Raw genomic sequence first — 276351 nt, forward strand, 5'->3', positions numbered from 1 at the left:
ACATGTTTACCTGGGCCCACCTTTCAGCCTAAGCCCAGTCCTTAGAGAAGAAACTTCCTGACTTCAGGATTTCTTTTAGACACATAGGACAAAAAGAATCAAATAGGATGGTATCATTGGCCTTCAGAATAATTCATTACTGTCAGTACTCACTTGGGATAATTTCTACGAGCCCTTGCAGTTCTAAAATTTAATGATACAATTCAACATGGAAAAGTACTAATGAAAGGGTTGTGAGATTTACAGAGGACGGTCACGCACATCCCTGCCCTCCATTGAGAAAATAAAACATACAATGTATCACTATAAATTTCCTCGAAGACACCAAGAGATAGGAAGCATCATATTTCTTCATCCTCCTCAAACAGCCAAGATTAGAGGGAACTTCTCCAGAATTATCCCTAAGACTTGGAGAAAGGCCTCTGATCCTCACGCTGTCCACTAAGATGCTTATGGACCAAATCCCCACAGTCCAGCCCTATTTAAACACCGGAGCCGGAGTCACATTCCATCCAGTTAGAAATCTTGCTACCATGGGTCAGTTGGAGCTCAATTCTCACAGAATCAGCCTCGGGTCCATCCCCTCGGTCTCAGGAGCTAGTTACTACCTTTGCTGAGGTGGGTAGGGTTGCTCATTGCTCTGTCTTTCAACATTTTGAGCCATTTCGTTGCCCTTGAGACTTGAAACGCAAAGCACTTGTCTCTCCACTGGGACAAACGAAGCCCTAGACCTCAGTAGAGAGGGCGCTATCGCCCTCTTAAAATGGCAGCAGGAAAACTACCGGTCCAGAAAATTAGCCCTACTATGGGCCAGGCACTGTGTTAGGTACTTTTTTTTTTTAAGCTTACTTATTTATCCTGAGAGAGACAGAGGGAGAGAGCGCGAAGTGGGGGAGGGGCACAGAGGGAGGGAGGCAGAGAATCCCAAGCAGACTCCAAGCTCTCAGCTCAGAGCCTGCCCCGGGGTCTGGAGCCCACCAACTGTGAGATTATGACCTGAGCCAAAATCAAGAGTCGGGCGTCCAACCGACGGAGCCACCCAGGCAACCCCGTTAGGTACTTTTTAAAACTATTTTATTTATGTACGTTAACTGGAATTTAAATAAAAACTTGAAATTACAAAAAAAAAAAAAAAAAAAAAACAAAGTGACAATATTTGGTTTAAAAAACTAGGGGTGCCTGAGTGGCTCAGTTGGGCACCCAACTCTTGATTTTGGCTCAGGTCAGGATCTCTCAGTCTGTGGGTTCGAGCCCCACGTCAGGCTCTCGCTGACAGCGCGGAGCCTGCTTGGGATTGTCTCTCCCTCTGTCTCTGCCCCTTCCCCTGCTTGTGTTCTCCGTGTCTCTCTCTCTCTCAAAATAAATAATCAAATAACATTTTTAAAAATAAAAAAATTTTAAAGTGATAATAAAACTATTTTATTCACAAGAATCCTCTCCCAGTTTACAGATGAGCTATAGGGAACTAATAACAACCCCACTACATAGGGGAGATTAGTAGTAACAGCTAAAACACACCCTGCAGTTTAAAAAAATGTTTTTTAAAGTCTATTCACTTTTGAGAGAGAGAGAGAGACAGAGTGCAAGTGGGGGAGGGGGCAGAGAGAAAGAGAGACACAGAATCGGAAGCAGGCTCTAGGCTCTGAGCTGTCAGCACAGGGCCCAACGTGGGGCTCGAACTCATGAGCCATGAGATCATGATCCGAGCTGAAGTCAGACACTCAACTGACCGAGCCACCCAGATGCCCCAACACCTGCAATTTTATGTGCCAGGCCCTACTGCACCTGTTCTACCTGCATTGACTCATAGAATCCCCCAACCCTGCAAACTGCCTACTGTTCTTTGCCAGTTTACAGGTAAAGAAACAGAAGTCCAGGAGAGGGTGGGTAACCTGCCGGAGGTCTACAGTTCTCTCAGGATCTGAGCCTAGGCTCTGAGGGCCCACGACGGTGGTCACTGCTTCTTCACTGCGCTGTGGCAAGTCACAAACTAAAGAGATCATGAAGATGCCCAGAAGGACTATTTCGGGGCACGTATGTCAGGAAAAAGAGAGTGGGTGAATACTATGTGATCAGATAATGAAAGGTCCTCAAAGACAAGCAGAGGAATACAAATTTGTGATCAGAGCTAAAAAAAAAAAAAAAAAAACTATTGTGTCTTTTTGTTCTAGCATTTGCTCTCATGCACAGGCTCAGAGCGCCTGGGTAGATCAGTCGGTTAAGCATCAGACTTTGGCCCAGGTCACGATCTCAGGGCTTGAGAGTTTGAGCCCCTTGTAGGGCTCTGTGCCGACAGCTCAGAGCCTAGAGCCTGCTTCGGATTCTGTGTCTCCCTCTCTCTGCTCCTCCCCCACTCATGCTCTGTCTTTCTCTGTCTCTCAAAAACAAATAAACGTTTAAAGAATTTTTTTTAATTCATAATTTTCAGGGCGCCTGGGTGGCTCAGTTGGTTAAGCATCCGACTTGATTTCAGCTCAGGTTATGATCTCACGGTCATGGGATCAAGTCCTGTGTTGGGCTCTGCACTGGGCATGGAGCTTGCTTAAGGTTCTCTCTTTCTCTGCCCCTCCTGCACACAAGCACTCCCTCTCTCTCTCTCTCTCAAAAAAAAAAAAAAATCACAATCTGCAAGCCAGCCCCTTTCTGAAATCCGAAGTCAAATCACATTACTTATGTAATCCTAAAATCCTTAAACAAAGAATTTAAAGTGGTGTGGGGGGGGTAGTACCAGCACATTATTGACGGAAATAAATGCATATTGTCAATGTCAACACAGGCTTCAAATAATTCCTACAAACTTCTAGGGAAATGCAAGCTGCTCACAGTGAAAAATAACCAAACACACAAGGTAACAAGGCACCACGAGGGAGAACACATAGAACTGAGAGGCGGTAGAAACAGAACTTCAAAGATATTGGGATCATCAGACACACAACATAAAATAACCTTGATATATTCAAAAACTAAAAGAGAAACTTGCTATTATGTGGGAACTAGTAAACCTGAAAAAGAACCAAATACAATTTCTGAAAATGAAAAATATGCTAATTGAAACCGAGAACTCAGCAAATTATTAGGTTAGAATGGCCAACGTAACAATTGAAAAAATATTCAAAGGCATAGAACCTATAATTTCCAAATGAACAGAGGCAGGCAGTTGGGGGTCGATCCCAAAGATGTTTAAAAAAAAAAAAAAGAGGGGGGAGTACAAAAATACAATGCCCATTAGAAGATGAGAAAAGTAAATAAAGATACATTAATCTCAATGAATGAGTTTAGAGATAAAGGATGTCAGACCAAATAAAAGAGCAAAATCCAATGATGTTCTGTTTACAAAAGGCAGATCTAAGCCATCTTAGAAACTGATAGATCAAGGAAACAAATACCCAGTAAGAACATAGGAGATTTTAACCATTTAATTAATAAGTTCTGTAAGTTCCAGTCATCTATTTGTCTATCCCTGCTGTCAATACTCCATGGTCCCCATTACTGCAGAATTAAGTAAATTACAAGCCAGCTTGTATACCATCCTTGGCACATAGCAAATGCTTAACAGATATCAATTATAGTAGCACCAGAAACTCACTATGTGACTTTACAAAGTGTAGCCACTTCACCTCTGTGAACCTCAGTTACCTCTTCCAAAAAGTGGCCATATACAGGAGCCCCTGGGTGGCTCAGTCGCTTAAGCATCCAGCTCTTGATTTCAGCTCAGCTTAGGTCATGATCTCACGTGCAGTTGAGCCCTGCCTTGGTTCTGGGCTGACAGCATAGACCCAGCTTGGGATTCTCTCTCTCCTTCTGTCTCTGTCCCTCCCCCGCTCTCTCAAACTAAATAAACATTTTTTAAGTGACCATATAATAAGTTATGTTTCCAAGTCGCCTTGCAAACCAAATGAGATAATGTATGTGAAGATATTTCATAAACTACAGGAAAAAAAAAAACAGAAATGAAGGAATTACTGCTCTTACCGGTTAACTGGCATTACAAAACACCAAGCGTCCAGGTAAACAACTATCAGAGTGGTCACCAGGGGGAACAGCAGCGCTAAGGAGGTCCAGGATGTGCAGTGAAATGCCTGGCAGCCGTGTGGACCCTGGGGCGATTGGAGGTTGGAAAAGAGAGTCCCAAGGTGAAGGCGAATCAGAAAGGCTCCTTGAAGGGTGAAGCCTGCCCTCTGGTGGACGAGCCTGGGATACTTTGCTCAAAGGCAAGGTGCCCTGTGCGTGTCCCTGGGAAACCTCTCCCCAGTCTGAGCCTCTACATCTCGTTGACTCAACCGACCTGCTTGCTTCCTGTAAACATTGGAGGGTAGAGTGGGATAATTTGGAAACAAAATTATCACTGTGGCCTGTGTCTCACGGTGCCAAACTCACCTAATCTCAGAGTATTGTTGGGGGCAGTCTCTAAGAAGTGACCAACCACAGGGGCACCTGGGTGGCTCAGTCAGTCAGGCGTCTGACTTTGGCTCAGGTCATGATCTCACAGTCTGTGAGTTCAAGCCCCATGTCAGGCTCTGTGCGGACAGCTCAGAGCCTGGAGTCTGCTTCAGATTCTGTGTCTCCCTCTCTCTCTGCCCCTCTCCTGCTCACACTCTTTCTGTCTCTCAGGAAATAAATACACATTAAAAAACAATTTTTTTTTTAAGTGACAAACCACAGATGTCATGGAAGGGACTTGGCCTAGGCTCCTGACAAGCCATGTCTTTCAGATCACTAGGGCGGGCAAGGATGGCCACTCTAGCTGTGGCTGAAACCTCAGGAGGCCGAGGGGGAACCGACCACTCAGGGTCTAGGCCCTTTATGGAGAAAATATTTACTCCCAGTCTCCCTGGAAGGCACTTAAAAAATTATCAAGGCTCTGAAACTAGTGGGTGCTTAATTATTTCAAACAGAGCAGAGCTTAAATTTCAAATAGAGTAGAAAGACGTGTTGGGGGAGCTGCTCAGAAGCCCCCTTCAGGGGGTCTCTGGAGGGGGCTGGAGACAGCAAATTGTTCCTGGAGGCTGGGTGTGTTCCAAGAATAATACATTGCTGAGTTCTCTGAAAGCAGACCTCGAGACAGAGCTCAGGCAGAAGATGTTTATTCGGCAACAACCCCTATGAAAGAAGGGGCAGGAACCAGGCTCAGGCAGGGGAAGAAGTCGAACTGCGATGCAGGCTGGCGAAACCTCGCTCTGAGGTCCTGGCACAGAGCTCTGGCGTGAGCATCGCCAGTCGGTGTCCTGCATCGGGCTGGAATGGCCAGACCTTCACACCCCATCTCTTCCGGTCACCACGCACAGGTTGGGTATGACCTTGTGTGAGGGGGCTCTCAGCAGGCGAAGCCCACCCTAAAGGAGGCGACAGCTTCAGGCCGACTGCACTTGCCACAGATGGGCAGCAAGCCCTTTCTTGAAAGTTACTGTCGGGGCGCCTGCATGGTCCAGTGGGTTAAGCTTTGACTCTTGGTTTCGGCTCAGGTCGGCATCTCACGGTTTCATGAGTTCGAGCCCTGCATCGGGCTCCGTGCTGACGGTGCAGAGCCTGCTTCCGATTCTCTCTCTCACCCTGTCTCTCTGCCCTCCCCCGCTCACGCTGTCTCTGTCTCTCTCAAAAGAAACTTAAAATACAAAAAGAAAGAAAGTTGGGGTCTGCCACAGACCGTGGTGGAGCTGCTTGAATCCACTTCCCCATAAACATTCGAAAGGCAGCTCCTTCAGGAGTCCACTGGCCAGGGAGTCCCAGGAGGAGAAACTCGGAAGAGGAATTTTAGTGGGGCGAACTAGATCCCCCACTGCTGCAGATGGTCTCAGGGCCACAACGGAGACTCCTGATGTCCCTCCTCTTCTATCCATTCTAGATCGGCTCACACTGCCCCCCCCCCCCCCAGCTGCCACTTCTGCTGGCCTCAGTGGCTCACCTGGTGGCATGATCCAGACCCTCATCCTCAAGGAGCCTGAGCCCCTGGTCGCCAGGGCCTTCTCAGGCCAGGGTTGCATTACGTGGTCATTTACAGTCACAACTGGGCCAGGGACCACCAAGAAGCACCCAGGTAGGTCACCTGGAATCGACTGTCCCAATTATGGAACAGCAGCTTTATTCCTATTCATAAACAGAGTCAAACACCTCTGCCACGACAGTGACCCCTTTTCTTAACCATTGGTTCCTAGATACAAGAAGCTCAGAACACCCAGGAGGCAGACGGAGCTTATAATTCAATGCAAATCCTTTTGAGAGCGAGGACCTCTCACCCAGCAGAGCCCAGAGTGGCAGGGCTGGGACGTAAAAGGTCTTCACTGGGTTATTAGAATAATAGCAAATGGGATCGCTCCTGCTTTCACCCCTTGGTTCCTGTTTTCTTCCTATGGGGACACAGTGTCACGTAAAAGTCTTTGAGTTGGTCGATGCTTTGGAATAAAATTGCCCATCAGTGTCATTGATGTGCCACTTGGGGCCAAAAGGCCAGATCTTTATACCCTCACCTTCCTCAATCACAAGTTGGGGGGCCACCCTAGGAAGGGCTTGTCCTTGAGTAAAGGGGCTCTCAGCAGCAGAGGCAGACCCTGAAGGAGGTGACAAGCACCGACAGTTGGCTGACCGCACCGCCCACAGGTGGGGACAGTAAGCCACTCCTTGAGGGCACATTATGAGGAAAGGACCCAGATTATCCACACACACCCACTGTTTGCTTTTTCCTTAGACTTGCTCTCCTCAGGGTCCCAGACAACCAAAATAGTTATAAGAATCACATCTAGACAGCTCACCTAGAGGAGGATAGAGACCATTTCTCCCTGGGTCTCCTTGAGAGTGGGAAAAGTTCCCTAGGCTCCTGCAGCAGACTTTCCCTTGAGTCTCACTGGCCAGAAAGGGAAATTGTATGGTTTTAGAAGGCCTTCTGGGACCTGAATTTTGCATCACTCGGTCCCAAGACCTACCCTCTCAAGGGACCCTCTCGAGCCCCCTCCACAGTCTCTCCAGGGTTTCTTCAAAACCCATCCATGAAACAAGTATCTTGAGCACCCACTGAGTGCAAGGCCTGATTTGAGGCACTCAGGATATATCAGTGAATAAAACAAAGGTCCCTTCCTTCACTGAACTTACACTCTAGGTGGGGGAGATATTTATGAACGTAAATAAGTAAATTATTTAGTATGTTAGAATGTGCTAAGTTAAAAAAAAATAAGTAGATGCAAAGAAAAAGTAGAACAGAATAAAATGTGTTGCAAATACTGAAGAAAGATGCTGGAGAATTATTAAATAAAATGGTCAGGGGAGATCTCACTGGGGTGAGAGCTGAACAAAAGCTTAAAACAAGCTGAAGGAGTCAGCAAAGCAGAGATCTAAAGAGAACGCATTCCAGGTAGTGGCTCAAAGCCCTAAGGTAGACAAGGTCGTGTGGTCAAAGCATCTGGGGCAGAGTAGCTGAGAGGGAGGACAGCCAGAGATAAGGTGGGCTTACGTAAACCCTTGTGAGCCTTTGAGGACGTTGGCTTTCACTCGGGGAGGAGTCCTTTTCAGGAACTTGAGCAGAGAAGCTCTAAGGTGATTAACTTCCACTCGCAAAGGACTCATCTAGCTGCTGAGTGGGATGAGGTTAGACGGGAGCCTTACAGGCCACTGCAGCGATCCAGGCAAGAGAGGACAACTGTTTGGACCGGGGCGGTAGGAGTGCAGTGGGACAGAGGTGACATAAATCCAGATGTGTTCTGAAGATAGAGCCAACAGAGGTTGCTGATGGATTAAATGTGGAATGTGATGGAAAGGCATGTGTCCAAGAGGGCTCCAAGGTTTTGGCCTGAGCAATTGGAAGGATGCTGAAATGGATCTGGGGTGATAAGAGATAGATCAGGAGTTTAGTTTTAGACATGTTCAATCCTGGGTTCCCAGATGTTAGCATCAATTCGAAGTCAATGTCTAGTAATTCCTGAAAGGTCTGAGTTTTCCCTTCCCCCTTCCTTGGAGAAAGACACACACTATACACTATGGCAGTGCTACCGGGTCCTCCCTTAAGGGACCTGGCCTCCTGTTCAATCAGGACATCAGCTCTGTGAACTGGCTTGGATCTGGACATAGGACACAAGGCTGAGATGCTCCACGGTGACAATTCGCCTTTGGCTTCTGGCCATAAGACTTGGAGGTGTTTCTGTTATATAAGTCAGTGGTATCCATTGAATAAGTTGCTCGTCTATTTCATTGCTAGGACACTCTGATCAAAGATCCCGGCAAGTCAAAACATGCTGGTGATCATTTTATCCTGCAGTGAAAGCATCCACCTTGAGTCTGGCAATTCAGCCCTGCCACTTGGCCTCTCCTCCTCCAGGACCCCATCACCCCTAATGAAATCAGGGGAACCCATCTCAGTGATTCCTCTCCCAATATACCCCAACTGCAGAGCACATTCACCATAAAATTTTCCAAGGATCCTGGTGTTCTCACTTAGGCTTATCTCAACACGGAGGTGAAGAACTACCCTCTGAGCCCTCTTGTCGGGGGGGGGGGGGGGGTAGGGGGATGTACTCAGTGGGATTAGGGAACATATACAATTTCACATGATAAATCTTCGGCAACATTCCTATCTTCTTAGACATGAGACACATTCACCAGAGATATGCCGACATCTCAACCTCCCTAAATACACCTCATGTTTCAGTCAACTGAACAAGCAATATTAGAGCTACTTTCAGTTGCAAGAGATAACACGTTACATCTAGAATCTCTAGGAAGCTACTTCATATCGATAAAATCAGTCTGAGCCACTGTTATAGTCTTTCCTTCTTTTTTTTAATGTTTATTTTTGAAAGACAGCGTGAGCAGGGGAGGGGCAGAGAGAGAGTGGACAGAGGATCCAAAGCAGGCTCCATGCTGACAGCAAAGAGCCCGAATGCGGGGCTTGAACCCACGAACTGTGAGATCATGACCGGAGCCAAAGTCGGACGCTTAACTGACTGAGCCACCCAGGTGCCCCTAGTCTTTCCGTCTTGACTCCCCACCAGATCTATTAAATTAGGTTCTCCAAGGACAGAGGTCTGGCATCTGTCTTGTTAGCAAGCTCCCCAGGTAAATTTTATGTAGCCGACTGGAATCCACCAAGGAATAGCACTGGGGAGCCACTGATATAATCCACTTTCCTCCTTTTAATAGATCTGAATCTGACGCTCAAGAGAGAGCGACTTGCTCCAGACCAAGAGTGAGTTCATGTCAAAGTCAGGACCAGAACTTTGGTCTCCTGACTCCTTAATGAGAACTTCTGTTCTCTTGAGTCTGCTTCACAACAAACCTGGAAGCATTTGTTCAACATTCCTGAGAAATTAGTGCGGAGATGGGTTAGAATGGTAAGCTAACGAAGGCTTCTCATGTTCAATGCTGCAGGCACTCTGATGATGACCCTGGTTTTGGAGAGAATGATGTTTCCTTCCAGTTTATTTTGGACGTAGGTGACTGAAAAATCAACCCAGCAGGGTTAAGCCAAAGGGAAAGGTATTGGCTTCCCCAACTGTGAAGACCACGTAGAGGTTTGCTTCAGACATGATTAGATACAAAGGCCCCACTCATCAAGGTCCATTTTCACTGTCTCTGACTCTCAATACTGCTTCCTCTCTGCTGACGCAGTCTTCGGGCAGGCTGGACCCTCTGGGCTCTGTCTTCCCAGGTTCTTACACAGCAAAGAGGAGAGAGATTTGTCTCAACGGTCTCAGCAAAATTCCCCTTGGCTGTAATTGAGTTACATGCCCATCTTTAAATGAAGAACTGGGGCCAGAGAAATGTGATAGGCTTTTTGACCCAAGCCTAGGTCAAGCACCCCACCCTGAGTCAAGTTTCTCCATTCTGAGAGCACAGGTGGCCAAGGTCAGGGTAGGGTGAGGGTAATTGCTGAGTGGCCAAAACCACAGAGGTTCATGGTGCTGGAAATGATGGAGAAGCTGGCAATGACTGTGAAGAAGGTGACGATTATAAACCCGTGACGATATTAAGGTGTTAGTTACGGTGCTGTGATGATATTAGGGATGATGGTTGTAATACTCACTTTTTTGGGTATCTGCCCAGCTCTCAACCTCCACCTTTTCCGGGAATTACCCTCCTCACATACAGAAGGGTAGGTCCCCACCATTGGGTGTGTTCAATGTGACACACACCCACAGCTCTGTGCCACCCTTAGAACTGACTAGAGGGATCCCTGCTCTTCAAAGGGGTCCCGATATCAAAATCACCTTGGGGCACCTGGGTGGCTCAGTGGGTTAAGCATCTGACTTCAGCTCAGGTCATGATCTCATGGTTCGTGGGTTGGAGTCCCCCATCAGGCTCTGTGCTGACAGTGCAGAGCCTGCTAGGGATTCTCTCTCTCCCTCTCTCTCTGCCCCTCCCCTGCTCGCTCACTCTCGAAAATAAATAAACATTCTTAAAAATAAATGCAATAGTTCATCTCTAAATTTAAGTATTGCTTTAAGATTTTTATGTTGGGGGCACCTGGGTTCAAGCCCCACGTTGATGTAGAGATTGCTTAAAATAAAGTTGAGGAGCGCCTGGGTGGCACAGTCGGTTAAGCGTCCGACTTCAGCCAGGTCACGATCTCGCGGTCCGTGAGTTCGAGCCCCGCTTCGGGCTCTGGGCTGACCTCTCAGAGCCTGGAGCCTGTTTCCGATTCTGTGTCTCCCTCTCTCTCTGCCCCTCCCCCGTTCATGCTCTGTCTCTCTCTGTCCCAAAAATAAATAAACGTTGAAAAAAATTTTAAAAAAATAAATAAAATAAAATAAAATAAATAAAGTTGAGGGGCGCCTGGGCGGCTCAGTCGGTTAAGCGTCCGACTTCGGCTCAGGTCATGATCTCGCGGTCGGTGAGTTTGAGCCCCGCGTTGGGCTCTGTGCTGACCTCTCAGAGCCTGGAGCCTGTTTCAGATTCTGTGTCTCCCTCTCTCTCTGACCCTCCCCCGTTCATGCTCTGTCTCTCTCTGTCTCAAAAATAAATAAACGTTACAAAGAAAAATTAAAAAAAATAAATAAATAAAGTTGAAAAAATAAAAAAAATAAAAATAAATGCTTGAGGGGTGCCTGGGTGGCTCAGTGGGTTAAGTGCCTGACTTTGGCTCAGGTCATGATTTCACAGTTCCTGAGTTCAAGCCCTGCGTTGTGCTCTGTGCTGACAGCTCAGAGCCTAGAGCCTGCTTTGGATTCTGTGTCTCCCTCTCTCTGTGTCTGTCCCTCCCCCGCTCATGCTCTGTCTCTCTCTCTCTCTCTCTCTCTCTCATGCGCAGTCTCGCTCTGTCTCTCTCTCTCTCTCTCTCTCTGCTCCTCACCCCCCCACCCTCTGTCTCTCTCAAAAAGAAATAAACATTAAAAATGTTTTTAAATAAATAAACATTAAAAACACTAAAATTTTTATGTTCAATTCTATTTCCTACTATATCAATAGATCAAACTTTCACCAAATAGTAATGTTAAAAAAAACTAACAAGAAAACAACTGCAGAGAGGCTAGCAGGGCATTACTGCCAGTAGAACGCGAGTGATATGAAACTTTTTTTTTTTTTTAACCAATCTCTACACCCAACCTGGGTCTAGAACTCATGACCCTGAGATTGAGACTCACATGCTCTAATGACAGAACCAGCCAGGCACCCCTGAAGCTTTTCACTATAGTAACATATTTAGTAACTTTGCTTAAATCAAGACAAGAAAAATAGATTTTACGGAATAAGGCTAGAAAAATTTGTGAATTACTCACATGTTTATTTTCTTACTCATCCAGTATTGTTGGCCCTTGACCAAAATACCCATACGTGTGCAATAATAATTAAATTCAGTCATGTTTGATATTTTCATGGCTTTCTCTGTGTTAAAAAGAAACACCAAGACATATTTTTCAACTTGTCATTATGAATGCTTATTTGTCAACGTTTGCAGGAGGATACATTTCTTGCCGCCGCGTTCCACGCGAACCCTGCCCCCGACTGCTCTCCCATGTGTGTGTTCCCTACTCGGCTAAGCGGAGACTGGATGGTTTGGGTTCCTTGCACTAGATCAAGAGGCGCCCTCGCTGAGGCCAGCGGAGGAAAGTGAGGGTGACCAGAGAAAGGCGTGGGGGCGGAGGAGGTGCCAGCAGGTGGGGAAGCGCTGCCACCCGGGGCTGCCCGCCCGTGCGTGCGTCCGGAAGACTCCGGGCTCCACCTCGAGGGAGAGCAGATCTGCCCAAGAGCCCGGGCCGCGGGTGCTGCCCTGTGGGTGCGAGTCCGCTCTGCAGGCCCGGCTCTGCCGCCTCCAAGTCGTGTGACCCTGGCCGAGTCACTTCTCCGCCTCTGCCCGCTCCCTCCCCGCACCCCCTAGGGTTTGGGAAGAAGCAGGTGTCGCGAGGAGCGCAGCGCCTCGCGCACCGCGGACAGTAAATGGAGTTGGTTTCCTTATTCTAACCCTGGGCTGGAAGCGCTGTGCGAGCGGACAGCCTCTCTCCTACTCACTGTGTTCACTGGCAACGCGGAGGGGCTCCACCAACAGCGTGTCATGACACCTTCCTCTCCGCGACCCCGCTGCCCTTCCCTCCCCCGGTGGGTGCTGGGCAACGGCTCTGCCCAGAGGCCGCACCCCTCGGAGGCAGAGCGGGAGCCAGGCTATTGTTGTGGCTGAGATTCTTTCCTAAACGGAAGGTCCCGAATTACAGGATAGCTGCTCTGATCTCCGTGGGGGCGCACATGGCGCAGGGGGCCCCTCCTGTGGTGCTGGGGCCTCACCGGCGCCGTGGGCCCCTCCTGCTGGCAGCTCCTGACCCCTCCCAGAGCCCTCTCCTCTGAGCCGCCTTTTCTCAGGACCCCCCACCACCTCACGCATCTCCTCCCTTCTCGGCACCCCATCTTGTCTCTCAGCCCTCCTGAGCCTCTCCCTCCCTCTGTCCCTCTCTCCCTCTCCTCCCTCTCTCTCCCCCTCCTCCCCTCCCCTCTCCACACCCCCTGCAGTCCCCTCCCTGACACCCTGGCTCCTGCTGTTTTAGGGTCTGTAGCTTTCACCATCCCTCCCCCAACATCCCCCTCCTCCAGACCCCACCAGACATCCCACCCCTGCCAGAAATCCCTTCCAGGCCCAGATACCCCCTCTTTGAAAAACGTACCCCCCCTCTTCTCTGGCAGAACACACGTCCTCCCCTCTCCCCTGCTTTGTTCATCTCGGTCACAGAAAGAAGCGCTGCTCTGGCTGAAGTTGTGATCAGTCTGTCATGCCCCTGCCCCCCAATCCACCCCTAAACAGGCTGAGCTCCCTGAGGGCAGAAACCGGTCTGACCCTGCTGCTGACCCCACAGCGCAGAGCAGAGTTCAGAATGATTTGTTGACAGCAGCTGAGACTGTGGGGTTAGAAACCATTTAGGCCGGAGGTGTCATTGCAGGGCAGGGGCTAAGAGGCAGATCCATCTAACATTTATGCGCACCTTGAGGCACCAGGGGCTTTCTCAGCTGCCACTTCTTTGTGCCACTCAAGACCTGGGTCTTCTCATTCCGATTTTACACAGAAGGAAACTCAGAGAGGTTGAGTTCTTGCTCCAGGCCACACAGCCAGTGAGCGGTTACACCAGGGTGAGAATCAAAGGCAGGGCTGAGGTGTGTGTGTGGCTGTGGTGAGGGGCCTGTAGCTGGCTGCTAAGGGAGGTGACAGTGTGGGCCGGGGGCCTGAGGCTGGATCTGAAGGCCTCCCAGAGCCTTCTCATTATTCCCAACACTGACCAGAGCTGCTCCCCCAGCCTCCCCCCCACCCTCTTCTCCGGAAGGAGCCAGTTCTGACTCAGCCCATTTCCAACTGATCATCAAGGTGATCCGGGAATGAGCTTGGAAGTAGGAAGGAAATATCTCTCAGATTTGGCCTCCCACAGGCCCAGGGTCCTGCCTCTAGCACCGGAAGGAGCCACTTTAAGGATGTCCCTAGGGATCCATTACCAGAAAGACAGATGATCCGTTCATGGCAAGTGTGACCCAGAGACGGGGCGGGGGCAGGCAGCTGGAGCTCCACCTCATGATCTCCCCACTCCTCACTCTCTCGCTGACTTGCAGGGCTCTTACCCAGAAGGCCAATCCAGTTTGACCTCTCCTCCACGAGCCTGCTCCGCCAGCACAGTAGAGGGTCTGTTTCCATTGGCATCCTGGGACAGGGTACTGTCACCCCTCAGACTGTGCGCTGGTGAGAGCAAGGCTACTTGACCATCCCCCACCTCGGACTCCAGAGCTGTGTCTCCCCCCTCTGACTGGGCGCTCCGAGGGCTGGGGCTGCCTCCCCCATCTGATGGAGTGCTCCTACAAACAGAGTCCCTTCTAGTCACCCTCATCAGACCAGGGGCTGCCCCGGGGCAGCCCCTGCGTTCCACTCTGAAGCCCTCATTCTGCAGTCCAGCATCAGTCCTAGAAAAGAGCTGAGAAGCCCACTCCCCACCCCACCCCACCTGCCCTTCCCAACCCGGATGCTCCTTTAAGACCAAAGGGATGGGGGTTGTCAGACACAACAGCCCCATCCTCCCCCTCCTTCACGGGCCAGGTTTCCTGCCATTGACAGCATCCCAGCTGGGCCCTGCCCAGCCTCCACGCTTAACCCCTTCACCACCAGATCTCAGCGCTATGGGCCAAGACTCCAACCTGCATCTATAAAATTAGGAGAAAGAAAGTACTCATTTCACTGGGTTGTTTAGAGAATTAAACGTATTAGTCATGGCATGAAGCACACACAGAACAGTGTCCAGCATATTTTAATCTCCCAGTAAAAGTTCTTTGCCTTGTGTGAGCTTGGATCAGTCCTTTCACATCTCTGAGTCTCGGTATTCTCAACTGTCAAATGGGGAACTAAAACCTACTACTCCCCAAAGATTGTCCGAGGGATGAACTGTGATCATGTAGATGAAAGCACTTCTCAAAGAGCCGTAATAATACAATATGGAACTATCGTGGACCAAAAAAAAAAACCCCAAAAAACAACTTCCTTTAACTAGGCGATAAAAATCTCTTACCAGCAAATGGGCCTCTGATTTTTTCAGTCTCATTACCTTACTTTACAGACAGAGGGTACAGTGGAGAGTGGTTTTGGAGTTGGGTTTTGGCAAGATCCTGTTTCTTCATCCATCAAGTGGGATGGTCACCTCTGCTGGGGGGGGGGCACCCCCTAGGGTTTTTAGGATAGACAAAGGAGATCCAAGAGCACAGGTGTGAATGTGCTTTGCAGACATTGAAAGTTCTACAAGAGAGGGAAAGGGATTTGTGGAAAGTGGTCAGTTGAAGGAGGGCAGGGGCCCCTTGGCAGGGACATTGACTTTTTTGCTCTGGGTGCTGCAGTTTACTGGGGAGAAGGAAAGAGGTCTCCCGGCACCAAGCACTGCGGGGACAGGGCTCCCCCTTGAGACATGAGATGTCAGCTCTAGAAGTCCCTGGTGGGACAAGGGAGAAAGGAGACCAAAGGACCCAGGCTTGGCCCCAGAATCCTTCCTTCACCACCTCTTCCCAGCCAATCTCATTGGCCATAAGAGGACCATGGGCAGAGGCACCTCCAATGGGCTCCAAGGTGGCTGTCTTCCCAAGACTTGCTGGGACAGGCTCACCCCGCACATCTGCGGCACCCATGCCCCCACCCTTAGGCTGCAGATTCCTGGCCTCACCCCTAGGGAGAGCAGGCTTGACACCATCCACACACCCCAATCAGGACAGGCCTAAACCTGTTACAGAGGAAACAGCACAGTCAGTTAGGACCCTGCTCTGCCTTCGCATTTAACCAAGAGGCTCTGCAAACGCCTAGCAGAGGGGACTGGCCCCACATGAATAGAATGTCCCTACCCCAGGCCTCTGGAGGAAGCTAGGGAATCAGGAGACCTTATCTAGGGTCCTGGCAGTGTCCCAAGCTCACTGTGCCTCCATACAAATCACTTAACCTGTCAGGGCCTGTGTGGCCAGCTGTAAAATAAAGAAGCTGGACCTGGTCCAAGGGTCCTCTCCAGCACTGAGACTGTGACCAGGAAGGAGTTAACTAGAGACCAGGCTCCTGGTCAGGAAGGCAAGGGTTAATCTGGAGGTGGGGGGGGTGGAGGCTCTCTCGCCTTTTCCTGTGGAGAGTGAGGTTTGGCTGCTACCAAAGTTACTTCCAGTCCTTGCTGTCCCTCCTGGCCTCCTGTGGTCCTTCCCAGGGACCCCTGCATTCAGCCTCCATACTCAGAGGTGAGTGCATCCTGAGCCCAGGCTGGGGTGGGCAGGCACTCAGGGACCCTAGAGCTGGGAGGCTGACACGAAGCCAGCGAACAAATCCCCCAGCCCATGTCCAGAGCTGAAGCCACGAGCAAAGTTCAGACCACTAACCACAGGACTGGGAGAAGGTGGGCAAACGGACGGAGGGCACCCTAATGTCTGCCAGGCTTCTAGGGTGGAACATCTGTGGTCGAGCATCAGGGCCAACCCAGGAGGCAGGGAAGAGACAGCGGATGGCAGATTATTTTGGTCCCTGTGTTTAAGGACTTTTTATAGCCTTGCTCCTCTGGGCTGGGAAGAGGAGAAGGGGATGGGAGGATAACCATGAGGTCAGACAAGCACAGTGCCCTCCTGGGACCTTGGAATCTGACCCATTGCCTGGTGTTATTTCTTGAGAGCTGGGAGGGAGGACACTTCCAGGCTCTCCTTGCTGCCTGAGTTCCCAGCCACCAACTACCTATGGACTGACTTACTAAACACTAGATAGGTGTGTGTGTGTGTGTGTGTGTGTGTGTGTGTGTGTGTGTGTGTGACAGAGAGAGACAGAGAGACAGAGAGACAGAGACAGAGGCAGAGAGACACAGAGAGAGACAGAGACAGAGCCAGTAAAGCTGAACTGGCTATGCTGGGCTGGGGGGTTTGGCAGGGTCTCTGTTCCAAGGCCTCTGGGGGCGGGGACCCTCCCTCTATCCCTGGCAAGTTCTGTTCTTTTGTTGCCTCTAGACTGGAGGTCAGGTCCCCTCAGCCCCCAGAACTTATGTCTCCCTTTCAACTGAATGGAGGATTCAGGGAGCAGGGGTGGCATGGGGTTTGCTGAGCCATGTGGGTGGCCCCCTCTGTTACTGCCAGCGGAACTGTCAGCTCTTGATTTACAACCGCTCCAGGTCCTCTTCCCCAGTGGCCGAGGGGAGGTGGCGGACAAGGGTCACAGGGTCTCAGGATGAGAAGAGGGCCGGGACCCCGAGGGCAGATTTCCGGGAATGCTGGCCGGTTATGGGGAAGAATTTGTGGAGGGAACTTTTGAGTGAGGCAAAGGGCCCACATCTCATGGAAACTGCTTGGTTTTATAGCAGCAGGAATAGAAGCAAAACACAAGAGGGAAGTTCTGATAGGCAAGGAGAGGCGCCAGCTGGACTAGTTCTGCAGTGCGAGGTTAGAGACCCGTCTCCTAACTCTCAGTAAGACCTGATTAAGCCCCTTGCTCTCTATCAGTTTCCTTCTCCGTGAAATGGAAACGCAGAGGTGATGTTTACAGTTGGGCACTGGGGAATTTCCTTGGCAGAGGTACAGAGGTGGCAGGTAGCTGGCTGATCTGACCTCGTGACCAGCTCTCTCTCCTTCCCCATGGCCCTGCTGGGACTGGGCAGGGCAGTTGGCTGCAATTACTGGAGGTTCCTACCCTGTAGTTATATCCCTGACCCCCAGTGCTTCAGGGAGGGAAGGGTGGGCCCTGCCAGAGCCAGCCTGTGGCTGGGGAGCCTTCTTGTCTAGGATTCAAAGTTGCTGGGTTGGGAAGAGGTATTTTTTCCGGTTGAGGCCACTTGCGGGAATTGAGCTGGGACCAGCCCCACTTCCTTTTCCAAGTGTCCTGCTTGCTGATGCTTGTTTGGCATGGCTCCGTGGCCAGATTAGGGCACCCTCAAAGGGGCATTAAAAAATTTTTTTTAATGTTTTTATTTATTATTTTTGAGACAGACAGACAGAGCATGAGCAGGGGAGGGGCAGAGAGAGAGGGAGACACAGAATCCAAAGCAGGCTCCAGGCTCTGAGCTGTTAGCACAGAGCCTGACGCGGGGCTCGAACTCACGGACTGTGAGATCACGACCTGAGCCGAAGTCGGGGCTTAACCGACTGAGCCACCCAGGTGCCCCAAAGGGGCATTTTTTTCTGGGCGGCCAGGGAGCCCCTGCTCAACCTCTTTGAGGGATAGGAGAGCAGGGGAAGAGGTGGCCTGAGCTTCTGCCCCCTGGACACGGCACTGGTTGATTTGGATGGGGGAGGGGTGGCTGGCTGATCTTATTCCCAGGAATGCCTACAGGAGAGGTGCAGGGCCATCTACTCTTTCCCACCGACCATTCCTCCTTCCCTGTAGGTACCAGGGAGTCCCGACCAATTGCTCTTGGCTCCTCAACTGGCTTCCTCCCTCCAGTGGCTTATGGGGTACTATCCTGCCCAGCTCCGCTAAGATGATCCTGGCCTCTCCCTCCACCCCGTCCAGGGGACGGACCCCCAGCGCCGTGGAGAGGTTGGAGGCCGACAAAGCCAAGTATGTCAAGACACACCAAGTGATAGCACGACGTCAGGAGCCAGCCCTGCGTGGGGGTCCCGGACCGCTCTCCCCGCACCCCTACAATGAGTTGGGACCCCCTGGATCGCCCAGGACGCCCAGGCCCGCCCGCCGGAGCAGCGGCAGGCGGCTGCCAAGGCCTGACTCCCTCATCTTCTACCGCCAGAAGCGGGACTGCAAGGCTTCGGTGAACAAAGAGAACGCCAAGGGCCAGGGGCTGGTGCGGCGCCTCTTCCTGGGGGCCCCCCGCGACGCCACCTCGAGCAGTCCCGGCCCAACCGAGCGACCAGCGGCTCCTGGGGCTTGGGCCGCTCCCCAAGATGCCCCGGAAGCGTCAGGAAAGCGGGCGCTGTGCCCCACATGCTCACTGCCCTTGTCGGAGAAGGAGCGCTTCTTCAACTACTGCGGCCTGGAGCGCGCGCTGGTGGAGGTGCTGGGCGCTGAGCGCTTCTCTCCGCAGAGCTGGGGCGCCGACGCCAGCCCCCAGCCCGGGGCGCCGCCGCCGCCCGGCTCCGGGGACACCAGCGACTGGACGTCCAGCGACACGGATCGTCCGGACGGTGCTGGCGGCGGCGGGGGCGGCGGCGGCGGCGGCTCGGAGGCCGCGGGCTCGGCGCGGGACGGGCGCCCCCCGGTGTCCGTGGTGGAGCGCAACGCGCGCGTCATCCAGTGGCTGTACGGCTGCCAGCGCGCCCGCGACCCGCCGCGCGAGTCCGAGGTGTGATTGCGGCCGCTCGGGAGCGGGCTTCCGGGAAGTCCGGGGTCCGGGCAGGGTTAAGGGGTGGGCGCGGGGCTGGACCCGGGCACCGGAAGGGACGCCCTGCCTCTGACGCGCCGGGTGCCGTGGGGCGAGACCTTCCCTCTGGATCTGGGCTTCCCCTTGTGAACCTTGGGAGGCTGGGACAAAATGATTCCCAAAGGCCCTTCCCAGCGCAGACGGCGGAGGGGGAGGGGGCAGCTATGTGGCCCCTGTGGAGGCCGGGTCTGGGGAGAGAGGTCTGGGGTGGGAGATCAGAGAATCTGCTGAATAAAGCCACAATGTTATTTAAAGGAGTCGTGATGTTGGATTAGAGAGTCCATATTGAGGAAAGAGGCGGGGCGGACTTGCGTGGTTAGGTGCGTGGGTTTGGAGTGTGGGTTCCAGGCTCACTGTGTGACCCTAGGCAGACTCTTAACCTCTCCGAATCACAGTTGCACCCCTCGGTGATCAAAGTATTTTTGAAAGGGTCCTCAAGCTCATGGCCAAGTGACTGGCGTATAGGAAATGTTCAATAAACGACAGCCGCTAAGACCGCTACTGAATTGGTAGTAACTCTATTATAATCATCTTCCCCACTGATCCTGACCTGAGTGAGGTCGGTCCAAACTAAAGCTGGGAGCCTGGAATAGCGCGTTTGGGGAGTTCTGGCGAGGGGTCTGCCCCAAAAACCTGGGATCCCCCCCCCCCCCCCCCCCCCCCCCCCCCCCCCCCCGGCCTGGAAAGGCCGCCGGCATTCCTGGAGATTTGCTGCCCCCTTTTGGTTACTAGCTATGAATGGGCTGAGATGTGAAGAATCCAGAATTGAGGACAGTAAAGGAAGGGACTCTTCAAATGAGGATTTTGCCAACCAGGAGCCTCACATCCTGCCACTGTCTTCCTTTCCGTCAGAGACACACAGGGCCCCCTGTTTGCCTCACACACGTCCACACGTCCAAGTCTTTGTTTACGGTCATCCTCCCTTTGCCTGAGTTACCTTCCCCTTTTTTTCCACTCATCCTTCTAAGATTACATATATTCATTCTCCCTCAGAAATTCCTGAATTTCCCAATCGGCCTCATCTCCTCCGAGCTCCCAAGTACAGCCTTATTTCTATGCCTCAACTTGTCACTTCGTGTGGGACCCGCTGGTAGTTTGAGTTCTTTCCTTTGTCTCTGACCTTCCTTCCCCGAGTACAGGGACTGTGCACATAAAAGGGCCACAGGCAACGTTTGTCGAATGAAAAGAGGCTGAACAGGGCGACGGGCCCTGTCCTCTGGGGCTCCTCAGCTTCCTGGAAAGTTGTAGTCTAAATGGGACACAACCTTTCCTGACACCAGGACTGTCTGGTCATTTTCTCCCTGTACGTTTTTGGGGGGAGAGGGGGAGGACGCTTTGAGCTGGACCCCGCCTTGAGGTTGCCCACCCAGAAGCAGTCATCCTTGAGGTCCGGACAAAAGCACGCGGTCACACAGGGTGTCGGGTCAGGGTCAGGGCTTTTATGGGCGGGGGGGGGGGGGGGGGGGGGGGGGGGGGGGGCGAGGGGAAGAGCGGGCGCCTTGTTGGACCGGCCGGCTAGTCACCCTTGGGCGCAGCCTTCACCCTCATCTCGGCCAGTTTGTGGGTGAGGAAGCCCCACTTGAAGCCGGCCACGGTGTCGGCCTCCCCAGGCTCCGGGCGCTCGGCGGCCTCCTCCGCGGGCTCGTCCCCGGCTTCGGGGTCCGGCTCCCGGGTGGGTTCGGCGCCGCGCAGTATTGACGCCGCGGCCGCCTGCTGCTGCTGCCACCTGCTGGCGAACGTGTCCCAGAATCCGGACCCTCGCGGCTCCGCCTCCGCCGCGGCCACCGCCTGCGAGGGGGACTTCGCCGCCAGCGGGCTGCGGGAGAGGGACGGGTCAGGGGCCGGCCGAGAGGCGGGAGGAGAGGACGAAGGGGGGAGACGGGGTGCAGACGCTAAGAGTGGGGCCGGGGAAGCCAGGGTGAGGTCAGATGACGGGGGGGGGGGGGGGGGGGCGTGCCGGGAGACTGGACGCAGGTCAGGACCTGGAGGCCAGGGGAGGGTTCAGAGGCACTGGGAAAGGAGGCCGGAGTGGGACAGGGTCAGGGGATTAGGGGAGGGGTCTGAGAAGAGGGGGCCGAGACCAAGATCCCTGGGGAGAGAGTAGGTGTCGGGGGTTTAGGGAAGGAACTCGGGGAGAGGGGCAAGGCCAGAGAAGGGAAGCCTGAGGCGCCGGGTCCGGGAAGCTGTGGGAGGGGACCGGAGAGAGTGGCGGGGCCCAGCGGTGCTAGCGGGAGGAGTGAGACCCCCGCGCAGGTCCCCATCCGGGGAAGAGGCGAGGTCAGACTCTTCGAGAAAGGGTCTTTGAAGCCGGGGTTGCAGCGCTGGGGAAAGAGGCAGGGCGGGGGCGGGGGCAGGGGCAATGTTCTGGGGTGGAGGGAAAGGGGGACTAGGAAAATGAGGGAACCCTGGAGAGAAGGACAGGTGAGGAGACCCAGAGGAATGAGAAACGCCTAGATCAGAGGCTTAGCCGGGAGGAGGACTGGGGAGGTGGCATGGAGGGGAAGGGCAGTCAAGGAACGGTGATGAGGCTTGAGGTGGGAGCCTCAGGGCTAAGGAAGGGTCCTTGGAGCTCTGGGAGGGACAAGAGACGAGCGCCAGGGCACAGAAAGGAAACCCCGGAGCTGGAGAGATGGGTGGGTCAGGGGGACTGGAAGGGAGAAAGGAATAAGAGAATGTCAGAGGAAGGAGGCAGGACTGGGCTGAAGGGAAGGGCAGGGAGGCAGTGTGTGCCAAAATAGAGCTAGGAGAAAGGAGCTGGCCCGGGTACCATCCCCTAATCCCCAGCAAGACAGCGGTCCCTAGACTAGCCTGCCTCAGGTCTTCAGGAGCCTGGCTGCAAATATAGACCCCAGGCCTCATCCTGCATCTGCTGAATCAAGAATCTTTGAAGGAGGTCTGGCAGAAATTCCCTAGGAGGATGAGGGTATTGGGAACCACTGATCTGGACCACCCTCAGTTCCAAGCGCCTAAAGTTTCTGTCTTCTGTTCCCTGATTGTAGGGGGATGACCCCTCCCATGTGGATGGGGAAAAAGAGCCCAAAATACCTCCTAGCACCTTAATCCCAACAGCCCTTAAAGTCCTCCTGAGATCTAACCTAATCTCCAGATATGATGATTTGGCCTCTTTCCTGCTGAGAGAAACTGAAACAGCCTGTGGCTGCCTCTCCCCCTCCCTCCTTGGTCAGAAAGACAAATAGACCAGAAGGAAAGGACGTGGGAGAAGGGAGACCCCAGGCCCATCCCAGCCCCCACCAACACACACGTACTGGTCGGCACAGGGCTCCGGTGGCAGCAGCTTGTCCTCATCTTCTTTGTTAAACAGAGACGACATTGTCAGCCAACCTTTCACCCCGACCCCCTGAACCTAGGAGGAAGGGGCTGGGAGTCAGGGAAGGGTCATAGCACCACCTCCCAGGATTCCACAGCAGCCTCCTCCAGACTCCCCAGGGCTGGGGTAAAGAAGGAAGAACTCACCCGGCGGGCCAACTGGGACATGGGATGGAAAGCCTCTTCGGTAGGTTCTGCCGGCTCAGAGTCCACTAACGCTGGGTTCCCTCTCTGGGACACAAGACCCCTCCCAGCATGAGAGAGGTCCCAGAGGAATGGGACTTCCCTCCCCCGCTGCTAGCCTGGTACGCACACCCCGGCACCCCAACCCCCCACAACTAAACACCCATCTGGTCCCCTCACGCCTTCCATAAATACATACAAGTGTACCTCTACACAAAGTCACCAGTCACATACCTTACCTGTATAGGAAACCACTGCAGACACCCTCGAGCCCACATACCTGCCCACCCATGGACGTATCCACACACACCCAAAAATGTGTGGACAACGGCATGCATGCTGATGTAGACATACACCTGTACATGAGCATGCCTCCACAGGGCTATGCCTCTTCGCCTGTACATAGCTGTACGTGCTGTGAGGCACCTATACAAGGACACGTACACTGTTATACCATTCACACCTGTGAACTTACAGAAATGCAGGCAGCGGCACAGAGGCCCATCTACAGCACACTAAACCTCTCCACCCATCCACAGACACAAAGATGGAGATGCACACACACACACACACACACACACACACACACACACCCTATAGAACTAGTTCCTGCCCCTGCCACATCTGTTTGCACGAACTGCTACTTATTACAGCCTCTAGATGTAAGACCGTTCCCGGTGTCAGAGCCTTTTTGATTTTTTTTAAATGTCAGAATAAACATGCTCCAAGTCTGGCTCTGATCTGATGCTGCAACAGTGACCCTCTAAGGGCAAGCACGACTTCTAGGACCATAGGCCTCACTTCCTCTCCAGGCAAGCCATCCCAATTCTGCTTAGCTCTGCCCACTAGGAAGTTGTGTCAAGCTGCATGTGCCCCATGTGGCTACTGCCTCCTGGTCTCTTCCATGTGGCAGCCCTTGGCTGCCATCTTTGGAGATGGAGTCCGTCGTGGGAGACAATGACCATTTTTCCCGTGGCCCCCCAATCTTCTTCCTCAGTTTCCTGAAATATCCTGGCTTTCGGCACCAGGCCATTTGTCATCCTTGAAGGTGCCAATTGTTTCTGCACAAATGTGCCTCCCCTCACAGAGCCTGTCCCTTGCTCTTCATTGTATCTCACTCCTGCTCTCTCTGCCCGTGACCCACCCAGCAAACATGGATGGTACCCACCTCCTCTGCCAGGTCTTCCTCAGATTCCCCACTGAGGGTCTGTAACACTTTGGACTTGTAGGTTTTCCAGAAGGCCTGGTTCATGGCTGCGGGGAAAACAGGCCTGGCACCCAAGCTCAGGAAGGCAGTGACTCAGTGGGCACCCAGCGGGTCTGGCTCCAGGAACTTGGTGAGGCCAAGAGCCTGTCCCAGGGATCAGGTGACTTCATTAAAGATGCACCAGCCTCCCCAGCTGGCACACTGTCAGGCAGGTGAGCTGATCCAGAGGAGTCTGGGGTGGAGACAGGACAGAGCTGGCTTCTGTGGCCTCAGCCCCTCGTCTTGACCCATATTGGCCAAGAATAATGGAGACATCTCTCTCCACGGAGGCCCGCTTCCTGGCCCTACGGGTACTTGAATTTGATCTCTTGGAATGGCTCCCAAAAAAAATCTGCTTGCATTCACAAAGTCCATTTATAAAGTCCTTGGGCCCAAGACCCACACCGGTGCCCCTGTGACTGTAGCCATACCAGTTGTGCCTTCAGCAGGGCCTGCCCTATGTCCCCACTCAACTGTGAACTGGAGTGGGGAGGTCTCAAAGCCCCTGGCTGGCACCCTGGGCTTACATTTCTCTGCTTTGTCTGGGCTGGAAACCGATTCCTCTCCCCAGGGATGCACGTGCATGTCTCCCTGTTTCCTGGCAACAGGTTCCAAAGAGCTGGAGCCCCTGAATTATTGCTGAGCTCCTCTGGTCAGCCAGGAAGGCACCAGGCTCCAATGAACGGAGAAAGGCTCTCCGGCCTTCTCCCCACTCTGAGCACAAAATACCTAGGCTGTTATCTCTGCCTTTGCTGCCAGCCCACACCAGGGAGTCCAGGGCTCAGAGAAAGGGGGCAAAGATGAGAGGTGCTTCTGCCAGCCCTTCCACTTCTTGTGAGAGTTGCTGACCCCGTGCAGTCTGAGGAGATGCCTGAGCAGAACACTCCTTGCTCACGGATTTGACAGGGGGTGCACGAAGGACGGAGACCCAAGGGAATAACTGGGGAACGGTGAGAAGTGGTGAGCGCTTGGTCAGGAACTGGAGGGATCTCAGGAGTCCCTGTGGGGGCCAGATCCCAAACTTACTCACTCGCACTCATTAATTCATTTATTCACATCACAGACATTTTTCAGTGCCTCCCAGAGGTGCTCAAGGCATATTCCCTCCCCCCGCTGACCGTGGAGTCTAAGATCTGGGAACAAGCATGGGGTGATAGTGCCAAGGGATGGAGTAGAGACAGGTCGGGCCAGAAGGGACCGGAGGTCAGGGGGCGGAATCCCCCGGGGGCCCGCACCACCCAGCCGCTCCCCGGCCAAAGCCACGCCCTGGGCGGAAGCCGCAGCTTTGGGCCCCGCCCGGCGCTCCGTCTCTGTCGTCGACCGCCGCCTGGGGGCGCTCAAGGAGCGGCCTGCGCGAGTGACGTCATCTGAGGCAGTCTGGACGAACCTGCTCCGCCCCCGGGCGTCCTTGACGTCATCCAGCGATCCGGAAGCGCCCGCACGTGTGCCCCTGACCCGGCTCTGGGCCCCCTGGCCCCGCCGTCACTGGCCATGGGTCGCTCCCGTCGGACGGGTGCTCACCGAGCCCACTCCCTGGCCCGCCAGATGAAGGCGAAGCGGCGGCAGCCGGACCTGGACGAAATTCACCGCGAGCTGCGGCCCCAGGTTCCCGCACGGTCTCGTCCAGACCTGGGCTCCGAGCCCGACCCCGACCTGCCAGGGGGCGGCCTGCATCGCTGTCTGGCCTGCGCGTGAGTCCCGGCCGGGCCTGGCCTGGGGAGGAGAAGGGTACGCGGGACGGGACGGGGGCGTGAGGTCCGGGTCCCAGGACGCGCGGGTTCTGCTGACCTCCCATCACTTCAGGCTCAGAGCCCCGCGTCAGGGAGATAGGCATACCTGAGATGCATCACCTCACTCTCCTCCTTACCCACCTCCCATCCCTACAGGAGGTACTTCGTCGATTCCACCACCCTGAAGACCCACTTCCGATCCAAAGACCACAAGAAGAGGTATGAAGGAGTAAGGAGAGGACTGGTGGACGGGTGCTGGGCAGACAGGGCTTGCATCTGGTCAGCTCCCAACTCTCTCTCTTCTTTCAACCAGGCTAAAGCAGCTGAGCGTGGAGCCCTACAGTCAGGAGGAGGCCGAAAGGGCAGCGGGTATGGGCTCTTATGTGCCCCCCCAGCGGCTGGCCGTGCCCACAGAAGTATCCACTGAGGCCCCCGAGATGGACACATCTCCCTGACATGGCCTGAGGATGTAGGGCAGGGGAACTGCCCATGGACAGTGGTGCAAGGGCTAGGCTGGCAAAGACTGTGCCAACCTATTTTGGCCCTGGGTTTGGGGAGTGGATGGCCTCTTCTGGGTGCCCTCACCCCCAATAAAGGAACTGGATGAAGAGGACTTGTCTCTGACTCTCTAACCTCCAGGCCACTCCTCCAAACTCCTGCCCTGTAGGGGTTTCTCTGTTACTCTTGTTTACAGGGCCGAGGGTGTCCATTCCCCACTTGGTCCGGCTTTGGAACCTACAGCCTTGCTTTCCCTCAGGGGTCCTGGCATCTGAGCTGGAGCCCCAAGATGGAGCCCAGGTCAGTGAAGGGGAGAGGGAAGATCAGGGACTGACCCTCAGAAAAGAAGTGGGCTCCCGAGATTGCAGCCCCCCACTGAGTCACCTCCCCCAGGACCCGGGCGTGAGGCTGCCTACTTTATCATCAGGCCTGTGGCGGCCGCCGCCGCTGCCCCACCATCTTCCAGACAGCATAGCAGGAGCCACCCAGTCCAAGGACAGCCAGCAGTGTAGCCACTACCCCGGCCAGTGGACTCCGGGGCTCTGCTTTGAGCTCCCCAGCTATCTGCATCTGGAGGTACACAGAGGGTCCATCTGAGGGGTCAGTTGAGACTTCTGGGAAGGTGGGGGGGTGGGAAGGAGCTGAGAGGGTACAGCTGGGTGAAGGAGATATGGATGCCATTGCTGCCCCAGGGAGATTCCACCCCAATCCCTCTCGCTTCACTGCCCATCTGGGCCCTGGCCGCTCAGGCGGCAGGAAACGTGACAGCCTGGATGCTGGGGGTGTTAGCCCAGCTATGGTAGGGGAAAGAGGGGGTCCGTGGCTGAAGCCGTAGGTTAGAGGTACTTACCTGTAGCACCCGGAAGTAGCCAGGGGTCAGGCGTCGAAATCTCATGGTGGGTGCCACTAGTCTTCCTTGGCGGCCTGTGGGGTGGAAGCAGGAATGAGGATTAGTGGTGTTCATAATACCAAGGAGTGGAAATCAGGGCACAGAGGTGTCTGACCTCTCATATCCATGGGAGCCATACCTCAGAGGATGCTCACCAGCGTCTGCCCTCCCAGGTCTGGCAGGGGGCGGGGCAGCTGAACCTTTAAATCTGGTCCCTTCCCCCGCCTGCCCATCCTGCCAGCTTCAGGAGCAGCTGTCAAGAGAGATCAGCATCAGGCCTGAGCAGCACCTCCCCCACTCACCAGGGAGGCCAGGCTGGGTAGGGCAGGAAAGGCCTTGCCTGGCAGCGCTCAGGAGTCTTAGACCTGGACCAGGTACTGGGAGGGTCTCCCCAGCCCGGGTCCTGGCTCTATCCCTACTCCTCAGATGGTCGGATATCACCAGTCAGCCCTAAGCAAAGGAGGGGCAGGGTGCCTTATTAGCCCTCCCGGTCGCCCTGAACATTGGTGAGCCTTTTCACTTGGTTTCTGTTACATCAACGCCCCTTACCTTGGGGGGGGGGGGGGGGGGAGGGCACATATCACTTCTTTCTGCAAGATGAAGTTCCCGCAGGGACTTTCCTATTCTTGGCTTGGGGACAATAATAAAAGGAGATTAGCATATACTGATTAAGAGAGCTGTCCATGGCACGTTAAAAAACAGCTGACTGTGCCAGGCAGTATTATAAGCACTTAACATTTATTAATTCATTTGGTATTGGCTATCTTAGAATATGAACAACAACAACAACATGTTTTCAGAATAGTATACAGAATACCTGCAAATGCAGAGAATGGAAACTTTACAGTGGTCCCCACTTGGGCCTAGAATAGAGATATAATGACCTACTGCTAACCTTTGAATATTTTACAACAAAGATGCAGAAGGAACTTTTATAAACTCAGAAAACTACCTCTAAAATAGAAGCTACCATTTACTCTGCCCTTAACTGCCTAGCCCTGCCAGGTGCTAGGGGCAGAAAATAAAGGCAAGGTTATGTGGGGCGCCTGGCTGCCTCGGTCGGAAGAGCATGCGACTCTTGATCTTGGGGTTGTGAGCTCAAGTCCCACGTCGGGTGTAGAGATGACCTCTTAAATAAATAAATATTTTTTAAAAATAAAGGCAATGTTGTGGACGTCAGGCCCCCGATCCTTTTAGGGGTGCATGTGAGTGGTGAGTTCCTGTCTGTTTCTGCCCTACAGGACTGTGTGTTCAGGCTGGCCCAGGGTAGGTGTTTGATGAAATCAGGGTGGTGGAGACAGGTGTGTGTTTACTGGGCTTCCCCAGAGCGCCGCAGGGAGGCTGTTGAAGGAAGAGGGCAAAACGGAGGAGTGATGAAAGGACACGTGCAGCTCAGGGTATGAGGATGCATGAACGGGGCCAAGGACAAAGCCAGAGAGGGGAGGGCTGTGTTGCACAGTGGAGCCTGCTGGTTCACCAGCGAGGGAGTCAAGCCTGCAGGTACCTTCGAGGACCCTGAAAGATGCAGATAACAATCTGCATTCTTGTTTGATGCCGCATGTAATGGTAGGAGGGAGCCAGGGGAGCGGGCCAAGTTCCAGAGAACTCAATTTGTATGTGAAATTATTAAATGATGGCAACTAACACACACCCATTATATGGGCCATCCAGAGGCCAAGTGCAGAATTTGGATTTGGGGGCAAGATCATGTCAGGCTTTGAAGGCTGGGTACTGGGGCACCGGTAGGGATTCCAAAGTGACACAGTCAGAGGGGCAGGCCCTGGGAAGCCTTCCCAGGCCCCTCTCCATAGAACTAAAGCAATAATCATAGCTCAGATCCATCCCATTTGACAGATTTCAAAACACTTCAAGGAAATCTTCACAGCACTAAGGTCTAAGTGTCTCTGTTTTAGACAGGAAGGAACAGTTCAGAGAGGTGTTGAAATTGGGCGCAGTCACACAGCAAATGGAAGTGATTCTGTCTGATTCCAAAGTCCTGGGAGTCTCCTGGCCTGGGATGGTGGTGGTGGTGGTGATAGCTACAAATCGTATGTCACAGATTGTTGTTCTAAGAGAAAAGCTCTTAACTGGGATTCAGAATACAGAGGGCCGATAAACTTGGATGGGAAAAAAGTGATATATTTTCACTAAACTGTAACCAAAATTTACCACTTCCTTCTATATGGATTGAAGTATTAGCAGTATCTGTGGCTTTGTCACCAATTGAAATCACAGATTTAAAAAACATTTTTTTAATATTTATTTTTTTAAATGTTTATTTTTGAGAGAGGGAGGGGCAGAGAGAGAGGGAGACACAGAATCCAAAGCAGGCTCCAGGCCCTGAGCTGTCAGCACAGAGCCCGATGTGGGGCTTGAACTCATGAGGTCATGTCCTGAGCCAAAGTCAGACGCTCAACTGACTGAGCCACCCTGGCGCCTCTAAATCGCAGATTTTTTCATTCAAATTGTAGTTATTGCAAGTGTCTCAACATTATATATGCTCATAACTGTTTCAGAATCGTGATAGTTACTAGGCCACCATTAAATCACACTCCTTCAGACACTCCTGCGACATAGCTGCCATTGATTGGGCACCTCTGAGCCCAGTAGAAGGTCAGTGACCAAATGGTAAATCCACTTGTTCTCACACCAGTAACCCAGGCTTCTCCATTATTCTTCTGATTCCCTATATTTAGTGGTTAACTGATAAATACATGTGAAAAGGTGAGTCAAAGACCACCCCACAGTTTAGCTGATATCATTAGAAAAGGAAAATTTAGGGGCACCTGGGTGACTCAATCAGTTGAGTGTCCAACTTCGACTCAGGACATGAATTCATGGTTCGTGAGTTAGAGCCCCACAGCAGGCTTGCTGCTGTCAGCAGAGAGCTTGTTTTGGATCCTTTGTCCCCCCTCTCTCTCTGCCCCTCCCTCCCTCTCTCTCTCAAAAATAAAAATAAGCATGAAAGAAAAGGAAAATTTAACTTTAACTTCCAGTCTTGTTATTTCATGCTAATAAACCCATTACTATATCATAAATGTTGGGGGGGGGGGCGGTTAAGATTTTATTTTTTCAAGTAATTTCTACACCCAACAGGGGACTCAGACTCACAACCTGGAGATCAAGAGTTGCATGTTTTACCGACTGAGCCAGCAGGGCGCCCCAATCATAAATTTGTGTCTTTAAGTATATTTTGGTTATAATTCTCTTCCTTGTAATCTCCAGCATTTTTTAATGCTTCCAAAAGCACTATTCTGAGAAAGGGTCCATAGCCCAAAGCGTCTGTGTGCAGAAACGGGGGGTGCTAAAAATCCCTGTTCGAGAAATTTGAGAGCTATTAACGCAGGTACTCTGCACCGCAACCCATTTAACAGAGAAACTGACATGGTAGATAGGGGCACATAGCTAACTAGCCGCACAGCTGGCATTTGCAGCCAGAGCTCTGGCTCTCGAAGTTCTGCACTTTGCTGCTGAGCTCCTGCTCACCTTTATGCAGTTTTGTGTTTGTTTTGTTTTGTTTTGTTTTGTTTTGTTTTGTTTTGTTTTGTTCCTGCGGAACCTAAAGGACAATCCAGCTTGGGGCGGGATTCCAGGCGCGCTCTAAAGTCTCCTGAGTCACCAGTGACACCGCCTCCGGGTCCGGCGGCCCCGCTGCCTAAGGACGCCTGAAGGGCGGGGCAGGAGGCGGACAGGCCGGGGGGGCCAATGGCTGTCGCCGCGCCTCACCTGGCCGTCCACGTGGGCCCAGGTAAGCTGGTGGCTCCGCCCAGAGCCCCGCCCCGGCCGGCCCCCGCCTCTCCCCAGGCCAGACTCCGGGAGCGGAAATTCCTGCGCGGGCGGGACCGGGCGGGAGCGGATCCCAGCGGGCCGGTCTCGGCCATGGAGCCAGTGGCGACCTGGACCCCCGCGAAGGTGGCAGCTTGGCTGAGAGGTGGGTGGGGCCTGGGCAGAGTTGGGCTTGAGGGGCCCGGGGACGAGGAGAGGAAAGGGGAAAAGGACATTCCAGGTCTGTCGGTTAGTCAACAATTTAGAGTGTCTGCCTTTTACCCACCCGGGACTGTGCTAGGCAGGATAGGCGAGATGACCCCGGGGGTTCCGAGAACTCAGAAGGGGGTCGCTCATCGCCCCAGCATCGCAAGGGGCTGCCAAGGTGGCCGTGGGGAGGCGGTGGTTGTGTAATGAAAACAGGGGGGTGGCCCACGCCCACTCAATCTCCTTCATCTCCCCTCCGCCCCAGGGCTCAGTGGGCTGTTATTAAACCCATTTTCCAGAAGCGGAAACTGACGCACTGAGCCAGGAAGTGGCTTGCTCGGGCTTTGGAATATGGCCGGCCCTCCTGTCCTTTCCCTTCTCACCTTGAGGCTCCCAGTGAGAGAAGCAGAAGCCCCAGTCACACCGAAGGGCTTGGCACAACCCCAGCCTGGGAGCCTCAGGGGAGGAGAAGCTGGCCAGGGGCAGTGAGCCCCGATGGGTGGGAAACGGGCCAGGAGTGCAGCTGGGAGAGGGGAGGGGAGTCCCCCTCCTGATGGGAGCAGAGTGCGCTGTTGGCAGGCTGCTGGCAGGCTCGGGGCCACCAGCCCCTGAAAAGCGGGATTCGGGGCCGGAGTCAGACTCCCAGGCTGGGTTCCAGGCCCCGCCCCTCCACTCACCAGCTCTGTGACCAGAGGTCTCAGTTTCTCTATCCACATGATGAGAAGGTCAACAATGATCTCATGAAGTAGACAAAACGAGACGTTCATGGCAGGTGCCTCGTATGTGTGGCTCAATGTAGGAGCCTTTTGGGAGGAAGGCAGCACAACAGGGTCACTGTACGTGGCAAAGAGCTGCTCATGGAGTAACAGGTCCATGAACCCTTAGTCCAGTGTTCTTAATGTCACACAAGGGGATGAAGGAGAGCTGTCAGTGACACTCACATTCCCCAATGATGGAGCCTGACTTGGAATGGAAGGAATTCCTTCAAAGAGTGAGCAAGCTACTTAATCTCTATTTTTATCAATTTTCCCACCTATAAAATGGGGATAACAATAATCTTTAACTCCTATGTTCAGTGAGAACCGATTGTGTTAATATGTGTAAAGCCCTTAACATTTCGCTCAACACATAATAAGCCTTCAATAGACATTTTCCCTATTTTAGGCCCGCGTTGTGCCAGACATGGGCTGGAGTTAGAGATGAACAGTTAGTTATGGCCCAGAGCCTGAGGGGGTGACCAAGTGGGAGAGGTCGATGCTCAAGTGCAGGTGTTAGTGGAGGCACAGGGGCAGAGGGAGCAGGAGAGCCCTCCGACTTACCCTGGGAAGTCATGGAAGGCTTCCTGGAGGCAGTTGAATTAAAAAGGGGAGTGAGGGAGCTAGAACAGTCTGGGCAGAAGAAATAAGACATGCGAGGACCCTGAGGCAGAAGAGCATCTCAGGAGTTACTTACACTACAGGGACTTAGTGCCCGGATCATACAGGACCTTGCAGACCAGGCTAAAGAGTCTGGTGATAATACTGTGGTGGCTGTTACTGTCTACCATGAACCAGGGAATAGGCCAAGTGTTTGACATATCTCAGTCATGTCACTTAATATGCACAGGATTAGAAGGTAGGTGCTTTTATTATTGCCATTTCACAGGTGAGGAAACTGAGGCATAGAGCAGTTAAGTTACTTGCTCACGTACTAGCCCTCCCTGACTCCAAGGTCTTGTGCTCTTATCACCATCCCCATGGTTCTCAGACTTGAGTAAAGCACCTGGAGATTTGGTTAAAATGGAAAATGCTGGGCCTACTCGGAGTTCTGATTCAGGGGGTGGGGCTGAGAATTTGTGGGGGTTTTTTTAAGTTCATTTATTTATTTTTGAGAGAAACAGGGACACTGCAGGTGGAGGAGGGGCAGAGAGAGAGGGGAAAGGGGATCCCAAGCAGGCTCCGCGCTGCCAGCGCCGAGCCCCATGCGGGGCCTGAATTCACAAACCGCATGATCCTGACCTGAGCCAAAACCAAAAGTCGGACACTTAACCCACCGAGCCACCCAGGCGCCCCGAGAATTTGTGTATTTCTAACAAGTTCTCCGGTGAGGCTGTCACTGCAGGTGCTCTGGAGACCCTTTGAGAGCCATTATCCTCTACTCTTCTACTCAACTCAGTAGCTGAGGGCAACTCAGAGTTTCCCTCTGTGAAATGGGTCCCCAGATTGATGCTAGGAACAGATGGGAGGGAAAGGGGCTTTGTGGGGGTGAAAAAGTGGCCTGAAAGGCCCTGGCACTCCCGGCTCCCTCCATGCTGGCCCCTGTTCTCCCTCCAGGCCTCGATGACTCCCTGCAGGACTATTGCTTTGAGGACTGGGAGCTGCCTGGCAAGTACCTGCTCCAGCTCTGTCCCCAAAGCCTTGAGGCTCTGACCGTATGGCCTCTGGGCCACCAGGAGCTCATCCTGGAGGGGGTGGAACAGCTTCGGGCCTTGGTGAGTGAACGGTGGCCACACTGGCTGCAGCTTCCATCCGCCTGGGGGGGTTGCTGATGGGGGGCTGGCCACTGTCAGGAGATAACCTGCCTTTACTCTGGTGCAGAGCTCTGGGCGACAGACAGAGAATCTGCAGGGCCTGACGGAGGGATTGCTAGAGGTGACCCAGGCCTTCCAGAGCTTAGTCGGAGGCCACCTGGAAGGCTGTGCTGAGCCCCCTGCTGATGTCCTTAGCGCGGCTGTGGAACTGGTGCATGAGGCCCGTGCCCTCCTCTTCTGGCTCAACAGGTACCTCGGGCTCCTCCCAAGACCCTGGTTGGGCTGACTGGTGAAGGGACCCTTCTCATCCCTGGCCTCCTCCGGGGCGTGGGAGAGAAGAACAGAGCTTGGTTCTTGTTCAGATATTGTGGAGCAGGGCGAAGAGGTTATTTGGTCAGTGCAGGGGCACCGGGATGCCTGGGTTCCCACTCATTCATAGCACTGCATAGAGAGCTTCTCCACTCTTCAGTGCTGCTGCTTGTCCCACAGGTCCCAGTTCAAATGTCACCTCCTCTGGGAAGCCTTCCCTGTTGGGTGTTCTTAGAGCTCCAGACACCTCACAGCAGCTGAAGTTATATCATTATTGCTGTAATCACGTTCCTAGAACAGGGCTTGGGACATATCAGGCACTTGACAAATAAGTCTGGTGCTAAGCTCTTTAGATTTACCCATCATCTTCTTTGCCCCCATCAAAACCGTCAGAGTAAGCGTTATCTATCCCCAAATGAGTCGTTGGCTCTGAGCGTTTCCATGACTTGACCGGTCAGCACAGCCTCCTAACCACTGCTCCATACTTCCCCCGTCAGGTACCTCTTCTCTCGCTTAAACGACTTCTCGGCCTGTCAGAAGATTGGGGAGTTGTGCGCGGAGCTGGGCCAGGCCTTGCAGGAGGTAGAAGAACCAGGGGCCAGGCTTGGCCCAGTTTGTAGGGACCAAGTCAGGCTAGAGCTTTTTATAACCTGTGAATCAGCACAGGATCGGCTGTGGGGGTTGGGAAGAGGCAGAGGCAGGAAGAAGAGAGGCCTGGCCGCTGGGTAGGGGGCAATGGGGGCCTGGGGTCTCCTAGCTGGCAGGGGCAGCTCAGAAAGTTTGACTCTCAGGAGAGGGTGGGGTGGGGGAGGGCATGTATGGTGACTTCTGGGACCTGGCATCAGGGGACAAGACCTTGGAGTCAAAGCTCTGAGGCCCTGTAGTTCTGGGAGGAGACCAGCATGCAGGACGCAGGGAGGGACTTTGGGGAAGCCCACCCTGTCCTCTGAGAAGGCAGTGCCCCCGACTCAGAGAAAACTGTCCTCTCTGCTTCCAGGACAGTCCAGCAGCTGAGAAGGAGAGCAAAGTCCTGAGCATTGTGAGTGTGGGGTTGAGTGGGGAGTAGGGGTGGCGGTGGGATGGGGGCTCAAGCTAGACATCCTGCTCCCCCACCCCCAGTGCAGCCATGTGGTAGAGATCTGCCATGCCATCCTGAGCTGCAGCCCCCAGGAGCTTCTAGAGCAGACGGCTGTGCTGGAGCGTGTGCAGCTGGACGATCCTTTGGTGAGCGCTGACCCCTTGGCGGCCTTGTCTGGGTCCTCGGATTTGGCTATAGCATCCCACGGAACCCTGTACTGTTATGGCTGGAAGGCCTTTTCTGTACAGCTGTTAAAAAAGGCCCAGAGAACTTTCCTGGGGACACACTGTCATTCAGCACTCTCTCCAGTCCTGAGGGGCTTTAGCTGGTATGGTCTCAGGTGACACATTCCAGTCCTGGACACAGACCTGGCAGGTTAGGGGACTGGGGAAAGGACATGGACTTTTCTGCCTTAATCTTTGACTAGTTAGGAAAACAGGAGCCTCCAGCCCTGCCCTGTCCCTGCCCCATCCCTGCTTGTCCCTTCAGGAAGGCTGCTGAGAATCTCCTACTTCGTTAGTCGGGGAACCAGCTTCCCTCTGGCCCTCACTGGAGGAGGAGGCAGGGGCCCAGAGAGGAGTGGCAGGCCCTAGGTCACACAGCGAGGTGGGCAGTGCCAACCGGGGCCAGCTCTCTCCCCCATTCCCCCGACCCAAGAATCCCAGTTCCCCCAACGTTCTCAGTGACTGCAGCCTCTGCTCTGGCAGGGTCTGGAAATCCACACCACCAGTAACTGCCTGCACTTCGTGTCCCGCGTGGGCACTCAGGTGAGAATCCCACGGTCTTCTCAGCTGCCGTCTTACCCTCCGGCTGAGCCGGCTTCAGGCCCACGGAAAGCACACCCTATGAGCCCCACCCCCCATACCAGGTCCCTGCGGACTCCCGGCTGCAGATCCTGCCTGGAGACGAGATTGTCCAGGTCAACGAGCAGGTGGTGGTGAGTGAGGAAGAGAGGGACACGGCGGGAGGTGAAGGGGCTACTGAGTAGAGCCCAGGGCTGGTGGGTGGGGAGGGTCCCTTGGGGAGACCAGGGCTGTGGGAGCTGCCTCCCGTGAAGTGAGCCAGCTCCCACAGGTCAGAGTGGCCTTGGCAGAGGCAAGGTATAGGGGCTGATGGAGGCCTCCTGGAAGGAGGAGTGGCAGGAGGCCAAGGGCGAGGGCTGTTGGCTTACTCCAGAGCTTCCTGGCCAGCTCCATCATCCCAGAGTCCCTGTCCTTCCCCCTGCCCTGTCCCCCAGGTGGGCTGGCCCCATAAGAACGTGGTGAGGGAGCTGCTTCGAGAGCCAGCCGGGGTCAGCTTAGTGCTGAAGAAGGTCCCAGTACCAAAGACCCCCCCACAGGTAACTGTCCCTCAGCCCTGCCCACAGACTGCTTTCAGACCCCCATCGTCATCAGCTCCGTCACCATTTCTTGTTGTTCCCCAGACCCCTCCTCGGGCCCTGGGCTCCCCACAGCTGACGATCTCCTCGCTGGCTCTCACCCCACAGTCTCCCAGGTAATGGCTCTGCTGCGGGTGCAAGGGGAGGAGGGGGAGCCACGGGCTCCCTCCTTTCATCTCCCCTTGCCCTCCCCAGGGCCCCACCCGAAGACGTCTTTGCCTTCGACCTGACTTCAAACCCAAGTCCTGGGCCCAGCGCTGCCTGGACAGGTAGTTTCAAACTCCCACCAGGTGGCAGATGCCCCAGGCAAGGCATGTGGGATGCCTGGCTCTGATCCCCAGACTCCAACACCCTCACCCTACTGCCCAGCCTGGGGCTAGGCTCACGGGCCCTCCTCTCTCTCCTTCCTCCCTGACAGACTCTACCTCCCTTGACCCTGAATCCCTACCCGTTTTCCCTGCACCCCCAGCCACACTCCCAGCAGGGGTAGCAACGACTCGGGAACCCCAGGAGCACCCTGACAAGGTAAGGTGAGGGCTCAGCGAGGAGGGGTGTGTGGCTCCGGCCCCAGATCCTTCTCTAACCCCTTATGGTCTTTTCAGAGTCCTGTCCCTCGTCAGAAGAAGTCAAAAGGTAAAAGATGTACCTGACTGGGTGGAGGTCCCCTGATATGAGCTCTTGGAAGTGTTTACAGTGCTTGGCAGGACCACCCCTCACATTTCACACACAGCTTCTCTTGAACAGCTGTTTCTGGGGTCAGACAGACCTGTGCTCCCAGCCTGGCCCTCTCACCTGCTCCGTGACTTTGGGCCAATGGCTTGTCCTCTGATTTTTCATCTCCTCGTCTGTAAAATGGGAAGGGTCGGGGGCGCCTGGGTGGCTCAGTCGGTTGAGTGGCCGACTTCGGCTCAGGTCATGATCTCGTGGTTTGTGAGTTCGAGCCCCGCATCGGGCTCACTGCTGTCAGCGCACAGCCCGCCTCAGATCCTCTGTCCCTTCCCTCTCTGCCCCTCCCCCACTTGCACTCTCTCAAAAATAAATAAATACATAAATAAATAAAACGGGAAGAGCCAGCCCTACCTCAGGGAGACGCCTGTACCATTTCAGGCGTAGAGTCTGGGTTCAGAAATATCACCGGGGAACGCTGGTGGGGGAGCGGGGAGCACGTTTGGGGGTCCAGGATGTCTTGCCGGTCCCTGATCACCCAGGCCGTGCTGTGCTGCAGGTGTGGCAACGCGGCTGAGTCGCCGGCGGGTGTCATGCCGGGAGCTGGGCCAGCCAGACTGTGACGGCTGGCTCCTGCTGCGCAAGGCGGCTGGCGGCTTCATGGGTCCGCGCTGGCGCCGCTGCTGGTTCGTGCTCAAGAGACACACGCTCTACTGGTACCGCCAGCCCCAGGTGAGCGCCACCCCCCACCCCAACACAGGTCAGCAAGTGAGTCAGAGCCGTGGTTCTTGTCCTTATTCCACCATCCACTCCATCTGTGGTCACAGGCAGGCCGCAGACCCCCCTGCCCCCCGAGCCCTTGTGTGGAAAAGCAGTCTGGGAAAGGTATCGCGGGCAGTGCAGAAAGAGTCACGTTTATTCTGCCCACCTCTCCTTCCTCTTCTGTTACTCTGTCTGTCCTAGTGATGGGCCATTTGTTCAGCTGTTTATTCATTCAACAAACATTCAGGTGCCTACCGTGTACCCAGCTCTTAGCCGGCTACTAGGGACGCAGGGAAGACTTGGGCAGTTCCTGCTCCTCTAGGCTGGTGGGGGGAGGATGTACACACACTCAAGGACAGTTCAGGGGACACAGGCCGTGATGAAGGAAAAGCCCAGGGATGGGGAGCAGCCCAGCAGAGGTAGACAGTCCAGCCTGAAGAGTGGAGAAGGCCCCCTGAGAAATCAACGCCTGGGGGTTAGTTGGATGGAAAGGAGAAAAAACCACGAACGGAGAGCAGCGTTTGCAAAGCTCAGGGGTATGAAGCAGCTTTGTGTGTGTCTAACGACAGAACAAATGTATAAGCAGTCTTGTCTCTCTGGCTGTTTGCCTGGGTATCTTTGGTTCCCCTTTGCTGTCTCAAAGGTGCCCCTTGGTCATAACCCTGCCCCCACCCCAGATTCCTGCCCTGAGCTCTAGGCAAGGGGAGATTTGTGGTTGGAGAGCCCAGAACACACCCTCTCCCCGCCCCCGCTCCAAGAACCTGACTGGGCCTCGAGGGTGTTGGGCCTTCAAGCTGACCCTCACGCTATGATTCCCCCCCAGGATGAGAAGGCTGAGGGCCTCATCAATGTTTCCAACTACAGTCTGGAAAGTGGACAGGATCAGAAGAAAAAGTAGTTAAGTCCTGGACTGTGATAAGCCGGGGGGGGGGGGGGGTCGGGCAAGAAAGGGAGAGCGGGGAAGCGGGGGCAGCAGGTAGCTGGGATTCCCAGTCCGGTTCTGGATGGGCACAGCCAGGCTGACCCAGGCCCTATGCTCCCTGGCAGTGTGTTCCAGCTCACCCATGACGTGTACAAACCCTTCATTTTTGCTGCTGATACCCTGGAGGATCTGAGCATGTGAGTGCCACCCCCCTGACCTCCCAGCTTCCACATGAGTGCTTGGGTGCTTGGAAACCTGGATTCAAATCCCAGCTCTCAGATAGGAGCTAGTCAAGGCATTCACTTCTCTGAGCCTCAGTTTCATCATCTATAAAATGGGTTAATAAAAGTTCCTGCGTGGCTGGACTGGGTGACTGCGTGGCTCAGTTGGCTAAGTGTCTGCCTTTTGATCTCAGCTCAGGTCTTGATCTCAGGATCGTGAGTTCAAGCCCCGTGTTGGGCTCCACACTGGGCATGGAGCCTGCTTAAAATAAAATAAAATAAAATAAAATAAAATAAAATAAAATAAAACAAAGGGTTCCTACCTCTCAGAAGTGCTCTGGAGATTAAATCAGAAGACGATATAGGTGAAAAGCCCAGACATATAGTAAATGGCAGCTCCCTGAGACCCGTTTGCCCCTCCACAGGTGGGTGCGCCATCTCATCACCTGCATTTCCAAGTACCAGTCTCCAGGCCGGGCCTCCCTGCCCCGCGAGGAAGGTGGGTGTCTCACCAGGTCTCAGCTGAGCCTCTGTCTTTCCTGGAATGGGGGCTGGGAACTCTAATGCTCTAGCCCACTCCCTGGCCTCCCGAAACCCTGCGATGCTGAGTGGGCTCCCCAACTGCTCCTGTCCCCCCCACCCCCACCCCAGACTGCTACAGTGAGACAGAAGCAGAAGATCCTGACGATGAGGCTGGGTCCCGCTCGGGCTCGGTGAGTAGGAGACTGGTAGGGGGCAAATGGCAGACCATGGGGGTCGGAATGCCACCCTTCTCTCCTTCTACCCTGCCCACAGCCCAGCCAAGCCCGAGCTTGGAGTCCACTCCATGGAGACACATTACCTGCAGCCACCCCCATGCAGGGTGGCCCACGGACTTCCTTTGGCCCACCAACAGGTGCTGTGCTGGGGCTGGGAGCTGGGATGGATGGTGGGGTGGGGGTGGGGGGGGCTGGGATGGGCACATCCTCATCTGCTCCCCCCTCCCACAGACAACAGTGAAGGGGCGCTGGAAGGAATGGTGTGGGGGCTGAGGCAGGGTGGCGTGTCCCTCCTGGGCCAGCCCCAGCCTCTCACTCATGAACAATGGCGGAGCTCTTTTATGCGGCGCAACCGAGACCCCCAGCTCAATGAACGAGTGCACCGTGTGCGCGCGCTACAGAGCACACTCAAGGTCAGCTGGAGGGCACTGGGCGTGGTGAAGGACTGGGTTCTGGGCTTTCGGCTCTGGTTCCTGGCCTTGAGCTCTGGGCTCAGCTGTGGGCTGGACCAAGTTCTAGGTTCCCAGAGCCAGACTCTCAATTTAAGGATCAGTGCTAGACTGGGCCAGGTGCTGGGTTCTAAGCACCGGACTCCAGAGTTAGCTCCGGGCTGGGGCTCTGCCCTTCTCCCTGGGTGATCATGACCCCTTAGCCCCCACCCTCTTCACAGGCAAAGCTGCAGGAGCTGCAGGCCTTGGAGGAAGTGCTAGGCGACCCTGAGCTGACTGGAGAGAAGTTCCGGCGGTGGAAGGAACGGAACCAGGAGCTCTACTCAGAGAGCCTGGGAGCCTGGGGCTTGGTGCAGGCTGAAGGCCACTCCCAAGTCCTGATCTCTGACTCCCGAGAACAGTCGTCCCACCCCCTGCCCTCTGAACCCGAGGAGCAGTCCCATCTCTGCCCCCTGACCCCAGAGAGCAACCGCGGACCTCCTGACCTCTGACCCTGGCTAGTACCCTGGCTCCTGACCTGTGGCCTTGAGGACCACCTCAGCCTGCAGCCTCTGACATGCCCAGGACAGAGCATCCCCGGGTTCTATTCAAAGTTGAAGGTAGCGCTAGTCCATGTATCACCCCAAGGTGCCCCCCTTTGCCTCAGCGTCCACCATTTCTGTTCCTCTGTCCCTCAGAGTGGGCTAAGGTGAAGTGAGCTCTGTGCCATCCTCTCTTGCCAATTAAGGAGTGAGAAGCGGGGCTAAGGAATTCTCTCTCCCCCTCTGACCTACAGCGGCGTAAGACTGTGCACTTCTCCCTCCCCCAAGCCAGCCTGTGTAGGTGTTCGTTTCACACAAGAGACACTTTCAACAGAATAAAATCAATGTATCTAAAATGAATCCACATGTGCCTTTGACTTCCATATTAGAACCAGGAATCTGTCCCCAGAGGGGACAGGGCTGGAAAGATGTCAGAAGGGCACGAATGCTCTTGGTAACTAGTCTGCTATGCGTTCACACTGGCCTGGGAGTTCCACACTGGCCCGGAGCTCCATGCCTGCCAGGGTGATGGGCTGCTGATCTGTGCTAGTGAGGGCTTCCACTCATGCCCATCTCTCCCCAGCCCTTTGGAGACCAGAGGGTGCTCTCCTGCCCCATCCCCGGGGGCTCAAAGAGAAACAGAAACCAGCCTTTTACTCTAGATAGAGAAACCCATCTTGCGTGGAAGGGCAGGGTGGGCAGGCCTGGAGACTGGGGCGGTGGATGGTTTAGCCCACGGGGAGGACCACAGGTTGAGGTTTGCTGGGAGGAGGGCCTCTGGGCCAAACACTGCTCTTCCCTCCTCCAAGTCTTACCTCCAGCTCCTGGACCCAGAGCAGGGACATGCCCCTGTATCTCTCCATCCAGGCCGCACAAGAGACCTGACCTGTTCCCATCAGCCTCTGACCGCTGACCGCAGCCCAGCCCCTTAGTGTCCCTGGCTTCCTCCCTGGGGACCAAGGGGAGTCAGTGGGAGGAGCTTCTCTTACAGTCAGAATTCCTTGGTGGAATGCAGACATCTGGAGGTCACAGAGTCCTCTATGATCTCACCACGAGGGGGAGCAAGGCCACTTGGAATGAAGTTTCTTTGATAAGTGGGAGGAGACGGAGCAGCTATGATGGATAACCGAAGGACTTGGTGGCAGCAGTGGACCGACATCAATATCAAACCTTTGAACGTCATGGTAGGTGGCCCCTGCCTCGGCCCACCCAAGCTGGGCATACCAGCGTAGGGTGGGGCACAGGACACCGCACTGGGTCCCCAGGGGCAGTGGCCGCACTGATGGGCCCTCTCCTCACCCTCACAGAGGGCCACTCACGAGCCCTACGCCCGGCCGGAGGAGCAAGTACTGATCAACCGCAGAGACATCACTAGCACAAGGGTAAGGAGGAGGCGTGGGCTGCAGCCGGCAGCGACCCCCACCCCACAGTCACCCTTCTGCAGCTGTGCCCAGGGGGCAACAGGCCATCAGAATAACGCTGCCCCTTCTATTTTCTAAACAGCCCCCCTGAGGACCCTCCCCAGCAGTGATCCCTGTGTTGGCCCCCTCATGGCATGTTAGTAACCTCCAGGCAGTGCTCCCTACGGGAACCCTTATATAATGACAGTCACCAGCAGAGACCCCAGAAGTCTCCCTTCCAATGATCCCCACAAAGATCCCCCAACAGTCACCCGCTTTTAGTGGCCATATAGGTAGTGACCCCTACACTGATGCCCCCATTTCATGACCCCTCTCAGGCAACTTCTCCCCTTAGAGTGCCCCCCCCCCGGACCCCATTCACTGAGAACAAACGTCCAGGCAGAGGCCTCCCACCGTGACACCTGCCTGAAGGAAGGTCCCCTGCCCTCTCCCAGGATACCTGGGACATGCAGGAGTTCATCACTCGCATGTACATCAAGCAGCTGCTCCGTCACCCAGCCTTCCAGCTGCTGCTGGCCTTGCTGCTGGTGGTCAACGCCATCACCATTGCTCTGCGCACCAACTCCTTCCTTGGCCAGGTGGGACTCCAGCCTGACCTCTGCCCCCACTGATCTAATGGGGCAAGGGCTGGGTGAGGCACTTTTCTCTCAGGTCCCCAGACTCCTCATCTGTTCATGGTGATTGGATTGAATGTTCTTCAAGGGCCTGTCAATTCTGATGTTCCAGGGAACTAGAGATCAAGGAAGACCTCGTGGTGGAGGGGGCCCAGATTTGAGGAAGGCATTGGATTTGTAGAGAGGAAGGGCAGGAGAAAAATGGTGTGAGCAGAGGCAGACAAATGGGTGCCTGGTTGGGAAGGGTATCCCATTATATGTGTGTGTGTGTGTGTGTGTGTGTGTGTGTGTGTGTGTGTATACACACACACGCACACATATATATGTACATACACACACACATTTTTAAGTTTATTTATTTTTGAGAGAGAGAGAAAACACAAGTGAGGGAGAGGCATAGAGGGCAAGGGAGAGAGAGAGAATCCCAAGCAGGCTCTGCACTAACAGCCCAACGTGGGACTCGAATCCATGAACCATGAGATCATGACCTGAGCCCAAGTTGGAGGCTTAACCGACTGAGCCACCCAGGCACACCAAGGGTATCCCATTTTAACAAATAGTCACAAAGTGAGGATCACTCTGTGCTGGGGTTCCGGGCATGATCACAGCAGACCCAATCCTGTCTCAGACTCGTGCACGTCATTACAAATGCCTGAGTGTCCAGAGTACATGGGAGCTCAGAGTAAGCATCCCGGTAGGGTCAGGGAAGCCTTCCCGGAGAAAAGGATGCTTCCGCTGAGAACGAAGAGTGAGTAGGAGTTGGCCAGGCAAAGGGCGGTGGGAAAGTTTTTAGGGTGGGCAAAACAGCTTGTGAGCGAGTTCTGTGTGTCGGTCTGGAAGTCCAGTATGACTTTGGTCTTATCCATGTTTTAATTTCTTTACAAGGCGTATACTACATACGTGAATTATGCTATTTGAAGTCAGTGTTTTAAAAATGTCCAATGTGGTGGCTGATGATTTCAGAGAGATGGTCAGCAGCTAGATGGTGCGGGGTTTTTAAGTTATCTTAAGGAGGATGGCCTCTATCCTATGTCGTTGGAAAGTCAGGGAAGGGTTTAAAGCGCGAAAGTGACATAACCAGACGTGTGTTTCAGAAAACTTACACTGGCTGCTACAGTGTGGACCACGGAAAGGAGGGTGCCAAGAATGGGAAAAGATGGTCTGGCAAGTTTAGTGAAAGATGGTGGGTCTTGGACCAGGGCCATGGCTGTTGGTAAAAGAGGTCACATGCATTTGAAACTCTCTAGGAGTTGAATCCATGGGCCTCCCGACTGCTTTTCTTTATAGCAAACACTTCATAAGCACTTCCTATGTGCCACCTTTTTTAACATACATCATCATCTCACACGTGTAGGGAAGGGGAGAGCAAGAAGTTACACTTCTGGCCTGAGCAACTGTGTGGGGACGGTGCTGTTTGTTGGGACGGGGGGACATAGGACAATGAGTGGGTTTGGGGAGAATGCCGAGGTCACTTTGAATTGAGTAGCATTTGAGGCGCCCATGCAATATCCACATAGAGATGTCTAGTGAGAGGTTAGAGCTCAACTCTGAGATCCTGCTGAGAGCTCGGGGTGGGGGTGGGGGTTGGAGATTCCAACGTGGGGGCTGCCAGCGTCTGGGTGGATGGTTGCCAGAAGCTAAAGGAGTAGACAAGGTCACCTGGGAAGAGCATATCCAGTGAGAAGGGAAGAAAGCCAGGACAGAGCTCTGAGGAGAGTCTCCAACTGAAAGACAGAATGGAGGAGGTGCATAAAAGACTGAGGAAGAGTGACCAGTAGAGTGGGGAGGACCCAGGAGAGTGTGCTGTCTGGTCTGGGGCCAGAAATGGCAAGAGAGGAGGCCAGAGAAGGATCATGGAGCATCCCTTGGATTTAGTTCCTGTGGCCTTGACAGGAGCTGCCTCCCATGTGGTGGAGGCAGACAGCCAACAGCCAAGATTGCAGCACGAGTAGAACTACAAGGCAGCTTCAACCCCTCAACGGATCGTGAAATCAGTTCAGACTGCAGATACCAGCATTCTGATACAGAATGAAGTAGAATGAAAAAGAATGAAATGGAAATTGTACGTGTGTGCACACGCGAGAGAGTGGGGGAGGGGGAAAGAGGGAGGATGTGAAATACAAAATTCACCTCTTACTATAGGTCCCAGTCAAAAAATGCTAGCTAAAAGCTCTGGTGTAGGATATGTGTCCGTGAAGGTCATGGCCTGTGAATACCAGACTGGTTTTGAACCTTGTCCCTATGCCATTGGGAGCCATAGCAGGCTTGTGGGTGGAGGAAGCAACTCTGATTTAGCCATGGATGCTCATGACTTGGAGAAGGCGGATGGAGTATTTAGGAAGTTCTTGCAGCAAATAGTGCAGAGTTTATTGCCCCCGGGAGTCAGCAGGGTGGAGCTGAGGGGACAGAAAGCTCTTCCTTGTTATAGACCGACATCCCTGGCCCATGACACCCTTAGGGAATTTGGAACAGGCAGGGAGCCCAAAACCTTAATCTCCCATCTGGGTTTAAGAAACTCTGCCCAGCCTCTCATTGGCCAGTGGATATGGGTGAGGGCAAGGTTGTGGGGACCAGGAGGCCTCTGCGTGTGGTAGTGAACCTTGAGGCACTGAGTCTGTTGGCCATGGAAGTGGAGAAAGAGAGGAGTCCAAGGGACTTTGGTAACTGCCAGGGTAGAGTTGGAGGCTGGGAGCTGTTAACAGGGTCACAAACTATAGTAGGGTTACAGCTTCATGGGAGATTGGGGGAAAGTGAGTTGGATTTTTTTTTTTAATGTTTATTTATTTATGTTGAGAGAGACTGAGAGAGAGCTGGAGTGGGGCAGGGAGAGTGGGAGAGAGAGATTCCCAAGCAGGCTCCATGCTGTCAGTGCCAAGCCCAATGTGGGGTTCAGTCCCACGAACTGGGAGGTCATGACCCGAGCCGAAATCAAGAGTTGGATGCTTAACCGACTGAGCCACCCAGGCGCCCCAGTGAGTTGGATTTTAAACAGAATTCAAGGTCATGGTCATCCATCCATGAGTCCATCCACCCAGGGAACTGGACCCGTGAGTAGGCCGGCGGAGGGGGGTGGGGGGCATATGCAGGAAGTCGGTCAGGCCTTGTCTGGGAGATTTGGGAGACAAAGCAGCAGGAGTGGCTGGGACAACCAGAGAAGGAAGGATGAGGCTTGGTGCCCTCTGTCTCAGCGGCCAGGGCCTTTCCTTCCAATCCTGGAGCCTGTTCTGCCTCTCAGCCACCTCCCTTTCTCAAGTATCCCTGCTCCAGAGGTTAGGAGCAAAAGTTTATAGTCAGACAACAGTCTTTTTTTTTTTCTTAATTCTTTTTTTAATGTTTACTTATGTTTGAGAGAGAGTGAGACAGAGTGTGAGTGGGGGAGGGCCAGAGAGAGGGAGACACAGAATCGGAAGCAGGCTCCAGGCTCTGAGCTGTCCGCACAGAGCCCGACGCGGGGCTCGAACTCACGGACCACGAGATCATGACCTGAGCTGAAGTCGGACGCCCAGCCGACTGAGCCACCCCGGCGCCCCTATAGTCAGACAACAGTCTTTATTGCTCACTCTGTGGCCTCAGGCACCTCTCTGATTCCTCATCTGTGAGACGGGAATAAAGCCCACTTTGGAGGACGATGGTGATGCTGACATGAATGACACATGTGGGGCCTTAGCACGGTGCCTGGCATGTACATGGACAATGTGGACTAAAGGCAGCTGCCAAGTTGCTGAGGATGAAGAACAGCAGGATTACGGGCCTGCCCTTCCCCCCACAGATGCCCCCCTGCCCAGCCTTGCCCAGGCTCTGTTCCACTGACCTCTCTGCCCCTCTCTTTTTCTCTGTCTTTCATATAGAAACACTATGAGTTGTTCTCTACCATAGATGACATTGTGCTGACCATCCTTATCTGTGAGGTCCTCCTCGGCTGGTTAAATGGCTTCTGGATTTTCTGGAAGGTGAGTGAGATCCTGGGTCCTTTCGGCCATCACCCCAACTCCTTAGGGACTGCACCCCACCCCTGGGCTTCTGGTCCTATGACCCGAGAGTCTGTGTGTGTGTGTGTGTGTGTGTGTGTGTGTGTGCGTGTGTGTGTGTGTGTTGTGTGGAGAGAGAGACCAACTACTTCTGAGATGTCTGTGATGCAGTAGAAAGTAATTTGTACTGGGGCACCTGGGTGGCTCAGTCAGTTAAGTGTCTGACTCTTGATTTTGGCTCAGGTCATGATCTCATAGTTCGTGAGTTTGAGCCCCAGGTCGAACCCCTCATTGGGCTTTAAGCTGACCACATGGAGCCTGCTTGGGCAGGCTCCAGCGATCAGCACAGAGCCCAACATGGGGCTCGAGTCATGAACCACGAGATCATGACCTGAGCCAAAGTCAGCTGCTTAACCAACTGAGCCACCCAGGCACCCCTAAAATAAAATATTAAAAAAAACAACAAGACTATCAAGTGTTTATACCTTTCAAAAAAAGGAAGTATCATTTAAATACAGTTACCAGGGGGCACCTGGGTGACTGTCATTTGAGCGCCGACTTCGGCTCAGGTCATGATCTCACGGTTTGTGGGTTTGAGCCCCGTTTCGGGCTCTGTGCTGCCAGCTCAGAGCCTGGATGGAGCCTGCTTCGGATTCTGTGTCTCCCTCTCTCTCTGCACCTCCCCCGCTCACAGTCTGTCTCTCTCTTTTTCTCTCTCTCTCAAAATAAACATTAAAACAAAATTTTTTTAATACCATTACCAGGATAACCAGTTAGAATTCTAAGCTTTCCAGGGGTCAGAGGTTCACAGAACACGGTGTAGTTGAACCCAGAACAACATTGCTGAAGTCTGGGCGTCTTAAAGACTGCTTTGTGCAAATAACATTTGCAAGGATGTTCATTACCAGAACATCCAAGGGATGGTGCACACCCTTAGTGTTTCCTCACTCGAGGGGAGGGGAGTAGGTACCGTGCTTTGTGTGAACATTTCAATGGTCCACTTTATCAGAATTAGCCCTGGAGGCAGGCAGACATCTGTTCCATAAGAGAAAACATTTCCTCCTTTGTATCTTCTTGAGATTTTTTTTTTTTCAGCAGCAGTAGGGGGTCTGCACTTTCTTAGCAATGCTTCTTTAATTTTTTTAATTTTTATTTAAGTAAGCTCCACGCCCAGTGTGGGGCTTGAACTCAACAAAGGACCCTGAGATGGCAAGTCACACCCTCTGTGGGCTGAGCAACCAGGCACCCCAGGGGGCCTGCACTTTCAAGGTTAACCCCCAGGCTTTCATTAGGACAAGGGAATTGAAGCAAGCCTGAGAATCTTGTGCTCCTCCCAGACACTCTGCTTGTCCCTTAAACCCAGGGTTCTCAACCTCAGCACTATAGACCTTTTGGCCTGGATGATCCTTTATTGTGGGGGCTGCCCTGTGCACTGGAGGGTGTTCTGAAGCATTCCTGGCCTCTCCCCACTAGATGCCGCTTAGCACCTTCCTCGTTGTGACAACCAAGAATGTCCCCAGACATTGCCAAATGTCCCTTGGAGGGCAAAGTCATCCCTGGCTGAGAACTCATGTCCTACACCCTAACCTTCATCAGGAGCCAGGGTGAAAACCAGGGTTTGTTAGAGATTGTTTCTGCCTCCTTCTCCCTCACCCCCCTGGCTGTTGTGGAGGAGGGAGGCTGGGGGAGGGAAAGAGGACTTGCAGGAAAGTGGAAAGCCTGTAAATATCTCAAAATATGACCCCACGATGTAGGAATCCCCAGAGTTTTGTCCCCAACTCTTCCTTTTCTTCTACTCTTGTGGATTCCTTTTTCCTCCTTACCCCCACAGCCTATTAATCAGTTTCACCGCCTAACGATTTCTCAAATGTCTTGCCGCCACTGCATCTTTGCTACCCCTCTCTAGCTCTTGCCTGGTCTTCTCCCACTAGGATGTTGCTTTAGCCTCCAGGATACCCCTCCCCCCCCCCCCCCATCAAAGTAATCTCCCCAAGGCACAGGCCAAAGTATCCTTAAAATCCTGCCCTGGCTCCCTGTTGTTTATAGGATCAGGTCGAAAGGCTTTATAGTGCTTAAGGCCTTCCACGATGTGGCCCTTGCTTATTTCTGCAGCCTCATCTTTCCCTGCCTTGCCCTTAAGTTCCGGCTACCAGACTGCTTGCAGCTGCACTCCCCAGCGCATACCCGCACGCACCCGCACACGCACGCACCCTCACGCATCCGCGCACACCGCTGCTTCTCGCCTCCATGCCTTTGTCCAAGCTGACCTCTCGTCTATGAAAGCTCCCTGCCACTTTATTCATTTGCTCTACTCCTGCTTACAGCTTCAGACTCGTTCAGAGATCTTCTCTTCCAGGAAGTCCTCCCGCCTCTTCCAGGAAGTCCTCCCGCCTCTCCCAGGCCAGGTTAGGTGTTACTGTGTCTCCCTGACAATCTCTCTCACATGGAGTTTCAATTTACTGTCAATCTGTCTTCCTGGAAATTGTGTGCCCTGCAGGGAAGAAATCCTCTTGTATCCTCAGGATCCGGTGCAGGATCTGGCATACAGTAGGAGGTTAATACTGGCTGGTTAGAGCGCCGGATCTGTGGCCAGGCTGACTTGCGTCTCCTGATGTATGTGTAGGCACAGGCACGCCGAATGTGGGATTCCAGGAGGGTTTGTGTTTACTGTTCTACCTGATACGTTTAAGAACTTTTTTTTTCCATTAGAAAAAGTTTTCTTGGGGCGCCTGGGTGGCTCAGTCGGTTGGGCGGCCGACTTCAGCTCAGGTCATGATCTCGCGGTCCGTGAGTTCGAGCCCCGCGTCGGGCTCTGTGCTGACAGCTCAGAGCCTGGAACCTGTTTCAGATTCTGTATCTCCCTCTCTCTGACCCTCCCCTGTTCATGATCCATCTCTCCCTGTCTCAAAAATAAATAAAACGTTAAAAAAAAAAGTTTTCTTTTTGAATATTTAATACAGATCTAGATTGGTCGAAAACTATATTGAAAGGTACACAGAGAATTCTTCCTTCCACTCCCTCCCTTCATCTCTTCCCCTCCAGCCCAGGTAATCTTTTTAGATTTATAGTCTATCAGTGTGTATTTTGCGATCATAAGCTAATGTGTGTATACTTTGGTTTTCTTTTGCCTTTGCCTCCCTCCTCCCTCCCCTCGCACTTTGCTTTTGTCACTTAATGGATCCTGGCAACCTTTCTGTATCAGTACATGGAGATATTTCCCATTTGTCTTTTTTGCTACACAGCGCTCCATTGAATAAATGCTCCGTGGTTTATTCAATCGGGGTGTCTCATTGCGGGACACTTTAGTTGTTTTCAACCTTACACAGGTGTCATTTTGTACTTGAACCAGAGTTTCCGTGGGTCAGATTTTAGTAGTGGGATCACTGGCTAAAACATACATGTATCCACTGTTTGTTAGATAAATTCCCCCTTTCGTGGCTGTGCTTGAACTTTTCATACATGAGGTTCCTTCCTCAGTCCCCACCCCTATGTAACGTTGTGCCTTACTGGACAGAGGGCTTGTAAAAATTTCCTGTCTCTCTCTCTCTCCCTCTCTCTCTCTCTCTCTCTCTCTCTCTCTCTCTCTCTCGTACAGTGAGGGCTAGTGTACTTCTGAACTGGCTACTGAAGTAGTGTTCTGTAATGTTTTTATTAGTATTTACTTTTATTGTATTATTAATTATAGTGTGAGCCACACAAAGCCTGGAGCATCCGAACGCTCTCCTATCACCTAACTGTAGGGCCAGGCCATTTTCAGCAGTGCGCTAGCCCAGGTGGCTGCTCAGCTTAGGAACTAGCTGTGTGTACGTGAGAGGCTCCACTGTGTGTCTCTGAGACTGCACTTGGCTGTGGACACACGGACGAGACAGGGAGGGCATGTGTGTTTTGTGGCACGTTTGGGGAATGCAGATAAGTAACAGCAATGGATGGCAGATGACTGGCCCTGCTCTGAGAGGAACACTGAGCCTCCCAACCTTGAGGCAGTGGGAGGGCAGACCCAGGATGTCCCCACAGGCTGGGCCTGATAGACCCCACTGGGGCTGGCCCCCCCAACCCCCCCAGGACGGCTGGAACATCCTCAACTTCCTTATCATCTTTATCTTGCTCCTGGGGTTCTTCATTAATGAACTCAGTGCTATCTCTATCACCTATACTCTCAGGTGAGCTGGGAACTCGGGAGAAGAAGGGGAACTGTCTGGACCCCGGGAAGGAGATGAGGTGGGGATCGGCTCTGCCTGGCCGGGCAGGTCAGGGGGCGGGGGGAGGAGGGGCCTGGGAGGGGCCAGGGGGCACCCCTGAGAGGCTGTGCCACAGGGCGCTTCGTCTGGTGCACGTGTGCATGGCGGTGGAGCCTCTGGCCCGGATCATCCGTGTCATCCTGCAGTCGGTGCCTGACATGGCCAATATCATGACCCTCATCCTCTTCTTCATGCTGGTCAGTGCCCTCCCTTGCCCTCCATCCTCCCCTTCCCTGAGCAGGGCCCCTGGGTCACTGGGGATACAGGGGTGTCTGGAAGAAGAGGAGAGGCCTATGGGCCTGAATCCCTGTCATTCCCTTGGCGGTGTTCATTTGCGTGGCATGTGCATGTCCTGTCCCCAGGGTCCCTGGGTGAAGCCCAGGCATCTTCTCTGGTTTCTCTGGCAGGTGTTCTCCGTGTTCGGGGTCACTCTCTTTGGTGCGTTTGTGCCCATGCATTTCCAGAACATGCAGGTTGCCCTGTACACCCTTTTCATCTGCATCACCCAAGATGGCTGGGTGGACATCTACAGGGACTTTCAGTGAGTGTCTGTGGGGCTTCCGGGCCCCCAACCCAGTGGGGCGAGGCAGTGGGAGTGGGTGGTCCAGAGCTTGGGATGAGGGTGTGCCCAGCAGGAGGGGGGTGCCTGGAACTTCAAACTGGGGAAAGGGAGACCCCTGAGACTGGGGCCTCTGGGTTTGTGGCCTGCTTGAAGCCTTGTTCCCCTTGAAATTCCACCTGTTCAAAGTCCTACTGCAGGCCTGTTCATCATTTCTCCTGTCATGCTAAACAACTGGGTAGGTCTTTTTAAAAAAAATTTTTTTTTTCAACGTTTATTTATTTTGGGGACAGAGAGAGACAGAGCATGAACGGGGGAGGGGCAGAGAGAGAGGGAGACACAGAATCGGAAACAGGCTCCAGGCTCTGAGCCATCAGCCCAGAGCCCAATGCGGGGCTCGAACTCACGGACCGCGAGATCGTGACCTGGCTGAAGTTGGACGCTTAACCGACTGCACCACCCAGGCACCCCTGGGCAGGTCTTGAGCAAGAGAGCAGCTCTGTGGTTTCAGGACAGCCTCCCAGCCCACATCTGAGCCCACCAAGCTGCCTGGATTCCTGGGAACTCAGAGCCTCATTTCATTCTTACACCTGCTGCCCAAGGCCATTTGGGGCCATAGATGGCCACCAGGTTCTGTTCTTTTCCATTACCCTATTTGTTTCCAGTGCACTCTAGGAAGTGGGTCCTCCTGACTGGTTTCTTTTTATCTCTTGTGAGACTAGAAGCACAGCTGGCAAAGGGTTTCTGTGGGCACCACCCATTATGATGTAGGTAGTGGGAAAATCATAGAGTGTACAATAAAGGTACACTGGAGGCTGGGCTTTTGAGTCTTTGCTCCATCACACTAGCCATGCAACCTTGGACAAATTCCTTCATCTCTCTTCTGAGCCTCAGCTTCCTCACCTGCTGATTGGGGATTATTGTAATTAACTGTGTCTGAATTGCTGTAAGGATCAACAGAGAAAATCTATTTAAATCTCTTAGCATAGGGGCGCCTGGGTGGCGCAGTCGGTTAAGCGTCCGACTTCAGCCAGGTCACGATCTCGTGGTCTGTGAGTTCGAGCCCCGCGTCGGGCTCTGGGCTGATGGCTCAGAGCCTGGAGCCTGTTTCCGATTCTGTGTCTCCCTCTCTCTCTGCCCCTCCCCCGTTCATGCTCTGTCTCTCTTTGTCCCAAAAATAAATAAATGTTGAAAAAAAAAATTAAAAAAAAAAAATAAATAAATAAATCTCTTAGCATAGAGCCTGGCACAGAGTATCTCTATATGCGCGCGCGTGCATGTGTGCGTGTGTGTGTGTGTGTGTGTGTGTATGGAAAGAGAGAAAGAAAGACCTATTCTTTAGGAAAATATTTTATAGGAGATTCATAACAAGGTATTAATAGTAGATGGGGTTTTTTTCCTATATATCTTCCTTCTAATTCTCCTATTATGAGCTTGAGTTATTTTTTAAAATAAGAAAATCGTGAATGAAGAGTGTAGCCAATAGATTAAACTTGATAATGCCAATGGACACATCCCCACCTTAGAGGGCTGGCTTGAGGCCCTGTGTGCTCAACAAAGAGCAGCTTCTATGACAGTCAGGAACAGGCATTCGATCAGCACAACAGCAGTGAGGTAGCAGAAGACCCAGTGGGCTTTGAGGTAGTGTCCCCGTTTCCTAGATGGGGAAATCGAGGCTCAAAGGGCCAGGGAGGTGATGGGGCCCCTGTCTGCCATCTCCAGGATGGAGACAAGAGAGTACGCAATGGAGATTGGGGGTGCTGTCTACTTCGCCATCTTCATCACCATCGGTGCCTTCATTGGCATCAACCTGTTGGTCGTTGTGGTGACCACCAATCTGGAGCAGATGATGAAGGCAGGCGAGCACGGACAACTGCATCAGACAACCTTCCGTGAGGTGAGTGGGATGGAAGGGCAAAAGGGAGGAGGGGGCAGAATGTACTGACTTGACTGTGTATATGTGCACATATGTGTGTGTATGTGTGTATGTGAGTGCACATGCACATGCTTCCACACTCGAGGGCCTGGGTAAAGTCAAGCCTGAGACCTGGGGGCAGCATCCCCTACCTTGAGTAACATCTGAGGGGTATGGATTTCCTAGATTTTTAAAGTTTTTTTTTTATTTTGAGAGAGAGAGAGCATGCACGTGCACAAGGGGGGAGGGGCAGAGAGAGAGAGAGAGCTAGAGAGAGAGGATCCCAAGCAGGCTCCACACTGCCAGCACAGAGCTCAATGTGGGACCTGAACCCATGAACCATGAGATCATGACCAGAGCTGACACTTAACTGACTGAGCCACACAGGCGCCCCCTAGATGCCTTATTTCTATGGCAACTCAAAACTGAGTGGCTGGGTGACCTTTGGGCAGATAACCAATTTAAGCCTCAATTTCTTCTGCAAAATGGGAATAATAATATTTTCTCATAGGACTATTATGAGAATTTTGGAGATAAATGAACAGTAGTTGGCACACACATACAACTCATTAAATGTTAGCTGCAGTGCTACTCATTCAGGGGTAGAACTTCCAAAAGGTCGGTGGGGGTGGAGGGTGGAGTACTTCCAAAATGTTGACGGCTGTGGGCTATGACTTCAGAGTAGACAGGGCTTTAGAAGTTGGCTGGGTAGGATTTATCAGGAGGGAAACTGGGTGCTAAATTTTGAAAAGGGGCTAAGAATTTTCAAAGAGGTAGGGAAAGGGCTTATGCATCTGAAGCCTCCCACCAACAGCATAGGGAGGCTAAGATCTGTTGGAGCTCAATGAGGGGCATTAGAACCCTGGTATCCTAGGAGACTCATCCTCCCTGAAGCCAAGCAGGAAGGCACTGGGGGAGGGGTGCCGGCTGAGCTCTGTCCCTTCCCCGTTTCCCTCTTCCCAGACAGGCAAGGAGGAGGAGGATGGAAGTAACTACCTGCCACTGGTACACTGTGCGGTCGCCCGTTTGGAGATGTCTGGCCTCCCCCAGGAGCCACTTACGGGGGGCAACCTGTCTAACCTCTCGGAAAACACCTGTGACAACTTTTGCCTGGTGCTCGAGGCAATACAGGAGAACTTGATGCAGTACAAGGAGATCCGAGATGAGCTTAACATGTAGGCCGGGCATTGGGGGTACCCCGAGTCCCATAAGTCTGGGCTGAGCGCAGACCTCGGGGCCATCACCATTCTATAACACGGACCCTGGGGCCCTACTTGACCGGGGTCTGTGGGTGCAGGAGCTAGAATCCCCAGACCTCCCTGTTCTTCCATCCCAAGTGAGCACACAGCTTTGGCTGGATCTCCATAGGAGTGAGGGGGGAGGGCAAAGCGGGGTGGATGCCAGGGAAGAGATGTGGGGTCTGCCCCCCTTTTTCTCCTTCCCCTCCAAACTCCCTCAGCCCTCGGAAAGTACTCACCCCTCCGCCCCCAGGATAGTAGAGGAGGTGCGCTCCATCCGCTTCAACCAGGAGCAGGAGGAGGAGCTGATGCACAAGCACGTGTCCCTGAGCCTGTCGGTGGCGAGTGGGTCCTCCCTGGACATCCACGACATGACTTGCCAGCAAGACTTGATCACTGCGCTCATCAACAGGGATAAGGTGCATGCAGCTTCCCTCTCCTACCCAATAAGTGCTCGTCCAGCCACCCCACCCAGCTCAGCCTCTGCCCCATTAGTCAAACTTTCTGTCGATTTCAAGACTGGTCTATCTTCTAGACTTCTGTGCACGGACTGCGCTCCCTCAGCCACAGCTGATCGGTTAGGTTCCACCCTTTCCTCCTCAGAGAGCCTCTGCCGGCTCCCTTCAGGCTCCTCCCATGGAGCCACTTATGTTTCTAATGCCTTCAAACCTACCCCTTCCTAGGGTGGCTTGAGCCAGCTCAGTTTCTGCTTAGTGGCAGATACCTAGGCCCACTGGGGGCAGAGGGCCCCTGGGTTCTCTCCAGGGTGCATCAGAATGGCCTCCTCTTGGGGCACCTGGGTGGCTCAGTCAATTGAGGGTCTGACTCTTGATTTGGGCTCAGGTCATGATCCCAGGGCTATGGGACTGAGCCCTGTGTTGTGCTCTGGGATAAGCATGGAGCCTGCTTAAGATTCTCTCTCTCCCTCTGCCCCACTACCCCTGCTTGTGCTCCCTTTCTCTCTCTCTTAAAAAAAAAAAAAAAAAAAAAAAAAAATATATATATATATATATATATATATATATATATATATATATATTTACACACACACACACACAGCCTCCTCCTGAGGGAGGAAGCTTTTAGGGAGAAAAAGGCACACACCCACATAACTTAATTTCCTTTCTCCACTTTCCAAACCACCTGACTGGGCTAGAATGGCCTGGAGCCTTGTGAATGTCCACAGCCTGGGCTCCCAGGCTCAGAGTGGATACTAAGGCAGCTAGAGTCAGACATATGAAGGACTTCCCTGGGAGGCCTGGCAGGGTAGCTGCCAGGAGGGGAGGGGAGCAAGGCAGTGTTTGCCATGTGAAGGTGAGGGATCGACAAGAAAACCCCTTGGTTTGCAGGTTCAGGAATCCAACACAAACCTGCTCCTTAACAAACACAAGGCCAGCCGCTGAGAGGCAGGACGGGAGCCAAGGGACCTGCGCACACACACCCAGCTGCTGCATCTTCCTGCACCTCTAGTGTGACTTGGCACAGCCTGGTCTGAGCCCATCCTCTCCCTTACACCTCGGCAGATGCCTGGGGCTGAGAAGGGGGTGGCATGTCCAGGGCTTGTACCTGTGAGCCCCAGGTTCAGAGGAATTCAGATGGACAAGGATGCTGGATGAGAGAGGGAGCCCCACAGCAAGGATGAGCACCTAGCGGGGGTGCTGGCTAAGGCAGCCAGGGTTTGTCCTAAGGATGGGCATCCCTGGTCCTCTGCATTAGGCCAGAGCTAGATGGGGCCTAAGTGGGCTTAAGCACCAAGAGGAGAAAGGTGAGGCCAGTGGGGCCAGGCATCTGTGTATTGACAATAAAATTTTGCGTTGGGATCAATATGTCTGAATGGTGGCTCTACAAACCCCTTGGGGCAATTCTTGCCAAAAGCCTGTTTGTCTGGTGGGAGAGTTACTGACAGCCCTCTAGAGCTTCTAATCTAATGGGAGAGAGAATCTGTACCCTGAAAATTTGTGACTTAATGGTAGGGATATAATCTCTGCCCTTAGTGTTCTAATTTTTTTTTCTTTTTGGTTGGGGGGGTCTCAGTGGGTGGGAATTTGGTCCTCATGGTTAGGAGCCTGGTCTGATGAGACAGCCCTACCCTCCCTCTCTGAAGGTAGAGAAGACTGGTCCTTATTCTGGGGAGCCCTAGTCTGTTGAGGTCACCATTGATCAAGTCATGCAAATACAAGCAGTTTTATGCTGGGGCAATGGAGAGTGACTGGCAAAGCATGGGTCCTGGTAGGCTTTTCAGAGGAGAGGGGCACTGGAACTTGCTGGAAGATAGCAGGAGGAGTCTGTGGGTCCAGTGAATGAGGTCTAGTGGGGAACCTAGGACCTGTGAGGTCTTGGGACCTTCACACTAAAGACCATTGAGAGCCACAGCAAATTCCTGAGCTGGGTAATGCAGAGAGTCTGAGAGAGCTGCGGAAGTCACGGGCAATAGGAAGAACTGCCTTGGAGGACTGGATTCTCATCCTTGGGTAAGTCACTGGGCCTTATTTTTCCCACCTGTGCAGTGGGGCGAGGGTGAGATTGCCCTCCAGCTCTAAAATCCAATGGCCAACTTTTAGCTCAAGAGTTGGGAGACCAGTAAGATCATCCACGTCCCTGAGACTCAGATTCCCTTGGGTTGGGTTGGGGAGAAGCCTGGAAGGCCGAGAGTTCTGCCCAGCTGTTCAACAAAGGCTAACAGTTAGGGGCCTTAGGGATATTCACCAGTTGGAATGGGAGTCCCCAGAGGCCCACTGATTGCAACTAATGAGAAAATCCACCCTCCATCCCCCTCTGGTCTGCATTGGTTCCAGCCCCGTAAAGCACCCCCTGGGGCCAGCTGGGAAGGAGTCTGGACAGCTGGGGGTGGGGTGGTAACTCAGCAGGCAGATGAGAGATGGCACCAGTGCCAGCAGTGCCTCACTGTCTTGGAGCTGCTGTCTGTTCCCCTGTTCAAGCTGAGACTCCTTATCCGTGCTTTCCAGGACCATCAACATGGGCAGAGCCATGGGCATCCAGTGGCTTTTACTGCTAACTGCTATTTACTGGGGATGGAGCCTTCAGTCTTCCTGGTGAGTACCCCCATATACCCTTTCTATCTATCCTCTTCTGGGGGGCTCTCATAGCCCCTCTTCTGGCTGGCCAGAGAAGGGAAGAAGGTGACAAGAGAAGAAGAGACAGAAGGTCGTGTACCCAGGAAAATCTTGCAATGTGAGCACAGCCATCACTAGCCCCAATCCTAAATTGTCTGAAAGGCTTGAGGCACCGATGAGTTTGGAGGCAGGAGCATGACAGGATAACCTTCAAGGGACTTCTGGCTTTGCCCCTCTATCCTCTTCCAGGATGTTGTCTTTGTCTACTCCATCTTGTCTATCATCCCAGCTGTGTCTCCCTTGCTGTCTATCCTTCCCATCTGGGCCTGGCCAAGAGCTTGGGGTTCCAGCAAACTAGTTCCCTCCAAGATGGCCCAGAACTGGGGACCCAAGATCTTGGACCCCTGCTGCCATCCCCTGCCCTCCTCCAACAAAGAACAACTGCCACCTCCAATGCCTCACCGAGCCTGAAGAAGGAGTACAGCCCTGGACACTGAGCTCCTAGGACAGTATGAAGGTAGATATTGGGAAGGGGCAGGACATTGCACATCTCACCACTCCCACAAGTCCATAGCTTTTTCAAGGGAGAAGTATCCTTGGCAAAGCACCCAGGAAGCAGATATAAATCTTGGCGAGAGGAGAAGGGGACAGTCATTACCAACAACAGGTTCTATTCATTGAGCACCTACTATATGCTAAGAACCGTGCTAAGTGCTTTACAGGTGTTATCTCATTTAACCCCCATGACCATCAGTGACCATTATCATCCCTGTTGTAGAGTTGAGGATACTGAGACTCATGGACGTGAAGTGACTTGTCCCCTATCACAGAGCTGGGATTCTATGCCAGGTCTGACTTCAGAGGCCAGTCTACACTCCACTGCTTCTCAAAGAAAATGCTGTGGTCAGGAAACCTCAGTATCATGAAATTGTCAGCTCTTACTAAGTATCACACTTCCAAACAAGATCCCAACAGGGTTTGTGTAGAACTTGATAAGGAGATTCTAAAATATATGGAAGAACCAAAGGCAAACAAAAGCCAAGATAATTTTGAAGAGCAAGATGGGAGACTCACTCTACCAGATTCTGAGATTTACATGAAAGTAACATGGTGCCGGTACAGTGATAGACAAGCAGACCAATGGGATGAAAGAGCATGGAAGTTGGTCTGGATACATAATGACAGCGTGACAAATCACCGGGGAAAGGATGGACTTTTCCATAAGGCAGCAGGAACAACTGGTTAACCAGATGCGGGAAAAACAAAATCAGATCCGATGGAAACATCTCTCCCTGCAAATAAAACCTTGAGACGCCTGTGGCAAGACATCTCTTCATTACAGCCAGGATTTATGTTGCAAACCCACAGATCACTAGAGTTTAAAGGACTTCTCTGTTCCTCACCGTTTTTTTTTTTTTTAATTTTTTTTTTCCAACGTTTATTTATTTTTTTGGGACAGAGAGAGACAGAGCATGACGGGGGAGGGGCAGAGAGAGAGGGAGACACAGAATCGGAAGCAGGCTCCAGGCTCTGAGCCATCAGCCCAGAGCCCGACGCGGGGCTCGAACTCACGAGCCGTGAGATCGTGACCTGAGCTGAAGTCGGACGCTTAACCGACTGCGCCACCCAGGCGCCCCTGTTCCTCACCGTTTTGAGGGGACATGGAAGTACCAAGAGGTTTGGGTCTTCCTCAAGATGACACAGCAAGTCAGTAACAGAGCCAGGTCTAGAGCCTTGGTCTACTCTTTCATGCATTCTGGCCAGCTCTCCTGCCCTACTGTGACCCCTCAGCTCTGCACAGAGCTAGAATAAAGTGGAGTGTGGAAGGAGCAGGTGCTGTGTGGGGGCAGAATTGAACACAAGGGTCAGTGCCTCTTCAGACCTAGATTGTGGGATGGACGAGCCTGCTACCTGTGCTGAGTCAACTTCTAGTTTTCTGAATTAGTCCTTTGGCTACTGTTCCAAGGATGCAATGACAGAGCAGCCGGTCAAGGGCCTATTTCTGCCCTTCGCCCAGGGGAAAGAGGAAGATTTCCAAGGGATCCAGCTCAGGATAGCTGATTTGGGCCTTTCTCTCTAGAGAGAGTGGTTTGGCTCAACCATGAGAAGGAAGCTGTGTTTTTGCAAGTTGGTACAGTGTGTTAGGGGAGACACCGGGCTCCCGAATCTGATGGACCTTGTTTCAAATGCAGTGTCACCACTTCCTGGCTGTGTGACCTTGCACAAACCTCTTCACTTGTCTGAGCCTCAGTTTCTTCATCTGATAAATAGAAATAATAACCCTTGGGGCGCCTAGGTGGCTCAGTTGGTTAAGCATCCAACTCCTGATTTTGGCTTAGGTCATGATCTCATAGTTTGTGAGTTCAAGCCCCACATCAGGCTCTGCGCTAACAGTGCCCAGCCTGCTTGGGATTCTCTGTCTCCCTCTCTCTGACCATCCCCCGCTTGCTCTCTCTCTCTCTCTCTCAAAGTAAATAGACATTAAAAAAAATTTTTTTTTAAGAAATAATAATCCTTACCTCAGGTTCTTTGTCAGGATTCACCATACCAATGCTCGTGCATTGAAGCAGGGCCTTACTTGGACAAGGTGAAATTGAATGATGTCAAAACTATCCTGGACTACTATTGCACTAAATAAAGCACTTGGTTTGCAATTAGGGTTCACATTATACCAAAATATTGTTGTGGTGCCTGGTTGGCTCAGTTGGTTAAGCATCTGACTCTCGATCTCAGGGTCATGAGTTCAAGCCCTGTGTTGGGCTCTGCACTGGGTATTGGAGCCTTCTTAAAAAATAACAGCCAGATACCAAAAGGCAGCCAGATACCAAAGACCAAATGCAACGGCAGATTTCTGCCTTTTGCTATCTCTAGGGGAGTCACTGAGGGGCGCCTGGGTGGCTCAGTCGGGTGAGAGTCTGACTTTGGCTCAGGTCATGATCTCATGGTTGTGAGTTTGAGCCCTGCGTCAAGCTCTATGTGTACAGCTCAGAGCCTGGAGCCTGCTCCCGATTCTATGTCCTCCTCTCTCTCTGCCCCTCTCCCACTCATGCTCTGTCTGTCTCTCAAAAAGAAATGTTAAAAAAAAAAATTAGAGTGGTTATTGAGCAGAAGACATAGTTGCCAGCGCTAGTTAAATTCATGAGTTAAGACGGGGTGCCTGGGTGCTCAGTCAGTTAAGCATCTGACTTTGGCTAAGGTCATGATTTCACGGTTCGTGAGTTTGAGCCCTGCGTCAGGCTCTATGTTGTCAACTCAGAGCCTGGAGCCTGCTTTGGATTCTGTGTCTCCCTCTTCTCTCTGCCCCTCCCCCACTTGCTCTCTCTCTCTCTCTCAAAAATAAAAATAAAACATTTAAAAAATAAGATGAATTAAGATCATGCATCAGTTACTATGTGTTAGCACAGAGCTGGCACATAAATGAATGTGAGGCAGTAATAATGTAGTTGGTGCTGATATTATTTTTATTGAATCTTCTTTTTTTAATTTTTTTTTTATGTTATATCTGAGAGAGAGAGACAGACAGAGAGATCAGGGGAGGTGCGGAGAGATGGAGACAGAATCTGAAACAGGCTCTAGGCTCTGAGCTGTTAGCACAGAGCCTGACGTGGGGCTTGAACTCACGAGCAGTGACATCATGACCTGAGCCAAAGTCAGACACTTAACCGACTAAGCCACCTAGGTGCCCCTTTATTGAATCTTCTAATAAAGATACTTGGTTAAGAGGCACCTGGGTGGCTCAGTCGGTTAAGCGTCCGACTTTGGCTCAGGTCAGATCTCATGATTCATGAGTTTGAGCCTCACATCGGGCTGTGTGCTGACAGCTTGGAGCCTGGAGCCTGCTTCAGATTCTGTCTCCCCCTCTTCCCCTGCTCATGCTCTCTCTCTCTCTTTCTCTCTCAAAAATAAACATTAACAATTTTTTTAAAAAAAGATACTTGGTCAAGTGAGAACATTTGAAAATAACTCTGGATTGGTGGAGAGAACAGGTGCATTGGATTCTTTTTGTTTGTTTCTTTGTTTACAGGCATTATTACAACCCAGGGGGTTGAATCAAATACAGCAGACTCCACAAAAGTCTCTCTGCCTAAGGGACCTACAGTATCCTCATTGACAACCTCAGCTCTATCCAGCAATGGGAGAGACAACATGTCTGCAGTTCCGATTAACGCATCACCAACAATCAGGAGGACAGCAACGTCAGAGTCCCGGAAGAATACAACACCAGCTACTCCTCCCACTTTACCACAAGCCAACCGCTCTGCTGGGTCCACTGAACAGACAACCCCCGTACATGAGACCCAGGAGGAGAGATCCAGAAGCGCGGCCTTGTCCAGCATGGCCACTTCAGCTAAGACCCTAAAACACAATCAGAGAGCTCCAACCACACCCCGTTTAGCATCAAGCTCCATAATCAATGGATTGGAATCATCATTGTCCACTGACTCTCAGATGTCAGCCAAGATCACTGCTCCAGCAGCGTTAAACATACCAGGCGATGACGTTACATCATCAAGGTCCATGACAGCCGCTGTCTCTGAGAAGTCAGCTACAATGAAATCCTCAACAGCACTGAACAAGACCACTGATGTGAAAGAATCTCTATATCCAGGACAATGAGTGCAGTTGTTCACACTGACCCTGACCACCCTAAGGACAGCTGCTTCTAGAACAACCATATCTGGGACTCAGGAAGGAGAAACTATAGGCGCACCCCCACCCCAGCATGGTGAGCACGCTGTCTGAAACACATCACAGCTCTGCCACACGGACACCTTCTGGGCCAGTGGAATCAGCCCCTGGTGCCCTCACTGCAGCAGCCCAGTCACCTGAGACAGCAGCTGCTCATTTGATAGCCCTTATCCCCAGCTCCTCAGGGACAACACAGCCCTCTGATAGGACTGGGTCCAGTCAAGCTTCCCCTAAACCCACCCAGAGCAGTAGTCCTGGAGCACGAGTCTGTGCTCCGGACAAGTACCCAGCTGAAGGGGGAGTAGCTGATAACAGCTACTATGCCTACTCGGGTGAGTCCGAACAACTCGTGTCTGTACAGCAAAGAAGAGGTGGGGGCCAGAGTGGACATCAGAACTCTGTGAAGGCCCAGACAAATGAGTGTCCAAAGGCCATGGGAGGGCCAGTGAGATTTGGTCAGACATTGGCCTCTAAAGAGTCCACTGGGGTAGAGGTGATTTCTAGTAAGAGGCTAGGTAGCTGAGCACATGAGGTTGTTGTAGTAAGTTCAGGCTGCTGTAACAAAATACCAGACCCGGTGTCTTATAAACAACAGAATTTTACTTCTCACAGTTCTGGAGGCTCACAGTCCAAGGTCAAGGCACGGGCAGATTAAGCATCTGATAAGAGCCCACTTCCTGGTTCACAGACGGCTATCTTCTCTATAGTGCAAGGGGCAAGGGAGTTCTGTGAGGTCTCTTTTCTGGGTTGGGCGGGGAGGGTAGAGAGAAAGGGAGAGAGAAAATATTTTCTTTAATATTTTTTATTTATTTTGAGAGAGAGAGGGAGGGAGAGAGAGAATGTGTGGGGGAGGGGCAGAGAGAGAGAGAGAGAAGGAGAATCCCAAACAGGCTTTCTGATGTCAGGGTGGAGCCTGATGTGGGGCTCAATCTCACAAATCATGAGATCATGACCTGCATGTAAATCAAGAGTCAGCTGCTTAACTGACTGAGCCACCCAGGTGCCCCCTGGGGTCTCTTTGATAGGGGCACTAATCCCATCCATGAAGGCTCCATCTGCATGATATAATCACCCCCAAAGCCTCCCCTCCTAATACCGTTGTATCAGGTATTAGGATTTAACATATGGATTGCTGGGGGGTTGGGGGCAGCATAAAAATTCACTCCATATCAGAGATAGAATGGATAATTCATCAGCTCCCAGGACCCCAATACTGTCCAGAGAATGAATCTTCCCAGAGGAAGGAACTGATGATCCATGAAAGACAAAGGCTGTAGCCCCCAGAAGAGGTCAGGAGGGGCTAGATAGTTGTTGGGACAAGACCAGTGTGACAGATACTACAGAGAGGCTGAGTTTACAGGGCCTCCCTCACGTGACACAACTAACTCCCAGACTCACCCTCTGGCAGGGCAGAAGCTGGGTCCTGGGAATCAAAAAGATGATGGTATCCCCCAAATCTATGTCCCCCATAGTCAAAATAATTCTAACTCCCAAACCTTTCAATTTTATAAAATTCTTATTTTCCTAAAATGACTACTCTGCTTTTTAAAATCTCAAAGTCAGGGGCACCTGGGTGGCTTAGTCGGTTAAAGGTCCAACTTTGACTCAGGTCATGATCTCACGGCTCGTGAGTTCAAGCCCAGCGTCAGGCTCTGTGCTGACAACTAGGAGCCTGGAGTCTGCTTGGGATTCTGTGTTTCCCTCTCTCTGCCCCTCCCCACTCATTCTCTCTCTCTTTCTCTCTCTCTCTCTCTCTTTCAAAAATAAATTAACATTAAAAAATTCCAAATATCAAATTCCTTCAAAAAATACTTCTTTAGCATTCCTCTTCTGGTCTCTGGATAATCTAGCCTTGGGATGCAGTTTCCATTACATTCACAGCTAGGCAGTGTTTAACTTACAGGCCAGTATTTCTCAGACTGTGTTTTGTGGGACACCAGTGCTTTGGGATCTCAATAGACATTACACAAAAAAAGGGTGGTGTTATGTTGTTAAATATATTGGAGGAAATACTGGATTAAACAAAATGATTTCTTGACTCGGGACTTTTTAGAGGCTTTAATATTCCACCATCTACCATGACTCCCTTAAAAATCAGATTTTGAAAGCAGATTATAGTATGCATTTCCCAAGATTATCTCTCCCCAGAATCCTCATTCTGAGGAACATTTATGCAGCACCTTGGAATACACCTGGCTACAGAGGAGAGGAATTCAGATGAGACTAGAGCAGTGCTGGGCAGGCAGAAGTGACTGGGGTGACAAGTCCAACCCAGGGGGTTTTAGCCAAGCCCCGAGTAGGTGCTGGCTCATTAGAAGGTTGTCCCCATGTCAACAAATTGTCTTGGTGAGACCAGGATAGTGTGCTCACTTGTGAAATACTGTATGTATCCCTCCACAGAAGTTATGAAGCATATTATTGTGTTTTCATGCACTAAGGGTGAGAGAGCTTTTCTTTTTCTGTGTTAATTTTTTTCCAGGTTACTAAGAACATAAAGCCTGCAAGATAGACTGTCTGGGTTTGAACTGTGCCTCATTTTCTTCTGCCGGGGTTAAGAGCACATTTACTGCATAGCATTCATGTTTGAGGGTTAGCTGTTATCAATATTATTATTTGGCACTCTGTATCACAATATACTATTGATTGCAATAGCAGAAAGTCATGTGGCTGACTTAACCCCCACCTTGCCCCGTCTCACACACCTGCCCTTAAATTGTAACCCATCCCTCTGACCAAATATGCCTGCCAAAACAGAAACAGTGAACTTATTTCAAAAGGAAAGGGGGTGGGGCGCCTGGGTGGCTCAGTCCCTTGGGCTGCCGACTGCGGCTCAGGTCACGATCTCTCAGTTTGTGAGTTCAAGCCCCACGTCGGGCTCTGTGCTGACAGCTCGGAGCCTGGAGCCTGCTTCCGATTCTGTGTCTACCCCTCCCCTGCTCACGCTCTGTGTCTCTCCATCTCTCAATAATAAATAAATGTTAAAAAAAAAAAAAAAAGGAAAGGGGGTAAAGTCTTTAAACTCAAAATAATAAAACAAGTCCAGAAATATTTTACACTGATATCTCCATTACATTTTGCTTTTTAATGACTTTTAAACAGGTCATCTCAAATTCAGTAGAAAGTGCAGAAAGAGCAGGTACAGAAAGGAGGGAAGGGTTGAGTATCAGCTTCTCATTCATCACCCAAAAAAAGGTATCAGGACACAGTGTGTTGCAAGTGGCAGAAAACCTATTCCCAATTGGCTTGAGCAAAATAAATAATAAATAAAATTGAAACCATGAAATAAAACAGAATTTGTTGGCTCATGAGACTAAAAAGTCCTGAAGAGGCCTTGAAAACACCCCAGCCTCCTGCTCCTGGCTCCCAAAGGCGCTCCCTCCCCTCCCTCAGGGTTGTCTCTTCATTTTTTTTTTTAAGATTTTATTTTCGGGAAGACACCTGGGAGGCTCAGTCAGTTGAGTATCTGACTCTTGAATTCAGCTCAGGTCATGTTCCCAGAGTCATGGGATCAAGCCCTATGTCGTCTCTGTGCTGAGCACAGAGCCTGCTTGAGATTCTCTCTCTCTCTCTCTCTCTCTCTCTCTCTCTCTCTCTCTCTCCCCCCCTCCCTCTGCCCCTTCCCCAGCTCTGTTTCTCTCTAAAATAAGAAAAAAATTAAAGTTTTTTTTTTAAGGTTATTTGTTTTGAGAGAGAGTGAGAGAGCAGGCTCACAAGCAGGGGAGGGGCAGAGAAAGAGGGAGAGAGATATACCCCAGGCAGGTTCCGCCCTGTCAGTGTGGAGCCTGACCTGGGGCTCGATCTCAGGAACCGTGAGATCACAACCTAAGCTGAAATCAACCGTCAGACGCTTAACCAACTGAGCCACCCAGGCACCCCAAAAAGATTTCATTTTTAAGTAATCTCTACACTCAACGTGGGGCTCGAACTCACAACTCCGAGATCAAGTCACATGTTCCACCGACTGAGCCAGCCAAGCACCCCAGTGTTGTCTCTTCAGATTCGACCTTTACAAGACAGGAGCCTTGATTCAAGCAGTGTAAGCCCTTCAAAATCCCCAAGGCCCAGGCTACCTGTTGGAATGTGGGGGAAATCAACGAACAAAACAAATTAGCATCTCTAAAAATAATCTTGCAAGGCAAGTGACAGAAACCAACTGTTTGGTTGGGCTGCTCAGGGAAGACAGGAGAATTTATTATAAGGTGTCTCCTGGAGGCCACGGATAGGCTCCAAGCAGGTTCTCCAGGGTCTAGGACTTGGGACTGTCAAAGTGGCAGGAACCAGGGAGTTGCCTCTCGTCTCATTCTGCACCTATACCTACTTTGTTCCTTTCTCCACACACTGGCTCCCCTGCCTCTTAGCACGCATGACCGAGAACTGCTGTCTCAGAATCTCAAGCTTTATATCACCTTCTTTTAGGCTCAGTTCCTGGGAAAGAGACTGTGAGTGGATCAGTTGAGGCCAGGGATCAGGGTCCCCCAGGGCCATCATGGTATAAGGATGTCACCTCCCGTGAGGGGAGTCTTTGTTTAAGGGAGTCATTGTGGGTTAGGCTAATACACCCACAATGTCTCTTCTACCCAGATTAGAACTAGTACCCTTTCCTATGGCATCATCCCAGGAGCCCTTGCACTGGCTCTTGTCCTCCTGCAGAACTGTCCCTAGTGTTGGTGGCCCTGCACTGCCAGCCACAGACAATTGAGGTGGTTCTGAGCAGCTGCTTCCTGAAGACTTACCGCTGGATCCTTAGGGAAGGCACCTTCTCAGGATGTCCCAGTGTCAGCAAGATAGAGGAGGATCACCGTGTGCAGGTCTTCATGCTGGAGAAGAAGGAGGGTACTTGTGGACTCTGCCTCTCTGTAAGCAAGCTGGGACGGGCTGCCTGTTAAGAATGGGGGAGTGTCTAGGGGAGGAGTGGGGTGCAGGGAGGACTGAGAAATGGGTGACTGGGCACCAGTTGTGACTTTATATCCATCTGACTGAGGAATAATTCTCTGGAATGGAGTCAAGTCTTAGCTATCAGACCAGTCTTTTTTTGGGGAAAAGACCATGTTGTCCCCCATCAGACTGGGAATGTCCTTATAAATGACGCCATGTTCGAGGGATTGAAATATTGGTTTCCAAACTTGACAGCCACAAAAACCCTTTAAAACAAGAGCAACTGCAATCACAACCAATATTTATTGGTTTCTTGCCATGCGCTGTGGGTCAAAATCTTTTTTGATGCCCTATCCTTAAAGCTTCACGATAATCCTGTGAAGTTCCCATTTTACAGATGAACAATCTAAGGCTCCGAGAAGTAGAGGGATTTTTCCCAAGTCACACAATTAGTTACTAACAGGGCTGGTTTGTGCTCCTAACTGCTCACTGATGCTGTCACCTCCTTTCTTTGGAAGAGATCTTACATAAAAGCCAAATATAAAAACAGGAGAGCTCCGATTGAATAGGGGAGGAGGAAGGGTGACCTCTGCTAAACCAGCTCCCCAGTGTGTAGATGGGCTTCCTGTCCCTTCAAGGGAGGTTCTGGGGCTCCTGGAATCAGTTTGAAAACCAGAGTTTGTCCTAAAGGGATCATTTAGTTCTTCTCAGTGTCTACCATTATGTCTAGTTCTGCCACTCAGAGAGTCATGGGGTGTCTTGCTTAAGGTCATGGACAGAATTGGCAGTTTCAGTGTACGATAACGTAAGTCTACTGCTCTGCCCCCAGAACGCTCTATCGGTGTTCTTTTTTTTTTTTTTTTTTTTTTTCAACGTTTATTTATTTTTTGGGACAGAGAGAGACAGAGCATGAACGGGGGAGGGGCAGAGAGAGAGGGAGACACAGAATCGGAAACAGGCTCCAGGCTCTGAGCCATCAGCCCAGAGCCTGACGCGGGGCTCGAACTCACGGACCGCGAGATCGTGACCTGAGCTGAAGTCGGACGCTTAACCGACTGCGCCACCCAGGCGCCCCTATCGGTGTTCTTTTTAATAAACTGCCTTGTTCATAGCAACAAAAAACATCATTTTGATGTTCTCAGAGAAAACAATAAAATACCAAAAAGATACCCAAATCTTGGGATAGGGACCAGGAGTTGGCAATTTTAACCACGGACTCCAGTGATTCCTTACCTATTTTCCAAGAGAAAATGCACACTGAAATTTAAGAACCACTGGCACAGAGGTTAAGAACATGGGCTCTGGGATCAGAGAGATGTTACATTCTGGCTCTGTTACTTGCTTTGGGCTAGTCTTCTAACTTTCTAATCCTCGGTTTGCTCTTCTGTAAAATAGGAACTAATAATAACCCTCCTCAGAGAGTTGTGGTCAGGTCCCAGTGCCTGACGTACAGCTCATGCTCAGTAAACTTGGCCCATTACTTTTAGTTCAATAAACAACTTGCAGCCAATGAAGATGGGAGGTGTTTCCCCTGGAGATCTGAAGGTAATGGGCGCCTCCCTGTTTCTTCCTAGACCAACCTTTATTCTCTGGAGATGCCTCTTCTGCAGGTTCACCCTGCCTTCATCAATACTGCCTCTACAATGCTCAGTTTCAGTCCAACCCTGAGGTCTTCCCGTGAGTTCTTTTCTGTCAACTGCCTCTTGGGCTGGGCTCTGCAAAGCTTCCTGAGTTCTCATTGCTACCTCTAATCCAGGCAAAAGGAGTCAATACTCTGAAGATGTTGGCCCCCTATGCCCAACCACCAATCATAAGCACCTCCTAGATTGAAACTCAAAGCATTTGTGGAAGAAAGAAAATGCTCCAATGATGAGCACTGGGTGTGGTATGCATGCGGTGAACCATGGGAATCTACCCCAAAAACCAAGAGCACACTTGACACACTGAATATTAGCCAATTTGACAATAAATTGTATTTTAATTAATTAAATGAAAGTACGTAATATAACAATATAAAGTCTAGGTTGAAATATATTAGATCACAAAACAAAAAAAAAAAAAAAAAGGAAATGCTCCCATGAAGTAATGCATTATGGGTCCTTTATGTAAATTACCATGAGGTAGGTTGGCTTGGATGGCTTCAATGGTCCTAGGTGGCCCCTCCTTTTTCAGAAAGTCCAGGAGGAACGTTAGCAGATTTGCTCCTCCTGTCCCCTTATTTACTATGGCTACCAGTGTTCAGTGACCTTGGGTGCAAGGCAGAAGGTGAGTGACTGTCCCTCCCTCTGCAGTTTCATGGTGAGAGTCTCACTCTGGTCACTCTCCAGATATGCCACCATCCCTGTTCTGTGCACTGGGGATGTCATCATCATCCTGGGCATCTTCATGGACCCTCAGCTCTCATCTGTACTTGAGAACAGACCATTTCCTCTTGGCAAACGTCTCTATATGGTTTTCGGAGTCATAAGCATTGATCCAGACAGATTTGCCCTGGTGGCCAATGAGGCCTTTGCCAGATGATGATCTCCAGGACTGGTACTGTTAAGTCCATCTACCACTTTGTGAAGGAGCGGTGTCTGTCAGGCCACAGTACCTTCCTACCAATGCCACGCTAGCTCTTGGTCTGTGGCTTGTGCTGAGTGCGTTTGTTCCCATGAGCACAGATCCTGTCTCTTTCGTCTGTATCCTGGGTACATAAACACTGGGAGAAAGTAAAGTACTAGGTGAATGTTTGTTGAATGAATGCAAGTATTGTCATTCCCATTTTGCAGATGAGTAAACTAGGGCACAAGGAGATTAAAGCCTGTCCAAGATTACAGCCAACAAATAACATTCATTCCTTTTACTTTTTCTTCAAGTATTAAGGGCCTACAATGATAGATGTAAAAAAACAAAACCAAAACTGACATTTCAAAGTGCTACATACTATGCCATATACCTGACATGCATTACATTTAATAGCTAATACTGACACAGCATTTACCCCATGCCAGGCATGTTCAAATTACTTCACATATATTAATTCCTTTAAGCCTCACAACACACTGTATGAGATAGTTGCATTTTTATTCCCATTTTATAGATGGAGAAACTGAGGCTCAGTTCACACAACTGGTAAACCTTTAACAGCTTGTGGTCAGAAGAACAAGCTGGGTCTCCTAACTTCTAGGTTGTATTTCATTAATATTAACAGATCTTCATAGAGCACAGTGAATCATTCACTCACTGATTCCTGAAAATAGACCTAGGAAGTATTATTTCCCCCCACTTTCCAGATGAGGGGATTAGAGTGGGTTCAGAGAGTTGAAATTACCTGACCAAGGGCACACCGTTGGTCTATTCACACTTTAGAGTCCGGGTTCTGAAACACCACCAAATCTGTCCTAGCATGTAATTCTTCCTTTGTCAGGAGGAAATAGAACCTAGTGATTAAAGGTATGGAGGGGGGGGGGGGGGGCACAGCAGCCAGGCTGCTCCCTGAAGAAACTTGAGCAACCTAATTAACCTTTCTGAACCTCAGTTTCCTTATCTCCTTAAAAAGGAAAGGGTTTGGGGCACCTGGGTGGCGCAGTCGGTTAAGCGTCCGACTTCAGCTCAGGTCACGATCTCGCAGTCGGTGAGTTCGAGCCCCGCGTCAGGCTCTGGGCTGATGGCTCAGAGCCTGGAGCCTGTTTCCGATTCTGTGTCTCCCTCTCTCTCTGCCCCTCCCCCGTTCATGCTCTGTCTCTCTCTGTCCCAAAAATAAATAAACGTTGAAAAAAAAATTAAAAAAAAAAAAAAAAAAGGAAAGGGTCTGTCAAGGTGGTACCTAGAATGGACTTATTGATGGTGAGCTTGAGCCCCAGAATAAAGACCATGGAGTAAAAAGACTAAATGGGCTTTGAGGAGTACAAGAGACAGAGATCAGACAGGTGACTCCCTAATGCCCAAAGGAGGTGGCATCTGTGTGGACAGGTAACTCAGTGGGTAAGTAATTTGCTGTCCCTTAGGCTTTTGCATTGGCTGGTTTCTCTTCCTAGAAACCCTCAACTCAGATACCCATAGGGAAAACTGTCATCTCCTTCAAGTCTTTGGTAAAAAGTTACCATTTCAAGGAAGCCTACTGGCCCATGTTATTTAAAATTGCAACTACTCTCCCCTCATCCATTCTAGATCAGTTTCTTTCTTCTGTGTATCACCTCCTAACTATATGCCATATTACATGAGATAATTTGCTTTTTAAAAAATTAAATTATTTACTGTCTGTCTTCCCTTAACCACAAGAGAATAGGAGGTTTGGGTCTGTTTTGTTCACTCATGTTCCCTAATTCTCCCAAGGACCTAGGACCTAGAACAGAACCTGTATATAGTAAGAATTTCCTTCCACCATGGAGTCTATAGCACAGGCCGATCCAAATATTACTAGTTATAGTGAAGTGTTTACATTTAGGTTATTGTCACCTCAAAAAAGTCACCATGACAATAGCATGGACAGTTCAGACCATTGGCTCCTAATTCCTCAGCTCAGAATTTTCTATGTCTATCAGAGTTTGCCACTAATCTACATTGCCATCAATAACTGAAGTTTCTTTTTTCAACTTGGAACAATTATTGCTAAATAAGTGATCACTGATAAACTATGCCCAGTCAAGCAAAAAATTATTGAAAGGAGAGAGCCTTAGAAAAACAAAACTAAGACAAAGAAAACTGAAAGATCATCTTTCCATGATCAAAATAATAATAGTGAAGAGAAGGGAAGGAGAAGAAATAAAAACATAGTAGGAATGAAAAGATGGAAAGAAAGAAAGAAAGGGAAGAAAGAAATGGAGGGAAGAAAGGAGTCGGAGGAAAGGGGAAGAGGCAAAAGTATATAAAGTATATAGGATTGATGTGAAGATGAAATCAAATAATGCACGTAAAGTTCTCAGTACGACACGCAGCGTTCACAAACAGCACAAGCGAAAAGGGGGAAATCGGTATTTGTCCGTCCGCACCGCTGGCCCAAGCCAGGACTCCTAACAGTCAATGACTGCAGCCTCTTTCCACAGCTGCCCAGTCAGCAACCGGCTGCTAGGAGGCCTGCGGGCCAACGGGGCCTCTCTGCAGGTGACGCTGGCCTTCAACCTGTTCCACTTCGTGACCAGCGACACGTTCTACTTACGCAGCCGAGTGACCCTGTGTGACAAGCGGGAGGGACACCCCTGCCAGCCGGTGAGCTGGCAGCCCTGGGGGATCCTGGCAGTTTCCTTAGCCTACGCCTGGCGCCGGTGGAGGCGGCCCACTGGAGCCAGACACGTAGCAATACACCAATGCTGCCATCCTGGGGGCGGGACTAAGGCGGGGCCTGGAGGATGGCGGTGTTGGGGATTGGCCTATCCTGCCGGGGGCAGGAACCGGAGGCGGGGCTTGTGTTGCAAGGGACCAGTGGTTGACCTAAGGGGCGGGATTTGGGGGAACACACCTGGCTCCCCGCAGTCTCGCGCAAATGCCCGCCCTTGCTGGGGCGGAGAGGGACCTAGCTACCCTCAGGCTTGCTTGTCCCCCGCCGACCTGTAGGCAGAAGAGTTCGCCTGGGAGAAATCGAGCCTGGGAGATTCCGATGCAAGGGCGCCTGAAGACCGGCCGCTGGCTGGGTGGTGTTCGGAGCCCATCCGGATTAGCGGTAACTGGGTCATTTAGGGGCCTCTCTGACTCCTCTTGCAAAGCATCCCACTGACCTGCTCAGACCCCTCCTACCTTCATGTCCTCACACTCCTCTCTTAATCCAGGTCCATATCCTCCCCAAACCTATATCCTCTTCAGCTTCTCCTCTGCTCAGGAAGGGTCCCCTCTCCTCACGGATCATGTTCTCATTCAGTTTCTCCTCCTCTCCTCCCACTCCCACCTTTCCCGCCACATCAGCTCACTCTTCTTGTAGTCTGTTTGTCCCTTGTGCCAGCCTACTTTTGTGTATCTTCCTTGCTGGTCTGGAACAGTCTCTCCTTTCATAACAGTCCTCCAAAACTCCGACCCTCATGGAAAAGCCTATCTTAGTAAGTCCGTTCTTATTAGAGGCAGAAGACTCATCATCACACCATTGTGAGGCCCTGCTTCAACAAAGGGTCAGCCCGCTCGCCCAATCTTGATGCAACAATGGGAATCCTGTCAGAATGTTTCCTGGAGTTCAATCTTTTTTTCTATGTGGTTTGAGTTCAATGCCTCCAGCAGCACGTGTTTGGCAGATTGGTACACAGGGATTGGTGTGAAATTCTGGCGGGTGCACCAGGGTCTGGGGGGTGCACACTGGGTTCTGACTGGTGCTGGTCTTGGATCCTATCTCTGCTCATCTCTGTGTGACTTGGGAAAAGTCAGTTACCCTCTTAGAGTCTCAGATTCCTCAGCAGGACACAGCAGAGTTGTCATTGTGGGTTGTTGGTACTTACAGTTAGAGCTTTACACTTTGTCAGAACCTGAGACTAGACAGAAATGACTTAGAGTAGGGGGTTAGGGTCAGGCAGGTAATAAGTGAGAGGAGATGAGTGGGGTCCACATTGAACTAGAGTATGTTTCATCCCTGTACTCCATCTCTCACCCCCAAGGAAGGGACTGTCGGGACAGTGGGAAACCTTGGTTGAAAGAATGCATGAGTGGATTACTAAATCATTCCCCAAAGTGGAATATCTAAGCCTAAATCCACTGAACCCTGTTGGTAATCATTTGTTTCTTTCCTGCAGAAGCCTGGATGGCTGTCTTTATTCTGATGGTGATAGGCTTGATGCTGTGATAAAATCCTGCCGAGATATCTTCCCCAACTCTAGCCCTTGGCTTCTAGTTTTGTTGCCTGAAGTAAGGGTGGGGTAGAGGAAGATTTAGGGAGAGACGAGTAGTCTGTCCTCTAGTTAGGGAGACAAGATGAAACCCCAGTGTGTCCCAACTACTATCTGGTAAGGAATGTGGCTGCTGAGCCTCAAGCTGTGCTTCCTCATCCCACCATCCCTTCCCATCTCTGGAACTCTTCCAAGGACAGGATTGGGCTGCTCAATACGGTAGGGGACTGGGCAGGGAGTATAGCCAATAAACAAGGAATTTTCCTACTTTGACTCCTTTTCTGTGTAATCTGACTACAAAGCTTCAGCACTTCATGAGTGTGTGTAGTTGTGAGAAGTCACTTTATTCTCTATAGGCATCAGTGTTTGTGCTACTATCATGTATCCATTCAAAAATGGGTTGGGACCTACTATGCCCCAGTTCCTGTGGTAAGCCTACACAAGACACAGTTGTTAACCTTACAGAAAGGACAGCTGAGTGCAGGAAGTAGGTGGTGTGGACCAGGAGACAGGACAGGCTTAACAGGTTGGCAGAGTGGCATGTTTACAAAACCACAAGAAGGCCCTTGTGCCTCTTTTTTGTTTGTTTTGTTTTTGAAATACTTTTGATTGATATCTATGACCATTTTGGAAATCAATTTCTTGGGAAAGTATTTTGGTACAAAAAATAAAAGTTACATTTAACAGTCTTGGGGCTTCTGGGTGGCTCAGTCGATTGAGCATCCAACTCTTGATTTCGGCTCAGGTCATGATCTCATGGTTCATGAGATTGAGCCCTGCATTGGGCTCTGCGTGCTTGGGATTCTCTCTCCTCTCTCTCTGTCCCTCTTCCCCCTCACCTCTCAAAATAAATAAACTTAAAGAAAAAAAAAGGATTCTCTCTTTTCCCTTCTGTCCCTCTCCCCCAATTGTGCTCCCTAAAAAAAAAAAAAAAAAAAAAAAAGACGTTAAAAAAAGTCAAATTTAACAGTCTTAACATTTCATTTGCAAGAACTTTTCTTCTCATTTAATGCTTTAATAGCTCCTAAAAATTAAATCAGATGATCAGTCCATATTATCATTTTTAAAATTTTAATTAAAAAAAATTTTGAGAGAGGGTGTGTGTGCGAGCGAGGGAGAAGGGCAGAGAGAGAATCTTAAGCAGGCTGCATGGTCTGCATGGAGACCTATGTGGGGCTTGATCCCATGACCCTGGGATCATTACCTAAGGCGAAATCAAGAGTCGGACACTCAACCAACTAAGCCGCTCAGGAACCCCTATATTATTTTAAGCACACCAAAGCCACACATTTTTTTTTTAAATTTTAATGTTTATTTATTTTTGACAGAGAAAGAGAGAGAGAGAGAGAGACAAGAGTGTGTGAGGGGAGGGGCAGAGAGAGGGAGACACAACATCTGAAGAGGCTCTAGACTCTGAGCTGTCAGCACAGAACCAACATGGGGCTCAGACTCACCAACTATGAGAACATGACCTGAGCCAAAGTCAGCCCCTTAACTGACTGAGCTACCCAGGCACCCAAAAAGTCACACATTTATTAAATCAGCATGCAAGTAATTACATTTCATTGGGATTTCATATTCACTTTATAGGCCTGGAGTAGAGTATTTAAATAGACCTTTTGGTGAAGGCATTAACTTTTGCCCTTATTTAAAATATATCCTGAAGGTGGGGTGCCTGGGTGGCTTAGTCCATTGAGTGTCTGACTTGATTTTGGCTCAGGTCATGATCTATTGGTTCAATTCATGGGTTCGAGCCCCACATCGGGCTCTGTGTTGGCAGTGCAGAGCCTGCTTGGGATTCTCTCTCTCTCCCTCTCTCTGCCCCTCTCCTGCTCTCTCTCAAAATAAATAAACATTATATATATACATATATATACATATATATATATGTATATATATATATATATCCTGAAGGAAAAAGGCAAAATATTACTGATTGTGCTATGCTTAAATATCTCAAAAAAATAGAATGAAACAAAATCAAGTAAACAAAGAAGCTACTGAGCTTAAACTATATTTAGTTGACCAATGAAAGAAGCCTCTGTGCTGTGTAACAATAGATGCTTATAAAATAAGCCACTAGACAACACTAATGCATGTGAAAGCAGTATCTCTAATGATAGGATTACAACTAAGATGCAGTTAGTTTATTTTCTTATTTTCTTTGATTAAGCTGGGGTGGGATATATCTGGCCAACTCTTTTTTCACTCAGGTGATAATTCCAAATTTTATTAAATTTGCAGCAAGTCTTTTTTTTTTTAACTTGTTTATTTTGAGAGAGAGAGAGAGAGAGAGAGAGAGCGAGAGAACAGGTGGGTGAGGGGCAGAGGGCAGAGAGAGAATCCCAAGCAGGCCCCATACTGCCAGCACAGGGCCCCCCATGGAGCCTGAACCCACAAACCATGAGATCATGATCCAAGCCGAAATTAAGAGTCAGATGCTCAACTGACTGAGCCACCCAGGAACCCCAGGTCTTTTAAAAATAATAAAGTAACTGAAGATTTAAGACTATCTCATATCTAAAAACTGTGAATATTCTCTGAAATTAACATCTGATCTTTGTTACGACATGAAGACTCATTCACATTTGAAAATTAGTAGTATGATAATGGAGTTACTTTTAAAATACAGATATCCAGGGTACCTGGCCAGCTTAGTCAGGATGGAGCATTTGACTCTTGATCTCCAGGTTGTGAGTTTGAGCCCCCACATTGGGTGTAGAGATTCCTTAAAAATAAAATCTTTTTTTAAGTTTATTTTTTTTATTTGAGAGAGAGAGAGAGAGAGAGCAAGTGAGGGAGGGGCAGACTGGGAAACAGAGAGGAAAGAGAGAATTCAAGCAGGCTCCATACTGTCAGCACAGAGCCTGACCCTGGGCCTGAACCCACCAACCACAAGATCATGACCCAAGCTGAAATCAAGAGTCAGATGCTTACCCAGCTAAGCCACCCAGGCACCCCTAAAAATAAAACCAAAAAAAAAAAAAAAAAAAAAAAGGACAGATATCCATTGGAGAAAACTGCATAAATGCACTATGTGCCATTTGTAAATTTAAATCTCAGCACTTCCACTGTTTCCAGTTAGCTTTGTCTTCTGTTCTCTGTATCAGCTCTTCAAATACTCTCCGTTCTTCTCAGTCCCCTATATGTCCATTCCCTCCCTCTTCACAGATGTTTTCCACAAAAGAAACAGAAGCAATCAAGTAGAGGTTTCCACCACCCATTAGTCTATCTCCTACCCACCAGTCTACAAATTTATTCATTTAGACACCTATCCTTACTATTGAAGAAAGGTTTCTGGTCCTAATTTAGAGAATATCCCCTAAATGCATCTATCACATCATACCCAGATTCATTATCCATTAAATCTGCTATTTTATGCCTTCTATATTGTTACCTTAAAATGTTATGAGACCAGGGTGGGGATAGAACTTTGGAGCACATCCCCAGAGTCCTAACTCTAGACTGAATTTGATCCAGTAATTAAGTCAAAGTTAAGAAATCCCAACTTTTTAATGCCTCTCCCTCCCAGGTCAGGTTTCCAGAAACCCGGAATTTGTCACTATCCTTTGGCTGATGGCTTTGTTCCTCCTTTTAACAATTCCCCGGTCTGATTCTGAAGTATACATTAACGCAAATGAACTTAGTTCTTTTCCTGGGGACGGAGTTTGGGTAGGGAGGCAAGATCGATCTGTTAGTTACTCTTCAACCTGAGTCCTGGTCACAGTCTTGACCACTGGCGACCCTAACCCAGCCCACGCCCTGCCCCAGCCCCAGATGAGCCCTAACCCTGACGAGGCAGTGACCCAGGCCACACCCTAACTCCGGACCACCACCTGACCCTTTGCTTTATCTCAGGTGGGCCCACTTACAGGTAGTGGGGAATGGGAGAAGGGTGGGACCGGTTGGGGCAGGGGTTCCTGAAAGATTTTCCCTGGCATCCAGCTTCCTGATCCGCCCAAGCCCAGCAAACCACTTCAGACCTGAGTCTGGAGGGCTCCGCCCACAGGCGAGACCTGGCTAGGGGCAGGGCAGAAGGTTCCGAAGGGCGGTGAGGTCATGCGCAGAGAGATCCGTCCGCTCCCGGCGCCGAGCGCAGCGTGCAGGGGCGGGACACCGGCGCGGCCCGACTCCTGATTGGCCCCAGGCGGGCAGAAGGGGGCGGGGGCGGGGCGGCGCGCGCTCTGAGGCGCGCGGCCTGGCGGGTGTGTAACGGCCGTTAGGCGAGCCGAGGGAGGGAACTGCTGCCTGCCGCTGACGTGGTGGCCGCAGTCGGCGTCCCGGGGTGAGGGATTTCGCCGCCCGCTTTCGGCCCCACGTAAGTCCTCCTCCCCTCGGGAGCCCTTGACGGGCTGACAGACCCCGCCCCACCTTGGGGAGCCCCGGAGGAGCCCCAGAAACACTCCTGACCTGCCTTCTTCGGGGGCCGCAGGAGAGCGAGGCGCATGCGCAGAGCCGCTAAGCCGTCCTCTATGGGTCTCTCACCCGCTGGGCTTCCTAAAATAATACCCCGCACACGCCCCCTCGCGACTCGCTCGCGTCCCCGCCCTCTTCGCCTGGCTTTCTCCATCCTTCACTCCACAGCAGTTGCTTTACCTTTGTAAAGGGTAGGCCCCGTGCCAGTCGCCGGCGGGACGGCGGGAAGCACGTTGGTTGCCTTCACGCGGCACGCAGTCCCGGGAGGAGAGGCGACATTGCTCGGGTGACGACTCGTTCGTTAGCACTCAGTGGTGTGGGCTGGTCAAGTACGCAGAGCGCTAAGCACCAGGCGCCGGTGTAGTTCGGGAGGGCAGGGAGCCCTCCATGAGGAAGCGAAGTTGGGGCTGAGGCTTAAAGGGTGAGTAGAGAGTTATGGTTGGGGGACAGACAGCACTTGTGAAGGCGCCAGGCTAGAGTTTCTGAGCCGACTTTGCTCCCCACGGGATATTTGACGACGTCCGGAGACATTTGCAGCTCTACAGCTCGGGGATTGTTCCTGGCATCTAGAAGTCAAGGATGCCGCTAAACATCCACCTTACACAGGACAGTACCCCCCCCGCCCCCCCCCCCCCAACACTTATCTGACCGAAAATGTCAGGAGCATCCCGATTTCCGAACCCTGCTCTAGACGAGGAGGAGCTGGTGCTTTGGATGAACCACAAGTTTAGTGGGTTACAGCATGTTTGTTCAATAGAAGGTATCCAGCACTTCATGATAAAACAGGAGGATCAGAGCCCTGTTTGTCTTTTACGCCAGTATATTTCCAGCATATGGCACAGAGCCAGGCGAATAGTAGGCACTCAGTAAATTTCGGTTGATGAATTGAATACTGTGTGCTGGGTCAGGAGGGTCGATAATACCAGGATGATTAAGATAACCATGCCTCATTACTTATCCAAAGTCCTTTTCTCAGGACTTTGTAAAGATAACTTCTTGGCAAGGATTTGGCTTCTGTTTCTTTAGGTATGGTTTAATGAATGATCATGGTCATGACAGTGTGATGGTGTGAGATTTTTTTTTTTTTTAATGTATGTTTGTTTATTTTGAAAGACCTCATGCACAAGGGAGGGAGAATCCCAACAGCACAGAGCCTGATACAGGGCTTGATCCCACGAACCGCGAGCCCATGATCTGAGCCGAAATCAAGAGTTGGAGGCTCAACTGACTGAGCCACCCAGGCACCCTGATGGTGTGAGATTCTTACTGTGCTTGTGTCAGCTGTGTATCCTTTCAAATCCATTCCTGTCTTGATGTGGTTCTCAGCAGCTGCCAAGTGTGACATTCCACACTAAGATTATAATTCTTTAGGGAGAGAAATATGACAGTCAAAACCTAACTCTTGGGTAGCACCTTGGAAAAGAGAGCCTGTGTGGTGACCAGGGGCAAAGTGAAGAAATTGTATGAGCTGTTCCTGCTCCCAACTTCTTTGGGGCTTGCAGCTCTGGCTGGGTCTGAAGCAGAAACCCCCAACTTGTGGTGCCTTGGTAACTTCCTTTATTTCTTTTTGTCACACACAGAAAAATGCTAACTAGACTCCGTTAGCATTAGAGCACAGTCCTGGCTTTGAAGCCTCTTCTGGCTGTATGACCTTCACCTCTGTAAGCCTTCATTTTTTCATCCATGAAATGAGGGTAATACTAGTAATTGCCTCATAGGTTTGATGTGAGCATTGATAAGACATGATACTTATAGAGTGTTTAGCACAGTGCTAGGTGGGTAGAAAGTACTGAATACATATTAAATTTGTTGGATGAATAAATAGTTTAAAGGGCTTTGAAGATATAAACCATCAGTGTTGAGTGCTTTTTTTTTTTTTTTTGTCTGCTTCCATTCACTCCTACCTTTCTTGGCTGTGTAATTGGTTATTTACATTAATTCTTGTATATTCATTTCTCTCACTTTTATTTCAGGAAATCTTTATCTCCTTCAAATGATCCTAAAAACTTCCACCAATAGCTCATCTACTTCTGAACTTAGTAGGAAAAAGTTAAGAACGATCTCTTCCATATTGTTTTGCTTCTTTTGGGAGTTCTTTTTTTTAATTATAATTCACATACAGTAAAATTCAATTTTACATGTGTACAATTCAGTGGTTTTAGTACATTCACAAGGTTGTGCAGCCATCACCACTATCAAATCTCAGGAGATTTTGATCACCCTGGAAAGAACCCCCATATCCCTTAGCAGTCACTCCCTATTGCCCCTCCTATTAGTCCTTGGCAACCACTAATCTATCTATGTGGATTTGCCAGTTCTGGACATTTCATATAAGTGGAATTTATCCATTCATCAGTTGATAGACATTTGAAGTTTTTTTCTTTTTGGCTGTTATAAATAATGCTGCTCTGAACATTCATATACAAGATTTTGTGTGAGCATGTTTTTTTTTTTCTCCTGAACATATACTTAGTAGTGGAATTGCTGAGTTATAGAGTAACTTTTTAAAAAAAAATATTTTATTAAAAATTTTAAATGTTTTTATTTATTTTGAGAGAGACAGAAACAGAGCGTGAGCAAGGGAGAGTCAGAGAGAGGGAGACAGAATCGAAGCAGGCTCCAAGCTCTGAGCTGTCAGCAGAGCCAACCGTGGGGCTCAAACTCGTGAACCATGATATCATGACCTGAGCTGAATTTGACACCTAACTGACTGAGCCACCCAAGTGCCCCTAGAGTAACTCTTTAATTGAGAGTTCTTTTGTCATCCTATCTTCAACTCTTCTGAATTTGCAAAGGTCTCAGAATCCAATGGGCCTACTACCATTTTTGTTATACTTTAAAGAAATGAGTGAAGGAAAGGATTTTGATAGTGACCATTTGATATCACTACTAGACAGATAATCTAATCCTTCTGTGTCACCATTAACACACTGAATGATAATAGCCGTATATGTTGAAGCTTTTACTGAACAATCTCTTACCACTTTGTCAAGACCTGGGATTTCAGGGGATGGTACCATTAATATAGATGCAGTGAATAAGTGAGGGTTTGGGTTGTTGTTACTAAGAGAAAACTATAGAGGTCAGTAAAGCATACTAGAGAAATCTGTACCCATATAGCCTTTGTTTTCCCTTCAGAGTTGAATTTCACCTCTTAAGAATTGTGATCTACTGACTGATTTTGTTCCAAACTCTTTGGGAGCTCTTATAAATTCAGTTTCTAAATTCATACTTTATCTTCCAGGGACCACAATGTACCTCTTTTTTATTGACATAAACTGACAAGTAATAATAATAAAAATGTAATTAAGCACTTAATATGTGTCAGGCACTGTTGTGAGTTAATTCTAAATGAATTAGCATGCATTAGGTTTTGTTTTTATCCTCATTTTTATTTTTATTTTTTTTATTTTTATTTTTTTATAAATTTTTTTTTCAACGTTTTATTTATTTTTGGGACAGAGAGAGACAGAGCATGAACGGGGGAGGGGCAGAGAGAGAGGGAGACACAGAATTGGAAACAGGCTCCAGGCTCTGAGCCATCAGCCCAGAGCCTGATGCGGGGCTCGAACTCCCGGACCGCGAGATCGTGACCTGGCTGAAGTCGGACGCTTAACCGACTGCGCCACCCAGGCGCCCCTTATCCTCATTTTTATATGAAGGAACTGAAGCACATAGATATTAAGAAATTTCCCCAAGGTTACACAGCTAATTGAGAAGTCAGACTTCACATTCAGGCTGTCTGATCACACGTGCATACTCTGAACCACTTCCCTGTACTGCCATGCCTCTTAAATACTATTCAAAAATAAGATATTTCCTACTTTTAGTTACAGTTAATTAAAGCTTTTGTTTACACAGATAGTAATCAGACTTATGCTGAATTCTCACAGCCTAACATTAAAATAAATGTTAAGTGTTTTAAGAAGTGGGGAAATGGGAAGAAAACCTCATGTTCCCAGCTGAGAATTGGAGTTATGCTTATGACCAAGAATTCTGTTTGTGAATCATATGACTAAATTTCATTACTGGAGGAATAGGAGAACTTAAGTTAATTGTAACTGAAGGTATAATACTCCACTGGCGGTTTGGTTGTTTAGTTCTTTCTCCACTCCACTCCCCCATCCTATTTTCATGGCTAAGAAAATCCATGGCAAAGTTTGTTAATTAAAAGTAATATTAGGGGTGCCTGGGTGGCTCAGTCGGTTGAGCATCTGGCTCTTGACTTCAGCTCAGGTCATGATCTGACAGTTTGTGAGTTTGAGCCCCACATTGGGCTTTGCGCTGACAGTGCAGAGCCTGCTTGGGATTCTCTCTCTCTCCCTCTGTCTCTGCCCCTCCCTCCACTCATGTGTTCTGTTTCTCTCTCTCAAATAAATAAACTTAAAACAATAAATAGGGGCGCCTGGGTGGCGCAGTCGGTTAAGCGTCCGACTTCAACCAGGTCACGATCTCGCGGTCCATGAGTTCGAGCCCCGCGTCAGGCTTTGGGCTGATGGCTCGGAGCCTGGAGCCTGTTTCCGATTCTGTGTCTCCCTCTCTCTCTGCCCCTCCCCCGTTCATGCTCTGTCTTGCTCTGTCCCAAAAATAAATAAACGTTGAAAAAAAAATTAAAAAAAAAAACAACAATAAATAAAAGTAATATTATTTTGGGGGTGCCTGGTGACTCTTGGTTTCAGCTCAGGTCATGAACTCATAGTTAGTGAGTTCAGGCCTCACCTCTGGCTCTGTGCTGGTGATGCAGAGCCTGCTTGGGATTCTTTCTGTCTCTCCCTTTCTCTGTGCCCCTCCCCTGCTCATGCTCTCTCTCTCAAAATAAACATTTAAAAAATACATCATTTTTAATTTTTGCAGCAATTGAGGGGTTCTAGGATCATATAGGATCAGTACTGGGAATCTCTATTTGGTTCTAGGTTTTCTCTCCCTTAATTTAGGAAGAGAAGTAGGAAGGAGTATTAGGAGTTGCTTTGCCTTAAAAAATATCTTTAGGAGTAAAACAAGTGGAGGGCTAAAGACTATTCTGTGTGGTTTTGGCAGTTTGGGTTGAATGGGAGTGAGTTATAGGGAATTAAAAGTAATAGAGAGATCTGACTGGTTATTCCTTCATTCTGCAGTTGGCTCAAATAACTATTGATGGCCATGCAGGAGAAATACCCAAGTGAGAGGATCTCTCATGTGACTTCACCAGGTGAGTAGTCAAAGTTTTCTGGGTTAAATTCTGACTTTTGCTCTGTTGTTCCATAACAAGTTTCCTTTAAAGGAAATATTCAGCAAACAAGCATTCACTGAAATGCTTGAAAAGAACAAAAATAACAGGAGGCTATATTCAACAGAAAAACAGTCCTCTCCAAGAGAACAACTGTTTATCTCGGGTCCTACATGGCTTCCAACAAGCCCACGTGATTGTTTGGGAGGGGAGGACACATGAAGGAACAGAATGACTTTGGAACATAGTTTCATTTGAAATCAGAAAAACACAGCATAAATTACTGTGTTCTATGTTGTCTTTGTAGTCCTGTGGGTGTGTCAGTCATCTGCTAGCCCACAAAGATTGGAATTCTTCTTGGATGCCTACAGTCTCAGTTATGTTGTCACTAGAGACTCAGGAATTTATCTTTAGAGTGGATTGACAAGATTTTGAAAGCTCAGCAGATATACTAAGTGGATATATTAAGTATATTAAACATATATAAATATCTGTATACACAATAAACATATTAAGTAGATACAGTATATTCAAGTAGGAAGTAGCATAGAAAAATAACTTTTTGAATCTGGGGTATTTATGAAGAAAAGGGTACATTTTATTCAGCTAAGGATATGCTTTATTTTATTTTTTTTTAATCTTCATTTTTGAGAGAGAGAGAGACAGAGGGTGAGCAGGGGAAGGACAGAGAGAGAGAGGAAGACACAGAATCTGAAGCAGGCTCCAGGCTCTGAGCTGTCAGCACAGTACCCGGTGTGGGGCTGGAACTCATGTAATGCAAGATCATGACCCAAGCCAAAGTCAGACACTTAACCGACTGAGCCACCCAGGTGCCCCAGGATATGCTTTATTTAACTTTAAAATCCCACAGTGCCTTACAGCAGACATTTGTTAGATATTTGTTGTATTCTCCTAGGCATGCTGCCTTGCAGAAATTATGCATTTTAAAAAGCATTTGTTGAAGCAATTCAAGATTCATTCAGCAAATATTTATTGATCATCTGCTATATGCCACACATTGTTTCAGGGCTGGATTGTACAATTTCTTATGACAATTATGTGTATAACACACAAGTTTTTGGGATGTAGCAATTTCTAACAAAACTCACTGCTCTTCTGATGGCTTTTGTCTTTAGTAATCTCTCATTCGATTAATGATGGTCTTAATATTTTGATGAACATGCTGGTGATAGGACATGTGACATAACACACAAAAAATTTTGCTTTCAAATTTGAATTTGGAAATAAGCATAAGCCTCTTTACCTATATCAAAATAAAATTTTATTTTAACAAATATCTCCTCTGAATTGATGTGTGGAGTGAGCAGATAGAAAAGTGGTACCCATAAAGAATGGAAGGTTAGTAGTAAAACAAGAAGTGATTTCCAGTAAGAGGCCAGGAAGATGGTAATAGAGGCTCTTAATCAGTTTTCCTTATTTCAAAGGGTCTGGCAAATTGTAAGCTAACTAGAGAGAGAACGCCATATAGACTCATCAAGAAGTCAAGATTACTTTCTTTCTAGTACTTAGTACAGATAGTAACACCAGCTAATCTTAGGCTGATCAGAAGCTCTGATTGTTGGGTATATCTTCTATGAAAGATTATTACTGATTACTGCATGTATATAAATTCTTTCAAATCAGGCAGTCCACTGTGACCCAAAGAATAAAAAGGTGTCCTTGGAGAAAGTTAGGGTGCCTTCAGTAGAAAGCAGAAGTGTAGCAAAATTAGAAGAAAGTGGGTGAAAAAGATGGGAGAAGCACTAAAACTGGAACAAGAGAGAGGGTGGTTTGTGTTGAGATATCATTTGCTTCCCACTAAATCAAAGAGTCTGTAGAACTTTATTTTCTGATTTCAACTCAAACTCTGACACTTTAAATGGATAAGTAGACACCATTTCCTCTTTGTCTGTTTACACTGATCATCAGATACAGTTTAGAAAATTAGTGGTTTTTTAACAATAAATACTAGCAAATTATTTATTGAATATTTTCTACTTACTGGCCTTTAAATAGCAAGCTAACAGAATTAAAAATATCTCATCAGTCTTGTTTTGTCTTACCCGCTCGGAAATTTTAGTGGTTTCTTTGCATTGCACTCCAAGTCTTAAACTCTTCAGATTGACTTTCAAGACTTACCTTGATCTGGATTCACCCTGCCCACAGGGTATCCTTGTTCAGTCAAGCAATGATTTTCAACAACAGACTGGACTGCCTATTAACCTAGGGAACATTTGGAAGCATATAGGGTATTTTCAGGTTTCACAGTGATGGTGGGATGGGGTTAGGGCTGCTACTGGCTTTTAATAGTGACCAGGGATGCTAAGCCATCCTGCCACATATAGACTACACATTGAAGAATTGTCATGCTCAGAATGCCAAAAGCAACCCTGTAAGGGGAAAGAATGTGGATACTGGAATCTAAACAACCTGGGTTCAAATCTCAGCTCTATCCATTGTAAAATAGGGGTGATGATACTGTTCAGTAAGGAAGATGAGATCATGTTGATCAAGTGTTATGGCTTCTGGGTTTCAAAACATGGTAGTAGCTACTATTAAATAGTATTGTTTTCCATCCCAGTACTTCTGGGTTCTTGGTAAGTCTTATTTCTGTCTGTGAACATTCTCAACTCTCATGCTATTTCCATTTAAAATTAACTAACTCAGGAGCACCTGGGTGGCTCAGTTGGTTAAGTGTTTGACTGTTGATTTAGGCTCAGGTCATGATCTCAGGGTCGTGACATTGAGCCCAGCACTGGGCTTCATGCTCAGCGTGGAGATTCTCTCTCCCTCTCTCTCTGCTCCTCCCTTACTTGTACTCTCTCTCAAAAATAAAAAAATAAAATTAACTAACTCAGAGTAACTGAAATAGGTACAGGAGAGAGAAGGGTAGGGTGCTACTATTTTTTCATAGGCTTAAGTGATTTATTTAAACAGTCTTGTGGGGGTTATATCAGCTGGTTCACACTAAAGGTGGGAAATGACACTTGTTTCAGGTTCCGGTGTAATTCAAAAGGGCAGTTCCCTGGGGACTGAATGGCAGACCCCAGTTATCTCAGAGGCTTTTCGGAGTCGCTTCAGCCGCTGTTCAAGTGTAGCTGACAGTGGGGACACAGCCATTGGCACATCATGCTCAGACATTGCAGAGGGTAAGTGTGAATTAATGTTTTGATTACCAATATGTGTTGTCATTTTCACATTGTGTTCCAGGTATATTGTCATTTCCAGAGTATTCATAACTCAGTCCCTTCAGCCAGGGAGTTTGCTTGATTTTTCTTACTCCCATGTTTCTTACAACTGGTCCTTTCCTCTCAATTTTTACTATTTGTCCTATCTTAAACAACTTTCTAGTAGGTTTCTTGGCTTCAAGTGTTTCCCTCTACTGCCAGACTAATTTCTAAAAGCCTGATTTCATAGTTTTCCTTTCCTGTAAATTCTCAACTGCTTCTATTACTTGGAGGATAAAGTTCAGGAGCCTTGCTGAGTTCTGTGATCTGGCCTTATTCCACCCATTCAGACATATTTCTTAACTGTCACCAACTATGGTGTTTTATTATGTTATGAAAAAGCACAGAACTTTTGTTGTTGTTATTTTTGGTATCTGAACTCTTTCCTTTTTTTTTTTTTTTTTTTTAAGATTTTATTTTTTACGTTATCTTCACACCCAGCATGGGCCTTGACCTCACAACACCAACTGAGATCAAGAGTTGTACACTCCACCTACTGAGCCAGCCACATGTCCCTGAGTGCTTTCCTTCTTTAATCTGGGCCCATTCGTGCTGTTTCCACCTCCTCTTGCCCTTCCCAGCTATGCTGATCTTATATTTCAAAATCTAGTAAAGTGTATGATAAGACTTTTCTCATCCCTTCCACCCATTACTGATCTCCCTCTCTGCAATCTTGTATCTTTATTGTGCCTGCCATTTTGGGGGCACATAAATTAAGTAATAACTGCCAGACAGTACTTTACAAGAGTTTTTTCTTTTTAGTTAGTTAGTTTGTTTGTTTGTTTATTTAATCTGTATACCCTATGTAGGGCTCAGACTCAAAACCCCTAGCTCAAGAGTCACATGCTCTAGCAACTGAGCCAGCCAGGTGCCCCAAGAGTATTTTATTTTTGCATTTAGATAGTGAGTTCTTAGAGGGCAGAGGACCTCATAATAATAACTAAAAACTATTTATTAAATACTTTGTGATGGATACTATACTAAATTTTTTCTACATTTTTCATTAATGTCTTTAAGAACTCTATGAAATATTTTATTATTTCCATTTTACAGATGAGAAAGCTGAATTTCAAAGTGTTTAGATGACTTGATTAAAGTCACAAAACTAGTCACTAGTATTTTATCAGATGTCACAGCCACTAGGATGGCTATAATCAAAAACATAATAACAAGTGTTGGTGAGAATCTAAAGAAATTGGAACCTCTATACAGTACTGGTGGGAATGTAAAATGTTATAGCTGCTTTGGAAAGCAGTTTGGCAGATCTTCAAAAAGGTAAACATGGAGTCACCCTATGACTCAACAGTTCCACTCCACCTACCCAAAAGAAATGAAAACACATTTCCACACATAATCTTGTTATAGGAATGTTCATAGCATTATACATAGTAGCCAAAAAATGGAAACAACTCCAAATGTTTATTAACTGATGAATGGATGAGTAGAATGTAGTATATCCATATAATAGTACATTTTTCTGCAATAAAAAGAAATTAAGTACTAATACATGCTACAAAATGGATGAACTTTTAAAATATTTATGCTAAATAAAGCCAGACACAAAAGGCCACATATTGTATGATTCCATTTATGTGAAATGTCTAGAATAGGCCAATCTATAGAGACAGAAAATAACTTCGTGATTGCCCAAGGCTAGGGAAGTTAGGGGAAATGGAATGTGACTGCTAAAGGATAAGACATTTCTTTTTGTGGTGATAAAATGTTCAATAATTGATTTTTGTGATGGTTATACACCACTGAATATAGTAAAAACCATTGACTTGTACACTTCAAGTGGATGGATTGAATGGATGTGAGTTATATTTCTGTTTTTTAAATTTTTTAAGTTTATTTTGAGAAAGAGAGCGTGTGTGCCTATATGAGCAGGACAGAGAGAGAGGGAGAGAATCCCAAACAGACTGCACTCTGTCAGCCTGGAATCCGATGCGGGCTCGATCCCAGGAACCATGAGATCATGACCTGAGCCAAAATCAAGAGTCGGACACTTAACTGATTTAGCCATCCATGCGCCCCTAGGTTTTGTCTACATGTGCAGTCATGAAACCTTTTTCATTTTGACTAAATAATCTTTTAAAAATCAAACAGTGGTCTAGATACTCTGCCTACTGAATTGACTGACTGTATTTAATTCAGTCACATCATTACACAGATTGTATGCTTTTTATTCCTTTGGGGAAAAAATACATATATTTCCTCTTGTGCATTCTTAAAAAAATTTTTTTTTTAATGTTTTAATTTATTTTTGAGACAGAGAGAGAGCGTGAGCAGGGGAGGGGCAGAGAGAGAGCAAGACAGAATCCGAAGCAGGCTCCAGGCTCTGAGCTGTCAGCACAGAGCCCGACACGGGGCTCGAACTCAGGAACCGCGAGATCATGGCCTGAGCCGAAGTCAGACGCTTAACTGACTGAGCCACCCAGGCACCCCAAAATTATAGTAGCCTTGATGTAGTGACCAAAGCCATTGGTCTAGAAGTTTGTTTGTTTTTGTTTTTTTTAAAGGATCCAAGGTGTCTTCTCTGCCAAAACAGTTTTGTACAATGGTCTTTATCTTAATTTTTGTTCATTTTGTTTATGAATCTAGCTTGGTTTTGTTTGGAGCCCAGTTGACAAGAACCCTTTTGACTGGTATAAAATATAGTTCATTGTTGCATCTTTTTTTTTTTTTTTCATTGTTGCATCTTTAAACTAAACAGGCTTGGTTTTGTTTCCACCCCTCATTAAGATGTTTTACCTTGAGGGGCGCCTGGGTGGCGCAGTCGGTTAAGCGTCCGACTTCAGCCAGGTCACGATCTCGCGGTCCGTGAGTTTGAGCCCCGCGTCGGGCTCTGGGCTGATGGCTCAGAGCCTGGAGCCTGTTTCCGATTCTGTGTCTCCCTCTCTCTCTGACCCTCCCCCGTTCATGCTCTGTCTCTCTCTGTCCCAAAAATAAATTAAAAAAAAAAAAAACGTTGAAAAAAAAAAATTTTTTTAAAAAGATGTTTTACCTTGAAGATTCTCAAGGGACTGGTAGAGATATATACTTGAGAACTCAGAGGCTTTCAGCTCTTTGCTAAAGACTGAAATAGTCTCTGGCTTAGTTCAGACTACCTTACTTCATAAACCAGTATGAGATATAGACACAAATGATCAAGATTTAGCAATAGCTGAGGCATCTGGGTGGCTCAGTCCATTAAGTGTCTGACTCTTGATCTCAGCTCAGATCTTGATCTCTGGGTGGTGAGTTTAAGCCCCACATTGGGCTCTGCGCTGGGCATGAAGCCTACTTTAAAAAAAAAAAAAAAGATTTAGTTATAGGGAAATCTACCCCTTACCAAGAAAGCAGAGTTGTTAGAATTGGGGGAGAGAGGGTGGAGCAGGGCAGTGGGTATTGTTGAGAGGAGAGATTTAGAAATATGAATACCCTTAAAGTGGCCAAAACCCAATGATTCTGAGAACTGTAGACTTTTCTCTCCAAAAAATCACATATCCTATACTTTAAATTTTGAAAGCCTTTGAAAATTGTAGAAGGTAAGTGGCCCTTTTGAAAATAAGTGTTGCTGTTTGTTTCAAAATACAAACCAGACTTAAGGTGTAACTTGACATTTAATACCAGTTTATCAGAATCACAGCAGATTCCTTACTATAAGTAGATAAATCTAATAGATAAGTGACAAATGATGAAGATTTTACTTTATTCTTTTAATTTTTTTATTTTTTAAAAGTTTGTGTGTTTGTGTGCGTGTGTGAGAGAGAGAGAGCACATATAAGTTGGGGAGGGGCAGAGAGGTTGAGAGAGAGAATCCCAAGCAGGCTCCACATCATCAGTGCAGAACCCAGCATGGGGCTTGATCTCACCATCGTGAGATCATGATCTGAGACAAAATCAAGAGTCAAACACTTAACCAACTGAGCGCCCCAAGATTTTCCTTTGTTCTTTTGTCTGTAGATGAAACACACTCCTAGAAAATTAGGAAAACCATATTCTCCTGGGTCATTTGGTACCTTTCTTCTTGGCTTTGGTTTTGGCATTACTACTTTGGGAGTTGTGGGCTCAAAACTGAATTTGGTGAGTCTTAAGAGTGAATGGTGCTGTAGATGAAGAATGGAAGGAGGTGTCGCAAAGTTCAGTGTAATAGCAGCCCCTCATATGCTGCAACCTCACTGTCTTCTGTTCCATAATTATACTTTGAGAGCAGAGACCCTTGGTGAGAGTGGATGTTATGATGTTGTTAACAGAGGATTTCAAGTTGGGAGCTTACTATCCTTGGAAGTTTTCATCACCACCAGTCTACCTTATCCTTGTTGACTATTCCTATGTTTATGTTATGGGACATCAAAAACTGTATCCTTTGCCTCTGAAATGTTCTTCTGTCTTGGTCTTGAGAGGCAGACACATTTATCAGAAATAACTGTTGTTGTTTTGATTTGGTTTTTGTTTTGTTTTGTTTTGTTTTGTATGGCTTTTTATATCCCCAAGATCATCTGAGTATAGGAGATTAGATACTTTGCCTTATCCCATACATGATAAGGGATAATTTGGCATGTCCATGTTTTTAAAGAGCTGCTTACAAATGCATATCAGAAGATGGTAGCCAATCTATAGTAAGGTTATAGTATCTGTCCTCATTAGCTGAGTGTGTTCCATGTTGGTTGATGGAAAGGAAAAAGAGAAATGAATTAAATTGGTAGTCCATTCTTCTCCATGGTAGATGTGCTTGGTTTGGAAATGAGTACTGGACATAGTTGAAAAACGAAGACATTTCTATTCCTTGTCCCCTTACTCAGTTTTTTCCTGGTGAAAGTAACAGGTATGTTTCCTAATATTACTGTCTTGTTGCTTGCTTGCAGTCCACTTCCTTGGCACATTGGTTCTGTGACCCTGTAATCTTTTTCAGAGTAGTACTTGAAAGTTGGAAATAATGTAGAAATGTGAACCTTTTACAGCGGAGCTAATCAGAGAGTTGTCTCCCAAGACCAATCAAGAGCTAAAGGAAACATAAATCGAATCTAAAGGAAAAGTGAAAAGTCACAGTTAGATACAAACAAGGGGGAAGTGAAAGGCAAAATATAAAATAGAGGATTTCAGTGTGTACCCACTTGAGAGTGCTTACTGTGCTGGAGTGAAACCTGAGAGTTACTAAGAATAACTTCACATATCCAGGCAGTCAGGTCTGGTGCGTGGGAGAGAGAATAGAATCCTGATTCAGATGCTGTACTCCCTGTCCTGGATACAGAGCAGCACTATCCACTGTACCTTTTTCTTTGGATAGTTTAGATTCATTGCTTACCTTTGCTGGGAAGCTTTTGGAGGCCACAGAGGATTCTGGCAGCCCTCCCTTGGAAAGAATATTTTTATTGGATCGGATTATAGCTTGAGAGTTCCCCAACTCCCAGAAGAGTAAGACCTAATTCATTTCCCTTAAGTAAGTGATTTTTTTTTTTTTTAAGTTCAGTTTTAAGCTTTGTTTGTTGACTGGCAAGATTTTTTATTCATATACAAAGGACAGAGTGTAAATTAAAAGTAAAGCTAATGTTGCCTTTGGTTGGTTTACCTTGTGAATGGCATTTGAGATCCTAGAATACATACTTGTAAGTTAGGCTGCCTTGTCTTTCTGCCTGATACTTGTGATAATAGTGTCCACTCTGCCTGGTCTCAGGACAGAGAATGTCTGGTGTGGCAGCCATACTCAAAAAAGTATGCTCCTTCAGTTTTGACTTACGAAAAACTATTCTCTTTGCAGATTTTTGTAGCTCAAGTAGCAGCCCTCCTTTCCAGCCCATCAAAAGCCACATAACCATTCCAACAGCCCATGTGATACCTTCTACTTTGGGGACCTCTCCTGCCAAGCCAAATTCTATACCTTCTGGACCCTCTTCCTCCAAACTCCCTTTATCAGGGCTGGCTGAAGGTGTGGGGATGACAAGAAATGGAGACCTTGGTGCAATGAAACGTTCTCCAGGCCTATCTAGAGATTTCATGTATCTCTGTGGTGCTACCGGAGAAAATGGAATTGAGCAGTCCTGGTTTCCAGCAGTGGGCCATGAAAGAGAAGAAGAGGTGAGGAAGTTTGATATTCCCAGTATGGAGTCTACCCTTAATCAGTCGGCGGTGATGGAGACATTTTATTCAGATCCCCACTACCAAGTCCACTTCCACAACCCAAGAGCCGACACAAACAAGGAGTTATACAAAGTGTTGCCTGAGACCAAGAAGGCACCGGGCAGTGGGGTGGTATGTGAGCGGAATGGACCTCACCCTAACAGCAGTGGAGTGCTCCCTTTGGGACTCCAGCCTGCTCCTGGCTTCTCCAAGCCTATACCCTCTCAGGTATGGCAACCGAACCCTGACCCTTGGCATCCCCGTGAGCGATCTTGTGAGCTCAGCACATGTCGACAGCAGCTGGAGTTGATCCGTTTACAGATGGAGCAAATGCAGGTAGAGACCCCTTTCCTTGGATTTCACAGGTTCTGTGCAGATCTTAGAACTATATAGGTTTTGTCCTATAAATTTCGATTCTAAAGAAAACATTTGTAAGAAAAAGAGAAGATGTTTGTAGTAGGAAGTGAAGGCTTGTGAATGCCATGTTGGTGGTCTAATTAAACACCAGATAGGTCCTCCAGAGTAGAGGGTTACAGCAGAAGACCCCAAAAAGTATAACATTAACAATGTTCATGTACTACATACTGTGTACCAGTCACTAGGGCAGGGACTTTCACATACAGAATCTTATTTAAATCTTGTAGCACTTTGATGAGGTAAATGTAAAAATTTTACCAAGTTCTTAGAATAAGTAATCTGTCCAGAGTCACAAAGCTGGTAAGTGGCAGAGCTAGGGTTTAAAACCCATCTCTAAACTCCTGTTTTCCCTCTATTATATCAATTTTGTGTTTAAAAAGATAAAAAAAAAAAGGCCTTGTACTGCTTAAGAGTGGAAAGGAAAGGAAAGAAGCAGGATACATTCTCCTTTCCTGGTTGGTGAGGACATCTTAGCTCCTGGTTTGCCTCTCTTGCCAGATAATGAAAGATAAGTGACCTTTTCTTAGAACCTAGAGCCTTTCTGAGCAGGGAGTGTCCAGTTGGCAGAAGTCTCCCTGGCAGGTTCTTTCCAGTCATGCATCAGAGCTAAAATTATTTCATAAACACTGGGCCTTCTCAGGCTGAGCCAAAGTGAACCTTGACTAGAGACCCAGCTGGGTACTCCTCAGGTGTTTTCAGGTGCTTGTGGGTCAAGGTCAAGCCTCTCTGGGCCTGCTTGTCTTCCAGCTTCAGAATGGAGCCGTCTGCCACCATCCCGCTGCTTTTGCTCCTCCACTGCCCACATTAGAACCAGCACAATGGATCAGCATCTTGAACAGTAATGAACACCTTCTGAAGGAAAAGGAGCTCCTCATTGACAAGTAAGAGGGCAAGGGGTGCCCTAAGATCAGCCTCTGCTCTCCCAGCCCCCATTGAGGTCTTCCCAAGGATAGCACATCCCCCTCTGTTTGGGTCTACACCTTGCCTCTGGGTAGAGCTAGGTTGATAAGCACTGAGTCCTTTATCTGACTAATGTGATAGGCCAATTGTGTGTCCTCAGGGGCTCTGGAAGTGCCTGTAGGGGGCAGCCAGTTCTTTGCAGCTGATCTTTCCTTATTTCCCAAGTTATTTTCTTATTTTCTCTTCTTCCTTCAGTAAAACAATACTGCCCATAATGCAAGGCCTTTGTTTTATATACTATGAATTGTACTCAACTAAGGAAGGTGGGGGCTCATATTGCAAGTAGGTTAGTGTCAGGACCCTGGACCTCATTCTGCTGGCTTTTGCAGGCAAAGGAAGCACATTTCTCAGCTGGAGCAGAAAGTACGAGAGAGTGAACTACAAGTCCACAGTGCCCTTTTGGGCCGCCCTGCCCCCTTCGGGGATGTCTGCTTGCTGAGGCTGCAGGTAAGCATTGGCAGCCAGAATGGTATTCTGATTGTCATAACTCAGTATCTTCCCTTTGCTTCGTACTGTTAGGTATCCAGGAGATAGAAAAGGGATCAAGTGATGTAAAATGTTCTTGCCCTCAAAGCAAGGACAAAGCAAAGCCCTCAAAGAGTAGACATCCTAATTATAAAGCATCCCCTGTTCTGCCTTTGTGGGGGCAGAAAAGATTTAAGGGTAAAATCAGGTATGCCTTGGTGTCAGGACATACTTGGGAGAAGAGGAAGGCAGAGCAAGGTACATAGTAAGGGTCTACAGTTGGGTGATGTTCTAAGTCTTAATCTCCCAGCCTTTAGCCAAACGGAGGGGGAGGCAGAGGTAACGGGATTTACAGCCATTCTCATTTTTATTCTTCCATGTCTAGAAGCAGCTAAAGGAAGCCATGTTTTCACTAATGGCAATGGCTCCTAAAAAAAAATCTTGCTTTGTTGACTAAGCTTCTTCTGCAATATGAGCTTTTGAGTGATGGGTATTAGGCAGATTATAGTACTGGCTTTGCCACCTAGTGGACCTATTAAGATTGTGTTCTATGTTATGGCATCAGAATGTTAGAGTGAGAAGGGCCCTTATATAAAATCTAGTTCAGTCCTCTAATTTGCTGATGAAAATATTGAGGCTCAAGAAAGAGGAAGAATTTTTGCCTAAGGTCATGTAGAAAATAGAGGAGGACCAGGCCTTGAGCACAGGTCTTCTGAGATCTTACTCTGTGTTCCTTCCATTTTACTACTAGCACCTCAGGCGTTGCTTTAAGGCAGTGATTCTGAAATTTGAGTGTGCATCAGAATCACCTGGAGGGCTTGTTAAGACACAGATTATTGGGCCCTATCCCCAGAGTTTCTGATTTGGTGGGCTGGGAGTTGGGCTCGAGAATTTGTAGCTCTGACAAATTCCCAGGTGATGCTGAAGATGTTAGTCCTAGAACCACACGGTGAGAAGCACTACTTAAAGAAATTCTTAGAGAAAAATGATATTTGACCACAAAGAATACTGAGGATAAGTAAAGTACATGGGGCTGTAAGGGTAAGGAACAGTCACATATCAAGAATCTTTATGCAGGAATTGCAGCGAGAGAACACTTTCTTACGTGCACAGTTTGCACAGAAGACAGAAGCCCTAAGCAAAGAAAAGATGGAGCTTGAAAAGAAACTCTCTGCTTCAGAAGTTGAAATCCAGCTCATCAGAGAATCACTCAAAGTGGCATTGCAGAAGCACTCAGAGGAGGGGAAGAAACAGGAAGAAAGGGTGAGCTAAGGAGCTGGTAGCTCTCTAATTCACAAAGGAGTTGGCAGTCAGCCCTCTCCTGTCAAACCCTAAGCTGTTTCTGGCCCCCATTCTTGGAACTAGGAGGAGCCAACTCGGTGAGATCTTACACTGACTTTTCATGCAGGACTGGTCTACTGGAAATGGCACCTCTCCTTTTTGCTTATCTCCACAAAAGTACCACAGACAAAGTCCCTCACTACCCCAGGTCGTGATAGGCCCCCAGCTGGCTTGGGTAGAAAACCAGCCTGGGCAGTCATACCAGATGGTACTGTTGCAAGTGTTTAAACACCTGTGGTAAATTTATATCATTCAGCCTGGTTTTTCCTTATTCTGCCTAAAAAGTAGAGAAGAATTCCATGTGTGCAGCCAGTTTGGGAATTTTTACATTTGTGCTAGTGCTCTTAGAATTGCCTTAGAGTGGGGCGCCTGGGTGCCTGGCTCAGTTCGTTAAGCATCCAGCTCTTGATTTCAGCTCAGGTCATGATCTCATGGTTCATGAGATCAAGCCCTGTGTTGTTGGGCTCTGTGCTGACAGCACAGAGCCAACTCGGGATTCATTCTCCCTCTCCCTCTCCCTCTCCCTCTCCCTCTCCCTCTCCCTCTCCCTCTCCCCCTCCCCCTCCCCCTCCCCCTCCCCCTCTCCCCTCCCCCTCCCTCTCCCCTCCCCTCCCCTCCCCTCCCCTCCCCTCCCCTCCCCTCCCCTCCCTTGCTTGTGTTCTCTCTGTGTCTCAAAATAAATAAACATTAAAAAACAAAACAAAAGAATTGCCTTAGGCCAAGATTGGTCATCATAGAAGGAGCCAATTTAAAATCTTTGCTTCTGTTCACAGTTTGCTCTAATGCAGATGTTCTTGGGGGACCAGTTTAATAATGTTTAGTTCTGGACCACTTGCATCAAAATCAACCAGATCAGTGCTTCTTAAACTTTAATGCGCCTAAGAATCACTGGGTGATCTTGTTTAAAATACAGATCCAGGGGCGCCTGGGTGGCTCAGTTGGTTGAGCGTCTGACTTCGGCTCAGGTCATGATCTCCCAGTCTGTGGGTTCGAGCCTCACTTCGGGCTCTGTGCTGACAGCTTGCTCAGAGCCTGGAGCCTGCTTCTGATTCTGTGTCTCCCTCTCTCTCTGTCCCTCCCCCACTCATGCTCGCTCGCTCTCTCTCTCTCTCTCTCTGTCAAAAATAAATAAACATTAAAATCTAAAAAAATAAAAATAAAATACAGATCCAGATTTAGTAATTCTGGGGTGGGGTGTGCCTAGGATCTTGCATTTTTAACAAGTTCACAGGTGATGTTGGTGCCACTGGTATAGCAAGGACTTAGAGGCTTGTTAAAAAAAACTTTTAATCAAAATACGTGTATCCAAGTTGAAATAATAAAATACCAATATGTTTATAATAAATATTAGTAGCTCTGTGCCCAGCTCCACTCCACAAAGATTTCTACCCTTAACTCTTCTTTTCTCTATATTTCTGAGTATATTCCTGAGATTTTTGCTCGTTTTGTCTCATGGATGCAATATCTTCTCTCTCTGATAATACTGATTATAATTTTGGCATGTCTACATCTACTTATAGTATTGTTTCTTGTTTTTTTCAGAACCTTTTATTTTGTTTTGGTGTCTTTCATGTCAGAGGCTTAGTGATCCTTGAATGAATGGGCACTTCTGTTTAAGAATGAAGTATTTAAAAACTGGATAGAAGCTCTAGCTTCGTGATAGTTGACTGGTGGAGTTCACTATAGGATGATCAGACTTGGACTACCTTCTCTCTCGAGGACCCTCAAATATTAGTATCTGAGTATCTTACCTCACTCTCTCCAGAAAAGAATCTTCAGCCTCCTGCCTAGTTGTGAGGCTAGGGACAGGAATGCTTTTGGCTTTTAGGATCTCAATACTGAGAAGGAGATTAGGCTTAGAGTCCCACAGTTCTCTATATAGATTTTTACTTATACTTCCTTGCAACCCAGTGCTGCACGCTCTGCTGTGACTGATATCCTTGAGTCTGGAATCTCTCTGATTTCTCTGGAGAATAAATCTGCAGTCTCCTATTGGGGAAACTTAGGGTGAAAATGGTATCCAGCTAACCTGTATATAGACTTCCAATGAGTGCCCTATTTTTCAGATCTATGGCTGATACCTGCCTCAGATGTACCTGGTGCTTTGAGTTGAGAAGTACTGGGAGGGTGTGAAGGGCACATTGCTCTCCAAGTTGTCTGTAATGCCCACTGTGGTTATAACTCTGAGTAATTTATCCCCTGTCCACTTTCATCTTCTGTAAACACGTTGAAATCTCTCATATACTTTTATCTCTTCCTCTATTAGCTTTTTCAAATTAGTACTCTAATTTCCTTCCTGTCATTTGAGAGATGTTTTAGAAGAAGAGATAAAGGTCTTTGGATAATCCACCACTTTTTTAAATTCAGAGTTGGTTATCAGCATTTTCAATAAGTTTCCCAGCTGAGTCTGATGCATATTAAAATGTGAGACTCACTGGTTTAGAGCTTGAAAGGGTAGAGATTATACCTGGGATAAAGCCTTTGGCTGATTTTCAGGGATCCACTCTTAGTACTTTCTTACCTTTGGATTAAATTAGGTCTGTGTCTCCTTTTGACATCAGTAGATATGCCTTACTTTTTCTCTACTTTCTCTAGCATCTTTTTTTCATAAGCCAAAGAAAAAACCATAATAGTGGAGAAAAAGTGTACATTCAGCAAATCTTGGTTGAGTGCCCACTTTGTGCCAAGCACTGAGCTATGGCTTTTATGTGTGGGGGCTATAATAATAAGCAAAATGGACACAGCTCCTCCTTTCAAGAAGTTTACAGTCTCATTAGCCCTTCCAGATTATTGCTTAGCTTTAAATCACATGTTCTGTTCAGGGAAGAAAGCATTACCTATTTCACTGGAACAGACCAGACCACTATGAATAACAAAGATGCTCATATTGTTTGGCAAATCCTAAGAGTATAGAAGTTTTTTCCCAGAACCCCAGGACAAAAACCAGATGGATTCTTTATTACAGGCATACCTTGTTTTATTGTGCTTCACTTTATCATGCGTCTCAAATACTGCATTTTTTACAAATTGAAGATTTGTGGCAACCCTGCCTTGATAAAAATCTTTTGGTGCCATTTTTCCAACAGCATTTGCTTATTTCATGTCTCTGTGTTATATTTTGGTAATTCTTGCAGTATTTCAAACTTTCTCATTATGATTATGTTTGTTTTAGTGACCTGTGATCTGTGATTAAGACTTGCTGAAAGCTCAGATGATGATCAGCATATTTTAGCAATAAAGTATATTTTAATTAAGACATGTACATTGTTTTTTAGACACAATGCTATTGCACACCTCATAGACTACAGTGTAGTGTAAACATAACTTTTATGTGAACTAGGAAACCAAAAAATTCATTTGACGTGTTTTATTGTGATACTCACTTTATTGCAGTGGTCTGGAACCAAACCTGCAGTGTCACCCAGGTATGCCTGTATGTAGAAGTGCTACCAGTTTTTAAAAACTCCCCAAGGAGCCCTTCTTCCCTACCCTTGATTGGAACGTTCAGGTGTGTTAACTCTGCAGTTTATGCCCTAATTTCAAATGGCAAAATTTGAACAGCTCCCTGTCTTCATTGTAGTAGAACGACATTTACAGCTCTAAGGGCAGAGACAATGGTCATTTCAGAAAAAAAGGTGATGTTCAGAGCCCTAGAGGAGTCAGTGGAGACAGATTCTTGACTTCTTTCCTTAGGTCAAGGGTCGTGATAAACATATCAATAATTTGAAAAAGAAATGTCAGAAGGAATCAGAGCAGAACCGGGAGAAGCAGCAGCGTATTGAGACCTTGGAGCGTTACCTGGCTGACCTGCCCACCCTGGAAGATCATCAGAAGCAGAGCCAGCAGGTAGCAGCAATGTCTGGGCATACCTGGGGCTAGCAAGGAGTGGCCAAGCAGGGGGACTTCCTCAGCCTCTGCTGTATGCAGTTACCCTGTGGCTTCCTAAAGGAAAAACCCAAAGGAGTCAAGTCCAGACTCACATCTGTCCAATTTGCAATTGGACTGCACATTTTTTTGAGATACGCAGTATTCCTTGGCTTATTGACCGTAAGTATGGGATCCTGTCTCTCAGCTTAAGGATTCTGAATTGAAGAGTACAGAGCTGCAGGAGAGAGTAACCGAGCTGGAGAGTTTGCTGGAGGAAACCCAGGCAGCCTGCAGAGAGAAGGAGGGTCAACTGGAAAGCCTGAGACAGAGAGGAGCAGAATTCTCCAGTAGACATAGGTAAATAAATACCCTTGTGTAGTTGAGGAAAGGAGTGGAGAGTTAGGTCTATCCTACTTACTACCTGTGTGACTTAGAGCAAATCACTTTACTTTTCTGAGCTTCGTTTCTTTGGAATATGAATAATAGGATAGCTGCTTATGGGCAAGGAATAGGTCTTTGAGATGGAGAGTGGAGGGTGTAGTAGTGCAGTGGGGGTTTGTCATTATATCCTTTGGAAGGTCCAACCCAGTGCCTGGCATAATAATAATAATAATAATAATAATGGATAGTAATCCTTGAGTATGTATGTGTTGAGCGAAGGGAACTACTTTATATACTGGGAAATTAGTTAACTGTATATTTGCCAAAGCAGATCCTGATGTTAAGGGTGGAGGGTGGGGGGTGATCTACATTTTGAACCTTGTAAGCTAAAGGCTACTAGGAACATCTGTTTCTCTTCAGCCCTAGGGATTGTTCTCGATTGCCACAACAGGTTCTAAGAACAAAACAAGATGCCATAATGTACTCTCAGGGTATTTTGAGAGCCTCTTCCATATCAGTTGCAGTTTCTGAAAATGTAATGGCTGTGTTTCGACAGCCTCTTGGACCAAATCCAGTTTCTAATGGGATGGATTGGATTTCTCATCCCAAATTCAACCATAGTGACCCTGTTGTTTGTCTCAGCAGATGAGCCATAATGAAAGTGATTGTGGGGATCCATTGGAGGAGACCTTCGGTTGGAGTCAGAAGAGAGGTTGGGGTCAAAGTTGACCCTGCCCCAGACTATGTGTGCCAAGAAAAAAAGATTTTGTTTTCCAAAATTTCTACAGTATACATGTATGACTTTTATAATCTAAATACATGTGATGAGTGTTTATTTTTAAATATCAAAACAAATATAAAAGAGCATTGGGCAGGTAGAGAATTGGTGAAAGAGTGGATAGATGCTGGCCTCTAGGGAAGAGAACTAACATACGCTAGGCAACTTGTGTGTGGTACACCCTATGTTACAACAGACCTAACACGTTATCCCCAGATATGGCTTGGAAGGGCCTGAGTGTCTTACCCCAAACGTACAATAAATAATAGAATCAGGAGTCAAAGCCACATCTGCCTGACTTCAGAATTCTTAAAGAGGCCACTGTCTTTCAGCCTGCAAGATAAGCAGTGTGTGGAGGAGGCCAGTGGAGAAGGTCCAGCCCAACAGGGAGAAGGTCCAAAAGTGGAAATGGAGTCCTGGCAGAAAGAATGTGATTCCCTCCGAAAGGTGACTGAGTGTGTCCAGGCTGTAATAGAGGGCAGGCTGAGAAGGAAGAGAAGATTGTGTACTGGGAAGGAACCACGAATTTCTGGCCCTGGGCCACCTAAGATGCATTACCCAGAACTTTCCTCTCTTTTCTGAGAAGTCACCCCTGCATAATAAGTTTGCATTTTAGATATTTATTCTTACAACAGGCAAGCAGAATTAGGAGAGGATATGCTTTTGAACATCCAAACTAGATGCTCCAAAATGGTACATTGATGCTTGGTGCACTTCATTCATGGCTTAGGCCCCACACAGAACCTCTTGCATTGGGCAGAGTTCTAACTGGCAAAGTGGCCCTAATTTAGCAGAGAAGAAAGAGTCCAAACCTATTAGTGAGACTGATAGGTAGGTTAAAAAAAAAAAAAAAAAAAGACCCAGAGGGGCACCTGGGTGGCCCAGTTGTTTAAGTGTCTGACTCTTGATCTCAGTTCAGGTCATGATCTTTCAGCTCATCAGATTGAGCCCCGCTTGCGCTCTGTGCTGACAGCACAGAGCCTGCTTGGGATTCTCTCTCTATCCCCCGCTCTCTGCCCCTCCCCTACTTGCTCTCTCAAAATAAATAAATACACCCCAGAAATGGTTCAGAGAATACCTGAGGTCTCAAAGGACAGGAAATGGCCTATTCGTGGTCTCTCCTTGAACAGCCTTGTGACCAAAGCTATAAATAATAGCATTCATCACATCTGGATAGGCCAGACTTCATTAAACTGAATTTTTGGTCCTGTCCTCTACTAAAGAACTAAAATGTACACTGGTTATATATAAAGTTTATTCTACTGGCCCACAGTTACCCGAGTGAATTCCCCACTTCCTCCCAGTAGTGGTCATAGTCCACATTACATTCCTGTTTAAACCTCTCTGTGAGTAGAGTGCAGAAATGTGAAGCTAGCTAGCTAGGATAGGGAATCTGGGTTTTTTTCTGTGAGTAGAGCTAAATTGCTTTCACCCTGGTTTCACTATTGATTGGCTATAGCCACAGTGGCACTAATAGACCATAGATCCTGATGTAGCCTCTTGCCCTCTGACCTTACCATCAGCCTGTGCTTATAGCCTTCCTTGATAACTTTGCCTTTCAGATTGTGGAGAAGCAACAACAGAAGATGGATCAGCTGCGTTCACAAGTACAGGTGAGCTGGTGTCCTTATGACACCGTGAGCAGGACTTGATGGAATCTCTAGAATTCGGCCAACTCTATATTCTGTGTCATACAATTTGCTCAGTGTTAGGAGTATAGCAAGAATGAGACCCAATCAGTGCTTTTAGCCTACAATCTTGTGGGGAAGAGGTTTTAGCACAGTATTATGAGAACAATGTCCTTGCTGCTTTGGGGGAGCATAGAAGAGTCAGTGAGAGCAGGGCAGGTTAAGGAAGGGTTTCTGGAGATCATGAGCCTGGAACAAGGAGGAAAAGTTAGCTAGGCAAAGAAGAGCTGAATACTTTGGTTTTAGAATTCCAGATAGAAGGAATAGCACACGGAGCGCTTGGGTGGCTCGTTCGGTTAAGAGTCCAACTCAATTTTGGCTCAGGTCACGATCTCACAGTTCGTGGGCTCAATCCCTACATTGGGCTCCATACTGACAGTGCGACTAGAGTGTAATTTAGGTGTGAGGTAGTCAGATTTGCAACTCAGGCTTGAGTGTGGAAAGATTGGCACTTGGAGAGAAACAAAGCTGGAGGCTGGTGGATTATTGCAGAAATCCTGGTGAGAGATGATGAAGGAACCTGGCAGCATAGCAAGGAGAAGAAGCTGTGAGGGACAGATTCAAGTGAATTTTAGGAAGTGGAATTAAGAGGAATCAGTGACTGACAAGATGTAGGGGGTTAGAGAATAAGGAAAAACTAAAGACAACTCCTGGTTTCTATTTTGGGCCAGAGTAGGGAGGTGTCCTTAATTGGGTTCTCCAAAAAACCCTAGGTAAAGCAGGTGCACTCAGGTTCTCTTTGGACTCCAAAAGAGGTTTTCTCATCAAAACTGTGAAATGCATTCACTCTGAGAGCAGCTCAAAGCTGCAGTCCTGCCTTTGCCATCATGTAGGTTGGGCTACGTCTGTCTAGTTCCCCTATTTCAAGTCCTATAAGAAGATAGTCAAGCCTAGTGAGTGTTTATATCCGTTTAAAATCCCAGGTTCCTAGTAGAGCTTTTAATGTGTCTCAAATACATACCCTGAAACCCTCAGCTCTCAAAAAGGTTGAAAAAGCCCAACTTTTTTAAAATATATATATATTTTTAAAATATTTATATTTAAGAAAGAGTGCATGAGTGGGAGAGGGACAAAGAGATGGAGAGATAATCTGAAGCAGGTGCCAGGCTCTGAGTTGTCAGCACAGAGCCCAATGCAGGGTTCAAACTCACGAGCTGCAAGATCATGACCTGAGCCAAAGTAAGATGCTCAACCAACTGAGCCACCCAGGCGCCCCAAAAAAGCCCCACCTTTTACATTTACCCATGATGAAACTTCTCAGGCAAATTAAAATATCAGATGAATTTGCTGGAATCAAGTAGATTCAAAACTGTCACCTTGGGTATTTCATGGTGATGAGATGTTCTCCTTTGGCAGTTTTTTATTAATACAAAATGGGAAAATTCAGAAAATTTTTAAATACTTTATTCAAATAAGTTTCAAAATTGGGGGAGGGGAGTTGGAATGAATAGAATGAGAGGCAAAAAATAACAAACATAAATACCTCCTTCTCCCTGACCCTGACCATCCCTACACACACACACTCTCTCTCTCTCCCTCCCTCTCCCTCCTAACTAGATTAGGTGACTGTGGGAGCACTCCTACCCCTTATCTCTGTCAGAAGCATTTAATACACAGTATTCTCAAGGGCTTTGGCTGTGGGTTCCTCAAAGACTGGTATTGTTTGGTATTCTTTTCAGTATCCTCAGTGCCTGTCACAGTGTTCAGTAAGTACTGAACTCAACTGAATAGACATTTCTTGCCCTCAAGAAAGTTATGGAGAGGAGGGGGAACCATGTGCACTGCCAACAAGTGTACTCATGAGCCGTGATGGAAGTATGAGTAGCAGGGCGAGAGTAGGATTAATAGAATCTGATTTGCGGATTAAGGAAGGCTCAGGTGGGCCTTGAAGGTTTCCTGGGTTATAGAGCAGAAGAGTAGCCTAGACAAAGGGGAAGGAGAGTGAGCAAGTTTGGAGCTGGAGCCTTTGGGAATGAAGGCTGTGCAGTCATTTGATGTGGCTTGGGTAGAGGCTGTGTGGGAGGTGAAAAGAGATGTGGCTAGAAAAGTAGGTAAGGGCCAGACTAGTCTGGAATGCCCTGCTGAGGAGCTGACCTCTAATTGGTCAGCAACTATAGGAGGGTTTCAAAGGGAAGTAGCAAATCAGGGCTTTTCTAAGATAATCTCTAAGCCGTGTATGGGCGGGGTGGGGCTTTACTATATAGTCCAGGCCAGAGGTGACATGGTCTAAACCAGATTTGTTACTCCTCATATGCAATCCTACCACTCCTTGCCCTGGGATTCAGAGTCTAGAGCAGGAGGTGGCTCAGGAAGAAGGAGCAAGCCAGGCCCTGAAAGAGGAGGCCCAGCGGAGGGAGACAGCCCTGCAGCAGCTTCGCACAGCCGTGAAAGAGGTGAGCAGCAGCATCTGGGCCTCGTGGTACTGCCTCCACGAGCCTGATTTCTCAGTGTACCTTCCCCATCCCTACTCCCACAAGAGCCCTCATGTTTGAGAGGTCCCTGCTGAACAACTGTTTTTGACAGAAGAATGGAAAGGGACGCCGCATCATCCTTTCTGTTAAAGGTCGTAATCCCATCTTAGGCCATATTTACCCAGGAATGTGTTTTGGGTGCAAGAAGTCAGTCTCTCGCCCTTTGTTTTCCTTTAGCCACAGGTTTGTGGGGTTGGGGAGGAAGGGTTCAAGAAGACTGAGAGCTCAGTGGTCCTCATGGAGTATACAGAGCTGTCAGCAAGGGGTGACCGAGTTCACTGACCTAGGAAGGAGTCTCTCAGAGCTGGGATTGTCACATGGCCCAGTGTACGTGAAAGGCTGGGACTGGAGGAAGAACTCTATTCAGTGTTTTTAAAACAGAATAGAGGGAGGGAGGGGAAAATGGGTTAAGCTGTTCAGGGAGAGAGAGAGAAGGAGACACAGACATACATGAATAGCTGGTCTTTGTAGAAAAGCCTGATTCTACTAGGTGAAGGTGTAAAAATGCAAGCAGGGCACATTCCAGTGCTGTGTCCTCCAGGTTCCTAGCTCCCTCAGGCCCCCACCCAGTGGCCACTAGCTGTATTGTTGTCTTTCTTGCCCCCTTTATTCCTCTGACACACTCTGATCAGGCTGGCTGGTGGCCACTTTTGTCAGGGTGGCAGGGAGAGATTGAAACCAGTGTCTCCTCAGATTTCACAGTTCACGTTAAGCCTCCTCTAATAGCCTGGTTAACAGAGTTGGCTGAGGGACTGCCTTCAGATAGAGTTCCGAGGGGCGGGAGTATCTTCTCTGGTTCCTGAACAGAAACCTGGAGGCTGATGACTCAGAGTCTGCTGGGGAAGACTCCAGTACTGGAACCCTATGGGCCTGACCTACCTGCAGGAGAACTTAAGCCCAGTTTTGGGAATAGGGGGAGTGCTAAGCCTGTTGGTAGTGGTGGGGAGGGGGCGATATCCCCTGTGACTCGTGTATTCACATACATGTATAAATAGTCTGCCCTTCCCTGGGCTTGGGTTAATGTGTTTGCCCATCTGTCGGCTCAGCTTTCAGTACAGAACCAGGACCTGATCGAGAAGAATCTGACACTCCAGGAACACCTGCGTCAAGCCCAACCAGGGTCTCCATCTTCACCAGATACAGCCCAGCTGGCATTTGAACTGCACCAGGAGTTGGCCAGTTGCCTTCAAGATCTGCAGGCTGTCTGTAGCATTGTGACCCAGAGGGCCCAGGGCCATGACCCCAATCTCTCCCTGCTCCTGGGCATTCACTGTGAGTCCTCAGGCCAGTCTGGGACACAGGAAAGAGTGGCTTTCATTCTTCTGTCACCCCCATCCAATTTTCCCATCCTTTGTGTGATCAAGGCTCTGTAGACCTGGTCACTGCCCCTGGGAGTTTATGTGTTTTGCAAAGTAGATACTCAGTAAATCTGTTTTGGAAGCAGTCATCCTTATGGGTACTTGAATGCGGGACAAACAAAAAATGGCCCTTAGCAAGTTTTCAGCCCACTATCCCCATCTGCTTTTTTAAAAACATGTGTTTTAAGACCATGGGTCTCAAAGTACTGCGTATCCATACCACCCCCTCCATTGAAAGCATCTCCTAACTGACTCACTAACATTCTCTTGAAATGCTCTTCTCCCCAGCTGCACAGCACCCAGGGATTCAACTAGATTTGCAGAAGCCAGATGTGATCAGGAGGAAACTAGAAGAGGTTCAACAGCTGCGCCGTGACATCGAGGACTTAAGGACCACCATGTCAGACAGATATGCCCAGGATATGGGAGAAAACTGTGTCACTCAGTGAGGAATGCTGGGGGTGGCATAGACTCCGTTCCCCCAGGGAAGATCTGGTCTGCTGAGAGCCCAGTCTTGCAGGTCCTGCCCTGACAATCTCTTGCCTCCTATTTGCTGCTATTCCCAGAGAGAAGGGATGGAGGGGGGTACGAACCTGCATCTGGGGCCAAGGGCTGATTAAGGAACTGTGCCTGCCCTGCCCCACACTGGCTTTGCCTTGTTGGATTGCATTTGTCCTGTCATACTGATTTACCCTTTGAGGGTGAGTTACTAATTAACTTTTGCAGGTTAACTGATAAGTCCTCACAGACTGTTCCCAGCCCCAGGCTGACGTCAAAGGTAAACAGGCTGCTCACTTCCCTTTTCCGTCCTCTGGATGGATCCACGTTCATTCCCACTCCATACTTTGGTCCTGCTGATGTCCACTGGAAAGGCTGAGTACCAGTCACAGTGGCCACGTGAGAATTCTCAAGACCAGTCGGCTAGCCTGCCTGGGATCTAAGTTGGCTTTCGGGGTATTCTTTGGCCTGGTCCCACTGCTGCTTCCTCAGGACTCTTGTTCTCACAGATGCCTCAGGGTGATCTGTTTATTAGCAAAGCACCCACTAGAATTGGCCTAGGGATTGTATCCAGGTCTCCTTAATCTGAGCTGTCATGCCATTTTACAGGATATCCCATTCTCCAGCTGCTCTGTCCCATGGGGCCCTGGCCATGTGGTTAGCACAGCTCCCTTCTCCTTTGTTCTCAGGCCATCCAGGTAGCCCCCTTGTAAACTCTTCTCTATGGTTCTGGGTTTGGGCAGGATTTTCCCTCATATTGCCACAGGGCAACTGTCAAGTTACTCACCTCCTCCTCCTGGGGCTGAGGCCAGAGCCCAGTCCTGATTTGTGCCTCTCTTTTGTTTAGGGGCAGGGTCCTTTCCCTTTATTGCTCTGGGGCCCCTTTGAAAGTTCGGAGTACCCGGTATAGCTTGGCTCTAAGTTCTAGCTTTCCGTATTTGCTGGGTTTTGTTTCTCTGGGGCCTTTGGGGACCCTGTGCTTTTCATTTTCTCTTGCCTCCTCATGTATGGAGCATCTCAGAACACAATTGTTTGTATCCGGTTGTTGGGCTGGCCCCAGGCCTCCTCTAGATCTGGAGCCAGGCCAAGCCAAGGCTTTGTAAGGGTATGGAGGAGCACTGAGCAGTTCAGAAGCCAGCCACTGAGTTTGTTGCTAAGCTTTGAGCTGTCAGAGAAGCATCCTGGACCTCATTCTTGGGTCTGAATGAGACTCGTTAAGTGTTTTTACAATTTTGTGTCTTATTTATGGAGTGATGTATCCCTTCCATTCAGAGCAGCCCCACCCAGCCATCCCCTCAGCCTCTGGGCTCCTTCCTGCCTCCTAAAAGCAGAGCTGCCTGGTTGGTCTCCACCCTGTGTTGGGAGCCCAGCCACCATGCTCACGGGTATTTTTCCTCAAAGTTTATAAGCAGTTATTTATATGAATCCTTGTTATGTCAACTGGTTTGTATTGCCTATTTTGATTACAAAATAAAATATTTAACAAACTCCTCAGTTTTCTATCACCATTATCACCATCCCTTACTCCACCCCTCATTTTGCCTTATTGGAACCAAGGCCCGGGTGTTTAGCCAAGTTCCCCAGACAGCAGCAAGGAGGGACCTTTGGCAGGTCCAGCCTCTCATCTGTGTTTCTACCACTTCCGCTCCTCTGGTGTTCTCTAAAGGGACAAATAAGATCTCTTCTGACACTACTTTCTATTGGGTGAAGCTGCCCTGAGTCATTGAGCAAGTCTGTCGTTGGAAAGAGTTTCAGTAAGTCTGAGAGGAAGTCTGCTTCTAGGTTGCTGTGAGGAAGTGGCTTCCCTGGAGCCAGGCAGGGCCCTGTTTGCCTCACGGAGCTAAGGTGGTCTTTCTGGGCTGCTGTTTGAGCCCTGGGGTGGGGTGGGGGGCCTGTGAGGGCAGTCCTGGCCAACCCCAGACAGACAGCTGAGCCCAGTTTGGGCTGATGAGTCTCTCAACCCCCTGGATTTTTTCTGGGAGCAGGAGCAGCTTTAGAATGCCAGCTGGGGTTGGAGTTGAGCTAGGGCCACCCTGAGACCAGCTGTGGATCTTGAACAAGGGCGGGCCGGGCTCCCCGGAGTCCCGACCAACTGCTGCCTCCACCCGTTCTAGAGCTAGCAAACTCTTACCTTGGCCTCCATCTGGTGCCTTGAGGGTGTGGCCCTGTCTCCGGCCACCACCCTTCCTTGTCTAGACTTGCCTGAGTAGAGAGGAACTTGTGGGGAAATCTCCCAGCAGGGGCTGTCCCTGCTTTGGTGTGCCATGGGGTTAGCCACGTATGAGTGTCACCCGGGGACTGTGGGGAGGGGTCCCTTGGAGCAAGATTCCCTAGCCAAGGAACTGTAGGTTTCAAAACAGCCCAAGCCTTCAAAGCTCCAGCTGCGCCGTGCTATCGTGGCACTGAGGGTGGGTAGCTGGGTGCAGCAAACCCGGGCGACGCTGACAAGGCCTTTGCCAAGCCGTCACCCAGGCCCTCCCTGGCCTTTCCGGCCACCGGCCCCCTCCCCCCACCTCACGCTGAACCCCAGATCAGGGAAGGCGCGGGAGGGGACGGCCTCGCGCAGCACTGGGGTCCTCGGCGCGCCCCGTCACTGAGGGGGAGGGGAGGGGGCAGCGGCGCGCGGGGCGGGGTCGCGCAGGCTCCGCCCCGGCCGCACGCCTGCCCGCGCCGCCCATTGGTCCTGAGAGCGGTGACTCGCGGGCAGAGCAGGAAGGAAACCGCTCCCGAGCGCGGCGGCGTCGTCTCCAGGCCGTGCGGCTGCCGCTACAGCCAGCCATCCGTCCGCTTGTCGGCTTGCCAGTCCACCCGCAGCATGAGCGGCCTGCGCGTCTACAGCACGTCGGTCACCGGCTCCCGCGAAGTGAGTGCACGCCCCGGGTGAAAGCTTGGGCGGCGGAGTCCGGGCGCTACGGCCCGGCGCCGGAGACCCGCCCCCAGGGCGGAGCGGGGGGCGAGAAGGTGCGGGGCTCGGCCTCCTGGGTCGAGTCCCTACGCGGGCCCCGAGTCTGTGCCTTGAACTCCTCCGTTGGGCATCCTGGATCCTTAGCAGCCCCAGGACGAGCTGCCCGCGCCCATCCCATCTCTCAGACACGCACTCTCTGCAACCCCCCTGCGACCCCGATCACGTCCTGATCTTGCTCTTCCTCTCCCCCACTTTGTGTGTACCTAGGCAGGGGTGGCCCCTTAACCTGCCTCCACCACGGCCTGCCCTGCCTTCCCCTCGCTGAGTTCCTGGTTCTCTCCACTCTGAACTTTATCCCACTTCCCTTCGTTCTGACTCCCCTCCGCATGGTGGTCCCTCTTCTCATCCTGCCCCGCTGCAAACCTGACTCATCCTCCTAACTCCCTAGTGGCCAGAACCCTCGCCCAGGGTGTAGAGGGACACAAAAACTACTGGCCACAGTCCCTGTCTTTCTGCCCAGGTTTCCCCCGTAAATCCTCCAGCCTGCTCACTAACCCCTGCCCGCCCTCTACCCCCAGATCAAGTCCCAGCAGAGCGAGGTGACCCGCATCCTGGATGGGAAGCGCATCCAGTACCAGCTAGTGGACATCTCCCAGGACAACGCCCTGCGGGATGAGATGCGAGCCTTGGCGGGCAACCCCAAGGCCACCCCACCCCAGATTGTCAACGGGGACCAGTACTGTGGGGTATGAACCCCGGGGGTTGGGAGTGGGGAAGTGTAGGACTTCTGCTGACTCAGAAGTCAGTCAGACCTGGGACAAAACACCAGCACTCAGGTTGACCATCTCTCCCCTCCCCTCGCCTAGGACTATGAGCTTTTCGTGGAGGCTGTGGAACAAAACACACTGCAGGAGTTCCTGAAACTGGCCTGAGCCCACTGGACTCCATCACCACGTCCCCCCGCAGCCACCGCCGGCCATGAAGGACCTTGTGACCAACTCCCTGTCATTCCTAGCCTTCCGACCTTAGAATCTCTCCCTGCAACCCAAGCCCCCCTCCTCCCCCTCTCTAATTTAGCCCCCTCTTCTCCATTCAAAGGCAACATTCCTTACCCACTAGTCTCAGAAATTGTCTTAAGCAACAGCCCAAGTGCTGGCTGTTGTCAGCCAGGCCCTGAGGCTGCCACCCTGCCTGGCACTGGCTGATGGGCACCTTTGTGGGTTCCATTAGCCAGGGCTCTGCCAAAGGCCCCGCATTCCTTGTCCCCTAGAGACAATTAAATGTCCCATTCCACTGACACCGTGTCTGTTTGATATGGCCTGAGTCCTTGGTCTGAGCAAGGCTGGTAGATGGGATCGTCTGAGGCCGTGGTCCCACGGGCAGGTCGGTCGGGCCGTCTCCTGTGTGGCACCTCTGTGTATGATTGCGCACGTATGTGGGTGTGTGTCTGGCATATGCATAACTGTGTGGACCAGCGTTTCTCCAAACAGTGTGGGTGGGTCACTTCCTGATTCACATGCATGTGATAGTGTCCTGACACGCCCGGCTTGGTGAGTGTAGCACATCTGTATGCCTGTCGGTAATGTGACCGCGCCATGTGGCTGCCTGCCTGGGTTCCAGCATCCTGGCTAAGTATGGGCGTGTCATGGAAGTGGGTTCATGGCCGCAGTTCTGCCAGTTTGGGCACAGTGGCTTTGTGCAGAATGTTGGGGAAGTGGCCACATGTGCGTGTGGTTCTCTGTGTCTGTGCACAGGGACCTGCTCGCGGCACGCTTGCACATGAGGCCCTTCTGCACCAGCTGAGGCTGAGCTGGAGCCTGCCTTCCCTCCACTGGATCTGCTTAGCCCTTCTGGGGAGAAAGGAACCTAGAGGACAAAGACCCAGCAGCTAGGCCCGCCAGCTGGGAGCTCGAGTTACCGAGGGGCGGGTCTGCACCGCCCCTTCCCCCCAGCCTTCTCTGGCGCCCAGCTGGCCTGCCCCGCCAAGAGAGCCTTGTGTGCGCGGAGCAGCCAGTGTGGGAGCGGGCGCTTTATTTGGATCAGGGGCCAGGGCCTGGGGCAGGCGGTGGGGCCCGGCTAGCCCGAAGCAGCAGCGCTGCGTTGGGCACCAAGCCTGCGGCCTGCAGCGTGACCGTGTCGTCGTGGTAGACCGTGGGTGGGAATGTACTGATGATCTCGAAGGTCGTGGCGTCCACGGCTCTGGGGACCGGGCAGAACTGATCAGGCCGTGTCCTGGGACCAGAGACCCCCCTCCCCGTAGCTGCCGGCCCCACACCATGCCCACCTGGCCTGTGCAAGCAGGGTGCGCACATCGCCAACAGTGTCCTCGGGCCGCATCATCAGCAAGAAGGCCTGCTCGCCATTCTCAGACTTGATGCGCAGCATGGAGAGCAGGGGCGCCTGTGACTCAGGGGACTCCTGGCTCCTGTGGACCTAGAGGCCATCAGTGCCCCCTGGTGGCCCAACCCCGAGGTCCTCGCCTCTTCACCATGCCCTCACCTCTTACGCTCAGCAGCCAAGGCTGGTGTCTCCACCACAATCTCCTGGATCCGGGCAGGCAATGGGCAGCAGTTCTGGAAGGCATCGATGAAAGAGGACAGAGCCCTGGGCTCTGCTAGAGTCACACCCTTCCCCCCAATCCTTAGAGGGGACTTCTTCCTTACCAGGGATGGATGAGACCAGTGAGCCAAAAGGGGGGGGGGGTGTTCTGTGTAAACTGGGGCCCAAGCAGGAGAAATGGAAGGGAAGCTTTGGAAGGCAACCCCATCATTCCCCTAAGAAGCCTCGAAGCCCCTCAGCATAGTGGGGGAGACAGAACCCCACACAATGACCAGCTTCCCAGGGGAAGCTTCCCAGGGGAAACCACCCCTGAGCAGTGACTAAGGATGAGGAGTCCATAGAAATGGAATGGGCACAGGGATGTTCCAGACAACATGGGCAGAGATCCCCTGGTCAGGGAAGGCTTCTCTGGAGGTGACATATTTGGGAAAGTGCCAGCAGTTCATGTGGCTAAAGCTGAGAATCAGGTTGGACTGGAAAAAAGAAAAGGTTAGAGGTGGGAAGAGGACCGACAAGGAGTGGTGGGCCTTGAGTGCCAGATAGAGCTTGGCCTTACCCGAGAACCACTGAAGGGTTTCAACAGGGAAGGCCCAGATCCAACTTATGTTTTTACAGAAGCACAAGGACTGCTGGGGGGAGGACAGTTGACAAGGCAGGAGGGGAGGTGGCAGGCCAGTGAGAGGTCACTGCAGGTATCTGAGAGGGCTACTCTGGGGCCTCGACTAGCATGGCGGGCAGAGGGAACAGAGAGGAGACGTGGATTCTGGCAATGTGCGGTGAAGGAGGCAGCGTGGTGGGAAACTGAGGTTTGGTACCTTTCACGGGTGGAGACGGGAGGAGCCACGGGATGGGGAGTGAGGAAGGAGGAGGATGTTTCTGAGGGCCAGGAAGGGGTATCCAGGACTGAACTGGATAGTCTGGTCTGGACCTCGAGGGGGTGGCCTGGGCCCTGGGCTCACCCCTGGCCTAGACTCTGGCTCTCCCCTTCTTACAGCTGTACTGCCACGGAGACAGTCCATCTCTGGATGCAGCCCTCCCCGGACTGTTTTCAGGAGACAGTGGAACTGCCTTGAGAGCCTCATTTCTCCCTCCAGGCCCCCTTCAGCAGCCCTCGAGCCTGAGTCTCCAGACAAGCCACTGCTCTGGTAGGTTGGGCCAGGGAGCCCAAGATGGCTGGGGGAGCTAGGGCTGGCCTCACCTGCAGGGTGTCCCGGATGGGGCCCCGGATGTCAATCACCTCCCCTCGCCGGATCACAAACTTGGGGAGCCTGTTCAGAAACTTCTCAGCGGTCATCCTGGAGCCTGCAGGGAGTGCATTGGGAGCCTTGGCCCGGGGAGGGACTGGGAGTGACGGGTGATGGTGGAGGAGGCCACCTGGAGCCTGTCCCACACAGCGGCCCTGCCGCCTGGCTCGGCCTCAGGGCCAAGCTCACCTGGGGGCTCCATCCTGTCCACGGGCTTGCGAATCCTCTGCCAGCCCACCACGCGGCCCTCACCTGGGAACAGTTCCAGCCTATTCTCCGGGTAGACCTGATTGCGCAGATCACTGACCTGGCAAGAAGGAAGGGTGAAAGCGGTGGGCCTCGACCTTCAGCCCTGGGCTCCACCCCCACCCTTGCTCGCCCAGAGCACACCCCCCCCCCCCCAGGAACAGGCTCGAGGGACGGTCTGGTGCAATCCCCATTTTACGGATGAAGAAACTGAGGCCCCAAGAGAGCTGCAGTTCATGCTGCTCTCACCTACCTGGGCTCAGCTCCTCCTGCAAGCACCCCTCGCCATGCCGGCTAGAGCCACTGTACTGCCATCCTCCCCACACAGCCCCTCTCAGGAGCCAGCCAGGAAGCAAGGGACCAGGGTGTTAGGAGAGGGCAGAGCCCGCCTTGGCAGGCACTACCTCCAACACCTCCAGTCGTGACTCACGGTTTTCCAAGCCCGGGGGGTGGTGGTGGCACACACGCCCTCGTGCACCCTTGCTGTGGCATGACGCACCGCCTTCCGGCTGCGGCTCAGGAGTTCCCCCCACTGCACCCCTCATCTCACCCCCGCCGGCAGGGGGATGGCTCATGCCGTGTCCTTCAGGCCCACATTTGTCCCCACGGCACTGCCTTCCGTACCCATCAGATGGCTTCAGGAGCCCCTGGGGCAAGTCAGGCCACTTTTGCATTGAGTCTTAGGGACTCCAGGCTGTCAGGGTATCCTGGGCGCTGGGGAGGGGCACTGGGCCTACAAGGCCGAAGGCTGTGCCTCCAGGGTGCCAGCAGGGGGCACTGCCTGCCGCTTAGCCACAGGCCGGTACCCTTGCTAACCGGGCAACTGCAGCCCCTGCAGCCTCCCTGCCCTTCTTGGCCGGGCTTCAGGCTCACCCTCCTCCCCAGAGGTCATCAGAGACTGGGGTCCCCTTAGGTGGGGCAGTGGCTTCCCACCTCAGACCGGGTGATGCCTGAGGAAGCTGTTTGTCCCCACCCCCTCCCAAATCCCCACACAGGGTGGTTTGAGGAGCAGCCCATCACCTTAAAGGGGACCCCGTCAGGGTACAGTCGCTGGAGCTCTGAGGGGAAGAAGCCGTCCAGAATGTCTCGGAGGCAGCGCTGCGGCAGGGATCGGAAGAGTGAGGCCCGACTGGACCCGTGCGGCACCTACCGCTCTGCTTCCTGTCCAGACGGCGGGCCCCGAGCCCCGGGCTTACCCAGTGGGTCACACTCTGCACATATTCAGGGCCCCAGGACTTGGTGGGGGGAGGGGTTGTTTCTGCAAGTTGCACGTGGGCTTGGGTACCTATGGGGGGTGGGCTGGGCCCCCCATCACCAACTAATGGTGAGCAAGGGGAGGGGGCAAGGGCACCAGAGTGGCCTGTCTCCCCTCCCCACCCCTCCTACCTGTGTGGAGGGGTCATGGAAGGGCCGGAAGGGCCCATCGAACATCATGAGGCCATTCCGATAGAGCTTCAGTGGGATGGGCTCAAGGACATGGAGCCGTGCTCCCCCGGGCATTGGTGTCACCTGGGTGTCACCCTCTACCACCAGCTCACTGAGATCCTTCAGGCTGGCCAGGAGCCTGTCAAAGTCCACCTCGGGGGGCGCCAATGAGTCCCCTGGTAAAGAGGATAAACACCCATGAGCCTCTCTTCATGGCAGCTGTGTGCCCCAGCAGCCCTGGTTTCCATGGCCCCTTGCATGCTAAGCAGTGGCCTTCGCACCTCCTTAGGTGGCCACCTGGGGAGGAAGAAGGACAACTACCACTAGATAATAGCTGTCTTTTATTGAACACTCGCCGTATGCTAGAGGCTTAATGCCTATAATGCCACTGTCTCTTCATACCAACCCTATGCTGTAGGGGCTACAATCACCCCCATTCTTCAGATGAGGAAACCGCAGGTCAGGGGTTAATGGCTGCCTAGGGATGCACGGAGTAAGTGGCAGGAGCAGGATCTGATCCCAGCTCTGCCCGTGTCAGGCACAGGGTCAGCCACTGAAAAGCGCAGTGCAGAGCTCCCAGCTCTGGATGAAGTCTGGGTTCAAATCCCAGCTCTGCCGCTTCCACCTGTGTGACCTTGGTCAAGTCATTCAATGCTCTGCACGACAGCTTTCTCTGCTAGAAGGCTATGATAGTGTCTGCCTCCCAGGATGGCTACCGGGGTCCAGGAAGATGGCCAAGTGAGGGCCAGCTCGGAGCAAGCACTCTGTCCAGCTGGTTACTGTTACCAACCCCACCTTGCACAAACGGACCTCAGGCCGATCCAGAGGCTATGACGCAGCAGTCATTGATCTCCATTTTACACATGAGGAAACAGGCCCACGGAGATAAAAAATGACTTGCCCCAGGTCACTTGGCAAATCAGAGGAGGAACTGACTCTAGACATCGGCACCATCCGGATGGGGAGCCTGGGGGTAGGGACACGTGGCTACTGGGGGGGGATGTCAGGACAGCTGCTGGACAGAACAGATAGGGGACACACAACTATTTCCGGGGTCGCACATCCCTTTGAGAAGCTGAAAGATGCTTTGGCCTCCTCTTCTGAAAAATGTGTTGTGCACACAGGGGTGCATACGCTTCGGGGGGGGGGGTGGGGACAGCCACAACAGATGCCAGAGTGGAAAGGCTGGAGGGCAGGTGGGATGCTGGAGAGGGACAGGCCAGGGGCCTGTTCTTAGTCCTTAGTCCTTGACTGAGGGCCTTAGTCCCTAGTCGATCTGGCTCCCAATCTACTAGGGGTGTGACCCTACAAAACCTCAGTGACTTTCAGGGCCTTCTTGGACGCTATTTTCACCAGGACAGCCAGGCTGCGACAGGATGTGGGTCGGGACTCTGGGGACCGAATTCCTTTCCTCAGAGTGGTGCAATGGCTCTCTAGGTGTGGTGGCTGTGCGGAGGAAGTACAGATGTGGGTGGCTCTGTTTCCTGTTGCCTCTGTGGCTGCTGAAATGGTAGGCCCCAGCTGGACTTCCCCCTCCCCTACATCTCCTAGGTTGCAGGGGCTGCACCGGCCCCCCACCTCCTCCTGGGGTCCCCTAGAGTTCCTGAGATTCCCAAGAAAAACTCACAGGACATTCTGGGCATTCCTGGTATGACTCAGAACAATATCAAGCCACTATTTTCCTTTAACAACAAACTACATTCAGAACACATCGGTAAGCCTAAAAATAACACGAAAGCTCATCTCATCGAACTCCTGTCCCCACCCCTGTACTCTTACAGGTGGAGATAGTGAGGCCCAGAAAAGTCAGATGACTTGGCCCACGGAGATCACATCAAGCGGACCCAGGACCACTCAGATACGCTGGGGCCAAGGCTTTTTCAGAGAGCTGATGGGCACGGGATGGTCGGCAGTGGAAAGGGCTGGTGGAAGCCCAGGGGAGGATGCCAAGAAGCAACTAGAGGGAAAAGAGTTTGCTGAGGAAAATAGTGCTGGAGGCTCTCGGCCAGTGGGGCTAAGGCATGGAGAAGTGAAAGCCAGGTGGCCTGGGCACGTATGGGGTGCAGCAGCCCAGGGGGAGACAAGGGGCCCAGGAGATAGAACCACAGCACCAGGCGGACCTGGGCTGAGAGAATAAGGCAGGAATCCTGGCATGGCCACCACGCAGCCAGCCGGGAGGACGCAGCAAGAAGCCCGGCCTCTTGCCAGGTCACATGGGGTGAGGCAGGTCAGAGGTCTAATGAGGCATTTCCTCTCTCTCTCTTCCTTGGGATGGGACAGAATAGGAACCTCTATCCCACCCGCCCGCAAGACCCAGCAGGAGGAACGGACTGTCAGGACGACTCGGTGTTTACTGTGTGCCTAGCACCTAGAGGCAGCTGTTACCACTCCCGTTTTACAGGTGAGGAAACTAAACCTTGGAAAGCGACCTGCTCCCGCTCCTGCAGCTTTCAGGGCCCAGGTGACTCTAAGCTTCTGTTCTCGGTGCCTCATGCAGGCTGCCTCTGCTCCCTGGGGTCCCTTTCTCAGGAGGGGTGTGGTTCAGGGAGAGATCATCTCTGAGGCCTCAGACAACTTTGGGAGCCTGTGATTCTATTAAAAAGAGGAGTTAGGCATGGAGACCAAGATCAAGCTCCTTGGCTCAACTCCTGAGACCCTCGAAGCCCGGGTACCCCAGCCTCCCCTCGGCCTGTTGCCCCATCACTCTCTGGAGCCACGGTGCCAGGGTTACTGCTTCCAAGCTGTGTGATCCCTGAGCAAGTGGGCCTAGCTCTTTGGGTCTTGGCTTCCTCTTCTATAAAATGATAATAAAAGTCCTCACTTCACAGGTGGCTCTGAGGCTCACAGGAAGTGCCTGGCAGATGGTGGCTGTTGTCACTAACACCACACCCTCTTGCTCATCACTGGCTCAGTGCGCTCACTCACCATGCCCTCTGAGACGCCTTGCCAGGAGCCCCTCCCCTGGAGACTAAGCCTCCCGAGTCCCTGGAGCCTGCGAGCCTTGGCACAGGCTGTTGTCCTTTTCCATTTGCTGGTCTTGCCAGCCACAATGGGCACTCCTTGAATGCAGGCTAGAGCATCCAGCCCTAGTGGGTGCTCAGGAAGCACAGTCTGGATCCATCCCTCCATCCCGCCAACATGTCCGGAGCGTCCAAGCTCTGCAAGGCCCTGAGAATCATGGGTATCCCCATACCCAGAGTCCTTCCCCCTCAAGATCATACTTGAATGAAGGAGACGGGGTGACAGCAGGGACAATGGCACGTGGTAAGTGCCACCGTGGAGGCTGCGGAGCCCAGAGGAGGGCCAGACCCTGCCACTCTCAGCAGGTGAGTGGTGGGCCTGCCCTGGGCTGGCTCATCACCCCTGCAAGAAGGACACACGTGCTGCTGTGAATATCAACGTGGTGCCCCGGGGCCCCAGCAGGCCTGTCCCCACCACCTCCCCCAAAGGCTGAACCAGAAATAGACCCGCTATCTCCACACACCTGCAAGCCTGGCCCTGCTCTGGGGACCTGCATTCACTCTGCTCCTCAGGGGAACCAGTGGAAAGAAAACAGGGCCTCAGAGTCTGATCACTGCCAGGGGAGACCACAACCAATTGTCTGGCCCCCACGGTTGAGCATCATACTGCCTGTTCCCACCTCATCCGTGCTCTGCACGGTCCTGGCGTGCCTGACTGTCTAGGCCTGGGCACCCAGGCACCCCCACCAATATGTGCGTGGGCCCAAGCCCTTGCCCACAGGCCAAGCACCGTGCTGGGCACTCTGGGGCCTGACAGGGGCCAAGCAGCCATGCTCGTGGTCACAGATCAGCCACCATGCAGCAGCCTGCAAGAACCCCCACGTGCATTGTGGCATTCGGTGCTCTCAGGGGCCCGGGCGTCACACACCATCTCCTCGCTCCACAGATGAGGTCACGGACTCTGAGAGGTGAAGCAGTTTGCCCACACAGGTCCCCCCCACTCCTCGGCTGGAGCCTTTAACCCCGTCACCCCAATGCAGAGCCCCTTCCCACATGCTGGGCACAGTGCAGGTGGCACAGTCTTGGCCGCAGGCACTCGAGCAGGTACTCCATGAGGTTGGGTTTGAGCTAAGCTTCCAAAGAGGGGACAAAAGGGGACCAGGCACTTCGGGGGACACAGCACAGGCCTGATGGGGGGGGGCTGAGGGTGGGGAGGAGCCTAGCCTGCCTAGGGTCTAATCCAGGCCAGTTCCAGGGACTCAAGGGAGGCTCAGGGATGAGTGAAGACTGGAAACGGCACAGCTTCCGGGCAGGGGAGGGAATAGGCTCCACCCAGGTGCAGGAGACTGGGGCTTGGGAGGAAGGGTGCTAGGGGACAGGCAGAGGCCGCAGGGGGAGCGGGGATGTAGGGGGATGGCAGGAAGTTGGTGGTGAAGGGTGGGAGAGTGAGCAGCTTCACGGGGGACAGGGAAGGAGGAGGAGCTCAGAGAAGACTGAGATGAGTGAGAGCAGGGAGCTCAGAGGGGACAAGGGGGAGTGAGGAGCTCTCAGCCCTGAGGCTCAACACCTGGCCATGGGTTGTGACCAGAGTAGGACTGTCCCTTTCATGTCTCCGCATACCCCAAAGCACCTGGCATCCTATTTAATGCTCAATTTACCCGTGGGGAGGGTGGGAAGGGGTGAATGATCCAGCCTGAGGCCAAGTCCTTGCAAGGCTTCCCCTGTGCTGGGTCCCCTTAAAGGGCAGTGGACTGCCCTCCCCAAGGCAGGAGTCCTGCCTCTAGACTGGTTGGCCCAATACAGATGCCCTGGGCCACCCTCAACCGGTCTGCTGCCTGGGGCCTGGGGGGAGTGGTATCCAACAGAGGGAGAGCCAGAGAAACGAGCCAGGGTATGGGGCCAGCAAAGGGCCGGTTTTGTGTACCCGAGGGCCCCGGGGGCAGAAGCAGCCTGGCACCTGGGGACAAAGCAGGGGGAGGAGAAGGAACGGACCAGCTGCTGGAGATGAAAAGCATCTCGTTCATCTGGCAGAAGAGCTCAGTTGAGGCCCCTCCATGTTGAAGAATCAGGAAGCCAAAGGAAGGGGTGCTTGGGTGGCTCAGTCGGTTGAGTGTGTCTGACTCTTGATTTCAGCTATCATGATCTCAGTCGTGAGATCGAGCCCCATGTCAGGCTCTGCTCTGACAGTGTGGAGCCTGCTTGGGATTCCCTCCCTCTCTCTCTCTCTCTCTCTCTCTCTGCCCTTTCCCCATTCTGTCTCTCTCTCTCTCAAAATAAATAAATAAATAAACATTTTAAAAATAAATAAAAAGAAAGCCAAAGGAAGAGGACACACAGATGGAGTTTTGGCAGAGGGTTTTCACAAGTTGCTTTGGCTGTGAGGCACTCAGCTTCAGAGCCGGCCTCTTGTGGTCATAAACAAACAACACAGAGCAGAGTGAAGTCAGCTCTGTTTCTGGCGGGAGAGGGTGGGAATCCACAGGGCCAGGTCCGGAAACCAGCTGGCTGGTCTGACCCCCCAAGGAGCAGCAAGGCCCCCACTGGCCAGGAGGAAGCCTGCCCTCCAGCCAGCAGGGACATGCGGGGGGCCCAGGGCATGGTGCTGGCAGGCCTCTGGCCCTGGACCCCAGAAACGCCCTCATAGCATCTGGCAGTCACCTTCCAGGGCTCGGCCTCTCACCGCAGGAGGGGGTGTCCCAGGGCCATCCCCAATTCCTCCTGTCAGCTCCCTAATGCACAATCACCAAGGGCATGGATTCCACCCCCTAAATCTCTGCCCTGCCCTTCCTCACTCTGCCCGCCAGGATCACCCTTCCACAGGACATCATCTCATCGTCTGCCTGGATGACTGTACCTACCTCCTAAATAGGCTCTCAGCCTTAAGTCTTGCCCTCTTCACTCAACAGTCAGAGACTTAAGTGCCTCCGTTTTCCCATCTATAAAATGGAACAAGCCCTGGCCCACGTCAAAGCTATTCATGAAAATGCTTTGCAAGCTCCACTTCTGATGGAAAGTGACGTGTTTAGTAGAACAAAGCAGTGAGGGAGCCGTGCCCTAAGATTTAGGGGGTCTGGCCAGGGCGCAGGCCTGAATGGGAGGCAGGACTCCCATGTTTTGAGTCTCATTCTTCACTCAGCAACAAGCCTGTCTTGAAATCAGGACACTATTGTCATCTTCCAAACACTCCCCTCGGGAGCTATGCTCATCAGTGCTTCCATGAGGCTGCCACTGCCATCTGACTGTGCACAACAATAAAACCCCCTACTTGTTGGGCTGATGATAAGCAAGGTCAGTGCTAGGTGCTCTGCGTCTAACCCACTGACTCCTTCCAACTCTGCGGGGAAGGGTACACCATCATTTATTGATGGGGGACTGGAGGCTCAGAGAACAGAAGTCACGTGCCCAAGCCACACCTGGAACGGGTGATGGAATGAAGAGAAGGGCCCCGGGCTGACTGACTCCAGAGCCTGGAGAAGTGTACCTTCTGGGCAATCACCTCCATGCTTTGAAGAGAATGGACCCGGGCTTTCTATGGCCCCAAATCTATGGGGTGCAGCCCTCTAGATATTAGCAGTCAAGTTAAAAATAAAGACTGGTGGAATCTCACGGAAACAGGTCCCTTTCAACGGTCTGGCTAGAAGTGAAGCTAATAAAGGAGGTCTAAAGAGGGGGCTGAGCCCTGGGACTGAGGGGCAGCTTCCAAAGCAGAGAAATCGTTTTTGAAAATCTTCTGGATGGACGACATTTTGTAAACTACGGAGTGGAGCCTGAGACAAAGCCTGGGGTCTTGTTACATCTTGTATCTCAGGGTCCCTGGAGCCTTCGAAAGATGAGCCAGGAGAGAGTTGGAGGCAAGACCAGAGGAAGAAAGTGGTGGCGGGTTAGGTGGTCAGTGATGGAGGCTGAGGCCTTTCCTCCCAGTTCTTGTGTCAGGAGCACGAATGGCATGGTCTCTGGACAGCTACTGGCCCAAAGGAAGGTGTTGTTGGAGAATTCCCTTTGTAGGAGGGGCCAGGGGCAGACGCCCTACTCTACCTGGCTTCCAGAACTTCTTGGCTGTCATCCAGTCTGTGTTGCCATCCTCTGAGTCTGAGTTGTCTTCTGAGTCCTCCTGGTCCTCGGGCTCGCCCACCCACTGCAGCCCATAGTCACTGAGGAACCGCTGGGCAAAGAGAAGGGAAAGGTCCCAGGGGGCACAGTCAGTTCAGCCCCTCGGGGAACAGGCAGCATCTGCCCAGGCCCCAGCCTCAGGCCTCGGCTCCCAGAGTCAACTGGGCAGAAGAGATGGGCCCCAGGGTCTTGGGAGCTTTCTGGCTGTGACCTTGGGAAGCCACTTCACCTCCTAGAGCCTCGGGCTCTTCCTGGTAAAGCAGAGATGACAACACCTGGCCCATAAGCTTGTGAGGACCCAGGACGGTAATTCAGGCCGAGTGCTTAAAGCAGGGTCTGGCATGGAGGGCCGCATGGAAGGTGGCCCTGATGGCAGCGGGGCACCCCGTGCATCTGGCCGGAGCGGAGGAGCGGCAGGGACACGGGCTGCACGGGACTGAGGACGCGGTGAGCCACACGCAGCCTCCTAGGGCCGGGCCTCACGTCCCCTCCACCACAGGAAAACTTCTGACTTGTCTACACTTCCTGTCACTGCTTCCTCAGCTCCTTGTCTCCTGAACCCACTCTACCCAGCCCCTTTCTCCACAACTGACTGGAACTGCGCGGGTGCGGCCACCAACAGCCTGCCTGGCGCCAAACCCAGTGGCCCTCTTCCGTCTTCGTCTCTTGCAACACACATCACCCCTTCTCGGTTTCACATTCCCAGCCGTCTTCGCTTAGACATCTTGCCTCACTCAACACGAACTCATCCCCAACGGTCACGACTCCGGGTCCCCCCCCCCCCACCAGCCTCCTAAACCTCTGCGCCTCCGGGTCTCAGTCAGTGGCAGCCCCTCCACCCGGGCCTCAGCCACGACCCTGAGAGGCCCGCGAGCGCCACCCGCAAAGCAGACTCGAATCCCTCCTCTCTGCCCCAGCTCCTCAGGTTAGTCCCGAGGAGGGAAACACGGGGCAGGGCCCCACGTGGGATATATGGGAGGGAGACCCAGACACGCGGGCTCCCAGCCAGGGCCTGAGGGGCAGGCGCCTCTCTTACCTCCATCTCCCCCACCTGCCGCTGCAGCTGCAAGCACGTGGTCTCCAGCTGCTTCTGCCGCTGCAGGGTGACCTTGCCTTCAGGGAAAGATCAGGAAGGGTTCTGCCGCCCCAGCAAGGAGGCTGCCAGACCACCTCTGGCCTCAACCGGCGTTCTGCCCTGAGGGTCATCTGGAGAGACTGCCCCTTGAGAACTCGAGGGGTCCCCTGAAAACTCTCCCCCTGACCTTGAGGCGGGGATGCCTGGACCGACTCTCAGGAGACCGCCAGCCACCCCTCTCAGCCCCCCGACCCGGGGGCCCCTGAGGGCACCATGTTCCCCGACATGGCGTACCCTATGCTCGGGGCTGGGCTATGTCTGCATTCGGGGGGACCCGGTCCCACATAGGAGGGCACTGCCCTGAGTGCGTCATTGCCTCTCTCCGGGCTCAGCTGTCCAGGCCTCACCAGAGGACTCAGCTTGATGCTCTCGGAGCCCTGATGTCCAGGAGCCACCGGCCCAAGGGAGGTGTCCCAGGAAGGCTGACCGGCCCACCGGGAGTGCCCCTTACCCTGGTGCTCCCGGAGGGTCTGCAACATTTCCTCCAGGGCCCGTATCTTCCGATCCTACAGCAACAAGACAAGGGGAAGCAGGCAGGCCTGGGGGTTCCCAGAGCACAAGAGAACCCATCTTCCAGATGGGAAGATCCAAACTTTTTGCCTCTGTGGGGCACCGGGGAGTTGAAAGACCCTGCGCCTGCCATCCTTTGGCACAGCCGCTGCTCCTATGCCTCAGATATCCTTGTGGTTCCACTGAAATGCGGATAGGCGTGGAGTGTGCCCAAGTGGCCCAGCGCTCAGCAGTCACTGCTGCCACGTGGTCCAAGGCTAGTGGCCTTACTCAGCTGTAGAGAAGACCCTTAGCTTCTCTGCTCAGCTCCCGGGGACCCAGATCAGCCCCAGGCCATACCTGGCCCTTGAACTGGGAAGTTCAGTGGAAGAGATGGTTCTAGAACCCACCCACCCTGGCCTACTGTGGCAGTGAACTCACTGGCCTCCCCAGCCTGGGCCCCTCCACCCCTCAGACCAGACCCTGGGCCTACCCCCACCGCTGGGGGTCCCACCTTGGACAGCAGCTCATCAGTCTGAGCCTTCACTTGCTGTTCCAGGTCCCGCAACTTCCTCGACAGGGTGGCCACCAGCTCCGAGTCATGGAATACAGGGACTACCAAACAGACAAAGTCCTAGAGCTGAGGCTGAAGTGTGGGGGTCCAGTGGAGGGGGGACAGGGGTCCGCAGAAGCAGAAATAAGGGTGATACTAACAGCTGCCACTTAGATAATAGGGACTGTCCTAAATACTTCACACATATCAGCTCATGCTGTCCTCACAATGTGCCCCTGAGGAAATGAACTGCTTTAGGAAACTGAGGCAGAGGTGCAGTGAGGTGTCCAAGGAGTATGAGTGAGTGCTGTACCACACAGGTCACATGACCAGTGAAGCATTTTCAGAAAGTCACCCTCAATCAAATGAAGCGCCTACACCTTGCCACCCCCACCCCCACCCCCCGTTTACAGGAACACAGCGGAGAGAGGAGCAAGTCCGCACCAACGACAAACAAGTACACAGACCCGCATGGCCTGGCTCCTCACAGAGTCCGTGTCACTTTTTCAAAAGGCAAGGACTCTGTTCCACAGAGGTGTTAACAGTCAAATGCAGTGCACGGCCCTGACCAGAACCTAGATCAGGAAAAATAGCTATGAGCTACTTCAGAACTCGGGAGATCTGAGCGCAGAAGCGGTGCTCCACAGCAGTCCTGAGTCCTCTGCATTCTTGGGTGCGCGGTCCCGGTCCCGGGGTCACGTGAGTCCTTATTTGTAGGAGATGCATGCTGAAGTTTTTAGAGGTGAAATGTCATGATATCTGAAATTGATTTCTAAGCGGTTCCTCAAAAAAAGGCATTTACATTCGTACATATGTGTATATGGACAGAGAGAAAGCAAATTAGTGGCCAAATATCACCAACTATGGCATCTAGATAACAGACATTTATATGGGTGTGCACTGTACCATTATTTTAATTGCTTTGTAGGCTGCAAATTCCTCAAAATTAGAAATTTGGGGAAAGAAAACAAGATGGCACAAAAACAGACACTCAGATCAATGGAACAGAATAGAAAACCCAGAAATGGACGCACACATGTCAGGCCAACTAATCTTTGACAAAGCAGGAAAGAATATCCTTGCTGAAGACAGTCTCTTCAGCAAGTGGTGCTGGGAAAACTGGACAGCGGCATGCAGAAAAATGAACCTGGACCATTTTCTCACACCATACACAAAAATAAACTCAAAACGGATGAAAGACCTCAATGTAAGACAGGAAGCCATCAAAATCCTCAAGGAGAAAGCAGGCAAAAACCTCTTTGACCTCGGCCGCAGCAACTTCTTACCCCACACAGCTCCGGAGGCAAGGGAAACAAAAGCAAAAGTGAACTACTGGGGCCTCATCAAAATAAAAAGCTTCTGCAACAGCGAAGGAAACAGTCAGCAAAACTAAAAGGCAACCGACAGAATGGGAGAAGATATTTACATACAACAACATATCAGATAAAGGTTAGTATTCTATAAAGAACTTATCAAACTCAACATCCAAAAAACAAATAATCCAGTGAAGAAATGGGCAAAAGACACGAATAGACATTTCTCCAAAGAAGACATCCAGATGGCCAACCGACACATGAAAAAATGCTCAACATCACTCATCATCAGGGGAATACAAATCAAAACCACAATGAGATACCACCTCACACCTGTCAGAATGGCTAACATGAACAACTCAGGCAACAACAGATGTTGGCGAGGATGCGGAGAGAGAGGATCTCTTTTGCATTGTTGGTGGGAATGCAAACTGGTGCAGCCATTCTGAAAAATAGTATGGAGCTTCCTTAAAAAATTAAAAATAGAACTACCCTACAACTCAGCAATTGCACTACTAGGTATTTATCCAAGGGAGACAGGTATGTTGTTTCGAAGGGACACGTGTACCCCAAAGTTTATAGCAGCACTATCAGCAATAGCCAAAGTATGGAAAGAGCCCAAATGTCCATCGATGGATGAATGGATAAAGAAGATGTGGTGTGTATATATATACAATGGAGTATTACTCGGCAATCAAAGAGAATGAAATCTTGCCATTCACAACTACGTGGATGGAACTGGAGGGTATTATGCTAAGCGAAATTAGAGAAAGACAAATATATGACTTCAAGCATATGAGGACTTTAAGACACAGAACAGATGAATACAAGGGAAGGGAAGCAAAACTAATATAAAAACGGGGGGGGGGGGGACAGGGGACAAAACATAAGAGACTCTTAAGTATGGAGAACAAACAGAGGGTTACTAGAGGGGTCCTGGGAGGCGGTACGGGCTAAATGGGTAAGGGGCATTAAGGAATCTACTCCTGAAATCATTGTTGCACTATATGCTAACTAACTTGGAGGTAAATTGAAAGAAAGAAAGAAAGAAAGAAAGAAAGAAAGAAAGAAAGAAAGAAAGAAGAAAAAGAAAGAAAGAAAGAAAGAAAGAAAGAAAGAAAGAAAGAAAGAAAGAAAGAAAGAAAGAAAGAAAAGAAAAGAAAAGAAAAGAAAAGAAAAGAAAAGAAAAGAAAAGAAAAGAAAAAAAAAAGAAAAGAAAAGAAGGAAAACAAGAGAGACACACGGGAAGGAATGCGTCCTCTCCTTCCCCTGCGTGCTGCCCTGTGTGTGAAGCAGGAACTGCATTTGTCACCATCCAGCCACATGGGCTAACATGTCAAGGATGGCTCAGTGGAAAGATGGAGAAACCTGTTCAAGGATGTCTTCGAGTCAATGGATTAACAACCCTGGAGCTGCTTCCTGGACTTCTTGGTGGGCAGGACAAGTCCTCCTCAATGTTCAGAAGAGTTTTCTCTGACTTGTAGTCAAGGCTTTGTAACGGATATATAGACCTCTGGGCCCGGTCAGCACAGACAGCACTGATGAGCTCCCAAGGCGGAGCGGGGAGAGAGAGGAGAACCCAGGGGAGGAGCGTCGCACTGAAAAGCTGGGAGGAAAAGAAGAAGCCAGCAAAGAGAGGAAAGAGCCTGGGAGGCAGAAAGAAATCTGGGAGAGCAGTGTCATGGCAGCTAAGAGTCCAGGGCGATCGGAGGAGGGCACGGTGCCCGGTGGCCGATGTGGAATGCTGCTGTGCACAGAAGCCAGACAGGCAGGCAAGTCCTTGACTGTGACCTTGGTGGGGACAAATGCCAGCTGAGAGTGGGGTGGGGAGCAAGTGCCAGGGGAGAGGCAGAGAGCGTGCAGGATGGCTCCTCAAGGAGCCCTGGTTGTTGTGATTACTAATGAAAGTGTCCCCGGCTGGGATGCAGGAGATCCCGACTTTGTGTCTGAATGGTTGTGGGGCCAGGTGCTTCTGGTCTCCTTTTCCACCTCAGTTCCCTGTCCTATAACAAGGAGGGGTGTTTGGGGCAGGACTGCCTCCCACCTCACAGAGGAAGTGGAGGCAGAGAGACAGGAGGCTGCTTATCCAAGATATCACAGCTAGTAGAACATTCTGACCTCACGCCCAGCTCCTCCAGGCCCACAGCAAACTCCGACCCTGCCCGCCCATGCCTCCCCTGTGCCCAGGCCCATTCCACTCTCCCTCCTCCAGGATGCTTCCCTGTGAGCCCCATCTGGGCACCTCTGGGGTCAGTGTCACCACAGCCCTTGGGAGACAGTGCAGGCCAGGTGAGGAGGGCAGCCTGGGACCGTGGGCTCACCCAGAACAGGCAAGAGTAGGTCCATGAGTCTCTGGGCCTTGCCCCTTCTCTGAGGCCCTCTCCTGCTGCTGGGGACCCAGACCTGTTTAGGCCTCTGTTCTCACCTTGCCTACTCACAGGAGCACCTATACCTCCATAGCAGGAAGGGACAGAGATCCTTTCTTCTGAGCCACGTCCGTCATTCAGCATATCTACCTCGTCTTCTGCAGACAGAGATGCCCAGGTCACTGTTCTGGGGCTGAGCCCCGGAGGAAACTGCGGCCTTGGGCTCTGGCCAGGATGAAGCAGCCTGTACTCTGTACCCCCAAGTATATGCGGATAGAACACGTGGGACATCAGGGAGCAAGGATCCAACGAGAACAGGCTTCTTCTTGCAGTTCTCCCAGCCTGGCTCTGGAGGGGACCCGAGTGGCCAATGCCAGCAGCACGGTGGAGGCAAGAATGGGGTTGGGATGCAAAGGTCTGAGCCTGCAGCGAGGATGGGTCAGCAAAGCAAGGATGGGGCTTCAGGGAGAAAAGGCTGTAATGGGCTAGAGGAGGCTGTCAGGAGGAGGACGGGGCTCAAACCGCACCAGCCAACCCCACAGCAAGTGGAGGGCTTCAAATGTTAGCAATGACACCTCTGCTAAGGGTGTGGGGGCCTTCTGATCAGAGAGCTGCCAGGACGCCCTGTCCTCGGGGGCTGGGGGAGCCACAGGGAGCAGTGCAGCAATGGCTCTCCTTCTCTCCATCTGCACAACCCCAGGGAGACCCAGCAGGTGGGAGGTGAGGGGGACACACAGGGCAGACCCCACACTTACCATCTCCGTAGATTTTTATCCCTCGCCTCCTGGGAACCCGGGCAGGAAGGAGAAGGAAGACAGACAAGTTAGGAATGTCATCAGGGGAGTGGCCCTGGGCACCAGAGCCCCAGCCGAGCCTAAAGGAGAGGGAGGCTGGGCCTCTGCCTCCTGGGGCCGTCCCCTCGCCAAATCCCATCCCTGGCACTGGGACAAGCCAAGGGACAGGCTTTGAGGTGTCCCCTCCTCCCAACGGAGAAGGGTGGGGAAGGGCTGAGGGGCAGAGGCTTGGGTGGAAGACAAGAGATCCCAGGCCCAGGAGCCCAGCCCCAGCTCTGTTCTGAAATGGCTTTGGGACCCCAGGCCTGTCGCTTAACCGCTCTGGATCTCCTTGGCCTTCAAATGACTCAAAGCAGTATTCAGAAGAGAAAGGAGAGAGGTAAAGAAAATGCTTCGAAAGGATGAAAGTGCTGGACAGATGTAAAGAACTCCCTTTGCCGAGAGACACCCCCCCCCACCATGGCCGGGCCAGAGAAGTGGTACCATCAATGCTTGCAGACTAACATGGGGGCTGCGCCTCTCCCACCCGGCCCATACCTACCACAGGGCCCAGCCCAGTGTTTTCTCAGACGTGATGAAAGAGTTAAAAATTTTTGAGAAAGATAAAGGGGTCAGGGAAAGCTATGTGACTCCTCCTTGTTTTCCCTGAGACACTAGGAGCCATTCTCCTAGTCCACTGGGGGACGGGGGCGGGGGGGTGGGTAGTGGCAAGAGGAGGCAGGGGCATGAACACAAAGACACCCCCCCTGAGGCTGGCTCCTTACCCTGGATTCACAGGCTCTGACTCCAGGGGGACTCTTCGGGTCTTGCCAAGGGAGGCCAAAGGCGAGCTCATAGTTCTGCTTCTAGATTTTAGCTGTCAGGAACTCCCTGAGAAGAAAGAAGGAAGTCAGTCCTTGGGGACAGAGGGGACCCAGGGCTTCGGGACCAGGGAAACATCCTCTTCCTGGCCCCTTGTCCCAGGAGGGAGCCTTGTCCAGGGAGCAGCACCCCTCACTTCTTCCCACTCCCCTGAAGAGGTTTCTGGAGGCAGCTTTGCCTCAGGCCCCCTGTGCTGGATGTCTGCCCGATCCTCTCTGCTCTGATCCTGGAGGCCCCGGGCCTGGCTGGGAAAGGGCGATGGGGGAGGGGTGGGGTACAGAGATGGACTGGAAGCCTGGGACTCTCCCAACTTAGAGCCGGGGCATAAGACTACCCAGAAGGCCCGGAGTTTTTGTCTATCCATCAAGGAGCTGGTTGACACAAAGCCCAAATGTCCCCTCCCCTCCTACAAGAACCCAGGTATCACCCTGACTCTCAGAGCCACAGAGGGGCAACCCAAGGGCAGAACGCGGCCAAGGCACTCTTTGTGGAAGGGAGGTCAAGGGCCCAGGCTCTGCACAGGCTCTGCCATCCACCAGAATAACCCGTGCCTTGGCTTCCTTGGTATAAAGTGGGGTTGGTGGTAGTACCAGCCAGGCAGGGTTATCAAGGGGACTCAGGGAAAACTTACATAAGGCACGGAGCCCAGTGCCACACTGAAAGGAAACACTGAAAAATGTGAACTGTGGGGGCGCCTGGCCGGCTCAGTTGGTGGAGCCTGCAACTCTTGATCTCGGGATTGTGAGTTGAAGCCCGACGTTGGGTATAAAGATTACTTAAAATTAAAAAAACTTTAAAATTTTTTAAAGAACATTTATTTATTTTTGGGAGACAGAGAGACAGAGCGCAAGTAGGGGAGGGGCAGAGAGAGAGGGAGGCACAGAATCGGAAGCAGGCTCCAGGCTCCGAGCTGTCAGCACAGAGCCTGATGGGCTCGAATCCACAAAGCCGGGATCATGACCTGGGCCGAAGTCGGATGGTTAACCGACTGAGCCACCCAGGCGCCCCTAAAAAAAAAAATCTTTAAAAAAATAAATAAGCTAAAATAAAATCTTAAAAAAAATTTTTTTTTTTTTTTAATGTGAACTGTGGCTGCTGTGACATTTGTTACTAGACAACGGGGGCACTCACACATGCTCATTTCCCTTCCTCCCTCTTTCCCTTCCTTCCCTCTTCCTTCTGGAAAGATGAATGCACATCAGGGATGGAATTAAAGACCACTACTCTATTCAATGAATTAAGTATATTATGTGGCTAGTATCTAGAAATCCTAGAACCAAAGGACCTCTATCAGGGCTTGAATCAAGTCTTTTTAGGACAAATCCAAGGCAGTTCCACTTTGAAAATGTGTGGCACTGGCTTCCACTGGTGCCCCTGAAGCCTCCCAGCAAGGGGACTGGTACCAGCTGGAGACGGCCTTCTGGAGTTTGGGACTCATGCCCCAGGCCCAGAGTTTCCTCACCCCCATCATCCAGCCTTCCAAATCTGCCCCTAGCCTGCCCCAGTCCCTGCCGGCTCATCCAGGCATCCTCATGGTTTTTGTGGCCAAGTGTGATGGCCCTCGTGGTCCCCTGTGCCAGCCTCCAGCCAGAGGGCTCTTCTTAAACACAAAGCTGCCATGCCGCTTCCCTGCTAAAAGCTCCCAATGGCTCCTTCTCACCAGAGGAAAGAAATTCAAAATTCCATAACACAGGTGATCGGGTCCCCGCCCGGGTCTCCTGACCTCACTCCCCCATCTCTCCTCTGCCCCCCCGCCCCCACACTTGAGCCAGCCCAGCCTCCAATGCACCAGGCCTTTACACACATGGCTCCCCTGGCCTGGAACCCCTTCCTGGAATGTGGTCCCCACTCCTAAGTGCACCCTTCCCTTGGTTGGGCTCTTTTTTTTTTTAATTGTTTTTGTCTGTTTTGTTATATTCTAAGTTTTTATTTTAAAATTACAGATTCACAGGAAACTAGGAAAATAGTACAGAGGGGATTTGTGTGCCCTTCACCCAGTGGCTCCCAGCAATGACATTTTACATTACTATACGTGTGTACCCTACCCTGTTCTGCTATTTCACCCAGGTAACCACTAATGCAGTCAAGATAACTACTCCATCACCACAAAGATTCCATTTCCATAACGATCTCCCTCATGTCAGCCCCTTGCTAGTCACACCCACACTCCTCCCTCTACCATCCCCAACCCCTGGCAACCACTACTGTTTTCTTACTTCAAGAATGTTCCATAAATGGAATCATACAGTACTGACCTTAAAAAAAAAAAAAAAAAAAAAAAAGAGCTTTATTGAGATCTAATTCACATACTTAACCCTTTCAAAGTGTATAATTCAGTGGTTTGTAGTATATTCTTAGATTTGTGAAACCATCACCACAATCAATTTTTAGAACGTTTTTATCGTGCTAACAGGCGATGTTCCTTTTGTGGCTAACGCTGCCCTCCACGAACTTTCATCAAACCCGATCATTCCCCCTTCCCCAAATTTTCATCACCATAACGACCCTTCAAAAGAAACTGGTTAAAAAAAAAAAAAAAGACAGAAATTAACAAGTGTCAGTGAGGAGGTGGGGAAATTGGAATCTTAGCTGGAATGTAAAATGGTGCAGTGGCTGTGTAAAATGGTCTGGCAGCTCCTTAAAAGGCTAAACAGTTACCTACCTGGCTCAGCAATTCTGCTCCCAGGGGTGTACCCAAGAGAAATGAAAACTTACGTCCACACAAAAACTTGTATACATGTTCATAGCAGCATTATTCATAACATCCAAAAAATGGGAACAACCCAAATGTTCATCAACCAATGAATGGATAAAGAAATCTGGTACATCCTTACTATGGAGTATTCTCGGCAATAAAAAGAATTGAATCCCATGTTGCCACATGAATGAACCTTGAAAACATTATGCTAAAGGAAAGATGTCAATCACAAAATACCACATGTTATGACCCCACTGATATAAAATGTTCAGAATGGACAATCTGGAGACACAAAGTAGATTAGTTGACTAGGGCTGGGCGCGGCAGGTGGGGGTGGGGGTGGGGGGGTTAATGGGAGTAATTGCTAAAGGGTACAGAGTTTCTTTTTAGACTGATGAAAATGTTCTAAATTGTGGTGATGGTTGCCCAACTCTCATGAATATCCTAAAAACTACTGAAATTTACATTTCAAAGGCGTGAAATACATAGCATGGGAATTATGTCTCAACAAAGCTATCACAGAAAAAAAGGGATCTGGTCCCCAAACCAAACCCAACATCTTCCCTCAAAATAAGCTCCTCCCACTTCTCCCTTCTTAATGGAGCCACATCATCCAACCACAAAATTTTCCTCTCCTTCCTTCTCTCTTAATCCCATCAATTACCATATCTTGTGGCTTAAACTGCAGTGTCTCTCACAGAGCTCCTCCTTTCCATGCCTACTTTGGTCATCCTAGTGGGGCTCTCACTGCCCTTCCTTGGGGCTATCACAACGGAGGCCACCTGACTTCCCTGATTCCTGTCTCACTCCAGGCCAATCCAACACACTGTCTCCAGATTAATTTTCCCATGGGTTGTAAGGGACCCCTGAGGGTGACGGCTGCCTCTCCCTATAGTCTGGGGACTCCTCAGCGCAGGACTCCGTCTCCTCCTCCCTCAGACCGCGGGTGGGCGGGAGGATAGAGCCACGTCTACTCCCCTCACGAGGGGGCTTCCGGGGGCTGTGACCTCCCCCTCAGTCTGGAGGCTCCTAAAGGTTGGACTGTCTCCCCTTCAGACCAGGGCTTTGAGAGGAAAGCTGTGTCCCATGCCCCTACATCTTTGGGACCCAAGTCAGGGTTGTGCTTGACTGGTAACGTCCTTCGTCACACGTACTCAGCCTATTGGCACCCCCCACCCCAGGCCCCAATGCTCTCCAGCGCCGACAGGACCCGGCCGCCTGCACGCCTTCAAGTCCTCTGTCTCCAGCTGGAAGCGCTCACGACGCGTCTTCTGTCACGACCTAACCCTTCCCTGGGAGCTGCGTCGCCTCCTCCCGCCTCCTCGGGAAGCCACGGTCGGCGGGGACTCGAAGCCGCTCCCATGACGCGGGAGACTGCTGGGAAACCCGGCCGCGGGGCTCGCGGGTCCTCGGGCTCTCGGAGCGAGGACCCCAGCCTGCGTGGGAGACTCCGGAGCCGCAAAGGTTTGAGCAAAGACTCACCCCGCAGGGCCACCGAGCCTTCCCGCGGCGCCGCCATCTTGTTGTCACGCGGTTTCCCAGGCGACCGGGACCCGTGCGCTTCTCATTGGCTAATTCGAGAGTACCGCCGTCTGTGCTCGGATTCTATTGGCCCACGAGTCTGAACTCTTCGCGGAATGCTGCAAATCCCAGGATCCACCACTGTGAGGGGACTCGGGAGTCTGGAGAAATGGAGGGTTTCTTTATTCCCTCCCCCCGCGAAAGTGGGGAGACTCACGAAGCCGCCGAAACCTGAATGTGTAATCGGACAATGCAACCGTTTTTGCTAAGTTGATTTTTGGGGGAGATTATCCCGCTGAGTCTGTTTCCCCATCTGATCAGTACAGTACATCGCGGGGGCTTTTTTGAGCATGAATTGAAATGATGCAAGTACTTAATAAATGTTTCCTAAATCTGAATTTCTCGGCTCACTTCTTAACCAGATGGCGCCTTACAGGGATGCTCAAATCCTTGTTCCTTTGTGTAAAAGTTCAGGTGAGACTCCCTTTGCCTTTGGATAAGACATTGACTTTGAGTGAGACAATTCTCCCCAGCTTCATCTTAAAAAGTAAGATGTTAGGTTAGATCAACTAGAGAACATGGACTCTAGCCTCAGGAGTCCAGGTGTCTGACTTGTGTGTCCTTGGGCAAGTTATGCGCCTTAGTTTCTTCATCTGTAAAATGGGGATAATACCCTCCCCCCCAGGGTTGCCCTGAGGAGCAAAGGAAATAACATATTCACAGTACCTATCACAACACCCATTCAAAGTAAGTTTTCAAAAACATTTCCTGCTTTTAACTATCTTTATCATTGCCTCTCAACCTTTCAGCTGCGGTGGTCTAAAAACCTATAACTCCTACGCTCAGGCACCCCCTTCCTTATGCCTGGACTCAACCACCAAAACTGTCTCTCTGCATATTTCAGACTGCACTTCGTAATATTTTCCATTTGACTACTGAACTCAGGGGAGGGGCAGCAACTTGAGGGGTTCCTTGCCCACCCATTGGAGTGAGAGGCAACTACGAATTAATGTGTGTCTTCCAAGTGCCAGATGCCTGCATTATGAGGTTTACTGATGAGAAAACAGGCTCGGGAAAGGAAAGTGATTTGCTCGGGACTATGCAGGTGATCGGTAAAAGTAGATTCAAACCCAGAACTGTCTGCCTCCAAAATCCGTGCTCTTTCTAGAAGCTCCCACTTTGGTAAAACAGGCAGGCAAAGATAAGCCAAAGTGCTGGTGGTCCAGGCCCACTGCCAAGGTAGGGATTCAGGTGGAAGGTGTGACTGGAAGTCGGAGGTGGGAGAGCTCTCTTGCCATTGAGCTGCTCCCAGAAATTTCTCTGAGGCTTGAGGTATAGGAGTTGAGAAACTTTGAGGTCATCCTGGGCCAAGTGTTTTTGGGGGGTTGGAGCCATGGTCAGGGGATTAGCAACTTTATACTGTCACCTCGCTTATATTCATTCTGCTCTTGAAGGTAAGCAAGGACCAAAGCATGGGGAAGTCAGGGGGAAGGGGTTCTGGCCTCATGAGACTGCTGTGGTCTGTCTACTGCCTCCCACCTCAACAAGACTGGGGAGCATGAACTGGCATTTACCCTGGCATCAGGATTTACCACATAACTCCCTCCTACCCAGAGCCTGAAGCCCAGCCTGAGATCCTGGAACAGCAGACACTCAGCAAATATCTCTTTCTTGTGAGAGAGGTGGGAGCCCTCTGCCCCAGTAGGCCAGTTTATTAGTCTTGTAAAAAACATTTATTGCAACAAGAGCCTTATTATAAAACAAGTATACATTTCACATAGAAACTTGCAAATAATTATAGCCATCATTTATCGAGGATATATTATGGGCCAGCATAACTTATCAAGTCTATAAAGCTGAGCTCTGTCACTTGCTAGCTGGCTGTTCCTGCTCAAGCTACTTCACTGAACCTCAGTTTCCATATCTGTAAAATAGAGATACTAACAGAACCCACCTCATAGGATTCTTGTGCAAATGAAATCTCATACCATTGTCACATTCCCGATTTTAAAAAGGTGCTTTCTAGAAACAAAGTTAGGAAAACAAAACAAGAGAGTCTAAGCTCACCTCATAGTTATTTTTTGGACTTAGAATTCACTATCCCTCACCTTGGATGGTTCTGGAAATCTTTCCGAGGTCTCCAGGCTCATATAAGACTTAGGTGTGAGAGGATATTGGAGGCCATTCTGTCTGGCTTCCAAGGATTCCCTCTGGACTTCTGGGGTGGGGGCCACTCTGGGGTGGGGGCCTCTTCTTCATCCCGTCCCAGGGTGGGTGTTCACTATTTGACAACAGTGGGCAGATCCTGGACTGACAGGAGGGAGGCCCAGAACAAGGTTGTCTCTGGGCCTATTTTCCCACCTGTAAGATGAGGAAGTAGACCCCACCCAGACTTGGCATTAGATGGTGGTGGAAGTCTCTCTTCTTGAGAATGGACAGAGTCCTCTTTGCTTTTAGATCATTTCCTGAAAGACCCTTATCAATTATGACTCCTTTGGGGTTAAAGAGTTTATTGGGTCCTAGCAGCTGAGGAGGGAAAAGTAAATAATAAAGGAGAGAGAAGTCCTCCGAGTCCATACATTCCTTCTGAATAACACCCTGGCCATCTCTCCCACCTTCCCCTCTCCCCCACCCATATCAAGGCTGCCTTGAGTCAAGCACCCACCATCTCTAGTTTAGCCTGGCGTTTAAAGGGCCTTCAGATTATGAGTTCTGCCCTCCACCCTTCTCAGTGTTCCAGAAACTATCATGCTCTGTCCTGTGTTCAATGAGAACATATACGTTTGCCTTTTTCCCCTGGGAAAACCCACCTTGATCTTTCAAGAACTAGCTCCAGTGTCCCCTCCTCCATGAATACCCCCATTCCTCCCAACCAGAATCACACTGTGCATTCTAACAGTCCTGCTGCTGTTACAGCATTTCCTGTTCAGTTTTGTGATTATTACGGTATTTGTCTCCCTCTATGAAGTCCTCACCTGAAGGGACCCTCACTCATTCATCTTGCCTGCCACACGGTAGGTATCAATAAATTGCCTGAGATGGATGGATAGGCAGATGGGTGGATGGATGGGCGGATTGAGGAAGATTTACCTTAGAGTGCTCTGTGGTGTTATTGGATCACACCCCTCTCTCAGTGGGGATGAAGGATGCAGGACAGACCATATTGTAATATGTGCTGCAACCCCCTCCCTCTTCCTCCCAAGGCTCAGACTCCAGTGATGGGTACTTGAGAGCTCCTCCCACTTCCCTCCGGACCCCCCCCCCTCCCCCCTGGGGCCTCAAGACTCCTGCTCCCTCCCTTTCCTGGCTTTCTCCCAGGGGTCTCCACTCTCAGTTCTTTTTTCTTTCTTTGTAGCCAGGGTTAGAGGCCCCTAAGGCCCACTCAGGTTTTTCTAAGGGTTGCAACATGAGGCTTAAAACCACAGAAGGGAAGTGAAAGGGGTTTTCTTTTACTACCTGCCATGCAAATACGGCACAAAATAGACAAAGGAAGGGCGAGTGGGTGAGGCTATGGCTGGGCTTGAGTCAACCACTGAGTCCTCTAGGAGGGAGAGGGGCGGGAAATCAAGACTTAAACAGTAACTTCTGGGGAAGCCCCAGAGGTTACATACATGGCTGTGGTATTCAAGTTCAAATGGGGTTGGCTCCACCATTTGCCACGTTGTACAGGTCACTTAATATCTAAGTCTCAGTTTCTTCATCAGAAAATGGGGATATTTATAAAACCTATTGTAGAGCCCCACTGAAAGAATAAAGTAAGAGAATGCGTAAAGAATAGAGCACCAGTGCACCTGGGTGGCTCAGTCGGTTAAGTGCCAGACTTCAGCTCAGGTCATGATCTCGTGGTTCGTGGATTCAAGCCCCACTTCAGGCTCTGTGCTGACAGCTCAGAGCCTGGAGCCTGCTTCGAATTCTTTATCTACCCCTCTCTGTACCCCTCCCCCACTCAAGCTCGCGTGCTCACTCTCAAAAATAAATAAACATTACAAATAAAAATTTAAAAAAAAACAGAACAGAGCACAATCTAAGCAGTTTTGTGATTTATCTCATTCTCCACCCCATGCTGGAATTTCATGGCCATCCCCACCCGGAATCCCTTCTGCTACAGTTTTAGTCACCTGCTTGTCCCTCAACTAGCCCTCCTCCCATCCATCCTAGATTGATACTGTGAAAATTAATAAAAAGAAGCCTCATTAAAATGGGTCGGGAGGCCAGAAGGGGGAGCTCTCATGCCATCTCACTCAAGGCCAATTCCAGGAAGAATTGTCAATTATGGACCCCAACAGAAGAATTGTCAATATGAAAGAACCATGAATTATAAGCCTCAACAGGAAGAGATGTACATTGCATCTCCTACAAGAAGTCAACTACCCCAAGCAACTCAGCCAATGAGAAACTGTCATCACCTTGATCTCATGCTTTTCTCTATTGGACTTTTGTTCAAAACAACTCTACCCAACTTCCTCCTTCTTCATAAAATAACATTTCTCTCCTTTGCTTGTTGGACTAGCCTATGGTATTTTCTGTAGGTTGCTTGTCCTAAACTGTAATTCTCTAGTATCCCAAATAAACCCATTTTTGCTAGTAGAATAACTGATAGTTTTATTTCAAGGTTGACATTACTTGGTGTCAGAAGTGGGATCCAGAGATGACCCTATCCCCTCCCCACCCCACCCCACCGCCCCAACAACTCTGAGGCTGGTGAGCAAACAGTGCTAGTACCTACCAGGACCATTGAGCTCACTGCTTTCTCACTGACACTGAAGCTTGCAGGTAACTCTCTGTTGGATTTCAAGCTCCACTCATTATTGTGTTTTAAGCTCTCTAGGCTTTATTCAGGATCTGTTTTAAGGATTTGTCCTTTCTTAGAGTACTTGTTTGGCTTTTGGTTTGACTGCTTTTTGAAACTATTCCCATTGGAACTAGACTGTTTAGGATATATATATTTTTCCCCTCTAGAAAAACCTGTATCAAATGAGATCCCAGGAACCAAAAATGCTTTGAGAATGTGTCCCTCCTTTCTGGCACACCAGCTGGTTTTATGTTTAAAAATTTCAGTCCCTTTTCATGTGCATTTCTAACTAAGTGGATCACTTAACCAAAAGTAATTTAGAACATGAATGCTCATTATGGGGAACTTTCGATATCTTCAAACTTACTTTTCTCAAAACTGAATTGAACAACCGTGGATCTAAAATTGTCAAAACTGAATGGGATGCCTCTTTTGATGTTTTAAAGCTTCCAAATGTTATCAGGAATCTAAAATCGCCTCTCTGCAAAATACAATTTCTAGACCGAGGCAAAAAATTAAAGACAAAGTGCTTATGAGGCCTCTCTTTTCCCTCTCCCCTTTTCTTTGTTTCCAGACACATGACCCCTTTAAAGTCAAGTCATCTGAGGATTTAAAAAAAAATAATAAAAAGAAAGTCTTCTGAGGATTCAATAACCCCCAAAAGTCTTCTGTTCCCTGGATGAAGGCTGAATTGTGAGCCATAGTTAAAGAGTTTCCTATGAAACTGACTGAAGACCCTCACAGGATTGTTGAAGAATTACTAGCTATTCAAATTCACCAGACCAGTTTCTCAGATTTGTTGGTGAGGACCAGGCCAAACCTTGGATAAAGCTTGCCTGATGGGAACATCATGAACAGGATTTTTAAAAACAAGCCCCTAACTCATGGCAAAATGCTGGAACACTTGCCAAAAAGTTCAACCGAGCAATTGCAATAGTTTTTCCTAAACCTGTCATGGGAACAAAATTCAGGCTTGCACACAAAAATCTGATGAACCTGTTCATGACTGTTATAATTAACTTCAGATTGTTTCCAAAGAAAATTCTGGTCTTCCTTTAGATGTTAGATTCTCTTGGGGAGACCTTCAAATTTATTAATGGGCCAAGCCAGGATCTTTCTCTTTTAGTTAAAAGGACCAGGATGGAATGGGAAACTATGTCTACTCCAGATTTAACTGAGTTGGCAAACCACCTCACTTGTACCCTAGATGAGTCACCTAAAAGAAAGACCATTAAGGGGTGCCCGGGTGGCTCAGTTGGTTAAGCGTCCAACTTCAGCTCAGGTCATGATCTCACAGCTCATGAGTTCGAGCCCCACACAATTGTGCCTCCACCCTCAGGGCCAGTTGAACATGGCACTAATAAACCTCAACTGGCAAAGATTGTAGATACCCTCCAAATACCTTGGCCTGACACATTGCCATTGTTCCTTCTAAATCTCAGATCCACCCCCTGGATAGTCACAGGACATCCCATGCACTTGGCCCCTGCCTCCTTTGACCCACATTTAATAGAAGGAGATATACCTCAATATTGCAAAGGCCTAATTGCTTCCATTAAAAGTAACCACACTTCGGTAGGGGGCGCTTGGGTGGCCCAGTCGGTTAAGGATCCGACTTTGGCTCAGGTCATGATCTCACAGTTCCTGAGCCCAGCATCAGGCCCTCCGCTGTCAGCATGGAGCCCACTTTGGATCCTCTGTCCCCCTCTCTTTCTGCACCTCCCCCACTCACTCTCTCAAAAGTAAATAGACATTTAAAACACACGTACACACACTGAGGGACGCCTGGGTGGCTCAGTTAAGTGTCTGGCTTTGGCTCAGGTCATGACCTCACGGTTTGTGAGTTCAAGCCCCGCATTGGGCTCTGTGCTGACAGCTCAGAGCCTGGAGCCTGCTTCGGATTCTGTGTCTCCCCCCTCTCTCTGCCCCTCCCATGCGCATGCTCTGTCTCTCTCTCTCAATAATAAATAAACGTTAAAAAAAATTAAAACAAAAAACACATTTGAAGTTTTGCTGTTTTGCAAAAAGTTCACCAACTGGAGCTTTATGTTCATACCTGCACTGTATTTTCGCAAATGCACTCAGTTAATTCTTTCAATGGGTTCTTGCAGAGTATTCACTGTTCTGCTTTTGTGGCCAAGTTAAGCAGTCATTTCCAGGACATACGGGACTCAGGGTTTTGCCTCCACAGGGAGAACTTTTCTCCCCTAAGTTGGAATACGTGCCGATATTTTCAGTTGGCTACTTTCAGAGCAAGGGTCCTGGTTTGGAACCACCATACGATTTGGAATTGTAGTGTTACTTTTTTTTTTTAAGTTTATTTCTTTTGAGAGAGAGAGAGAGAGAGAAAGAAAGCGAGAGAGAGAGAGAGCGCGCGCGCGCGCGCGCGCGCGCGCATGAGTGGGGGAGGGGCGAAGGGAGGGGGAGAGAGAGAGAGAGAGAGAGAGAGAGAGAGGATCCCAAACAGGCTCTGTCAGCACAGAGCTCAATGTGGGGCTCGAACTCATGAACCGTGAGATCATGACCTGAGCTGAAATCAAGAGTTGGATGCTTAACTGACTAAGCCACCCAGGCACCCCTGTTGTGTTACTTTTGATTCTATACTTGTTGCCTGTCAAACCTTTGTAAAATAATGTACCCAATAAAGAGATGATCTCCAATACTACATCCTTGATAACTATGGACTCTAGCTGGGAAGTGCCTGAGAATTCTCCTGATTCCCCTCCTTCTCACTCAGATGTGAGTTTCCAGCCTGTACAATTGCCCTCGGATTGGGACATGACACCCAGGAAAGGCACTTCCTGGCACCGAGGGACAAAAGGCCACTGAATTAGGAAAACCTGACTCTTGATCAGAGATGCTTCTCAAGAAAGCTCTTGATCAGAAGAAGGAAATGTGGAAATAAAAGGAAACCTCAGTAAAATGGAGTCAAAGAGGCTAGAAGGGGGAGCTCTCCTGCCATACCACTCAACCTCAATGACAGAAAGAACTGTCAGTTTACAGACCCCAACAGGAAAAGCTGTACACGGCAAACTCCTAGAAGAAACTGACTACCCAGCAACTCAGCCAATGAGAAATCATCACGACTCTGGACTTGCAGGCACTTTTGTTCAAAACAACCCCTCCCAACTTCCTCCTCCTTCTGTTTTAAATAAAGTTTCTCTCTTTTGCTTACCTATCTTCTGGTTTTTTGGTGTCGCTTGCTTATCCCAAATTGCAATTCTCTGCTCTTCCTGAATAAACCCATTTTTGCTGATCAAAGAAATGTTTTAAGGTCGACAGTACAAACAACCGATCTGCTATTTTCTGTATCCAAATTACAAAATTCTAGGTCTTAAATCCGCTCCCCTCCCCTGCTCTGGTCTTAATTACATTGCATTTAATCCCTGGCAGCTCTTGTGTTAAAAGTCAGAGAGGGGCAGTTTCTGGCCCAGGGTCTCAGGGTTGATAGGCGATTAAACCAAGATTCCGTGCCCACTCTGCATGACTCCAGGCCCAGAGCCCTGCTTACTGTCTCCGCAGCTGCTGCATTGTTTTGCCCACCTCCGTCCCCAGACTGGCCTCGGTCCCCATCCAGAACCCACCATCTACAGGGGGCCTTAAGAATCTAGGGCCTGGTGTGCTCAATCCTGAATTCTGTAAAAAGGAAGCAGCACCCCCACCCCTGGGCCCTCCTTCTTCCCGCTTCTACCCCGCCTCCCCTGCCTCCTGGTTCAAAAGCAGCCAAGCCAAGCAGCCTGCAGACAACCCTGCCTTCATCTCTAAAAGCTGCTACCAAGAGAGCCACCAAGATTCCCCCAAGATGAAGGGCTTCCTCTTCCTCCTACTCACCATCAGTCTCCTGGTTATGATTCAGGTAAGAACAGACCCTGGGAGCCCCTGGCACCACCGCCCAGGATTCTCCAGACCTGCCTGGCATGGGAGGGAGGAAATACAGGCTTCCCGGCACTGAGCCTTCTTCTTGCATGGGAAGAGAGGCTCCAGCAGGGGAACCGAGGACTCAGGGGCCTGGTCCCAGCATTCCAGCCCTTCTGGCTGGGGTCAGACTGCTTGAGGTCTGTCTCTGGGCAGAATCCTGGACCTGAGGCTGGGGAGCATTCACAGGGCACCAGGCACACTGAGGCACGCAAGGGGGTGTTGTGGGATAAGGGCTGAAGCATCTCTGAGTGAGGAAGGCATCAATCCGCGGGGAGCTGGGGAAGTGGCCCTGTTGGGAAGGGGCCAAGACATGTTCAGGTGGAGCCAGATCTGGTCGTGGAGATAGCAGGGATCCCCCCAGGGAGAGAAGCCAGTGTGTTTGGGAATGCAAAGAAGAAGGAAATCTCCTGCTCCAGAAACAGCCGCAGACTCAGACTCAGCTGCTATTCCAGGAGGCAGCTTTCACAGTATCCCATGTGCCCTGAGGGCACTAGTCCCGGTAGGAGACCAGAGCCATCAAGTTCTTGATCAAGAACAGCTTGATCAAGCATCAAGAACAGCTTGATCACCATCAAAAACAGCTTAATCTCCATCAAGAGCAGCTTTAGTTGCAGCCTGATCAAGCACTGAGAACAGTTTGATCAACCATCTGGTGCTTTCCTCCAGCAAGAGGTCACACATTCCCCACCTCCGCACCCACCCACCCGTTGCCAGGTACCTTCTCCCCGCCCGGCCGTGTGACACAGGACCTCAAGACTATATGATGGGCTCATTCAGAAGACGAAGAAACAGGCTCAGAGTCTCAGACCCTGGCCCAGCTAGTCAGATCGGGGGCCGAGACCACAGGTTCCCATCCCCCATGTCCTGGAGGAGCTGGTGGCTTAGCGGAGGTGAAAGGAAGGTCCCGTGGTAAGGGGAGGAGGAACCCCCTTTCACCTTGGCTGTGTCATGGCAGGAAGCAACCAACTGTCCTTGCAGGGCCTTGCGGCAGAAGTCGTGGTCATGAGGGACAGAGAATTGAGAACTATGGTATCAGGGTAGGGGAACTAGGTCTCTAGATAACATGAGCTTTGCAAGTGCCCCGAGCTCGTCCTACTTCTTCTTTTGCAGATACAGACCGGAGTCCTGGGAAACACCACCACCGCCGCCACCACCACCAAGAAACCCAAGAGTGCGACCCCGCCCCTCAGCAGCCTGAGCGGCGGCAGTGTCCTTCTCTTCCTGGCCAACATCCTCGTCCAGTTCTTCTACCTCAGCTGAGGTGACATGCCTCAGCCCTAGCCCCGTGCCCCCTGAGACCATCGCTCGGCTGCCATCATCTCTAGCAAGAGAAGCTCCTCCCACCCAGCCCCTGGGAGGGGTTAGTGCCAGAGATGACCAGGTTGTGGGAATTGACAGGTAGTGCCTTGGAGGCATGACCAACACCAGGAGGTACTGATGTGCAGGGGGCAAGTACCACCCAGCTGGAGGTCAATAAAGTTGTCCTGTACTTGGAGTGGGGTCCCGTGTGTGGTCACTGGACATCACTGGGCCCCAAGAGCCAGGTTGGCGGTAGCACCAAGGACCTTCCCATGCAGGAGAAGGAGGAGAGGTAGCACCAGAGGGCGCTGACCCCAGCGTTCCTGCCTCGAAGTCCCAGTGCCTTGGCCTCTCCCCTTAGGATCCCTGCGCAGGGACATGGCCCAGAGCCTGCCACCCTCACCAACCTCTTTAACTGCACCTGCTTCACCCATCCTTGGGTGTTTGGGCACGATGGTCCCAGAGGAAGCCCCAACCCCATCCCTGGACGTCCCCAGCTGCAAGGGCTCAGCCCCACAGTCACCCTCCTGTCCTCACCGGATACTGGATGTTGGTCCAGCAGGGGTGCTGAGAAGGATGAAGAGGAGGCCGCCCACTTCCTTCCCGCCGACCCCAGGCTGGGAAGGCAGGAAGGACGCACAACTGCTCTAACCACTTCTACCCTCCTGGGTCTGCGGTGGTGGTACTGGGAGCTATGAGGAGGGAAGGGAGACCCAGAGAAGCCCCCAAGGGCCTTGACCGTCTCTGCCTCTTCCTAGAAGACCTTGGCCAAGGGACCGGGAAGTGCTGGCTCAACTGGGTGATGGAGGGGGCTGTTCTTCTAGGTCCTGCCATCTCTGGGCTGGGTTAAGAACTCAGACCCCCTGTCCTAGCTTCTTTGACTGAGAGGCCAGACCTCTAGGCCTTGAGACCGGAGTGGGGGGAAATTAAGAGGAGTGCTGGTGGGCAAGGCGAATGTTGTGTCTCCCACTCACTTCCCCTGCCTGGCCCACTGTGACCCCATCACACTGTCTGCCTCCCTAGAACACTCTCCCTGTACCACCCCCTAGCCTGGCTGACTCCTTCCCATTCTCCACACCTCAGAAAGGAGCATCCCTTCCTCCGAGCGGCCTGCCCTGTGCCCCTAAGTGGTTCAGGTTCCTCCCGGTGCATCCTTCTACTTCCGTTCTTATCACTCAGTGTATCACCCTACCTGTCAAAATCTGCCACTGGACTGTGAGTTCTCTGAGGGCAGGTACCAAGGGGCTTGGCTCGTGTTTGTGCCCCACAGCTCAGCGCCAGACTGGACTCAGAGCAGGCTCTTGGAACCCATCAATTGAGGGGGGATAGACAGCTTTAAAGACCACACTCACAGTTAATCTGGGCCCAGGGCTCCCTCTGGTGGCAGAGGGAGGCCTTACACCTGAGCCCTAGAACCTGAGCTGGGAGAAAAGTAGGGCGAGTACCGGGCAAAGAAGGCAGGTGAACAATTCCGCACCCCAGCCCCAAATATCGAGGTGCACAAAGATGAGGATACCTGGGAGCATATTAGAAAATAGCTTATGTTACAACAACGACAAAAAACCTATAAAAACATTTCATCCCAGGGAAAGCCTCCAGGGCTGGGAGGTGGGGGTGGTCAGAGCACATGGACTGTCCAGATCTGGGACGCCCGGTCCTTGGCCACCTCCCACAGCACTGCGTGGTCCCGGTCATAGCCCCGGCCGCCTGTGGGAAGGGGTAAGAGATGGGGAAGATGGTCAGAGATTGCTGAGGACTCCACTGCCCGCACCCGCCTCAGGTGCCTTCTCCCGCACACGAGCCCCCTTACCCTTCACATCCAGGATCCGGCCTTCGAACATCTCGCTGCAGATGTGGCCCGATTCGCTGATGCTCCACGTCTGGCGGGGCAGGCGGCTCTCAGCCCACAGTACCACCTTGGAGCCCGTGCTGGGGGGCCCAATCACCTGCAGGCTCATGGTAGGGGCCACCTGAGGCCCCAGCAGGTGATCAGGCACTGTTCCTCCCCACAGGGTCTCCTCCAGCCCGACACCCTTGACACACCCAGCTTTGAATCCTGGCTCTCGTGGACTGTGACCCTGGGCCAATCTCTTAATTCTTCTGAGTTTTGTTTTCCTTGGGGATGGGAATCCCTGAGTGCTGGCTGTTGTGAGGGTTCGGTGTGAAAGACCATCAAAGGTCTGGAAAAAAAGTAGCTCGTCCAGGAAGACTTTCATGGCTGACTCCCAACGCACAGGATTTAACATCGGACAAGCTCTCACACACTAATTGACTGTGTGACTTTCAGCTTGTTACTTAACTTCTCTGTGCTCTAGTTTCCTCACCTATGAAATGGAGAGTAAGTAAAAGACGAAACCCCTTTGTGCCTACAAAGGTGCGCACCGCCGTAACCTTCCCTCCCTCGCCTAGCTCCAGCCAGTGGGGGGACCTTCTAGTCCTGCTGCCAAGCATTTTCCCACCCGAGAGCCTTTCCACTTGTTGCTGCCTCTGCCTGGAACACTCTTCCTTCGCACATCTACACAGATGGCTCCCTCAAATGCCACCCTCTGGGGGAGAGTCGGCCTTGTCACTCTAGTGTCACTCTAGTGTCCCTAGTCTCCTCTAGTTACTTTTTTCTCCTGCGCTTCGCATCACCTAAGGCACAGAGATATTTGACTCATTCAAATTGTCTCTGTCTCTCCCCCCCCCTACGATGTACGCTTCGGGAGGGCAGGAGTCATTTCCATCTTCTCACTGCTGTATTCCCGGCCCCTAGAACAGGGCCTAGCACATAGTAGGTGCTCAGGAGATGTTTGTGGAGTGAATCTATCATCATTATTATTATTGTTTAATGTTTATTTATTCTTGAGAGAGAGAGAGAGAGCGCGCACGCGCGCGCACAAGTGGGGGAGGGGCAGAGAGAGAGGGAGACAGAATCCGAAGCAGGCTCCAGGCTCTGAGCTGTCGGCACAGAGCCCGATGCGGGGCTCGAACTCATGAGCCGTGAGATCGTGACCTGAGCCGAAGTCGGAGGCTTAACCGACTGAGCCACCCAGGCGCCCCATGAATCTGTCATTACTAATAGGACCCAAGTTCTCCCCAGGATATCAGAGCTGGCAGATCCCTTAGAAGGGTCTGGTTCAACACTCCCGTTTTACAGATGGGGAACCGAGGCCCAGAGAAGAGCCCGAACTGGCCAGGGAAGCGGCGCCTGCATCCTCTACCTGCCCAGGGTCCTGGCATCTGTGTGTATCTCTCTATCTCTCTGGCCCAAGGGCAGGTCCTGCGTCTGACGGGCAGGCTGGCATTTCCCCTGGAAACGGGGCTTTGAGTGCCTGAGGCTCTGGGGTCCCTGTCCCCGCCCCTCAACTCGTACCTGGTTCTTGAGCAGCCCGTCCTCGTAGTACCAGATGAAGCTTCCTCCCTCTTGGGGCTGGGAGACCACCACACGGCCGGCCTTCATGTCCTCCACATGGTCCGGCATGGCCAGGAATCCCCTCAGTGCAGTATTCCAGAGGCGGAAATAAGCCCGGCGCTGGTGAGCAGGGGAGGCTGAGTGAGGGACCCCTGGGCAGGGATGCTCCCACCTGGGCCCCTGACACCCTCAACTCTGGACCCGCCAGGATCCCAAGCTCCCAAGCCCTCCTCCATGCCCTGAACCCTTCCTGGGCCCTGCTTCTAAGCCACCCTTTCTTTCACACCCATGCACCGGGGGGCACATCCGTGGTGCACACCCACGGCCACACGGCTCCGCGTCCACAAACACCCACAGCCATGTGCAGAGGGACGCACTGGCAGCAACACCCAAGGTCCACACGGTTGCACAGAAGTTTGTGGCAGATACAAACCCACGGAGACACACAGCCATGCAAACACGCTTCCTAAGTGATGTGCAGGCCCCTCCCCCGGCCTACCCCACACCCCATGTTTGCTAAAAGGATGGATGTATGCAGGAATACACACACACACACTCACACACACACACACACACACGTCCATGCTGAAGAAGTACCATGGTGGGGAGGGCATCCAGCTGTCACACATCAGACCAGGCTCTGCCACAAATCGGCCGGCGGCCTTGAATAGTGGTGATGGTAATAACAGAAGAATCATACCTAACGTGTGTGGAATGCCTACCCACTCAAGTACCATCCTGCGGGCTTTATAAACACTGTCTGTCTTTAGTCCTCCAGAAAATTCCATCATATAGGTCATCCTCATTTTATTTTATTTTTAAAAATTTAATGTTTTATTTATTCTTGAAAGAGAGAGAGAGACACAGAGCATGAGCGAGGGAGGGGCAGAGAGAGAGGGAGACACAGAATCCAAAGGAGGCTCCAGGCTCTGAGCTGTCAGCACAGAGCCCGACACGGGGCTTGAACTCACAAGTGGTGAGATCATGACCTGAGCCGAAATCAGACGCTTAACCGACTAAGCCACCCAGGCACCCCCTCATTTTATTTTATTCAACAGATTTTATTTTTTTAGTTTTTTGGTAAGTAATCTCTACACCCAACATGGGGCTCAAACTCACGACCCTGAGATCAAGAGTCATGTGCTCTACCAACTGAGCCAGCCAGGTACCCCTATGTTATCCCTCTTTTAAAGATGAAGAAATTGAGGGGCGCCTGGGCGGCTCAGTTGGTTAAGCATCCGACTTCGGCTCAGGTCATGATCTCACAGTTCGTGAGTTTAATCCTCGCGTCGGGCTCTGTGCTGACAGCTCAGAGCCTGGAGCCTGCTTCAGATTCTGTGTCTCCCTCTCTCCCTGCCCCTCCCCTGCTTGCACTCTGTCTCTCTCTTTCTCAAAAATAAATAAACATTAAGAAATTCTTTTTTAACATTTAAAGATGAGGACAGTGAGGTCCATGGAGGTACAGTACTTGCCCAAGATTACAGAGCGAATCCTTGTTCCCTTCTGTGGACCTTTATTTCCCCAACTGTAAATGTGAGGGCCGGAGATAACCTCCAAGGTTTCTTCTAGAAATGATGCCCTAAGAGTGTGAATACAAGGGCCACACAAATACCCTCATACTGTCTCAACAGTGTCACAAAAACAGGCACGTGTGGTCATATACACACCTCACACCCAACTATGTCACCTGCGAAGCACAGACACGTGGATACAAATGATATCACGGCCACAGAAATATCCTCAGACAGGCATGTGTGCGCGCCCACACCCACACCCACACCCACACACACACACACACACACACCACGGCCATGCCTCCACCTCAATGCACATGCACATAAATGAGAAACAGGTCCAGACACGTGCTCACAGACAGAGAAACTCAGGAGCGGATAGTGTCTCCCAGAGTGAGGCCTGCTTATTATTTCTGGTTGGTACATGAGATGATTTTTCACCCTAAGTGGATGAACTTATTGCTAAAAATTCAATAGTACTGTGTTTATTATCATGTCAATTAAAGAAAAATCATACATACACATCAAACCCATGATTTTATGGTTATCAGCCCTTAGGATAAGGACAAAGTGTAAAAAACAAGTGAGCTGGTTTAGAGAAAAGTGTTAAGTAGATAATGGTTCGATGACGACGTGGCAAAACTGTGACAAAAATACACAAAGGCTGAGTTTGGGAAATATGGGAAACACACAACCCGACACGCTACCCACCTGCTTGATGGGGTAGAGGGAACCCACCCTCTGCGTCCCGCTGTAAGTCAGCCAGTTGGTGATCTCACAGCTGCCCACCAGCCACTGGCGTCCCCGGAAGTCACTGTGCTCACACAGCACCCAGCTGGGTCCAGCAGGTGCCAGAGATGCAGAGAGGAAGACAGACAGACACACAGACAGAGGAGGAGGCACAGATGAGAGAACATTCTCCGTCTCCTTTTCTCTCATGCTGAGACTTCTCTGCCTGGTGTTAGGGTCCCGAGGAAGGAGAGGGAGGCTGGGAAGTGGCAGTTTGCAGAGCAGAGGAGGGTCCTGGAGAACCTGGGCTGGGGTCCAAGACCCTCCTTAGCCTGAACCTTTCCCTCCCTCCTGGATGGGGGCGGGGAGTGGAGGGGAGGTGGGAAGGGGCAAGAGGCCAGAGACCCAGCCCTCGCTCCCTAGCAGCCCCCGCCCTTATGCCCCCCCAACACACTCACACGCCCCCCCTGATCCGCACGGACAGCACGTGGTTGTTGAAGCCCTCGGCTTGCAGGCTGCGGACCTCTCTGTCCAGCTCGATCTCCTTCCCTTCAAAACACTCCAGTCCATACAGAAAAATGGAGGGCTCTGAAAAGTGCTGGGGCCAGGGGTATGGAGAAGGGGTGAGGCTGAGAGAGCCCCGGCGCCAGACTCAGCCCCCAATTCCAGATACTCCGATTCCCAGATCAGTATTTCAGGCCCTCTTCCCTCCTGAGGTCTGCCTCACAGGGTCCTGGGCTCCTGGACACCCCCAGCTGGGTGTCCCCCAGATTCTCAGATGCAGCATGTACCAGACTGGGCCCCCTACTGTCCCCTCAAACCTCCCCCTAGTGCCAGTCCATGGTACTTCTAAGAACAGTAATAATAATAATAATAATATGGGTAATTATAGCAGTTCTCACGTATTCGGGGCTTACCACACACCAGATTCTGTGCTAAGTGTTTTACCTGACCTCGTTATAACTTCTCAACAACCTTATAAGGTAGGTGCTCTTATTATCCCTGCTTAACAGAGGGGAAACTGAGTCTGGAGGAGATTAAGCCACTTGCTCAAATCCCTCGAGCTGGGCTTCAGAATCCGGTCTGTCTGCGTTCAGAGCCCAACACATAGTTGTAAAGCTTGGACTCAGCAGCTGGGCTGCCTCTGGGAGAACCTGGCTCTGCTTGTCACCAGCTGTGTGACCTGGGGCAAGTCGCATGACCTCTCTGTGCCTCAGTTTCACATGTGGAAAAGGGAGTGGATGGTAGTAACAAACCTCTTCGGGCTCTGGTGAGGACTAAACATCTTAGTGCATGGAAGCCTTTGAAACACTGCCCAGAGCCTGGTAGGGGCTCAGTGGTCAGCTGTCTGCTGTGCTCTAACAGCGGGCCCACCCGGTCCTATAGACTCTGACTCCTTAACATGGCCTGTGTCACTTCCCTCCGTCTCCTCCCTGGTGCAGGACATCATCGTTTATTCTGGCTTACTGTAGCAGCAACCCCGCTGCCTTGTCCCACCCTTCTGTCCTCCACCGCGCAGCAGAGATGGCTCTCTGTTCCACTCCTTCCTGCACAGAAGCCCCACCTCAGCTGTCTGGCTGCCGTCCCCTGCCCACCCCAGAGGCGCTAGTCCCTACTGTCCCCATACCACCTCTACATCTGGACACACCACTCTGCATTGTAATCTTTATGTCAGTGTGGTCATGGGTTCCTTGACATCAGGGCTGTGTCTGGTTTGTGTCAGTGTCCCCAAGACCTGTCACAGTGGGTGCTCAATAAATCTCTAGTAAGTGGAACTGACTTTGAAGCCATGGGGTCAGGGGAAGCTGGGGTCGTTCTGAGGAAGACTGGATTCAAGCCCCAGCAGCCGAGCCGACAGTGAGGACAGACTCGGCGCCCACACTCCCCCAGCAGCATCCCCTGCCTCAGCGGTTGCCCGGAACTGGACAAGGGTACTCACCAGGGGTACCTTCTGGAGAGAGCCCAGGACTCCGGAGGCTAGGCAGCCCATGGCCGTGAGAGTGGGAAACTCGCCCTCGGAGAGAATGTGCTGGTCACCTTCAAAGTTCTTCTCATCAAACAGGATCCAGCTAGGGAAGGGGAAGAGTAGGAGGGCATAAGTAGGTATTTGAGCCTGCCCTGTCCTGTGCTTGGCCTTCCCAGACCCTCTGAGATGCAGCGGAATGGATGCAGACTTGATTGTGACCACCCCCCGCCACCCCTCGTCTATGGGAGGTCAAGGATGAACAGGCCCTGAGCAGCAGAGACTGAGGTCAAGACTTAAGAACTGACTGGATGAAATCCTACTGCCCCTATGGAGGGAAATTTGGCAACATCGAGCAGAACTCTATTCACAATTACTCGCAATCCCATTTCATGGAATCTCAAAACCTCCTTTAAAAACATGAAATGGCACACGCACTAGGCTTTTCATACAGCACTGTCTGCAAGGACAAAGAGTGGAAGCAGCCTGAGTGTCCATCAGTGGGGGATTGTTGAATCAACTAAGAGTGTCGAGTATAATAATACAGCAGTTGGGGCGCCTGGGTGGCGCAGTCGGTTAAGCGTCCGACTTCAGCCAGGTCACGATCTCGCGGTCCGTGAGTTTGAGCCCCGCGTCGGGCTCTGGGCTGACGGCTCAGAGCCTGGAGCCTGTTTCCGATTCTGTGTCTCCCTCTCTCTCTGCCCCTCCCCCGTTCATGCCCTGTCTCTCTCTGTCCCAAAAATAAATAAACGTTGAAAAAAAAAATTTTTTTTAAAATACAGCAGTAAAAAGGAATGAGAAAGAGCTCTTAAGGGGATGTAAAGTGATCTCCAAACTGTTAGGGAAAAAAGGTGCAGAACAGCGTTTATAGTATGCTTCTCTTAAAAAAAAAAAATTGAGATAAAATTCGCATACCATAAAATTCACTCTGTACGATTCAGTGGTCCTCAGTATACTCACCAGGTTGTACTATGCTTCTTTTTGTGTAAGAAAATGAGGGAGAAGGGCAACAAATATATTTGGTTTCTATAGTTAGATGCAAATTTATGTAAGAGAGTATATTTGCTTATAGTTTCATTAGAAAAACCAATAGATGAATTAACTAAACACTAAAAATAAAAATAAAAATAAAAAGATTACCTATGGGGAAGGAGGGGGGGAAAGATCGCAGGGATAGAGATAGATCTTATTGACTGACTTGGCTTTGGAACTGTTCTGGACTGAAGGTCTCTCCAAAATTCACATGTTGAAGCCCTAACCTCAAAAACGATGGCCTTTGGAAGGTTCACATGAGGTCAGGAGGGTGGCGCCCCATGATGGGAACAGTGTCCCTATAAGAGGAGGAAGTGTTGTCTCCACTAGGTGAGGACACAGGAAGAAGGCTGCTATCTACCAGCCAGGAAGCAAGCCCTCACAGGAGAGCCAAATGAACCTGCACCTTGACTTTGAACTTCCCAGCCTCCAGAACTGTGATAAAACAAATTCCTGTTGTTCAAACACACCCCCCACCCCCAGTCTATGATATTTTGTTAGCAGCCCAAGCTAAGACAGGGATATTGTAAATGCTTTATGTAATGCAAAAACAATTAGGGGTGCCTGGGTGGCTCAGTCGGTTGAGCTTCTGACTCTTGGTTTCAGCTCAGGTGATGATCCCAGGGTCATGGGATCGAGCCCCATGTCGGCTCCACACTGAGCATGGAGCCTGCTTAAAATACTCTCTCTCTCTCTCTCTCTCCCTCCCTGTGCCCCTCTCCCCCACTTGTGCATGCTCTCTCTCTAAAAAAATAAATAAATAAATAAAAATGAAAAGTATTCTTAAAAATTTAAATAAATTAAATAAAACAAATGAACCTAACTGTATATCAGGTTGGTGGCATAACCACACACACACAAGTATTATTTCAAACGTCTTAAAAATGATATTTTGAACTGTTCATACCAAAAGGGATTTTAGTGAATGTCCTGAGGACAAAAAGAACCACGGAGAAGCCTCAAACAGCATTCACTGCTTTATGCTGTTAGTAGTAATTTAGTATTATAGTTTTGAAACACCCAGCTTCCATCTAAATACCATTGGAATCAGAGTCCCTTGGTACATAACTGATTCCAAGTTTAGGGGAAAAATGTACAAAGTGATCCTAGAGCATCTTATCGTACCAGAAAAACAAGGAAATCACAAAAAACTATTGGAGTCATCTCAGAAGCAGGCAATCTGAAAGGGCTCCCATTTGCCAAAGATAGAATGATTAGAGCACATAAATGCACTAAGACATTTCAATTGCATATAAATTCATGCATTCGTAACACTTAAAAAAAAAATACTTCATTACTCAGCTCTCGAGGTTGCTAGGGCACCAGTTCAGAAATTATCCTGAAAATTGATCAAGAGAATTGATCCTTGGAAAAGGAGCAAATTGCCTTTTTTGTATAAACTATTTCAGGTAAGCAAATAGTTGAAAAGGAAAGTTCTTTTTTATGGAAGTATTCCAGATAACATCTATAGAAGGAATACCCCAGATCTTAAAACCATCATTTTGTAACCTCTAAAGAAATAGTGAGTCTAGGCAAATATCATCAGTGGATGCTAAAACCATTAGGTGAGAGATAAATTGCAGATCTTATAATGTAGGCATCTTGATATCATTAAAGGTGGGACAGCCAGACCTGTGCATGAGGTAATGTAGTAAGAAGTACAGGGTACCACCTACATAGATTTCCTGCCCAGAAAACACCCTGAATCTCATCAAGCCTTCAGATCTACCAGCTTACAGGAAATATGGGGCACAAAGGGAAAAAAAGACACCACAAGGAAGCAATGAGCCAAATACAGAAGATGGGGAACTTACAGGGCAAATTACTGGGTTTCTTTAAACAAACAAATGGTATAAAACAAAGGGAAGGAAGGAGAACTACTATAAATTAAAGACCAATTGACCAAAAGCAATGTGTGGACCTTGTTTGGATTCTGAGAAAAACAAACCAATTTCACAAAGGCATTTTTTGAGACAATGGGAGAAATTTGAACATAGACTGGGTACTAGGTAATATTAACAAGTTATTGATTTTAGAAGATGTGATAATAAACTGTGGCTATGCAGGTTGGGAGGGTTTCTTTCTTATTAGAGATATATATTGAAGTATTTACCTGTGAAACTTTATGTTTGGTTGGGTTTTTTTTTTTTTTTTTTTTTTTTTTTGGTCTATTTGTTTTGACAGAGAGAGAGAGAGAGAGAGAGAGAGAGAGAACAAGGAAAGGGCAGAGAGGGAGAGGATCCCAAGCAGACTCGGAGCTGACAGCCCAGTGCCCAGAGCCCGATGAGGGGCTCGAACACACAAACTGTGAGATCGTGACCTGAGCTGAAACCAAGAGTTGGATGGTTAACCAACTGAGCCACCCAGGAGCCCCAAGGGTTGGGGATTTTAAATCCTCCACTAAAAAGAAAAGAAAAGAAAAGAAAAGAAAAGATAAGAAAAGAAAAGAAAAGAAAAGAACAGAGAAAAGAAAAAAAAGAAAAGAAAAGGCAGAGAGATACATGAAACAAGATTGGGGTTCTTTATATTATACCATCAAGTTTTAGGTTTTCCATTAAAACTTTATTTTACTTTGTGTTAAGATTGAATGCTTCGGGACAAAATAGCTAATCTCAAGGAAGCCCAAGGAAAGAAATCATTTGAAAGACCTTCCTGCAGCCCAGATCTCCAAGCTGAGTTAAGCACTTCTGGGCAGGTGCGCCCCACTTCCCACCCCCCCCCCCCACGTCCTCACCTGCCGCCGTGGACACGGCAGGACTGGGGCTGGAAGGAGGCAGGCAGAGAGGTCTGGTCATCTTCGAAGGAGATGTGGTCGCCCAGGAAGTTGGGGCCGGAGAAAAACTGAATCTGGAGGTAGAGACAGAAAGAGATGAGAATGGAGGGCGATGCAGTGGGAGAGAATGGGGAAAAGGAGACAGACCCCCACAGGCTCCTTACCTTTGAGACAAAGTGCAGATTGTGCTCCCCGACCTGCAGGGAGGGCCCAAAGTTTCAAGACTCAAGGAGAGTGCCAGACTCTAGCCTCAGTTTCCCTACCCTTTCCACAGCACTCCCGCTTCTCAGGCAGGCATTAGCCCCGCCCCTTCCCGGAGGCCCCGCCCCACGCGCGCCAAGCCGGCTTCTTCCAGTCCCGCCCCCACCGCGGGGGCACCTTCCAGGCACTAAGCCCCTCCCCCATGGCCCCGCCCCCACCGCCGGCACGCACCTGCAGGACTGGCTGCAGCGAGGCGAGGGCGCTGTTGCCCGCTCCCCAGTCATCGCAGTTGCGGTACACGCCCTTCTCCAGGACGTACTGCTCCCCGGAGAAGCCCACCTTCTCATAGGCCACCCACCTGCAGGAAGGACGGGGCGCGGGTCAGCAGGGCGAAGCCGGTTTCTCCGCTGCAGCCGCTCCAGACCCGCCTAGCTCCCGGAGCCAGGGTCACTCACACGCCGCTGAGCACGTGGATGGCCTGCGTGTGGGGGCCGTGTCGCGCCAGCTCCACGTCCGGCAATGCCTCGCTCACCTCCACGCCGTGCCCTTCGAAGTCCATGGCCTCAAACAGCACCACGGCCGGGTTCCCGAAGTCCTGGGCCCCAGGGATAGTCAGGTTTCTCCTGCCCACCCACGGAAACCCCAAGGAGTGCCCAGGCCCCGCGGACGCAGCCCACCAGGGGACTTTGGAATGAGGCGATCAGTGAGTGTGGCCCGGGGAAAGGCAGCAGGCCGGAGAGAAGCTGGACCTCAGGGAACACTTCCAGCTGCTCTGGAGAACAGGGAAAGAGAGCCCAAACTCTTCGCTCAACAGATTGTACTGGGGGGAGTCCGCCTGTACCCACAGGCAGAGGGATGGCCCAGTTGCTCCTGCTTACCGTCCGGATGACCCTCAGGGAGGTCAGCACCTCGTCATAGCCTCCCCAGTGTGACCAATCAGGATATTCCCCTTCCTCCAGCAGATACTGGTGGCCCCGGAAGCCTGCTTTCTGGTAGCCCACCCAGCTGGGGAAAGGCAGAGGCAGACAGACAGGGTCAGGGAAGGACCTCGGGTGGGTAAGACAGCTGCCCCCACCCCTAGGCAGCCCGGGGCATTCCCCATCTCTGAGGGTAGAGGCCAGAAGGGAGGATGAAGTAGAAAGAAAGGTTCTGAGTCCTCACCAGCCCCCGAGAACTCGCAGGGACCCCACGGAGGCCAGGTGGGGGCTCTGGCTGTCCTCTGGCTGCTGAAGGTTGTAGATGTCTCTGCTTACTTCCCAGCTCTGGCCCTGAAAGCCTGTGGCCTCATAAACCACAACCTGGCAGAAAGGGTGGTGGGAGGGTTGTGGGGAGGCATCTGGACCCAAATACACTCAGCCAGCCCAGATGGCTCTGCCCAGCGTCAGCCCAGAGCTAAGTCCTCCTACTCTCTCACTGAGCTCCATTCCCTTAGGTAACTCCTGCCTCTTCTCTGACCTCTGACCTGGTCCTTACACATCAGAAGCCACTTCCCAGTGAGCTCATAGGATTCCACCCTTCCAGACCCAGCTTCTCAGCTTCTGTTTCCCAGCACTCTCCTCTCCTGTCTTCCACTTCAGCCTATGAGAGCCATACAAATACACACAACCCACCCAAAGGCCCTCCTTGACCCTGCAGCCCAGACTCTTACCTTGGGCTCCCCTGGCTTCTCCACATTTGGGCAGCCCTGCAGAGGAGACAGAGCTGAGACACCAGCCCAGAGATAGAGGAAGGCAGATGGGGCTGGTGACTCAGGAATTACTTGATCCTGAGACCCCCCTAAAAATGGCCAACCCCGTGACTTCCCTCTCCCCCATCCCTTGGGTTAATTCCCCCTGTCCTCAGCCCCCGTTCCCAGAAGCAGCTCCCAGGCCCTGCTTCTTCCCCCAGGCTCCAGGACAAGGTAACTTGGGACCACCTGCCCCTTACCAATCTCATGGGCTTTAAGGAGCCCACACTGGGGTCTGATGTACCCCAGGCCTCCGAGGTGGGGTATTCTCCAGGCTCCAGGATGTAGGGAGTGCCTTCAAAGAAGGGTTTAGGGTACAGCAGCCACCTGGTGGGGGGGAGGCAGAGAGGCGGCTGTATCCCAGATACCCAGGGACACAGACTGGTGGATGGGGGGAAGGCTTAGAGGGAAGAAGTTTTAGGAGAAGAGGCCCCCCAGCAAGGGGATGCTGGGGGATATTTCAGGCCCCCATAATCTTTTTTTTAAATTTTTTTAAATGTTTATTTATTTTTGAAAGAGAGAGACAGAGACAGAGCACGGTGGAGGGGAGGGGCAGAGACAGAAACACAGAATCTGAAGCAGGCTCTAGGCTCCAAGCTGTCAGCACAGAGCCCGAAGCAGGGCTCAAACTCATGGACCAAGAGATCATGGCCTGAGCCGAAGTCAGACGCTTAACCGACTGAGCCACCCAGGCACCCCAGGCCCCCATAATCTCTTGCAGTAACCACTCCATTAGCCCCCCTTCCTCTGGCCTGGCACTCTCTAATTTCATGCAGCAACTGGAGAGTTCTCTCCTGCACACATACCCACTTAGGGACCCCAAGTAGTTCCCCGTTAGCCCACAATACAGCCCAGATGCACAGAGGCCCTTTGATCTGTCTCCCTGCCTTCTTCCTGGGCCTCACATCTCCCCACTTGCTGCCTTCTTGGGCCAGCCTGAACTTTCGAGGCTTAGATCTCTCACCTCTGGGCCTTGGCGGGTGTTGTTCCCTCTGCTAGATATACTCTTCCCCATTCAATTAACAAATATTTAGGGGCATCAACCCTGTGCTGGCCTCTGCTTCAGGCATCAGGGATACAGCAGTGAACAAAATATACAAAAGCCCTTCGTGCCCTGCTCTCACTGTGCTGAGATTCTTCTGGGGCCAATTCACCCCAGCTGAGGTGCTTCCTCCTCCAAGAAGGCTTCTCTGACTTCAAGTGCTCTTCTCGGGTTTGGTGCTTTTCTATGCTCCCCCATCCCAGAACTCTGCCACTGTCTTCTTACTCGACCGTTGCCTCCAGTAGACTAAGCACTTCTTGAGGGCAAGAGCTGTGTCCTATCACCTCTATGTCCCCAGCACAATGAAGGCCAAATGAAGGGATTCCAGAATAGCCCAGACTCACAGTCCTGCAGAGACAGTGGCAGATGCCACCCGCAGGGGCCTCTCCAGGCCCTGGGGGTCCTCCAAGGCATCCGTTAGCTTCACTTGCTCCCCCTTGAGGCTCTCTTCAGAGTACAAGATGATCTCTGGGGTAATGTAGTCCTGCAGAAGGAGAGAGGTGGAAAAGGAAGAGTGAAACAGAACCCCTCAGAGACTACCTCCCCACCAGTATCTGCTTCCTCAAGTCTGTCCAGCCCAGGCCCCAGGGAACTTCTGGGAAACCTCTGTGGCCATCTCCGCAGAAGCCAGGAGGGTGACTGGGGTGTTCTCTGCAAGGTCGGCCACACAAGCCTGAGACCAAAGCCCTTCCTTTGGCGCTGGGCCTTTGGTACCGGTTACCAAAGTTCCCAGCAAGAGCCTGCCAATTGCCATGCCCCGGATAGCCTGATTTCCAGCCCGGTTGAGAGACGAACTGGATGGACAGCCACTTCCTGAGGCCTAACTTTGACTCTTCCTCCGTATACAATTCCCGCCCTTGTCCAGACTGGCTTCTACCCACATCTTATCCTAGGCAGCAGCGGATCCTATCTGCATGCCGGGTGTTTCTTCCCCACTAGGATCGTTTTCATTCCCTCGCTCCTCATCAAACGCTTAGGAAGCATCTACTGAGGGCAGGGGACGATGCTAAGGGCGTGCCCTACCCCATCCCACTTGGCCCTCCCAACGGGAGTTATGACTCCATTCACAGGCTAGGAAAGTGAGGCTCAGTGAAGTTGAGCGGAGCGGCCTGCCCGAGGGCACAAAGCCTGTGCGTAGCAGGGCAAAGAACAGAGCAACGTAGTTTTTGTTCTCTGTTGCAACCAGCACCTCCCACGTGCCTGGAACACACTCGGCACCCAATCAATGCTGAACGAATGACATGAAACTAGGTCCACCTGACTTCAAAGCCCTTGTTTTTTTTCTCCCGTACCTCGTTACCTCCTACATGAAGATGAATTTATTGTGAGAAGCTCACAATAAATTGTCCACAAACACTTGGGTGTTTCTGGAGAGGCTTTCACAACTATTCCCCCTTCGCATAGCTGGGCCACTGCCCTAGTTAAGACTCGTCAGCTCTCGTCCTCTCTTACCAGGAGGATTGCAACAGCTCTGTCTTAGGGTTATTTGTACTTTCATTAAAAAAAAAAAAAAATCTGATCGGCCTTGCTTTCAGAGCTATTGCTTTCTCTTCTGTGTCTCCCTGGTGGTCAAGATGGTGTTACCCAGCGTCTCCCTGGTGGTCAAGATGGTGTTACCCAGCTTAAGTTTGGTAGTTTGTAAATTTGGGTTAGGAAAACGGTATTTTTTTCCCCCACTTTACGGATACGAAACTAGAATATTGACTATGCCTTTTCATTTTTTTTTTCATTTTTTTTAACGTTTATTTATTTTTTTAATTTTTTTTTCAACGTTTTTTATTTATTTTTGGGACAGAGAGAGACGGAGCATGAACGGGGGAGGGTCAGAGAGAGGGAGACACAGAATCTGAAACAGGCTCCAGGCTCTGAGCTGTCAGCACAGAGCCCGACGCAGGGCTTGAACTCACGGACCGTGAGATCATGACCTGAGCCGAAGTCGGCCGCTTAACCGACTGAGCCACCCAGGCGCCCCTTGACTATGCCTTTTCAAACCACACACCTCTCCCTCAAAATTCAGAGGGGCCCCTCACCTGGAAATCACAGCCCTGCCTCATGTTCCCGGCTCAGGGATTTCTCCTCCCGGCAGCCAGAGAGATGTTTATAAATCCCTAATCTGCTTATATGGCTTTCCTGCTTCAAACCCAACCCTCATACGCTCATGTGCATGAGTCCTGCAGGGCAGAGGGCAGAGGGCAGGTCTCCTCCTCCAACCCACTGCCTGGCACGGTGCCTGGCACACAGCAAACTACTAAGCAGCATCAGTGAGCAAATGAATGAACAGACGCCTGTGGCACCCTAAGTCTGCATGTGGGCCTGAAATCCTGGGCCCTGGGTGGTGGGCCAGCACCCACAGACCCTTCCCCCCATTTCTGTTGCTCTAACCGAACCTTCTCCAACGCCAGCTCAGACTTCCCCAGGCTGCTTTCCGAAGCTGGGGCTTGGCCTCTGCCTGCCCCTCCCCAAGCCAGGCTGTGCACCCCAAAACCTCTTTCTTCCCCAGGTGGCTTGGAGGTCAAGAAGCTAGAGGCGACTACCTATAGACAACTCCAGGCACCTGCGGCTGTCCCCTTCCTCAGGAGCTGGGGCCTGGGGAAGGCAGGGCAACATCTGACCCCCGCTCCCAGCCACTCACCCGGACAACCCGCCTCAGGGAGCCAATGCCTTGCTTGCTCCATGCTGGCGACAGGGCTCCTAGTTCCACATCTCCTTCCGGCAGGACCAGCTTCCGGCCCCGGAACTCTGGTTCTTTGTATAGCACCCAACTGTGGGCACAGAGACCCAGGGTCAGTGATGGGGAGAGGATGTACCCACAAGGCAGGGTGGCTGAAAGGGGTTTCTGCCAGGTTGGCCTGGGCACATCTCACTGCCCCGGCATCCCCCAGGTCCACAAGCAGCCCCCCAGCCCCGCCCTGGCAGTCTGCGCTCACCAGCCTCGAACCACCCTCACGGAGGCCATGCTGGCCCAGCCGGAGGTGTCGGCAACGTCTTGCCAGACCTCCTTGCTGCTGCCTTGGCAGCCAGGCTCTGAGAAGAGGATCATCTGGAGAAGACACAGAGGAAATCCTCAGGCCCTGTCCCTAGGTCCTTGCTTCCGGCTGCCCCCCCCCCCCCACCCCACGTGCCCACCCTACCTTTCCAGGCCTGGTGTTCCGCTTGCCCTGGGTCTTCAACGCTGGGCTCTGGCGTGGAGGTGATAAAAAGTCTTACGGAGTTGCCTCCTTACCGCCTCCCCACCACCCGCCATTCCGAGGATCCCACATATTCCCTGTTGGCCTCCACTCCCAAGGAGCTGGCCTGCAGAGGATGTCACCCACCTCCAGGGACCTTGTCACCCCATCCCAGGGGTGGGTGCCTCTTGCTCCCCTTCCCCAGCTCCCAAGAGATCAGGGCCACTAAGCCCTTTGGACTTCACAGTGCAAACCTTCTGCTGTGTGAATAGGGCAACTGAGGCCCGGAAAGGTGTGGCTTGTGTAAGGTCACACCGAACTAGACATCAGACCCAATCCTCTGGCTTCTCGAGACTCTGTTCCCAGCACCATGGTCCTCCTACCACCCAGACCCTGCCCCAGGCGAGGCCAGGCACCCTCCCTTGCTCACCCAAGGCCTCACTCACCCACTCCTCCAGGGGCCGGGCACATGCAGGTTTCCCCGGCAGTGGCCTTTCACTGCAGAGCAGGGGCAGCTGTCCTGGCACCTTCCTGAGCCCTGGTGCCACGTGGGGTGGCAGAGCAGACAGTTTTGTGCCCAGTGGTTCCAAGGTGGGGGCCTCCTGGGTGCCAGGCACCCGACCGCCAAAGAGAAGGCTGCCTCCAAGACGGGAAATGGGCCTGCTCCCCGCCTGCCACTCGGGCCCCAGCTCTGCGTGGGGGCCCTTGGCATCTGCTACGTGCTTCTTCATCATCTCCAGAGGAGAACTAGAGGCCTGGGGGGACCTGGCAGGGCGAGAGGCCCAGGAGGAGCTGGGCCTGGAGCTCTCCTGCCTACGCTGGAGCTTCTCATCATCGCTCAAGTAAGGATTCTCTGGTTCTTCCTCCTCTTCTTCCTCCTCCTCCTCTTTCTCTTCTCGTGTGGGCACCTCTTGGGGGCCGGGTCCGAGCACGCATGGTCCGGGCTGGTCCTCCTCGATGGCGGGCAACGTGGCGTACATGGCCAGGTAGGAGGAGCGGGGGGCTCGTGGCAGCCGGTGAGTACGGAGGATCTCCGGGGGCTCCATGCTCCGCAGAGTATCCAGAAAAATCTCCAGGTCAGCAGCCAGGGCCACCTCCTCCTCCTTGGCTGTCTCTGGGAGCATCTTGCCCTCAATGGAGTCAGGGACAAGCTGCGACTCTAGACTGGCCTCTGCCCCCATCAGTACTGGGGCAGGAAGGCCTCCCGGGCTGGGGGACAATTTGCCCACGGAGGAGGGGGCAGGGAGAACAGCAGTGTCCTGGACAATCACTTTCTGGGTGGAAAACGGAGCAGCAGAAGCACCAGGACCCTGGATAGCCTCCTTTTGGGTTGGAGATGAGATGGGGCTCACTGCAGAGCCGCCAACAACCTCACCCTGCTGGGGGGATAGGAGAGTGGAAGCAGTCAGGCCTCGAACAGCCTCATCCTTGATGAGAGGAGCAAGGCCGCCTTCTATACTCTGGACAGCCTCTTTTTGGGAGCTAGGGCTGCCTTCTGGGGCCTGGACAACCTTGGCTGGCTTGGGGGATGAGGTGACGGGAGCACTGCGATCCTGCACAACCTCTTTCTGGGCAGGGGGTGGGTCAGCCAGAACACCAGGGCCCTGTGCTCTCTCTTTCTGGGTAAAGGAGAAAATAGTGACATCTTCAGAGTCCTGAACAAACTTATTCCTTGGGGGGGACGAAGCAGAAAGCCCTCCTGAGCTGGGGACAGCCTTCCTCCTTGTAGAAGATGGAGCAAGAGGCTGTCCAGGGACTGTAACAACAACCTCGGTCTTCACCGCGGGCGGGATGGTGACAGCAGAGGGATCTGTGAGTCCTTCCCTCTTTACAGAGGGCAGCGCCTGGGGTCCCCTGGGCTTGCCACTGAGCTGGGTCCTGGGGTGAGTAGGCACCACAGGCTGCTCTGGAGGATGGACTGGGCCCAGGGAGGGGGGATGGGCCTGCTGTCTGGGAGAGGAAGGTAATGGTGCATGGTCCTGAGAAGTCTGGAGAGGGAGCTGGGTGGAGCGGGGGGCTCCCTGCACCCTGGGGACCTCAGAGGCTCTGGCCTCTGGGGCTCTGCTCTGGTCTTGGTCTGGGTGAGCTGCAGGGACGTCCAGGTTCTGAGGTGGGTGTACATCCTCTGGGACGCGTGCAGGGGCCAGAGCAGATCTGTCCTTTGGCTCTGCCATCCCCGTGTCAGGCAGCTGCCCCAAGGCTGCCCCCACCGTGCTGCCCAGACCCGGGCTCCTTGGCACAACAGCCGTGGGCCTGGGAAGCCGGCTGGCAGGTAGGCTACGCTCGCCAGGCACAAGGCTACTAATCAGCTCCCGGGCTTGACTGCGGCTAGGTGAGCCCTCAGCTTGGGGGCTCACCACCACTGCCCGTGCGACGCGAGCAACATTGCGGCCCCGTGGCAGGGCCTCGCCCGAGAGCACTGGCCCCACAGTCACAGAGCTGTTCACCCGTCGCTCCACATGCCCTCCCACCACCACGGTGGTCTGCACAGTGCGTGTCACTCGCCGTTCCTCGAGGCTCCGGGGGCTTCCGCTGATGAGACTTACACCCGGGTGGGGGCTTGGCTCGCGGGGCCCAGGCAGGGGCACCAAAATCTCAGTCCTGGCCACAGCTCCCCGGCTTGCTGGCTCAGTCCTGGGCTCCTGGGGACTGCCATCGCCCTGGCCTACGGCCTCCTTCAGCCTTCCCACTGGCCTTTTCTCCTTGGGGGCTAGTATGTACTTCTTGGAAAAGATGGGCCCGTGGCTCTGGAAGCTCCTGGAGTCAGCCTCATCCCGGGGTCCCTGGAAATTTATCGTTGTTTCTTCCCGTGCTGCAAAACCATTGACTTCCTCTCGGCCGTGGCTGTACTCAAGCGTCTCCTCCGGGGGGGCTTCTATCCGGGCCCCCGACACCAGGGACACCTTGTGAAAACGGTGTCTCATCTCTTCCTGGGCAGGGGGCCGCCGCCACATCAGCGTGGCACTCACCACTGGAGCCTCGGCCTGAGCTGGGGGCCCACCTGCCTCCTCCATGTTGGGCCCCAGCAACCTGTCCTGAGGCGTCCTTGGCTCACTGTAGTCCAGCTGCCTGCAGATGATGCCAGGAAGAAGAGAGACAGAGTCAGGGGGTGGTGAGAGTGATTCTCGGCAGGACAGAGGCACCACCCCTGCCAAGCCCAGGCTCAGTAACCCCAGGCAAGTCATTTGACTTTTTGGGTCTTTGTTTCTTCATCTGTAAAATGGGTGTGATACTCCCAGCTCTCCCACTATCTCCCCACTTTCAGATGGTCCCCAATGCCAGGGGTTCTTCAAGGGGTGAACTTGAGGCCTGAGCCTAAAGGAGAGAGAAGGGAGACGGCAAAAAAGCATATGGGGCAGACTCACTGGTCTATGGAAGGGGCTGCGACTCTGCCCAAGGAGCCCTGGGTCTAGTCCTCCAAGGAGCCAAAAACTAGAAAACCAGGCAACTGTTCTGACCCTGTTCCTGACCATTATAAGGGAAGGGAAGGAAAGGTGGGCTATGACCTCAGGCAAAGCTGAGCTTCCCCTGACCCTATTGCTTACTAGCTGGATGATCGTGGGCCGGCCGCTTCTCCCCTTCGAGTTTCAGGGTCCCCAGCCACAAAACTGGAACGGTAAGGACATGTTTCATAGTTATTGTCCGGCTCCAGTAAGAGAAAAAGAATGAAAAGTCGCTTAAAAATGAAACCACTGGGGCACCTGGGTGGCTCAGTCAGCTAAGCGTCTGACTTCAGCTCAGGTCACGATCTCGTGGCTCGTGCGTTCGAGCCCTGCATCGGGCTCTGCACTGACAGCGCGGAGCCTGCTTTGGATCCTCTGTCTTCCTCTCTCTCTGCCCCTCCCCAGCTCATACTCTTTCTTTCTCTCTCAAAAATAAGTAAACATTAAAAAATAAAAAGGAAACCACTGGCGCATAGATTTCCCACAGTCGCCTCGGAGAACCGTGACCAAATGTTAGCAGGTGTGCACACGCGTGTACCGGCAAGAGCATGTTGGTGATAGCTGTCCGAGCCTAAGTGCACATCTGAGTGCATCTGTGGGCCTGAACGAAGCCCAGCAGGACACAGCACTTTGGATTTGAATGTATTTTCCCTCAATTTTCTCCTCTGGGATTATTTGTGCAGATGAAGAAACTGAGGGTCAGAGAAGAGGAGCGGCGGGCCGAGGGTGACGGAGATGCTGAGTCGCCAGGCTGCGGTTAGAAATCACGCCTGAGGGGCGCCTGGGTGGCTCAGTCGGTTGAGCGGCCGACTTCGGCTCAGGTCATGATTTCGCGGTCCGTGAGTTCGAGCCCTGCGTCGGGCTCTGTGCTGACAGCTCAGAGCCTGGAGCCTGTTTCGGATTCTGTGTCTCCCTCTCTCTGACCCTCCCCCGTTCATGCTCTGTCTCTCTCTGTCTCAAAAATAAATAAACGTTAAAAAAAATTTTTTTTTTTAAAGAAATCACGTCTGAGTCCGTGTCCAGACAGCTTCCTCCTGTCCCCTAGGCCAAGGCTCTGAGCATATCCCACTATTCCCGTAAGCCTCTTCAGTAGACACATCTCAAATTCCGATCTTGAGAGCCGGGGCCTGGGTCTTACTTTGTTTTCTGACACTCTCTCGATCTCTCTGGGTCTCCATTACCTCCTTTACTGGATAGGGGGTCATAATACCAACTGCCTAAGAAGAAGACCTCTGTTCTCTAGAAACTCTCAGGTGAATCTCTGGTTTAATAGGAATAGTAATAATAGGGGCACCTAGGTGGCTCAGGTGGTTAAGCATCCGACTTCGGCTCAGGTCATGATCTCATGGTTCGTGGGTTCGAGCCCCGCGTCGGGCTCTGTGCTGACAGCTCAGAGCCTGGAGCCTGCTTCGGATTCTGTCTCCCTCTCTCTCTGCTATCTCCTCCCATCTCCTCTCCTGCTCTGTCTCTCTCTCTCTCAAAAATAAATAAACATTAAAAAGAATAGTAATAGTAATAATAACAGCCATGTGTTGAGGGCTTACTCTGGGCCAGGCTTGCTAGCTGCTTTATGTTCATTGTCCTACTGAATCTTCAAAAGAATCTCATGCATTTGATGCCTCAAAGAATAACTTATAAACAAACATTCCCATTTTGCAGAAGAGGACAAAAAAAGGCTCAGGGAGGTTAAGAAACTCGCCCAGACTCTGTGCTGTCAGCGCAGAACCGGCTTGAGATTCTCCCTCTCTCTCTGCCCCTCCCCTGCTTGCACTCTCTCTGTCTTTCTCAAAAAGAAAAAAGAAAAGAAACTTGCCCAGAATCACACAGCGGCAGAGGCAAGACTGAATCCCAACTCTATATGCTTAGCCACCAAACCAAACTCCTTAATGTAATTATCTGGTGAACGGAGACCCTGGTTTGGGGGTTTACTTTTTTTGTTGTTTTATTAAATTTTTTAAACATGTATTCATTTTTGAGAGAGAGACAGAGAGATAGCATGAATGGGAAAGGGGCAGAGAGAGAGGGAAACACAGAATCCGAAGCAGGCTCCAGGCCCTGAGCTGTCAGCACAGAGCCCGTGGGCTCGAATTCACGGACCGCGAGATCATGACCTGAGCCGAAGAAGTTCGAGGCTCAACGCTCAACTGACTGAGCCACCCAGGCGCCCCTGGAGGTTTACTTTTAAAGGGAACCACAGTAGTCCTGGAGGGACCACCCAGCCCCCACCCCAACTTCCAAGCTGCACTGACCAAGACAGTCTTATTGTCAGATCTCAAGGACCCAAGAGGTCAGGCCTTTCATCCTTAGCCTCAGGGCCAGCCTGTCTTTAAGGCCACTCCTCCTATCCATGAGGCAGCCCCTGGGGGCCATTATAAGAGAAGCTAAGGCCAGAAATGCACCTATGCCCCCAACTTCCCTCCCCCATTTCTATCTTCTTTCCTCCTGAGAGCCTGGTGGAACCCAGAACTTTGATCCTGCTCTGTGGCCCTCACAGTGACTCAGGTTTTATGAGGAGCAGAGATGAAAGGGGTTGAGGCCCAGGGAAGCCTGCTTGACTCCAGAACCATGGAAGCTATGAGTGGCCCTGGAACAGCCTTGTGAATGGGAAAGGTAGGGGGCTGACATGAATCCCCAATCCTTTCCTCAGACCAGAATTCCTGAGAGCAGGACACAAGCAGATGCCTGAGGCCCTAGATCACAGCCCTTGGCTGAGGCCCTGGCCTCCTCCTGTCCTCACTAAGGGGTCCCTTTTCTTCCATCAGAACCCTGTCTGCTTGCTGGGACTCCTGACAAGGAGCTCACCTTTTCGCTGAGCCCCCCACTGAGTCTCCTCTTAATTTCTGAAAAAATAGGAAGTACGATTTCAGTGAGATTCCCTATCCCCGAGGGTGTTGATAGTAAGTGGCAGAGCCTGGGTTTTAAGTCATTGATCGATTCATTCATTCATTCATTCATTCATCCAATGCTAACAGTTTTAGGTGATGTGCTAGGCCCTGCTTTGTTGTACCCAGAAGTGGTATCCTAGGAGTCCAGGGATCAAAGAATTCGATTTAAAAACAGGAACCACATTTGGAAGGCCCCATTGGTTTTGGCAAAGCAACAGAAGAGCTTCAAAGGAAGCCACTGGTCATCAGATCAAATCCTGTAAATGACCTGCCAGCAAGTAGGATTCCACGCCTTTCTCAAGCCAGCCCAGCCCGTGAGCAACACCCCTGCCAGTCACTCATTCCATAAACATGTGCTCATCGCCTTCTGCCTGCACATTTCTAGGATACAGAGGTCACCATTTGACAGTTGACCTGTCCCATCCCTGGACAGTCATGACTGCTAAAGTGTTCTTCAAACTCTGCTGGAAATCTGCCTGCCCATAGCTGCCCCCTTTCGTCCTTGCTCTGAAGACACCCCCCGATGACCCAGGATGCCCTTTCTAGGCTAGCAGAAGTCCTCATTCCCACACCCATCTCTTTTTCAGGGGCCCAGACCAACATGGACCTGTTGGCAGGGTGACTGTGACCTCCAAGCGAGGTGTGTGGGGCAGGACAAGGGAGAGGCTGAGGAGGGGGTGGGGGGAGTGTGGGAAAGAGCCTCGTCTAACCCAACAAGTCCTGGATTCTCCCCGCTTACCTGTGAGTCACCCCCAAACTAGGCCAAACCAGTCCACAGGCCCACAGGCCCACAAACACACGCTGCGTCACACAGGCACACACTGACACACAGTCACTAGCACGGACCCACCGAGTCACACAGGCACAGAGACAGACCGGGACGCTTACACGGACCCACACGGCCAGACACAGAGTCAGAGTTACAGACACTCAGAAATACGGCGGACATGCAGGTCACACACGCACGGAAACACACAGACACAACGACACACGTGCCTGTTCACAAGACACACAGGCCACTCACAGCCGTCCCCCTCCTCCTTCTCGTGAAATTTGCCTGCACTTGAACACGGACACACACATGGACGCACACGTATCTTACACATTCCCACTTACAGCCCCAACTGTGTCGCGCCTCCCCCCTGCCCCAATATCTGCCAATCCTGGCCCAGATATGCTTCCCCAGAAAGGGGACCTAGAAGGAGGCCTGCTTCTCCTGGAGGCCTGGAGGTCTGGAGGTCTGCTTCCTGCTTCTGCACCTGAGCCTTAGCCTCTGGTCAGAGTCTGTCATTAGCTACCTAGTCCCCAAATAGCCAGGGAGTGGCAGATAGAGCCCAGGTCCCCTCAGCTGAACCTACTGCTTCTTCCTTCTCCTCTCCGAGGCCTGCCTCCGCTGCCTACCTTCCCTCTCTCTGCAGCCCTTCTCTCCCAGCTGGGGCACCGGAGCAGGTCTCTGAGCAAGCCTGGGTCCACCTCTCCCTCTTCCTTGCCACAGGACGAGGTACCCCAACTCCTGCCCAGGGGCCTGGGCATTTCTGCTGCTGCCAAATCCACCTCTGCGAGGTCCCTGTAAACCCTCTACGGCAACCGCATTCGACCCTCTGCTGTCTGCACAGGACCTCTCCTCCGGGAGAGGCAGGATAAAGCAGTGGTTAGAGCACAGGCATCCAGGTTCAAATATCTGACCCCTTTGCTTTCTAGTTGACTTTGGGCAAGTGATGTAACCTCTCTGAGCCTTAGTGTCCCTATTGTAATGGGGGCGGTGAGCAACTTTAGTCCTACTTCATGGGGCTATTTGAGGACTGAAACGAATTATGCTTAGAAAACAAGCCACAAATAATAGCCACCACCATCATCACTAGGAACTTTTCAGAGCCCGGTTTGAGGCCTGGCGGCCCTAGAGATGTCACCCCCTCCTCAGTGAGTTTGAGGGGACCCACCCTTCTAGCTCTGGGCCTACCAGGCAGATTTAGGAGAGTCATTTCAATACAAATAAAAACCAAGGCTTGGGAGCCTTGCGCTGTTCCTATGGTAGCCACCCCAGAGCCAGGTAGGGTAATTATGCTGCGACCGAGGCGTTAGTAACGAGCATCCCTACTATTTGGACAGACCAACTCCTGGAGTTCAAAGCATGTCCTGTGTCCACCTCCTCCTTCCTCACCTCCAGCTACCAAATCTACTCAACAACTCAAGACCCAGAGAGGTTAAGCACCTTGCCCCCGGACACCCAGCGCTTAGGCTGGGGTGCCCATTCGCAGGCTGGGTCTGAGGTCTCCTGAACAGCACCAGGGAGTGGGTGGTGGGTGTTGCTGAGAAGGTGACCCTCCCCCATCCCTTCTATGACAGGCTATCCCCCTCCTCAGGTGGACAGAGGAGGAGAGCGGCAGTCGTTCCTGGAGGCAGCCTGTGGGTGAGGGGAGGGAGAGGAGGGCAGAGCTGGGGTCGGGAGGAGATGGTACAGTCAGCTCATGCTCAGGGAGCTGAATGAATGAGCCTTGAATTGGAAAAGCCCAGAGACCAGAGACCCGAGAGCGGGGCAGCCAGGCCGGTTTCCCCTCCTGTTGTCGCCCCGTGTGGGGACTGACCTGTACTCACCGTCTGTGTGGGGATCTAGGTGTCCAGTGGGCCCGGAGCTCCTGCCGCTGGGCTGTGATCTCCCGATGCGGTGGGGCTCTCGGCCGGGGTTCCTGGGGCAGGTCTGTCAGGCACCCCGTGATGGGGCGGGGCCCCTGGGGAGGCTCCCGCCAGCCCCTGGATTCCTCAGGGCCGCAGGGGTGGAGAGCTGGTTGGGCCGGTTTAGGCTCCTCGTGCTCCTCCCCAGGTGCCTGCCCATGGCCCTGTAGGGTGATAGTGATGTGGTAGCGGGTCCTCCTGGCAGAGGGACTCCGGGGCAGGGTCTGGGCTGGATCTGGCAGCGCCGGCCCTGCTGGCACAGGCTCGCCCTTTGCCCCCTGGGCCGTGGGGAAGGATGCTGGGCGGGGCAACAGGTCTTCCAGGCGGCCGTGTGGCTCAGGCCTCAGAGGAACGTCTGGAGCAGTGTAGGGGGGTTGCAGGCAAGCGCAGCCTGAGGTTCCTTGTTCCAAACACCCAGGAGCAGCAGCGGGCACGAGGGCCAAGTCTCGAGCAGTCTCTGCTGCCAGTGCCAGGCTCTCCGGTCCCATGGAGGCACAGTTGGCCAGGTCAGAAGCACTGCCCACAGCTGGCCTCTGTAGGCGCCCCAGGGGTTGAGTGGGTCCCCCTGAGCTGTGTCGTCTCTTCCAAAGCCAGGAACCACAGCTCCCTGCCCGAAGGTCCCATTCTGAGCAGCTCTGGGATTGGGCCTGGGGGAAAGCAGAGACAGGGGTCCGGCGACAGCACTTTCCCCTGTCCCCCCAAGCGCCTCTGAACACCCTGGACTGCCCTCCTTGGCACAGGAGAAGCTGAGCAGAGCTGCCGTAAGGCCCGTGAGAACTAGACAAAAGGGCAGAGCTCTGGGAAGGCCCACGGCATTTAACTCACCCCCTCCCATTCTACATATGAGGAAAGTTGAGGCCCAGAGAGGACACTGACTTGACTAAAGTCACTCAGTGAGGGCCCGACTCTCAGGCCGACTGCTGCCTTCCCAGGCATCCACAGGCCTCTGGCCCTGTGGCACCAGCTGCTCTGGGGATTAGGGGCTGCATGGGCATGCGTGCTACAAGTGCCTGTGGCCTCTGCCTGCTTCGGGCTTCCAGACAGCTCGCAGCCCCCTCCCCAGTACCCTCACAGCCTGAGATTTCCAAACACACTGGGCGCAGAGGTGCACCTGAGCCGTGGGGGAGCCAGGGAAGGGGGTTCCCCCGAAAGTGGGGCAAACCTAACCTCCATCTGCTGTCTTCCTCTGGGGCCCAGCTGGGCCGTGGGAATGAGAAGACAGGGCCAGGGATCCCAGATCCATATGGACACTGCTCCCCAAACCACCAATTTTCAGGGACAGGCTTGTGTCCTTGGCAACAGAGGAGCCACGTCTGGGGTCAAAATTCCTCCTAGCAGCGGCCCTTGATCCCAAATACCTCAATTTACTCATCTATGAAATAGATTCAGTCTCTCTTTCCTCAGGGGCTAAACACCTCAAGAGGGTACAGTGGTTAATGTAGGGGCCTGCAGCGAGGCAACCCGGGCTCAGATCCCAGCTCTGGTACTTCCTGGCACACTCTCAGTGTCTCCGTGTGTAAAATGGGTGTGATAATAACAGTACCTGCTTCCTGGGAGTGCTGTGAAGACTGTAGGAGATAAGCCGTGCAGGGTAACCGGCACATAATGAGTACTCAATTAAATGCTAGTTATTACTAATGGCATTCAGGACCACAGACACATGGCTGCTTGAGCCACTTCCAGAGAAGGCTATTTGCTTCTCTAAAGGGAGGACACCCCGTCACTGTTCAAGCCATGGCTCGGGTCCCCACTGAAGATGGGGATACTGTGGCCAGAGGGTTAAACCACTGGCCCAACTTTACCCCCTGGGGAGCCATGCCAGGAAGGCGGGGGCCAAAGATGAGACAAGCTCAAGCTAGAGGAGGGAGGGTGGAGAAGGGGGTCCTGGGAATAGACACTGGCCCTCAGCACCTCCCCAGAGGGCCTGAGCATTACGAAGCTTATGCTTCCAGAACAGCTAGTGCCTCATGCTGGATGTTTTACATGTTTACTTTCTTTCTCACAACACCTCTGAGCTGCATTATTGTCCCCATTTTGCAGATAGGGAAACTGAAGTTCAGAGGTGGGGGAGGGGGGACATCTACTCAGGGTCACACAGTGAATCAGTGGCAGAGGGAGGATGAGAGAACTCCGGGTTCTCAGGGCCTGCCCAGCTCCTCCCCAAGCTTCTGGCCCTCCTCCTCTCCCACCCCTTCGGATTCTTTCTTACCTTGAGGCTGACATTGTTGGTGCTGCCCAGGCCCTGGGCCAGGTCAGGGCAGCTCTGGCCACCCCAGGGCCTAGGAAGGAAGCAAAGGGAAGGGAGTGAAGTAGCTTCCTCCTCTCCCACCCCTAGACTGGACCTTGGGGTCCTTCCCCACTTCTCTCAGGGCACACAGGCAGGCTGAGCTCCTGAAACCTTGCAAGTGGGGCAGGCAGCACTCCTCTCTGCTCCCTCCCCCAGCTGTGTACTCCCAAAGAGAGAGAAAGAGACAAGGATAAGCTTGAGACAAAAATGAGGACTAGGTCTGTAGCAGGGTCAGAATATAGAAGCAGGACAGCACCTCAATAATTCAAAAGCTTGCCATTTGTGGAGGCCCTCCCCATGCCATGCCGGGCTTAGCCTTAGGTATGGTGCTCATATGATCTTCTTCGAGCCTCACAATAATCCTAGAAGGTGGATATTATGCCCATAGTTTTTCAGTAAGGAAACTGAAGTCCAGAAAGGTGAAGTGACTTGCCTGGAGTCACACAGCTAGTGACCCTTGGAGTTAAGACACTAGGACTGTCCCACTCCAAAAGCTGGTTAGACATCACAGCACTAATGGGGGCAAGGTGGGGAAGTGCCTTGACTGCCTCCTCCTTTACTGCCTCCTTGACTGCCTCCTCCATGCACCTTGCGCCCAACTCCAGGCAATCAGCAGGGATCAGAGGCCTGTGCCTTAGTGCCGGAGTCCTATTCCCACGTCTGGTGAGAACCAACTCCAAGTGCATGCATGGGATGTATCATCACGCTGGCCCACGAACATGTGCAGTCCCTCCCCTGTCCTCCCAACCCCTGACTCACCTGCATGCCAACCCTGCCTCCTCTCAAGTGGGGAAAGGGAGGGGCAGTGCCACCTGGGCCTATAGGGCAGGTTCCTGCCATACAGGGTAATGGGAGAGGGTGTGTCTTCCAAGTGGGGGCGGGCAGGGCAGTGTCAGGTACTCCCCCCACCCCCCACCCCCGGGGCATCCAGGCTTCCAGGCTTTCAGGGTGGCCAGAACAGTACAACCCCTCCTCTCACTCTGCCCCCATCACGCTCCCACCCCTCCCAGAGGGGCCAAAGACAGCTCTGTCATGATAAGATCAGAACAAATTGCTGGATAACTCCGTAGATACACAATACCCCGTGCCTGAGAGCACATTCCTAGCTCTTTTCAGATTCCACTGTGAGCTGCTGGGATCCTCTTCACTGTCCTCCCTCCCAGCCATTCAGCTTTGCCGTCCAGAGCCTTTTCCCTTTCACTTAGACATTAGCCACCAGTGAATGGGCTCAGAGAGGAAGCAATTTGCTCAAGGTGACAAGCCCAGTGGCACCTAGGGTTAGGATGAGGCTCTGGCCCCCTGGCTTTGCAGTCCTGAAATCTCTCTAGCACATCCAGGGCTTTCAGGATGTAGGCTCTGGAGTCAGGCCGCTTAAGCCTGGAACCAGGCTCGGCCACTTCCCAGCTGTGTGACTGGGCAGGTGACTTCACCTCTCTGAACCTCCATTTCTATATCTGAATCACATGAAATACCTGCCTCGTAAGAGCTGCTGTGAGGATTAAACGAGATAATCCAGGTAGGGCATGAAAGGCAAATAAAGTTTATTGTTATTACAGTCTGGGACGACAGGGGAAATCCTTTCTGTGGCACATAAGGGCAAATGCAGTGCAGTTGGAGGCAATTCAGGTACCTGTCCCCGCTCATGACAAAGGGAACGAAGACCAGAGGTAAACTGGCCTGTGATGTGAGAATCAAAGTCCACAGGGGCGGGGGGAGCTACCGCATTTGCCTTTAAACTGTGTCAGGAGAGGAAATCACTGTCTGCAGGCGGCCTATCGCGTTTACGGAATTGCAAAAGTTGTTTTAAAGTTTTAAAAGAGCACAGATACTTTTATAAAGATCGTTTTCACATTCACGTATCCAAAATCTTAGTACACTGACACGTATATTTTTATGCTCCGAGACACTCATACATGCTTATTTGAACATCCACTACGCGCTCACTCACTCACACACGCGCGCGCGCGCACACACACACACACACACACGCACACACACACACACACACACACACACACACACACACATCCCTAGGGCCAAGGGGAGCCCCTGCGGCCCTCCTCCATCCCCCTCACCTATCCCGAGCTCTGGCCTCCTCCGGGGTCCTCTTCCCCCTGCGCTTCCTCCCGAGCCCTAGCCCTGCCAAGCGGCGGGCCAGGCGTGCCCCCAGGCCCCCGTGCCGCTCGGCCATGGCAAAGGCAAAGCCCCGGGCTTCGGGACACCAGACCGCTCCGGAGCCACGGGGGCCACCCGGATCCGCTTATTTGCAGGGAAACGCCTTCCCCGGCCCGCCCCCCGGAGCAAACAGCGGCCCCGCCCGCACTCGGGACGGGCGGGGGACTGACCCAGATGCTACCCTTGGCGCAGGGCACGGGGTGCGCGGCGCAGGGCACGGGGTGCGCTCCGCAGGGGCCGCCCCCAACCCGGGCCGCTCCGCCAGAGCCTCGCCCACCCCGCCCAGGCCATGCTCTCAGTCAGGTCCGCGCTACTTCTTTAGGCATGGGGAGGCGCCAGGGGTACACCGGGTGCTGGCAGCCCCCATGCTGGCCTTGCACGAGGTGGGCGGGGAAAGAGGAACCTAGGTCCTGCGGGGGTCAAGAGGCAGGGAGGAACGAGAGGTCTCTCCCCTCCCCCGAGAAGGAGGGGCTAGAGCGCAGGGGCGGGATCAAGACCGGTGTGGGCTTGGTCTTGCGGAGTGGGTGGGGCCTAGCCCGAGTGGTTGGCATCTGGCGCAGAGCCAAAGAGGTGACGAGGTGGGCTTAAATTCGGACCTCGATTACTGCGGGGAAGGCCAAAGCCCACCCCGCCATTGCCCTGACAAGAGGGGCTCCCCATAAGAGTTTTCTCTTGCGCTCCTGGGGAGCCTACAACACAGGGTGAATCTTGCCCAGTCCCTGGTGGGGAAGCCGCTCTCAAACCCACAGGGGTGCGAATGGAGGCCCCCTGCGGGAAGTTGGCCAGTTATTACTGGGGTTTTTTTTAGTTTATTTAATTTATTTTCTTGATTTATATCCAAGTTAGTTAGCATATAGATCAACAATGATTTCAGGAGTAGATTCCTTAATGCCCCTCACCCATTTAGCCCATCCCCCCTCCCACAACCCCTCCAGTAGCCCTCTGTTTGTTCTCCATATTTATGAGTCTCTTATGCTTTGTCCCCCTCCCTGTTCCTATATTATTTTTGCTTCCCTTCCCTTATGCTCATCTGTTTTGTATCTTAAAGTCCTCATATGAGTGAAGTCATACGATATTTGTCTTTCTCTGACTAATTTCGCTTAGCCTGATACCCTCCAGTTCCATCCACGTAGTTGCAAATGGCAAGATTTCATTCTTTCTCATCGCTGAGTAATACTACATTGTATATAGAAACCACATCTTCTTCATCCATTCATCAGCCAATGGACATTTGGGCTCTTTCCACACTTTGGCTATTGTCGATAGTGCTGCTATAAACATTGGGGTGCACGTGCCCCTTCAAAACAGCACACCTGTATCCCTTGGTAAATACCTCGTAGTGCAATTGCTGGGTCCTAAGGAAGTTCTATTTTTAATTTTTTGAGGAACCTCCATATTGTTTTCCAGAGTGGCTGCACCCGTTTGCATTCCCATATTACTGTTTAATAACAGCTATTGGTATTTTCTTATAGTTTATTTATTTTGAAAGAGAGAGAGAGAGAGCACCCTCCCATGAGTGTGGGGGGGGGGGGCACAGGGGGAGAGGGGGAGAGAATCCCAAGCAGGCTCTGTACTGGATCTCACAGATCGTGAGATCATGACCTGAGTCCAAATCAAGAGTCGGTGGATTCTTAGCCACTGAGTCACCCAGGCACCCCAATAATAGCTACTGTTTATTGTGATTAATAATCTTGCTTCTCAGGCAGTGCCCTTTCCCCACCTGTTGCTAACTCCCAAGTCGGGGAGCAGAAGACCTTGCACATCTGAGGGCATCCTCTGGGACCGCAGAGAGAAAGGTCATCAGGAGGGTCCTAGCTCCTCAGGCTCTCTTTGCCAGTTCTTCCCTCCTTATACTCCTTGTAGAGCCTCTACCTCTTCCCTGAGCTCGCACCTCCTTAGCCCTTTGCCCTCTTTGGTGGCTGGTCCTGGCCCACAGGGGGATATCTTGCTTCCGGGTCATGAGTAGACATCGACATACTTGTGTTCTTGTCCCTCCACCCCACAGGGGGCTCAGCTCCTAGCAGGTGCAGAGGGAGGAGCTCACCCCGCCCCCTGACCGTGGCAGGGAATACCAGCTAAGGAGGCACAGTGGCTTCTTACGAACTGTGAGACAAGAAGGTGGTGGGAAGCAGCAGACATGCATCTGGGCAGGTGCTGGAACATCTGTTCAGGAAAAAGAGCAATGTGCCCGGTGCGTGGCAGCAGTCTGCACCGTGCAGAGTCCTGGAAGGCCGAACTACCCACTGGCGAGCTGAGATTGGAGGGCCTCGTCCCAGACCGGGAGCAGGAGATGGCTGCCTGCCCCACCCCAGGGGAGAGCATCACAGAATCTCCGTGGCTGCGTCCCCTGACCTGGTGGATTGCGAAGTCTGACCAATACACAGTGGCTTCCCCCGCCACTGTTGAAGCTCAGGAGGCCTCGACTTGCCGTAGAGAAAAATCCTTTAATCGCTCTGCCCTGCCCCCTCCCCAGGACAGTCCTGGCACCAGGGCTCAGGCTGGCTGCCCTTACTTGCCCCAGATGCCGAGGACCTCTTGGCCTTTTCCGAATCCCAGCCCAGCTGCCTCTCTGATGACACCCCCACAAGACCTAGGGCTTCCTGGTGCCATCGGGCAAAGCAGGCAAGAGACGCCAGGGGCAGGTGGGTGTGAGCTAGGCCGCAGGGCCGGCGGGCATGCAGCCGCTGGTGCAGCTTCAGGTGAACATGCCGGGTGAAGCGACTTGGGCAGACACTGCACCCGAAGGGCCGGGCTCCTGAGTGCATCCGCAGGTGGGTCTTGAGGTTGCTGGAGCTGCTGAAGCGCTTGTGGCACATCTGGTGGGAAGGGGCGCTGGTGTCAGCTCTGCCCACCTGGCTGGCTCAGGAGCTCTGCTCCCCTCCCCACCTTGGACACCCCCCACCACCCCCTCCCCCCTGTAATGCAGGCCCGGAAGCTTTCCCCTGATGATTTCTCCCTGGGACCCACAGCGTCTGGCCCATTGGAGCCAGGCAGACCTGGGTTAGTATCCTGGTTCTTACTCCCTGTGTGACCTCGCATAGGTGACTTCTGTCTGAGCCTTGGTTTCCTTATTGGTAACACGTTACTATAAACACCTAACCTCACAGGGATGATGGACTGAACGAGATAATCACATAGGACCCTCGTGCGTGGGTCTACAGCTTTAGCGGGCGTAATTAACATTTACTGGGAGCTGTGGCATGCCCAGGAGTTGGTCTCCCATCGTCTTCCCCAGGACCCTGGAGAAGCATGACTAAGTACCAGTATAACTCCTATATTTCAGCGAGAGAGCGAGGCTCAGAGGAGGCGAGCCAGTAGCCAAAGATCACACAACAAGCTGGAGGTAGAGCTGGAATCGGAACCCAAGTAGCCCAGACTTAGAACCTCTATATTTCTTTCACGACTGCCTCTATAAAACGGGGGAAGCCTTCCTGCTGTTCTGACTTCCCAAGGGCTGTGGTGAGTTTCAGAGAGAGGGAGCTAACAGCAAGCTGGTGTCACCCGTAGTGCGTACTTTCACACACTGGGCCTTTGACTTCTGCAGCAGCCCTGGGAAGCAGGTAATAGGTATTCACTCCCCAGCACCCCCAACTTTGTTATTCTCCTCCCATAGGCCTTCATCTCTATTCCTCACGCCAGGCCCAGGGAGTGAGCTCCCGTATCACATTCTGGCCCTTCCAGGCTGACTCGGGTCATTTTCACCTCCCTCCACCTCCCTCCCCACCTCCACCCTTGCCTCCAGTCCTGTCTCCACCTGCTCAGGAGGATTGGGGAATAGAGGCTGCAGGTGCCACCCCTCCGGGGCCCTGGAACTACTCACCAGCCCCCAGGAGTACAGGGGAGGGGAAGTAGGGTCTCACCAGGCACTCGTGGGGCCGCTCCCCGGTATGCACCAACTGGTGCTTCTGCAGGTGGGCGAGCTGAGTGAAGCGCTTCTGGCACAGGGCACACTGGAATGGGCGCTCCCCGCTGTGCACACGCAGATGGACCTGAGCCAGGTGTGGGACAAATGTTGCCAACTGCCCAGACCCCTCCGGCAGGGTCTGGGGTCCTGTCCCAATCTCTCCCCACATCCCCACGGGACCCCTATTTAGCCCTGAGGCTTCTCAAGGCCCCTCTTGCCTTTCCCCAGGATACCCTCACTCTTTCTGCTGCCCTGCAGGAGGGGACGTGACAGTGGTCAGAAGGCTAGGTAAGGCGGTGCGACTCAAAGTGTGGTCCACAGACCAGCAGCATCAGCACCATCTGGGAGCATGTTAAAGATGCACGTTCTCATCAACTAACTAACTAACTAACTAACTAACAAATAAATAATGAGGTGCCCGGGTGGCTCATTTGGTTAAGCCTCTGACTCTTGATCTTGGCTCAGGTCATGATCTCCCGGTTCGTGAGATCGAGCCCCGTGTCAGGCTCTGTGCTGACAGTGTGGATCCTGCTTGGGATTCTCTCTCTGGCTCTCTCTCTGCCCCTTCCCCACTCGTGCTCTCTCTCCCTTGTGCTCTCTCTCTCACAAAATAAATTTTTTAAAAACTGCAGATCTTCAGGCCCTGCCCCAGGCCAGCTGACTGAAGATCCCTGGGGCTGGGACCTAGGAATCTGCATGTTTCCTAGCTCCCCGGGGGGTTTGAGGCTCATTAAAGTTTAAGCACCCATGCCCTGGGGACCCGGAAGCGTCCCTCCTCAACAACCATAACTTTTCCTCAACTTCAGTGCCGCCAACATGTGCATAGATCCCCATCTCTGCTGACACAAAGAGGTGTGCCCATGGGGTCCCCTCTGGGCGATGTGGATGATGGCCCCGACGGCACTGTGCTGCTTCATGGGGTCCCACGTGAAAAAAGCTGGTTGTCAGGTGGGTGGCCTGGGCTCACTAAAATTTATGCCCCCACCAGACCTTCAAACAAATAAACAAGAAGAGGCTTAACTGGGGATCCAGAAAGGGCTTTGCACTAGATGTTGAGAGGCTAACATCAAGGCCTAACTTCACCATTAAATCGAAGTAACTTTGGGCAAAACTTTCCCTCAGTTTCCCCACGTTTGAGTGCAGTGGACGCTCTCACAGACTATCTCTTAGAGTGGAGAGGACTTTTGGCGGCCATTTTGTCGTCTCCTCTCCACAAACATGACACCGAGAGGCCAAAGGAAGCATCCCAGGTCACAGCCTAGAGGCTGCCCAGGAGTTGCTCTGGCTTTAAGGCCCTTGATTCTGGAAGCAGGATAGCACGGGGTCACTGAAGGATGCCGAGGGGAGCAGCGGAGCCCAAGACGCAGATACCTTGAGGTTGGAGAGCTGCCCAAAGTTCTTGCCACACACATTGCACTCGTACAGGATTTTGCCATTCTCTTTCTTCAGTGGGTAAGGCAGCGCTGCGGTGCCTGTCCGGGAGCCCAGTGGCGTCCGCCTCGCTGGAGCCGCCCTGCCAGCACTCTTTTGCCCCGAGGAGTAGGTCCTGGCAGTTCCAGGGCCTGGATTCCAGGCCTGGAAAGGCTGGATCTGGCCAGAGGCTTGGGAGGCCCCTGGGTAAGGATACAGGGTCTCCCTCTGGGCCGTGGGGGGCCCAGGCTCATTGACACTCATCAGCAAGCTGGGCATAGCCATGATGGGGTGGGAGGGATCTGGGGGCCGCATGAAGAGGCGGGGGCATCGGACAGAAGGTAGGGCCCCATAGGTAAGCAGGTAAGGAGGAGGCAGAAGTGGATATGCAGGACAGAAGGGGTGAAGGCAGAATGGGAGCTCTTTGGAGATGGGAGTGGGCAGCAGGCAGGACAGACAGGAGCAGAAAGCTAAGGGGCTGAGGCTCCTTCTGTTCTGCCAGGGGGGTGGGCAAGAGCTGCTGTGGGGACAGGAGGATGGGCAGCGGGCCCCCTCTCCAGCTCTTTCCCATTGGCTTCCCCTCTGGTCCCTGCTCGCAGAGTGCTTGGCCGTGAGTTTCTCGCCATCAGTGGAGCCTGCAGGCAGCCCTGGTGGCTGGAGCGCTGAGCGGGAAAAGGAAGACAGTGGTCAGGGCCCCACTGCCTGGGGGAAAGCTCTGCTCCCCATCTAACCTGCCCTGCTCAGGCTGGGAAATCGCCGTAGCCTTGCAAGCCTGTTGGGTGACTTGGGCAGGCATTTCCCCTCCCTGGGCCTTCCTGGTCTGCACTTGGACTTGCCAACAAAAGGACCTAGTATGCCTGTGGTGCTCAACCATTTTAGGGAGAGAAGATGATCAGGAAGCCTACTAGAGGGGCGCTTGGGTGGCTCAGTCGGTTGAGCGTCTGACTTTGGCTGGGGTCATGATCTCAGTTCATGCGTTTGAGCTCCGTGTCGGGCTGTGTGCTGACAGCTCAGAGCCTGGAGCCTGCTTGGGATTCTGTGTCTCCCTCTCTCTCTGTCCCCCCCACCTTCTGTCTCTGTCTCTCAAAAATGAATAAACATTAAAAACAGAAAAGAACCTTATTAGACACCCAAGTGGAGAAGCCAAGTAGGTAGTTGGATGAATTGGTTTGGAATTTGGTTGGTTGTTTGTTTGTCTGTTTAGTTTGGAGTTTATAAAAGAGAGGTCCAAGCTGAAGACATAAATCTGGGTGCCAGGGACCCCGAGGAGACCGCATAAGGACGACCCTTGATCTGCTGTGTCCAAAACAGTAGCCACTTGACTCATGTGATGACGTTTCAACTACTTAAAATAAGTACAATAAGAATTCGGTTCTTCATTCACACGAGCCACGTTTAAAAGGCTCAGTAGGTACGGTCGTAAACAGCACAAGTAGGGATCATTTCCTTTCTTGCAGGAAAGAAGTAGCTGTCAAACAGCACTACTACCCTCCATAAAGTGAACAGGAGAGGAGGGAAAGAAGCGAAGAGGTGAGACTAAAGGGTGGGGGAGGGGAGAGAAGAAGGCTTTGGACTGACTTATGGAGCATGGGGATATTTAGGAGGTAGGCAGAGAAGAGCGAGGAAGGGAGACTGAGGCACAACAGCCAGGGAGGTGGGAGACAAGGTGGGAGACATATAAGGTGAAAGACTGAAAAGAAAAAAGGTCACAAAGTAGATGTCTGCTTGGATCCTCATTTATTCGCTCAGCCAACTTCGCTGACCTGTCGTTTCACTCTGTGCTCTGTGCTGGGGAAATAAGGGACCGGGCAGCACAGTCTGCCCTCCAGGAGGTTACAGCTGTGTGATGAAATGGTGCGTTACAGTGCAGCAAATCTAGAACATAGGTATAGTGACCTCCTACTCCCATGGAAGAAGAAACTGGCCTCAGTGATGTGCCCAAGGTCACAGAGCCGGGAAGGGCAGAACCAGGACTCTATCCTCAGCTCTCTGGCTCCCGGTCAGTGCTCCTATCTCATAATGAAGACTCCTTTAGCTCAAACATTCTAGGCACAGGGCGCCATCCTCAGTCCCAGGGGTAGACCCGGACTACCCCTACTCCAGGTCCCATGCTCATGCCTGAGAAAGCCACTGCCCATCCACCTCCTCTGGCTCAGGTGTCACCCTGAAAGCCCCGCCCCGCCCCAGGCCAGGACTCCAGGCCAGAATATGGAAGTAAAGCGGGCCTGAGGCTCCGTCCTCACCAGTGACACTGGGTCCCCTCCCTTTCCTGTCCTGAAATCTAAGAGTCCTCTCCCACCCGCTGCCTCCTTCACGGTGCAGCCCTCTGCCCTGGCTTACTTGTGCTCAAGGTGTCGCTTCTGAGACCTTGTGGGGCCATGCCCAGCGATGCCGGCTGCAGGGCACACAGGTATAGGTCCAGGCCCTGGGGACAGGTCAGCAAAGCAGACTTGGGTGGCGCCAGCAGCAAGGGGCACAGCCAGCTGGCACAAGATGAGCCATGGGCATCCACAGTGTCAGGAAGTGGCCTGCGAGCTGAGGAGACCTGGCAGACAGGGGGCAAGGGACTTGGGGGTGGGAGACAGGGACACCTGTGTTCCCAGGATGGTCCCGGCTCCAGTTTGGTTTCCAAAAGAGGAGAAGCTAAGACCCACCCTGTATCATGTCTGTCACTCAAACGGCTTCCCCATCCCTCATTTGAAGATTTCCCCAAAGACTTTTGTACCCACCCCAGTACTGCCCTCCTCCTATCCTCTACAACCCCTCACCTAGCCCTGGTCTCTCTCCCTTCCTTCCTTCCTGACCCCTTTGGCCCCACTGTGTCTCAGACCATCTACTGTGTTTTGAATGGAGCCTAGATGAACTTGGAGAAAATCCTCATCAAAGACTGTAAACCCCACAAGATGGCCCTGAGCTTCCCTCCCGCTAAGGCCCAGGTCGTGGTCATACAGCCAAGCCTCCTGCAGGCGCTATGCTATCCCTTCTCACGCCCCACAGGAAAGGTCTGGCCCCTGGGGCATGGGAGAGGGTCTCTGGCACCCCCAGGGCACATCTCAATGATGTACCAGGCGGGGTAGGAGTGCTCAGGACCAGGGGCCAGTGGGAATCTGATCCCTTCAGATTTCCCCCTCCCCCCCCACTTCATCCTAATGTCCTCTCCCTTTGTAAGCAGGCTGTCCTCAAAGATTGGGCTGGGATCCCTCCTTACCTGGTTGCCTTGGCAGAGCTGGAAGTCCAGGCCGGAGGACAGGGAGCTCCCTGTACTCCCCAGAGGCTGAGTCTTGTGGCAACAACCCAATTCTGGAGCAGACTCCCCCTTCATGCCCCTACTACCTGATGGGAAGACAGGTCAGTCACAGGTGAGCAGTGAAGGACCTCCACACAGGAGCCTGGCTTCTAGAGCTGGCCGTTCCACTACACCACCGTGTGACTTTGAGTCACTGCCCCTCCTGGCCTCAGTTTCCCTATCTGCAAAACACGAGGGCTGGACAGGCTGATGTCTAAGGACTCAGTACTGACATTTAGAAGCCAATGATGCTTTCTTGGTAGGTGCAGGAAGAAGATCGAATGGAGACAATCAGAGGTGAGGAGCTGAACTGGCCTTATGCTCAGCCCTGGGGAGGAGGACGGAGAGGAAGATCCTCATGGAAGGTACTTCTGAGTGAACTCAGAGATCATCGACACAGCTTTTCTGGGCAGCAGAGGAAGCCCTAGGGTCCTGCTGCCCAGACTACCCAGGCTCAGCTCCCTCACCAGGGACAGTCTGAGAAAGCAGGCCAAGAGTCCCCTGGGTCCCCTGACTGGCCTGACAGGAAGATTCTCTGCTCGCTCAGCTGTCCGCTTCTCTGCCTTCTTTTCACCGAAGGCCACACAGCACAGGGACCACCTCAGCTCAGCAAGTGTCCCAAGGCTCATTCCCCTTCTCCTCAGTGGCCACACTTCCCTCCTCCCCCAGTGCTCCTCGGACGCGGACCCTAGCACGTTCACTCGAGTGTCTCAGCCTGCCAAAGCACGGTCTCCTTTTTCCCTTCCCTTACTCCTCCCGACCCTGCCCAGCAGAGGCTTTTCACCTGCCTGCGTGAGCCTCTTCACCTGGTTCTGCAGAAGTTCCCTCTGAGGGATGCAGGGAGGTGGGCAGGCGGGCAGCTGCTGCCTGTGGTTGAGGCCCCAGTGAGTGTGACAGGAAGGTGCTTCATTTGAAGTTGCCACAAGTAGGAAGAAGGGGACAGGCGGGGGGGGGGGGGGGAGCCTGCGAGACCTGATGAGAGGGACCCACCCACCAGCCTTTACCTACCTGTGACAACTCTACGGGACAATGTGCTGATTTGGGACCACTACAAACTGGGGTTCTGGAATATCAGTGTGTGGAGCTGGGGCGAGTGGGGTGGGGCTATGTGAGGCCAAGAGCGACACAGCAAGGCTCAACGGCTGAAGCTGGGGTCCCTCTGGAGACAGGGGCCTGGCCAAGATGGAACCGGGCAGTGATGATGACAGGGAGGACAGTGATGGTGGTGAAGGGACAGGGACAGTTATAGACATAGACCAGAGCAGGCAACACGGAAGGATATGGAGTGGAGCAGAAAAGAGAAGGAATCTGATCTCACGGAGCAGAGGCCCCGGAGGCAGCAAATACACCCTCCTCTTTCTCGTCCCATCTCTGATCTGCCTATCCTGAGAAATCCTTTCTCTCATCCCGATACTAAGCTGAGGCCCCAACAGGGGTAAGAGGTGATTCAGTGGCATAGCAAAATGCATATAAGGAATGGCTAGATATCAAAAGAGAAGCTCCATTGGTTAGGAAGCAGTTTTTTAGGCCAAGCAGTTTCATTATTTCTGAGAGCAAGAAAAGGCACACATTTCTAGAGACTCAAATTCTGCCCAGTTGGTGGATCCGTATCACACAATGTCTGGCCCCGTGTGACACAGGCCCAACCACTCATCAGACTCCACCCAGCCATTCCATCGAGGTGGCCTGGAGCACACAGGGACATCTTGGACACTCCACCACGAGCAGGGGCATATGACCGGTGTTTCTCTGCCAGCCCAGCCCCTGGCTGGTGACCACCCCCACCATGGCCTCCATCACTTCCCATCAGAATTATTTGCCCACATAATGACCCCTATGTGCCTGTGAGTGTCTCAGGGACAGGAACCACTGTCTACTCATTTTTATTTCCAGTGCAGACATTTGTTGGGTTTCTTGGATGCTCCGAATGTGGAATTTTCCCCCCACATGCATCTGGAGGGAGGCAGAATGCACCTCCCACTATAAAAGCCAAGATGGCCACACACTTGATTCCGACCTCCCCGAACCCAGCACGTGATACAGGCACATGACATGGACTGGGCCAACTGGATGCCCCCATCCAGACTGGATCAGAAACCAGGGGCCCTAAAGAGGCAGGTAAGTATAGACTCCACTCTGCACCTCATGCCACGTCGGCTTCCAGGGCAACAGAGGAAAGAAAGGGGTTCAGAGGGTGTTGCAGAATCCTCTCTGAGCTGGGTCCTGGTGGTGGGGGGGGGGGGGTCTCAGCTTCTCCTGATCCAGCCCATTCTCCAAGTCTGGCTCTACAGCATTTCCAGACATTCTGTGAGCTTCCCCGTCTCTTTTAAAGGAATTGCTTTTCTTCAACCCTCCTGGAATGGTTTCTGTAGTTTAACCCGAGAATCTCCATAACATATGCCCAGAACAAAAGATAAGCAACGGCGTTCAGGCTGGAATACTGAGCCTTCAGGATCTGAGTAGTCAGCTACCCGTACAAAGAGCTTCCTGCCTTTCTCAGCTGCCCTCTCACTATCCTTCAGATTGGTGAAGGAGCTCCTCCCTGGTGCCGCTTGTAGCCTTGATCCACCCAAACTGCATGCCCCAAAAGCTGGAGCCCTCCCAGCCTCCAAGGCCACAAGCCTGCCTTCCCGCGCAGCCTTGTTGGCATCACAGGGGAGCCAGGGCCTGGCTAGGCACCCACAGAAAACCCCAGTCTCATCTCCGAGGAGGAGTCACCTGCAGGAAGGCTTCTATCTTCCACCTGCTAACTCCACCCACCCCGGCATCACACTCTTGCTCCCAACTCTCAGAAAAGTCTGTAAACCTCTTGATTCGAAACAAAAAGGGAAGTAGACTTGGAGATTTCTGACTGTCCGGTCCCTGAAAGGCCTGGCTAGGAATGTCCTGGGAGGTGGGCTGAGGACATAGGGCCTCGAGTTCCCACCCAGAACAGCCTCCACCTGCCAACCCCTTCCTTGTTCTCATCTCCTGGGCCCTGCCAGGTCTTCTGTCCTGTCAGCCTCCAAGTCCACCGTGATGTCATTAGCCTAACTGTGATGTCACCATGTTTCACATCCCTGTGGGGTAGCTCAGGCATAGAACTACAGCCTCTTAGCCAGGGAACCTGTGCAGATACCTGGACCCAGATGAGAGACCCAGGCCAAGGCAAGTCCTCAGTGACCACAGGGGGGCTTGGGAAGTGCTTGTGGATGGGAGAGAGGATTCGGAGCCTTCAGGGATAAGCGGGGGGGCACCAGAGAGGCCTTTGACAAGAGCTGGAGGGCTGGACAAGGGTCTTCATGGACCCTTGGCTCATGGACGCTTACTTTCTTCTTCGTTCTGTTAATTACAAGATAAAACATACTAGCGGTAAACATTTCAAACAGCAGAGAACAAAAAGACAAAAAAAAAAAAATGGAAGCTCCCCTCCTTCACAATTTCCTAGGGACCAATGTGAATTTTTTGGTGTTTAGCCCCTGATATTTGCATATGAACCTACAAACGAGTAAGTGAACTTTTTAACTTTGTTTTTATGCAACCTAGTTTATAAGATACGTATACTTTTCTGTAGTTCTTTCCATCCAACAATCTGCTGTGACCATCATTTCATGCAGAACAAACACATCTGCCTCCTGCTTTTTCCTGATTGCATAGTGTTCCACAGCAGGGTTGGACAAACTGGCATTCCTGTAGTGTGGACTCCCCAATTCTTCCCTCTTCCACACAAGGCTGGAAAAGACCTCGTATGGAAGTAGTATGCGGAGTGATTAAGAACACTAGCTGGGACTTAATCCCAGCTCTGTGACCGTACGGTAAGTCACTTAACCTCTCTGTGCCTCTTTCCTTATCTGTCAAATGAGGATAATAAGAGTACTTGCTTCACAATGTTCTTTTGAAAATTCCTCCAGCTGATTCACCTAAAGCTCTTAGGCCAGTGCCTGGCCCAAAGCAAGCACTTGACAAATGTGGATTAATGTTAACATTGTACATCAATCTTTGCCTAGTTAGGCAAGCAAGTTAGGCAGCTTCCTAATAGTGTTAAAATTGTGATGAATGTTCCTGGCTCACTTTGGAAAGACCAGAATTTGAGCAGCACACTTGGAAAGATTAACTACATTCTGTTTTATTGCTTTATTCATCCGCCCCTAGTTGGAGACCATCGTGCTCACCCAATACTGTCCTGCCCCCACGCCAGTCCACGCTCCACAATAATTATAGTTTTTGGCATCTGGGTGCTCACCATGTGTCAGGAACCCTGCAGAGCACTTTGACATGTTTTGCTTAACTCGGTCAGCACAGTGACCCTCCGAGATGGGTACTATTATTCCTGTTTTACAGGCAGGAAAACTGAAACTCAGAGAAAGAGAGTGACTGGCTTCAGATCACAAGACCCAAGTCGGGACTGCAATGTCCCAGGGAGGAAGGGGGAGCCCAAGAAAGGATTATTGGAGGGCCACTTTGAAGAGGTAAAAAGAGCCACAAACGTGGAACAGTAGAGTCTAGATTCCCTTCAGGACTATGAGAACTCTGTTTCGGGCACTGGACTACTTGCTGGGAATACAGCCTGTGGGAATACGACCTAGACCTTGGAAATTCACAGTTCAGTTACCAGAAGGCTTGCTGGTTGCTGCTGAAATAGAAAGCGGGATACAATTCTCAGGACTTACTATTATTGGAATAGGCACCCTCTACTTTGGGAAGCAAAGCACAGCCAGGGGTGTCGAGCTGACTTGTTCAGTAAGAGGGAGAAACAATGGGCCCACAGGCAAAAGCCCTACTTCCTCTTTGAAAACCTCAAAAACTTCTCCAGTCCATCACCATGGCCACCTCCAAACGTTTGGCCAGCCGGCTGAACTCCTGGCTGGCCCAGCGCGTGGGTCCTGGAGCTCTGGTGCATGGATAGTTTGAAGGACACCAGGTATGCAATGCAGGTCAGGAGGAGATCTGGGACCATCACTGGTTCAGAAGTTAAGCAGCTGTGTGCGATGTCACTCCGAGAACAGAGTTAAGGGTGGGGAGCTCCATGCTCTCACCTCCCTCTGCTCTGTGGTTGACACCTTCCTCCTTCTGCCTGACACCCACTTATCTCATCTCCCTGGACAGTCTGTCAGATGCAATGAATTCGTTTTGGCTTCACACCCCAGGGCGGGGAGATCCTGAGATAGGGCGCACCAGCTTTCACATCTGCAGAAGGGGCCTCAAATTCTTGCATCTTCTCCTGCATCTACCCATGACCTCCCGGTCCTGAGGACAAAATTAAGAGAGGTCTTCAAACGACATCTGAGTCATTCCACCCATCCTCTCACCTCACCCTTTCCAAGTGGATAGGTGACACACTGGATTCAAATCCAGTAGGACCGATACACTCTTAACTGCTATGCAACGCTACAGAGCATGCACGTGGATGTCCTTGGCACCCCAAGAATGACTAATGTCTTTATCTAACTCTCGATCTCGTTTTTGTGAGTTTGAGCCCAACATTGGGCATAGAGATTACAAAAAAACTATGTATAATAAAAGACAAGTGTTGGCAACGATGTAGAGAAATCAGATGCTCTGCCAGCTGAGCCAGCCAGGTGCCCTTTATTATCTATTTTTAAAACTTACAACCATCCAGGGTGCCTGGATGGCTCAGTCGGTTGGGCATCAGGCTGTTGATTTTGGCTCTGGTCATGATCTCATGGTTTGTAGGATCGAACCCGTGTCAGGCTCTGCACTGGTGGTGCAGACCCTACTTGGGACTCTCTCTCTCTCTCTCTCTCCCTCTCTCTGCCCCTTTCCCACTCATGTTCTCTCTCTCTCTCTGAAAATCAATAAACATTTTTTAAAAAATTACAACCATCCTAGTGCTGCTATGAACATGTGTATCCAGGTGCTTGTTTGAATACCTGTTTTCAGTTCTTCTGGGTATATGCCTAGGAGTAGAATTTCTGCGTCATATGGTAATTCTTTATTCAACTCTTTGAGGAACCACCAAACTGTTTTCCACAGCAGCCGCACCATTTTGCAGTCCCACCAACAATGTATGAGTGTTCCAATTTCATTACGACCTTGCCAACGTTTATTTTACTTAAAAAAAAAAAAGTAAAACCACACTTTCCTTTCTTGATGGAATCCTTTGAAGCACAAAAGTTTTTAATTTTAGGGGCGCCTGGGTAGCTCAGTCGGTTAAGCGTCCAACTCTTGCTTTCGGCTCAGGTCATGATCTCACAGCTTGTGAGATCAAACCCTGTGTTGGGCTCTGCACTGTTAGCGCAGAGCCTGCTTCAGATTCTCTCTCTCCCTCTCTCTCTGCCTGTCCCCCACTCGCACGCTGTCTCAAAATAAGTAAATAAACTTAAAAAAAATAAATTATTGTGTTTAAAGTGTGAAAAGACAACCCACAGAACGGGAAAACATATTTTCAAATCATATACCTAATAAGGAATTTGCATCCAGAATATGTAAACAACCTTTACAATTCAATAAGAAAGGAAAAATAGCCCAACTAAAAATGGGCAAAAGTGTTCATTCAGACATTTCTCCAAGGAAGATGTATAAATGGCCAGTAAGCACGTAGAGAAATGTTCAACATCGTATGTCGTTAGGGCAAAGCAAATCAAAGCCACAATGAATCACTGTTTCACTCCCATTAGAATGATTGTAATTTTAAATGTATATATATATATATATATATATATATATATATATATATATATAATATTTTTTACATATTATGTATAAAATAAGGGACACCCAGCTGGCTACATTGGTAGAGCATTCAACTCTTGATCTCAGGATCATGAGTTCGAGCCTCACACTGGGTATAGAGATTATATGCATGTATAATAAAAGACAAGTGTTGGCTCAAAGTGGAGAAATCAGAATCCTTACACATTGCTGGTGGTGGGAATGCAAAATGGTGCGGCCACTGTGGAAAATAGTTTGGTGTCATTCAAAAAGTTAAACAGAGAGTTCCCATATGACCCAGCAATTCTACTTAGACATATATACCTAAGAGAATTGAAAACATATGTGCATACAAAAACTTGCACACAAAGTTCATAGCAGCATTAGTTTTTTAGTTTTTTGTTTTTTGTTTGGCTTTTTTCTTTTGAGAGAGAGAGTGCCCAACGTGAGGCTCAATCTCCACCCCTCCCCACAGCATTTGTTGTAAAGCTAAGAAGTGAAAACAACCCAAATGTCCATCAATTGAACGGATATGGTGCCTCAGTGGTTCAGTTGGTTAAACCTCCCACTCTTGATTTCAGCTCAGATCATGATCTCACGATCTGTGAGATTGAGCCTCATGTGGGGCTCTGCACTGGGCATGGAGCCTACTTAAGGTTCTATCTCTCTCCCCCTCTGCCCCTCCCTGCTCTCGAGAGCTCATGCACTCTCTCTTTCAAAAAAAAAAATTGATGAACGTATAAACAAAATGTTGTATACTCATACAATGGAATACTCTTCATCCATGAAAAGAAATAAAGTACTTACACATGCTACAATATGAACGCTGAAACATTATGTTAAGTGAAAGAAAGAGGTCAGTCACAAAGGTGACATATGATTCCACTTATGTAAAATGTCCAGAACAGGCAAATCTATGGAAAGACCGAAAGTAGATTAGTGATTGCTTAGAGCAGGCAGTTTGGGGAGCAAATGAGGAAGGTCTACTTTTACTGATGATGTTCTAAAATAAATCATGGTTGTTGCACAACTCTCTCTAAAAACCACTGAATTATACACTTTTTAAAGTCTATTTAGAGAGAGAGAGAGAGAGAGCACACTCACATGAGTGGGGGAGGGGCAGAGAGAGAGGGAGGGAGAATCTCAAGCGAGCCCCACACTGTCATCACAGAACCTGAAGCAGGGCTCGATCCCACAAACTGCGAGACCATGACCTGAGCTGAAACTAAGAGTCAGATGCTCAACCAACTGAGCCACCCAGGTACCCCTGAATTGTACACTTTAAATGGATGAATCGCATAATATATGTTTTGTATCTTAAAACTGTTAAGAAAAAGAGAGAAAAATGAGGGTATTCTTGTTTTCCTGACACCGGGATGCCTTCTTGGAGTTTCCCATAAACACCTCCTGCTGGGATGGCAGCTCCAAGAAATGAGTCCTCAGTGAAGTCTCTATTAAAACCTATATGTCAGCATCCCCACACCATCATCGTAAGGGTATGTGGGCAAGAGCAGACCCCGGGCAGAATAATTCAATGCACAGACTCTGCCCCGGCAGAAATGGTGGTGGAAATGGTGGCGCAGCATCTGTAGCCCTTGCTTCCTCCTGGCGTGCCTTCCTGTACTGCGCAGGTGGACACAGGTGGAACCTGGAAAAAAAAAAAAAAAGAACTACATTTTCCAGACTCCCTTGCAGCTAGGACTCTGGGTGTGAATACGGTTCTGCTAATTTAGATACATTTGGATAAAATTTGGAGGGTGAAAATGAAGAGGTCAAAGGCACTAAGTCAGCCATTTGGCTCCTCTGGGTTCCTGTATCCCTTACTCTTCTTTCAAGGGACACAATAACCCCTTCTAGGGCTTGACCCCTTACAAATGCTTTTATGCCCCTTGTAACCTGTTAATCTCCCAACAGCCCAGTGAGGTGAACAAGGCACTATTATACCTGCCAATGGGGAAACTGGTCTTTGGAGAGGGAAAGTGATTTTCCCATGGTTCCATGGCAAACTTGGTGGCCTTGCTGAGAGAACTTAGGTGTCCCAGCTCTCAGGTTTGGCTCTAACTTGCCTCCCTGCTGCAGGGAGAGAACCCAGAATCTTCCTCATTGGGCTGTAGAAACCATGAGGTTGAGAAGCCATACAAAATAATGGTGATAATAATAATGAAGAGGAGAAGAATTGGAACTTTTCTGTTGTTATGATAGATTTCTTTTAGTGAGTGAAGGGCTAGACATCTATTCCCTCATTCATTCCTCACCACAACCCTATGGGGTGGCTATTCTTCCTCCAATTTTACAGTTAAGAAACTGAGCTCAGAAAGGCTCATTAACTTGTCTAGGATCACACAGCCAATAAGTAGCAGAAATGAATCACCAACCAAGTCTGTTAAGATTTTTACCATCTTTGCTCATGTACAAAGATCAAGGGAGGTAGGACCATTGAGATGCAGTGTTCATGCTTAGGACTAGGAGAACCTCTGAGCTCTGGGCAGGAGGCACTTCCAAGGCCAGACAGATTCCTCTGGGCACCAGAGGCAAGAGTCTTGGAGGAAAGCCCATGGTCCCGACACCTGTTGCCATAACTGTGTCACAACAGTTACAGATGCCAGGTAGGTGCCTAGAGCAGCCAGGATGCAAATGTAACCCAAACACCCAGGCTCTACCAGGCTTGAGAGTAAATGAGGCCATGTTAAAAGAAATGACTTAAATTTCATTCCAACCCAACCTTGAAGCCTCCCTCGGTCATTTCTCCTTGAGGGTGTTCAATATTTTGGTGAATAGCCCAAGGCCCCAGAGTCAACCAGACTACATTCAAATCCCACCTTTGCCACTCTAGCTTGCACCTTGAGCAAGTTCTGTAACATGCCTTAGCTTCAGTTTCCTTAAGTACAAAATAGGACTAGTAACAGATCCAAGTCTTGGTGTTGTTATGAGGGTTGTAGCAGGCCGTGCATGGAAAGTCCTAACCCAGCCCCTTGCCCAGAGAAGAAGCTGGATGAATGGGAGCTGTTAGGAGGATTATTTCTGGGAGTTTGGGGGATGGTCTTGTGGGCTCCCAGGCATGCCACCTGAGGAATGCCACCATCTATGTCCATGGGAAGCCGAGGACACTGTCTCCTGAGGCTCCCCAAGCACTGAACCACCAAGTCATACCTACCATACCAAAGCCATGTTCTGCTTTCAGTAATGGGAAGGATATCCCCCACATACCTGGGTCCCGCTCTGTCAGCAAAGGGTAGGAGAGCTGACACCGGCACTGCTTGCTGTCTGACACATCAGAGTCCCTCATGGTAGCAGCTCCTTCAACTCTGACAAGTGGGCTTGCTGGCCTATCGGACCCAGTGGCTGTGGCTCAGTGTCTTGGCCATCTCATCATCCTGGGGGCAGGCCTTGTACACAATGACTTCCTGGATCCATTCCAGCCCACAATGTCTGAACCTCAGTAGACTCCGCACCTTCTGGCCACCAAAATCTCCTGGTCTGGGTAGAAAAGAACACCATAAGGGGTAATGATGAAGAGCTTTAAGAGACAGAGAAAACTTTTGAGGGAATATAGAGCAGGGAGCTTTAGTTCTGCCCACCCGTGGCTGAGAAGGCCATCTCACTGTGCCACTAATGACTCAATGCTTCAGCGCCTTCCCAGACCCCCTGGTTCTGTCTGTGAGCTAGTCTGATGGAGCCCCTGGCCAGCCCACTATTAAGTATACATGACCTCGCTTCATCTTGCCGAAGAGGTATCATCTCTATTCCACAGACAAGCAAATAAGGCTCAGAGATTTTAAATGATTGGCCCAAGGGTACATAACAAACAAGGATTTGAACCCAGGCCTAACATCAGAGCCTATACTCTTAAGAATCAGTGTTTTTTTAAGAACTAAATGAGGGGTGCTGAAGTGCCTCAGTCGGTTAAGTGTCCAACCCTTGATCTCAGCTCAGGTCTTGATCTCAAGGTCGTGAGTTCAAGCTCAGCATTGGGCTCATGCTGGGCATGAAGCCTACTCAAAGAAATAATAAAATAAACTTTAGGGCGCCTGGGTGGCTCAGTAGTTAAGTATCTGACTTCAGCTCAGATCATGACCTCACATTCCAGAGTTCAAGTCCCACATCAGGTGAGCATGAGCCCTGCTTCGGGTAAAAAAAAAAAAAACAAGACCCCCACTTTATGTGAGCCCGCTTCTCTCTCTCTTTCCCTCTCTCTCTGTCTCTCTCTCTCTCTCTCTCTCTCTACCCCTTGTTCACTTGTGCCCTCTCTCTCTCTCTTTCTCAAAAATAAATAAATAAATAAATAATCTAAATGAACAACTTGTGAAAACACTTTGGAAAGCATAGGAGAAAAATTTAAAGACACCATTTATAGTAAAAATCTTTTGAGTTAACTCAAAAATGTTTTCGACACCTTGATCAAAACCCCCAAGGGTTATCACCTCTAGATCTGGTCATTCTTAACACATCAAAGGAAACCAATGAGGTCAACACAAGGTGGCTGACAAAACGGAGGGTCCCCTTTTCTGCACGGGATGGGCAGGCACCGATCCTGGAAGACTGTAGACTGCTCTGCCCTCGGGCAGAAGAAGCTGTCTGACGCCCATTGTCCTGAGCAGCATCAGGAACTGAGAGGGTACATATGTTCCAGGTGGGTTTGGGCCAGCTCTTCACAAACTCATTTCCCACAGAACACTCAAAATAAGAATATATTAGAATACTGCCAGGAGGTCATGACCTCCAGATTAAAGGAGATATCCCAGCCTCTCACAAAGCAACAGAGGCGTCACAAATTAACTGCTACAAGAAATGATCAAAAATCGATTCCTATTTAGGGTAGACAACAAGCATTGAGTATCCCAGCCACTGAAACTGTAAGAAAAGTTGCAGGACACAGTGAAATGATGAAATATCTTTCTCTTTTAATGTTTATTTTGGAAAGAGAGAGAGTCCGAGGGCAGGGGAGGAGCAAAGAGAGAGGGAGACACAGAATCCGAAGCAGGCTCCAGGCTCTGAGCCTGTCGTGGGGCTCAAACTCACGAAATGGTGAGATCATGACCTGAGCCAAAGTCAGATGCCCAACCGACTAAGCCACCCAGGCACCCTGAATTATGAAATATCTTAAACGCGATTCAGTGTGTGGTTGGTGGATGCATTAAATACAAAAGTGGGGAAACAATGCATTAAATACAAAAGTGGGGAAACAATGCATTTCCTCCTTGGGGAATAGCTTGTGGAGCTTGTAGGAAGGTGTTAGTTCAGGCCCCTCTGGAAGCAGATGTCAAGAGATGGTTAGATGTGGGATAGATTTATTGGGGAAAACACTAGTGAGGGAAAATGGGCAAGGAACCAGATGAAGCTGGGAGACCTGGCAGAAGACTGGGCATGGAGGACAGAGGAAGGAATGAAGGTTGGGCAGGAAAAGTCTTAGACCGTGATACAATTCTAAGAAAGTTTCAGCAGAGCCAAGGGGGAGTTTTCAATTCAAAATTGCCCATCAGAGGACTCCCTCATCTCCCAAGATGGCCCTGCCTTTCAGTCCTTGCCTGCCTAGTCACTGCCTGGGGGCAAGCCATGGGAAACATGGCCTCGGAGAGAATGTGGTGAGGGATTTATGCCATTAACAGTTGGGACATGCACAATGCTTGGGCATAACGTACCATTTATTAAAGGCAATGATTATGTCACAGCAGGGCCAATCATAGAAATGTGTTTAGCTTTTATGAGGCATATACTTTTCCAATAAATTTTAAAAGAAAAAACATCACTAGCCTTGATTGTGCTTTCAAATACTCCATGAAGGGGCACCTGGGTGGTTCAGTCGCTTGAGCATCCAACTTTGGCCCAAGTTATGATCTCACGGTTCAAGTGCCGTGTCGGCCTCTCTGCTGTCAGCACGGAGCCCACTTTGGATCCTCTGCCCTTCTCTCTCTGCCTCTCCCCTGCCCATGCTCGCTCTTGAAAACAAACATTTTTTAAAAAATAGAAAACGACATGAAGTCTCAAAAAACATTTTGGAACGTTCTGAATTCCATGGGTTCCTAGCCAAGGGACAGTTGGGATTGTGGACAGAAGGTACAGGACAGAGTGGGAAATCTGTGTTCTAGCATAATATTGTCACTGGCTTGTTCCGGGAGCTTCTTCAAGTCGTTAGTTTCTACACCTTAAAATGGGTTCAAACAAGAGAAGCTCATACCTGTCTCTGGGGACCTGCTGTTCAGTGCCCCTTAGAGACAAACTCCCAGGCAGAGGACTTCATGGCAATGTAACTGCTTTTGCGGCACCAGGGCCTACCGGTTCTGCACTTCCCACCTTGGGCGTGCCAAGCAGGGACCTAGCCCCCCCCCCCCCACCATCCTCTGCCTGTGGCCTTCCTGAGCAGACTGACCCCACTTCTGAACTTCTGGTTCCCCCCTGTCAGCTGTCAGAGCACTTGTGGGTGCTAGAAGGTGACGTGGCTTTGGAAGGGGGGCTGTGGTAGACAGGGGTAAGGTGTCACCTTCCAAAATAACCCTTGGCTACTTTGAAGCAGACTCAGCGCCACCCCGTTTCCAGGAAACCCCCAGAGGCTGAGTGAAGGAGGGCGTTTTTGTTGCTGTTGTTGTTGTTGTGGGTTTTTTTTTTATTTTTAAAAATTTCTTTCTTTTAGGTGGAGATGGGGATCAAAATTTATTTTTTCTTCATACATTATACAAATTGACCCAGAACGATTCTTCAAAAAGCCCATCCTTTTCCCATGTGTCATTTTTTTCTGTCACAAATTAGGGAAGCAATCTCACAAACCAGGTGATCATGACCTGAGCGGAAACCAAGAGTCAGATACCTAACCAACTGAGCTACCCGGGCGCCCCTCCCCAGTCATCTTTTGTTGTAATGATTATTCTTTGGAGACTCAAGAAGGACCCATGGGTACAAAAATTCCTAAATCTTAGCATGTTTAAACTGTTTTCCGAGGAGGGGGTTTTTAAGAAATGTAGCCTGGTGCAAGATCACAAGGCCTTCTGGACAGATGGGGGACAAGCCGAGGGTCTGAAGGCCCAATCAGATTTGGAGGGGGATCTGGGAGCAGAATGAGGAGGAGGGGGGCAAGGTTAGTGGTGAGAAGGTCAGGGTGTAAGATCCCCAGGAGCAGAGTCTGTGTCTCCCCCATCTAACTAGGGGTTCCTAGGTAGTCATGTCCCGGTCTCCCCTTGAGATGTATCTTGCATTGAGTCAGGAGTTTCATGCGGAGCCTCCGAAACGCAGCCTTGTCCACTCATCTCCCCGAGTCTCGTGCAAAGCTTCTTCGCATCTCCCAGAAGTCTGCCTCCATCAGTGCCCTCCACCCTGTCCTGTGCTACAGGTCCAGCCTTGCCACACTCCTTCTGGCTGCCACCTGTAGCTTTCTCTGGACTCTACTACCCATCTTAGGCCTTCTTCCTCGCACACTTAGCCTAGTTCAGTTCTACTTGTTCGGCCAGAAGCCTTCCTGCCTCTGAAAGGGGCAGAGGCCTCCAGCCAACCAGTGACTCCTGGCAATAGCTCTAACTCTGTGCATATACAAACAGTCCACAAAACAGACCACATGCAGGAAACACGAACAGTGGTCCCCACTGCCTGCTGCGTACCAGGCACGATGCTCACACCACAGCTCATTCCTTCAAGCTCCTTGTGTGCACTGGCCCTTGCTCGGTTTGCTAGGTGCCAGAGGCGCCACAGTGAAAAGCATACAATGATCTTTGCCTTCTTAAAAAATTTTTTTAATCTTTACTTATTTTTGAGAGAGAGAGAGAGAGACAGAGTGAGAGCAGAGGAGGAACAGAGAGAGAGGGAGACACAGAATCTGAAGCAGGCTCTAGGCTCTGAGCCATCAGCACACAGAGCCCGATGCGGGGCTCAAACCCACCACCCGTGAGATCATGACCTGAGCCGAAGTCGGACCCTCAACCGACTGAACCACCCAGGTGCCCCTGATCCTTGCCTTCTTAGAGTCGACATCCTCACCACAACTCTGGGGGCTAGGCATTATTGTTTCCGTTTCATATTACCTAAGATCACAAAACCACTAAGCAAGATTGATGTTCATGCTCAGCTCTTTTTTTTTTTTTAATGTTTATTTATTTTTGGGACAGAGAGAGACACAGCATGAGCAGGGAAGGGGCAGAGAGAGAGGGAGACACAGAATGTGAAGCAGGCTCCAGGCTCTGAGCTGTCAGCCCAGAGCCCGACGCGGGGCTCGAACTCACGAACCGTGAGATCGTGACCTGAGCTGAAGTCGGATGCTTAACCGACTGAGCCACCCAGGCGCCCCAATGCTCAGCTCTTTTTTAAGGTCAAGGCTCTTTAAGAAATTCGGGATGTTGGGTTCTACAAACACAATGCCCTAGACAAATAGGAGTACAGCTCCTGCTTATCATTCTCAGTTTGTAAAACACTTGGCTCCTTGAAGAGACGGCTGATCTCAGTGCTGGGCTGGGAAAGCACAGGTCAGCCTGGAACGGATGAAAGTGCCAGAAAGCAAGAGAGTGCTCCAAGAAAGATGAGGACCCAGGACCCAGGAAACAGTTTGAAGGGGTTCCCGCTGGCCCAACTGAGGACAATTTAGACATCAAAATAAATGATAGAATGGATTATAGCCCGTTGAAAAGTGAGAATCCATGAGTCCATTCTGATATCAATAAATGAGTAAGCAAATGGCGAAGGCAAACCTCTTCTAATAAATGCAGAGATAATGTAATTAGAAAATCACCATTTGATAACCATCACCATTTGATAAAAACTGATTTAGCATCCAACCAACGGTTGCTAAAACTACGGGGTGAAAGGTTGGAGAAACAGGATATTTATGTCATCTCAGCATATGTCCCTAAAAAATCCCTGTAGGGAAAATATAGTCACTTTGCAGTGGAGAAACCTGCCACTTCAACCAACCAATTCAACCTCAACACATAATGGTTCAAATAAATATCATTTCCTTCTTGACATCATGTACTGAGAGAGGAGTATCTTTTCTGTGATGTGCCTGCCCAGAATGCAAAACTTGAATCTAATCATCGAGAGACAGTAGACAAACCCATATGGAAGGATACTTAACAAAATAACTGGCCTAGTATTTTTTTAAATGTCAGGTCATGGGGCCCCTGGGTGGCTCTGTCAGTTGAGCGTCAGACTCGAATTCGGCTCAGGTCATGATCTCACGGTTCATGGGTCTGAGTCCCATGTCTGGCTCTGTGCTGACAGTGCCGAGAGTGGAGCCTGCTTGGGATTCTTTCCCTCTCCCTCTCTGCCCCTCTCTCACTCATGCACTCTATCTCTCTCTCTCTCTCTAAAATAAAGAAAGAAAATGTGGAGAAACAATAAAAGACTTATTCCAGATTAAAGAGATAGGGATGTGAGAATTTAATGGAATGAGTAATCCTGGATTGATTCTAGACAAGAAAAGACATTATTAGAACTTTGGTAGAACAATTGCAAAAACTCAAATAAGGTCAAGTAGATTGTATTATATCATGCTGACTTTGATAATTATATTATGATTATGTTTGAGAATATCTTTGCATTTTTAAGAAACACGGTCTGATGTTTTTAGGGATAAAGGGATAAGGTTAGCAATTCACTCTGAAATAGTTAAGTGTGATAGAGGAAGTAAGAGAGGAGAGAATAATAATAAATGAGGTAGATTTCTAACATTTGGATAATCTGGGTAAGGGGATACAGGAATTCATTTATTCTTCTTGCAACTTTTCTATAAGCCTGAGATGATCTCAAATTAGAAAGTTATAACATCTGGCCATCAATTATCTCATCGGCAATTCACGTACAACTTAAAAAAGTCCCATGAGGGGCGCCTGGGTGGCGCAGTCGGTTGAGCGTCCGACTTCAGCCAGGTCACGTCTTGCGGTCCGCGAGTTCGAGCCCCGCGAGTTCGAGCCCCGCGAGTTCGAGCCCCGCGAGTTCGAGCCCCGCGTCAGGCTCTGGGCTGATGGCTCGGAGCCTGGAGCCTGTTTCCGATTCTGTGTCTCCCTCTCTCTCTGCCCCTCCCCCGTTCATGCTCTGTCTCGCTCTGTCCCAAAAATAAAGAAACGTTGAAAAAAAAAAAAAAAAAGTCCCATGACATCCTTATTTTGCAAATGTGGGTACAGGGTTTAGAGAACTGAGAGTACTTGCTCAGGCTGTTAAATTAATGGGTGAAGCAGGATTTGAACCCAGATGGGGCGCTGGGGTGACTCAGGTGGCATCTGACTCTTGATCTCACCTCAGGTCATGATCTCAAGTTTGTGAGATTAAGCCCCGAGTCGGGCTCTTCACTGACAGCACAGAACCAGCTTGGGATTCTCTCTCTCCTCTCTCTCTCTGCCTCTCTCCTGCTTGCATGCTTTCTCTCTCTCTCTCTCTCTCTCTCTCTCTCTCTCTCTTTCTCTCTGTCTCAAAATAAATAAGTAAACTAAAATTAAGAAAAGGATTTGAACCCAGATCTCCAAGCCTCAGATCCAGGGATCTTCCGTGTGGGTCTGAAGGGTCAGTATCATCCAGTGTCTAATGGGGATGCATCCCTTGCTCAGAGTCTCTATCTGTCCTAAGAAATCACACCATTCAAAACATTCTCACCTCCCTCCCCCTCCCCCATCTCAAAATACCTAAGCATCTCCAGTGGAATGGGCCCTATTTGTCCGCAGCACCGCTGGGGAAGTGGGTCTACAGAGATGCCCCTGACGCAAGCCTAACACGCCAGTGAAACAGACATCAAAGCCAACAAGGCCCCTTAGAGCTGCTGGGTGGGTCAACAACACGATGCAGGAATGAACTAATGAATGAGCGATGGCAGCACTCCCACACTCTCATTGTAGCCTAAAGACCTTGGATAGTTCGAGATGTCTCCTCTTCAGGAGGGGCTGGGCAGCGGCAGTCTGGCACTCTGTACCCCTCAACATGCTTCCCCCCAGGAGCCAAGGGGCGGCTCTATCCCCTTAGCATTCTCCTTACCCATGAGCTGTCTGCCCAGGGAGTGTGGACCACAGAGCAAAGGGAGAGGGAGGGGCCAGGGGCCAGTTAAGATCTGGCTCCAGAAGATGGGGCTCTGGAGTCCCACTCAGGCAGATCCAGGGGTACTGGACCTGGAGCTTTTATAATTTAGGAGGTCCTCTTTAACCAAAGGAAAACTAGATTATAAACATAAAATGTATACCCCTAGAGAATGTTTATTTAGAACGAGAAAAGAAGGCATGATAAATCACATCTTTCGAAAGCTGAAAAATACCACAAACCTCATTAAACATATTTGTATTAATCAACTGCCTGGCACACCTCTATACTACTTTTCAACAGAGTCACTGCTGGTATGCCCCCTTTCAAATTCCCAGCTGTGATTAAAATATCTCATTTGGGCACGTTTCATGAAAATATGTGAGCACATGACTTCACTGCCCCACAGCCGCGGGAGGGGCCCTGAGCTTAAACCTACTTCTAAATCTACTAAATCTACTGAAACTAAATCTACTGTTGCACTCCTGGACAAAAAAAAAAAGTTTTGAGCTTAGGAAGGGGATAACGGGAATTCTCCCTTCCAAGCTTGGTCGCTCTAGAAAGGCCCTAGCGACCTGCTGACTTTCGCTCCTCCCTTTCTCAAAAAAAAAAAAAAAAAAAAAAAAAAAAAAAAGCAATTATCAAGAGAACTGAGCCTAGGAAAGCCCAGGGCTCCCGCTGTGCATGTTCCACAATACAAAGGGTTAAAGCTCTGACCAAAGCTGAATGCAGCCACCATGAAGGCCTCTTTCCTTCCCTCTGAAGGGGTCCTGATCTCTCCTGCTTCAGGGTCTTTGCACATTGTTCTCTACCCCCAACGCACCCATCTAAACCTCTGTTCCACATCGTCACCTGGCCAAGATTTAGGAATCTGCTAAGTCTCAGTTTAAAAGTCAGTTTTGCAGGAAGTCTGTCCTGATCCCCTTTCCCTTAAATTAAATCTCTGTAATTATTTATTCACTGTAATTCTATCCTGCCAGCACCGCAAAGAATGGGTCTTTGTCCGGTTCGTACTTGCATTTTTGCAGTCCAGTGGCGTTGTGTCCGGTGCACAGTGCCTGGCACACAGGGGGCTCAATACTTTTGAATGAATGAAGGAGCAAAGAACTTGGTTCTGTTGGGCGAATAAAGGGGAAACATGGAGACAGAGCGCCCCCTGCTGGACACCAGAGCACGAGGGAAGGAGGACTTCCTCTTAGTTGGGAAGAATGATGAGGTGGTAAATTTCTCACCGCAGTAGTCTTGGGGATCCCAACCTCATTTATGACTCCTACCAATTTATGCCTTCTCACTTCTGTAAGTTCCACCCCAACTCTCCTTCCAGCCTTTAGAGAACAGTCTAAGCCTTGCACCCATCCTCCCCCACACTGCAGAACACCTCACCCTCCTCCCAGCTCCATAGTGGATCTCTGATCCTCCCCACAATTAATAATCCGTCCCCCCCCCCTCCGGACCTTTAGCTTTGAATAAGAATAGGCCCAGATTCTTCCATCGATCCTCTTTCCTCCTCCTTAATCAATCAATCAGAAGTGATTGGCTGGAGAATTGGGCTGGATGTGGGGAAGAAATGGTGGGCAAGGATCCATGGAAAGTTGGGAGGGGCTGAGGCTGGGGTGGGTTAGTGTGTTTCTGAAACAGGATCCTGTTAATGTTAGAGACAGGAAAGCGGATTCGCTCTTGGGGAGAAGAAGGGGATGAGAAAATACCTGGTATGAGATATTTAGAAAATGGTGAATAAAGAATTCCTGTCTACTGCTTTGGCTGAAAAAGCATAAAACGTCTCCAGATTACACAGCACAATCTGGGGGGTGGGGGGGCAACCACCGGAGATTCGGCTAAGAGAGATGTAGGGTTTCTGTGAGGGAGGGATAGAGCTCAACAAACAGGATGGAGCCCCAACCAAGAGATTGGGGGTTCGGGGAGGAGGGTCAGAGCTCAGTGCTAGCGATATGTTGGGGGGGTGGACAGAGAGAGCAGAAATTAATCTTGGGGGAAAGGGTGGGGGTCAAGAAGAGATAGAAGTAACTCCCTGGTGGGGAGGAGAGCTGGCCATACCTATGTCTCCCTGTGATGTTTCCCATTCCTGGCCCCTCCCCCAGCAGTGCCCTGAGTGGGGCTGGTGAAGAGTGACAGTTACTTAATGACCCTGAGTCCTGCTAGCTCTTCTGAACAGCCTGTGGTCACTGGAGGGCTAAAGGGGGCTGAAGCCAATGTCCCAGATTATTGATCTCTGGCCCCAAAGGTCAGCATCAGGGGCAGAGGGAGTGGTGTTGCCACAGTGGGGCCTCGAGGGACCCCACAACGTGGGGCTGTGCTGCACAGCCTGGTTTTCACGTCTGTATCCTTGGCTCCCCATGACCTGCTCCTCCCCGCAACACATACATTCCCCCTCCATCCTGTCTGGTCTGAAACTTCTGCTTGTGAGACATCTCAGAATAAACTCTTGGTGTCTGGACTTTTGAGCAGCTAGAGAGCATAAAAGCAGGGACTTGGGTAGAATTATTTGCTACTACTCTCACCCTGAAGACAAAGCCCTGTGAGTCCATGAACTCACTGATGAGCTCTGAGAAAGCACCAGCCTGGTGGTCAGGAAGGACAGCGCAAATTTACTGTGTGGCCTTAGGCAAGCCTCTTAACCTCTATGGTTTTCTTTTTGTCTTCTTCTTCTTCTTCTTCTTCTTCTTCTTCTTCTTCTTCATGATTTTCTTATATACAAAATGAAGGAGTTGAATCAGATGAGCTCTGAACTTTCTTCCAGATAAACAATCTAAGATTCTAAGGAATTAAGTGGGGACAGGGGCTAACAGCAAGGGTTAAGGGTAAGAATTAGGTCTGGTTCAGAAGATGGTAAAAAGAATTCTTGGACTTAGAAATAAAACCTGGATTCTACTTTTGGCCATTATTATTCATGCAACCCTGAGCAAGTCATTCATTTGTTCATTCAACAAACAGTCGTTTTAATTCATTTTTTGTTAATTTTTTTTCAACGTTTATTTATTTTTGGGACAGAGAGAGACAGAGCATAAACGGAGGAGGGGCAGAGAGAGAGGGAGACACAGAATCGGAAACAGGCTCCAGGCTCTGAGCCATCAGCCCAGAGCCTGACGCGGGGCTCGAACTCACGGACCGCGAGATCGTGACCTGGCTGAAGTCGGACGCCCAACCGACTGCGCCACCCAGGCGCGCCTTAATTCATTTTTTTATGTTTGCTTTTGAGAGGTAGAGAGAGGCAGAGCATGAGTGGGGGAGGAGCAGAGAGAGAGAGAGAGAGAGAGAGAGAGAATCTGAAGCGGGCTCCAGGCTCCGAGCTGTCAGCACAGAGCCTGATGGGGGACTCCATAAGATCATGACCTGAACTGAAGTCAGTTGCTTAACTGACTGAGCCACCCAGGCACCGCCCCCCCCCCAATTCAATGAACATTTAATTTAACAAACTATTACTCTTTTCCAAGCTTTGTGTTGTGTGCTGGGCACACAATGAACAAGACAGACATAGTCTCTGACTTCATGATGTTACATTCTAGCAGCAAACGGGAAAGACAAATAACCAAATATAATAAAGTGGGGGAAATACTCTGTTGTCGAAATATAGGGTACCATAAGAACAAGTGAAGAGGTGGTAGGGGGGTGAGTAGGTGGAGGCAAAGAAATCCCTGAAGGAAGTGACACCTCTGTTGGAGCCTAAAGAATGAGTAAGTAAGGGAAAAGTGAAGTAAGGGAAATGGTGGTTTGGACAGAGGGGTAAGCATTGAAAAACACCAGGAAGAAAGGGAGAGCAAGGGTATGGAGGCCCTGGAAAGCTAACTGATAGGAGTGAGGAGTATACGTTTGGAGGTAAGTCTGGTATTGAGGGTAGAGACCAGCCTCACCTGCAAAACTGAGATAACTACATGACTATCTTGCCCCCTTCCTTTTGTAGCAACCCTGTTCTCCAGGGTCTAGTAAGACAAGACATGGGAAAACACTTTGCCGTTGCAAAAGCATTGTATAAAGTGATGCACAGAAAATGGGAAAAGATTGTGGATCAGTGAGGAACACGCTGGGTAAATCTGGCATTAGCTTCCAGAGGAACAGTGGGAAACCAACCAAAATTCAGGCGTTGAACCTCTAACAAATTTGCCCAAGGTCACACAACTGGGAAAGGGTGATCCTGCGGTTTGAACAGAAAGCTTGACTGTAGAGTCTGCAGAAGAGGATGGGGACTTGTCCTAAAGACAAGTGGTTAAAGGCTATAAAGATCAGCTTCAATTCAATGGAAGAAAGAACTTTCTAACAGTCCAAACTATCAGGGGATGGGCAAGGTTTCTAGAAGCTGTAAGGTCCATGTTGCTGGAGGTTTGCAATTTGAGTCTAGAAAATGGCTGGTGTCAAATCTGGGGTCTGGGAGGGCAATGGCTGATCTGCAAGGTCCCTTTTGGCTTGAGAATCTTGGAATCAAGGACCCATTCTCTGTGCTCCATACTCTCTCCTTTAATAGAATAGCAGGGGGGGCATCAGAACCTCAAAGGGTGGCTTGCATTCAGGAGAGCCCAGAGTGGGGGAAAGGATAGCTTCTTCTTTTTCTTTCTTTTTTTTTCTTTTTTAAAAGATTTTAAGTAATCTCTATACCTATTGTGGGGTTTCAACTTATGACTCCAATATCAAGAGTTGTATGCTCCACAAACTGAGCCAACCAGGTGCCTTCTGTCACCTTTCCTCCACCATGGTCAAACCACAGGGGCCCAGTGGTGGTTTGGACAGAGGGTAGGGACTGTTCCTTGTCATCTGGAAGCCTTGATTCTGGATTGGTGTCTATGAAGTATGGTGCAGACTCAGATGTCATCAGAGGTTGTGGCATCAGGCAGACCTGGGTGGGTACTTACTGTTAGAGTTACCCTGGACAAATTGTTCAATTTCTGAATCTCTGTTTCTTCATCTTGAAAATGGAGATGATAATTCCCACATCATGGAGTTGTTGAGGGATTATATGAGCTAATGTAGGATCTTGACAGAGTGTCTGGAACATGGTAAACGTTCATACATATTAGCTATTATTTTTTGTTGTTACTTGCTGGGAGAATTTGAGGACGTTATTCAAATAGTTTGAGCTCCAGTCTTCTCTTCTGTTAAATCGGGAGATGACACCTTCCTCACAGGGTGGCTGGAGGGGGCTATGCCCAGAACTTAGCAGAAGTTAACAAATGTTATTTTCTTCCTTACTCCAAAGGGAGGAAAGTCAAAGACACTTAGACACCTTTTGCCCTATTCTCATTCTGTAATTATCACAAATGCAGGAAGAGACCTTAGAGATCATAAATCTACTCTCCTATTTGATACATGAGGAAACAGGCCCAGAGGAGATTTGCTCAAGGCCGGTCAGTGAATTAGTGATAGAACCCAGAACTTTCTTACCATACCATTCCATCTCTCTTACTGACAAAATCTTGAATGAATGTGTGATTGAAGATCGAATGGAAGGAGGGCAGGTCTCTCTGTCTGTCTTCACAGGGACATAGAGGACTTGCAATGTGGTAACCAAGCTTTGTAGTTGTTCCCCAAACAAGCTGTTGGTCCTGGCTTTCATTTTTGCTGTGCCTTTCCTCTGGAACGCACTGCCCTCCTTGGCTTTCAAGTCCTTAGACAAGGTCCAACGCAATGGCACCTTCCCTGTAAAGCTTTCCATAACATATCACATGAGTTAGCTTTCGTTGCTTCCATAGTGCATCATACATGCTTCTACTACACATCCCAGCTACAATCTGATGGGACATAAATCTTTGATGTCTGTCCTTTCTAATAGTTTTCTCCCCGCTAAACAACCAGGGAAACCAACTTTCAGAAATGAATCCTGAATTTGAACACTCTTTCCTTGATTGAAAGGGTGATACTAGGAAACCTGGGTTTCTAGTTCTTGTTATTAACCAGTTAAGGGACCTTGAGCCAGTCACTTAGATTTTAGGTCTTGTTTCCACATTTACAAAATGGATGGGAGGAAGACAAAGTCTGAATATACTAATCTCTAAGTCTCCTCCAATGTACGTGACTGAATCTGAACTTGGGTTCCAGAGTCAACCTACCTACCAGGGTTTGAATCCTGACTCTATCACTTACTCCATGAGCTTTACCAGGTCACTTAAAGTAACCCTTCAGTGCTCAGCTTCACCTTAAAACTTTTTAAAAATTATTTCTTTATTTTGAGAGAGTGAGAGAGAGTGAGAAGGGAGGGCCAGAGAGGAAGGGAGAGATAATCTCAAATAGGCTCTGCACTGTCAGCATAGAGCCTGACATGGGGCTCAAACTCACGAACGGTGACACCATGTCCTGAGCTGAAATCAAGAATTGGACACTTAATTGACTGAGCCACCCAGGAGCTCCTCAGCTTCATCTTTAAATGGGAACAATAACCATGCTTATTTTTATAAATTTGGTGTGAGGATTAAATGAGATAATTTATGTAAAGCATTCAGCACAATGTCTAGCACATGGTGAACCTTCAAAAAGCATTAGCTATAGTAATTTTTATTCCACTGATAACGCTGGGTTCACAACCTCAGAATCTAGAAAAGACATCTCCAACTTCAGTGACCTCAGAGTAAGCCACGTGTCTTTCTTCATTTTGCTAGGGGTCAGCATAGCAGAGTGGTAAAAGGTATGGCTTTGTAATCATCAAAAAGCAAGGGTAAAGAAAACAACACACTTAGACTTGTAAGGTCCAGAATATTTCCCTCCCATGCACCCTTCCTTAGGCAGTTACTTGAGGATGTGCTCCTCAAGTGTGAACCAAGGAAGAGATTGACATGGACTTCCAGGAATCAGTGGGTCTAGCCACCGTAGTGAAGGTGACAAGGTGACAACTATGAAGCATGCTCAGAGAACAACCAGGAAGGAAAGCCTCAGGAAAGAGGCTCTGGGAAAAACAAGGGCTAAGTGGCAAAGATAATGTGATGGATCCCTTGAAAATAATTGAAGATATTTCAATGGCAAATATTGTAGGAAAGACAGAAAGGTAGGGGTGCCCGGATGGCTCAGGAAGAAGAACATTTGACTTTTGATCTCGGGGTCATGAGTTCAAGCCCTATGCTGGGTGTAGAGGTTACTTAAATAAATAAAACTTAAATGAGAGAGAGAAAGAAAGAAAGAAAGAAAGAAAGAAAGAAAGAAAGAGAGGAAGAAAGAAAGAAGGAAAGAAAGAGAGAGAGTGAGGCAAAATAAAACATGATAAAGAAAAGAAATTTTGTCCTACTTAGTATACAACTTGGCAATAAGATGAACATTTCCATAATCATAACACTATAAACATTGGTTATCAATTTGGTTGAAAATGGTGATTTAACTGTACTAGGAAGGAAAAGGGGGAGGTAGGTCCTGTAAGAGAGATAAGTCCTCATCCACTGTAACAGGAAATCAATAGATGATATCTAAAATTGATAAATCAAGGAACAGAGGTACATGCATATAATTTAGACGTATGGAAATATCCTACAGAAAAAAATGACCCAAAGAGTCGTTGCCTCACGGGAGCAGAGGGGGTAGGGTAGTCAGAGGACTATTGTTTTTCATTATAATTCTTTCAATACTAATTGATTTTTTAAACCACATGCATTAAGTACTTTAACTGTTAAAAAAAAGTGAAGAAGAAAAATATTGGATTGAGCTAGATTTGGGTTGCACCCTTTGTGATTTGTGAGTCAGGGCAAATCACTTAACTCTACTCACTAAGTCTCAGTTTCCCCTCGGGTAAAATGGGGGTCAGATTAGGATGGTTGGGGACAGAAAGAGACAATACACACAAACACTTGGTACACACCTGGCATAATCAGCTCTCAATAAGCAGTAACTATCGAGTCAGGGAAGGGTAGGTTAAAGGTCGAGGCTGAAGTGGTATTGGGGAAATGACAGCATTTGGTTAGACACCCTGCCTCCATGGTACATGACAATCATTGGACACACACAAATGGACACCAGGTGAATGACAGTTTCATGAGTTGTGACCCATGGGCCAGGCTAGAGTCACAGCGAAGATCACTGAAAAGATCAGCGGTCGCGAAGTAAATTACGGGCATGGCAAGTTCCATGCAACAGGACATCGGGTGAGGTACAGTCACTGGACAGTGGGCTATGGTGGGCTCATCATTTCCTCTTCTTGCTTGTACCTTGTGGGGGATGTGTCAGAAGGAAAAGATTTAGAGGCTGTCAGGGTGAGGGTCAGAGGTCAGCTGGGGTCAGGAAGTCTATTTCACTGAGGTCACTCTGGTCTCCTTTCAATGTAATGAAGCCATTATTGGTGAAAGCAAGTGCCTGGCGTCCTGCTCTGTGAAGCAAGGCCCGCATGCAGAGCAGGACTGAAAGAAGGAAAGGGACTCCCTTGGCTCATCCTCCTTCTGCCAATTCAACAGGCCTAAGAGGTGAGAGGTACACAATCCCACTTGATGTAGGAAGCCCTAGTCCCTAGAGCGGGATGAACATGACAGCATGGGTGAAAACAGATTGCTTCTCAGCGTAGTTAGGAACGGGGTCTCTCTCCCAGTCTCTGTCTCTGTCTGTCTGTCTCTCTTGCACACACACCCCCCCCCACACACACACACACACTAGAATGTCAGAACTGGAAGAAACATTTGTCTAACAATGAATCCAATTCCCTCATTTTACCCTTAAAGGGTAAAACTGGGTTCCTTTCCTGAGATAACAGAGCAAATTAACAAGCTTGAACTATATATACTATACGTTTTACTTAAATTACTTCTTTATTATCTGTCCCTCTCCTCTGGAATGTAAGCTCTACAAGGGTAGGAATTTAATCTGTTTTGTTCACTGACATATCATCAGTGCTTCAAACAGTGCCACCTGACACATAATAGATGCTCAATAAATATTTGTTAGGTGACTGAGTGAATGAACAGATGAATGAATGGAAACCCTGCACACATCAATATGATTCCCTCCCTGATGAATCACAGAGTGCATCGGCATACTAGAGGCTTTGAAAAGTCCTGCATAGGAAATCTAGCTAATATACAATTTTCCAAATATTTCACTATAGAAACTTTAAAAAAAAATTTTTTACATTTATTTATTTATTTTTGAGAGACAGAGAGGCAGAGCACAAGTGGAGGATGGGCAGAGAGAGGAGACACAGAATCCGAAGCAGGCTCCAGGCTCCGAGCTGTCAGCACAGAGCTGGACACGGGGCTCGAACCCACAAATCACAAGATCATGACCTGGGCCGAAGTCAGACACTCGACCGACTGAGCCACCCAGGTGCCCCTAGAAACTTTTCAGTTTAGTAAGATATATTAATCATTCCATGGAACTAGTATACTGAAGGACACATTGTGGGAAATACTTTTCTCAAATGCACACTACCATTCATGTTAGATGGTAAGGGCTTTAACTCCAACCATCCTGGCGGTGTCTGGTTGTCCCAGTTGACATGAGACTTTTGATCTCAGGGTTGTAACTTCGAGCCCCACTTTGGGTATAGAGATTACTTAAAAATCAAATCTTAAACACACACACACACGCACACACCCACAACCATCCTGGATCTTGCCAGAGAATTCTCAAAACACCTCCGAAGTGGGAGTTGGATGTAGATGATTGCCCCGCTCTGGTCAGCTCTTTGATTTATAAAGCCAAGGAGTTTGGGGGAGGGTGATAACTACAAATGACAGATGAGCTGTGGCTCAGGGACAAGCTTGGGTCCTATTTACTAATCATATTGAATATATAGTTTTGTTTCACAGCCTTTTTGCTTGTACATATCTTGTTCCTTATTGGTAAAATGGGGACAGTACCAGTCACAACTTTCTAGGACTGTGGAAAGAATGTGAGTTTTGGAGTCACGTATGTGAGTTAAATCTGCTTCTGCCATGTATTGGCTGAGCTACATTAGGCAGGTTATATTGATTCATTGAGCTTCAGTTTCCTCTCCTACAAAGTGGGAATATTAATACCTATTACTCAGAGTTATTGACAGGCTTTAATGAGATAAGAAATGTGCTTTATTCTTTTTAAAAAATATTTTTGGCTTTCCAAGTTTTTATTTTAATTCTAGTTAGTTAACATACACTGTTATATGAGTTTCAGATGTACAATATAGTAAAGAAATGTGCCTGTATTCTTGACAAATAATAGCTCTTGTTATGATAAGGTGTCAGGATATAAGCTCCACAAAGGCAGCATTTTTGTTTGTATTGTTTACTGATATATTTCCAACACTTAGAACAATGCTTGCCACATGAGAGTGCTCAATAAATATTTTTAAAATGTTGAATGAGTTATTACTAAGACCTATTTCAGCTCTTCCATTTATGAAGATATGTACCTACACAAGAGGAACTTGGTAAAATATTTTTAAAAGATATTCAAACAACAACAACAGATGTTTCGTGTTAATACTAGACCTTTGTCTAAAGACCCCTTTTTCTTCCCACCTAGATATTATTATTCCCAGAAATACACAAAAAATTGTAATACTTAGCTATATCAGGCCTTGTCTCCCTAACCAGACTGTAGCTTTTGAGAAGGCAGGGAATCTTTCTTTCTTTCTTTCTTTCTTTCTTTCTTTCTTTCTTTCTTTCTTTCTTTCTTTCTCTCTTTTTTTTTTTAAGTAAATTCTACCCCCAGCGTGGGGCTCCAACTCATGAACCCAACATCAAGAGCCACATGCTCTACTGACTGAGTCAGCCAAGGCATGCACCTGGACATGTTTCTTCTTTACTTTTGGGGGGTACATTTTCAGTCATCATACTACCTAGTGCATAATACTTACCTGGTTCTTCCACCAAACTTGACTGGTTCGCAGTAGGAAACTAACAAGTTTTCACTGAGACAAGGACCCAGGAGAAGGTTTGGTCAGGAGTCCCCACCTCCCACATAGAATCAACCCACTGGGGATGCAGAGTCAGTTATGTTGGGAGCCATATGCCCTTTCCTAAAGCAGCCTCTGTCTCTACATATGCAACTTTATGAGGTCCTGAAACCCTCCTGGGTTTGTATTGTTTAGACCTGAGAGAGGCAGTCAGGAGAATAAATATTAAGACTATTATAACATTTTTATTATTTCAGTTAAAGGTTATTCTGGAGACTCTTCTTGAGTGCCTTCTATGGGCCAGGCACTGTGCTAGGTACTGGTAAGGATGTGGGAAAAGATGCAGAAAGAAACAATACATGAATGGCCCTAGTCCTAAGAAGCAAATGATCCAGCAGGTTCTGGTTCATAGAGACAATCATATTCACAATAGCTATAATAATAGTTATAGTTTACATTATTAAAAACTATTACAGGCACTATTTCAAAGGTTTTAAGTGTGTGATCTAACTTTGTTCATAATAAAACTCTGAGAGTTAAATATTCTCATTATCCCCATTGGACAGAGGAGGAAACTGAGACATAGAGAGGTTAAAGAATTTGCCCCCCCCCCAAAAAAAAGAATGTGCCCCAGATCGCTGTGTAAGTAGACCCAATATTCAAACATGGGAAAGCTGGCTCCAACACCTATGCTCCCATTTTCCCATTAATTAGGAAAATAATTTGAAAACAAAGATTAGTCTCTCTTCTACTCTGGTTTCCTTTGTGGTTTTTGTTTTTGTTGTTGTTATTGTTGTTGGTGGTGGTGGTTGGTTGGTTTGGGTTGTTGTTGTTTTGCTTTGTTTTGTTTTGTTTCTTCTACTCTGGTTTATTTATTTATTTATTTATTTATTTATTTATAAAGTTTATTTATTTATTTTGAGGAGGGGGAGAGGCAGAGGGAAAATGTACCAAGCAGACTCTGCCATCAATGCAGAGCCCTACATGAGGATCGATCCCACCAGCTGTGAGATCATTACTTGAGCCGAAATTAAGAGTTAGAAGCTCAACTGACTGAGCCACCCAGGCGCCCCCACGTTTTTTAAGATTCTATTTTTATTTGTATTTTTTTGATATATTTTAAAATATTTGTTTATTTTTGTGAGGGGGGGAGAGAGAGAGAGAGAACAAGTGAGGGAGGGGCAGAGAGGGGGACAGAAGATCTGAAGCAGGCTCTGTGTTGACAGCAGAGAGCCTGATGTGGGGCTCGAACTCACGAACTGTGAGATCATGAACTGAGCTGAAATCGGACGGCGAATTAACTTATCCACTCGGGGGCCCCTAAGATTTTCTTTTTAAGTAATCTCTACACTCAATGTAGGGTTGGAACCCACAACCCCAAGATCAAGAGTCATATGTTCTATCAACTGAGCTAGCCAGGTGCCTCTACCCTGCTTTCCTTTGAATCAGAAAATATTATGTCCTCTTTCCTCACCCTTTGTGGCCAAATGAATACTTACATACAATTTTCTGAAGGGGAGCTTGAGATACTTGCACTGCTCTCACAGAATCATGTACTGCTGAATATTCCCTCTTTTTTTTTCTGGCATTCAAGAGAATCCCTTCACTTGTCTCAAGTGTGTCAGGGTCATTGACGGTTTGGGAAGAGAGGTTTTCTGGGAAGGACTTGGAGGTGGGAAATCAATAAGGCATTCTCAAAGCTGGGAGCGGGGAGCCAGGAGAGCGTGGCTTTATTCAGCACCGTGGACAGGGCTCCTGGAGTTCTCAGGACCCTGGACAGAGAGGCTGGTCACGCCTGCGGAGGGAACAACCCTTATTTGAGAGCGGACCAAGAGAGACCAAACCACTAAATTCCTTTTTCCCTCTCTTCAGCCAGACCTCAGTCACCTGCTCCTGAATCTTAAGAATAGAGATACAGGGAGTGAATATATATTAAAGGCCCTAATACCGAGGGGAGATAAGACCTAGGTGGGGAGGATTATATAAACAAAAATGGCTTTGGCTGATGTACTTGGAAGAACTCTTGCAAGAACGAAATTAAGGTTCTCAACTGGGAGTGGGACATTACTAATGATATTTGTTTAATGATATGTATTTTTTAGGCTGAGTAGTGAAGGGCCACATTTGTCCTCTTTATCACCCAAAGTCCTACCCCCTATCCCGTACACTCAAGTTTGCGTCTTTTGGAGAGCACTCTCCATGTAGGAAAGAGAGAAAAAAAATCTCTCCACAACCCCTTGCTCTCCCCTCTTTCCCTTCCCTACCCCCACTCATTCTCTTTCTCTCTTAAATATACACGTGGGCGGGCGGGCGCGCGCGCGCACGCACACACAGACACACACACACGCTCAGGGTGAGAAGCGCGAGAGGTTCTACACACTTGGTGGAGAAGACTGAATTCAAGCGGATGCCCCCGAAAGCAGGCTCTGTCTCTTTAAATGGGTTGTAGCAGTGGGGGAGGGGAACTGGCCGGAGCTGGCATTGTCCAGTTTGAACTGAGCACCGGAAGTGAAGGGGCAGGGCCAGGGCCGTGCACTGAGCCCCCGGCCATTGTCCATCTCCGACCAGGGCACTAGCCACCCCCCCTGACCAACCCTCTTTATCTCCCAGAAGGGGAGCTACCTCTTCAAGTAAGGAGATCGTCTACTCCAGTTCCCCCACCAACCCCACCATGGGGAGGGAAGCGCACTTTAGGATGGGACTCTGAAAGAAGGAAGGTCTGGCTACCCAAGAGTGTCCGGAGGACTGGAAGAAATGCCTCCACCCACCTACCCACTTCGTCCCTCTCCCAGCAACGGATAGGGATGGGATTGGGATAGGAACAGGATGAGGGCAGCTGGAGGAGAGAGGAACACACTTCAAGCCTCTTAGGTTTCCTTCTGCTCTCCCAGGAAGCACCACGTGGAGTCAATTTTAGACACAGATTTGGAAGGAAAAAAGGAAGGATTTTTTACACAGAATCAATTAGGAGCACTTTGAGAGATCTAAAAAACAGTCGGAAACTCAGGGAGGGAGAGACATTCAGTCAGAGACAGCGTCTTGAGAGGCAGCGCCTTGGTCAGGACTGGAGATCAGCCGGGCTGGGTCTCCAGCCACCTCCCCCCCCCCCCCCACTTCCCCATCCCAGGCTTCCTAGTGTCCTGAACTCCAGGTCTATCTAAGCACACGGGGGTGGGGGGTGAGAGCGGGTCAGCTCCAAGCAGCCGGGTCAGCTCGGAGGCCTGAAGGGGAAGGGAGGGGGAGGGGCGCTCAAGAGCTGGGGGAGGGGGAGGGCTCATCCATTTCTCCCTTGACAGGTGGTTTGAGTCTCTGATTGGCCAGCGCTGCCAGGCTCACACCTCCCTCCCCCAACTCTCTGGAATGTATAATTATCTGCGCGGGGGGCGGGGGTGGTGTGTGAGTGTGTGTGGGAGCAGTCACATGGTTTTAAAACTACCCCCCCCACAAGCCCCCCACCTGTATGCTGCTTTGGGGACCCCCACTAAGTCCTTAAAGTACAGGATCCCAAATTCCAGGGTCCTCAAGACTTCTAGGGCTGACGGCCCTCATCTCCAGATGTGTGTGTGGGGAGGGGGTGTCAAACCTCAAGGTTCTGAGAAGGGACACCCCAGAGGTGTCAGAGACCACAGCGATGGGGGAGGGCCGGAGCTGGAGCCAGAAGGAAAGGGAGGGGAAAGAAGAGGGAGGGGAGGGGAGGGGAGGGGGCTGCCCGCGGGGGGTTGGGTCATTGTCTTTTAGAATTTGGGAGCCTTTGAAAAGCCGTGGGCCCTCCCACCGCTATTGTGCTGGGGAAGATGTAGCAGCCTCTTCTCCGAGCCACCCCTTTGCCTCCGGACTTCTCTGGGGCCAGCAGCCACCCGACCAGGGGCCCGGGGCCGCGGGCTCAGCCGACTACCATGGGCTCTGTGTCAAACCAGCAGTTCGCAGGTTCGAGCTCGGGACTTACTGGGGACACCTTAGGCTTCAGGGGCGCCCAGGATCCACATAAAAGGGAGGTTGGGAAATGTCCCCCAGCCTGGCCGAAGGACCCTAAGTCTGTGCGGCCTCCTGCTTCAGGGGCCATTTCTGGAGCAAGGAACCCTGGTGTCCCAGCGGCGTGCACGCCGAGGCTACGGGGGCGGGCGGACAGAAGAGGAGGGGCCTGTCCGGCCAGCTATCCCCGGGCAACATGTTGTGGGAAGAGGAGCAAAACTTTTGGGGCAACACTGGCTTCAGTGGAAGCTTGGGGAGCGCGGGAGGCGGCCAGGACAGGTCTTTCCTCGCCAGCTTCTTGGTAGCTACAGCCACCTGGGTGCACACCCATGGGCTGGACACTCGGGTCTCCCTGCTGGGTCTCGAGAGGGCCCTCCCGATTCCGTGGCCCCCCCAGTTGAGCGCCCTCCCAACCTCCAGGTGGCTGCGCCAAGGCGCCGGAGGAGGCGCCGGAGGACGCCGCCCGGGCGGCCGAGGAGCCGCAGCTGCTGCACGGTGCCGGCATCTGTAAGTGGTTCAACGTGCGCATGGGGTTCGGCTTCCTGTCCATGACCGCCCGCGCCGGGGTCGCGCTTGACCCCCCAGTGGATGTCTTTGTGCACCAGGTGAGACCGATTCTGGCAACTTTGCCGGGGGAAGGGGATGTTGGCGCGCATATTCAAGGTTGGGGCGGACGGACTCGGCTGTTGGATTGAGGGAAACCGTGGGATCTCATTGTGCGCTGGCACCCCAGTTCTGAGCCCCCATTAATTCCAACGGGATGGGGGGCGGGCAGAGCCGATTATCAGCACGCCCACCCCCTTCCCGGAACCCCTCTGGCTTACCACGTGTCTGTTACCTCTTTCCCCTGGGAAGGGGGCAGGGGGCAGGGAGGTGACCCCATGTGGCAGAAACTAAGGTTGTATTGTGCTTGCCGGTGGGGGGAGGGCCAGCAGGCCGGCCAGGGAAGCACATGCCGGTTCTGAGCAGGGCCCTGAGCGCCCAGCGTCTTTCACTAACATGTGAATGGAGCTCCCTGGCGGGAGAGAGGCAGGCAAACCACTCTAGGATCAAACAGGGGTAAAGCTGAAAAGTCAGCTAGGTTCCAGCACCCAGGTGGTCACCCAAAACTAAAGCCCTGAGGCCTGAGTGAGTTTGGCAGATCCTTGAAGAATCTGTTTGGGGGCCTGAAACCTCTTCAGAGTACCAGCCTCTGGCACACAGTTCACCTACTGGGCTTTTGCCGTCCACTTCTTCCAGGAAGGAGAACCTAAGGAGCCCAGGCCTTAGACTCCTGGTCCAGGCTGGGAGGGAGTTAGGTCACAACCCCAAGTTCTCAGTTAAAGCAAGGCAGCCCAGTGGGGGTGAAATTCAGTGTCGCAGGGCAGGGGGTGGAGGGAGGCTAGCCTCTGGACCTATTCTCTGCTTGGCATTTATGGCCCTAGACAGCCATTGATTGCTGTCCTAACATTCCGGCCTCGAACAAGGAGCCAGAGACATCAGGTTTCCCTCCTCCCTGGCTGCCTCTTCCTCTCACCCTCTCCTAAATATCTTAGAAGTGTCCCAGAGGTCCTGGGACACCAGCCACCCATAACAACCACATAAAGGAAGTTGCTGCTGGTGTCCCTTCCACCTTTGGACGTTTCATGTTGGACCTGGGAAGGAGAAATTGATGATCTCAGGTCCAGTAGGTTGACACCCAGGCCGGGCAGGGAGGGGTTACTTCGGGGAGGTTGGCTTTAGGAGCTGAGGGGGAGGGGAAAGGAGGATGTGGGGATTAAGGGTTGGAGCCTGAGGGATGGTATTCTGGAGGGGGAGGGGTGAAGAAGGGAGATCCTGGGTGGACTGGTCTGAGGCAGCAGGAAAGTCTCCCGAGCATGGCCTTCAATGAGGACACAGAGTGGGGGGAAACAAGGGAGATATGGGATGCAGGGAGGCACTTAATGTTGGGTACCTTGGAGTCACTGGACTACTCGAACATCTGCTGGGAGGGTATACAGCAGGATGCTTAGCCACCTCCTTGCTGTGTCGACCTCCTCCCCAGTCTTAACGGCCCCCCCCCTCCATCAGACAACTAGTTCTGGCTAGTGGCTTTGCCCCCCCTCCCTGTCTCATTTACATATGTGAATGATAACCCTCAGGAAGTAATTGTGGGAGAATGCAGGGAATTGGCCTCTTTAGATCTATTAAATCACTTTATTACAGGAACCAGCTTTGAATGGCCCTCCTCAGCGGGGTAGCCAGCTCTCCCACTCTTCCATTTATCTGATCACAAAGAGATTAAAATCTCTTGGTCTGGAGACGGACTGGACAGCTTCCCCAACTTTGGGAGGCTTGGAGTAAAGGAGACCCCAAATTTTGTTCCCTCCCTTCCAAAGGCTGCTGAATAGGATCTGGGAGGAATGTAGCCCCTCATCATCTGGGTTTCCTTGGTGATATCCAAATCCCAAGGAAGGTGTTCTCGAACAAATGAATCTGTGCCTCAGTCCAATTAACCTTAGGATCAAAAGCAAGTGGAAGATATTGGGTGGCATAGAGGAAAGCAGGGACCTTCAGGTTTTGGGGAGGGGAGCCTGCGCCATGCTCCTTCAGATGGGTTAGCTGGGAGATAACCTGGACTTGGGGATCTTGGAATGTCCAAGGACATTCCACAGTGGAATAAGTTATCAAGAGGGAGTGGGGCTGGGATAAGGACTCGAGAATTTAGTCTCCTAACACCCTCCACGAAACAGTCCTAGAAGGACAACGACTGGAAGTTCCCTGAGCCTATGGAGCCAGCGGCCGGAGCTTGGGGTGATCTCAAAACTCTATGGTAGCGGTTAGACTGGTGATTACAATCCCTGCACTTGAGGAATGTGAAATATCTCTTGGGGGCTCTACTGGAGAAGAATTAAGTAGATGAAGGATGATCCCTAAAAATTTTTCTAGGGAAGGAAAATGTTCCCAGTGTGTGCATGGGGGGTAAGGCACTCTCTTCAGCAAGAAAACCTCCCCTCCTTTGGCTGCTGGTGGTGGGTACCTCGGAGCCTGATGTGGTGAGAAGGATAATTGTCCTAAGATAAACATCTGCCAGGAGGGAGGATCGGGAAGCCCCTTTCTAAGAAAAGAGGAAGAAGGGGAGAAAGCAATTTAACATTTTCCTTTCCAAGGCTGGGCTTATTTGGTTCCCAACACACTCTTCTTTCTCAAATGCATTACGCACCCCCAGCAGTGGATAAGTAGGAAAGAAAACTTGCCCTTCGCCTTAAAGGGGAAAAAAAGAAAAAGGTGAAGAGATTTCTCTAAACAATCCTTTTATTCAGACACAGATTTTCAGATCTAGAACTCTCTGCTTGTCCCCAGGGTTAGGTGAGTTTATGAATCCTAATATTGGCAGATGGCCAGCCCTTAAACCGAGGTTTCTCAACCTCAACACTGTTGACATATTCTGAGAAGGATAACTCTTTGTTCAGAGCATCCCTCGGTTGTGACAACCCAAAATGTCTCCAGACATTGCCAAATGCCCCCTGGGAGGCAAAACCCCCCTCAATTGAGAAACGCAGTTCTACAGGGAACGGAGGTGCAAGAAAGCACTAAACTATTTTCCTAAGATTCACTAAGAATTTTGAAATCTTAATAGCCATTTTAAGAGTTTTGGTTTAACTCATGTTTCCTGTGGCTCAACTCCCAAACCCCCAAGACTTGTAGAAATTTGAAAACAAGAAAAGTCCTCCCTGCTTCTACAGCTGCTCAGAACCCAAATATGTTTAAAATGGCTTTCCAGCTAAAATACTGTATTGGAAGGCCTGGAGGCAAAAGAAGATCCCAAATCTGACTGAGGGACCGAGTTTGGGTCAGGAGAAAAAATTTCAATACAGAGAAACTGGAAACAGCTGAAGCCACGTGGCTTGCTTTTTCTGAAAAGGATGAGTGGGAGAGAGCGACCTCAGGCAGGATCTGGATTAGGAATCTTCTGGATGGGGTGGGGAGGGGAGAATGTAGAGGGAGCTTTCTTCCCACCTGGTTTATAACCTTGTTGGTGCCTCTGATTACTCACCTCATATCTAGTTAGTGATGTGCTGGCCTTATCTCCTCCTCTGACCTATAAGCTCTTTGAAGAAAGGGACTAGCTGTCTAGTTTCCTAGTATGGACTTGGTGGGCAGAAGGAACTAATATGAAGAAGTAAGGAGTTCCTGAATTGGGAGGACAAGTTTGGGGTCCTGGTCAGTAGAGGTCTTCCTCCAGAGAGAAAGACTGGACATAATAAGGGAGGGAATGTTACTGTTCTTTCTCTGAACTGATGTCTAGAATAGGGCTGGGCTCTTCATGCAGCATGAACTGGAGTGAATGTCAAAAGTGTTGAGACCCAGATAGGACTCTCTAATTTTTGCTTATGGACGTGAAGCCACAGGTTTGGTGGTGATTTGTTAGTTTTTCATTTTCACCTTCATAGGAAAGAAATCAGACTAAAGTAAGTGAATCATTTTGATTTTCAGAAAGTTGGTAGAGTTTGAGCATTATGGAATCTTCTTGGGTCCTTGTCTTTCTGAAAAGCCATGCTTTCTTGACCGTGGCCCAAGTAAAGGCCGTGCCACCATCCTGAGCAAGTTTTCAATAGAAGAAACTTGGAACCTTTTTAGCTGGTGACACTGCCTTGCCCTGGAAGTGGTTTTTTAGTGACTTTCCCCAGGGCAGGGTTGTTTCTTGAACATTCCTAACCCAACTATCACCAGGTCCTCACCCTACTAGAGTTCCCTGTTATATTTGGGGGAAACTGCTCTAGGCAAAACCACCACCCCTCCCTTCTTCCTGCAAGCTGGAGTAACAATTACTATCTATATTAAGTCTGGGGTCAGGAGGTATGGGAGAGGAAGAGAGAATTTTCAGGAACAGTATGAAATTTGTACAGATTCATTTTAAATTATCTCAGCTTGGAGTTAAATTAATTCAGACAGGAAATCAAAGTCCAAGAAGAGTTAGTGGCTTTTGTAAATGGCAGAGAACATAAGAACAATTGGGTTTCTGGCTTTAAAACTCCAGGACGCTTTCTTCTGCACCCTTTGAGTGGGTGGGGACCTGGTGAGAAGTCAGCGCCCTATCCTTGAAAGTTCAGTCCCCTTAGCTGCTTCCTGAGGACCGAGGATGGAGCTGACCTAAGAAGCTGGGGAGATAAATCTCTGGTTCACAGTTCAAAACCAAGCAACTCTCCTCTCCAGTCTCCCTCTGGCTGCCTTTATGCTGACAGCTGATGAGCAGCACCATCTGGTGGAGAACTCCAGGCAGTAACTGGTAGTCCTGGCTGTGTCTGAGCAGAGGTGACTGGTGGGGGTTGTCTCTGCTGGCAGCCTTTGGTTCCAGACAGATCTCTTTCCTCAACCCTCCCTGACATATCATCAAATAAACTGCTTCTGGTAGAACCGGTTGGTTTCCTAGCCCCTACCAAACCCTACCTTTAGGAATGAAGCCCAGGTAGGACTATGGGGACAATTCGGGACTGAGTCATTTCTTCCATCTGCTTCCTTTACTTCTATGTGGCTATCAGAAAGTTTTAATATCTACATCTAAGATGTTTATTTACAAATATGACTTGCATTATACTGCATAGCCCTGGCTGTAGGGTCAGGCTGATGGCGATCAGTGCACTGAATTTGGAGAACGCTTTACTTCTCTGCTTCCATGACTTCAGCTGTAATATGGGGTCATAATGAGGCCTATCTGACAGACTTGATATGAAGGTTCAGTGCATTACAACACGTGATGTGCTTAGAGCTCTCCTTAGCCGATAGTAAGCTTAGATGAATATCAGCAGTTTGGGGCGGTGGACAACTTGGTTTATTCCACAAATATTTGTGTATGGCTAGGCACCTGGAACTGAGTGGATAGACACTCACTCGACAGTCTGGAGCTGGAATGGGCCTGAGTGATGCAGAAAAACCGGGAATGCAACCTTTGATCGCTGGGACCAAAGCAAGTTTCCCCCAAATTCTGCCTGCCACTTCTGTAGAAAGGAGTGATGTGACTAAAACCGGGCAATGTTGGAGCTGGTTATCATGAAGTCTGATCCCCTGCTTTTGCAAATGATTAAAGAACCAGCATGTGTCTGACTTCCACAGAGCAAGTTGTGGGAAACTCGGGTTCCTGTGTGCTTTTCACGACACCATGTTCCCTAAGCTCCTTCGTATCAACTGCTGCTGCTGAAGCCAGTGGTCGATGCTGGATGGAGTATCTGATACGGGAAAGGGTGGTGGAGGCCGTGGTGGAGGCCGTGGTGAGGTATTAAGGAAGCAGAAGGTCGAAGTATTTAACTGGCCTAAGTCCTTCCCTGCCATCCAAAAAAAGAAAGGTCTCCTTACAACTGTTTTCTGTCTGATTAAATGCCATCCTCCCCTGCGGAGTGGGCTCCTTGTGGGCTGCCTGCCCTCCTGCCTTGAACAAATTGGGTGAGGAAGATAGGAAGGAAGCCTGCTTCCCCCACCAACCTTGAAAATAATTTACCTGAATAAATGGCCCTCATTCGGGTTCCCGCATAGAGGATTTGACCGAAGGTAACATAGAGGGGTTCCTGTGTCCTTCTATCCCTGGAAGCCTGGGATGGCAGGGCAGGGAGAAGTGAGGATGCCTGCTGGCGGTGACTTTGGCCGACCCAGCAGGCTTGACTGGAAGAAAGGTGTCTCTATCCGTTTCTCTCAGTGACCATAACCCCATTATGGAGAGGAAGGAACTGATGAATGTGGGGTAGGGGGGAGTCGGGGGAGCCAGGGAAGCTACAGCCTCTGGAACTCCAGGAATCTGACCACCAGAACCAACCAGTGTCAACTCTTTGTTTCCTGGGGCTGGGCTCTATTGGGGGAGCTCCAGCTTTGCCCCTCCCCCCCCCAGGCCTTTTCTTTTTTGGAGGGGATGGGGAGAGGGGCGGGGCCCTGCTTTGTGTGTGGTTGGGGGTGGGGTGGGGGTGGTAGCAAGAATTTCAGGCTCCTTTCTGATGCTGGCCCTGTGAGGCCAGCTCAGTGGGGCTGCACGGCGATTACCTATCTGATAAGAGAGGAATTCAAACTATGTGTTGTAGAAAGGGGCGGGGGGGGGGGGGGCAGGGAGCCACCCCTGCAGACCACCAGTCTAAATCTCGGACTGGCTGCGGTAAGGTCCCTGCAGGGTTACATTTTTAAATTTGACAGTCTTAAATAAACCTCAAATCCTCCAGTGATGGAGTGGGTGACCTGAGAGGACCAGTCAGTTTCGTATTGCCCCCACTGGTATTCTCTTGTTCTCACAGTGAGCCTAGGAGGTGTAGATGGGTATAAAAACCCATCTGAGTTTCCACAGTTAGCACTAAAAACCCGAGTTAAAATTTTGAGCCTCTTGACATTCCGTTCTCACTGTTACCCTGCCCTGATCCAGTCTGAAGAGGTTGATAATTGCCACTCACTGAGGATTTATGTGTGATAGGCTATGTGTTAACTACTCTTCATGCATAAAACCTCATAGGGCCACCATAAAATTAATACTTGCTCCATTTTATAGGTTAGCACGGAAAGGAGGAAACAGGCCTCAGACTCCAAACCCTTGTTCTTAATCACTTATCTGCTGAATCACAGCTGGAACTAGGAGTGTCCCGGCCTCCGAGTCCACTAGGCAAATGGGAGGACCTGGGATTGTACCTCCTGACAACTGGTTTATCCCAGCTGAATAAGAGACCAGCCATATCTGCCTTCAAATCAAGGTCGATTCTGTGCAACAGGAAAGGGGAAAGGGCCCTTCACCTTTCTGCCGTGTTTTTAGTTCCTGCCTTAATGCTCTGCCCCTTGCCTCACATCAGCGTTGGGGGAGGGGAGAGGTCATCACGTCCCCTGGCTGTTCCTGGGGGAATAAAAAAGAAGGGAAAGGATATTCCCATGGTGGAACTGGTGGACAAAAGCTACAGATAATACATGAAATATTTGCTGAGCACATTCCCGATGTTTCCATGCCCACATAATCTTCATTAGAGGCCTAGATGGGTAACTTACTGTTACCCCAATTCTCTGAAGGATCTGAGGTCCGGACCTGCATGATTGACTAAGGTCATGCAGCCAAAAATTGGTACAACCAGCATTTCGTGAACTCTACGGTGTGTCTGGCACTCAGCCCTATGCTCTTTTATCCAATTACCTCCGTGGGATCTTTGTCTTAAGCAATGCCATCTAAATTAAAACAACAATGTCCACGATTGAGAAAGTGGGGATCCAGGCTGGCTAAAGAGCATGTCTCACCTAAGTCCCAGTTTGAAATATTCCTCCTACCAGCCACCACCTGCGTAATATAAGAGTGGTAGCTACTTATTCATGTTCCCTCACGTCAAGACTAGGTGCACAGTGATCCTTTTTGCTTCTCTGATCCCTATTTTCTACGACTACACCTTGTTGACATTTGACACACTCTTTGGATATTTTACTCTAATGGAGTAAGCAATAATGAAGTCTGTTCTGGGGAGAGGCTGTCACTTCCACTAATGTGTTGCTGTTGATGCATTAAGTGGCAAGGTAGAATGGACTGTGAGCTTTAAATCGGGACCCTGGGTTCTTCTGACCCGTTTATTGCCTCTCAACTAGCTATGTGATAACTCCCTATTTTGGGGAAGGCTGCCAGGCTCTCTGCAAGTGTCGATATTTTTAAATTTTGATACAAACATGTAGTCTATTAATGGGGTTGTTCCAAACATGCTAGGTCTTTTTTCCTTCATCGGTATGACCCGGTCGTCTTTCCAAGTCAGGCAATTCAGATTTACCTCTTGGTTCATTAATTCATCCAAAAATGTATTAGGCATTATATTCTATGATTCTTTTTTTCTTGCTGATTTATAGTAGCTTTTTATAGTTTTATCAGTCTATCTGTCTTGACTTGTACAGGTTGTTCCATACTTTAACATTGTGATATTTAATTTCTCTGGAATGTAGTTTGCATACAAGTGCTATAAAAGTGTAGAATTCTGGCTTGGTAGCTAAAACAGATAGGTAATTTTCTTGACGGTATTGAACTGTTGCCCTTCCCTGTTGATTTCTCTATATATACTTGAACCTCCTAGTGGGCTTTCCCTTATAAACTTACTGATTCATCAGCTTTGGTCATACTGTCTTTTCCCTTTAACTTGCCAGTAACATCGTGTCTTAATCATAGGTTACAGGTATCAAGCACCATTATCACTAAATATTTCAGTGTGTGTTTTTAAAACTCAGGTCATTGTCTTTCACAATCTCAGTGCAAAGATCAAAATCTGGGGGGGCACCTGGGTGGCTCAGTCGGTTGAGCGTCCGGCTTCGGCTCACGTCATGATCTCACGGTTCGTGCATTCCAGCCCCACGCTGGCTCTGTGCTGATAGCTCAGAGCCTGGAGCCTGCTTTGGATTCTGTTTCCCTCTCTCTCTGCCCCTCCCCACTCACGCGCGCTCTCTCTTTCTCTCTCTCTCTCTCAAAACAAAAACAAAAATTAAAAAAAAAAAGAGAGAGAGAGGGAGACAGGGCTTGAGCAGGGGAGGAACAGAGAGAGAAGGAGACACGGAATACGAAGCAGGCTCCAGGCTCTGCACTGTCAGCACAGACCCCGACGCGGGGCTCGAATCCACGAACTGCGAGATCATGACCTGAGCCAAAGTCAGCTAGCTGCTCAGCCTTCTGAGCCACCTATCTTTTTTTTTTTTTTTTTTTTTTTTAACTCTACATCCAGCATGGGGCTTGAACTCACAACTCTGAGATAAGAGTTTCATTCATCCTTTGCTGACCCAGCCAGCCAGGCGCCACTATTTGTTGATTTCTCATAAATGTTACGTTTAAGAATTTTCCATCTGTTCTACTTTTGTCTAAATGAGAAGAGCTACAAAAAAGTTATGGCATCTGTTTATGTAATGATTATTCTTTGTTAATGTAACATGGATTGCTTGTTCTTAATTGTGGTAGCTCTTTGAGTGGATAATTTCTTACTGATAACATGGAAATAGTATCACACTTGTACCTTAAAGAACGCGTGTATGCAGTTTTTTGGTGGAAGAATGGAGACTAACATTAAAATCTACCATGTTTCCCTTCCCCAGAGCAAGCTGCACATGGAGGGCTTCCGGAGCCTGAAGGAGGGTGAGGCCGTGGAGTTCACCTTTAAGAAGTCTGCTAAGGGCCTGGAATCTATCCGGGTCACGGGCCCCGGTGGGGTGTTCTGTATTGGGAGCGAGAGGCGGCCCAAAGGGAAGAACATGCAGAAGCGCAGATCAAAGGGAGACAGGTATGGACGGGAAGGTGGCTGGACTAGGGAGAGTTCTCCCGATCTAGCCCTTCTTGGGCCAGGATGCCAAAGACACAATGAAGCCTGCAGTCCCTGGCAACGTGTGGGTGTTTGGCGTTTCTGCCTCAGGGTATGGGAGATGAGGAAAGGGCTGTAGGTGAGAAAAGGGCACTTAATTATTTCAGAAGCAAAGAAGATCACAGATGGAAAAGTCTAAGTGATGGGGACAAGATAGTGGATGTACCTGTTGCTTCTTCACTAGGTCTCCAAGTGGCTAGTTTCTTTTGTCTTTGCTCTGTGCTGGAGCAGGTCATATAGTTGCCTGACTCCTTTAATTTTCTCTCTTTTTAGTGAATGACCGGTACAGTTTCTTAAGCGTATGGTAGTGTCTTCCCTATCTCGTGAATTGCGGTTCCCAGTTGGGGTCCGTGACTTCCCGTCCTTGATTATTTCAGAATTTTCCAGTGGACATAAATCTGAAGATCCCATCTGGACAATGACAGATTTGGGAAGAACTTAGAGGTATCTGATAGTCCTAGTCCTAAATCTTCCTTTTGTAAGTGAGGAAGTTGGTTTCCAGGGAGGAGAGTGAGTATAGTAACTGATCAGAGCCCAGGTGTCCTCACTCAGAGGAAGGCTTCTGCTCTCGCTCCTTTCTCAACTTTACCATCCTGTTTTGTACTAGGTGCTACAACTGTGGAGGTCTAGACCACCATGCCAAGGAATGCAAGCTGCCACCCCAGCCTAAGAAGTGCCACTTCTGCCAGAGCATCAGCCACATGGTGGCCTCGTGTCCACTGAAAGCCCAGCAGGCCCCCAGCTCACAGGGAAAGCCAGCCTACTTTCGGGAGGAGGAAGAAGAAGAGATCCATAGCCCTGCCCTGCTCCCAGAGGCCCAGAATTGAGCTACAGTGGGTGGGGGCTATGCTTTTGTGATCAGGAAGTTTTGAGGAGCAGGCATCAATCGGCAGAGTGGAGAAAGTGGGGACAGGGTGGGTAGGGGGCAGCTGGCGCTGCCATGTGTCTCAGGCCGGGGTCCACAGCATCACCCCCTCTTCCTTCTTGGCAGGGTAGGGGGAAGGGGTGAGGCAAATGAACTCCAACCATGCTCTATTCAAATGCTTGTGAGCGTGTTCTGGGGAAAATCTCTCCCGGTGTGCTTTAGCTGAGTCTCCGCCCCCCAGAGCTCCAGCTTCTGAAAGTGGTCTGGATAGGGGAGTTGTTTTCCTTTCAAAGAAGGATACGTAGTAATAATTTTTCCCATGCCAGAATGTAAAGATCAAGCATGAGACCAGATTGATGGGCCCAACCCACGGAGCACTACTTTCTGTGGGAGGGAATCTCTCAAGGGTAAGGCAGGGTTTTTTCCACAACTTGTCCCCTACCCCGCTCTTGGGATAAGATGCTGAGAACTCTCCCGAGCAATGGGTTGTGACCGCAGGCAAAGGGATTGTTGGGGGAACAGCTGCAGACCTGCTGTTCCTAAGCTTACTCCCACCCCATTCTGGGCCGATAGAATTTTATTTATTTGCTCCCTTGGATGACCGCACCTTGGGCCCCACTTTCTCCAGGATGCCAACTGCACTAGCTGTGTGCGAATGACGTATCTTGTGCATTTTAACTTTTTTTTTTCGTAATATAAATGTTCTGGTTTTGTACTTTTGTGTATTTTAATCTTAAGGCCCTCGTTCCTGCACTGTGTTCTCAGGTACATGAGCGATCTCAGGGATAAGTCGGCAGCAGCTTCAGGTCTGCACGGCAGGAATACTGTTTTGTTTTATCATCAGGGAGAACAACTATTTGGAGTGCATAGCCTATTGAACTACCTCATTTTTGCCAAATAGAACTGGCTTTTCTGCCATAGTGTCCTCTTAAAAACCCCTCCGCCTTCCGTGTTCCATGGGAGACTAGGTTTTGGCTCAGTTGCCCCCATGACTTGATCTCTTTCTACCGGAAGACTGGAAATTGGTCCGAACAGGAAAAGGTGGTACAGGAAGGTTTGAAGAGGCTGCACCGAGCCAAAAGGTGCAGAGCCAAAGCCAAGGTTAGGAGAGGGCTGTCTGTAAGTATAGTAAAGGATTTCTGTTCCAGACTTCTAATCCCAGGGCACGGGACTCACTTTACATACCAGATCCATCCTTCACTGGATTGGGCTAGGCCTACCATGCACAACAGGGTGTGTGTGTGTGTGTGAGAGAGAGAGAGAGAGAGAGAGTGTGTGTGTGTGTTTAAAAAAAAAAAGAGTTGGTAAGAATAGCTTTAAGAACAATACCTCTATACCCATCTTGAGCTGCCCAGGGATGGGTGTATGAAGCAAAGGCTAAATTTCTCAACTTTTGTAAATTCTGGGCTTTTCTTATTGGCTTCCAGAGAGACCATAAGCCATGGCGTTGTGGTGCCCAGAGCCAGTGTCCTGCCCTGCTGTAGCAGTGATTAATGTCGTGGTAGCTAAAGGAGAAAAGGTTTCGTTTACATGCTGTGAGATCACCACAAACCTACCTCACTGTGTTGAAACGGGGCAAATGCAATAGAACGCATTGGGTGATGTGTGTCTGATCCTGGGTTCTTGTCTCCTCCAATCGCTGCTCCCCCCCCCCCCCACTGCTAGTTATATCGTATTTGTCTGGGTTTTGTAGGACTTCACGAATAGCTGATTGGGTGATTGCTAGGTGGTCTGGTTTGTGTAAATATAAAGTGTTGGTCTTCTCCATGTTCTTTTGGGGTTTTATTGTTTACAAACTTCTTTTTGTATTGAGAAAAATAGCCAAAGCATCTTTGACAAAAGGTTCTGCACCAGGAAGAGAATCTGGAACATAGCTTGGTGACCCCTCTTAAAGTGTGGTGGTCTTGAACCATCCTTTCTTTTGTGTTTCCTTCCCCTATTTCCTATTTTGGACCAGATCTTCTATTCTAAAAACTTGACTCCTACCCTATCCCCCTCCCCAAAACAGCCCCCCCCCCCCACATATACCTTTAAACCCTGAGAAAGCTATAAACACTCCATCCCTTGTTCCTAATATCTTGTGTCAAGACCATTCCTTGATGTGATTCATACCAATACACTTGTATTTGAATGGATCAACCCTACTTTAATCTCTAATCTTAGGGTAGAGAGAAGCAAAAGCAATGAGGGGGGCCTTCCATGTAGAAATAGGGTCTGGAGACCAAGAGAGGGAAGATGAATGTATAATCCAAGTCACTCAGGAACTTTTATGCAGGTGCGAGAAACTTATGTCAAAGTGGCCACAAGATTGTTTAATAGGAGACGAACGAATGTAACTCCATGTTTACTGCTAGAAACCAAAGCTTTGTGTGAAATCTTGAACTTATGGGGGTGGGTTGGGGTAGGAAAGCTTGTACCTATCTGTTCTTTCCCTGATCCCTTCCCCTCATTTCTTGAACTGCAGGAGACTGAGCCCCCTTGGGCTTTAGTGACTCCATCTCTGGGGGGTGTTTATGTGGTTGATTTTGCTGTGCCGGGTACTTCCTTTCCCCATCTGCTATTGTTTTGTAATACACATGCTGACCCTTTTCCCTTCTCTTTTTACCCTGGGAAAATCCAATGAATAAATAAAAAGTTATTGGTACCGAAACTGTCCTCTTGTTGGATATTTAGGGTGTTTTTCTTCCATAATTCCCACCTTCTTGGATTGGGACTCAGAAGTCACAGAAGAACCATTAAGTTTCCTGTTCAGCCATTTTGTTAGAAATGAATCCTGAAAATTCAGTCCTCTTAGCACCTCATTACAGTGGATTTTTGTTTCTAGTTAAGGCCTCTTGTCCTTTTCCTTGGAAGCTGCCACATTCAAGAGGGGATTAGGAGCTTGGCATGCATAAGAATGGGGTTGCCTGTGCCACTGGCTGGGATGAAAGGATGGGGCCATGGCTTGGGGCATGAGACCCTAATACTTTCTCCCCTGCTCCTCAAAGCCTTTTACAAATCTTAATTAATTAACCCCCTGTAGCACCCCAGGGAGGGGAATATGTGGAACTAGGGAAATTGAGGCCAGAGGAAGTAACACTGATTAGCTATACAAAAACGTTAACATTTTATTGGAGTGCAAGTGTGCTAGCCTTCTAATGAACATTGTATTTTAAAACATCTAGTTCCCCCACCCCCAAGGGAAGGATTTAAGAAGAAAAAAACTTGCTTGGAGGCATGCCATTTATTACACAAAGTGCACAGAAACAGCAGAACAAGGCCAAGAAATTACATATCCACTCCAGAGATTTCACCCCCAAAAGTCAAAGCTGACCATGGAAGCTGCTGAAAGTAGCAAACTATTACAGGGCTTCAGTAAATGGTCTTCTGCAAAACTGAAGTAATCAGCTAGGCTGAAACTTAGCTCCCAGGATGCAAAGCAGGAAGGATGGAAAAGCTTAAGACTATTCATCTTAAATAGTCATCTCTATTTACTCATCTCTAGGGCTTTCTTTGGGTGGGTTACTCATCTCTAGGGCTTTCTTTGATCATGTGTGTTAAAAGTAACCCTTTTCATCAGACACATGATGAACTGGGAGTTACCAGTGCAGTAACTTCCTTACCTTGTTCCTCGGATGAGATTACAAAGTGAGAAACTACAAGGTTCTTTGGAAATTGTAAAGTTGGGGTGTTTTTTTCCCTGCTTTTCTAATTTTCAGAAAATTGAACTCAGTTCCTTTTGTGAGTGCTCAAATTCCTGCAACAGTTTTCCTTAAAGGTTTGGTACAGAGCTTAATGCCTATGATTTTTCTATCAAGGTTAATAGATGGCCTCTCAGTTATTTTATTAGTCATTCTTAGAGCAGAGCTTTCTGGCCTCAACCCCATTTTGAGTTGCTCTGGGTAGGTCCCGAGAATCTGAAAATCTTAAAACGAGTGCACAAATCAGCACAAAATGGATTGATAGTAAGTGGGTCTGTGAGACTGACTAGAGCTAGGAATTTACCAAATGATTAAAATCCACTAAACAAAACTGCAAACAGTAAATACAGGATTTGAAAGACTTGGGCCAGGTCTCTAGGCCTTCCAGCGTGCGGGACACGGCCCAAACTCATTTCTCAGCAGTCCTAAACTGCCACCAGCGGCTGTAACGCCCTTGCGCTTCGGCATGGGGATCCCCGAATTCTCGCTCTGTAGGGGAGCCCGCCCGAGGCCTCCCGATCTGCGGAGAGATACAGACCTCTCCGCTCCCGGAGGCGATCTCGGCCCCGCCTTTCCCGGCCGGGTCCCCAAGCACGTGGCCCGGAACCCGCCCGCCCCACTCGGTCACGTGAGCGCAGCTCTTCCCTGCCCCGCCTCGGGGAGTGCGACTTTTGGCCGGAACGTTAGCACCGCCCCTCCTCCAAGCCCGCAGGCGCAGGGCCCGACGCCGCCCATTGGGTGGCGGGAGGGGGCGTGTTCCAGCGCCCGGCGATGACATATTCTTCCAGCGCCACGTCGTGAGGAAGTGTCGAGCCACTGGAGCAGTCGGAAGGTTCCGGGTGGAGTGGAGCAGGTGCTGGGTTTAAGCGGTGAGCGAGAGAGGAGAGAGGTGACTGGGCGGGACGGGGGGGGGGGGGGGGGGGCGGCTGTGGGAGAAACAAAGGGGCTAGTGGAGGAGATGATTGAGGGAATGATAATGGAGAGACCTCTGAGGTTGGAGGTGTCGGGTGCAACCCCTGAAGGCTTTGGTGTGTTGGAACGCAGAATGAGAAACGGTCTCCGGGAGGATGGAGAAGGAAGAAGCGGGGAAGGATCAGGATGCAGGCACTGTGGTGTGGCAGGAAGGCGACTTGGATGTCCGAGAAAAGTCGGTGCAGTTTCCAAGGAAAAGAGGATAGCAGCAACGTCCACCAAGCCAGAACTAGAGAAAGGCCTCTACCCCAAAGGTCTCATTCGCTATAAACTCTGGGTGGTGAAGAGTTATAGGCTTAGACCAGTGTCTTTGGATCCTAATGCTGGCTACTCTGCACAGTCATCTGAAGCTGTTTGCAAGCTTTGGTGATTTGTTCTCTTTCTTGTTTATCCAAGGTTACCGGGCTGGTGTCTTCTTGTTCTGGGCTCATCCTCTGCCAGGGCAGCAGCTATGTCATGGATCAAGGAAGGAGAGTTGTCACTTTGGGAGCGGTTCTGTGCCAACATCATAAAGGTGAGCACCAGTTGGCCTGCTGGTTAGTTGGGTAATCTTGTATCAAAACCTGTTATTAACATGGAGTAGTAATCCATGATGTTAAGTGGAATTTAGCAATGGAACCGAAGAGTCTGAATTGCAAGGTAACTTCCAGGTCTGTGTTTCTGGCAGGTAATTGTCCTAATTTTCATGCTTTCAAGAACCCCGGGACCTCCCAATATCATAGACTGTTAGGTCTTCCTTACAGTTTGAAGTTTGTTACTTGGAACTTTGATCTATTTTTCCTTGTACTGTTCTCTGGATTTAGATAGAATAATCTTTCCTTGATGTGGCAGTAGAGCATGATGATTAAGAGTTTGGGCTCTAGAGACAGACAAACAGACCAAAAGTCCCAGTGTATCATGTATTAACCCTGTGACTTTATATAGTTGTTTTTCTATGAGAGGAAACATAACACCAAAAATAGCACTCTGTCTAGCAGTTCTTAATTACTGCTATTACTAGGGCTGTTTTCAGCCATTTGAGGACTGTGATCATTCCAGTTTCTACACCCCCTTACTTCCCCAAATCTTGCCTCTGCTTCTTCTCTAGGAATCGCAACAATGTTATATTTTGTCCATATAACAGGTTTGAGATTTAAGCCAGCCAGCCTGATTTTTGTCCTTCAACCACAGACTGTCAAGCAGTGGGTAGCAGTGAATTTAGGAGTCAGCCAAGCCTTATACTAACCTCCCCCCACTCCCCTCCCCCCCACGTACACACTCACACACATACGCCAAATGATCTCAAGCAGGCAAGCAAGTAGAAAGTATCTTTTTGGGGAACTACTGCAGTCACCTGTTGGGAAGAACAAACTACATGATTTGACTGGAAATTTTTTTTTTTTTTTTTTTATTCTACAACTTGAGGACAAAAGCTGAAACTGTTGGAGAGGTGCAAACGAAGCAGTCAGTGAAGAGGCCCTAAGGCCAGTGAAATTAGGCTAAGGAGTGAATTTTTGCTGTGATAGACAACTAAAGGCTGCTATACGCCAGATAAGAAGTTTTGTTGGCCCCCAAAATGTCTTTTTTGTTTGCTTTAAAATGGCTCCTGACATTTACATTTTGATACAAGTCCTGATGCTTGGCTTCTCTTATGTAATTGGAAGATCAGTGACGTCGGGCCCCCATTCCTGTGTGGCAGCGATTGGATCGAGTGGATTCCTCTTTTCTGTGGAGGATACCCTTGCACTGGACCACAGCCATCAATATCGTTCCTGTGCCTGCCAGGTGGAGACACGAAACCAAAGTGGTGGTCAGGAGCATGTGGTTAAAAATGAGTTCTAAAAGCATACGGACCTCAGTGTGAATTCCCACTTTGCCTTTTCTTAGCTGTGTGACTTGTGGAAGTCACTTGACCTCTCTGAGACTGTTTTTTCCCACCTGTGAAATGAAGACACTGCTATTTACTTTATAGGTTTATATGAAAAAAAAAAAAAAACTTAGATGAAGTATAAAAAGCCTAGCATAGTACTTGGCGTATAGCAAGTGCTCCATATAAATAAATACCTCCATAAGTAAGAGTGCTTAATACCCATTTATTGAGCCAAAGCACAGAATACCCAGTTCCCTTCCTCAGGGGGCTTTTATCATAGAACTCAAGCCTATCAGCTTGGGGTTTCGTGGCTCTCTGTGCCGATCATTTGTCTTCTCACCTCCCAGGCAGGCCCAGTGCCCAAACACGTTGCCTTTATAATGGATGGAAACCGTCGCTACGCCAAGAAGCGCCAAGTAGAGCGGCAGGAAGGCCACTCACAGGGCTTCAACAAGCTGGCTGAGGTGAGTGTGGGTGGCAGGGAACGGTCTATGGAGAACTGGACTGCAGCTAGAAAATCAGGTGCTGAGTTTGCTGTGGTTTGAGAGTATTTTTTTTTATAGCTCTTTATCACTTGCTTGCTTGTTATGGGTCTCATATCAACATTAACAGAAATCAAATTACAGAGTGAATCATCACAAAATATTAGAAAGAAGAACAAAATTGACTTCCCTTACACCTTAGTGTGTCAACAGTTTATAGTTTTCTGGGCCTCATCCCAGTCCTTGTAATATGTTCAAACATGACTTAACATTTATAAAAATGGCATCAGTATCTTCAGTAACCTTGTTTTTACACGAGATTTTGGCAAGTCCTTTTCTAGGTGTATATATACATAGGTTTTCTACCTATATGTTTTAATGCCTGTGGAATATTTTATAAGGATCTGACTTAACTTGTTTAGCTGCTCCACTATTACCAGACATTGTAACAGTTCATTTTTTTTAATAATTTTTTTTTAAGCTTACTTGTTTTGACAGACAGAGAAGGAGAGAGAGAGAATCCCAAACAGGCTCCACGCTGTCAGCACAGAGCCCGATGCGGGGCCCGAACTCACGAACCGTGAGATCATGACCTGAGCCAAAACCAAGAGTCAGATGCTTAACTGACAGAGCCACCCAGGAGCCCCTTAAACAGTTCAATTTTAGAATAAATTTTTTGAAGTGACATTTCTGGAACAAAGGTAGGGTGACTATACCTATCCTGATTTGCCTGAGGCCTTTTAGTGCTTTCACTGGGAAAAGTGCCAGACAGCCCGAGTCATCACTCTAGGCAAAGGTCATGGGCATTTTACAGTTATGTTTGTTTTTTTGTTTTTTGTTTTTGAGCAAGCACAGCAGGGGAAGGGTAGCGAGAGAGGGAGAGAGGATCCTAAGTGGGCTCTGTGCTGACAGCAGCGAGCCCGATGTGGAGCTTGAACTCATGAACTCTGAGATCATGACCTGGACGGAAGTCAGTCGCTCAACTGACTGAGCCACGCACGTGCCCCGTTTTACAGTTTTAATACCTGTTGTAAATTGGAAAACGTTCAATTTAACAAGAAGAATGGAATATTGTCTGTTGTTGTGAAGCTGACTTTAAGAAGGATGGAAATATGGTCTGGACAGACCTCAGCTTCCCAGCACAAGAACATGGACTGATGCCAGAGCGTTGATATTTTTGGCCTTGAGTGAGTGGCTGGCTGTGGGGCTCCCTAACACGCTGAGGTGGCCTTCTGGTTTGTTGACCCCAGCTTCCCTTTTGTGACGAAGTAAGAGGCAGATTGGCCTAGCGCCGAGGAGCTTACGGTCTGGAGTCGCTCAGAACTCGTTGTAACCCTTGCTTGGGCGCTGCGGCCTGCAGCAGGTTACACAGCTTCCCTTTGCCTCAGTTTCTTCGTCAGTAAAATGAGAACAGCAATAATCTCTACCTCCAGAGATGATGTGAGGAATAAAATGGCACGGTGAAAAGCACGTAGCACAGGACTTAGCATAAAGGAAGCGCTCAAAAAGTTGAAGTTGTGATTATTAACAGCTATATTGACTCCAGTCAGTGGTAGGTTCTGATCCAGGTGTGCCAGCCGAAGGGTGGCTTCCCTGTAAGGTGTGTAGAGCCTGAGCCTGTTCCGGTGTGAAGCTCTCACAGGTAATTTTCCCAAGGTGGCAACGAATTTCATGTATGTGTGTTAAGGGATTAGAAAGGCAGCTCTTCTGCTTTGTTTCTTCAAGTTCAGTTCTGATTGAATGTCTGTGTCCCCTGTGGAGACAGGCTCCCTGTCTCAACACTGCCGTTCTCAGCTCTAGTCCGCTCTCTGCCCTTAGTGGCTCTGGATTAGAGCAGCCCCAGGGGCCCGGCTTTACATAGGAGTTTCACTTCTCTTTTCACTGAAGTATAATTTCATCCGGTGAAATGCACAGAATGGGGGGGGGGGGGTGTGGTTGACAGTTGCATTTACCTGTCTAATCTGTACCCCTGTCAAGACAGAACATTTCCACCTCTCCAGAAAGTTCCCTTGTGCCCCTCCCTTCCCAGTCAAACCCTGTCCCACTTCCTTTTCCCCTCTTCAGGCAACCACTGTTCTGATTTCTGTCACTAGAGTTGAGGGCTTGCTGTTCTAGAACTTCACAGAACGGACTCGTATAGTAGAGCTGTGGCCTTCTGACACATTTCATCTACTGTCTGAGCCTCAGGTTTTCTCATCTATAAAGTAAGCATGAAAACAGTAATGACATTCTCAAGGGGCTGTTGGGAGAATCGAATGAAATAATGAATGCGAAAACCCTTTGCAGACTTCACTGCTACACGGCTGTGCACTTGATGCCTGTATTCTTAGAACTCATCAGCCTCTCAGTCTAGTGGAATAACGAAGTTGTGCTGAGAATAATAAAACCTTGTGTTTTATATTGGTCTTCAGCCACCTTGCAAGGGATGGACTGTGCTCCTGTTTTACAGATAAGGAGACTGAGGCCCACAGAGGTTAAATGATTTGCCTACAGTCACATAGCAAGCGCACGGTGGAGTCTGAGACTAGAACCTAGAACTCTCTCAGTGAAGAGTTCTTTCCAGTAAACCAACAATACCAGCATAGCACTCCCTCACTAAGTTCACATTTTTCATATTCTCAAGTGGTGGCTTTCTACTTACTTGGTTTGCTATTCTGACAGAAACACTGGTGTTGTCCTAGCTTTACCTGGTTTGGGGAGGAGAAGAGTCTGCCTCTCAGCCTCCAACACTGAGTCGGGGCGGAGGCATCTCTTATTTCCCTTCCTTGTATCCTAGCTCCTTGCCTTCTCCCTCTCAGACTCTGCGCTGGTGTTTGAACCTGGGCATCCTAGAGGTGACGGTCTACGCGTTCAGCATTGAGAACTTCAAACGCTCCAAGAGTGAGGTAGACGGGCTAATGGATCTGGCCCGGCAGAAGTTCAGCCGCTTGATGGAAGAACAGTAAGATGCCATGGGATGGGGGAGTGTGTTCCTACACCACCTCCAGCCCTACACTGACCCTCAACGCTCTTACCTGAGGCTTATTTAGGGACCTCTAAACCCTTTTAATGTTAGTCAGGTCTCTCTCTCTCTCTCTCTTTTTTTTTTTATGTTCATTTATTTTATTTTGAGAGAGAAAGAGTGTGTAGAGGAGAGGCAGAGAGAGAGAGAGAGGGAGAGAGAATCTCAAACATCTTCATGCTGTCAATGCAGAGCCTGATGTGGGGCTCGATCTCACAAACTACAAGATCGAGACCTAAGCTGAAACAAAGAGTCAGACGCTTAACTGACTGAGCCACCCAGGCACCCCAGTCAGGTCTCTTTGACGGCAAGCTAGTTTTTCTCCACCACCACCACCACCCCCTTTTTTAAAGGGGGCATTTAATTATCTGAGGATATAGAGGTATTTCACAGAATGCAAGGATGAGTATAGCCAGCCTCAGGCAAAACTGAAACCAGGAATTGAAATCCATTAGATAGCGCCTCTTCCTTCTCTCTGCATTCCACCTTTCTCTGCTTCAAGACAGCAGCCCAGAATGAACTAAAGCCCTTAATTAATAGCCCACTTGCATCAGATTTCTACCCCATGACCGATAAACCGTGATCAGGGAGTAGCATGAGAGAAACATTGAAAAAGTCCTTTTCTGCCACGTAGTCATCCCTGAAAAGTTACTATATTGCTCTGCATGTTCTCTTGGAAGGGACAGGTGATGTCTAAGAGGACTTCACAGGGAAGAGTCAGTATGATTCTTAGCTGTCATGAAGTTTAAGCTTACTTAGGGAGCAATGCCAGACAGGGGCAGAGAAGAAGTTTGATGGAGATTATCTGCTTGAAAGCATGGAAGCCTTTCCAGCCAGGACTGTCCCAGAGTCTTCATAACAGCCCTTTTCTGCCCAGCTCCTCCCATACCGAGACCAGGGAGAGAATAGAGAGCCTAGAGGACCAGTGGAGCTGGGCCTAGAACAGTTTTGTCATCTCTGTCCTTGTCTGGGTCTGGTGGTGGGAGAGTGGCCAGGCTTCTCTGTCCATATTGGGTAATGAGACTCAGCCAGAGACATTGCTTCCTGGTCCCCAGCAGAGCCCGTGTGGCTCAGAGTTCCCACCCAAGGGGCTGGGGGTGGTTCAGATGCTTCTGTTATTCACACTAATTTCACCTTTAAAAAAAATTTTTTTAAGTTTATTCATTTTTGAGGGGGGAGAGAACAGAGCGCGAGCAGGGGAGAGGCAGAGAGAGAGGGAGACAGAATCCAAAGCAGACTCCAGGCTCTGAGCTGTCAGTACAGAGCCTGGTGTAGGGCTCGATCTCATGGATCGTGAGATCATGACCTGAGCCGAAGTTGGACACGTAACCTACTGAGCCACACGGAATTAGGTGTCCCTAATTTCACCTTTTTAAAGTGCTTATACTACGTGCCAGGTCCTGAGCCTAACATGTATTCTCATTTCATATTCACATTATCCTATGAGACAAATATTATCATCCCAATTGTAGCGAGGAGGAAAGTAAAACCCAGAGAAGCTCAGGTTTGCCTGCTGGGTCACACAGCTATTGGATAGGCGGAGCCAAGACAGACAAGATCTTTCCAACTCCAGAGCTGAGCTGTGGTCTACTACGCTGACGTCCGAAACACAGGAAGTAATCTTACAGTTCCTGAAAGATCAAAATACACGGAGGTAGAGGAGTTACTGAGATCGCTGTCTTCATTCAGCAGTAGAGGAAACAGTCTTAGGTTCTAAAGTCCTGGACAGAACAAGAAGAAATTTTAACAGTGGCTTTCCAACAATGTGCCCCAGAACCTCAGAGTTCTGAGCAGTGGGTATACAAAGAAGCCAGAGGGAATAGGGCACAGGGTGCCGGTTGGCATTTTACTTGTCGTATATATTGGGCTTCTGAGTAATACTTATTATGAAGAAAGAGCTCTTAGCGAAAAGAAGGTTGGGAAAACCACTGACCTAATTCAGTTTCATCAGTTGGGAAACAACCCTAGAATGAACAGAAGTGAAAGACTTACCCATGGCCACACAGCAAGCTCATGGCAGAACCGGGTTGGGAACCCAGATCTCCTGGCTCCTTGCCAGGGCTTTTGCCTCTCCTTCCCTATAGATGTCACTCAAGTCACCTGTCTGTGTCTGAGAACGAGCACTTTCAAATACTTTATCCTACTCAACACAAGCCAGTGTGGAGAGTATGGCAGGGATGGTTATCACCGCCCCCCCAGTTCAAGGGGTAGGGGAAACTGAGGTTCAGAGAGGCTAATTGGTTATACAAGGTCCGTTTGTAAGTGCTGGCTCTAGGCCTGAATCTGTCTGTTTTCATTCTGGTTTTACTTTGATCTGAGTATACATTTGTCTACTGTGGCCGCTTCAGTGGATTCTCAAAAATAGGTGGTTAGGTCTTGTTTCACCCTCGAAGAAAAGTGATGAGGGTTATAGAGTGGATAAGCTGTTAAGGTGTGGCCTTGCACTCTGGATCAGGGTTCTCCAGGACATGCCTGATACCCCACCTTACAGTATACTTCTTGCTATTAAGTTCCCATTTTCCAAACGCTAGTCATTGAGTTTCTCCATAGCATCCCCAGGTGAGGGAAGCTGGTTGGGTAACTGAATTCATGCTCACTGTGCAGAGTTTGGGAATTATGGTATGGAGGCAGTGAAATGCCATGATGAAGAGGACAGGCCCTGGAACCAGACTCCCTAGGTTCAAATTCAGCTTTCCACCCACCAGCTGTCTGGGGTTGAGCAAATAACCTAACCTCCCTGTGCCTCAGTTTCCTCGTCAATAAAAGGGGAATGATAGTGGTCTCTGCCTCAAAGGTTGGTGTAAGGGTGGGATGTGTTGATGCGTGTGAAGCACTTAGACCAACATCTGGCACTTAGTAAACATAAACTTAGTGTTAGATGTTGCTGTTATTAACGTATTTCACCGGAAGGTACAGAAGTAATGAATAATACAGCTCCTCCCCTTGAGTTTATTCTCCTGTCAAAATGGGACTAAGTACATAAAATGCAACTTGCCCACAAGGACACATGAAGCGGTGTAATGTGTGGTAAAGAATTTGGGTTCGGGTTCCCAAATCAGACAGACCTGGGTTTCTTTTCCAATTATTTTTTTAAGTTTATTTATATTTGTTTTGAGAGAGAGGGGCTGGGGGGGAGAGAGAGACTCCCAAGCAGGCTCCGCACTGTCAGCGCAGAGCCCGACGCGGGGCTCAGATTCGCAAAATGGGAGATTATGACCTGAGCCGAAATGGCGTCAGACGCTTAACCGACTGAGCCACCTGGGCACCCCAGACGGACTCAGTTCTTTCTGATACCGCGCTTGATGGCCGTTTGACCTTGGGCAGTCTCTGACTATCGTGCCTGAGCCTCAGTTTCCTGCTGGAGAATGGGGAATGTGCTGAACTCCTGTCAGAGTCATGGAGGGGATGCAGTGAAATACTGCACAGAATACTGCATAGAACAGTGCTTGACACACACAGGAAAGCACTTAGAAACCGGGAGGTGAGTGTCGTCAGTTTTCCAGCTCCACAGGCTCTCTGTTCCAACCCCGCCTCCTTTTCCTGACCAGGGAGAAACTGCAGAAGCATGGGGTATGCATCCGGGTCCTGGGCGATCTGCATTTGTTGCCCTTGGATCTCCAGGAGCTGATTGCACAGGCGGTACAGGCCACCAAGAACTACAACAAGTAAGTGTTCAGATTTCCCCTGAGGGACCTGCATCAATCTTGGACTCCCTGCTAGCTTTAAGGAGACGTGCTGGGTCTTTCTGGGTGTGCATTTGGTACAAGAGGCAAAGAGGGGTTTGAGATGCTTAGAGACTTCCTGCATCTGCTGCACAGCCCAGAGATGGTCCTTAATACCATGTTAAATGTGCACATACTTACAGTTTTTCATTCTCTTCCTTCATGTGTCTATCCCCCCGCAAGATATACATATACATGTATGTTTACATATGCACATGTACATAATAATAATTACTATTTTACTTGTCAGAGGACAGGGCGGAAATGAGGGCTATAGGGTGGATGAGCTGTGGATATGGCCTTGAGCTCTGGATCAGGGTTCTTGAGGACCGGCCCGGACTTGCCAGGACCTGATACCCCACCTTTGTCTACACTGTATCTCTGTCTCTGAAGACAGATCCTTGAAGAAATTTTTTTCCTGTTCCACTCCTTTAACCCATGAATAGGTTGATATTGGGAGGTCACGCAGGTGCAGAGGCGAAGAGAGTTCAGTAATCCAGACTTCATTATGTGTGCCTTTGGATTATAATATGTGTTTGGCAGTGGATTAGTTTGCATGAGATTTGCCTCGTATTCTACTTTGCTTGTGCTAATATCACAGCAGATTACATCCTCTGAAAGCTGGTTGGCAGTCGGAGGGAGGCTCGTATGTGTCATTTAGTGTTCACCTTGTTACAAAACTAATGACATGGTCATTCTAAGAAAACTTGGAAAGCACAATTCATCATCTCACCTTTGAGTGATAGCCATGATTGCCATTTGGTATTTTTTGCTCTTGTGGGGAAGCGATGCCCTGCAAGCAGTGACTCCAGTCCTTAGTCCCTGTCCTCTGCTAAATTATTCTCGTCTTCCTTTCTCAGGTGTTTCCTCAATGTCTGCTTTGCATACACGTCCCGTCATGAGATCAGTAATGCTGTGAGAGAGATGGCCTGGGGAGTGGAGCAAGGCCTGCTGGACCCCAGGTACCCTTAGTTGTTTAGCGTGGTAACTGGTAGGGAAACCAGGCGTGTACTTCCCGCGCCATGTACTTGGGCCAGGAGTCAAATCGGGGATACGTGTGGACAGATTTGGGGCATGATTCCCCTGCCCCCCCAGCGCCCCCCCCATAGAGTTTAGGATTGGCTTGTTATAGCCCACTTCAGAATTTCTGTGTTCACCAAACACTAAGAAGCCCCAGAAAAATGGTATAACGGATAGCACGTCCGAGGCATTCACTAAAAAATGATGTTCTTACACCTGAAGCTAATATAACACTGTGTGTTAACTGTACTGGAATTAAAAAAAAAAAAAAAAATAGGCCTCCATAGGGCACCTGGCTGGCTGACTTCATAGAGCATGAGACTCTTGATCTCAGGGTCGTGAGTTCAAGCCCCACATGGGTGTAGATATTACTTAAAAATAAAATCTTTAGGGAAAAAAAAAAGAAGAAGAAGAAAAAGACGTCCTCCTGGCCCTTTGGCAGTGTTTTTCCTAGAATGATTTTTCAGGAACACAGCTTGTTGGGGGGTATAGTCCTTAGGTCTCTTCACATTACAGTTTCACGCAAGACTCTGGTATTTTTCGAAAAGAAAATTGTTCCTCATAAATAACATGTGAGATCTTAATTTCTAGAGCTGGAAGTCATCTAGCCACTTGGTCCCTCTCATGTTATTATTAGTGTAACCTTTGGTAATAATATTGATAAACTGATAAGAGCAAGAATAAAATAATAGCAGAAAGAACCCAGGCAGTGTGTAATGTGCTGTATTTCATTCAGTCAGTAATCCCCTGTGTGAGAGCTTTGAGTGTTTGACTCCATTTTATAGATGAGAAAACTGAGCCGAGCATTAGAATGACCTTCCCCCAGGCTAGTCTGCCGGTCAGCGCCAGAGGTGACTCCTTTCTAATGCTGTCTGATTCCAGAGTTCTTGTCCTTTACCTCTAGCATCTGGGATCTTGGGACCCAGGAATTTTCTGGATTCCCTTCTTGGGAATAATTTGATTTACCTGGGAAACTTAATTAAAAATCAAAAAGTTGCTCAGGGAGAATAGAATTAGAAGAAAAGGAGATAGGGTTTTTGTGGGGGCTTTTTGGTGTTTTTCTGTTTCTTGTTTTTTTTTTTTTTTTAATGTTTGTTTGTTTTGAGCGAGAGAGAGAGAGAGAGAGAGAATGAATGTGTGCAAGAGAGCAGGGAAGGGGCAGAGAGAGAGGGAGAGAGAGAATCCCAAGCAGGATCTGCACTGTCAGCACAGAGCCCGACTCAGGGCTTGATCTCATGAACCCATGAGATCATGACTTGAGCAAAAATCAAGTCAGACACTTAATAGACTGAGCCACCCAGGTGCCCCATAAGGAGACAGATTTTAACATTATTCTATAAATCCTTTTCCTTTCCAACAGCTGGGTGGTCTTTCTGTGCCACATAGTTCATTCATTCAATCAGTCATTTATTCACTCAACAAACATTTTAAAAGTGCCACATAAAGGCCGAGCACATTGTTGTACAGAGGGAGTACAGTGGTAAGAATAAAAATACATATTTCCTGTTCTCAAGGAGCTCTGGTAAAGGAAACAGACAATAATTTATTTTGCACATTCATATACAATTATAATGGTGATAAATGCTATATGAACATTGGCGTATAGTACAAAAACAATTTATAGCAAGAGGAATAGACCTGGTAGGAAAGGCTTTGCCAAGGAAATAAGTCGCGAAAGAAGGAAGGAAAAGCAGTAACTGGGGACAGAAGAGGTAATGTGAGGAGTTTGTCAGTTGCAGAAAGGCTGTTAGAATAATTCGGGTATAGATTACCCGGAATGGAACTGGGGGGGGGGGGGTGGAGGAGGAAGAGGAGGAGGAGGAAGAGGTCGAATCGACTGCATGAAGTGTTATAGATAAAATCGAGAGGCCTTAATGGACCGGGTCTGGGGAAAGGATGTGTTATGAGTGACTGCAGGGTTTTTGACTTCTGGAACAATGCAGAGTGGTGCCCTTCCTGTGCCACAGACCCCTGAGGGCAGATCCAATATGAGGAGGAAGGTCAGCAGTGTGATTTGGGATATATGGTAGATGTAGAACATAGCTCTCAGATCGACAGTTGTGAGGAGGGATGGGGACTGGACATATCAGTGTGGAGGTCATCTGTGAGCAGTTGGTAACCGAAGCAAAGAGGGCATGAGTACTTGAGGAGAGTCTAGAGTGAGAAGGAGAGAGGGCTGAGAATGCAGTTTCGAGAAACTCTAAGCTCTGCTGTCTGGGTAGAGGAGAATGAGCCTTGAGGAGAAAAGAAGATGAGCCACCAGAAAGGCAGGAAGAAAACCAGGCAGTCAGTATTACAGAAGCCAAGAGAAGAGGGAATTGGTTGGCGCAGGTTGGGAGGGTGGGAACATTGGTGGGAGCAACAGGGTGGAATCCTGTAGAGAGGTCAGTTAGGTCGTGGATTGAAAATGAACTGTTGGGGGGAAAAATGAAAATGCTGGTTAAGTTGGCAGAGGGCAGGCAGGAAGATGAGATCTGTAAGAAGAAGAAGGATGTGTGAGTAGATGCACGTGCATTGTAATTTTCTAATTCTTGACTTGTGGGGTGATTTCATAGTTGCTCACAGTATTATTGTGTTTTATAGTGAATGTTTCATTTAAAGAGACAAATGTTGGGGCACCTGGGTGACTCAGTCAGTTAAGCATCCGACTCTTGGTTTTGGCTCAGGTCATGATCTCGCAGTTCGTGAGTTCAAACCCCACTTTGGACTTTGTGCTGACAGCGCAGAGCCTGCTTGGGATTTTCTCTCTCTTTCTCTCTCCTCCCCTCCCTGCTCGCTTGCATAGTGTCTCTCTCTCTCTCTGTCTCTCTCTCTCTCTCTCTCTCTCAAAATAAATAAACTTAAAAAATAAATAAAGAGACAAACGTTTATGCTGCAAAGAAAGAATGCAATTTAGCAAGTAGATTTGTATGTGTTCACGCCCCGAACTAGAGCCTGATCTTGCCTCCTAGTTCAGTGTATTGATACTCAGAACACATTGCTATAATCACTGACCTTTATCTTCTTCTTCTTGCCCCGGAAGTTTTCCCGTATTTGTTTTCTTTGCCCTGCATGGCTTAGTAACTTACCTACATGGGATTAGTCAAGCAGACATGGCATGGGCTGGGCAGGGTCACCAGGGTAAGGAGGCTACAACCTTAGAAAGCTTGGTGTTCTACTCACACTGGGCCGATCAGAGCCCCGGTACACACATACTTTTGTAAAGGCCATACATGTTCAGAGATTTGCAAACTACTGGATATATAAAGGTGAAAATTTAGATCTTCCAGGATCCCACCCCAATGTTCCTGGCAATACTTTGATTTTAAATATGTCTTTCTAGCTCTTCCTGTATGCTTAAGTATTTGTGTGTGAGTTTAATCAACGGAGTTGATTTTTCCCATCAAACTGTGACAATGTCTACTACTTGTGAGGGGTTCTGGGGTGTTTGCAGGTACGTCGTAAAAAAAAAAGTTATTTTTAGTCTTTACTTTTAAAAATTTGTTTGATTTAAGTTTATTTACTTATTATTGAGAGAGAGAGGAAGCACACAAGCTGAGGAGGGGTAGAGAGAGAGGAAGACCCAGAATCCAAAGCAGGCTCCAGGCTCTGAGCTGTCAGCACAGGGCCCGACGCAGGGCTCGAACTCCCCAGCTGTGAGATCATGACCTGAGCTGAAGTCAGAGGCTTAACTGACAGAGCCACCCAGGCGCCCCTCAAAAATTTTTTTAGCCTATAAGCTCCTCACATTCTGAAAACCAACATGTATTTATTTCTGAGATCTGTTTTCAGTGATTCATTCATTCATTTATTCAAACACGTATGGAGTCTCTGTCCCAAGAGGGTCCTATGCTAGAAGAGCAAGAATACAGAGATGAGTGTGTCAAGGGGCTTGCCCTCAAGCAGCTCCACAGTGTGGTTCGTGTATACAAATGAGTAATCCACGGTGCTGTGTACCGCAGTAATGGATGCACAAAAGTAGTGATCAGCTATGGTTGGAGGTTAAGCCAGAGTCATCTTTTTAAAACACAGATCTAGTAATGACATAAGTATTTATAACCAAAGAAATCACACTGAACACTTTGCAACCCAAATCATGCTTTGTTCACTTGACGTTGTAATATGAGCCCTTTTCCATGCCTGTTTGTTTTTTTAATGTTTATTTTTGAGAGAGAGGGATAGAGCATGAGCGGGGGAGGGGCAGAGAGAGAGGGAGACACAGAATCCCAAGAGGCTCCAGGCTCTGAGCTGTCAGCACAGAACTCGACGCGGGGCTTGAACCTACAAGCCATGAGATCGTGACCTGAGCCTAAGCTGGTCACTTAACTGACTAAGCCACCCAGGCGCCCCACGTGCCTCATGTTTTCAATAATTTTTCAAGTTATTTTTAATGGTCGCAGAATATATCTTGCTTTAATTTACTTAATCATTCTAGTTGCTGGTTATGTAGGATGTTTTTAATTTCTCCTTATTACAAATAAGGCTCCAACGAAATCTATAAACTTAACTCTTGTCAGCATTTTAGATGGCTTCTTCCAGATTTGGGTCTGGATGTGTCCATTTCGCCTTACTCTTGTCAAGCTTTTTTTTTTTTTTAATGTGAACTGCTCTAATTTTATAGGTGAAAGTTGATATTTTACTTTATTTAATAGAGATGACTTCTCGGGGAACCTGGCTAGCTCAGTCAGTTGAGCATGTGACTCGGGGTCGTGGGCTTGAGCCCCACATTGAGTCTAGAGATCACTTTTTAAAAAAATGTATTCCATTTCATTTGACCCTTAAAACAACCTATAAGTAGGTAGGACAGATTTGCCCATTTCAAAGATAAGGGAGTCGAGAAATTACATGGATTATACAGCGTCTCAAATTTCTTAATTAGAGGATTAAGACCATGCTGCTAAGACAGGACTATCAGATTATCAGGGAAATCTGAATTAGAGCCCTTCGTTTTGCAAGTCATAAGTGAGTATCGTTTCCCATATGATGTTACCAAAAAAAAAAAAAGCTCCCTCTGATTTGCAGCACTCTCTCTGAGAGATGAAATGACTTACCCAAAGGCACACTGCTGGTAGGTGTAGAGTTTTATTTTACATACTCCTCCCAGATCTCTCTTTTTCACCCTGCTCCTGGAAGAATCTTCCCACTAAGAACTTTTACTTGCTAGACCCTGCCCAAGATACAAGTCTTACCACTTAGAGATTCCAAATTCTGCCTCTTGGTGCTTGGCAAGGACCAGTAAACAGTGTTCTTGGACCCAGCAGACACCAGCCTTGCAAATACCCTCTTTCCATAGTGGCGGTCCCCATTCTGTCTCCATTCCGTCACCTTTCTAAATGTCTGTCTGCTTGAGAAAGTAGCTCTTAACAAACACAGGAGGGGTGGGCGTATTGCTGTTCTTTTAAACCCTAAGTAGTGTGGATTTTTTGCGGTGTTTCAGGGCCCATATGACTTAAAAGTTTTAAAAGATGTTCTTTATAATAAATTCCAACAATAACAAAAGTACATAAAGATAGTCTTTCCTTCTTATCCAACCTTCCAGAAGTGATCACTATTAATAATATGGTGTGTGTCTTTCTAAACTTTTTTTTTGTAGATACATAGATTCATATATGTGAGTATTTGAGTGTGTGCATATGTTTTCTGCATCATGTATTTTCTGAGGCTTGCTTTTTTCAACGTTAGATCTGAGACATCTTTCCCAATCAGTGCATTTAGATTCATACTTATTAAAAATAGTTGTGTTAGTATTGCATCAAATTGCAGGATCAGATATGTGCATTTTAAAAAACAAGACGTTTTAAGTGAAGGACGTAGTCTCACAGGTGCATCCGATTTTAGGCCTGTAGTGAAATAACCTTGAGCAAGTTATTTATTTTTTCTTAGCCTCAGTTTCCCTATCCATAAAATGAAGATAGAAATACTTTGTGTAGTTGCGAGGATTCAAATCATGCATTCATTTGGATGTTAGGGTCCTTCTGCTTGTATTGGCTAATGGTGTTCTATAATCTGGGAAGCCTTTAGTATGAGTTCACCACGAGAATAATCCAGAAAGAGATGTGTGCTTATCTCTGTCTCTTCCTCACTCACCTTAGTGATATTTCTGAGTCTCTGCTTGATAAGTGCCTCTATACCAACCACTCCCCTCACCCTGACATCTTGATCCGGACTTCTGGGGAAGTGAGGCTCAGCGACTTCTTGCTCTGGCAGGTAAGTCGTTTGCAACCACCGTTGTGTTTATGTCAGCCTGAAAGCCATGACTGTGCCCACAGGGCGGATTAAGTGGGGCTCATCCCCACCCCAAGCTGTGCTAATCCCAGAGAACCGGGGTTGTGGGGTTGGGGGAATCTGGAGAAGTGTATCCAGACTGTGCCTGGGAACATTTGCTGTCGCTTCCTCATCCGTCCCTGGCTTTGCCAGCCTGGGTGGTTCTTGCTGTCTAAAGAGCCTAGAGGAAAATCAAGGCTATCCAGCTGTGGTGCAGACCTCACTTGTGCCCCTGTTCAAAGCACTGGACTTCTGCCCTGTCCCTGAGCATAAGCTGCTGCCCTGGCAATCTAGCAGGTACTTCAGCGCCTCTGAGCTGGAACCTTGCGTTGGGTTCGAGCAGTTACTCATCTGTCTCCTTCAGACTAATGTCCGCGTCTATGTAAGCAGAGTCCACAAGGAATATAAACTCTATGCAGACTCTTTCTTAGGGGCCTGCTGTTGTCTCTCAGCTCCGTTACCCCAGTGTAAGTCGTCCCCCTAAAGCTCACAGCCAAATCAGTTTGCGTTTGCTAGAAAATCCCCGTCATCTGTTAACTTGGCCCCTAAGTGGCACATGACTGTAGGAAGTCCTTGTTCAAGGAGAGGTTGGAGGGACTCCACTTAGAAGCAAGTTCCAGAAATTTTAATGGACTATAGTCTTAAATGATTTAGCTACTGAAGATACTTTCAGCCTTTGGCTATATTGAAAGAAAGCATGCGCAGCTTACGTTTCTGTGGTCTACTCTGCTGGTCAGATCATGTCTGGAAAGTTTACTTCTGGGCACTGAGTTTTAAAAGACTGCATTGGTAAACTGGAGGACTTAACAGAGCCTGTCAACCTGGATGCCAAGGAATCTGGAACTCATGTCATATATAAGGAATGAATGAAGGATAGTGGTCTGAAAAAGGGAGGCATGGTGACAGTTTATTCCCTCGGAAAAAAATAGAGTTCCTCCTTTGTGCTGGGAATATGGCAATGGCCACGTCAGAAATAATCCCTGCTGTCTTCAAATTTATAGTTGGCAAAGGCAAACTGAACAAGTCATTACAACCTTGAGGACAAATAACAGGCAGCTGTAATCTAGCCTTCAAATATTTGAAAGAATGTCGCTTTGAAGAAGAAACAAACTTGTTCCAGAGAAAAGACCGGAGACCTTGGTAGAAGTTCCAAGGAAGGTGACATTGGTTTTGCATAACAAGCTGTCTGACAACTCAAGTTGTCCCTCTTGAGGCACTGAATTCCTCACTACTGAGGGGATCAAGCAGTGGCTGTCAAGATGTTCCAAAAGGGATTCGTATATCAGTGATTATTATTAAAGTTCACCCAGCTCTGTAGTCTGTTTTACGTACATGATCTCGTTTAAGTTTCACAGTACTGTAAAAACCAGGTATTCTTATTACCCAGTCTTACAGTCAAGGAGACTGAGGCCCAGAGAGGTTAAGTAACTGCCTCAGGTCAAATGGATGGTAAATGGTGGAGCTAGGATCCAAAGCCGGGCAGTCTGGCCCCAGAGCCCGTGATCTTAACCACTGTGCCCTGCTCTGCTACTTAAAAATAACAACAGCAGCTACCATTTGTTCGTTGCTGACTTTTATCAGACAACATGTCTCCCAGATGACCTCTAAGGGCCAAGAGCCAATAACATAATCCAGATGTTATTTCATCGTCCTAAAATTGGCTCTTAGAAAAATCCTGGTGGGAATGTTGATCTAGTCTTGCTTTAGTTCTGCCTCGCTGCGGGCAGGTGCCTCAGATGACCCCTCCCCACGAGTGAGGTAAATTGGGGCTGGCAGCGGAGGCAGCGGCAGCTCAAGGTGCCTGTGTCAGCTCATCCCCGGGCTCCTGGGTCATGCTCAGCCCGCTCCTTTGGAAGCCTGACCCACAGGGTGTTCCAGCAACCTGCTACTAAACTATACTGTCTTCCTTCCCCCGCTTACCAGACCTCCCACTCCTGCTTGGTGTTCCAACCCGTTCTGTGGCCGGAATACACATTTTGGAACCTCTGTGAGGCCCTCCTGCAGTACCAGATGAACCATAGCATGCTCCAGGTAAGAGCTCAGGGCTGGTCTGATTGGATGTGAGAGAAGAAAAGGTTAGCATTGATTGACCACCTACTACTTACACAAGGCACTTGCTACTAAGCATGTTAGTGATGATAGTAGCTACAACTTATTTACTGTGGTCAGGCACTGTGAACATTTTATAGGTACCATCTCGTTGAATGCCCCCAAGATCCCAATGACGTAGGTATTATCAGCCCCACTCGTGCAAGTGAATACATCGAAATTATTTTGTTAAGGACACATAACCAATAAGAGACGGAACTGGGGTTCAACTTACACATCTTTAGTCTCTTTGCCACAGAAACCCAGGAAAGGCTTCTCGGTGAGCTTGTCCGTTATTCCCTGACGGTATTAAGCTAATCAAAGATTGTAGAAGTGGGAGTATGCGAGATTCAAGCCTCTTCCAGAAGGGATTAAGGACAAGATAGCACTGTCTTTCTATTATACAAAATTGTGTTCTGCCAAGAGTTGAAGTTCAGCTTTGATCACCAGATCTTGAAACAGGTTTTGTTCGGAGGCAGAGTCGCCGGCATCTGATGAGCATTCTTAATAATCATAATGGGAGTGTGTGTGATGATGGCAGCTAACTTTGAGGGTCTCCTGAGGCACTTCCTTGTTTTCGCGGAAGTTTTCTCATTGAACCCTTCCAGCAATCCCACAGGTTTGGTGTCTTCATTTTCCGAGTATGGAAAGAGAGGGGCAGAGTCTGTCTCCAGGCCACAGATTTTGGAACCCTTAGCTGGTGCTGGTGCTTGAGTCTAGAGAGATAATGGCCAGGAGGAAACAATGATGTTAAGGCTTCTTAATCCTCTTGGAGAATCTGATGAAAACCGTAGACCATCTCCCTAGAAAAGTTGCATAGATCACACCCAACATGGGGCATTTTGCGTAGGATCCTACCTATCACTGAAACACTTAGTTCACATAACCCCTAGAACCTGTCCGTGAATCCCAAGTCCAGAATTCCTGGAATAAGTCCATCAAATCATGAAGCTTTGGTCGTATGCTTCGTCAGTTTTCTCAGAATATGAGGAATTGAAAGAGGAAGTTCTGTTGAAGTAAAGGGAAAAACAAGTCTCAATTATCCACCCTCAGTGGGGAAGGAGTATCAGAATTTTCTACATGACCAAAGCTCCTTTAAGAACCAAAACTTTCGTCTATCCTTTTTGTTTTGTTCTATCCTTTTTTGATGGGAAACTTTCTGAAATGTGTCTTGTCCATAATCCTTGACACCTATATACCAGGCCCTTGCTAACGATGATGATGATTAGAATAATCACATTCTAGTGATGCTAATAATGATAATGCAACTGCCGTCTTGAAGCACTTCCTTGGACAGCGATGCCCTTGAAGGGGGGACTGTTTGCCCAAGCTAGATGGTCCCAAATACTTGGCTTTGGGATTTCTTATATGCTTTTGTACATCTTCCATCTCCTTTTTTTTACCAGTCAAGAGGCTAATTTTGGCAGCGTCCCACCTTCTCTTCCTAGTTACTGATTTAAATCAGCTATAGGCCAGGAAACCAGTCAGTCAAGCTTGTTAGAAATATGTCTATGAAGTAAGAGTAAATGGTCTCTGAAGCCCAGAGAATTCTTGGTGCATGAGCTTTTGTGTATGGGTATTCTTATCTCTGGTTTGGCTGTTCAGAAGCCTTTTATAGTAATTTCGGGTTTCTGAGATGCTTTCCCACATGGCTGTCAGAGGACTCGATTTCATTCATTGCATTCTTCTCTAGTGCCTAGTATAAGTCCGGTACTAGAGAGTCCCTACCTTCGTGGAGCTTATAATCTTACTTGAGGAAGATAATAACCTAGTAAACAATATGTAAGATTATTTCAGATTGTGATAAAGCCACAAAGAAAGTAGAGTGGTGTGCTAGTAATGAAGAAAGCAAGAGATACTGAATGGAGCAGCCAAGGAAGTCCTTTCTGAGGAGGTGGTTTTTATGCCATGATATAAAAGACGAGAAGTAGCCAAACGTGTGAAAACCTGGGGGTAAGGAATTATTCTCTGCAAAAGGAACAGCAGTGCGAGGATACGGAGGTTATCAAGTTTGGGTCGTGGAAGAACAGACAGGCCAGCATGCGTGAGAGAGAAGGGTGTGGGGCAGGCTGGGAGGGAGTCAGGCCTCTGGTTATATAGAGCCTGTGGGCAATGGCACCACATCTGAAGAATTTCGATCAAAGGACTGACAGGATCTGATTTACATTTTGCAAAAATCACTCAGGATTTTCAGGGAGGCAGGAGTCAAGGACCAAGCTCCTACAGTAGTCCAGGTGAGAGAATGTGCTTCGAGGCGGGGGGTGGGGGTGGGGGGGGAGTGATGTAGCAAGGGGGAGGGCTGAGTAGACTGAGATGGGGAAAAAGAAATGTGAAAACAGAAACAAATGAAAGTAACTCTAAGTCAATAATAGAACCCACAGAGAAAATAATTCAAGTTACCCAAACATAGTTCTCTACCGTACATCTTTAGGGGGATGTATTCTAAGGATAGTACAAACCAAAAGGAAATTTAAACATTATTTAAGAGGTTTTTGTTAGTGATCATGTTGATGATGTAAGTCTGAAACTCTTACGTATCCTGGAGGATAAAACAAATGAGTACAAATATGAATGTTACCAGGAACCAAGACATTGAGGCTTTGGCCTGGGCAGCTGGGGGGGACAGTTCTGCTGTTTTCTGGGGTGAGGGGAGACATGTTCGAGGACGACTATTAAGAGTTCTGTCATATACCTGTGAATCATAACCGCAGACATTTATTGAGTTCTTACCACGTCAGGCATCCTTGACATAGATTCTATGTAGTGCAAGAAGGTAAGATACTAACGTTACTGGGACAGTTTTTAAAGTGAGGAAACCAAAGTTCTAGCAGAGGTACTGACTGTCCTGACTCTTTAGCAGCCCCTTTGGGGATCCTGGCCAGGCTTTCTCTACCCAGGAGTCCTCAGAGCTCTGTTCCTAGAAATCTTAGCACCTCAGCAGAAGCTGAGGGTAGATTCCAAACTAACAACATCCTCGCCAGTCTGGCCTCAGACCAGGTTGCTGATCTTTCCAGTGTCTCCCTTCTGTGTACCCTGTATTGTATGACCAAACTGGATTCTTCTTCCCGGTTCCTTGTTCAGTTTTCCACCTCCATGTCTGTGCTCCCATCCCATCTCCCAAATTCCCACTGTTAAAATCTGAGCCGCCGTAGCTCTAAGCCCAGTACGGTGTGTCTTTCTTCCTGTAGGAAGCCAGGGCAGAGGGCAGGAAAGTGGCTTCTAGACCTAGAGCAGCTCACTGGGATGAGCGTACCTGGTGCGTGTTAAGGGACGCAGGGACTCAGCTACAAGTTGTTTGGGCCAGACCTTGGTATCTGAGGGGACCTTGGCAGTCTCCAGGTGATCACCCATCGGCCCTAGAGAATGGGGGCTGGCAGAAGGAGCAAATCTTGACTCAGATGCAGTAGGACAGGGAAAACATCAGCAGGGGAGGGGGGCTGGCAGTGCAGAGCCTCTGATCCTCAGTTACAAGCTGCATGGTTGGAAGGTCCATAAGGGGTCACTGAAGTGTTTGTTTCACCTAGTCTGTAAGAATGGTGTTGCAGAAGATACATGTTCCCACTAAACTTCCTTTTTTTTGTTTTAAGTTTATTCATTTTTGAAAGGGGGGAGGGGCAGAGGGAGAAGGAAGCACAGAATCCGAAGCAGACTCCAGGCTCTGAGCTGTCAGCACAGAGCCCGATATGGGGCTCGAACCCACGAACCACAAGATCATGACCTGAGCCAAAGTTGGATGCTTAACCGACTGAGCCACCCAGGCATCCCTTCCACTGAACTTCCTTTGGTGCATTTGTCAGAGATTAAACACAAGGCTGAATCAGTCAACTATTTTATTTCTATTTCTATTTCTATTTTATTTTATTTTATTTTATTTTATTTTATTTTATTTTATTTTATTTATTCAGGTAGTCACTATCTTCTTCTCAGGAAAAGTTAAAAGCTTGAACTATCGTCTCAGGCATTCCTGTCTTTGAATCATGGCGCTGCCTACTAGTTCTGTGACTGACTGTCACCCTTCAGAGTATCATTTTCCTCCTCTGTAAAACGAGAGGAGTGATGTTAATAATAATACCTGCCTCACTGGTTTGTGATGGGGTTCAGTAAGCTAATACACCTAAAGTACTGAGAGCAGAGCTGGAAAGGATTTCCTTTGCAGAGAACGGTGGCCAACATCATTCCCCACATGTGTCTCCAAGCTCTTCATCAGAGTTCTCCTGTCTCCAGAAAAGCCATAGACTCAGGGCACCCTGCTCATCCTGTCCCTGGTACAGTTCCCTAGGCAGGGAGCCCCTGGGGGTGCTTCAGTACATTGTATTTCTGGCAGGGGTAGCTGTCTCAGGCAGCCCTCAGTAATGCATCCCCCGTGCTACTGACCTGGGCATGTTGACCGCGGCAAGTGAGGACTTATGGGAGGACTTGTCATTGGCTAACGAATGTTTTGAAACCAAATGCCTGCAGCCCAGGCCCAGGCAATGTAGTGGAGGACTGAAGGATTTATGTGCTGGGGGGCTATTACATCTTGTTCCCTCACTCTGCTGAGGAGAAAACAAGAGCAGAGAGGCTTAATGCCCAGGAGAGATTTAGATGAATAGGTTAGAACCCCATTTCTCAAAGCAAGCTCCATGGAGCTCTTGCACCAAGACCGCATAAGGTCTGTACAAAAAGTCTCTAAGGAAATTATTAATGCCCTGACTGGCCATTATACAGGGACAGTGGGCAGTATGGTCAGGGAGAGAGAAATTGACTATTAGGACTTCTTGATCCTGGATTTTCTGACACTGAGTACCTGAGAAGACTTAGAACACCTCTGAATTGTGCAGGTAGATCCAGAGCATTTGGAGGCTGGACAGACCGGCATCCATATGCAGGCCGCTGGTTCTCCATTCCACCCCTAGAAAGTACAGCTTATCCAGAGGCACAACACACGTTTCCCATAGACCTCTCAAGAAGCTCCCGTAATGGAGAAACCAATAGAGGGAACTTTATCCCTCTCTGTAACCTAGACCAAGTCCCTCCCCACTTTGGCCTCAGTGTCCTTGTCTGTACAGTGGGGAGGTGGGACAGAATGTCTTAAGGATCTCCCCTGGCTGTGTCATCTTAACAGTGAATCACTGATTCCTGGCAGTTAGGGGCCAGGCTCTCCCTTGACTGCAGTCTCTTCCTTCCCAGCGCTCAGTCTGGAGCTTGCCGTTCAGAAGAAGCCTGTGCCTCACACAGTGACTTTGCACACAGCATGTTTCCCTCCCTCTGTGGCCAGGTACTCCCCTCCTTTCTGGCCTGCCAGAACTTACCTACTTAGCTCTGGCTGCGAGCAGTGATAATGGAAGAGCAGCTAACCATCAATGCCAGCCGTGGGTCAGGCGTTCATTTCCTCATCCTTCCTCAGATTGCCCATTGTGCAGAGGACTCACTCTGGCCTGGTCAAGCTCTTCAATCCATTCCGTGTGTCTTTGCCACTATTCTCACTGACCGATGCCCAATCCCCACCCCCGGCCCCCACGCCCTGGCACCATGCACCCCACCTTTATCCAAATCCTCCACATTGGTTCATGTCCAGCTCAGATTCTGTCTGCCCATGAGGCGTCACTGTTCCTTGACCTCCATCAGCCACAGTGTCTCTCTTTGAGCTACATCGCCCTTTTTCTTGCTTCTCTGATGACCCTTACACATTCTACCTAGTATTATGGGACTTTGTATATAGATCTGTGTCCTCATCGGCCCACAAGCACGTGGATTGCTGAGACCGTATCTTGTACGTCACACACTAGTAAGGTCCTGTATGCAGCACCCAGGTTTCCTCCTGACCAAGGCCAGGAAGAAGCCCTTCCAGCAAGACGGGAGGCATTCACAGTGACTTCTCAAACCCATTTTAGTCTTTGTGGCTCCACATGTGAGCTCATCACCCTAACAGAAGAGTACCCTTGGATGCCTGGGTTCATGCAGGACCCTAGGGAGGGATTTTCCAGAATTTCCACTTGTCATCTTTATTCATGCAGTAAATCTTTATTGCTGAGAGACTCTAGCAAATCACTTCCCCACTCTGAACTTCCAGGTCCATCTCCAGCAGATAAAAAGTAGCTCCTGTGTGAGGGTCAAGTGCTTGTGCACATGTAAGATATTCTTTAAAGGGGGAAGACAGAGCAATCCAGGTTTACAGGCTGAGCAGGACACAGACAGGTACACAAATACTGTAATACAAGGTAGACTGTGGTAAGGGTCATCAGGGTATGAAATGCCAGGTCGGCAGCAAAGTCTAGTTTCTCACACATGGAATAGGTCTGGCAGAAGGAGCTCTGGTGCAAAGGCTCTGCGGCCGGTTAGGACAGCAGGAGCAGAGCCCATCAGTGAGGCACAGCAAGGCCTTGGTTCTGCTCCAAAGAGATTTTCCCCTCTCCAGGAGCATCTCCCCTGCCGTCTTGGGATCATATGGTCGGCCGATTAAGTATTTCACAAGTACAGGGCACCCAAGTGCCGGAGAGGAAAAGCCACATAGTCTTTGCCTTTTAGGAGTTTGTCTGAAGATACAGAAACATATGAGAAGTGCTGCCAGGGAGCACGATCGCCTGTGTGAGAGCTGGTTCCAGGAGTCCAGGGTGCTCTGCCGAGCCTTCAAGTGCTGAGTTTCTAACAAAAAATGGACTATGGACACTAAAACCTATTCTACTAGGCAGAAAACAGCAAGTGGCTTAAGAGAGCTGAACCCGTTTCTCACAGTGTTCATAGGAGGATCATTTGCTGTAAGAGTCAGGCCAGTCTCTATACAGGAGGCAAGTTTGGAGCCAAACTCTGAAAAACAGCTTAGGGAGCTGGGAGGACGGCACCTTTAGAGTGACCTGGGAAGCCAAAGGAAATGACCCAGCGGACCTGCCCCAGGCAGGAATAGAGCCTTCCCAGCAGCAGAGAATAGACAATAACTTGTGAAATTGCTGTTTCTGTTTGAGAGCCTGCTAATATGCTAGAGAGGGTTTTGCATATATTATCGCTAATCCTTAAAACTCTTCAAGGTAGGCACATCCCCCACTTTATAGATGAAGAAATGAGGTTAGGAGAGGATTTGCCCAAAGCCACAAAGCTAGTTTGTGGGGGAACCAGAAGTCAGACTCATATTTGCCTGGTTCCCTTCCAAGTGTGAACCTGAGAAGAATTTCAGGAAATACAGAGGCTCCCACCCAAAACAAACCAAGATGGACCCAGAAGCCCCACTGCCGTGCTTATACATCATGGGCACCACCTCTGCACACCTACTCCCAAGCTTTTCCAGATCTGGTACAAACTCCCCATTGTTCCACTTAGCTTGGCCCGCCTGGTGCCCCACCCCCTACCTCCTCCATCCCAGTTCACTCACACCTAAAAAATGATCTCCCAATCCCTGCTTTTCCTCTAGCAGAAGGCCCGAGACATGTATGCAGAGGAGCGGAAGAGGCAGCAGCTGGAGAGGGACCAGGCCGCAGTGACAGAGCAGCTGCTGCAAGAGGGGCTCCAGGCCAGTGGGGACGCCCAGCTCCGACGGACACGCTTGCACAAACTCTCAGCCAGACGGGAAGAGCGGGTCCAAGGCTTCCTGCAGGCCTTGGAACTCAAGCGGGCTGACTGGCTGGCACGTCTGGGCACTGCATCAGCCTGAGTGGGGCTGGCCTCCTGCCACTTTGCCCTGCCCTCTGCCTCCAGGGCCCCACTCCCCTTTCTTTTCTTGGTGAAAGGCACCTCCTTCCTAAGGATGAACTGTGTTTCCTTTACTTTGCAAGGGAGCCCCAGAGGCCAGGTCTGCTGGCCAGAGAGAGATACCCCTTTTGGGCCGCCCGGGACAGTGGCCCCTGGGGAGGACTGAGGGGATGGCCTCCCACAAGTACACTAAACCCAGCTCTGGTCACCTGTAGCTTTGGAGAGCAGGGAGCCCCAGTTCTTTGCTGCCCTCTCCTTCCGCCTCTGCCACCTCTACCACCTCTACCTGTGTTCTAGATGCATTTCACTTTTCCACCAGCACATCCTTCAACATAACAGAATTTCAGGGAGGAGGTCTCCCCAAAACCCTGGCCCTTTACCCATCCATCTTAGCCTTCCACCCTACTTTCACAAAAGATTTGGCCCCACCTTGGATCTGCTGGTAAATAGCTAATAGGCAGCCAGCGTTATTTGGGCAAGGGAGGGGAGGGAGAGACAGAAAGAAAATTTGCCCATCTGCTGCTCCTCCCCCTGGGCTCTCCACCTGGGATTTGCTATTGAATCTCTACCCCCTCCCACCACACAGTGCTGATTGCTCACTGAAAGGCTCAGCGCCCCCAATGGCGCGCAGAAGCCAGGCGGGTGATTACAATCCAATTACCTATTGTCGACTCAGCCCACACAAGCTTTTCTCCTCCTCTTGCAGGGCACGGGGCCAGGCTCCACGCCCCTGTGCGACCAGCCCCCTTCATGGCCACAGGGTAACCGGAGGGCCTCTAGGCCCTGGTGAATCTAATCCACCACAGGCCTCCTTCCCCGGAACACCTCACAGGACCCGGAGCAAAGGAACAAGCACTTCTCCCAACTGACTGACGCCTGTCCTCACCATCTCAGACTCTGCTTCCCACCGCCTCAGCCTTTGAGGCTTCTCTGTTTTGGACCTGGCCCCTTAAGTCCCCCCGAGACGATTTATTCTCCGCGTGGCAGAGTCTCAGCTTGTTAGGGCCAGGGCTGCCCAGCAGGGAGAAGGCCAAGTCAAGGGCCGTGTCTTCTCCCTGCCAGGCCTTGCTTCGGAGCTGCTGAGAGGATTAGTGCCTTTGAAGAGCTGTCTGCCTGAGCAACTCTGCTTCAGGTGCCTGGAGCAGCAAGCACCAGCCTTTAACACCGACCAAACACCACTCCGTTTAGCCTTCCCATTTCACTTTCTGCGAACTGTTTCCCCAGCACCTCCCTCTAGGGGAGAGGTGGGGTCTTGCAAGCAGTGCTCAGAGCATAGTCTTTAACCCCCCACTGCCCTGTATTCCAGTCTCCTCTTCCCCTTCCTGTGCCAGTATACCTGGCACAAGAGACCCCTTGGCCATCATCCCTGCTTCCAGAATCAAACAAATGCCAGACACTGCGATTGAGAAGCCAATCAATGCACCCTTTGGCAAGCCCCCCACACACACCTGGCATTCCCCACAACCAATCCCTGGCACAGGGTTCCCAGAGAGCAGGTGCTGTACATTTTCCAGCTTTACAATGGGGCTGTTGACAGCCTTAATTAGGGAGGCATGAATTATGCGGCTATAATGCAGAGCCCTACAATTAAGGCGGGAATGAGGGGCTGGAGGCAACAAACGGAATCTGCCCAGTGAGCATGGCTATTGAGTCCTGTCTCCGTTCTGTGTCTGACTTGCCCCAATATGAATGGGGTACAGATGATTAACGGAGCTGGTATCTCTTTGGCCTTAGGTCCTGTATTCTGAGAAAGATACACAGAGTGGGATGGGTAGGGGTGGAGGGATCACCACTGCCAAGGAGCAGGGGCTGCAAACAGTTGATATGAACTCATTGTGATTGTTTTCTACCGGTAGGATTTGTACAAACCGGCTCATCCTTTGCCTCAAGAAATTAAGTGGGACCTATTTAAATGTCTCACCTGTGAGCCAATCCCCCACTTGAGGATATTTATTGTGTTCTCGTGTTCTCCTGGGTTTCAAATAGAATTTTAAAAATTCTTAGATGTATAACTTGTTTACAAATAGTACAGCAGAGGGAACACCTTGTTTTGCGGCTGCAATGGCCTGCCCTCTCGCAGGTGCGCTTGGCGACCTCCAGAATCCTCAGCTTTGGGGGCGCGTGGGGTGGGGGAGCCAGTGGAAGAGCCCTTTGCCATCGCAACACCTGTTCCTCTACTTGTTTCCTAATCCCCGGACTCTCTCCTCCACCCTCCTTGTCCTCGCGCAAGTGAGAGGAAGCCAGCCTGCCAGTGTGGAAGGAGGGATTTCGCCAGCTGCGTTTGCAGCGCCCAGGCTTGGTGGCCGCGTCGGGTGGGGGCAGCTGAGCTTGATGTCTCCGGAGCGGGTGGAGCATAGGGGGAGGGGAGTGCTGGTAGGCCTAGGCGGCTGCTTTCCGTCATTCTGTGGCGGGGTCTTGAGGTCCGCGAACACAGGGACCTAAGGGAGCCACCCGACAGGCTTTGGGGTGGGGGGGCTTCCTTGGCATTTGGGGAGGCGGCTGAGAAACGGGTGCTGAAAGGACAGCTCCTACCTGCCCCAACTGCGCCCGAAAGGGACCTCGGCGTGTCAAGTCTCCCCCTCGGACCCCCACCCCACCTCGAGTGGACCGCCTTCCAGGTGAGGAGCACGAAGGGATTCCTTGGAGTGGCAGCTTGGAAGGATGCACGTCCGGCTGCGCCAAGCTGGCTTCCCCGCTCTTTCCCCACTTCAGCGTCAGCCTTGGCCCTGGGAATTGCAGCCTGTGCCTCCAAGCCGCGCGCTTCCTCCCGCCTCCGGCGGAGAAGGGTGGTGCGGCCAGGCCTCGAAAACCCTTCTTCTGGGGCCCCCAGCGGGAACAGGAAGGAAAGCGGCCGAGATGCGCCCTAAGTGTCGCATGGCTTGGAGAAGTGGGTAGCTTGGTTGCATAAGGTGGAAGGAACTTGGTAGTTTGCAAGAGCCAGCTCTTGGCGGGAGCCGAAACGCAGAGCCCGCCGACTCGCACACACTCCCCCCCTCCTCGTTTATTGCCTTCGACGCGCGCCTCCCCCACTGCGCCCCCACCCCCTAGGCGCGCCGCCGTCTCGCGCGCCCTCTCCCCCCCCGTACCCCCCTCCTCACTCCCTCCAGAGGAGGTGAGTTTAAACCCCGCCCACGTGACCCCAGCTGGGCCAATGAGCGGCGGCGGGAGGTGAAATCCGGTTCTAACCGGTCCGGGGCTCCCAGCGCTATAAAAACTTTATAAACCCCCGGAGCCCGAGCAGTGTGAAGAAGAGGAGGCGAGAACGACCCCCGGACCGGCCAAAGCCCGCGCGCCGCTGCATCCCCGCGTCCAGCGCCTACGTCCCGCCGCCGTCGCCACCATGCCCAAGAGAAAGGTACGTGGCGCGAGGGCCCTCAGGCGCTGGGCCGCCACTGCCGCCGCCACCACCGCTGCTGCCGCCGCTGCCGCTTCCCCGGCTTTGGGGCGCGAGGATCGGCACCGGGCCGGGACAGGCTCAGGCGCCCTACACAGGAGCTCGAGACGGTGTCAGGCTGCCCCGGGCTAACCCTGCGCGGCTCGGCTGCCCGCGGGCGCCAGAGGCCATATTGGAGGAGCGGCGGCCGCGGCGGGAGGAGCCATGTTGGCGGCTGTTTATCCCACTCCCCTCGGGCTCGACGTGCCCGCCCCGCGCCCCCTCCCCCATCGCCATGCCCCCTCCCCTCCCCGCGGGCGGGCAATTCAAACCCGAAAGGGCGGGAAGGCGGCGCTCGGGTTTGGCGGGCGGGGGAGCGCGCTGCCGCCAAAAAACCGCCGCCGTGAGGGGGCGGGGCCCATGTCCCTTGGGGCGGGGCTTCGCAGTGTGGCCCCGCCTCCGCCCACGGCCCCGGCGCACGAGACTCGCGCCGGTGCGCGCCGCTGCCGCCCACGAGTTCCCCCGGCTGCGCGCGCCTCCAGTCTCCCGCCCTCGACGGCTGCTATGGTAACGGCGCCCGGGCCCCGCCTCCGGAGGGGTTTGTTTGCACCATCTGCAGCTGTTGCTTCTCCCTGGCGCGGCGGCGCGGGCCGCGCTGGTCCGCGCTTCTCGCTCCAGTTTAGCGCTCGCCGCCCGGGGCGGCTCGACGGAGACTCTGGGCAGGCTGGGGCCCGGGGACCCGCTGTCCCTGCGCTCTCTGGGCCACTTCGGGCGCGACGCTTACACAGAAGAGCAGTCCGCTCTCCGAGCGCTTCGGGCATCTTCACGGGAGCTGGGGATGCTAAAACCGGAAGATTTGCGTGTTCTAGAGAAGTTGTGCGCAAGGCTTTCCCTTCAGTTCTTTCCCTTGGGATAATTAAGCTTAGTGAGTCCTTTAAGAATGGCCTCAGAAGCTACAACTTTCTTAGGTCTTGTTTGTTTTTTATAGGCTGAAGGGGATGCTAAAGGAGATAAAGCCAAGGTGAAGGATGAGGTAAGTCTTTCTTCGTTTCTCTTCTGGAGTCTTAACAAAGCCTTGGGCTCCTTTGCTTAACCAAAGCCGTAGTGCTGAATTATCCTAAGCTCCCTCCGCTTCTGTCATCTAGAACAAACGGATTTTTTAATTTTAATAATTTTTCTTGAGTGGTTCAACTGCCCTGTTTCTAATTTTTTTTTTTATTTTCGTTATCTTAATAGCCACAGAGAAGATCTGCAAGGTTATCTGCTGTAAGTGTCTGCTGTTAAATTATCGTGTTTATCCCTGAAACTAAAAAAGCACTAAGAACAATCTCCTTTTGTGTCCCATGGGTTTGGGTCAGTGGCTGGTTGTGAATGATCCGCTCTATTGTGGACGCTCACCCATTTGATACATTTGCTGGTTCTGAAATGCTGATGGCTGTAGCGAGAGCGGGACACTTGCGTGTGTTAGTTAAGTGGGTTTCTGAAGACCGGATATTCCAACTGAAAGCCAGCCTGAAAAACTTAACGAAATAAGAGAAACTTCTGTGCCAGTGGTACCGTGGTTTGGGGATGGGTTGTCTCTTTGGTCCACCATACTAATAGTGTCGTCTTCTTTTTCCGAAATAAAAGAAACCTGCTCCTCCAAAGCCAGAGCCCAAACCTAAAAAGGCCCCTGCAAAGGTGAGTGGAGCGGAGACACCAGATGCTTCTAGGTGTTGCAGAACGCTGTGCAGTTTCCCATGTTGCTGACCAGAGTACTGCTGTAGAACAGCGTCCCCTTTGGCACAAACCTGAGCTGTGAGAAAGTTAATTTGGACTGGGCATTAAAATTATGTTGGGGGGCGGTCTCGGTGGCTCAGTCGGTTCAGCGCCTGACTCTTGATTTCGGCTCAGGTCACTATCTCACAGTCAGGAGATGGAGCCCCACGTCAGGCTCTGCGCTGACAGTGTGGAGCCTGCTTGGGATTCTGTCTGTCTGTCTGTCTCTCCCCACTCTCCCCTTCTCGTGATCTCTTCTGCTCTCAAAATATTTTTTTTTAATAAAAAACGTTGGAATTGATCATTTTCACCAAGTGAGGTCTGTCCTTCAGTGTCTTAATTCAGCATCATGGTGACACCCCATTAATGGATCTTCTAAATTGTTTGGCAAGCTTGCCTTATTCCTGACATTTGTAATGTTTTCTAATCAAGAACTCTTATCAGAATAAAAATACGTAAACAACAAGAGTCAGGGAGAATGTCCTCCATTTAGAGGAAATTGTACATTTGAAACCCAAGTATTTTTATTTGCTTAGTTATCTTTTACATCCACATAAAGACACATATACTTAAAGACCACAATAAGTGATAGATAATTTGGCCTTCCCAGTGCGGAGGGGTTTATAGGGTGTGTGTGTGTGTGTGTTTTATCTTTTGATAAATAATCCTACTTCTTAACAGAACTTTACAGACAATACCCTGCTAATATGAAGTTAGAAGAAACTGCTTTTTTTTTTTTTTCTCCCTCCCCTTTTTAGAAGGGAGAGAAGGTACCCAAAGGGAAAAAGGGGAAAGCTGATGCTGGCAAGGATGGGAATAACCCAGCAGAGAATGGAGATGCCAAAACAGACCAGGTACGACTGCCGTTTCACTTTTTGTTAAGTCTGCTCTGAATCCGTTAGTGATCCCAAAAGCTCTTATTGCCTTTCTTCTGTGTCTCTCACTTGAAGTATGCTTTTCAGTCCAGAGTTCGCTTGTGGTTTTTCTCTTAACTTAAATTCTGGATTCTTAAAACCTTTGCGGTCCAATAAAGGGCACTGTAGTGTGAGATCCTTGTCCTAAGCTCCTGCTACACCGTAGAGTTCTCAAGCTGGGAATAAACTCCAGTCTTCTAATGTGCCCCCTTTCCCAATTTTACAGTAAGGTCCGGAAGGAAAGTTACCTACCAAGGTAACCAAGGATCTAGACCCCAAACTTGGGCCTGGGAGCAAAGCGATGCTAGGGATGGAGTGTGAACGCAACTAGTTTTGCAATCTACAGGTGGTAATGTTGTATTAATCTTTTTCTTCCAGGCACAGAAAGCTGAAGGTGCCGGAGACGCCAAGTGAAGTGTGTGCATTTTTGATAACTGTGTACTTCTGGTGACTGTACAGTTTGAAATACTATTTTTTATCAAGTTTTATAAAAATGCAGAATTTTGTTTTACTTTTTTTTTAAGCTATGTTGTTAGCACACAGAACACTTCATTGTTGTTTTGGGGGAAGGGCATATGTCACTAATAGAATATCTCCGAAGCTAGATTGATTCAAGGGGAAAAACACCATTCCCTTCTAGTTCTGAGAAACTTCCTCTTGGTTCCCAGGAGGAGCAATTCCTTGATGTTGACACACATTAGCCACCTTGGCACAAACGCCTTGTAGGGTGGAAAATCTAAAATTCATTTTTTATGTCCTTTTCTCCCTCTGCCTTCAACATAGACTTGACTCCCTTAAACCCAGAGACCTGTTGGAACCTGACCCCAAGAAATGGTTCCCAGTATGTCAGGCAATCTGGACTTTACAGTGTCACCATGGAGATGGCATCCCTCAAAAGAGTTCCTTTTTTAGCTTGTGGAGCTTCAGATTGATAATTCTGCCATTTTCATTTCATTTCCTGAAAGTCAGGGTCGGCTTGTGAAAAGTTGTTAAACAACATGCTAAATGTGAAATGTCAACCCTCACTCTAAACTTTCCCTGTTCAGAGCATCAAATGAAGATTTCATTGGGTTTTATAGTGGCTTTCTGATTTTGGTAGTCCATTGAAGAAGGGAGTTTGAAAGTTGTTGTATACTGTTAACGATTGTCTGCCCATGTCCTGCCTGAAATACCATGATTGTTTATGAAAAGTATCTTTAATAAAGCTGGATACAGTTTGGCTTGGAATGTTGCCTCTAATCTTTTCCCAGGAGTGGGGGAGCCTGGTTTCTCCAGGTCTCTCGGGACAGGATGCATTCTGGTGTGAGGTGTGGAGGTTTCAGGGATGGCCATTTCTGGTTTTGAGTCCGTCTGTAGGTGGAGAGCACAGTGTTAGGTGGAGTTAGGAAAACTCCCTGCAGTGGACTGGGGGTGAGTGGCTGGGAGCAGAGGAGTGATTTCTGTACTTGCTTCTGAAGTGTATTTTTAAAGGCAGAGTTTTGGATGGAGCGGAGGTGGTGGCCTGGTAGCTGACAGCAGAAGAGCCTTTCCACTTCATTCACATTTAAAGTCTCTAGAATGAGAAAATGAATAGGTCCGGCTCTAGTCCTTGTGTCAGGGAAAAGTGCTTCTGTGTCTCTACACAGCTGGCCATTGGGTGTGTAAGACCGATCATGACACTCTGTTCGTAAACGGACCTGCAAGTCTTCTGGGACTTCTTAAATTCGTGTCCTTGCTGGTGAACTGCTCTAGCTCCAAAAACAGATGTTAATGAGGACTTTTCTGATGGCTTCAGCTTAGCGACCCTGCAGAGAACCCCTTTCCTCTTGGTGACCTAGCAAGAAGATAAATTGTTGCTTGTGGTTTGAATTCACTTTCACAGGTCACCTCTATCGTTTGAGGGAAATAAAGTAAATTGGAGACTGTAAAAAAATATCTTAGATTGCTTTGTGTATCCCCTTAGTCAAAAGAGTAGAGCTAGCCTATTAAGCTCTTCCTTGGTAAAGTTTTTGTGTATTCCCTCCAGTCGTCGGTCTCGGGATGCTTGTGTAATGCAAGTGTTAACACTCTTTTTATGAGTGAGGAAATGAGCTCGGGTGAAGAAACTTGTTCAGGGTTCTGTGTACGTAGAGCGAGTAGCCAAAATCTGGATTCAACCCCCCAGCTTTATTTAAAAATAACTTTTGATTTCTTTTTGGAGGCGTCTTTTGGATAAAGTAAAATTTGTCCACCTGGGCAATTTGCAGCCACTTGCTTTATTGCTGAAATAGTTCTAGGTTATAGATTCCTAATTCTTATTCGGGAGGTGTTGTCTTCCAGGGTGGAACGTGACTACTATTAGGGGTACAACAGCTTGGTCTTTGAGTAGAAGTTGCAGAATTTGAGGAAGCCACAATTGGGGTTCCTCTAATCAATATTTGTAGGATTTCATATGCAATAAAATGTGTTGAGCTATAGACCATGCTAGGAGCTCAGCCAGATACTCTCACTTAACAGTCTGTGTGTTAATCTTGTATAGGTCTTAACCCCCATCTTCTAGTTAAAACAGATGTGGAGTGACTGGCTGAAGTTAAACCCAGTAGTAACCCTCTATTTTTGCTACCTAGAAATTAGGATGAGTAGAGCGAGCTTGAGCTTTATTTTTCCTTCATGGGATACACTTGGCTGACTCGACTCGACTAGCTATGGACCGTGAGAGTACTTGGGCTTAGAAACCAAGACACCAGGCTTGGAAACATGGTAAGGATATTTTAGACTGCCACAATACCATGCTCAGTGCCAGCCTTGACCTGAACTAAGTTTGATCACAGTGTGATAATAAGATGGCCACATCTCCCTCTGGCCCCATCCCCAAGCTTTTATCCCATCCGTGGGGAACAGTCACCATAACCTGTATTAGGATAGATGCTTTGGACTTTTAAGTAAAATAAAATGACTTCCAACTGGAGGAAGATCTGTCTCCCTATGAGAAGTCCTGAGGTGGGGTGGTTCTAAGGACCCAGCTGGTTATTTCCAATTTTTCTGCCCTGTTGCCCTCAGTACATTGTCCAACCACCTCACCTCCCAAGGCAGCTGCTCTGGGCCTCAACTTGACACTCCAGTATCCAGAGGCAGAAGACCTGTTTATCCTGAAAATCCTGAATTATTTCCCAGAAGCCCCTCGGCAACCTGAGTTTCTTTGGGCAGAACTGGATGGCCTGCCTACTCCCAAACCAATCGTGGCAAGAAAGGTGAAGCCACAATCTGTTTAGGATTCAGCCAGTCCCTGGACTTAAATAGGGGAGGGGTAGATGATGGAAGAGGGCAGGTGCAGTGAGTGAGTGGACAGCCGCTGCTGTGCTGGGGTCCCACGGTCTCCAAGCACCCCCTGGCCTGGCTTCACTGCAGCATCTGCTGAGCACAAGTCCAAAGTGGAGATAGAATCCACATTAAAAACTCACCACTTTAAAGCACACAATTCAGTGGTTTTTAGGATATTCACAAGGCTGTGCAACAATCAGCACTAATTCCAGAATATTCATCACTTGAAAAAGAAACCCCGTGCTTCACAGTCACTCCCCATTCCCCCCTTCTGGACCTTTCTCCTACAGGGAATCCTAGAATGTGTCATCCTGTGACAGGTGCCCTAGCATGGGGTAGTTAAGGTTCATCTGAGCTACAGAGTGCTCTTCGTTCTACTTGTCAGATAACCTTACTTTACGGATCTATCTCCCACTTTTTAAAAGTTCACAGTATGCCACTTTGCTTTCACAAAAGACCTAAAAAGAAAGGCAAAATGTGGAAATACAGTGTTCGCTGTTGGTTTTGTCATGAGCACATCTCCAGGCAGCACTCACCCGGAGCAGCCGGGGTGGCCCTGCAAGGCCCCTTCCCCAGGAATTACACTCTGCATCAAACCACTGTACTAAGCTTTAAACTGTGTGCGTATCTCTGCTTTACTTCCATTTATCCTGTGTTTTCCATTACCGAGAGTATCCTAAGGTCTCAGAAGAGCCTGACATTTTTTGGGTCTGGGAAAGCTCAAAAATGTTTCCCTAATAATTAATGTTAATTGCTTCACTTTGTACCATTTGGCTTAGGAAAGGTTTCACTGGAATGCTCTACTTTTGGGTAGTGGGGAAAACCTGTCCCATATTTCATACATTCGTTGATCAGTTGACAAACATTTGGGTTGTTTCCACATTAGGGCTATTATGAATACTACTGTATTGTGTACAGATTTTTGTGTGGACATGTGTTTTCAGTTCTTTCAGGCTTATACCTTGGAGTAGAAATGCTGGGTTGAATCTCTAATTTTTTGAGGAATGGCCAGACCACTTTCACATAGCAGCTTCACCATTTTACATTCCCACCGGCAATGTAGGAGGGTTCCAATTTCTCCACATCCTCATCACATATTTTCCCATCTTTTTTTAATTATAGGCATCAGGGTGGGTATGAAGTGATATTTTGGTGTGGCATTGATTTGCATTTTCCTTTTTTTTAAAAAAAAAGTTTATTCCACGAAAGATAGAGATATGGTACAAGTAGGGGAGGGAGAGGAAATCCCAAGCAGACTCTGCTGCCAGAGCAGAGCCCAATGTGGGGCTCAAACTCCCAAAACTGTGAGATCATAACCCGAGCTGAAACCCAAGAGTCAGATGCTTAACTGAGCCACCCAGGCACCTCTTGATTTTTATCTTCCTAATCGTAAGATGTTCGGCATTTTCCCATGTTGACTGGACATTTGTTAACTTTAAGTGTTCAAATCCTCTGCCTTTTTTTTTTTTTTCCCTAAATGTGTATTTATGTTGAGAGAGCATGTGCACATGAGCTGGGGAGAGGCAGAGAGGGAGGGAGAATCCCAAGCAGGTTCTGTGCTGTCAGTGCAGAGCCCAACATGGGGCTCGATCTCATGAACTGTAGCCGTGAAATCATGACCTGAACCGAGATCAAGAGTCAGACACTTAACCAACTGAGCCACCCAGGTGCCCATGCCCCCCACCCCCACCTTTTTTTTTAAGTAAACTTTACGCCCAGCATGGGGCTTGAACTCATGATCCCATGATTGAGAGGCACACGCTCTACGAATTGAGCCAGCCAGGAACCCCATTATATACTCTGGATACTAGATTCTTACCAGAGTCACAATTTACAAGTGTTTTCTCCCATTCTGTGCGTTTTCTTCACTTACTTGATAGTGTTATTTGACACAAAGCAGTTTTTAGTTTTGGTGAAGTCCAGTTTACTTAAATTTTTATTGCTTGTGCTTTGATGTGCTATCTAAATCTGTTGCCCAGTCCAGGGTCATAAAGACTATTTAAACCTGTGTCTTCTAAGAGTTTTAAATAATTTTAGCTCTTCTATTGAAGTCTTAAAACATTTTGAGTTCATTTTTGTATACAGCGTGAGGTAAGACTCTATTCCCTTCTTTTAAAAGCTGTTCAACTTGAGAAACTTAACAGAAGTTAAGGGAAGGGAAGTTAAGGGAGAAGGGAAGGGGAAAAAAATAGAAACAGAGAGGGAGGGAGGCAAACCATAGAGACTCTTAAATACAGAGAACAAATTGAGGGTTGATGGGAGGGTGGAGGAGAGGGGAAAATGGGTGATGGGCATTGAGGAGGGCACTTAGGATGAGCACTGGGTGTTGTATGTAAGTGATGAATCATGGGAATCTACCCCCAAAACCAAGAGCACACTGTACACACTGAATGTTAGCCAACTTGACAGTAAATTATATTAAAATAGTCAACTTAAGAAAAACTGTCCTGGGGGTGCCTGGGTGGCTCAGTTAAGCGTATGACTTGATTTCAGTTCAGGTCCTGATCTCGTGACTTGCCAGATTGAGCGCTGCATCCAGCTCTGTGCTGCAGCGCAGAGCCTGCTTGGGATTCTCTCTCCCTCTGCCCCTCCCCACTCATGTGTGCTCTTTCTCTCTTTCAAAATAAATTATATATATAAGCTGTTCTAGACCTCTCTGGGGCCCTCCAGTTTCCAAGATACTGTAAGTCTAGTTGACCACTCCTCAAATCCCTTTATGCACCCTTCTCTACAGTTTCTCCCTATGATGTCATCCAGTGACTCACATTTTCATTCCCTGCCCACATCTCTCTTGAGTATTTCCACCAACCTTCTGTGCAGTCCCACCCAGATACACCACAGGCACCCCAAATTGACATGATCAAAATAGAACTCTTCTTGTTCACAAACCCACCTCCCCTACTTTTCCTAGATCTGGTAAAACACCACCACCCATTCCATTCCTCGAGCAAGAAACCTGAAAGTTACCCCAGATACTTCCTTCCCTCCCCATCATCATACATTTCCAGTGAGAGCCTAAATCGTGGTGACTTGGCTTTGGAAAATTTTTTTTGTCATGGAAAATTTCAAATATGTGCAAAAGAATAAGGTGACAAAGCTTGGGGCGCCTGGGTGGCTCAGTCGGTTAAGTGTCCGACTCTTGGTTTTGGCTCAGGTCATGTCACGGTTTGTGAATTCAAGCCGCATATCAGGCTCTGCACTGACAGTGGGAAGCCTGCTTGGGATTCTTTCTCTCCTCCCTCTGCCCCTCCCGCAGATGTGCTCTAAATAAATAAATAAATAAATAAATAAACATAAAAATGGAGTCTTTTGCTGCCATATATATATATATGGAAATATATATATATATGAATATATGAAAAAAGGACCACAAAACCCCATGTACCTATCACATAGCCTCAGCAATTATAAACTCCTAACTAATTTTGCTTAATTTATAACACTGGCTCCTCCCCCTTACAGTAAGGTGATATATCATTGCATCCATAAATATTTATATGTGTCTTTAAAGGATAGGAACTTCTAAAACATAATACTATTAGCATACCAAAAAATAACATCAACTCCTTAATATTATGAAATACTTAAATTCTCAAATTTCTAATTGCTTTTTTTCTTCAGTAGTTTTTTTGGTTGAATGGGAATCCAAATGGGGTCTATGTGGGGTAAATGGTTAGCATACTCTTGTAATCTCGGAGCCTGTAGATTCCCTCCATCTCTGTTTCCCAGTCTGGATTTTGCTATTATGTCTCTGGTGTCATTTCCTAGGTTTCTTTATCCTTTGTATTTCCTATTAAAAATAGGAATAGATCCAGAGGTATGATTGGATTCAGATACAGTGATAAGAAAACCTCAGCATTGTGTGCTTTCATCAAGAGACGCATCGTATTTGGGTGTCTCTGTATGTTGTAGCCATTGAAGCATAATATGTAGATTCATTAATTCATCAAGGGTTGCAAAATGATGATATTCTAGTTTTGCCATTCCTTCTTCATATAATACCCGAAATATTGTTGTAAAGAGAAACTTTTACTCGTCTGCCATTTGGTTACTAGGAATTACAGTTCATACTGGAAAAAGAGGATACAATGCCCAGTTTTCAAAGTAACGAGTTTTGGCCAGTTTTCAAAGTAACGAGTTGGTTTACCAGCATCCTCCAAAAGTGACCAGTGGATTGTTTTTTTTAGCATGATTAGGTATCATGATCACTGAATTAAACATATTTTATGTGTTTGAATTCATTGCGTTTATTCAACTTCATGATGCTCAAATTGTTATTTTTATCCAACAGGCCACCTCTTCAAGTGGCTGCTGAGCCCTTCTGATACAATCCTTTGGTAGTTTAGGTAGCATTTGGTAACTTCCTTGTTATCTAGTATGATAGGATGTTCCAGCCTTATCTTGTATATCTTCTGCTCCAGACCTGGAGTCAGCTATTTCTAAGAAAAAAACAAAAATCCTGCATTCCTTTCGGTGGTGAATGGTATCACACGACCAAAATCTAGGCTCTAGAACGCCCATTGCTGCTGTGTTGGTCGTCCGTTTCTAGACCTTTGGGATACAAAGCTAGGACCCGTTTTCTTTTTAAGATAACACATGTTCATACTTTCTATCCAAATTGAAGACTTAAAAGCTTTTTCTTTACTATCTTACGTATTGTTTCCTCAACATTGAGAATCCCAGTTCTCATCTGTAACCTGAATGATGACATTAGATTATCCCAGTTTTTCAGGTGTGAAACCCGTATCACACAACAGTATCAGAATAACAAAAGGGAGTTTAAGGTTTTGTTTGTAGTTCTTTGTTTGGGGGATAGTTCACTGTGTTTTAAACTTACTTGGGGCCCCTGGGGGGCTCAATAGGTTAAGTGTCCACCTTCAGCTCAGGTCACGATCTCACAGTTCGTGAGTTCGAGCCCCGTGTCGGGCTCGGAGCCTGGCGCCTGCTTCGGATTCTATGTCTCCCTCTGTCTCTGTCCTTCCCCCGCTCGTTCTCTCTTTCTCTCTCTGTCTCAAAAATAAATAAACATAAAAAAAAATTAAACTTGCTATAGTTCCTCTCTGTGTGGCTTGCCACTAACTGGATACGCATTTACATTAACCTCCCTGTTTTAGTTTTCCGTTTCTTAAGAGTTTCTTGCACTTGCTTCAGTGGCAGCATATACTAGAATTGGAACGCTACCGAGGGGACTAGCACGGCCCCTGCCCGAGGATGGCACGCAAATTCGTAAAGCTTCCATACTTCGGGCAGCTCTCCAGCGTCCTGCCACCCTTTGTGGGTTAACTCGGGGGACATGATGAGAGTCAAAGTACAACGTGTGGCCCTGAATAATGAAAATGTGATATCTCACTGTGAGAATATTCCCGTAAAGCCTTTTGTGACATGTGAGCAAAGCTGAGTTACACCTGGAAATTCTATATGCAAATACGTCCTTTCTACAGATCTCAGAAATGAGAAAATGTCAACTCGCATTTCCTTACAGAATTAAAAAAAGAATTTCAGTTTAATTATGTAAACTATTGACATAGTTCCAAGTCTAATCTACAAAACAAGATCGATTCAAAGTCTAATTTCTGTTCCTCTGTCCTCCACTTTATGCCCTCCCTTCCCATTTAGTGGCCTGTTATGTTCGATTTAATCATTCCCATCTTTTTAAAAATTTAAACAGATAAGTATGGCATAGTTCCCCTTTTTTCTATAAAGACAGCATACAATACATTTCTCCACCCTCCTTATTCACTCAACAGTGTGTGCTGGAGAGACGTGGACATTCCTCAGTTCTTACACAGCAACGCAAAATGGTAACTATGTTTGGCCTCTACCCATCATACTGTTTCGTGTTATATTTACATATTTACATGTATTCCGTGTCTTTTATATATAGTCCTTACGTTGTCTATTATTTTTTCTCTTTTTGTTTTTCTTTTAGCTGTTTGATTTGGGTGTTTTCGTCCAGTGGTTAACTTTATATTATTACTGCCTTTATGGAATAACAGTCACTGCTTCCAGCCTCACTGACCCTACCTCTTCGCCTTTTCCCCACCAGCCACCTCTTCTCTCACCTCTCCTCCTTCTGACTCAGCTCAGATTTCATTGCCTGGCTCGAAGCCACGCACTGCTCCCTCCTCTTCACACTCACGGCACCTCACCGGCACCTGCACCCACACAGCTCAACACTGCAGAGCACCCACCGCCAGGCTGACCCGACTCACACCATGGGTAGGACCGCACTTCAAGTGGGCCCTCGGCGCCGCCAAGCTCTCCTGTTACGTGTCCCTGAAACACTCCCCTTTCTTCGCTCGGATAACCTACTTCCCACCTTCATCTTCTCTCCCGTCTCCAACACCCTCTTCGATGACTTCCCTTCAAACTTCAATTCTAGACAACACGGAACGGAGTGACTTTGTCTTCCTCTTCCTCTACTACCTACATGTAGTGTGGCCACACCCCACATCCCCTCCTACTCTGGGGGGACCCTCTCTCTTCTCTAAGTCCAAGCCTTCAACCTGTGATCTGGACCCATCCCTCTCCGTTCTGAGACTAAACCCACGTGCAGTTGTCCCCTGTCTCTCTTGCCTTATCCATTTCTTCTCTGCTGGGTCATTCCTACCTGCAAACACCTTGAAAGCATCTTCCTTTGGCTCTCTTGAGCCACCACCCCATTTCTTTTCTCCCCTTTACAGCGAAGCTCCCCAAAGAAGCATATTCTCCGTCACCATTTCCAACCCTCCATTCTCTCCTCCACCCACCCAGATAAGGAGGCTTTTGCCCCCACCATCTATTAAACAGGCCACCAATGGTGTGTATCTTACCAAAGTTTCTGCCTTTCCGTTTTCTTCTTTTTTTGAGAGGGCGAGGGAGAGGAGCAGAGGCAGAGAGGGAGGGAGAGAGAGAGAGAATCTTAAGCAGGCTTCATGCTCAGTGTAGAGACTGACATGGGACTCGATCCCATGACCCTGGGATCATGACCTGAGCCAAAATCAAGAGTCTGATACTCAACCGACTAAGCCACCCAGGTGCCCTACTCCTGTCTCTTTTCACCCAACCTCTTTTCTTAGGTGTCCAAAACCAGTATTCTAACTTTAGATACCATGCATGTGGCAGTAACTCAAATTCTGATCTCCAGATAGAACCTTACCCCTCAGATCCAGAGTTAGACCACTTAATAGACTTCACCAATTTAACATGGGCAAAAAATTAATTTTCCTAGCAAAGTAACTTCCCCTCAAGCTTTCCCCATCTAAGTAAACACCATCATCCACCAAACCTTTAATTTCCCCCCTCCCTCACACTCCATTATCAATCCATCAATGTATCCTCTTGGCTCAATTTTTAAAATCTGCTTTGGACCCAACAAGTTGTCACCTACTTGCAATGAATGACACAAATCCTATGGGTTCCCGTAGATTCCTCAACTGCGTCTTTAGTGCTCTCATTTGGGCCCCACCTGCATTAAGTCACACCTCCATTTTCACACTTGGTTGAAAAACCACTCCTAGGGACATGAGATCTGGCTTCCTCAGAGGCAGCCAAGTGGCTAATTCAGTCTAGAACTGTGGAGATGTTAGCTGCCCAGAGATAAATGTTGAAAAATAGGAAATGGTGGATGGAAAGGGAGGGAACTAGGCTAACTGCCTCTTCCTTTTCTCCAAAAGTTCTCCTTTCACTTTTCCAGAAAAGTCTTTGTACCAATTAATCCACTTGCTGAGTGACCTACCATGTCTCTTTGCAGCTTGTTGAGAAGCAGTAGCCAGGACATAATGCACCACATCTCATTGCTTTGCCTCTTCCCTTCCTCGCCCTGGGCTTGCACCTTCCAAATAAAGTACCAGCATGTTAACCCCTTCTTCAGCCTCTTCTCTCTTGAGGGCCGAAGTTAGCACCAGGGTAAGACGCAAGGCACCAATAATTCTGGGACCAGCGCCTCAGCATCCCTGTGAACTTGTTAGCGGGCAGTTCTTGAGCCCTGCCCCAGACTCACGGAGTGAGAATCTCTGGAGAAGGGGCCCAGGACTCTGGCTTTAAAAGCTGTTCAGATGATTCTTGCACCCACCAAAGTTGGAGAAAGATTGAGGAAGGAAAGGAGTTTCCAGAGGAGAAGGCCTGTTGCCGCCCCCACCCCCGCCTTCCTGCTTGACTGTGTTGTGCGAGAACATGAAGCTTGGGGTTGCAGCAGCCACTTTGGGATCATTAGGTTAATACACTGAGGATGGCAGAGCAGAAAGAGCCTGAGATAGCTGCCCAGCCAAGTCTAGAACTACCAAATCCAGACACTTAAGTGAGAGAATGAAACGCCTTTATTGGTTTTGTCAGGTAATCTGTTACTTGCAGCTAAAAACAGCCCCCGATGACTCAACAGATGGTGTGGTTTTATCCTCACATTAACTTAGGAGTGGGAATTAATTTCTCCATTCTACAAGTGAAGACACAGGGCCTTGGAGACCCAGTGTGGCCCAGCCAGGAGTCCCGTCCAGGCCCGTCTGGCTCTAGGGCCCACTCTGTGAACCATGACTCTGTTCTGCAAATACTCAGATAGTATTTGCTGTGTGAATGAATTGGGCTTGAAAATGTGAATGGAAACCATCAGAGTCCGCACAGGGCCCTGGACTGAAAAGTTGAAGCATTACTGACCACGGCAGAAACACTCCCTTCATTTTCCCACACAAAATGCCGAGGGTCGGGGACCCTGTTCTCAGTGATTCAAGAGCTTTGTCATTCCTCAGGGCTGCAGGTACAACTGAACAGAAGAGGGCT

The 276351-nt window shown here is 49.8% G+C and overlaps 15 protein-coding genes, 3 long non-coding RNA genes and 1 other non-coding gene across 38 annotated transcripts; 13 read left to right on the top strand and 6 right to left on the bottom strand.

Annotated features, from left to right (window-relative positions):
• Positions 1-16040: 16040 nt before the first annotated feature.
• Positions 16041-19754, top strand: FAM110D (family with sequence similarity 110 member D). 3 transcript variants are annotated; one of them, XM_023258332.2, is made up of 2 exons: positions 16041-16143; positions 18263-19754. In XM_023258332.2, the coding sequence occupies exon 2, from the start codon at positions 18357-18359 to the stop codon at positions 19179-19181; it is 825 nt and encodes a 274-aa protein (XP_023114100.1). In that variant the 5' UTR covers positions 16041-16143; positions 18263-18356; the 3' UTR covers positions 19182-19754. The 3 variants fall into 3 exon arrangements, with proteins under 3 accessions (XP_023114100.1, XP_044891275.1, XP_019691995.2); XM_045035340.1 differs by lacking the exon at positions 16041-16143 and adding an exon at positions 16154-16298; XM_019836436.3 differs by lacking the exon at positions 16041-16143 and adding an exon at positions 16316-17688.
• Positions 19755-20731: 977 nt separating this feature from the next.
• Positions 20732-24053, bottom strand: CC1H1orf232 (chromosome C1 C1orf232 homolog). Its single transcript, XM_045035341.1, has 4 exons — positions 23932-24053; positions 22728-22811; positions 22520-22617; positions 20732-21069 (listed from the first exon to the last, which is right to left on the bottom strand). The coding sequence occupies exons 1-4, from the start codon at positions 24013-24015 to the stop codon at positions 20769-20771; spliced, it is 567 nt and encodes a 188-aa protein (XP_044891276.1). The 5' UTR covers positions 24016-24053; the 3' UTR covers positions 20732-20768.
• Positions 24054-25500: 1447 nt separating this feature from the next.
• ZNF593 (zinc finger protein 593) lies at positions 25501-26347 on the top strand. Its single transcript, XM_003989681.6, has 3 exons — positions 25501-25700; positions 25896-25958; positions 26053-26347. Exons 1-3 carry the CDS (start codon positions 25501-25503, stop codon positions 26192-26194), a joined length of 405 nt encoding a protein of 134 aa, XP_003989730.1. The 3' UTR covers positions 26195-26347.
• LOC111561698 (putative transmembrane protein ZNF593OS) lies at positions 25610-27588 on the bottom strand. 3 transcript variants are annotated; one of them, XM_045035342.1, is made up of 3 exons: positions 27088-27251; positions 26654-26807; positions 25610-25722 (listed from the first exon to the last, which is right to left on the bottom strand). In XM_045035342.1, exons 1-2 carry the CDS (start codon positions 27199-27201, stop codon positions 26661-26663), a joined length of 261 nt encoding a protein of 86 aa, XP_044891277.1. In that variant the 5' UTR covers positions 27202-27251; the 3' UTR covers positions 25610-25722; positions 26654-26660. The 3 variants fall into 3 exon arrangements, with proteins under 3 accessions (XP_044891277.1, XP_044891279.1, XP_044891278.1); XM_045035344.1 differs by lacking the exon at positions 25610-25722 and adding an exon at positions 27282-27588 and having other exon boundaries at positions 27088-27161; XM_045035343.1 differs by lacking the exon at positions 25610-25722 and adding an exon at positions 27266-27326 and having other exon boundaries at positions 27088-27161.
• Positions 27589-30756: 3168 nt separating this feature from the next.
• On the top strand, positions 30757-41031 carry CNKSR1 (connector enhancer of kinase suppressor of Ras 1). 3 transcript variants are annotated; one of them, XM_023258335.2, is made up of 21 exons: positions 30757-30874; positions 33411-33568; positions 33675-33856; positions 34414-34498; positions 34914-34955; positions 35036-35140; positions 35702-35761; positions 35863-35931; positions 36232-36333; positions 36418-36488; positions 36568-36641; positions 36791-36897; positions 36975-37005; positions 37598-37770; positions 38624-38697; positions 38848-38919; positions 39369-39442; positions 39595-39656; positions 39739-39838; positions 39933-40114; positions 40372-41031. In XM_023258335.2, the coding sequence occupies exons 1-21, from the start codon at positions 30832-30834 to the stop codon at positions 40639-40641; spliced, it is 2136 nt and encodes a 711-aa protein (XP_023114103.2). In that variant the 5' UTR covers positions 30757-30831; the 3' UTR covers positions 40642-41031. The 3 variants fall into 3 exon arrangements, with proteins under 3 accessions (XP_023114103.2, XP_011282821.2, XP_044891280.1); XM_011284519.4 differs by lacking the exon at positions 30757-30874 and adding an exon at positions 30901-31057; XM_045035345.1 differs by lacking the exon at positions 30757-30874 and adding an exon at positions 30901-31057 and having other exon boundaries at positions 36481-36488.
• A 571-nt stretch (positions 41032-41602) lies between these two features.
• On the top strand, positions 41603-56448 carry CATSPER4 (cation channel sperm associated 4). Of its 3 annotated transcripts, XM_003989684.5 has the most exons (11): positions 41603-41855; positions 41979-42053; positions 42527-42670; positions 46555-46656; positions 50737-50834; positions 50989-51109; positions 51320-51453; positions 53194-53368; positions 54350-54561; positions 54878-55043; positions 55974-56448. In XM_003989684.5, the coding sequence occupies exons 1-11, from the start codon at positions 41787-41789 to the stop codon at positions 56025-56027; spliced, it is 1350 nt and encodes a 449-aa protein (XP_003989733.2). In that variant the 5' UTR covers positions 41603-41786; the 3' UTR covers positions 56028-56448. The 3 variants fall into 3 exon arrangements, with proteins under 3 accessions (XP_003989733.2, XP_044891281.1, XP_044891282.1); XM_045035346.1 differs by lacking the exon at positions 42527-42670; XM_045035347.1 differs by lacking the exon at positions 55974-56448 and having other exon boundaries at positions 54354-54561; positions 54878-55019.
• A 9869-nt stretch (positions 56449-66317) lies between these two features.
• Positions 66318-68100, bottom strand: LOC123379358. The gene is made up of 2 exons (XR_006583747.1): positions 67121-68100; positions 66318-66457 (listed from the first exon to the last, which is right to left on the bottom strand). It is a non-coding gene; the product is annotated as an uncharacterized LOC123379358 (long non-coding RNA).
• Positions 68101-72764: 4664 nt separating this feature from the next.
• CEP85 (centrosomal protein 85) lies at positions 72765-108709 on the top strand. 8 transcript variants are annotated; one of them, XM_045035348.1, is made up of 15 exons: positions 78213-78365; positions 83578-83651; positions 86666-86818; positions 92637-92953; positions 93224-93331; positions 94160-94293; positions 94702-94819; positions 95915-96100; positions 99872-100024; positions 100251-100402; positions 101537-101651; positions 102767-102817; positions 105178-105285; positions 106410-106635; positions 107010-108709. In XM_045035348.1, the coding sequence occupies exons 2-15, from the start codon at positions 83597-83599 to the stop codon at positions 107168-107170; spliced, it is 2037 nt and encodes a 678-aa protein (XP_044891283.1). In that variant the 5' UTR covers positions 78213-78365; positions 83578-83596; the 3' UTR covers positions 107171-108709. The 8 variants fall into 8 exon arrangements, with proteins under 8 accessions (XP_003989734.2, XP_044891284.1, XP_044891283.1 ...); XM_003989685.6 differs by lacking the exon at positions 78213-78365 and adding an exon at positions 72765-72903 and having other exon boundaries at positions 92637-93331; XM_023258336.2 differs by having other exon boundaries at positions 92637-93331.
• A 1186-nt stretch (positions 108710-109895) lies between these two features.
• On the top strand, positions 109896-111421 carry SH3BGRL3 (SH3 domain binding glutamate rich protein like 3). Its single transcript, XM_011284518.4, has 3 exons — positions 109896-110082; positions 110703-110870; positions 110991-111421. Exons 1-3 carry the CDS (start codon positions 110035-110037, stop codon positions 111054-111056), a joined length of 282 nt encoding a protein of 93 aa, XP_011282820.1. The 5' UTR covers positions 109896-110034; the 3' UTR covers positions 111057-111421.
• A 714-nt stretch (positions 111422-112135) lies between these two features.
• UBXN11 (UBX domain protein 11) lies at positions 112136-137268 on the bottom strand. Of its 4 annotated transcripts, none has more exons than XM_045035352.1 (17): positions 137209-137265; positions 136353-136420; positions 134360-134559; positions 130083-130188; positions 129280-129308; positions 128584-128682; positions 124807-124907; positions 124255-124309; positions 123705-123781; positions 122594-122720; positions 115560-115774; positions 115194-115271; positions 114180-114234; positions 113882-113985; positions 112624-112697; positions 112409-112549; positions 112136-112323 (listed from the first exon to the last, which is right to left on the bottom strand). In XM_045035352.1, the coding sequence occupies exons 4-17, from the start codon at positions 130151-130153 to the stop codon at positions 112164-112166; spliced, it is 1386 nt and encodes a 461-aa protein (XP_044891287.1). In that variant the 5' UTR covers positions 130154-130188; positions 134360-134559; positions 136353-136420; positions 137209-137265; the 3' UTR covers positions 112136-112163. The 4 variants fall into 4 exon arrangements, 3 of the variants coding, with proteins under 3 accessions (XP_044891287.1, XP_044891286.1, XP_044891288.1); XM_045035351.1 differs by having other exon boundaries at positions 114117-114234; positions 137209-137263; XR_006584065.1 differs by having other exon boundaries at positions 112409-112557; positions 114117-114234; positions 137209-137266.
• Positions 137269-137331: 63 nt separating this feature from the next.
• On the top strand, positions 137332-142368 carry LOC123379528. Its single transcript, XR_006584066.1, has 2 exons — positions 137332-137412; positions 141928-142368. It is a non-coding gene; the product is annotated as an uncharacterized LOC123379528 (long non-coding RNA).
• Positions 142369-142945: 577 nt separating this feature from the next.
• CD52 (CD52 molecule) lies at positions 142946-144603 on the top strand. Its single transcript, NM_001368851.1, is given in 2 exon segments — positions 142946-143046; positions 144219-144603. Coding segments are annotated over 2 exon segments (204 nt in total). The 5' UTR covers positions 142946-142992; the 3' UTR covers positions 144369-144603.
• Positions 144604-145914: 1311 nt separating this feature from the next.
• Positions 145915-175823, bottom strand: CRYBG2 (crystallin beta-gamma domain containing 2). The gene is made up of 22 exons (XM_003989742.6): positions 175312-175823; positions 173159-173228; positions 170872-171596; positions 162395-165017; positions 161913-161960; positions 161709-161821; positions 161414-161543; positions 159126-159265; positions 157940-158066; positions 157662-157697; positions 157175-157311; positions 156892-157018; positions 156469-156608; positions 156245-156371; positions 155977-156009; positions 155774-155886; positions 151984-152113; positions 150503-150642; positions 150027-150150; positions 147763-147921; positions 146218-146377; positions 145915-146114 (listed from the first exon to the last, which is right to left on the bottom strand). The coding sequence occupies exons 1-22, from the start codon at positions 175425-175427 to the stop codon at positions 146026-146028; spliced, it is 5607 nt and encodes a 1868-aa protein (XP_003989791.4). The 5' UTR covers positions 175428-175823; the 3' UTR covers positions 145915-146025.
• Positions 175824-177432: 1609 nt separating this feature from the next.
• Positions 177433-187014, bottom strand: ZNF683 (zinc finger protein 683). The gene is given in 7 exon segments (XM_045035355.1): positions 177433-177930; positions 177932-178227; positions 179272-179400; positions 180687-181387; positions 183066-183270; positions 183934-184058; positions 184796-187014. Coding segments are annotated over 6 exon segments (1728 nt in total). The 5' UTR covers positions 184048-184058; positions 184796-187014; the 3' UTR covers positions 177433-177647.
• LOC109502166 lies at positions 186919-189438 on the top strand. Its single transcript, XR_002160586.3, has 2 exons — positions 186919-187805; positions 188332-189438. It is a non-coding gene; the product is annotated as an uncharacterized LOC109502166 (long non-coding RNA).
• A 26889-nt stretch (positions 189439-216327) lies between these two features.
• Positions 216328-227516, top strand: LIN28A (lin-28 homolog A). The gene is made up of 4 exons (NM_001173445.1): positions 216328-216358; positions 216824-217008; positions 226427-226611; positions 227297-227516. The coding sequence occupies exons 1-4, from the start codon at positions 216328-216330 to the stop codon at positions 227514-227516; spliced, it is 621 nt and encodes a 206-aa protein (NP_001166916.1).
• A 4433-nt stretch (positions 227517-231949) lies between these two features.
• Positions 231950-260273, top strand: DHDDS (dehydrodolichyl diphosphate synthase subunit). 2 transcript variants are annotated; one of them, XM_006934427.5, is made up of 9 exons: positions 231950-232103; positions 232603-232720; positions 234403-234519; positions 237336-237478; positions 241087-241203; positions 242121-242222; positions 248352-248466; positions 250447-250554; positions 257996-260273. In XM_006934427.5, the coding sequence occupies exons 2-9, from the start codon at positions 232658-232660 to the stop codon at positions 258233-258235; spliced, it is 1005 nt and encodes a 334-aa protein (XP_006934489.1). In that variant the 5' UTR covers positions 231950-232103; positions 232603-232657; the 3' UTR covers positions 258236-260273. The 2 variants fall into 2 exon arrangements, with proteins under 2 accessions (XP_006934489.1, XP_011282817.1); XM_011284515.4 differs by having other exon boundaries at positions 257999-260273.
• A 1163-nt stretch (positions 260274-261436) lies between these two features.
• HMGN2 (high mobility group nucleosomal binding domain 2) lies at positions 261437-265545 on the top strand. Its single transcript, XM_023258341.2, has 6 exons — positions 261437-261628; positions 262635-262679; positions 262883-262912; positions 263276-263326; positions 264163-264258; positions 264697-265545. Exons 1-6 carry the CDS (start codon positions 261614-261616, stop codon positions 264730-264732), a joined length of 273 nt encoding a protein of 90 aa, XP_023114109.1. The 5' UTR covers positions 261437-261613; the 3' UTR covers positions 264733-265545.
• A 7196-nt stretch (positions 265546-272741) lies between these two features.
• Positions 272742-272843, top strand: LOC111562105. The gene has a single exon (XR_002745158.1). It is a non-coding gene; the product is annotated as a U6 spliceosomal RNA (small nuclear RNA).
• The last annotated feature ends 3508 nt before the right edge of the window (positions 272844-276351 follow it).

Source organism: Felis catus, chromosome C1 (assembly GCF_018350175.1).
Source record: "Felis catus isolate Fca126 chromosome C1, F.catus_Fca126_mat1.0, whole genome shotgun sequence".
Lineage (NCBI taxonomy): Eukaryota > Metazoa > Chordata > Mammalia > Carnivora > Felidae > Felis > Felis catus.

Coding starts and splice junctions, on each gene's coding strand:
- SH3BGRL3 (XM_011284518.4), top strand. CDS start 110,035: ATGAGCGGCCTGCGCGTCTACAGCACGTCGGTCACCGGCTCCCGCGAA. Junction 110,083..110,702: donor CGGTCACCGGCTCCCGCGAA/GTGAGTGCACGC, acceptor CTCTACCCCCAG/ATCAAGTCCCAGCAGAGCGA. Junction 110,871..110,990: donor ACGGGGACCAGTACTGTGGG/GTATGAACCCCG, acceptor CCCCTCGCCTAG/GACTATGAGCTTTTCGTGGA.
- ZNF593 (XM_003989681.6), top strand. CDS start 25,501: ATGGGTCGCTCCCGTCGGACGGGTGCTCACCGAGCCCACTCCCTGGCC. Junction 25,701..25,895: donor CATCGCTGTCTGGCCTGCGC/GTGAGTCCCGGC, acceptor CCATCCCTACAG/GAGGTACTTCGTCGATTCCA. Junction 25,959..26,052: donor TCCAAAGACCACAAGAAGAG/GTATGAAGGAGT, acceptor TCTTTCAACCAG/GCTAAAGCAGCTGAGCGTGG.
- UBXN11 (XM_045035351.1), bottom strand. CDS start 130,153: ATGAGCTCGCCTTTGGCCTCCCTTGGCAAGACCCGAAGAGTCCCCCTG. Junction 124,908..128,583: donor TGCTCCTGTGAGTAGGCAAG/GTGAGAACAGAG, acceptor TCTGTTTGGTAG/TCCCTGTATTCCATGACTCG. Junction 113,986..114,116: donor GGACAGGATGGAGCCCCCAG/GTGAGCTTGGCC, acceptor CACTCCCTGCAG/GCTCCAGGATGACCGCTGAG.
- CNKSR1 (XM_011284519.4), top strand. CDS start 31,006: ATGGAGCCAGTGGCGACCTGGACCCCCGCGAAGGTGGCAGCTTGGCTG. Junction 37,771..38,623: donor ACTGGTACCGCCAGCCCCAG/GTGAGCGCCACC, acceptor ATTCCCCCCCAG/GATGAGAAGGCTGAGGGCCT. Junction 39,657..39,738: donor CTGGGTCCCGCTCGGGCTCG/GTGAGTAGGAGA, acceptor CCCTGCCCACAG/CCCAGCCAAGCCCGAGCTTG.
- CEP85 (XM_003989685.6), top strand. CDS start 83,597: ATGGCCATGCAGGAGAAATACCCAAGTGAGAGGATCTCTCATGTGACT. Junction 94,820..95,914: donor TCTGCTTGCTGAGGCTGCAG/GTAAGCATTGGC, acceptor ATCTTTATGCAG/GAATTGCAGCGAGAGAACAC. Junction 101,652..102,766: donor AATGTGATTCCCTCCGAAAG/GTGACTGAGTGT, acceptor TTTGCCTTTCAG/ATTGTGGAGAAGCAACAACA.
- HMGN2 (XM_023258341.2), top strand. Junction 262,913..263,275: donor GATCTGCAAGGTTATCTGCT/GTAAGTGTCTGC, acceptor CCGAAATAAAAG/AAACCTGCTCCTCCAAAGCC. Junction 263,327..264,162: donor CTAAAAAGGCCCCTGCAAAG/GTGAGTGGAGCG, acceptor TCCCCTTTTTAG/AAGGGAGAGAAGGTACCCAA.
- CATSPER4 (XM_003989684.5), top strand. CDS start 41,787: ATGATGGATAACCGAAGGACTTGGTGGCAGCAGTGGACCGACATCAAT. Junction 41,856..41,978: donor TCAAACCTTTGAACGTCATG/GTAGGTGGCCCC, acceptor TCACCCTCACAG/AGGGCCACTCACGAGCCCTA. Junction 42,054..42,526: donor GAGACATCACTAGCACAAGG/GTAAGGAGGAGG, acceptor GCCCTCTCCCAG/GATACCTGGGACATGCAGGA.
- FAM110D (XM_045035340.1), top strand. CDS start 16,240: ATGTCCAGAGCTGAAGCCACGAGCAAAGTTCAGACCACTAACCACAGG. Junction 16,299..18,262: donor AACCACAGGACTGGGAGAAG/GTGGGCAAACGG, acceptor CCTTCCCTGTAG/GTACCAGGGAGTCCCGACCA.
- LOC111561698 (XM_045035342.1), bottom strand. CDS start 27,201: ATGAACACCACTAATCCTCATTCCTGCTTCCACCCCACAGGCCGCCAA. Junction 26,808..27,087: donor GCTACTTCCGGGTGCTACAG/GTAAGTACCTCT, acceptor GTGTACCTCCAG/ATGCAGATAGCTGGGGAGCT.
- DHDDS (XM_006934427.5), top strand. CDS start 232,658: ATGTCATGGATCAAGGAAGGAGAGTTGTCACTTTGGGAGCGGTTCTGT. Junction 241,204..242,120: donor GCCACCAAGAACTACAACAA/GTAAGTGTTCAG, acceptor TTCCTTTCTCAG/GTGTTTCCTCAATGTCTGCT. Junction 242,223..248,351: donor CAAGGCCTGCTGGACCCCAG/GTACCCTTAGTT, acceptor CACTCACCTTAG/TGATATTTCTGAGTCTCTGC.
- CRYBG2 (XM_003989742.6), bottom strand. CDS start 175,427: ATGGCCGAGCGGCACGGGGGCCTGGGGGCACGCCTGGCCCGCCGCTTG. Junction 161,822..161,912: donor GGAACACCAGGCCTGGAAAG/GTAGGGTGGGCA, acceptor TGTCTTCTCCAG/ATGATCCTCTTCTCAGAGCC. Junction 156,609..156,891: donor CCCTGAGGGTCATCCGGACG/GTAAGCAGGAGC, acceptor CCTGGGGCCCAG/GACTTCGGGAACCCGGCCGT.
- CC1H1orf232 (XM_045035341.1), bottom strand. CDS start 24,015: ATGAACCAGGCCTTCTGGAAAACCTACAAGTCCAAAGTGTTACAGACC. Junction 22,618..22,727: donor TGTCCCAGTTGGCCCGCCGG/GTGAGTTCTTCC, acceptor CCTTCCTCCTAG/GTTCAGGGGGTCGGGGTGAA. Junction 21,070..22,519: donor CCGGAGCCCTGTGCCGACCA/GTACGTGTGTGT, acceptor CCTCTCCCGCAG/CCCGCTGGCGGCGAAGTCCC.
- LIN28A (NM_001173445.1), top strand. CDS start 216,328: ATGGGCTCTGTGTCAAACCAGCAGTTCGCAG. Junction 216,359..216,823: donor GTCAAACCAGCAGTTCGCAG/GTTCGAGCTCGG, acceptor CCCAACCTCCAG/GTGGCTGCGCCAAGGCGCCG. Junction 226,612..227,296: donor CGCAGATCAAAGGGAGACAG/GTATGGACGGGA, acceptor GTTTTGTACTAG/GTGCTACAACTGTGGAGGTC.